Below are 248,518 nucleotides of genomic sequence, written 5' to 3'. Positions count from 1 at the left end.
GCCAAGCACTGGGGACACAGCCTCTGGCCTCATCCATCCGACATTCTCACTGGGAAGCAGTCAGGTATGCATATGATGGAATCCTAGGTAGAATAGACTCACTGAAGATAAATAGGCAGGGTACGGAGGGGAGGTAGATGGTATTGATTGAGGATGGCTTCTCGAAGGAGCTGCCCTTTGAGCTGAAATGTAAACGTGGTGGGGACTGAGCATGATGTCTAGGGCAGCGCTTTAGTAACACTGGCTGAATGTTAGCAGTGCCTGGGAAGATTTATTTATTTATTTTTGAAATATTTATTTATTTGGCCGCGTCGGGTCTTAGTTGCGGCAGGCGGGCTCCTCTTTGCGGTGCGCGGGCTTCTCTCTAGTTGTAGCGCACGGGCTTCAGAGCTTGCGGGCTCAGTAGCTGTGGTGTGCGGGCTTAGTTGCCCCGCGGCATGTGGGATCTTAGTTCCTCGACCAGGGATACGAACTCACATCCCCTGCATGGGGAGGTGGATTCTTAACCACTGGACCACCAGGGACGTCCCCACCTGGGCAGATTTAAAACAGCAAAGCAGACACCACCCTCCTTCCCCAAGTAATGACACCTGACTCTCTGAGGTGGGGCTTTGTAAAGCTCCTCAGGTGATTCCTATGGGCAGCCAGAGCTCAGAGCCTCTAACCTGGTTGGAAGAACATTCCAGGTAGAAGGAAAAGCAAATATAAAAGGCTTGAGGTGGGGCTGGCATCTTCCAGGAAGAGGAGGAAGACGAGTGAGGCCGGAATGAGGGATTCAGCGTGGAGGTGGGGCTGATGAGATCAGAGAGGGAAGAGAAGTCGGGGCTTGAATTATGATCCGAAGGAGATGGGAAGCCAGGGTGGTTGTTTTTTTTTTTAACAGCTTTAGAGAGAGAATTCATATACCATAAATCTGTCTATTTAAGGTATATAATTCAATGATTTTTGGTATATTACATTATTAATTTTTATTAAAAATTGTGACAAAATATATAACAAAATTTGCCCTTTTAACCATTTTTCAGTGTACGATTTAAGTGTAGTCAGGGTTCTGTTTCGAACATATAAATGTTTTCTAAACTTCAGCATTCACAGGCCCCCTTCACATCAGGGTACGTTAGGAACACCACCTATATTATTGCTCATTTTCTTTAATCCAGCAAGACAGAGGTCACTCATATTCCTTCCAGCATCACCGGTGTGGGTATGTCCCACATGCTGAGCTGTGTGCTGGGGGATTGCTCTGTGCTGGAATCTTTTGGTCTTCATGATAACTCCAGGAGGCAGGCACTAATCATAGTCCCATTTTCCAGGTGAGGAAATTGACCTGCCCAAGGTCACACAACAGGTCAGTCAGTGCCAGAGCCAGGATTCAAATCAGTCTGCCTGACTTACAACTCAGTGCAGTGGTCCCTCAGAAGACGCTGCCCCAGTGTCTGTGGCACTGTGGTAAGTTTACAAAACGCCTCTCCCTGACTCCACTGCCCATGGGGTGGGTATTGTTTTGCTCTTTGTCTAGGTTGGGAAACTGAGACTTGATGGTTAAGTGAATTTAGATGTGAGTCAGGTTTTTGGTTGCAAACAACAGAGTGCACTCTAGGTAGTTTGAGCAGGAAAGGAATTTATTAAAGGATGTTAAGTGACTTGCACATCTTTGGAAGGGAGGGCTGGAGAGACAGCCATGAACAATATATAAATTACGTTGCAGGACCTTCATGTCACTGTCACTGGGCCCAGACACTGAAACTCTCACTAGTGACACTGGTTATGTTCCTTCTGCCTCCTGCTAGATTGAATTCCATGCATCAGAATCCACTTTCATTGCTTTCACCTGTAGGTGTATCTGAATTGGCTAAGCTTAGGTTTCACGTGGGTGTATCTGATTGAGTCTAAGTACCATCTGGATGTATTTGATTGGTTGAGCCTGGGTACAATTTGGGTGTATCTGATTGGTTGAGCCTAGGTCACATGCTTACAGTCTAACTGCAAGGGAAGCTGGGAAAGTGAGTTTCAGGCTGCTTCTGGTCCAGAGTCTTAAGGTGGGAAATTGTCTAAACAAAAGGCCTTGAGTTGACAAAAGTGTTGACGAGCACCCACTGAGGAACTGTCCGAAGTCTCTTATCAGCTCAGTTTTCGAGAGCAGAATTCAACCAGCTAGTTAAAGCAGAAGGGTTTAGTAAGCCGACTGATCCGTACTCAGCTGTGTCAACTTGGCTAGGCTGGGACTACGTTTCCCAGAATCCCTATCTTTGAAGGGTTCCAAGTTGGAATTGACCGAAAGAGCAACTCGGGTGAGAGTTTGAAGGCGGAAAGGAAGCAACAGCTTCTACTCTTGCAAGGTCGCTGCGGTTTGATGTGGTGACAGATAGCTGCAGGTGTGCCAGCAGGCTTCAGCGTGTCCTTCAGCTGCGTCCAGGTCTTCCTCCTGACTCCTGGGCATCAGCACCTCGCCTGTCCCTGGACATTTGGCTGCAGAGGTAATGGTTCCCCATCGATTTCTCTCTAGTACCCCTCTGCAGCCTCACTTTGGCGGCTAGACAGACCCCGCGGCCTCTCAGATGGCCCAGTTCGTGGCTCCAGAAGTCCCTTTTCAGACCTCACTTCTGTACCTCCTCCCACAGATAACGTGTAAGGTCTTACTCTCGGAATAAACTACCCCAAGGACGTGGGCCAGATCCTGATGGCGTGTGACTGACACGTTATGAGTATTTACAGAATCACAGGGAGGGCTGAAGAAGCCACACTGCAGGACTGGGCTCCACGGGAACCACTGCTGCCCCAGGAACAGGAGGCATCACTGCTGAGTCAGCTTCTGGGGCCAGACCCACGGCCGCTTTGCCTTGGTTTAAACCTGCAGCCTGGCGCCCCATGCCCAGCCCTTTCAACTCTCTTAACGCAGCACAAGTCCAGGTGTATCGTGGACACAGCTGATTGGTAGGCCCTTAAACGCGCAGACCCCTGGCTGCAAGGCAGTCTCGGATATTGAATTTTCAGCTTTCCAGCCTCTTCAGATCAGGAAGGTAAGCAGCGGGAGGAATGGTTGGATGTTGAAAAAGGGAGTTTTCACCCAGAGATGTGCCTGGGGATCAAACCCTTGGCTTTGCCATCTGGCCCAGGGCTTTCCCTACCCAGGGCTCTCTTTTCAGGGCGTGATGTTAATGGGAAACCGTTGCCTCCTTGGCCCAGCAGATAATCCAAGGCCAGGTCACTTGGGTACCAGACAACTTGTTAACACAATCAAGTACTGACCTCGGTTCACCTTGATGAGCTGAAGGAGGAGAAGGAAACTGCATTTATTCAGCATCTTTCACACTCCTGTTCATTTATGTACATGGCACCCTAATAACCTGCATTTTGCAGCTGAGGATATCAGGCCCAGAGAGACTGAGGAAGCTGCCTGAAGTCACACAGCTAGTTAGTGGCAGCAGTGGGACTTGAGCTGTCCGATGACCAAAAAATGCCTGCTCCTAACCATTACCATATATTTGGTTTTTTTGGCTGTGCAGCACAGCATGCAGGAATCTTGGTTCCCTGACCAGGGATCGAACCTGGGCCCCCTGCCGTGGAAGTGCGGAGTCATAATCACTGGGTTGCCAGGGAAGTCCCTGTATATTTCTTAATATTGGAGAAGCTTTTGTATAAAAGCCACTTATTCACTCTTTCATTCGTTCTTAATTAGGCATCTTTTCTTGGCTAAGCAGTGTCAGGTGCTGGGAATACAACTGTGGACCAAACAGACAGAGGTAGATAAAGGGTAGTGGTTAAGATGGGGGTTACAAACTCTGCTTCCCGGACAAGTCAGGGAATAGAAATCAGTGAAACAGGTTGGGAATAAAGTTGACATAGACATGTTTTCTTTGTATTTAAATATGTGAGAAGACATTTGTGTATCTATTTTTTTCCCCTTGAAACATGTTGGTTCCTTGGTTTAGTTTTTGTTTTTCCTTCTTTGATAGAAAAATATTTCTCCACTATGAAAAAAGCAGCTGGCATGTGTGATGATAAATGACAACTGACGCTTGGCCTCGGTGTCAGGGACACAACAGGGCGTGGTGGAGACTGTGGCAGATGGGCGAGCCTGGAGAGTAGCTCAAAGGGGCACCTGCGGGTGAGGCTCTTGCTGATCACGTGTACATGCAGGCCCCATGTTGCCAGATTGCTCTTTTTTTTTTTTTTTGGGGGGACGTTGAAAATTTAGATTTTGAGTTACATCTCCCAAGTTCTATATAGTTTGATCAAATTTTGAGAACATATTTATAATCAAACTTATCTGTGCAGTGGATCTGGCGTGCGAGCCGCCAGTTTGCATCTTGTACTGAAGAGCCTTAATTTAGGAGTCAGAGATCCTGGGTTGGAGTCTGAACTCTGCCAGCCTTCTGGCTGTGAGGTCATAGGCAAGCCACAACACTCTGGGCCTCAGTTTCCCCCTTCTGTAAAATGGGACTTCTGAAAACAACATGGTTTGCCGGGCCTTTTTCTAAACCAGTATTTTCCAAACAGTGGGTCATGGAATCGATTGAGTGGATTGTGACACACATCAATTAAAACAAAAATAGCACAGAATGGAAAATAAGAGGACGTATCATAGTATTATGGGTCAGCGTTGCTTTGTGAAACATTTTAGTGATACACACATAATATACATCCACCTGTATTTATATGCACACATATGTATCTATGTTAGGCTGGGTCTCAATATAATGTGCATTTCTTATTGTGGAGTGGCCAAAAAAGTGGCTTTCAAACAAAAAGTGTTGTTCGTGTCTGAATGCATTCAGTGCTGGCAACCAGTCTGTGAGGTGGGTTCTCTTGTCACCCCCATTTTACAGCTGAGAAAGCTGAGGTTCAGAGAGGTGAAGTCCTACAAACAGTAAAAGGAAGAGCTGGGATTTGACCCCAGGTCCATGTCTTAACCACCTGCTCTCCCTCCTCTCCAGACAGCACCTGGCATGGCTGATGGCTGTAAGGATGAAAGGAGCTAATGTAGGTCAAGGGCTTAGCCCGGTGCCTGGGACACAGTAGGCGTTTAATAAATGTTAGAAGCCGGGCTTGTGTGTGCAGCTCCCCATTCAGCCACACCAGGTGGTCAGTAGGATCCAAGGGCCGAGAGAGGGGAGGGCTGGGCTTCTGCGGTCCTGATGCCGTGGAGTGGGGAGGCGGCAAGAAGGGCCAAGAGACCCCCCCTCCCCTGCAACCAGAGTTCACCAAATACTCATTTTTGGCCAAATACTTACGGTTGAATTTTAAAATTAGTATTTGGCTGGAGCTGGCTTATCTCCCATCCTCGAATGAACTTCTGGATATAAAAAGAAATCCCAACATTTTGTCCAACAATTTAAACTATTATGACAATGGTACTGTGAACCATTAGAGCAGCTGACTTTTAAAGTTGGGCTGAGTGTGGGAAGAAGTGCTTCCTGGCCCTGTGGTTGCTGATGGCTGTTGAGGCCACCATGCTGCTCTCTACTGGGAGCCCCATGGTGGCTGCAGCCGGTCAATTAATCCTTAACTCTTGGGCCTGAACACATCGTCGATGGCGCTGCAATTTCAGAGAAGCAATCCCTGAAGCAAGGGCTCAGTCCGAAGGAGATGCTTCCGGAATCCTTGCAGTGTTGTTTCCAGGCATGACTTCAGGTGGCACCTGCGGGCAGCTTGGGCCAGCGGAGTGGTCGCACTGCCCTCTGGTGGTCATTGGTAAGCATAGCTTCTCGGGCGCTGAGCTGGCATCATCACGGGGGCTGACAGCGCTGGGGGGAGAATGGACGAGCGCTCTCAACTCAAATTGTCCTTTACCCAGAATGAACTATCAATCCAGGCAACATCCTAGAAGCATCTCAAAATCATTGTGAGTGAAGAAACCAGGCTGCATTCTGTATGGGCCCGTTTATAGGAACTTGTAGATCTGGGTGACAGAATTCAGAGTGGTGGAAGGCTGGTAGAGGCTGGGAAGGACCATGGGGGCCCTTTTGGGCACCTGGAGACGTCGTCCATCCTGATCTGGGGGGTGGTTACCCAAGTGTAATCATGTGTAAAAACACATCACGATGCACACTTGAGCTTGGTGCAGTAAAATGTGTGTAGGTTATAAAATGAGAAAATACCTTCAAGTTCACGAGAAACCCCATGACCAGTTTTGTGTTTTTGGCCACACCATGCGTCATGAGGGACCTTAGTTCCCTGACCAGGGATCGAACCTGTGCCCCCTGCAGTGGAAGCACGGACTCGTAACCACTGGTCCTCCAGGGAAGCCCCTGATCGGATATGCCTTGCCTCTATCCTCCCCCCTCTAAATCATTCCCCCACGCAGCAGCCAGGGTGATTTTTAAAAATATAAGCCAGATTATGCCCTCCTCCTGCTTGAAACTCTCTGGTGTCTTCTCACTGGATTTGGAATAAAATCCAAACTCCAATGAAATCAAAAGTCCACAGCCAAAGGGGTCCAACCAGATCTGGCCTGCCATTGACCTGGCCTTTGTCCTCCAGCCACTCCGGCCTTTCTTTCCGCCCAGCTCGGAAGTTTTGCTTGCCTGGAAATTCTCCCTGGAATGCTTTCCCTGGCTTTTCTCATCATCCAGGTCTGAGCTCAGGTGTCCCCTCCTCAGAGGTGACCGGACTGTCCATTGTGCCCCCGTGCTGTTCCGATTGCACCGCAACACCCCAGTGTCTCCTTCTGGACTCAGCCAGTGTCTGGGGAGGAAAGCAGCCCTCACCGTTGACAGAACACTGCCTCGCTGTGTATTGTGAAAGCCAAAATCTCACTCAAGAAGAAGACCCTCTGTGTTTACCCCTGGATGAGCCCAGGGGCCAGTTGTGGACCCTGAATGTTTCACCGGATGGATACTATGATCTCGTTCCAAAGGATGTTCTCAGGATCCCCTTTGAAGTTGGCTGACTTAGGCCTCCAAGGCCCACCTTCCCCTCCCCACTGAGGGTCCCACGGCCCCATCTCTCTCGACCTCTGGGCGGCTCTTGGAAGGGAACTTGGGTTGTGGCTCAGGCAGGAGAGCAAGCCTGTGACCTCGGGTTCATGAGAGTTCGGATGCTTCTGTGTGTTTTCACCTCTGCTTCCAGAAGCCGACAAGAGCGCCTGGTAAGTGGGCTTCATCCGGCAGAGTAGAGGAATGGATGTAGCACAGCTGCCCCGAAACATGATAGAGTCCCTGACTTGGACCACTGAGACCCTGCTTTTGGCAATGGTGGCTCAGTGGGGGTGAGGCTTCCTGGGATGGAGCAAGAACGAGGTTGCCTGATTTCCAGAACAGTCTTCCTCAGCCTTTGCACCAGCACCATGAGGCACAGAGTGAAAGGGTGAGTGTTGTCGTTTGGGGGAAACTGCCTAGAAACAGGCCCCCAAGGGAAATGGGCTATTGACAGAGAAGTCTCCAGAACTGACACCTGACCTTCAAGATGTTCTTACGGTAATCCATTCGCAAAGGTCAATATATGAATAAGGCACTCTCCCACTTGTCATCCATGTGTCTGATCGCCCCCTGAGGGTCACTGTTTTGTTGTCCCATATATCCTTCCAAAGTTTCTAGCAAATATTTCTTATTTTTTCTCCCTTTTTACACAAAAGGTGGCATGCAACACACACGGTTCTACAATTGTCCTTAACTTAGTGATACATTTAGATCTTTCCAACTTGATCCATAGGGACTGGTCTTGTTCTTTTTTATGGCTGCGTAATATTCCATTATGTATATTTCCATTTAATCAGTCCACTACTGATGGATATTTGGGTTGTTCTCATTCTTTGCTGTTAGAAACAGTGTTGTAGAAAATAACTCTGTGCAGAATTTTCATACTTACGTAAATATATCTGTAGATAGATTCTCAGAAGTGGAATTGCTGGGTCAAACTTACAAATTGGATAAACGTTGCCAACTTTCCCTCCTTAGGATTTGTACCACGTTCAGCTTCCACAAGCAATGCATGAAGCCGCACAGCTCCACCAGTACTGTGAGTCATAAAACTTTCAAATTTTTGTCAATCTGATGAAAAAAATGGTATCGATGTATTTGCTTTTCTCTTATTATGAGGAAGGTTGAGCATCTTTTTATAAGTTTAAGAATCAGTTATATTTTGAAAAATATATAAAATGTCTGTTCATGGCCTTTGACAATTTTTTATTTGGTTGTTGGCCTATTTATTTCTAAGAGCTCTTTATATGTTACAGGGATTAACTCTTGCTCTTGTCTGTGATTTGAATTTCAATTTGGCTTTTGTCTCTACTTAGGTTTTTTAATAATGTTTCTTTAAGGTGGTCAAATTTATCAAATTTTTTTTGCAAGGACAATGTCTTATTCAAATTTGTGTCTGTTGTGCCTGGGACACTGCTGGTGCCTTGTAGATGCTCAGTGAATATCTGATGAAAAAATGCCTGGTCTAGTTGGTAACAGGAGTGATTGATTTCCTGAGTAGAAATATGAGCCCATGTGATATAATACTACTACTAACTAATAACATTATTTACTATGTGCTATATAAGTTGAGATGCTTTTGGCTGTAAGTAACTAAGGAGGAACCAACTCAAAATATTTAAACCATAAGGACATTTTAAACTCACATAATAAATTTAACCTATCTTTCCTAAAGTTATCCTTTTAAGAATTAAGCAATACTTTATCAATGGAAATCTTTGTTGAATCATTCCTGCCACAGCTTCTATTCCAAGCATATGGATTATTGCCTACAAATGAAGCCAAATTAGAGGAAACAGAATCCAGGGATAGAGAGAAAGAGACCAAATTAAAAAAAATTTAAAGGCATCTTGAATTCTGCATTTGGGGAGGTGGTGGTGATGGGGTCTGAGATCACACATTCCTGAACCTTTCAGTCAAGTAAGCCAAAGACTTCTGTTTTTTAAGCTCCTTTGATTGTATTTGTGTCCTTTTTTTTTTTTTCATGGTACGCGGGCCTCTCACTGTTGTGGCCTCTCCCGTTGCGGAGCACAGGCTCCGGATGCGCAGGCTCAGCGACCATGGCTCACGGGCCCAGCCGCTCCGCGGCATGTGGGATCCTCCCGGACCGGGGCACAAACCCGTGTCCCCTGCATCGGCAGGCGGACTCTCAACCACTGCGCCACCAGGGAAGCCCTGTATTTGTGTCCTTTGCAATTGGAAAAAATCCCAATGGTAGCTCTCTGACTTCTAAATCCCTTGACAGGCAAATGCCTTCAGCCCCAGAGGTTGACCTGAAGACTTCTTTGGTTCTCTGTCCTTCTGCTGAGCTGGCCAGGAAGTTCTGGAGTCAATGTTCAGACTTCTGGGAGGTCAAGAGTTTTTCTTTGGGAGTGCCGCCATAGTCCAGTTACTCTACTTCTAAGAATGTTCTAGAGAGCTGCAAGATACTGCTGGGGAAACAGTGAAGGAAAGCAGCCTGGGACCACTGAATCTTAGCTATCCATCCATCCATGCATGCATGCATCTATCTTCCATCCATCCATCCATCCATCCATCCATCCATCATCCAACATACATTAATTGCTATCTCTGTTACAGACTGAGAAAGACACTGTCCACGCCCACTGGCAGCTCTGAGTCATCTAGAATTCAGAGTAAAACACTTACCTTGCAGACTGTGGACTGTCAGCACCAGCCTTTGACATTTGGTCATCACAACAGAGAAGTAGTTGACCGTCTAGGCAGTTAATTTCAGGATTAAGGGGCAGGTCTATCTGTTTCACCCCAAGCCTCTTCCTGTGTGGACGGCTGAGAGTCTGCTATTTAGTGCCTCGAATGGAAGCCTATTAAAATAAGATTTCTTTTTTATAGGTAATTTACTCTTTATTAAACTCTAAACAGAATTTTTTTTGAATTTTATTTTTTTATACAGCAGGTTCTTATTAGTTATCGATTTTATACATATTAGTGTATACATGTCAATCCCAATCTCCCAATTCATCCCCCCCCAACCTCCCGTGGCTTTCCCGCCTTGGTGTCCATACATTTGTTCTCTACATCTGTGTCTCAATTTCTGCCCTGCAAACCGGTTCATCTGTACTATTTTTCTAGGTTCCACATATATGCGTTAATATACGACATTTGTTTTTCTCTTTCTGACTTACTTCACTCTGTATGACAGTCTCTAGATCCATCCACGTCTGTACAAATGACTCAATTTGGTTCCTTTTTATGGCTGAGTAATATTCCATTGTATACATGTACCACATCTTCTTTATCCATTCATCTGTCGATGGGCATTTAGGTTGCTTCCATGACCTGGCTATTGTAAGTAGTGCTGCAGTGAACATTGGGGTGCATGTGTCTTTTTGAATTATGGTTTTCTCTGGGTATATGCCCAGTAGTGGGATTGCTGGGTCATATGGTAATTCTATTTTTAGTTTTTTAAGGAACCTCCATACTGTTCTCCATAGTGGCTGTATCAATTTACATTCCCACCAACAGTGCAAGAGGATTCCCTTTTCTCCACACCCTCCCTCTACAGCATTTGTTGTTTGTAGATTTTCTGATGATGCCCTTTCTAACTGGTGTGAGGTGATACCTCATTGAAGTTTTGATTTGCATTTCTCTAATAATTAGTGATGTTGAGCAGCTTTTCATGTGCTTCTTGGCTGTCTATATGTCTTCTTTGGAGAAATGTCTATTTAGGTCTTCTGCCCATTTTTGGATTGTGTTGTTTGTTTTTTTAATATTGAGCTGCATGAGCTGTTTATATATTTTGGAGATTAATCCTTTGTCCATTGATTCGTTTGCAAATATTTTCTCCCATTCTGAGGGTTGTCTTTTCATCTTGTTTGTAGTTTCCTTTGCTGTGCAAAAGCTTTTAAGTTTCATTAGGTCCCATTCCTTTATTTTTGTTTTTATTTCCATTACTCTAGGAGGTGGATCAAAAAAGATCTTGCAGTGATTTATGTCAGAGTGTTCTTCCTATGTTTTCCTCTAAGACTTTTATAGTGTCCGGTCTTACATTTAGGTCTCTAATCCATTTTGAGTTTATTTTTGTGTATGGTGTTAGGGAGTGTTCTAATTTCATTCTTTTACATGTAGCTGTTCAGTTTTCCCAGCACCACTTATTGAAGAGACTGTCTTTTCTCCATTGTATATCCTTGCCTCCTTTGTCATACATTAGTTGACCATAGTTGCGTGGGTTTATCTCTGGGCTTTCTATCCTGTTCCATTGATCTATATCTCTGTTTTTGTGCCAGTACCATATTGTCTTGATTACTGTAGCTTTGTAGTGTAGTCTGAAGTCAGCGAGTCTGATTCCTCCAGCTCCGTGTTTTTCCCTCAAGACTGCTTTGGCTATTCGGGGTCTTTTGTGTCTCCATACAAATTTTAAGATTTTTTGTTCTAGTTCTGTAAAAAATGCCATTGGTAATTTGATAGGGCTTGCATTAAATCTGTAGATTGCTTTGGGTAGTTTAGTCATTTTCACAATATTGATTCTTCCAAGCCAAGAACATGTTATATCTCTCCATCTGTTTGTATCATCTTTAATTTCTTTCATCAGTGTCTTATAGTTTTCTGCATACAGGTCTTTTGTCTCCCTAGGTAGGTTTATTCCTAGGTATTTTATTCTTTTTGTTGCAATGGTAAATGGGAGTGTTTCCTTAATTTCTCTTTCAGATTTTTCATCATTAGTGTATAGGAATGCGAGAAATTTATGTGCATGAATTTTGTATCCTGCAACTTTACCAAATTCATTGATTAGCTCTAGTAGTTTTCTGGTGGCATCTTTAGAATTCTCTATGTGTAGTATCATGTCATCTGCAAACAGTGACAGTTTTACTTCTTCTTTTCCATTTGTATTCCTTTTATTTCTTTTTCTTCTCTGATTGCCGTGGCTAGGACTCCCAAAACTATGTTGAATAATAGTGGTGAGAGTGGACATCCTAGTCTTTTTCCTGATCTTAGAGGAAATGCTTTCAGTTTTTCACCATTGAGAATGATGTTGTCTGTGGGTTTGTTGTATATGGCCTTTATTATTTTGAGGTAGGTTCCCTCTATGCCCACTTTCTGGAGAGTTTTTTATCATAAATGGGTGTTGAATTTTGTCCAAAGCTTTTTCTGCATCTATTAAGATGATCATATGGTATTTATTCTTCAATTTGTTAATATGGTGTATCACATTGATTGATTTGTGTATATTGAAGAATCCTTGCATCCCTGGGTTAAATCCCACTTGATCATGGTGTATGATCCTTTTAATGTGTTGTTGGATTCCGTTTGCTAGTATTTTATTGAGGATTTTTGCATCTATCTTCATCAGTGATATTGGTCTGTAATTTTCTTTTTTGGTAGTATCTTTTTCTGGTTTTGGTATCAGGGTGATGGTGGCCTCATAGAATGAGTTTGGGAGTGTTCCTTCCTCTGCAATATTTTGGAAGAGTTTGAGAAGGATGGGTGTTAGTGCTTCTCTAAATGTTGGATAGAATTCACCTGTGAAGCCATCTGGTCCTGGACTTTTGTTTGTTGGAAGATTTTTAGTCACAGCTTCAATTTCATCACTTGTGATTGGTCTATTCATATTTTCTATTTCTTTTTGGTTCAGTCTTGTAAGGTTACACCTTTGTAAGAATTTGTCCGTTTCTTCCAGGTTGTCCATTTTATTGGCATAGAGTTGCTTGTAGTAGTCTCTTAGGATGCTTTGTATTTCTGTGGTGTCTTTTGCAACTTCTCCTTTTTCATTTCAAATTTTACTGATTTGAGTCCTCTCCCTCTTTTTCTTGATGAGTCTGTCTAATGGTTTATCAATTTTGTTTATCTTCTCAAAGAACCAGCTTTTAGTTTTATTGATCTTTGCTATTGTTTTCTTTGTTTCTATTTCATTTATTTCTGCTCTGCTCTTTATGATTTCTTTCCTTCTTCTAACTTTGGGTTTTGTTTGTTCTTCTTTCTCTAGTTCCTTTAGGTGTAAGGTTAGATTGTTTGTTTGAGATTTTTCTTGTTTCTTGACGTAGGCTTGTATTGCTATAAACTTCCCTCTTAGAACTGCTTTTGCTGCATCCCATAGGTTTTGGATCGTTGTGTTTTCATTATCATTTGTCTCTAAGTATTTTTTGATTTCCTCTTTGATTTCTTCAGTGATCTCTTGGTTATTTAGTAACGTATTGTTTAGCCTTCATGTGTTTGTGCTTCTTATGTTTTTTCCCCTGTAACTGATTTCTAATCTCACAGCGTTGTGGTCAGAAAAGATGCTTGATATGATTTCAATTCTCTAAAATTTACTGAGGCTTGATTTGTGACCCAAGATGTGATCTATCCTGGAGAATTTTCCATGTGCACTTGATAAGAAAGTGTAATCTGCTGTTTTTGAATGGAATGTCCTCTAAATATCAATTAAATCTATCTGGTGTATTATGTCATTTTTTTTTGCGGTACGTGGGCCCCTCACTGTTGTGGCCTCTCCCGTTGCGGAACACAGGCTCCGGATGCGCAGGCTCAGCAGCCATGGCTTCCGGGCCCAGCCGCTCCGTGGCATGTGGGATCTTCCCAGACCGGGGCACGAACCCATGTCCCCTGCATCGGCAGGGAGACTCTCGACCACTGCGCCACCAGGGAAGCCCTATTGTGTCATTTAAAGCTTGTGTTTCCTTAGTAATTTTCTGTCTGGATGATCTGTCCATTGGTGTAAGTGAGGTGTTAAAGTCCCCACTATTATTGTGTTACTGTCAATTTCCTCTTTTGTAGCTGTTAGCAGTTGCCTTATGTATTGAGGTGCTCCTTTGTTGGGAGCATATATATTTATAATTGTTATATCTTCTTCTTGGATGGATCCCATGATCATTATGTAGTGTCCTTCCATTTCTCTTCTAACATTCTTTATTTTAAAATCTATTTTATCTGATATGAGTATTGCTCCTCCAGCTTTCTTTTGATTTCCATTTGCTTGGAATATCTTTTTCCATCCCCTCACTTTCAGTCTGTATGTGTCCCTAGGTCTGAAGTGGGTCTCTTGTAGACAGCATATATATATGGGTCTTGTTTTTGTATCCATTCAGCAAGCCTGTGTCTTTTGGTTGGAGTATTTAATCCATTCATGTTTAAGGTAATTATCGATGTGTATGTTCCTATTACCATTTTCTTAATTGTTTTGGGTATGTTTTTGTAGGTCCTTTTCTTGTGTTTCCCACTTAGAGAAGTTCCTTTAGCATTTGTTGTAGAGCTGGTTTGGTGGTGCTAAATTCTCTTAAGTTTTGCTTGTCTGTAAAGCTTTTGATTTCTGCATCGAATCTGAATGAGATCCTTGCTGGGTAGAGTAATCTTGGTTGTAGGTTCTTCCCTTTCATCGCTTTAAATATGTCATGCCACTCCCTTCTGGCTTGTAGAGTTTCTGCTGAGAAATCAGCTGTTAACCTAATGGGAGCTCCCTTGTATGTTATTTGTCATTTTTCCCTTGCTGCTTTCAGTAATTTTTCTTTGTCTTTAATTTTTGCCCATTTGATTACTATGTGTCTTGGTGTGTTTCTTTGTGTTTATCCTGTATGGGACTCTCTGCGCTTCCTGGACTTGGGTGGCTGTTTCCTTCCCCATGTTTGGGAAGTTTTCGACTATAATCTCTTCAAATATTGTCTCGGGTCCTTTCTCTCTCTCTTCTCCTTCTGGGGCCCCTATGATGCGAATGTTGTTACGTTTAATGTTGTTCCAGAGGTCTCTTAGGCTGTCTTCGTTTCTTTTCATTCTTTTTTCTTTATTCTGTTCCACAGCAGTGAATTCCACCATTCTGTCTTCTGGGTCACTTATCCGTTCTTCTGCCTCAGTTATTCTGCTATTGATTCCTTCTAGTGTATTTTTCATTTCAATTATTGTTCATCTCTGTTTGTTTGTTCTTTAATTCTTCTAGGTCTTGCATCTTCTCAATCTTTCTCAATCTTTGCCTCCATTCTTTTTCCGAGGTCCAGGATCATCTTCACTATCATTCTGAATTCTTTTTCTGGAAGGTTGCCTATTTCCACTTCGTTTGGTGGTTTTTCTGTGGTTTTATCTTGTTCCTTCATCTGGTACATAGCCCTCTGCCTTTTCATCTTGTCTATCTTTCTGTGAATGTGGCTTTTGTTCCACAGGCTGCAGGTTATAGTTCTTCTTGCTTCTGTTGTCTGTCCTCTGGTGGATGAGGCTGTCTAAGAGGCTTGTGCAAGTTTCCTGATGGGAGGGACTGGTGGTGGGTAGAGCTGGCTCTTGCTCTGGTGGGCAGAGCTCAGTAAAACTTTAATCTGCTTGTCTGCAGATGGGTGGGGCTGGGTCCCCTCCCTGTTGGTTGTTTGGCCTGAGGCGACCCAGCACTGGAGCCTACCTGGGCTTTTTGGTGGGGATGGTGGTGGACTCTGGGAGGGCTCATGGCAAGGATTATTACCAGAACTTCTGCTGCTAGTGTCCTTGTCCTCATGGTGAGACACAGCCACCTCCTGCCTGTGCAGGAGACTCTCCAACACTAGCAGGTAGGTCTGGTTCAGTCTCTATGTGGTCACTTCTCCTTCCCCTGGGTCCCGATGCACACATTACTTTGTGTGTGCCCTCCAAGAGTGGAGTCTCTGTTTCCCCCAGTCCTGTCGAACTCCTGCAATCAAATCCTGCTAGCCTTCTAAGTCTTATTCTCTAGGAATTCCTCCTCCTGCTGCCGGACCCCCAAGTTGGGAAGCCTGACATGTGGCTCAGAACCTTCATTCTAGTGGGTGGACTTCTGTGGTATAAGTGTTCTTCAGTTTGTGAGTCACCCCTCCAGCAGTTATGGGATTTGATTTTATTGTGATTGCACCCCTCCTACCATCTCACTGTGGCTTCTCCTTTGTCTTTGGATGTGGGTTATCTTTTTTTGATGAGTTCCAGTGTCTTCCTGTTGATTGTTCAGCAGTTAGTTGTGATTCAGGTGTTCTTGCAAGAGGGCGTGAGAGCACGTCCTTCTACTCTGCCATCTTGAACCAATCTCCCTGAACAGAATTTTTTCTGACAGCAGGTTTTGATGGTGGCAGAAAGGGAGGCCTGGATAGCGCATGATTACAAGTGGGTGCCTGAGTAGCAGGGGTACCAAACAATGGGGAGACAGGGAGGATCCAGGAGCGTTCACATGGCTGACTCCCTGGGAGGTTCTGCTCCAGTCCCTTTCTCTACTCCAGCCAGAAGTCAATTCATCCAGTAAAACTCCTCCACTCATTACAGAAAATCTAAGTAGGCAAGTAATAGTGAGGCTGACCCACATGTTCTAGGCAACTAACGCTAGGGATTCTTTACCTCCATTTAACCATCCATCGATTTAACTGTTGCACCATTCTTGCGCCCACATATCCAGCCATCACAGTATTACTGTCAATCACCCATCAACCATCAGTCGTTCCATCCAACTACTCAAACATCCATCCATTCATTTAGCCACTCGCTCACCCTCTTAACCATCTATACATCTTTCCATAAAGCCATGCAACCATTCACTCATCCATCCACTATCTATCCATTCATCTCACCATACAACCATTCAGTCTTCAATTCAGTCACCCATCCACTCATAATCTATATAGCTATCCGTCTAGTCATCCCCACAATTATCCATCCATTTATCCATCCGTTCTCCAATCACCTTGCTAAACATCCACCTTCAGATCACTCAAGCACCCAGTCACCTAACCGTCCATCCACCCACCCGTTTAGACATCTATTCAGCCATTTTTACAAGTATCCATTCACCCAGTTACCTAACTATTATTCCAATTATACTTTCATCCTTCCTTCCACGTCATCTATAACGGGATTCCAATTTATGTCGGTATCCACTCTGTAGACTGATTCCAAGGATGACACTCGTGCTTGACTTGGGGGAATACACAGATGAAACCAACAGCGCCTGCCCCCAGGGAGCTCAGAGCCTAGCCAGGGAGTCTGTCTCACCCTTGGTGACGACTTTCCATCTATCAGATTCTAGCTCTGAGACTCCAGTCATCTCCCATCTCCACTGACATGGATGCCAGCCAGCTGGTGACCCTGGATTTCACCAACACGAATAGAGGGAGAAGCCTATAGTTAGGCTTAGCATCCAGTCAAATGGATCGAGGCCCTGCTTGGAACTCTGTGGGCAGCGGCAGAGCTGAAGATGTCCTTGGGACTTCTCCAGATGTCCCTCCCTGTTCCCTACACCGGATCCTGGGCTCATCCGCTGGAAAATAAAGTCCTACCCATGGCATGGAAGTCAGTTCTAGTTTCCATGCCAACCCCCATTTTCCCCAGTTCTTTTAGGAGTAGCTCGCTGATTCCTCCTTTGGGGGACAAGCTCTCCCCAGCGTTCTGCTCATGAGAGATTGAACCCTATCCAGCTCCATGGGCAGCTCATGACTCAGGTTTGACACAACCTTGGGGCTTTCGCTAGAGCCCCTGTGCAGAAAGTGCTCTCTTTCTGCTGGTATGGTTTTGCCGAAAGATTCTTGGAGCCGTCTTTGCCACACAGGGAAGAGCCTGCCCGAGAAGTAAAGCCACACAGGAGAAAGTCACTCGATCACCTGGACCCAGCTATGGCTGAAGACAGTTATTACCCAAAGTTCCTGGAGACGATTTTCTTTTTTCTTTGGCTTAAGGCAGTGTGAGTCGGATTTTATACTTCCGTAACTGAAAAGGTTCTGGAAAACACCAACAAATTCAGAAGCCTCAAAAGCAGTAATAAAGTAGTGACACTCTACCCCACTTCAAAATGTAAACGTGGTTTTATTTAATGCCTTTTTCCGTCACAAAGTACTGCCTCCTCCCCAGGGTCCCCTCTTCCTAGAAAACAAGATGGCAGCATAAGGCACGTGCACTGTCCACACGACATCAGGTTACGTCCTTAAAAACAAAAATAAGCAATAGTCTTCCCCACAGCCCCAAATCGCCTCCCTCTGTTCAAAGAATGATTGTCCCCTCAAAGCACAACTCAGAGCAGAGAGGCTTAAATTAGAGCTGTGCACTGCCCCACATGCCAGCTGAGAAAACAAAAACCAACAACACAGGTACAAGAGCATAATACCAGAGTAATGAGATTAGTCCATAAATTAAAGTGGAGAAAAAAAAAGAGCCTGTCCCCTCCGCATCGCCAGCCCTCCCCCAAATCAGGAATTCCTTGCTTGTGAGTCTTGCAGAAAAGTCTGGACTCCGAGCCAGCCCTTTTCCCCAAAGTTAAATATTCCAAAGCCACTGCTGGGTACTTTGTTTCTCTGGACCCGCGTTGGGACTGAAAGGACAGCTTCTGAGATGGTCACCGGACATGTCCTCTTGGCGGGAGGGACCCTGCATCTGGCAGGGGAGGTGGGGAAAACCGAGGGCCTGGGCGGGTGGGCTGCCTCTCTGATGGCAGGTGGCGAGGCTGCGGGTTCTGCTATAAATACTCCAGCTCCAGGGCGTGCCTCAGCGCCTCCAAGTCCGCGTGGCAGGATATCCGCCAGAAAGGCATGTTGTGCTGGAACACAGAACAGCAGCCACACGGTTACGGCTCTGCGCGGTGCTTCCCACAGCCCCCCTGGATCCCACGCCCATGGTTACAACCTTAGGAGAAATCACACTGAGTCACTGTAGCATGTGGGCGTTTTCCAAACCGGGAGCACAGAACATCGTTGGTGGACCCCTGCGTGGTCAGGCATGCTTTCTATTCCTTCTGAGTCTGTTTTTTTTTTTTTTTTTTAAATTATTTACTTATTTTAAATTAATTTTGATTGAGGTATAGTTGCTTTACAATGTGTTAGTTTCTGCTGTACAGCAAAGTGAATCAGCTATACGTATACGTATAACCCCCTTTTTCCTTCCCATGTAGGTCACCACAGAGCACTGAGTAGAGTTCCCTGTGCTGTAAAGTAGGTTCTCATTAGTTATCTATTGATATTTTATACATAGTAGTGTATATATGGCAATCCCAATCTCCCAGTTCCCCCACCCCGCCTGAGCCAATCCTGATTGGCTTATCCTGCACTGTCTGACATGTGGACTGTTTGACCCTCCCTCCTCTGTTGGGACCAGCCTGGTCTTAGGCGGCATGCTGACATGGAATTAAATCACACAGCGAGAAAGCTATTCCGTTTTAAAAACGTGCTCTCAATCCTGCTACTAAAGATAGAAAATCTCGACTAGATGCTACTGTGTCTTCAACCCCTCCCTCTCACTAATCTCCATTTGAACAGATAGGGCTGGTCCCAGAGAGTCTTTTTTATCTTTTCCTTTTCTTTACAGCAGGTGATGCTTGCTCTGTTATTGTCATGCTATCAAGTTTTCAATTTTAAACATAAGTGCATCCATCGAAAGGGAAACATTAAGTAGGTAACCGTGCAGGCAGCATGCAGATACAGCAAAAGTTGTAATTGGTGTAAAAGAACTGTTATGCTGATTATGGAAAGAAATCACTCACGTGGAGACAAAATTTGCAAAATATTGATACTTCCATAGCGTGAGGGTTAAATGTTTCAGTGCCCTTTGCAAAGCTCTGTTCTGCCACCATTAGCTGGGTTATCTTAAATAATTTACTTTGGTGCTTGTCTGTAAAATGGGGATAATACTTCTGTATACTGTGTGTATCTTATATTACAGATGAGGAGACTGAGGCACAGAGAGGTCTGTCTGACTCCAGAGAGAAAACTTGACTGCCTGTTTATCACAGGAAAATGTGACCGTCGACTAAAGTTGTTGCCTGTCCAACAGCCATCCTCCCTTCTTCCTACTTCCAGAACCCTGAATTTGGCAGCGCCGTGCCCGAGAGGTAGGGGATGAGTTGTGATTGTCTAAGCAAGCGATGACAACCCCAGCCTTGTTTACCAGGGGTTTGTCCTGTATCCTTCTGACTTGTGACCCGCTGAAGCCAATGAGGAAGTTGGCTGGGGGCTTCTGGGAAAGGTTTTCCTCCATGATTAGAGAGAGAGGCACCTGAGGAGAACTCCTTCCTCCTTACTTGCCCTTTTTATTTGGATGCTGACATATAAGTATGTGATGTCTGGGGCTGTGGCAGCTGTTTTGGGATCATGAGGCAAAATATCAGAAAAGAAAATGCCGAAGATGGTTAGAAAGGTAGAGCAAAATGATGGAAAGGGATGCTTGGTGAATTTTCAGACCTACGGAAACAACCTAGGATACGCCTACTTGTAATCTTTTGTTTTTAAATTGGAGTATAGTTGTTTTACAATATTGTGTTAGTTCCTACTTCTAATCTTGTTAGGTGAGCAAGTGTTTAAGTCTTCATTACATAGGTTTTCTGCTACCTGCAGCTACAAGACACTGAGCCTCCTCGACAGTCACTGACCTTCAGTTATTTACTGAGTGAACAGAGGGTGCTTGATGAACTTGGCTGCCCCAAGTTCTTGTGGTCGTTCTGCTGCCCCTTGAGGTTCAGTGCCCACAGGGTAGAAACTATACAGGTGTCCTTTTGGTTCCAGGAGCACAACGACCCTTTCCTGCCTCTGGGGGCTCTGCACTTTTGATAGTTGGGTCAGGGAAGGCCTCTCTAGGGGGGTAACATTTAAGCAGGACCCAGAGAACACGAAGGAGGGAGCCATGCAAACGTGTGGGGAGGTAGTTGAGGTAGAAGACAGCAAGTGCAAAGGCCTTGAGGAGGGTTTGAGCTTGAAATGTCATATTCACTGCTGCCTTGCATGGCTCCTGGCACACAGTGGGCGCTTAATAAATATTCGTGGAAGGAATGAAAAGAGGAAGGGAGGGAGGAAAGGCGGGAAGGTGAGTTTCTCAAGCAAAGCCCTCCATGGACACACCTTTTTCTCTTTTGCCCAGAGGAAGCAGAAGACTATCCATCATGGGCAACAGATGCCATCTCTTTAATGCCTTTCAGCTTCCCCACCCTCCCCTCACCCCGGCCAAGCCTTTCATTCTCTGCAAAGATGGATGCTGGCTGCCACCTGGCCAATCCAGTCCCTCTTTAAAGAGTGTAATTCATTTTCTCTGGGAGGAAATGAGCAAAGGGGAAGAGACTATCTCAGCCATCTCCCTCCCAGGCCTGGTGGCTCCAGAGCATGGGTAGATTTATCACTTCTGGAGAGGGGGAGACAAATGACCCACTAAAATGGAGATATGAACAACACCGTCAGCTTAAACAGCTGAAGCCCCTCGTCCTGTCGCCGTATTTCATGCTGCTCAGGTGGCCAGTGGCCTGGGCTAATGAGTGCCATCCCTCAGGCCGGGAGAGCTGCTGGTGCACAGGGTTTCTCACTGACGGGCTGGGGCTGCTGCTTCGGACACTGCGGGGGTTTTTAGGGGAGCTTGGTGCATGGGGCGTGTGTCCCAGTCTTCTTTGGTGGACTCCACTCTCTTCTGACCGGGTCAGGGGTGCAGACTGACAGTGTTTGAAACTCCTGAGTCCACCTCCTTCCTGCCAGGCGTTTGGAGCAAAACACACAGCAGTTTTCATGTACCAGCTGTGTGACCTTAGGTAAATTAATTAACCTGAGTCTCAAACATGTTCCCTATAAAATGAAGTGGAACGGTACCCACTTCCCAGGGGGAGGGGGTTGGAGGATTAAATAAAATGATGTCGGTAATAAAGAGTAGTGATTAAGGCCCGGGGTTAAGTAGGGTGCCAGTTACCGCCCTGCCACATGCCAGCTGGGATGGAGGCTGCCAGGTGGCTCCCAACATCCTTTCTTCCCTTTCTCTCAGAAAACGCTTTTTGTTTTCTTTTGCTAGGAACTTGGTGGCTGAGAATAAGGGGTACATCTCCCAGCTACCTTTGTGGCAAGGTGAGATCATGTGACTCAAATCTGGCCAATGGGGTCTGAGAAGCAGTGATGTTGACCTATATCAGCTGTGCTCTTAAAGGGACGAGGAGTCCTTCCCCTTTTTCTTCCTGGTGGCTGGAGTGCAGACGTGGGCGTGGTGAGGAGTCGTCTTGGACTTTGTGGAAAGAGCAGTACTGGGGCTGGCAGAGCAACAAGACAGAAGGGGCCCGGGTCCCTGGTGCTGTCCCAGCTGTCTGGGCAGCTAATGAGAGACGAAGAAAGCTCTCCACTGTTTAAGCTGCTGTCTGGCATCTGGCAATGCAAACTCCACAGAACCTGGGCAGCCCTGGCCCCGCTGGAGCCCACCCCATCCACATCCTCAGCGGGTCTTAGCAGCGTGCTTCTCCTGTGGACTTTGAGCAAATGAGATTTCGGTGAGTTTTCATGTTATGTGAAAACGGGCATTCTTGTTTTCTTTTTCTGCTGGCTCCCCAGGAGAGAGAACCCCTGAATTTCTGAAGGTGGATTTAGCGTTCTCCCCTCCCCTGGCCCTGGGGAGTAGGAATCACACAGCTTCAGGCTATTGAGGGCTAACTATGCATGGTTTCTCTGCTGGGCCCCGTGCGCCTGTTCTCGGCAAGTGTGACGGATTAAAAAGGCAGCTCAGAGAGCGTTGCCATCTGCTGAAGGCCACACAGCCAACAATGGCAGAACTAGGATTTAGAGCAAAATGCGCTCCCCTGGTCACCTGTTTCTGTGAAAGCAGGGTGGCTGTAGGGTGAGGTGAGGGAGGCGCCTGGGACACGGAACTTAAGGAGGCACGTCCATCAGCGCCCCCTCCTCCTGGCCCCCTAGGCGAGGGCGACCCCAGACCAGCAGGTCTCAAAGGAGAAGCCTGCCCGTTAGGGGGTGACTTGGCAATTTCTAGGGGTGTGATTTTTGACTGTCGTCCTGATTTGGGGGCACTGCAGGTGGGGGCAGGTCTCCTGCCTCATCCCACACACCTTCCACCTGAATGACTTTCAGATGTCCTGCCAGATATTTAAGTAAGCACAAACCCGTTCTTAATAACCTGAGTGTAGACCCTTAACTCCACTTTACTTGTCACATATAAATAGAGCATTTTTTCTCATGCTTTTAATAAAACCTGACTTCCCCAGGGCTGCAATTACCGTGTCAACTGGGGAAGTCTGTTTTATTCAGAACCTTTCCGTGGGTTGCTTCGCAGGCTGGAGCAGTCACGTGACAGCCGCGGCACCTCGCTGGCTTTGTGAATGGCCAAGACCGCACCCTGTGTCCTCCTGTGTGTGTCGGCTCACATCCTCAGTGACGGTACGTTTGGGCGTGAGATCTTGTGCTCAGATGTTCACATACTGAAGCACACGTTACTGTGAGTATAAATGACTTTCCCTTATTTCTCTCTGATGTATCATCAGATGTTGATCTCCTGGACATTACGGTTATAAGGAGGTTTTATTATCCATTAGTATTTCATTTCAGGAGAGTAAACGGTCATTTCAAAACATCTGCTACGCCGCCCTAAGAAACGTCCTTTGGTGAGAAGGTGGGTGAACGGCAGCCACTGCTCCGGATGTCCCTGTCATTCTCCAGGTGAGAACCGGAGGGCATGTGCGGGGGTGCCCGCGGCCATGGGCCTAAGTGGGGTCTCAGCCCAACTTTGATAGAAGCAAAGTTTATTTTGATCGCTGTCACATGCTTAGGGCAGAGGGGTTTTTCTATTAGATCTGAACTTGGAAGAGGGGCTCTAGAATCCCCCTTCCATCCCGGCAGTGGGCTTCAGGTAGTCTCACCAGAGACCACGCTCTTGACCTGGCACATTGGTCCTGGATTCACGTGATGATTCACGCTACTGTTTTGGTCATATCCTGGTGTATCACCCCTATTATTTACTTAATGTTTTGGTCATGTCCTGGTGTATCACCCCTATTATTTACTTAATGTTTTGGTCATATCCTGGTGTATCACCCCTATTATTTAATATTTTTTCCTCTGAATCAGTTCATTTTTAAAGTTTAAGAAATATGCTTTAAGAAGAAGTGCTCAGGGTAAAGGCTGAAGTCCCTCCGAAGGCCCCAGGCACCTTCCCGACTGCACCTCCTGCCCCTCCCCACTCGCCTGGTGCATCGCGCAGCCGGCAGCCATGCCAGCTCCCTGCAGGGCGCTCCAGCCTTCCGACCTCTCAGCTTCTTGGCTCCTCTCCGCGAACTCCCTCCCTCCGATACTCACTTGGCTCACTCGCTCTCCTCCTCCCGTTTTCGCCAAAGCTCTGGTCATCATCTGACACGCATGTTACACTTAGGGGTCGATTGCTCGTCCCCAGGCTGTGAGCTGAGGGAGGGGTGAGAGCCCTGTGTGTTCTGCTCACTGCAGGACGCCCAGCGCCTGCAACAGTAGCTGGCGCACAGTAGGTGCTCAGCTAATGGAGCTTACACACCCGCTGGAGAGTCGGTGACTACGCCACCAAGCACACAGGTAATTCTGTCATGACAGGAGGGGATAATGCCCTGGAGAAGGACTAGGGACAGCGGGGGGGAGGGAGTCGCAGGCAGGCCTGACTGAGCTGGAGTGGGAGCTGGTGAGAATCCTTCCCTCTGCAAGTGCTGCTGAGGCTGAAAGGACGAGTCCGGGAGAGCTGGGAAAGCAGAGGAGCCTTCCAGGTGGATGGAACAGTAGATGCAAAGCCTTCTAAGCACCCCTCTCTCGGGGCCCTCCGTCTTCTCATGAGTTCCATCCGCTGAGACCCCTAAAGATTTCTGCATTTCTTTTGAATCTGTTTCTGGGGCGGGAAGGGGGAAACCAAGTTACGCTCTGTGACATTAACCATCTGCTTCCCAGGCCTCTCCGGGTGGGGAGTGGCAGGCTCTCCGGGATGCTATTGACAGGTCCAGATCCAGGGCTTTGGAACAGAGCTGTGGCCACCAGAAGCCCCCTGCCCCTCTCCTCCTGGGCCTGAGATCACAAATGCAGGATTTTCTTTTCATTAGCTTAATGCTGTCTTTATTAACTGGGAAGGGTTCCTGGAACATATGATCAGTAAGCATTACATAAAACACACACACAGGCACCAGCCCCCCGGCCAGCCTGCCCTGACAGAGGGTCTCTGGGCTCCCGAGCAGTTGTTCCAGAAACAGTGCAGGGCTACCGGGGTGGCAGCCAAAGGCCCGGAGGGGGATGTGCAGGAAATTACTCAGGATGCTTCTGCGATTTCCAAATGGCAGGGGACGGGCGAGCAAAGAGCCTGGGAAGGAGACAGGCTCAAGAGAGGAGGAAAGAGCAGCCGGAGAGACGGACGGAGAGAATATACCTTTTTCGCCCCCTGCTCCTCTTCCACGCCATCGCCAATCACGATGTAGACGGCTTTTCTGCCGAATCTCTGCATTATCCTCTCAAAGCAGCTCTCCTTCCCTGCACACACGGACGAAGGAAAGACACTCGGTGAGGACCCAGGACTGAGGTGACTAATAACCGCTCATCAAGAGTTCACTTTGTACAGCCTTCTTACAAAGGTCTCCTTAAGGACCAGGTATTAATCATTTCATCCTCAAGCAAACTTCGAGGCGTCACTGTCCCCATCCCCATGTGATGGACGACAGTGCTGAGGCACAGAGAGGTTAAGTGGCTTGTCCACGGTGACACAGCAGGAGAGGCAGGGCAGGGGTCTGAAACAAGCCCTGGCGTCTATGCGGCTGTCCGGTGTAGGAGTGATGGGCCCATTATACAGATTAAGGACACGAGGCTCTGAGAGGTGCCCTGGACATGATCGGCCCAGGATCCCCAGAGGTAGTTTAGGAAGCAGAGGTGCCAGGATTCACGTGTCCGAGGGGGGGCAGCCTGGCGACAGAGCGGCCCTCGTGCGACTCGGCTGTTCGTTGCTTTCTTGCTCCCCGTAGACGACCACCTTTTCGTAGTTTCCTTCTTCCCAGTGGCTGGGCAGCAGCATCAATCCAGGAACACTAAATTCAGGTCTTAGCTCATCCTGTTTCAGCAAGTTTAGTGACCATCATGATAATGAGAAGAGCCCTGAACAGAACAGCTGTCGCTCAGCAGATGCCGGCACAGAGCAGGCTCGGTGCTTCACGGCCCCAGCAGGATTTCTTGGCCTCGTGTTACGGACGTTTTGGGCTGGCTAAACTCTTTGCTGCCCTGAGCACTGAAGGATGTTTGTTTGTTGAGCAGTATCTCTGGTCTAGAACTTCAGTAAAGGCAAAAACTGCTCTAGGAAAATGCTTCCAAAGTACATACATTTGTTCTTGCTCCAGAAAAAAAAACAGGTAAACATTTCTCATTAAAAACAACTAGGCTTTGTATTATTATACATGTTTAGGTGATACAAGAAAAAAAAATTAGCCTCCTCCCCCACAAGAAAAATCAGTATTACTTGCCCTGATGACAAACAATGCTGTTAATTTGTAGTTATTTTGAATTCTCTTATCTGATGAAAGTTCTAAGCCTAAGGCTTGTTTTCTTTGTTAAGAAAGGAGATTAGCAAGTATTCAAGAGGTGTTAAAGCAAGATAACACTAAATTGAGACCATATCTTTGAAAGAGCATTAAAAAAACAATAGTTTTCTCTGTGGTTCAAGGTTAGGTTAGTTAATGGCCATAATTAACTAATTAAAATTAGTTAAATTAAAACCACCTTGTGTACCATCCTGGGGCAGGGGGAACTGTCTTCCTCTGCTTCCTTAGTAATGGACTTTCATGAGTTTTACCTGGGCTCACAGTCACTTAGCTATGGACTACATTTCCCAGCTTCCCTTGCAATTAGTTGTGGCCATGTGACTAAGCTGGGTTGATAGGAAGTGAGTAGAAGTAACATGCACCTCTGAGTCTTGGCTTTACAATAATGGACGCCCATTACTCCTTCCTGTTTTCCCCCTTCTCATAAGCTGGAATGACAATATGGCAGAATCTGATTTGACCATGTACGTGAGGATAAAATTACAGGGGATGGTGGAAAACTAAAACGGGAAGAACATGGCTTCCTGGGTGAGTATGAGGACAGTCACCCCATCAGCCTGGATCACTCACCTCTGGTCTCTTGACATCTGAGGGAGAAGTAAGCTTTGGCCCTGATGTAATTAAGCCCTTGTGTGTGGGGTGTGTGCGCCACAGCAGCTCTGCAGCTGTCCTAACCAATACACACACTTTGGAAAACTGCACTCCTAACCAATTTCTCTAGAAGCAGAGAAATGGGCATTCTTGTTTTCTTTGGGTCTGTGAGGGTTGTTTGGGGGGAGATTTGTTCATGCCCATGGACAAGCTCTTTAACTTCCCTAGTGTCGTTTTCCTTAAACTTTCCAAACCTGGCAGGCAAAGCTGACCTTACCCTCCCTCCCCGTACCCCTCTGAGGTCTGGGCTCCCCTACCTGTCTTGGTTGCGCTGTAGATGTTCTCAATAGGAAACACGGAGCCCAGTCCATACAGCAGGACTTTGGCCAGGGCAGGAATTAGTTGAGTGGTGGTGACCAGCACGTTGACACAATTGGGCCTGAGGGCAAAGGAGATGGTGAGTCAGAACTCCAAGGTACCACAAGGCCAGGCCTCCTACCCCCGCAGCTGAGCCTGGAGTCGGTGGGAATTCTGGTGGGGTTTGGAGGCTCTGGCTAAGTCGTCTTCAGGTGAGGCTAGAGCCCAGGGATCCTCCAGCTATTCCTCTCTCTTAAGCCTGAAGCTGCCGGACACATTGAAATCTAACACAAGTGTAATAGTTTTCCTATTTAAAAAGCAAATGTTAGGGACTTCCCTGGAGGTCCAGTGGTTAAGACTTCGCCTTCCAGTGCAGGGGGTGTGGGATTGATCCCTGGTCAGGGAGGTAAGACCCCACATGCCTCGTGGCCGAAAAACCAAAAAAAAGTAAAACAGAAGCAATATTGTAACAAATTCAATAAAAACTTTAAAAAAAAATGTTGGGCTTCCTTGATGGCTCAGTGGTTAAGAATCCGCCTGCCAATGCAGGGGCCATGGGTTCGAGCCCTGGTCCAGGAGGATCCCACATTGCCACGGAGCAACTAAGCCCATGCACCACAACTACTGAGCCTGTACTCTAGAGCCCGTGAGCCACAACTACTGAAGCCTGCGCTCTGCGACGAGAAGCCACCACAAGAAGCCCGGACACCACATCAAAGAGTAGCCCCCGCTCACCACAATTAGAGAAAGCCCGTGCACAGCAACGAAGACCCAACGCAGCCAAAAATATTTTTTTAAATTTACTGCAAGGGCCACACACTAAAGTAGCTGCAGGGACCTATTGGCAATGTGCATGAGTGACATGGAACACGTGTAGGACAACAGGGAGAGGTGAGGACTGGGGTGAGCTGCAGAGCACATGCCAGTTCTGACGTTTTCCAAGACCCTCGAAACCTGCAGCTATGGATTAACTTTCCCAGTCTTTGGGATAAAGTGTGTCTCAAACAAAACACATCAGCAGGATGGATTCAGCTCATGAGCTGCCATTTTGTGACCATTCATCTGTTGGGTCACAAGAATTCTGATGCTGCAGGGGAGTAATTTGTTCTCTGGCCCAGGTGATCTTATTTAAGAGCAAGAGGCAATTTAGTGGGAGGTCTAGAATGAGACTGGGCCCTCCTGACCTCACTAAGAGCCCGCCAGATGATCTGCGTGATCCTATAAAATGGTTTTCACAGGGTGATGTTGTGGCTGGAGGGTGTTGTGGGCAAGAGCGGTTGGGACAACAGACCTACGTACAAAGGTCTTTCGCTCTGCTGGCCCCCGATCAGTCTCTGCAACTAGCTGCACATCTGAGGGACAAGGTGTCCATGGTGCCTGTACACCCCAGCTTTATCAAGTGTCTGGCAGGTGTGCAGGGGAGAATTTGGGGGTCCAGTTCTCCCAAGTGTGGAAATGGAGGGGCTACCACCCTTGAATGGGAGAAAGTTCAGTGGCGCAAAGGAAAACGGGGGCTCCCACCTACCGAGAATTGATGAGGTTTAGTGCCTTCAGGGAGTGGGTCAGCCAGAGGTCCGTCAGGGCTTCCAGCTCGGCTCTGAGCTGTAGCCATGTCTCTCTTTTGGGAGCTCCTATCAAGCCTATGGACAAAGCAAATAAAAATCATCGTCGCTGTCATTTCAAAGGGCTGGGGGGAGTAGGGTTAGGGAAGGTGGTGAGTCTAGGTTTCAGATCAGATGACACCCAAGGTCAACTTCAATCCAGTGACCTTAATTTTATTTTGAGATTGATTGGATCAGTCAATGGAGTCGAGTAGCTGCCTACTCAGACCTCTTCCCTTGACTGGCCAGGAGCTGGTTAGAGACCTTGTGATAATCAGAAACGTCCCCAGTTGCCTCCTGGGTGGGGAGGAGGCGGCATCGCCTGTTAAGAGCCAGCGGCCTAGAGAATTCCAGAAACAGCGATCCGCGGGCCTGGTCACTACCGAGCCAACCCTGCCTTCAGCCCCTCCAGGCTTCTGTTCAGTGTGGCAGCCAGTGCTCTCCTGCCACTGAAGCTGGTGGCTTTCACCTTGCCTACACAGTAGAGTCACCAGGGAGCTCTGTGGGTCCTGATGCCAGGCAGCGGCCAGGCCAGGAACTGGAAACTCCTCAAGGGGTTCCGATATGAGCCAAGTCTGAGAACCGGTGTTTCCACAAACCGCCTGGGGATCTTGTTAAAAACGCAGGTCTGGCTCAGTCACCTGGGGAGGGGCCTGGGCGTCTACACTTCTAACAAGCTCCCAGGTGATGCTCATGTGAGTAGTGAGGGCTGAAGCCCGTGGCCCTCGAATTCCGCTGAGCATCAGAATCACCTGGAGGGCAGGTTAAGCCACAGAGCGCCGGGCCCACCTCAGAGCTTCAGGTGCGACAGGTCTGAGGTGGGGCCAGAGAATCTGCATTTCCAGCAAGTCCCCAGGTGATGCTGCTGGTCCAAGGACCACACGTGGAGAACCACAGCGGGGGTGGGGGGTGTAATCATGGGTAAGATGCCCCATCCCGTCCTCAGCTTCCCAGCCCCGCCCTGCCCCGCCCCCTAAAGCGAGGATAAGGAAATCTTAGTGCCCTCTTCCAGAGGGCGTCACAAGGGTGACGCTGGGTGAGCCAGGACTTACAAGCCTCTCAGAGCAGAACCTGGCACAGGGCAGGTGGGATGCGAGTGACAGCATCCATCCTTGATGAATTTCCCTTGGTCCAGGGGTTGCGCCCGGAGCACAGGCAGACCCTCTGACCGCTGTGGACGACCCTCTCCCCGACCCACTCACCGCCGACGTTGTTCTTGTAGGTGTTGTACATCTCCTTCACTCGCCGGTAGCGGAAGGCCAGCTTCCTCATCCAGTCCACGCCGCCGTGCACACCAGAGCCCAGGCACAAGCTGGCCCCCGGGGCCGAACTGTGGAAGCCATCAGCGGAGAAGTTGTAGGTGCTGGGGAGACGGGAGAGGGCAGGGCGTGGGAGAAGAGACAGTGTTAATGTCGGGGAGGTGGGAGCTCTTCACCAGGAGACCCACGGGGTGGGGTTTGGGGCACCCACGATGTCCCTGAATGTTCGAGGGTGCAGTGGGTATGTGCGTTCTGGGGGAAGCAGGATCATAGTTTTTATTAACTTCCCAAACAATGGTGGCATCCTTTGCTCTTGCCTAGTCAGCATCCATTCTCCTTTCTTTAGGTATCAAAGAGCATCTATATTTTGGGGGGGCAGCCATTCTGTCCCCTGCATGCAGTGGCCAAGCTGGGGAAAGCCTCCCTCTCTCCCCCTTCAGAGTCTGAAGCTGGAAGGCAACTCCAAAAAATGGTTGGCCTTGGTTCATCCTGAGAGAAAGTTCCAGAAGAATATGCCAGTTAGTTTCTGCCGCTCTGATCCCCAAACCTGCTCTGCTTCACATGCCCCCTAAGCCCTGACTGCTGACCTTTTTCTCCTATTCTGTGAGCATCTCTGTATCTTTCTACAGACATTCCCTATGTTGGGGACTTCCCTGGCGGTCCAGTGGTTAAGACTCTACGCTCCCAATGCAGCGGGCATGGGTTCAATCCCCTGGTCCGAGAAGTAAGATCCTGCATGCCGCAGGGCGTGGCCAGCAAAAAAAAAAAAAAAAAAAAAAAAGAAATTCCCTATGGTAATTTTTTTATCTGTTAAATTAAGCAGAGTAGATTGCTGGTGCTTTGCAGACATAACCCTCCATCAGCATGAAGCGTGGTCTGGGGACGAGTCAGAGTGTCATGTGAGGTTAATGACAGAAGCGGCAGCTGGGAACCAGAAGGGGAAAGCGTGGGCGATTGACCACCTACAGCAGCTAGAGCGTGAGAACGAAAGCCCTAGCTCTCCACGGAACACCATTTTCTTTCCCTCCACTGGAAGCTTGGTACAGGTTTGCAAAACCACAGGCCGTTGCAAGGCAAAGCCAGAGCGTGACAAGGGATGTGTGGACCAAAAACTTCAAAAGTGAAAGTCTCTTCGAACAGAAAAAGCCTGGGGGGAGCAGGTCAGCGTGGTATACCACAGCCTCTTGGGGGGTGGGTTCAGCTGACTTTTTTTTCTCTTTGCATTATTTTATTGTTTCTGGATTTTCTGCGATGAGTTTAAGGGTGGAGAAAGATATTGTATTTTTTAAAAAGATGTGATGCACTAGGGATGAAACAACACTAGGAGATTGTATCTTGGGTATCCCCGGTTTAACGCCACTGCTGCAGCAGATAAAAGGGAATTTGAGAAGTGTGAAGCGCTGGGTCGTTCTCCCTGTGGGCCACGTGATGTCCCGATGCCCATGTGCCGTCCCGCACCGTTCTGTGCCTGGGGCTCAGCCTGAATATCGAACTGGTGACAACGAAACCCCTGCAGGATCCGCAGAAACGCCTGGAGTGATGCCTCAAACTCAACAGCAGATTGTTCACCACGTGGGCTCCACAGGGGCAGGTGGGCCAGGAGGGCACTGACCCAGGTGACTTAATCCCAAAGGCCTCAAACGTAGACTCTGGCATTCCCTCCAGAGCAGGCTGGGTAGACAGTCACAGAGAGATACCAACAGGCTGACAGAAGTTCTTTAGCTGTCTTCAAATTTTTGCCCATATGTCCATAAACACACACACACATCCACCTGGGTCATTTTTCACAGACATTTGTGTGAGTGTGCGTGTATATAAAATTGGAAGCAAGTAACTCATAATGTCAGAAAGTGGTGAGTTGGAGATGGTGGGAACAGGGATGATCGTAGTTTCTTCTCTGCTCTTTACTGAATTACTCAAGTTTAAAAGTTGGGGACTTCCCTGGCGGTCCAGTGGTTAGGACTCTGCGCTTTCACTGCCGAGGGCAAGGGTTCGATCCCCGGTTGGCGAACTAAGATCCCGCGTGCCTCGTGGTGTGGCCAAAAAAAAAAAATACAATACAATAAAACAAAAATATAGGTTGTGTGTAATCAACTTGTTTGGCCACTAGCTTGACATCGTGGTATTGGACACCATACCTTCTGAGATCTTGAGAAGGTTATTAAAAAAAAAATTAAAAAGATACATGGAGAGTAAGATATGACTGTTCTAATAACTTGTTTGCAATGATAACCTCCTCTTTCCCACGAAAGATGCCAGTGGTTTATTACACAGACATGTTGCTGCTGCCTTCTTCTCAGTCCCTCCCTTGGGTGGCGGTGATCAGGGGCTAAAGAGGAAGAAAATATCCCCAACTCGTAAAAGGGAGCAGACGACATCTAATCGTAGGGGCAGAGAGCCATTCAGCAAGGACTGCTCACTGTGCTGGGCACTTTTCTAGCACATTCTTATCCTGACGAGAAAGGGGCTATGTGACTTTATCCCATCACGGCCCCTCATTTCCAGAAGCCACACTTTAAATTGACACGTGCTCCTTCCTCTGTACTGTCAAGGTTCCCATCTTGCCAGAGAATGTCTTCTGCTTTTTCTTTTTTAAAGAAATTTTATTTTCCATCAACCTCATTTCCATTTTCTGTTTAAGAGTCTTTGGAAGAACAGCTTCGGACCACTCAGTGGTTGTGCCTCCCCAACCAGTGGCCTGAACTCCGCAGTCTTCAGTAGGGAGCCACCGGGCAGGCACAGAGGGCATCTGGGAGCCTTCAGACTGGTCTGCGACCTCGGGGTGAGTGGCAGTGAACTTGGGAGCTGGAGCATCCGTTCACCCCGACGTTGCTCCAGGGTTACAGCCTTTTCAGCAGCGGCCTGCTCTTCCTTTTCAGCCTCTTCTGGATCCCTGTAGAAGCAGAGACCAGGCATGACCTCCCCAGGTGCTCACGGGAGATGGTACCACTCATGCGCAGGACATCCCAGGCCAGCATCCACCGTGTCAGACCCGCTGGGGAAGCTCCCTTGTCGTTGTAGGGACGGCACAGAGGAGAATCTGCTACACACAGCAACGGCAGGCAGGTTAACACAAGAGCCTCTGGGAGAGGCTGGTGGTCAGCGCTGGAATCAGTAACCACCAGAAGTCGTGGCGCCTGGAAGGCGGCCTGGATCTGGTAAGTGAAGTTTCCAGGAGTGAAACAGCCAGAAATAGAAGTAGGTCCGGCGGCAGCGACAAACTTGAGCACAGCTCGCCGGTCAGTCTTCTGGAGGACGTGACACTGACATCGACTGGGTTTTCAGTGGCAACCATGGCACAAGCTGCCGGCAGAAGCTTCTCCCCTGTTCTCTTCAGACTTATGATGCAGATCCTGTCACTTTTCCTCCTGCGGATGGACCGATCCATTTGGAAGTCAAGGTTGGTGCCTCCTAACTGGGTTCCTGCTGCAAAGAATTTGAGGACACCCTCCTTTTTCACTTGCAGGACATCAAGGACTCCGGCCATTGTGGAAATTTCCCTTTAAGTAATGATGGGAATCTAGAACAATGCCTTATGGACCCCTCCCTGAGTAGTGCAGAAAGGCTAGAGAATTTATTCTTGAAAAAGAACACTGACTCTGTAAACTCAGGATACCTGGGGAGATGCCTGGATGTTCTGCTAAGAGGTGGAGGGCAGGGAAGGGTGTCCGTGAATCCTGCCTCACCCATTTACCAGCTGTGTGAGGTTGGGCAGGTTACTGAACCTCTCTGTGCCTCCCATTCCCCAAGTGTAAAACAATGATGATGATAAGAGCAACTATTTCCTAGGGTAACTGTGAAGATGCAGTGAGTTAAGTCACATAGAGCAACTGGAACAGGGCATGGTGCAAAGTAAGGGCGTTACCACTGTTGGTTTTTACTGTTAACTGAAAACAAAACAAAACAAAACAAGGGGCATTTGATAGTTGCTGCCTAGCACACAGTAGGTGCTTAATAGATATTTCTTGAATGAACAAATGGGGAATTTGGCTTCTAGTGGGAAAAAAACACCCTTGGATTGTGGATTCTTGAAATGAGGTACCAAACAATCAGCATGAATCAGGGTTCAGAGGGCCATTGCTCTAAATTCCAAGCCAGCCAACTACAGGGGAAACGATAAAAACAGAACACTGGTTACTCACTGCCTTGAAAGGGAGAGTGGTTCCCTGGGATGACTTCATGAAAAGGACACAATTAGCCTTGACCTGGGGTTTATTTACTCCACAAATTAAGCAGTCCTGGCTGGCAGTGGAGCCGTGCTCCTTGCCAGGCCTGACTGCAGAAGGGATTTTCTGAATGGCTAATTAAAATGAAGCAGGCGATGCCCAGCTATCACTTCTAATTGTGCTGGGCTTTGAAAAGACTTGCAGGGCTCAGGAACAGAAACTTTGATTGCTTTTTTTTTTTTGAGTAAGTTGGAAGACACACCTAGGCAGCAAACATTAAGTTACCACGAATGGCTCACAGGCAAAACGTTATTTGGTCTCATAATATTTTTGATGGGCCTAGAAGCGTTGAATAGTGATAATTTTGATAAGCACAGCTTAATAACTAGGGTTCTGTTTTTATAATGGGCAGGCTTGGAACATTCCAGCCACATTCTTCTGAAAGCTGTCTCACTTTGAGCAGCTGGGTACCTTATTTCTGGAATTCATGTCCTAGGAGTGTTTTCCCCTAGAAATCAGACATACCACTTACTCACTCAAGAAATATTTTTTTGAGTGTCGACTATATCAGTTCTACATTAAATAACGTATGTACGTTAGTGAGTGCAGTCAAACCTTGGAAATAGGTTTACCGGACTCTTCATGGTGGTGATCCTGGGAGACGAGATCAGAGGTGGCGTGTGATACTTTTCACAATGTGCGTGCATTACTTTAGTAAAGCAGGGAAAAACCCCCAGAGAGAGAAACGTAAGCAGAGTCACAGAGGATCTGCAGGAAGCTCGGCCTCAGGGATTCGGGACGATGCAGAGCAGGCTGCAGGGTGGGGGGCAGGGTTGTGATTTTTTTTTTTTTTTTTTTGCGGTACGCGGGCCTCTCACTGCTGTGGCCTCTCCCCTTGTGGAGCACAGGCTCCGGATGCGCAGGCTCAGCGGCCATGGCTCACGTGCCCAGCCGCTCCGCGGCACACGGGATCCCCCCGGACCGGGGCATGAACCCACGTCCCCTGCATCGGCAGGCGGACTCTCAACCACTGCGCCACCAGGGAAGCCCAGGGTTGTGATTTTGGAGTTCAGAGAAACACCGGTCCCAGCTTGGGCTGAGGGCAGGCCACCTTGCCCTGATAACTAGCCCGTCCCTCCTCTCTGCTTCCTAGTGAAAGGCAAGCTTGATAACCAATCAGAAGGGGCATTTTTGATTGACTCCCCAAATTCCTACCTTAAATCTTGCCCATTGTCATCGGATGAGACATCGTCCACGTGGATCTGGTCACAGTCCTGTAGAGAATTTGGCAAGAAGAGAAAAAGGGAGAAATGTGACTGGTGAAGCTGATGCAGCCTTTAAGAGTTGGTTTCATAAGCTGAGGGGTGAAGGAGCACTGAACTGGGAGTCAGAGTCCTGCATTCTAGTCCACACTTTGCCACTGAAGGTCAGGTGACCTTGGGCTAAGTCTCATCCTCTTTTGCCTTTGGCTATAAGGGGTGGTGGTGACCGTATAACTTATCATGCAAACCCAGATAATTCTGCAATGTAAAGGGGGCTGCTGTCAACGTTACATTAGGAGGACAGGCACAAAGTAGGACCTATCTCCCTCTGCCCCCAGGTACACTAGGACCTATGGTTACCATGGCCATACGGTGGAAGCCTTTCACTATTCAAAGTGTTTCGTCTGCTTGGAATGCTCTTCTGCTTTCATCTCCTTAGTGAACCTTGGATTCTTCAAGCATTAGCTTCAGGAGGTACGCCCTGCCCAAGTCCCCCTCTGTGTCCCACGATCTGTGACCATCATTTATCAAGCATTACTACGTGCCAGGCACCATTCCAAGGGTTCACCATTCAATGGACTCCAATAACATGCTGCTTTCCACCACCCATACATCTCTCAGTTCTCTTTGGAGAAATACCGTAACACATGGGAGTTAAGACAGAGGGGAAGGGATGATGTAGGTGGGCACATGACCCAGGCTCAACCAATCAGAGAGACCCAGGACAGGGTCCCTCTAGCCACAGTGATGACTTCAGAGATGAGTGTGTGGCCTCAGCTGGACCAATGAGAACCAGCCCTGGGACTTTTGGGAAAGAGGAGCTCTCCTTTCCCTAAAGCTGCTGGATGGTGAGATGAAGCCTGGGGCTGTTAGAGGAAAGTAGGTCTGGGAGTTGGAGAGAGGGAGGAGGCCCTGATCAGATCACATTGTTTGCTCCTCTGGATCCAGCCACAACTGAGACAAGGCCACCCTGACTACCACGGCAGGCTGAATGATAGCCCCGCAAAACAGCCCTGTCCTAATCTCAGGAAACGTATACAGAAAAAGGAACTTTGCAGATGTGATTAAGTTAAAGATCTTGAGATGGGGAGATTATCCTGGATTTTCCCGGTGGACCCCAAATGTAATTACAAGGGTCCTTGTAAATAAGAGGCAGAGGGGTATTTGACGACAGAGAGGAGAAGGGAACTGGAGTGAGGTGCTTTGAAAATGAAGGCGGAGGCCGCAAGCCAAGAAATACAGGCGGCCACCAGAAGCCGAGAATGGCGAAGAAACATATTCTCCCTTCAAAGCCTCCAGAAGAAACCAGCTCTGCCAACATCTTCAGCCCAGCGAAATTGATTTTGGACATTGATCTCCAGAACTGTGTTGTTTTAAGCCACTAAGTGTGTGGTAATTTGGTACAGCAGCCGGAGGAGACGAATACACAGACTTTTCCATTTAAGTGAGTGGAGATGGATTTCTCTCATTTTGCAACCAAGAGGCAAGTGATGCAACAGCTCCCAAGGAAGCCTGTGAACTCTGCCTCCATCAGAAGGTCCATTCAGGTGATCGGTCCATAAGGCAAAAATCGTGAGCACGCTGTGCCTGCCCCCCGACGGTACCGGTTAGAGCTCAGGCTCTGGAATCGGATCACCCGGGCTTGGATCCCGGACCCAACCACTTGAGCAAGTGACTTAACCACCCCAAATCTCAGAGATCAGTTTGGCAAATGGAGATAATAACAGAACCTGCTTCACAAGGTTGACGAGAGGAGAAGGGTCTGGCTACATAAATGTTAGTTTTGATTATTGTGTTAAGATTTGTAAACATCCAGGTTTTGGTTTGCAAGACAATTTCAGGGGGCAGATATCTCCTCGCAAAGACTGCTAGAGAGAGGAAGATGCGCGTGGAACTTTGAGCTTGGCCTCTGAGAGAAAAACTGGTTGTAACATCTCTGGGCCCTTGATGGGAGGAGGAAAGCTGGGGAAAAAAATGGTGTTGTCAACATTTTGAGCAGATCTCTTTTTACACAAGGAAGAGGCTTGAGTTTATCTCTGAGAACAAGAGTTTTGCTGGGGGATGATGGGACCACCTTCCCTCCATCACTTTTTAAAGATATACAGAGATAACTTAGTTGTTATGGAGATGCGGGGGTAGAGCAGGTGGGGACAGTGGCATTTGGGGCAGCCTGGGCTGCTCTGTGGGGATCAAGGTTGGAACCTGGAAGAAGGGGTGGTGCGGCCGCTGATCCCTCTCTGGCCCCCCTGAATGAGCTCTGGACTGGAAGGCGGTTTGCTGGCTCCTCTGGATTGGAAAGAGGTTTGTTTCCAGAGTCCCTGGCACACTTTGCCCACAGCTCTGTGGCAGTGACAAAGTAGGACTCAGGGTCCTGCTACACGGCACCTCACGTGTCTGTGGGCCTGGCACAGCGCCCAGGCGTGGGCAACGGTGTGCTTTGACAGGTCTGACAGCAGGGAGGTCTACCCAGAGGCTTCCTAGGGGTCAGCCATGGGCAAATGGTAGCCAGAGCAGAGGGCAAAGAACATGGCAGATGCTCAGTGGTGACCCCACCTGAGAAACTCTTTGGATAGTACTGGAAAAAAACTACGTGGGGGGCACTGAGTGACCATCCTTGAGTGAGCGGACATCTGGTTTACACCTAAAGCTTTTCTGCTGTAGTCCGTATTTCCTTTCTTTCCATGCACCCAGGATTCTGATGTCTTGGTGGTATAATTGATCCCCCTCCCTGAGAGGGTGTGTCCTTTCCTAAATAGTTGAGCACGATGGGACGCCCCAACTGGAAGAGCCGATAGTCACATTATCTAATACAGCAGAGGTTAGCCGCGGGTGGTTCTTTATAGTTAGATTCAATTAAAATTAAACAGAAGAGAAAATTCCGTTCCTTAGGCCTATTTCAAGTGCTCGATAGCCAAATGGAGCCAGTGGCTACCATACTGGATGGTGCACGTTTTCCATCATTGTAGAACATTCTATCGGACAGTGCAGCTCTGGAGGGATAAAGAAACGAGGTTGACAATTTCTCTGCTGTGTTGATAGGTTCAATTAAGGAAGCGCTTGCAAGCTGGCCTGGAGACATATCTCATTTAGCCCAAAACGTGCTTAAAACATTAAAACATTTTTTGGAACAAGAGCCGTCTCTCTCTCTCCCCCTTTCCTCCGTCCCTTCTCGCTCTTCTTGTTCTCCCGCTCTCTCTGTCTCTAGATTTTCAGCTACTTTGAGAATTTACACGCTCTGGCAACGCAGGGCTTGCATTCGTCTATCCTGAGAATCCTTAGCCTTGACGCTCCTCTGCAGCCTCTACTGGGTTTTCCTCACTTTACCTTACCTGCTTACTTGGCCCCTGTGGGCATCCTAGTTTGAAACCTCTGATCCAGAGCAATCTCATATACCTGGAAGGATCCCAGGGCCAGCAATCCTAACAGGTTAATGAAAACTGTATTTAAAAGCCAGCGCTGACTTTGGAGACCCAGGCACCGAGGAAAAATTAATAGCAGATTTCCCCCCAGTCCATTGCTTTGCCTGAAATTGGAAAAACACCTCCCCGTGGCCCCCAGGCCTCCCCTCAAGCTTGAAAGCTGCTCTGGGGGGTCACCAGGGCTCAGGCCTCTGGGCAGGGTTCCCTGTGCTTTCCCTGATATCAGGGGAAAGGTATGTGGGGAGGCTCTGTTTTTCTCATTTGCGAGGGGATTGTCGGGGGTGCTAAAGTGTGACAACAGTAGCGATCACATTTCGGGCTTAATAAAATACCATGACGCTCAGCTAGACACTACCTCATACTCCACCAGCTGACCTGGATTGAGTTACCCGCTGGGCCAGCACCGAGGGGAGTGGGACAAAGCGGAGGACACGAAGATGGGGCTGGGCCCTGGGGGAAGAGGATCATATGCCCCTCAACTGTGCTGCACGGGGGGCAGGCCTCTCAAAGGATGCCAGCCTCTCACGGCCCAGGGTGCTTCTGGCCTCTCTGGGGTCAGAGTGTGACTACCATGGGGGGCGTGTGTCTGAGCGGGACTACCCGCCCAAGACAGAGGATGGGTTCCTGTGGTCTTGGCATTGGTGAGGCGCAGTGGGGCTGAGGAATTGACACTTTCTGACCCAGAGAAACAACTGCAAAGAGTCTCGTGCAAGGATGTCCAGCATCCCAGTGAGAAACTGGAAACCCCTGCAGTTCCCTCGATTGGATCATGGTGGAATGAACTGTGGTATATCCATTCAGGGGAATCCTACCCAGCAGCTCAGAAGAAAGAGGGAGATAGTTATGTTAGCACATGGAAATGTTTCCAAGACATCCTACAGTGCAAAAAGCAGCAGATTGGAGAATGAGACATCCAGTATCACACATGTCGATATTTATAAAAACCAATTAAAAACAAGGTGATATATATAAATGTATCCATATACATAAATGGAAATAGAAAGATCTGGATGCTCACACGTCCGACTGGGAACAGTAATTCCATCTGGGAAGGCACTGGCGTTGGGTTAGTGGTCAAAGGAGGCTTTAACCTTACTGAAATGCTTTCTTTCCTTTCCTTCCTTTCTCCCTCCCTCCCTCCCTGTTTCCTTCCTTCCCTCCTTCCTTCCTTTACAAGGAGAATATGGACATATATCGCTTTTGAAAAATAAAGTATCTCCCTGGGGAGGAGAGAACACAGGATCTAACACTGGAGGACAGAGGCCAGCGATATATAGCCTCTGACTGGCTCCCAACATGCCGGGGTCTGTGCTGAGCACTTCACATAGGTTAACGGGGATACTACTGTCATTCATCTTACACAGGAGAAAATGAGGTGAGAGAAGTACAGGAACAGGTCTGTTATGAGCTGAATTGTGTCCCCTCAAAAGATGTTGCAGTCCTAACCCCAGTACCTGGGAATGTGACCTTATTTGGAAAGAGGGTCTTCACTGATGATCAAGTGAAGATGGGGTCGTGAGGGTGGGTCCTAATCCAGTATGACTGATGTCCTGATACAAAAGGGAAATCTGGACACAGAGACAGATATGCACACAGGGAGAACATCATGTGACTGTGAGGGCAGAGGTGGGGTGATAGGTCTACAAGCCAAGGAATGTCTCGGAGAAGGTAGGAGAGAGGGGCAAGGAGCAGATTCTCCCTCAGAGCCTTCAGAAGGAGCCAACCCTGCCGACATCTTGATCTTGAACTTCTGGTCTCAAGACCTGCAGGACGGGAAGTTTCTGTTGTTTAAGTCACCCAGTCTGGGTACTTGGTTACCCCAGAAAACTTCCGAGGCCATAAAATGAAGGCGAGGAGGAGCCCAGGAGGCTGTGTGCCTCCAGAGCCTGTTCTGGCAAAGATCCATCCATCCTAAGACTAACTTATAAAAATGCCTCCCGTGGGCCCGGAACAGCATCAGGGGATGCTTGGGTCAAGAGAGGGGAGGTTTCGGGACTAACCTGACTCTTGTCCTCAAGGTACTTCTTGTGTCCCCGGAAAAGAGAGGCTCCTCTGCTGCTCCCACCATGGTCCAAGCCATCATTACCTGCCACCTACACAGGAGGGTGGCAAACTATGACCTGGGGGCTAAATCTGGCCTGCCCGCTGTTTGTGTAAATAAAGTTTTATTGGAACACAGCCATGCTCATTCATTTACATACTGTCTAGGGCTGATTTTGTCCTACAACAGGAGAACTGAGTAGTTGAGACAGAGACAGCCTGCGCCGCAGAGCTTAAAATATGTACTCTCTGGCTCCTTACAGAAAAAGTTAACTGAGCCCTGACTCAGACTATTACAGTCACCTCCTCACTCTGCCTGCTGCTACCCTGTCCACCCCCCATCTTGCCAGCCTAGTCTCCATCCAGCAGCCAGAGGGATCCTGCTAAACCTTAAGTCACATCCTGTCCCTCCCCTGCCCAAAACCCCATAATGGCTCCCATTTTGAATTTTTCTGTATGGGAGATTTGTCTGTTCTCCCGCACTTATTTATTCAATCATTTATCTGTGTCAGTATGGACTCATGGGTACTTATTTTATATTTTGGGTTGAATACTATGTTATTTGTTTTAGTACTCAAAGTGTTCCAGCTCTGGCCACTGGGAACCCTTCCAGTCAGCACTTGTGTCCCTTTGACATACTCCAACATCATGGGTTTTTTGAGCTCTTCTTTAGTTTTTGGTACTATAAGATGCTCCTTGTTTATCATGTAACTTCTCTGTCCCAGCCCTAGAACCAGTCACTTCTCCAAGGAGCCCTGGTTCCTTTCACTGGAAAATGGTGTTTTGAAGCCAAGATCTGGATGCTGGATGTGCTAGTTGCTGCAGGAGTGTCATTGCTTCTGGGCCCTCTTGGGCAACAGACCAAGGTCTCCAAGATTTTTAAAAAATATTTATTTATTTATTTGGTTGTGCCGGGTCTTAGTTGCAGCAGGCAGACTCCTTAGTTGTGGTAGGCTCCTTAGCTGTGGCTCGCAGGCTCCTTAGTTGTGGCCTGCCGGCTCCTTAGTTGCAGCATGCATGTGGGATCTAGTTCCCTGGCCAGGGATCGAACCCAGGCCCCCTGCATTGGGAGCGCGGAGTCTTAACCACCGTGCCACCAGGGAAGTCCTGGATTTTTAAAAAATTATGAAATATGGGTAATGCATCCGCTTGCAGGTGTGTAATGAGGCACGTGGCTGGCCTAATAAATGATACCGATTATAGTCCCGACCACTCCCCTTTCACCAGTGTGGAAACTGAAGCTCGGACAGGGCCAAGTGGAACTTACATAAAGGGTCACAGGGCCTGGGTGAAGGTATCTGTGGGATTGCAGGAGCGTCCCATCTTTCATCAGCGATGACAGTGATTTATCCTTTTGTCATGTGCTCGAAGTCTAGATTTAGTTTCAGGGTCACATTAGTCTCCTGAAATGCATGAGACAGCATCCCACCTTTCCTTTGCTCTGCAGAGTGTGCAGGATTGGATTTATTTATCCTTTCCTTGAATGTTTGGTGGAACTCTTGTCTAAAACGAGCTGGACCTGGTGCCTTTGTTAGAGCTGTACACCTTTAACTACGATTTCAATTTCCCACGGTCACTGGTTTATTTATTTAAAACATCCCCCTTGGGTTAATTTTGATAATTTACATCTTTCTGAAAAGGGTCAACTTCATCCAGGTTTTCAAGTTCATTGGAACAATACTGCTCATGGTATTCTCATAACTAAATAGGTCCCCTGAACCTATGATGATGTCCACGCTTTCATTCGGGATGTTGGTTACTGATCTCTTCTTCTCCCTCTTTTTTTTCTTGTTCATGCTTGCCAAAGGCTTTCTACCTTAATGATCTTTTCAATGACCAGTTCTTATTAATTTTCCTGGTTTTCTAATAAATGTAATTTAAGGCTGTCTGGATCAGCCTTTGCCTGCACCCCATAGTTTTTTTTTTTTTTTGTGGTACATGGGCCTCTCACTGTTGTGGCCTCTCCCGTTGCGGAGCACAGGCTCCGGACGCGCAGGCTCTGCGGCTATGGCTCACAGGTCCAGCCGCTCCGCAGCATGTGGGATCTTCCCAGACCGGGGCACGAACCCGTGTCCCCTGCATCGGCAGGCGGACTCTCAACCACTGCGCCACCAGGGAAGCCCTAAGCACCCCATAGGTTTTGATCCTTAGTATTCTCATCCTTGCTTGTTTCTGAACAGTAAGCCTGTGACAAATACCCATCAAAATCCGTTCTGATTTATGCTGGTGACAGCCGGGGTTTTCCCAACCTGCTCTGCTGTGGTCTGATCCCATTACTTTTTGTCCTTGGCTGCCTGGAGACACGAATGCAGAAAGGAAATTGTTGACAAATTTGCTTTAGAAAAATGACTCTCATCCAAGCCCAGATGGACTCCCTGCCCACTCCTCCTTCAAGGCAGGTATATTTTAAAAGTGAGAGTGCTTAATGCTGCCTCTAGACTAGCCAGAGAGGGGCCTGCTCCCTGGGAGGGAAACCTGGGCTGTCTTTCTCGTGTTGTTTAAATGTTTAACTTATCTGAAGAGCACTAAACAGGCTGTGGCCTGTGTTGCATTAATGGTCAGTTGGGCAGGACGTCTTGGAGAGCAGCTCAGCGCTGACACGGTGAAATATTATTCTCCCTGACAGCTCCTGCAGAACCGTAAATCAGACGTTGAGCAATCAGGCCCAGGTGTCAGGCAGGCAGCCACGGCCTGCCCAGATTCCAGCCACTTCTGAGTCCCTCCAGCATGATCCTTCCCAAAGCTCTGGCAGCATCTTGAAACGCTTCCCCTCTAGCCCACCCTCCAGCCTGGCCACGCCTGATTCGGGCCAGGGATACCTTCTGTCAAAACCTTTAGGTTGATCTTGTTTCTTATGAAGGCCTCTTTTCTTCCATCCACTCTGTGGACCCGTATTCCTTCTCCAATTCACTGTTCATCTCAAAACTGTATCTTTGGGACTTCCCTGGTGGCACAGCGGTTAAGAATCCACCTGCCAATGCAGGGGACACGGGTTCCATCCCTGGTCCGGGAAGATCCCACATGCCGCAGAGCAACTAAGCCTGTGCGCCACAACTACTGAGCCTGCGCTCTAGGGCCCGCAAGCCACAACTACTGCACCTGTGCGCTTAGAGCCCGTGCGCCACAACAAGAGAAGCCACCGCAATGAGAAGCCCGCACACTGCAACGAAGAGTAGCCCCCGCTTGGGGCAACTAGAGAAAGCCCGCGCACAGCAACTAAGACCCAACGCAGCGAAAAATAAATAAATAAATAAATAAATAATTGTATCTTCCGTGAAAGATAAACGTCCCAGCCTAGAAGTCAGCTTGGCCTGGGATCAGATCTCCATTCTACTCTTACTAGCTCTGTGACCCTTGAAAAATGACCTCCCTGGGCTTCATTCTTCATATGTAAAATAGAGATTTAAAAAAATCATCTCCCTTTCCATGGTACTTGTGAGATTTCAGTGAGAAAATGCACGTGTGATGCTTGGCACAGGGTAAGAGCTCAATACGTGTCAGCCCTGGGCAGGTTAACCTCTCCGTGCCTCAGTTTTCCCATCTCTGAAATGGGGATACGTAACAGCATCTACCTCCTGTGACTGTTGGAAAGGTTAAATGAAGGCATGCAGGTGAGCCCTTCGGGCACTGCCTGGCACACAGTGAGCTCTCAGGACATGTCAGCTGTTGCTGTGATTGGGTTTATCATTCTCACCTGTGCTCCCCACTTGGCTCCAACCTCAGTCCACATCCTTCTTTCTAGAAATGCATTCAGATCCTTTGTTTATTGCTTTGTTCCCCTTGCAGGGGGGAAGAGAAGGTGCCGTAGTTGTTTAGGCTGCTGTTATTTGTGTGACTTTTGTTTTGCATATACGATGTGAAGATGACATGATTCACGGAGGAGTTTTTCATCTTTGTCTTCTTCGTTTACACTGGGAATTTCTCCTCCTCTTGCTGTCAGACCTTGCTCATCTTCCTCCAGGCTTCCTAGCTGCACCAATCCTCCCTGCTCTCCTTTTCCCTTTGAACCCACTGTCTACAGCACTGTAGAGTCTAGATTTCCTGTTGGGAATCTTCTTTCTCAGCCAGATGGCAATCGTTCTCCTGGGGGAGGCAGCACAGCACGGTGGATAAGTGCAAGGGCCCTGGAGCCAGGCTGCCTGGGTCTGAATACTGCCACTGCCAACTGTGTGACTTTGGGCTGTTCGCTTAACCTCTCTGTGCCTCAGTTTCTTCATTTGTAAAATGGGTGTTATGGACTGAGTGTTTGTGTCTTCCCCAAATTCATATGTGGAAGCACAAACACTCAGGTGGCTGTATTTGGAGAGGGGGCCGCTAAGAAAGTAATTAAGGTTATGTGAGGTCATAAAGGTGGTGCCCTGATCTGACAGGATTAGTGTCCCAATAAAAAGAGACAGCAGAGGTGGCTAGCACATGCTTCTTCTCTCCCTTTCTCTCTCCCTCTCCTTGTACACACACTGAGGAAAGGCCATGTGGAGACACAGTGAGAAGGTGGTCTCTACAAGCCAGGAAGAGAGCTGTCACCAGAAACCACATTTGCCAGCCCCTTAATCTGGGACTTCTAGCCTCTAGAATGGTAAGAAAATTAATTTCTGTTGTGTTAAGCCATACAGTCTGTGATATTTTGTTATGGGAGCCTGAGCAGACTGAGATAATAGGGATAACAATAGAGAAGATTAAACAAGTTAATACATGTAAACCGCACAAAACAGTGCCTGGTACCTAGTAAGTACTCAGTAAATGTCAGCTGTGATTACTGTTACTATTCTTCTTCTTCTTTTTTTTTTTGTGGTATGTGGGCCTCTCACTGTTGTGGCCTCTCCCGTTGCGGAGCACACGCTCTGGACGCGCAGGCTCAGCGGCCATGACTCACGGGCCCAGCCGCTCCGCGGCATGTGGGATCTTCCCGGACCGGGGCACGAACCCGTGTCCCCTGCATCGGCAGGCGGACTCTCAACCTCTGAGCCAACCAGGGAAGTCCTACTATTATTATTATTATTATTATCATCACCATCTTAACTGAAAATGTAGGTCATGTCTTACAAATTTAGGGTTCCAGAGCTTCACTGTCTCATGGAACTTTCTACAATGTGTACAATGAAGTAAAGGTTCTGTCCAATATGATAGCCACCAGCCACATGTGGCTAATTACATTAAAATTATTTAAAATTAAATACAATTGAAAATTCAATGCCTCGGTCACACGAGCCATATTTCAAGTGCTCAATAACCACATGTGGCCAGTGGTTACTGTATTGGACGGTGCAGAATAGAACACAGACATCCCTAGGGCTCTAGAGCATTGGCTTTCAAGTGGTTTTGACTGTGACCTTCCGTAAGAGACACATTTTCTATCACACAGAGATTTAAATTACTGAAACATAATTGATAACACTGAGACAATTTCTCAAACAATATTCACCACTACTATTTGTGATGCACCCTATCATGCCCCTTTCAATCAACTTTCCTTTTTAAACATTTAAAACCATACCTTCTAATTATTAGGGAAACATAAACTACAATGAGGGATCACCTCACACTGGTCAGAGTGGCCATCATTAAAGAGTCTACAAAAAACAAATGCTGGAGAGGGTGTGGAGAAAAGGGAACCTTCCTACGCTGTTGGTGGGGATGTAAATTGGTGCAGCCACGATGGAGAACAGTATGGAGGTTCCTTAAAAAACTAAAAATTGAGTTGCCATATGACCCAGCAATCCCACTCCTGAGGATGTATCGGAGAAAACTCTTAATTTGAAAAGACACATGCACCCCAGTGTTCACTGCAGCACTATCTACAACAGCCAAGACATGGAAGCAACCTAAGTGTCCATCAACAGATGAATGGATAAAGAAGATGTGGCACATAGATACAATGGAATACTACTCAGCCATCAAAAAGAAGGAAATGATGACATGGTGCAGCAACACGGGTGGACCTAGAGATGATCACACTAAGTGAAGTAAGTCAGACACAGAAAGACAAATACCATATGACGTCACTTATACGTGGAATCCAAAGTATGACACAAATGAACTTATTGACAAAAGAGAAACAGACTCACAGACATACTGACAGAAAACAAACATGTAGTCACCAAAGGGAAACGGGGGGATAAATTAGGAGTTTGGGATTAACAGATACACACCACTATATATAAATGAAACAACAAGGATTTATGTGTAGCACAGGGAACTATATTCAATATCCTGTAATAAACCATAATGGAAAAGAATATGCAAAAATATATATGTATAACTGAATCACTTTGCTGTACACCAGAAACTAACACAACATTGTGAATCAACTATACTTCAATAAAACAAACAAAAAATAAAACCTTAGTTTCATCCTAAGCAATATCATCTATGAAATCACTGGCATAATGTGCTAGTCATTTCCCCCCTAAAACACTAATAAGAGAAAAACTGTAAGTTTAACAACAAAAAAATTTTTTTTCAAGTAAAAGCAAGTTACATGAAGCCTGCATCGTGCTGTACGCTAGGTGATCCGTAAATACGGTGCAGCTGACTACTCTCAAGGGCTTGGTGCAGCGTTTCTCAACGGGGTGCCCCTGGCATTTTGCGGGGAATGATTCCTCGTTGTACAGGCTGTACAAAGTACTGGGTTACGTGGCACCCCTGGCCCCGACTGCTAGGAGCCGACAGTTCTTCCCCTTCGTGTGATAACCCACACTTCCCTCCCATTTCCAAACTCACCCTTCCCCACTTGACGATAATAAGGTTGCAGACATCGAGAGCCTGCGCTCTGAGAACGAGGGAAGACGGGAAAGCGAGGACGGGGCTGTCCCTCGCCTGAGTCTGCCCTGCTTTCCGCCACTCACCTCTTTACGCAGGGGCCACGAGGATGGATGGTATCGCCTCCCCCGCTGCACACTGAGCCCCGAAATCAAACCCAAGAGGACTGTGCTCCCGGGCACCTCCACTCAGCCGGGTCCGGCCTGGCTTTGGCAGTGGCACATGCGCGGTTCAGTGAGCCCGAGGATGCTTTTATGAGCTCCCAAGCGGCAGGTGTGTGAATTTCAATCAAACCTCCCCCCCTTGCTCCACAACCCAGCTGACATTTCAGATGAGGATCCTCTGCCCTGGATTTTACTGCAAAAGAAGTAGCCCTCGCACAAAGGCAAGTTGGCCGGGTAATTGTCAATATTTATGCCCAAACTCCAGCAACTTGCTGTCATTTAGGGCCAGGTTGCTCACCACTGTCATAATCTTTGCCCTATCTCTGCATTACATCTATTGTTACTGAATTATGGTAAAATCGGGGATTGGGCAACCTAGTTACCTTTTCTAGCTCATCATACGATAAACATATAATGATTTAAATTAAACAATTTGCCCCTGTACCATGTAAACCCCCCTTGCACAGTCCCAGTGGCACATGCAGCCCTCTGGTGGGGAGGCCCATCTCTTGGGCATGTACCGTGTGCCAGGCTCTCTGCTGACTGCTTCCGTGTATCTCCCATCATCCTGACGACCCTGGAAATTAGGGGCTTTTCTTCTACCCATTTAACAGATGAGGAAACTGAGGTTCAAAGGAGGTGGAGTGACTTGCACAGGTCACACAGCCAGGAGATGGTGGAGCCGGGACTCAAAGGCAGACTGAACTGATTAGCAGACACTTGCCGTAAACTCTGGACACGCATCCCTACAGTCCTGAGATACAGCTGAACTTGGCACCTACTGTGTCTCTGACCAGTCCTCCTCATGGAATCCCTGCCCCATGAGCACTTTCACCTTTCATTCCGGGAACGATCTAATGCAAACACCTGCTTCCACCATTGCCCCCTTTGGTCTGTTCTCCACCCGGCAGCCAGAGGGAGCCTCTGAGCAGTGAGTCAGGTCATGTTGCTCCCCTGCTCTAAATCCTCCAATAGCTTCTGGTCACTGTTAGAATGTTACCCAGAGCCTTATGATGGCCCAGAGGCCCCACGTGATCTGTCTCCCCTCCCCCAAAATGCCCTCCACAGTCCTTCCTGCTCTTTTGCTCTAGCTGCACTGGGCTCTCCTTCCTGTTCCTGGAACTTGCCAACTCTGACCATGCCCCAGGGCCTCTGCACTGCTGTTCTCTCTGTCTGGTACACTTTCTGCCTAGATGCCCACGTGGTCCTCTCCCTTACCTCCTTCAGGTCTCTGCTCCAGTGTCACAGAAGCCTTACCTGGTTTTACTAAGGAAAACAGTCCCTGTGACCATCTCCTCCGGCTCTGCTGGCCTCTCTTTGGAGCACTTTATCTGACATTTTATATTCAATTGTTTATGGTCTGCTTCCCCAACTGGAAGGTCAGTGCCTCCAGGGTGGGAGAATCTTGCTGTGTTTTATTTTCGTTTTTTTGGCCACTGAATCCACAGCGCTTAGAGCAGGGCCTGGTGAATGATAAACTCTCCATAAACTGCTGTTGCTTGTGGGAGCTGATCTCCTTATTTAGAGATGGCACTGCAGGCTCAGAGCAGAAGGGGATCTGACTTCGTTCCCTAAACGCCATCATCTGACCATCCATGCCGGAGCCTGGCTCCAGCCCCGAAGGACCTCCCTGGGGAGCTCCACCGGGCTGCCCTTCAGATTTTGACGGGGGCTCCCTGCACCAGCAAGCAATATGTGTTCACTTGTGTCTTAACTTCTGCATCGTATAACATGGTTTCAATTCTGCTGAGGTGCCCTCGGGGCTTCTGGCACTGGGGACATTTTGGAAAAAAAATGTAGAGAATAAAAACAAACTGGCTTCCCTGAGTAGCTCCAGCTGGTAATTAAGATCCTTTTCCAAGAGGTGCGACTTTGACTTTGCGGTCAGCGCAGAACAGCAGAGGGGGCAAGGTTCTGAAGACATGGGCTTGAACACACACCAGTCCAAAAAATACCTGGCTCTGAGCCTCAGGTTCAACAAGACGGACAAAGTGCTTACTAAGTGTCTACCAGTGTCACTGCCTGAGAGCTTCAAACTCGCGTATCTGTCTGTCGATTTGGTATTTCACTGGGGTGTCCCAGACACCTCCGACCTCATGTGCCCACAACAGAAGGATGGATTCTCCCGTCTTCCCTGTGTTGCCCACCACAGAGAACAGCACCATCACCCAGGTCAGGCCAAGCCCAGGAGCCCCTCTGGGCTCCTCTCTCCTCTCATCCCCCACATCCAACCCATCAGCAAGGCCTCTCAGCTTTCCTGCCATTCTCCCGGAGCCCACGTCTTCTTCCCATCTTGATCCAACCCGTTTTTCATCTTTTGCTTGGAAGTATCTCTTTGCTGGTCCCCCTGTCTCTACCTTTCCCGTCCTACTGCCTAATCTCCATGCAGCAACCAGAGTGGTCATTTTAAAACATTAATCAGGTCACGTGGCTCTTCCCATTTCATGCTCCCTCGCCCCATGGTTGTCCAACTCTGATGTCTATGGCTCGTGTCTGGCTCATGCCTCCCTCTCCAGACTCATCCCTCCCAGCCGCCCCCTTGCTTTCACTCACTCACGGCACTCACCTGTCCTTCTTGCCGATCCTTGATGATGTCACACTAGTTCTCACCTCAGGGCCTTTGCACCTGCTGATCCCACCTCCCTTGGTCTCCACCTGGCTGGTTCCTGTCATCATTCAGGCCTTGGCTCAAGTGCCATGTCCTGGAGATGCCTTCCCTGACCCCCTCGAGAATGCTGTTCCCTTACCCTACTCCCTCACCCCCAACACTCACTAGCACATCTGATTGTTTTATTTTCTCCACGTCCTTTTCACTACCACAAGCATGCTTGTTTATGGATTTGTTTGGTTGTTTACTGCCTGGTCCCTGGGGATTTAGGGTGAATCAGACAGACGTCCCTCCTCGCACAAAAGTGACATTCTAAGCAGGAGACAGGGAAAAACTACGTCTACCCTGGACTTTTCAGATACACGGGCCAATTATTTCCATTTTTTGCTAAAGCAGGTTGGGTTTTACTACGTGCAATCAGCTGAGTCTTTACTATATTAGGCTCCATAATACTTGCTGAATTCAATTGCCATGTTTTTTTTTTTAATTTAAAAATTTAACTTTAAGTTCTCTCTTTTTTCTCCCCAAGACATAAGAGGACTTTGTAAAGGGAGCTTGCACATTGCTTTTGGCTAAAGAGATAGTTTTGGGCCTTGATGCTACAGGCATTCTCCACTGCTCCAAAGCTTTCTTTCTCAGCAAGTTTTTTTTTTCGTTAATATTTAGTTATTTATTTAGGCTGTGCTGGGCCTTAGTTGCAGCATGCATGCAGGATCTAGTTCCCTGACTAGGGATTGAAGCCTGGCCCCCTGCCTTGGGAGCATGGAGTCTTACCCACTGGACCACCAAGGAAGTCCCCTTCCTCAGCAAGTTTCTATCTCAATCCTCTCTTTGAAAAAGATGTTGGGCAGAGAGCAGCAATATCATTTCATAGATGGGAGGACTGAGGCCCAAACGGCTTGCTGAGACTGGACGGAACACAAGATCGATCATTTCAGCAAGGATTTTCCTTTCTGGAACTCTAGGACTGCAGACTGGGAAGGAAACTCTGTATCCTTTCCTGACGATACATGAGTAATGCTCTCAGTTGGCCAGGACAGATTTGCAATTTATAGCCTTCATATTACTACTTCACAGTTGAGTACCCAGGGATTTTTCCAGATTCTAAGAAAAAAATATTCCTACTAGGATAAATAGAATTGTTCTTTTACATGCAGTTTTATTTTAGGTTGCCTTTATTTTTCAATCTGTTAAACCAATAACGAGAATATAATTTACAAAGCTAGAAGATTCCCACATTAATCCTCTTATCAACCAAAAAAACTTTCCTCACCTTGGAGAAAGCTGCTTGCTCTTTCATTAGGGGTAAGTAGTGCACTGCATTTCCCTCCTTGCTTTGTCTACCAGGAAGCTCAGAGAGGCTCAACTTAACTGCTGTAGTTAGCCTGAGCCAGACTTTCTGGTACAATGCCTCACCCTTATTCATTACATGGCTTTCAATTCCTTTGCTTTTGCTTTAGTAGCTCTATTTTAAATATGTTTTCCATTTGAAATTCTTCCCCACTCTTTCTGACACAGGCTGGGTATAAACAAACAAATTAAATTTATTTCTGAAGCTGCTCTCCCCCTTTTTCCTATCTCCCTTGCTACTTGCTTAGGGGCGCAGGAGCAGATACGTTAAATCCACGCGGCCCCACCGCTCACTCTCTCTTTTTGTAAAACATGTTTTCAGGAGAATGTAAATTGTTTTTAGAAGCTTCCATCCCAGCCCACTGCTAATTATTCCTGACCCAGGAGGATCTGTACTAATTTGTCTTAATAAACTTTATTAAATAGCAAATTTCAGGAGGAAGAAACTACGCAGCCTTGATTGGATTAGTAAAACTGCCAGTGGACATCACCACTAGAGCAGAGAGAAAAGCCCATTAACCATACAGAGGGAAGGTGGGGAGAGAATCCGGTCAAGTGTGTTTCCAATAAGCCATGGCTGGCCACAGTTTTGTGCCTTCTTCGGGGTTGTGAGCAAAAGTTTCTAGCCTCCAAACGAAAAAGGAAAAAAAAAGGAAAAAGAAAAGGCAGTGTCTCTGCCCCCAAACGAGATGCAGGTGATTAAATACAGCAACTATGGAATGAAATGAGCAATTAAGCAATTCCAAACCTCCAGGTCATTGAAGAACAGATGTGTATCTGCGAGGTTGAAGATCATTTCTTCCATCATGAGGCCGATGCGCACGGACGCCGTGGTGTCCTGTTAGGAAGAACCAGAGAAAAGCGCAAGTAAGTGGAGTCATTGTCGTCTCAGCCTCCTCTCCTCCCGGCCCACCCCTGAATGGCAGATCCGGTCTGTCCTCATCTGCGCGGCTAGCACACGGCCTAAGATGTGTCTCCGGGTGGGGTCAGGGTGATAATGTTGCACAGCTTCTGAGATTTCACTTCTACTTTTTCATCATTTCTATCTACCCTCGTCAGTGTTTAAACCTCCCCCCACAAATATGCCCCTGGAATGGCAACTGTGTTCAGTGTTGCAAGAACCAGAAATGGCTGCAGGAAAGGAGAGCCTCTTGGAGAATGTGTGTTTCCAGGGAGGCCTGAGTGATTTCAGGGAAAGCAGTATAAACTATGTATAGACTACTGGGAGAGCTGGGATGTTGGTTCTCTCCTTACAACGATCACTCTATGGCTATAGCCCTCCTCCTCCGGCTATTTAAAAAAACACTTTTATCTAACAAGAGAGGATTAACTACGAAAACAAGCATATAAACAAAACCCACTGTAGGGGACTTCCCTGGTGGTGCAGTGGTTGAGAATCCGCCTGCCAATGCAGGGGACCCAGGTTCGATCCCTGGTCCAGGAAGATTCCACATGTCGCAGAGCAACCAAGCCCGTGTGCCACAACTACTGAGCCCATGCACCGCAACTACTGAAGCCCACGTGCCTAGAGCCCGGGCTCCGCAACAAGAGAAGCCACCGTAATGAGAAGCCCACACACTGCATCGAAGAGTAGCCCCCGCTCTCTGCAACTAGAGAAAGCCCACGTGCAGCAATGAAGACCCAATGCAGCCAAACCGAACCAAAGAAACCCACTGTAGTAATCCATACCCGGGAAAACGAGGCAGCCATTAAAAAAATGGAGTCATGCTAGAACTCCTGACATAAAAGAAGCATCCAGAAAAATAGTATTAAGGATCAAAGGCAAGCTGTATCACAGTATAGTGTGTAAAACACAGTGTACAATGAAAGGGTCCACTCTCTCTCCCTCTGTCTCTGTCTCCTTCTCTTTTCTAGACACAGAGCATGTAGACTGCATTGCTCTTTACCCATATTTGGGGTCCCATCCTGAAAAGCTTCTCCCTGTAGGAAGATGATATACACCAGGGGCTGGCAAACTACGGCCTGAGGGCCAGATCTGGCCTGCTGCCTGTTTTTGAATGGCTCACGAGCTAAGAGCGATTTTTACATTTTTGAACAGTGTATTATCTACGGTTGCTTTTGTGCTTTGCAGGCAGAGGTAAGTAGTTGTGACAGATCCTTACAGATCCTAAAATACTATCTGGCCCCCTGCAGAAGAAGGCTGCTGGCCCCTTATAGATGCTCCCTGTTGAGATGTGACCATATGACTTGCTTTGGCCAATGAAACGTGAGCAGAAGTTATGTTTTGCTTCTGCTTGGAAGCTCTAAGAGCTAGTGCATGGTTCACCATGCTCTCTTCCCACTTCACAAGGCTAAATGTTCCAGATAAAAGCTACTCGGTTACCTTGGGTTCCAGAGTAAAGAGGATGAGAGTCAGAGCTGCAACAGACCACAATGGACACATACAAGAAATAAGAAGTAGATGAGATTGTAAAGCAATTGTACTCCAGTTAAAAAAGAAAGAAGTAGATGAGATTTGGGGGCTGTTTTTTACTGCAGCGTAACCTCACCTATTCCAACTGATACACGTGGAAAATATGGAGCACAGGGCACACAAGGGTTCTCAACCCGGGCTACACACTGTGATGATCTGAGGAGCATTTAAAAATCCTGATGCTCAGGTCATACCCCTGATCAATAAAATCAGAATGGCTAAGGGTGGGATCCAGGCACCAGAAAACTTTACAGCTTCCCACTTGATTTCAATGTGCAGTCAAGGTTAAGAACCACTGGTCTCGGAAAATAGCTAGCTAGTGGGAAGCAGCCGCATAGCACAGGGAGATCAGCTCGGTGCTTTGTGACCACCTAGAGGGGTGGGATAGGGAGGGTGGGAGGGAGGGAGACACAAGAGGGAGGAGATATGGGAACATATGTATATGTATAACTGATTCACTTTGTTATACAGCAGAAACTAACACACCATTGTAAAGCAATTATACTCCAATAAAGATGTTTAAAAAAAAAAAGAACCACTGGTCTAAAAGGAGAGACAACACTTAGTAATATTCCTGGTTGATACCTATTAAGTGATTTCTCTGTGCCACTCTCTAAGTATTAACTCATTTAATCCCCACAACACTCTCTCAGGTGAGCACTAGTACTTTCCTATTTCATAGATGAGAGCACAGAGGCTCACCGAGTAACCTGCTCAAGGCCACACAGCTAGCAAGTGCTGGGATCTGAAGCCAGGTCATCTGCTTCCAGAGCAGCACTGCTTCAGAGGAGGCGCTGGAGGGGCCAAGATTGGGAGAGGAGTAAAGGGGGCCTTGACCTGTCACTCCATACACTTCTTTTCCCCACTGAATTTTTTTACTGGGAGGCTGCATTACTTCTATTATAAAAATAAATAATGAATGACATAAACACTTCTTGACCCTTAAAAAAAAAAAAAAAGGAAAAAACCCGTAGCTGGTGATCTCAGCTTCACACACACAACTGTGAAGAATCAAGCCCAGGAACGCAGCCATTAGGTGAAACATCTCATTAGGGCCCCAACAGCCAAAGCTTAGCACTCCAGATCCTGGCTGGAAGTCGCAGGGTAGAGCGCTCCATGAATAACGAAGAGAAAAAGGGGAAAACAAACTTTTCAGGGCCAAGCAGGGAATCGTTGTGTGACCTGGCAAAGGGGTTTGGGGGTGTTTCCACACATTACTCATACCCAAACCATTTCACCTCTGCAGGATTGCACATTCCTTCTTGGCGAGGCTGTTTCTATACCTAACCACCTGTGCCCAGCCCTCCATGTACTAGACAGGAAGCAAGAAGAAGGGGCCAGGGCTTCCCTGGTGGCGCAGTGGTTGGGAGTCCGCCTGCCGACGCGGGGGACGCGGGTTTGTGCCCCAGTCCGGGAGGATCCCACGTGCCGCGGAGCGGCTGGGCCCGTGAGCCATGGCCGCTGAGCCTGCGCGTCCGGAGCCTGTGTTCCGCAACGGGAGAGGCCGCAACAGTGAGAGGCCCGCGTACCGCAAAAAAAAAAAAAAAAAAAAAAAAAAAAAAAAGAAGGGGCCATCCAGACTTATCCTCTGAAAGGATTTATTCAGAAAATGTCAGGTCCCATGCCAGCACACAACAGGAAAAGTAATTATTGTAGACAAAATGGCTTACCTATGACAAGTATTTTCATAGTTAGAAGAAGCCAAATCCTCTCTATCGATAAAGCTGAAATTATGACTTACTGATATTGGGAGGATGTGAAGAGAAAGTGTGCATGTCTGTGATAAAGGCAAGGGTGAGAAAAGAGAGCTAAAGTCTTATCTTCCAGTTTGGGAAGCCAGAGACCATGCCTAAAACAGAAAAACAAAAAAATCAAGATGTGGTCACAGAAGCAGGTTACTTAGAAATTTGGAGGTGACCCAAAGAATCAGCAAGAGTTGAAAGTTGTTGCCTCTGTGCAGAAAGAGGGGGTGGGGGTGGGTGGAAAGTCGCTGGGGCCTGCTGTTTTTCGTAATACTTTTCTTTGGAGAACTCTATGGATTTTAAACTCTATGCATAGATTTCTTGGATTAAAAGAAAACTAAATTAAAAATAAAAGGAAACATACTCAAGTAATATTACCCTACAGTAAATATTAAACTGGAAAAAGACCCATACATGTGAACAAGGGACATGTAAAAAGATGTTCATTACAGAACTGTCTGTAAATAGCAAAAGTTCGGAAACAATTTAGCTGTCCGGCCAAAGGAAATTAGAGAAATAAAATGTAGAATATTCATACAATGGAAAACTAAACTCAGTGGAAAGAAATGAACCAGACCTCCATGTATTACCAAGGATGCCTCAAAAAAAAAAAAAAAAATTGAGTGAAAGCAAGTTTTCTGGAAGTTATATACTGCATGTTATTACCATTTATTAGAAACATATACAATGTTACTACATATTTTCCATGGGCACTTATATATTTGTAAATATCTGCAAGGATATACCCAGAGTCAGAACAGCAATTACTTGCGGAAAGCAGAGAGGAGGAGACAGAGGAATTCGAGGTGATGATCAAAGTGAACTTTAGTATTATGCAGTATATTCTAAACGTTTTTTAAAGAGAAGGGATTCAAACATTTCTTGTATAATTAAAAATTGAAACAAAAACTTAAAGACACCCAGAAGTTTCTGAGGAGAACCTTGAGAATACCCAACTATTCCCTAAGCATTCTCTTATTTCAGCTTTTCCCAAAATCTGCTTGCACGCTGCCTATTAGATTGTTTTGAACTATGTAGGGGGGACCTCTTTTCAAGACACTTGATAAAAACTAGTTGTGCTGGGGTGGAAAAGTCTGGAATAGCCCATGAAAAGCACAACTGTCCCAGGGGTTAAGTAACACAAAGTGTTACTCTGGGCCAGACCACTCTATCCAAGGAGAAAATGTTTTTTTCAGGGTTGTAAAGACTGAGAAATGAAGAAAAAAAAAAATAGTGGAGGCTCAGCATTAATTAATGTGAAAGACAGCTGGAGTGAGGACAGGATGACAGACATGGGTTTCATCTCATGCTGCCCGCTGAACGCGCCCCTAATATGCTCTATAAACACACCACCCTGGTCTGTTGGCTTAAGTTACCCTGTGCAGCTTGGAGCGGGAGGACGCCCTATCTGACCCAGCACATCTCCCAGTCAAAGAAAGCCTAAAATATGGGAGCCTTCATGCCGTGTTCTTCAGCTAATAAAAGGCTACAGGCTAACACTGCAGGGAGGACTAAATGAGGTAGCACACGTGTAACCCCCTAACCCAGGGCCCAGTATGCAGCAGGCACTCCCCAAGAGTTGGTTATTATCAAAATCCCCCAGTCCACTTCCTCACCCCCTTAAACAAAGAACCTGCTTCTGTAAACCCAGCAGGAACACCCCAAATCAGATGGTACTTTATTAAAGATGTACTTTATGAAAGTACCATCTCACATGAAAACCATTTTCTTAATCATTACATACTCTTTGGATTAAAAAAAAAAATCAGTGGTTAATTTCCTAAACAAGCAACAGCAGAAACAGATTGTGCTTAAAAAAACAATCCATTTAAACCAGAATGGAGAACTGAGAAAAGGGGAGTTTTTCCAAAACAGGCTTCAATTTGTAACTTGTCTGTTGAAAGGACTGTGCTGGGAGCTGGTGGGGTTCGGGTGGATGGAATGTCATCTTTGTCTGACTCAAGAGTTTGTGGGTGGCTCTCTCCCCGTGAAGGTACAAATCAGAATAAGGCGCTGCAGATTTTTTCAATGTGCTCTAATGGTCTACAGATTTGTCAGGGTTCAGTTTTGATGATGGCGAGGTGGGCTGTGCACGCATGCATTTAGGAGGCTGATGAGGATGCTCTGAGCGTTGGAACCCGCCCCCCCCCCGCCCCCACCCGCCCAAGACAGATGCTGTAGACCTGGATGCAGCTCTGTAACCTAATTATCACGCATTCTTGGTGAGGTTCTCTTAATTAGAGGAGGATGGTGAGGACATTCACCATATGGGCCGCTCTGAGATCTGTCTTGTAGATCAATAAGTTATTTTGTGACGTATGGCTGTATTTCCTGGATGGAGGGGAGAGGGCAAGTCTTTCCTAAAACGAAATTAACCTGATGTCCAACAAACCTGAATGAAGAAAACGGGATGTGGATTCCTGGAGGTTTCAAATCTGAATCAACGTTTGCATTAATTTAGATGATGGCAACTGTTTTCTGTCAAGTGTCTCCATCACCCCCCAACGCACAAGCTCTCCAGTTTAAGCCGTATTCTTAAGAGGGCTACTTCCCAATCCCTGTGGATTAGGAAGTAATAACCATTTTCATTTCAAAAGGAGTCCACGTTTTTTTTTTTTTTTTGCGGTACGCAGACCTCTCACTGTTTTGGCTTCTACCGTTCTGGAGCACAGGCTCCGGACGCGTAGGATCAGCGGCCATGGCTCACGGGCCCAGCCGCCCCGCGGCATGTGGGATCCTCCCGGACCGGGGCACGAACCCGCGTCCCCTGCATCGGCAGGCGGACCCCCAACCACTGCACCACCAGGGAAGCCCGGAGTTCACGTTTTTAACCGAAAAGTTGTTTTTAATGAATCGCAACTCTATTTGTCCAATAAAGAATTTCCTTTGCTGAATTTTCCAAGTTTTCTATTTTAAGCACATAACGCTTTTGTAGCAGATGGTTTAATTCGTCATTTAATTCTACCATGTTTAGTTCAGAGGTGAGATCCACACACTATTCATTCAGCATCACAACCCTTTGAACAGAAGAAAGGCTCACCCCAAATTCATCTTGAAATCAACTTATATGACTGTGGTCTTTTGTTTTTTTTCACAGCTGGTTGGATAATAATAACAGCCGATCTTTATTGAGTGCTTTGCAGTAGGTTAACAGTGTGGGCTCTGAGCCAGACTGCTTATGTTCAAGTCCAATTCCACCTCTTACCAACTAGATGACCTTGTACAAGTTACTTAATGTCCATGTGCCCCAGTTTCTCATCTGTAAAATGGGGTTACTTAACTCATAGGGTTGTTACAAAGATTAAATGAGCTTTTCAAAGTCTAGGTTATAAACCTGTTAGTGAACATTTACTTTAAATGTCCAGCATTAAAAAAGAAAAAAAGGATAGAAAAAAATACAAGAGAATCCAGGGGTCAGTAAACTGCCTGTTTTTGTAAATAAAGTTTTATTGGAACACAGCCATGCCTGTTTGTTCACTTAATGTTTATGGCTGCTTTTGTGCTACAATGGCAGAGTTGATAGCTGCTACAGAGCCTAGCCTAAAGCCTAAAATATTTATTATACTTTCACAGAAGAAGTTTGCCAATCTCTAGAATAGATGACAAAATATCAGAGTACATCATATGCGTAATGATGAACTTCTATTTTTGTTGGAGTGTGTGTGTGTGTGTGTGTGTAAGGGTGGGGGGATGCTGGAATTCAGTTATGATCTGATTCCAGACTCCATTATCCTCTGGTTATGCCATGATGCTTTTTTTTTTTTTTTTTTTGCGGTACGCGGGCCTCTCACTTTTGTGGCCTCTCCCATTGCGGAGCACAGGCTCCGGACGCGCAGGCTCAGCGGCCATGGCTCACGGGCCCAGCCGCTCCGGGGCATGTGGGATCTTCCCGGACCGGGGCACGAACCCATGTCCCCTGCATGGGCAGGCAGACTCTCAACCACTGCGCCACCAGGGAAGCCCCATGATGCTTCTTTGCTCTGAGGAAGTGCCTGACTTCGTGGCTCAGCCACGTGACTGGAAAGAAGAGGTGCGTTGCCCCCTGGCATATCTAGATGCAGTAGCTTCTATAGTACCTGGTGGTCCCCACTTGAGCTGGTTTCCTCTGGGGATCCCTGCTGTGAAGATCTGGAGGCTGTCTGTGCAGGAGAGGGTTAACTCAGCAGGCCTGGGTTGCTCAAACTCTGCATATTCCTAAGAAAGGTCTGACTTCAAGACTGGTCCTTGGCTGGCTCCTGGTGGATGAGCTCTGAGCCCTTGGGTCAAGCAGTACCAGTTGATCAGATAGTTTATGCTAACAATGTGATTTATGGTGACTGCCTGCTTTTGTTTGAGGGGCTGGAGTCTGCCATGCAGATGCTGCATGCCTGTATCACTGACCCAATAAGACCCTGGAAACCAAGGCTCAGGTGAGCTTCCCTGGTTGGCAACACTTGGCACGAACTATCACACCTCAGTGCTGGGAGAATTAACTGGACTGTCTGTGCTCCATTGGGAGAGGACACCTGGAAGGTTGGACCAGGTTTTTCCTGGACTTCATTCCATGTGCCTTTACCTTCGCTGATTTTAATCTGTATCCTTTTACTGTAAAAAACTGTAACCATGAGTATAATAGCTCTTCTGAGTCCTGTGAGTCTTTCTAGCAACTCATCAAGCCTGACGGTGGTTTGGGGGGCCCCCAACACAGTGTCTTTATTAGACACTCTGAAAAAACACCAACTGGTTAACAAAAGAGGCAGCATGCTACTGTGGAGACACCTAATCTCTCTGGGAATGAACCTTCATATCTGTAAATTAGCAGTTCATAAGTTTTAGTAAAAGTAATACCCAGGGCTTCCCTGGTGGCGCAGTGGTTGAGAGTCCGCCTGCCGATGCAGGGGACGCGGGTTCGTGCCCCGGTCCGGGAGGATCCCACGTGCCGCGGAGCGGCTGGGCCCGTGAGCCATGGCCGCTGAGCCTGCGCGTCCGGAGCCTGTGCTCCGCAGTGGGAGAGGCCACAAGAGTGAGAGGCCCATTATAAATAAATACCCATTATTGGCCTTCCAGGGTGATCTCATAACCTAGGTCTGGTCAGAATCATAGTGACTGGTTCAGGGATGGTCATGTGGCCAATGGGAGCCAAGTAGAGTTGGCCCTAGGATGTCAGCTATAACTACTGGGAAACAGGCACCTTCTTACCCTGAGGTGGCTGAGCTGGGAGAACCTAAACTTGAGGATGCTGGCAGCCATCTCTGTCACCAAACTGGCAGAGCCTTACTGACAACACACACAGATTCATATGAAATTATTGGGGGATCAGATCCCGCTGTTCCCAAAGTCTACTTCTAGATATTTTGGTTCTACATTTTCCTTTTTGGCTTAAACTAATGTACATTGAGTTTCTGTTGCTTATAATCAAAAGATTCTCGACTCTGCTCACAACTTTCCGGTGTCTGTACAAAAACAGGTACTTCCAACTGGCAACGGCCATGGGCAAGTTCAAGTGCTTCTACAAATCTTAGCAATGATTGAGCCTTGCCAGGGAGCACTTCGGAAGACTGTCTTCTGTTTTTTTTTTTTTTTTTTTTTTTTTTTTGTGGTACGCGGGCCTCTCACTGTTGTGGCCTCTCCCGTTGTGGAGCACAGGCTCCGGACACGCAGGCTCAGCGGCCATGGCTCACGGGCCCAGCCGCTCCGCGGCATGTGGGATCTTCCCAGGCCGGGGCATTAACCCGTGTCCCCTGCATTGGCAGGCGGACCCTCAACCGCTGCGCCACCAAGGAAGCCTGACTGTCTTCTCTTTTGATGGCTCCTCTTACTCTCCGAACCCCAAGGTGATGTTAAGTCAAGTGCAGGGAAGGGTCCCACTTATTATCTGGTCTTAGAGCCACAGTCTCTCCTTTACACAAGCGTCATCCTAATGGAGCAAATGGTTTCCCCCTAACGACCACCACAGATTGCCCCCACCATTCACCAGGTGTGCATGGAAGTGGCCACAGGCAAGAAGCTCCATGAAGCAAAGTGGTTGAGAACATCAACTGTGGAGTCAGCCGGACCTGGGTTCAAATCCTGGGACTGTCATTCCCCAGGGACATGACCTTGGTTGAGATGTTCGCCCTCCCTGGCCCTGAGTTTTCTCACCTGAATACAGGCAGCGAGTCCTTTCTAGGGCTGCTGCAGGATAATGCATGTGCTGTGACTTGCTCCTGGTGCTTAGGTATCATTAGCAAAAAGCAGCAGAGTCCAGAATCTTCCATCAGAAAATTTTCCCCACTTAGAAATTCCCAAGCAATAGCTTAACCTGGTATTTTCTAAACCATGGCTATTCTTGTAACGCCTTTGCAAGTTTCCCATGCCCGAGAGCAGCTGTGTTATGTTAACTTAGTATTTTCCTTTAATTCAGCTACCCCTCCCCCAACTTAAAAAAAAAAAACGTAAATGCGTGCAGTTTAGAAAGAAACTTGTCATCATGACCGTAGATGGCAAACCTGTTGCACTCGCCATCACTGGACGTTAACCATGAAGATAAGCATGTATATTAGTTTCTCATGGCTGCTGTAACAAATTACCACAAACTTAGTGGCGTGAAACAACACCAATTTATTCTCTTACAGTTCTAGAGATCACAAGTCTAAAATCAAGGTGTTCCTTTGGGAGGTTCAAGCAGAATCAGTTTCCTTGTCTTTTTCAGCTTCTAGAGGCCACTGTGTGTTCCCTGGCTTTGGTCTCTCCACTACAGCCACTTACTGCTGACCTCGTATCTCCTCCTATCCACTCTCATCTCCTGCCTCCCTCTTAAGAGGACCCTGTGATTACATTAATCACACCTGCTAAGTCTCTTTTGCCATACAAGGTAACATTCACAGGTTCTGGAGACTAGGACCTGGACGTCTTTTGGGGGCCATTTGTCTACCTACCACGGCACGCAACCAAAAAAAAATCACAGAATGCTGCTCTTTTGGGTACATGACCTCATATACCATGTTTTAAAGCAGTGGCTCTCAGCAAAGGTGGCACTTCCTTCTAGAGAGTAGTTTGGAAGTTTGGGGGACATTTTTGCTTGTCATCATAATTGGGGGGAGGTGGTATTTGGGATGGTTTGATATTGTGATTTATAATAAGAAAATATGTATTTGGTTTTTGTCCCTGTTTCTGGTACAGAACTACTAAAGCCTCAGAATTTCTAACAGCCAAGATATGGCAGCAGGCTAAGTGCCCATCGGCAGTTGAATGGATAAAGATGTGTTGAATGGATACACACACACACACACACACACACACACACACACACACACACACACACAGGACTATTACTCAGCCATAAAAAATTTGAAATCTTGCCACTTTCAACAATATGAATGGACCTGGAGGATATTTTGCTTAGTGAAATAAGCTAGACTGAGAAAGACAAATACTGTATGTTTTTACTTATATGTGGAATCAAAATGATAAAACAAATGAACAAACATAACAACACAGAAACAGACTCATAGATGCAGAGAACAAACCAGTGGTAGCCAGAAGGGTGGTGGGGCGGGGCATGGGTGAAACAGGTGAAGGGGATCCAGAGGTACAAGCTGCCAGTTATAAAAGAAGTCACAAGCATGTAGTGGACACAGCACAGGGGATACAGTCAATAGTAGGATAATAACTTTGGCTGTAATCTACAAAAATATTGAATCACTGGGCTTCCCTGGTGGCGCAGTGGTTGAGAGTCCGCCTGCCGATGCAGGGGACAGGGGTTCGTGCCCCGGTCCGGGAGGATCCTACATGCCGCAGAACGGCTGGGCCCGTGAGCCATGGCCGCTGAGCCTGCGCGTCCGGAGCCTGTGCTCCGCAACGGGAGAGGCCACAGCGGTGAGAGGCCCGCGTACTGCAAAAAAAAAAAAAAAAGAAAAAAGAAAAAAAAAAATATAGAATCACTATGTTGTACACCTGAAACTAATAAAACATTGTAACTCAACCATACTTCGACTTAAAAAAAAGAGTGATAGGGGCTTCCCTGGTGGCGCAGTGGTTGAGAGTCCCCCTGCCGATGCAGGGGACGCGGGTTCGGGCCCCGGTCCGAGAAGATCCCACATGCCGCGGAGCGGCTGGGCCCGTGAGCCATGGCCGCTGAGCCTGCGCGTCCGGAGCCTGTGCTCCGCAACGGGAGAGGCCACAACAGTGAGAGGCCCGCGTACTACAAAAAAACAAAACAAAAACAAAAACAAAACAAAACAAACAAAAAAAAGAGTGATAAAACTAAAATAAGTGTCTTTTGTTATTCATAACAAGCCCCTTTCAACATCAGAGTTTATGTTAATACGGTGACTTTTAAAAAGTGCTAAGTACCGGACTGGTTGCCAGGGAAACCAACCATGTGATTAGACGGTTGGCACTTTCAGCCCCGCCCCCTGGTCTTCCTCTAGGGAGGTGAAAGAGGCTGGAGATTGAGTTCAGTCACCAATGGCTAATGATTTCATCAATCATGCTTATGTAATGAAGTTCTCCATAAACTCCCAAAAGATGGATTCGGAGAGCTTCCGGGGTCGCGAATGTATCCACATGCTGGGGGGGTGGCACACCGCAGTTTCATGTGGGTGCTCCTGTGCTGGGGACCCTTCTGGGACCCTGCCTTATGTATTTCTTTGTCTGGCTGTTCTTCTGTATCCTTCATAATATCCTTTGTAATAAACTAGTCAGTCCGTGTAAGTAAATGTTTCTCTGAGTTCTGTGAGCTCTAGCAAATGAACCTAAGGAGGGGGTCATGAGAACCTCCAATTTATAGCCAGTTGGTCAGAGGCACAGGTGACAATCTGGACTTGCAATTGGCATCTGAAGTGGGGGCTGTCTTGCGGGACTGAGCCCTTAACTAGGGGGATTAACCTGTGCTGCTGTCTTCAGGAAGATAGAGTCAGAATTGAGTTAACTGCTTGGTGGTGTTGGAAAACACACACTAGAGGGTGCCAGGGAGGTAGGACAGTCATTAAAAATGAAAAATTGTCCCGCATCCCATGTAACTTTCATATCTCTTGCTGGACACTTGTTGTAAAAAACCCGTTTCTAATTATCTGAGCCTAGACTGTAAGTCATGTCTTTACTTTATTCCCAAGGGGCCTTTAGATCATCACTGAGGATGGAAACAAGCACATCTGTGTGCTGGGCTACATACGAAAACAGCCAGCTTCCCTTCACCTCCAAAGCTGTTGTCTACATGGCAGCCAGATTGCTCCTTTTTGGCCACAAAAATCAGAGCTGTCCCTCCTCATTTAAAACCCACTAGCATCCCCAGGCCCTCTGAATAAAGGCAATATCCTTCACTTTTCCACTCCAACGCACATGTCTGCTCCTTGAGCTTGCCAAACTTGATACTGCCTCAGGGCCTTTGCACTTGCTGTACCCGCTGCCTGGAATTCCCTTTCCCCAGACGCTTTCATGGCTGGCTCCTTTGAAACATTCAGTTCCCACTTTCAATACTAGAAAGACCTTCTCTGACCATTCCACCTCACGTAACCTGGATGCTGACCCTCTACTCAAGCTATATCTCATTACACTGTTACAGTTTTTGATAGCATTTATCATTATCTGTAATAATCTTATGATTTTTGGTGCTTCTCTCTCAATCAGAAGGGAAGCTCTATGAGAGCTATTGCTATGTCCCTTGGACATGGAACACAGCCCAGTACTTAGCAGATGCTCAGTTAAGCATTTAAAAAAATGAATATATAAGCATGTGTAAGCTTTATGTATAATACCGCACCTCCTCCTCAAAATATCTTTTCCCTCTTTTACAGATTCAGCAAGATTCAAAGCAATGAGGTGACTTGTCCAGGGTCACACTGCTAATAAGTGACAGAGCTGGGATTTATCCCAGGGCTACCTAAGAAACCAAAATCTTATCCATTTACTCATGAAGTACGACTTTGCAGGAACTAATGACATAAAGTACTTTATTAGGGAAAAGAAGCTTAAGGCAGATTACCACCAGAATTTTTTTTTTTTGGTAAATGCCTGATTTAAAACTGTTGGGGGGACTTCCCTGGTGGCGCAGTGGTTAAGAATCCGCCTGCCAATGCAGGGGACGTGGGTTCCATCCCTGGTCCGGGAAGATCCTACATGCCTCGGAGCAACTAAGCCCGTGCACCACAACTACTGAGCCTGTGCTCTAGAGCCTGTGAGCCACAACTACTGAGCCTGTGAGCCACAACTATTGACCCTGCGTGCCATAACTACTGAAGCCCGTGCGCCTAGAGCCCGTGCTCTGCAACAAAAGAAGCCACTGCAGTGAGAAGCCTGCTCACCGCAATGAAGAGTAGCTCGCACTCTCCGCAACTAGAGAAAGCCCACGCGCAGCGACGAAGACCCAAGGCAGCCAAAAATAAATAAATAAAATAAATAAATTTAAAAAAAGCAAACCAAAAAACTTGTTGAGGTCTACTTTTAATGAAATGAAGGATCCATTTAATTAAATTACACTTCCAAAGTTGAGAGAAATGGCAGGCAGCTGCCATGCAAAACTCAGCCCTGATTCTTTTCTCAGGTCTCAGGCTGGCTTCCCTTTCTAATAACTGCTGGGCTTCTGAGTGGATAAAAGGAGAGGCCACGGGCTTGGGAAGGATCTCCCCTTATTGCCTCTGAGCATTTGTGCCTCTCATTTCCTGGCCTTGATATGGAAAAGCAAAGTTACCCAGTAAACTCCTCACTTCTCAGCTGCCCCCTCCCTGCCCCCCAAGCCAGGAATGGTTCTTTGGGAACTAGACGCTTTGGCTGAAATTGGAAATCAGCTCACTTCAGCCAGCCTCGAAGGGCTCTGAACCCTTCCTTGGTTCCCCAGCCTTGCCCCCACCACCCTACTCCCGACCTATAGTAACCCATAACTTTTTAGGATGTCCCCGTATGTGTTAAAAAGGGGTGAGTTGTGGGAAGACCCATCCTGGTAACCAACTTCAGGGCCTCTCTAGATCCATTAATGTTATCAAATGCAATGCTTGCAAAAGTAATTTTCAGAAAAAGCAAACAAACAACGAAAACCACAACTCTATTTGAATACTATCTTGTTCTCACAGGGATCAAAGGTCGGCTGCTTCCAGGGGTAGTCTCTTTCACCCTGTTCAGGGGGGTCTCAGGGGGAATGCCACGGTAGGTCTTTCAAGATGAGAAGGGGGCAGACCACAGACTCTGCTCTGAGATGCCTGTATTCTGACATCCTATGCGTTAAACCCACTTCTAGTCTCTAAGTGTATCCAGCCCCAGGTGTAAGCCCTCCCGGGCTGCTTGCTTATCTTTCCTGCTCCAAAGGCATCTCTGAGTGCTCCCAGGGGGAGGCAAGTCTTGGTGCCTCCAAAGAAGCATCCGGAGATTTCCAAACACTTCTCTCAGCTCAAAGCTTCTTGGATGATGAAATAGTTGACACCACTTTGTGCTCCTCATAAGGCATTTTCTTAAGGAAATGTATATAACGAGCAGAGGTAGATGTCTGGGAATTTGGGATGTGGCCTTCAAATATTTATACCCTCGCAAGTTCATCCATGGCTAATAGTCGGGTGAGAACTCAGCTCCTTAGATGTGTTTCTGAAAAACTGGTGGCATGGTTAATAGTCAAATTCACTAACAGAATAACTTAATGAATTACTTTCTTTTTCTTTTTTTTTTTGGCCGAGCTGCATGGCTTGTGGGATCTCAGTTCCCTGACCAGGGATTGAACCCAGGCCACAGCAGTGAAAGCGCCAAGTCCTAACCACTCGGCCACCAGGGAACTCTTAATCACTTTAAAAGAAAAAGCTTGGCCTGGTTCTTTAGGAGTCTGATAGGTGGGTGCATGAACATCGCTCTTGTGTGTTTACAGAATGTCTCTAGAATGAAAAACTGGAGCTTTCTATAAATCAGGCTGGGTCAGCCTCGGCACTGTTGACATTTTGAGCCACATCGCTCTTTGTTGGGGCTGTACTGTCCACTGTAGGGTATTAAGCGACATCCCTGGCCTCTACTCATTAGATGCCAGCAGCACCCCTCACCCGGCTGTGACAACGAAAAATGTCTCCAGACAAGCGCCCGGGAGGCCAAAGTAGCCCCAAGTAGAGACCCGTTGCTCTAAATCCTTTAAAAATAATGAAAGGCTTGGTTCTCAGTGTTAGTCAATCAACTTCGTAATTCTAGAGCGGGCAACCTCATTAATGAAACTAGCTTTCTAAATCAGTGACGGGCTAAAAAAAAAAAAAAAAAAAAATCAAAATCTCGCAACCCGTTGAGTGGAAGGTGCTGTACTTCTGTCTCAAAGGGCAGTGTGACCCAGTTGTTCAGAACCACCACCGCAGCCAGACACCCGTCTGCAAACTCGGGCTCTGTCCTTCTTACTAGAAGGTGAGTGACTGCTAGAAGTCGCTGTGCCCATTTCCTGGCCTGTACATGTGGGTAACCATAGCATCTACCTCCTAAAGTTATGGGGAGAGTAAGTGAGCTGATGTACGTAAAGCTCTTTAGGTGGATGTCTGGCTGGCAGCAAGCACGCCTGGTGGGTCTGTCATCCTTACTCACAGAATGGCTTCTCTGGGGCCTCACTGGCCACACCCAGCACTTGCACTGGGCTGTCCCTTTCTCAGGTGCCATCTGAAGAGCAGATCAGGGGAGACGCGGAGCAGAAGCTCGGTTTGGCATTTTGTGATCCCGGCCTTTTCCTCCTCATTTCAGCACCCAGACCGCCACAAGCCAGGCTTGTGTCTTGGGGGGACCCTGTCTGGGCTTGCAGACTTCTGCTGCAAAGGGCGGCCTTGCCCGCTTTGGAGACGGTTCACAAATATAGGCAGCTTCCCACCTGCGTTTGCCTGGCTTTTCTCCTGGGTAATTACCCTGATGCCCCCAACTTCGGGACAATGCACGTCTGTACCTACTCTAGAATGGAGACCTCTCCCCCTCTCTTTTAAAGAAAAACAAAAAACAAAAAACACGCAAACACACAAAACCAATCAAAGCCATCACACCATACAAGGCAACTGGGCCTTTAAAAAATCACAGCCAAGTAGCTGTTTACAAGCTGAACAAATAATTACTCTGCCACAAGGAAGAAAAGTATTAATTAAAGCTCTTCATTAAACCAGGCTCACTATTCTGTGGGGTTTATCTCTTGCAAGTGTCAGCCAGAGGTTAGGGAGGGATTAACACACAATGGAGGGCTTTGCCGGTTAAATCTCCTCCTTGTGGTTGACTTTTAATAATAAAGTTGTCATTAAAAGAAAGAATTTAATGGTTTTAATTGGGTTTAATTACTTGGAAACTCCTGGAAAACAGATTAGCTTGTTTGAAAGAGGAAGACAAGAAAATGATGGTGGTAAAGAAAAAATAGGTTGATTCACATGTTTAAACAGTAAAGTTAAAAAAAAAAAAACCTGGCTTCTTTGGCAGTTTCAGAGGAGAACACAGAAAATAGAAAGGATCTTCTAAGCTCAGCAAACGGGTCTATTTGTACTCACAAGCACTTTAGCAAAAAAAACTGTAGGATAAATCCCGTCATCACTGAATTACAAAAGAATCAAACTGACTACAAATGATAAAGTCACAGTCAAATTGAAGAGAATAAACAAAGATGTCTAAACTGGGTCGTCTTTTGAAGTTTTACACAACTACGCAGCCTCCTAGATTTTTTTTTTTATCCTTTGAAAAATGTTCTTTCAGCTGGAGGTGTCTGGCAGCTTTAAAAGCATTTTCCTAGGACGTAAATTTAAAGGCAAAAAAATAAACAGCTAGATAAATGGAGCTGCGAACATGTATTAGGGGGACCAACTGTCCTGATGTGACTGAACTGAGGAGGTTCCTGGGACTTGGCACTTTGAGTGTGAAAACTGGGAAAGTTCCAGACGACCCAGAAGAGATGATCACCCTAACGTGAGCCACCATTCAGGACCAAGGGGCATTTGACAGCATGGGAGACCAGCGCATTTTTGGAAGCTCACAGCAAGTGATTAGAACAGGGCTTGACACCACCCAGCAAAGTGTCTCCTGCTTCTGTCCAGCAACGGACATGTCCTCATCAATGCTGTGAGTCCTCTGCTTACTATTATTATTATTATTGTTATTACTATTTGTAGTGGTAGTGATACTTCACCATACCTTCCAGAGAGAGGACATTCTTACCCAACCAGCAACACGCTTGTAAAGATGCAGTTCTTTAAAACACATTCATTCATTCATTATTATTTATGATTTATTCATTTATTCTATAAAAAACGTTCACTATACAGGAGGCACAGTTCTAAGCACTTCACATATATTAACTCTTTTAATCCTCCCCCAGTGACCCCATGTAGTAAGTATTACTGCTATTGCACCCACACTACAGAAGCAGGGACGGAGGCACAAGGAGGAAAAGTGACTCGCCTGAGGTCACGTGGCTAGGGAGTAGAGCAGGCTTTGAACCTGAGCTGTCTAGCTCCAGAGCCCATGTTCTAGACCAGAGGTGGGCGAACTTTTCTATAAAGGGCCAGATAGTAAATATTTTAGGCTCAGTAGCCCATATGGTCTCTGTCACACCTATTCAACTTTGCTGCTGGAGAGTGAAAGCAGCCATAGACAATATGTAAATGAATGAGCACGCCTGTGTGCCAATAAAACTTTATTTTAAAAAATAGGTGGCGAGCCAGATTTGGCCCATGGTTGGGATGCAGTTTGCTGACTCCTACTCTAGACCACTGTTATAATGTCTCCTACTATGATATGTCTCAGACACTGAAAGTCCCTTGCTACATGGAGCTTACATTCTAGAGGAGGGGGAAGGGCATGAAAAACTAAGAGACATTTCATTTTGAATCGTGACAAGTGTTTTGAAGAAAAGGAAACCTGAAGATGTGCTAGAGGGGGAGAGAGAAACCAAATATGTCTGTGTATATGTGTTTTGGGGAGGGCTGCTAGAGATGGGGTGGTCAGGGAAGGTCTGTCTGAGGAGGCAACATCTGAGCAAAGGTCCAAACGAAACAAAGGAGCCAGCCGTGAGGTGATTTGGTAGAAGGAACAGCCAGCGCAAAGGCCCTGAGGCAGGAACAAGCTTTGCGCGTTTGAGGAGTAGAAAGAAGGCCAGTGTGGAGTGAGCAGAGAAAGTACGTGGGAGAAGGAGGAGAGAGCCAGGCAGGAGAATCAGATAATTTGGGGGATTCTAGGTCACGGGGAGGAGTCTGAACTTTGTTCAAAGCGAGCCTGGAAACCAGGGAACAGTTTCAAGCAAGGACAATGAAGAGACCTGATTTATATCCAAAACGGATCTCTTGGGCTGCCTTCATGGCACTGTGTCATCGTGTCCAACCAAAACCCAGTGAGGCAGGTATTGTTATCGTACCCATTTTACAGATACGTCTGACTCCGCGAATCCCCAATCTATTAAGTAACAGGACTGGGACTTGTCTCCAGGATGGTCTGCTCCAATCTCATCCTTTCCTACCTATGCCACTCAGCCCTCAAGGATGCAACTCTGACTGCCTGGACCATCATCATCTCTCAGTCCATAGGCTTCTTTGTGTTGAGTATCAGGAAAGCAAGGGTGTTTGGCATGAGCCCACACAGGCATGATTTCAGTCTGCAGAAAGGCTAAACAAGTTACAAACACCGACAGTGTATGGTATGATGAACAGCGGTAAGTGTCCTATCACCCCCCTCCTCCAACAGAAAACCTAAGGAATGGGAGGTGGGTAGGAGAGAACAAACAATTCTTTTGAGTAGCAAAATCAATTTCCTCTTAAATGGTGACAGAGCACTCAACGTACTGTCAGCTGGAGGAGCCAAGAAGGACTGGATGGGGCTTCTTTCAGTCCCAAGGGTCATGTTCTCACAGGCATCCATCAGGACACAGGACTCCTCTTCCCTCACTCCCCAACTTAGCTGTCAAGGTGCAGCATGGCTGAGGAGGGCAGAAATTCATCCATCCATCCAACAAATATTTACTGAGTGTCTTCTATGTGCCAGGCACTGTTCCAGGCACTGGGATACAGCAGCAAGCAAAACAGCCATAAACAAATGAATAAGGCAAGATTTGCGGTATGTCTGATGGCAGGGCTGCAGTATGGCCGCACAAGCTGCTGTGTACGGTTGTGCACTGCACAACCCAGGGGCATCATTCACACAGACCGCCATGAAAGTGCCGCTTCCTAGAGTTGAGCAAAGTGCATTCTGCACAGTTGTGCCCTGCCAGGAGGTGATAAAGACTAATGGGAAAAAATATAGCAAAGGATTTGTGTTGTGTGGGCTCTGTGGGAGGTACCGCAGTTCCACAGAATGGTCAGGGAGGTCATTGCTGAGAAGGTGGCATCTTCAGGAGACGAGGGGGGAAGCCATGTGTGAGGAAGAACATTTCAGACAGAGGGAACCAAGTGTTCAAAGGTCCTGAGGTCAGCGTGTGTCTGGCAGGGCTGAGTACCACTGAGGAGGCCAGTGTGGCTGGGGTGGAGGGAGGGAGGGGAGGAGTCCTAGGAGATGAGGGCGTAGAGGCAATGGGCCAGACCCTCTAGAGCCACATCTAAGGGCACGGACCCGGGTAACTGGGCCAGATTTGATGTCAACTTCACGTGTTTACTGAGCACCTACTATGTGCTGGGTAAGACCATGCAGGTTCTTGGCCCTCATATGGCTTAAAACATACACGTGGAGGCGAGTGTCTGCTGTTCTTGTCTGCCCAGCATCCATGCACCTGCTGACAGCAGCATTTCCTGAGTGTTTTAGGTGGAACTGCATCACTCCCTGTCTGTGCAGTTCCGAGGGAGCCGGTCCCACCTACCCCCACCTTTGAGTGACTGGTTCTAGCTAGGCCACGGAGAGCTTCGTCTGGCACTTGGTTGGAACTACTGGGAAAACGTTACTCTGTTTGCGCTGGGGTCACTGAGCTGGCAGGATGTAGGTCTTGTGCTGCTTGGGGGAATTTTTGCCATGACATGTGAAAGGAATGAAGCCAACCCAATGGAAACAGAGCAAAGAGATGCAAAGAGACTGGCTTCTGCTGACACCGTTTGAGCCCCAGGATTCAGCTGCGCCCTGAACTTTTGGTTATAAATGCCAATAAATTCATTTTTCTGCTTAAATCAGCTTGCGTTGGGTTTTAACAGAAAGAGAATTAAGTTGACAACTAATTACGGGGCGCATAGAATGGGCTGTGCTGGGAAGCAGAGAAGTGGAGAGAACTAAGACACAGTCAGTCCCTGCACCTGAGGTGCTGGAGTCGAGTTAGGGAGAGACACAAAAAAGTAGGTGATAAAATAATTAGTGACAAATAGTATAGGGTGCTAAGGCAGCACACAGGAGGGACACCTAGCCCAGTGTAGTCAAGGAGAGCTTCCCGGAGGCAGAGATGTCTAAGATAAGACCTGAATGCTGAGTTAGCATTAGCTGGGCAAATGGTTGGCGAGTGAGGAAAGCACTCCTGGCAGAGGGAACAGCACGGATAAAGGCCTGGATGTGGGGGAGTCTGCTGGTGCAGCCGTAAGGCTGTGTAGCCTGAAATAGAAAGTTGAGAGTCTGAGAGGCGAGGCAGGACAGAATGGAAGGAAGTAGGTCATGAAGGGTCTGGAAGCCAGCCCAGAGAGTTTGGACTTTATTCTGTGGATGAGGCACGAGAGACAACAAGACTTATAGAGACTAAGCAGCTCACTGAACTGAAATGGTGCAAGTGAAACATACACCTTGTTGATCTTTCATTTTCCAAATCTTGGTACAACTCTTCTTACAGAAAGACAATAGTGCAAGTGAGATAGCAAACAACAGCTGACATTTGGCCTTAGTGTTAGGGAGGCAATAGGGAGTGGTGGGGATTGTGGAAAACTGGTGGCCACCGACCCCACTGAAAGGAAGCAGCTGCTATGCAGCTCCAGCCAAGTGGTGACGTTTGGGGTTCTGGGTGCTGCATGGCCAGATCTTCTGATTTTTCAAGAGAACCCAGAAGCCTGTAAAATCTCCCAATTTAAAAAATTTATTTATTCCTTTAAAGTATGGTTGATTTATAATATTATATTAGTTTCAGGTGTACAGCATAGTGATTCAATATTTTTACAGATTATTCTCCATTAAAGATTATTACATGATATTGACTATAATTCTCTGTGCTATACAGTATATCCTTGTGGCTTATCTAAAATCTCCCCATTTGATGGGTCCTGATCAAACTTCCAAGCTTTTGCACAGCAAAGGGAACCATAAACAAAATGAAAAGACAACCTACGAACTGGGAGAAAATATTTGCAAATGATGCAACTGACAAGGGCTTAATTTCCAAAACATACAAACAGCTCATACAACTCAATAACAAAAAGACAAATAACCCAATCAAAAAATGGGCAGAAGGGCTTCCCTGGTGGTGCAGTGGTTGAGAGTCCGCCTGCCGATGCAGGGGACACGGGTTCGTGCCCCAGTCCAGGAAGATCCCACATGCCGCGGAGCGGCTGGGCCCGTGAGCCATGGCCGCTGAGCCTGCGTGTCCGGAGCCTGTGCTCCGCAACGGGAGGGGCCACGGCAGTGAGAGGCCCGCGTACCACAAAAAAAAAAAAAAAAAAAAAAAAGTGGGCAGAAGACCTAAACAGACATTTCTCCAAAGAGGACATACAGGTGGCCAATAGGCACATGAAAAGATGCTCATCATCGTTAACGATTAGAGAAATGCAAATCGAAAGTACAATGAGGTACCACCTCACACCGGTAAGAATGGCCATCATTATAAAGCCTACAAATAACAAATGCTGGAGAGGGTGTGGAGAAAAGGGAACCCTCCTACGCTGTTGGTGGGAATGTAAATGAGTGCAGCCACTATGGAAAACAGTATGGAGGTTTCTCAAAAAGCTAAAAATCCAGCAATCCAATCCTGGGCATATATCTGGAAAAAACTATAATTTGAAAAGATACATGCACCACTGTGTTCATAGCAGCACTATTTACAATAGCCAAGACATGGAAACAACCTAAATGTTCATCGACAGATGAATGGATAAAGAAGATGTGGTACACATATACAAGTGGAATACTACTCAGCCATAAAAAAGAATGAAATAATGCCATTTGCAACAACATGGATGGACCTAGAGATCATCATACTAAGTAAGTCAGACAGAGAAAGACAAATACCACATGATATCACTTACATGTGGAATCTAAAATATGACACAAATGAATTTACCTACAAAACAGAAACAGACTCACAGATATAGAGAACAGACTTGTGGTTGCCAAACGGGGGTGGGGGGGTGGGGGAGGGATGGACTGGGAGTTTGGGGTCGGTAGATGCAAACTATTACATATAGGATGGATAAACAACAAGGTCCTACTGAATAGCACAGGGAACTATATTCACTATCCTGTAATAAATCATAATGGAAAAGAATATGAAAAAAATATATATAAGTGAATCACTTTGCTGTACAGAAGAAATTAACACAACATTGTAGATCAACTATACCTCAATAAAATAAATTAAAAAAAACTAGCCACTTTAAATGCTGGCAGCTAATTTCAAAAATGTAACCAAAAAATATATTTGAGAGTCAGGTGTAGCCTGCAGACCTCCCCTCCTCAACAGGGGGAAATCAAGCATAGGAAGGAACTGGGGTTGGACTGAAGGTTTGAAAGCTACGCATGGAACTTGGGGGCCTTGTGATTGGCTGTGGTCTGCTCGGTGGCAGAGCGGCTTCCAATGCCCTTTGGAGTTTTGGGTCTGATCCGTTTTCTGCCATTAGGTTACTAGGTTGGTAGTCTTGGGCAGGGCCTCCGTGTCCTGGGTACAATGGGGATCACCACATCTACCTTGTAGGTTTGTCTCGAGGACCAAGGAGGTGACTCCTGGAGCAGTGCCATGCACACAGGGAGAGATTGACACTTTTTATCCCTATAATCAAAGCTTCTGGGTATGGGTTATAATACGCTAGAAACTGAAATTCACAGTAAATGTAAAGTACTTATTTTTATTTATTTTTTTTACTCCAGACACCTAAATTCGACAATGAATGAAATGGACAAATTACTCAAAAACTACAAACTACCAAAACTCACTCAGGGTGAAATAGCTGTAACTATTAAAGAAACTGAAATCATAGTTAAAAACCTCCTGAAAAATGAAATCTCCAGGTCTACGTGGTTTCAGTGGAGAATTCTACCAAACATCTCAAGAATAGCACCAATTCACCACAATCTCTTCCAGAAAACAGAAGAGGAGGCAACGCTTCCCATCTCATTTTTTGAGGCCATTATTACCCAGACACCAAAACCGGATAAGAAGAGTATTTAAAAAAACACCCTCATTTTTCAAGTAGAAAATGTTCATCATTTACCAGCTCTAGGCAGTTTGTGTTCCTTACCAGCACCTACAGTGCCCTTAGGGAAACATTATATGATTCCCGGGCTGGTCTTTTGAGGTCAGTGGGGCAGGAACTGTTATTCCAATTTTACAGATGAGCAAACCTCTATTTAGTTCCAAAATATTTCCATCACCCCCAAAAGAAACCCCACACCCACGAAGAAGTTGCTCCCCATTCTCCCTCCCCTCCGGCCCCTGGTAATGACCAATCTGTATCCTGTCTCTCTGTGGAGTTACCTACTCTGGATACTTCATGTAAATGGAATCATACAGTGTACGACCTTTTGTGCCTGGCTTCTTTCCCCTTAGCATAATGTTTTTGGGGACTGTCCACACTGAGCATGTATTAAGTACTCCATTCCTTTTTATGGCTGAAAATATTCCATTGTACGAATATCCTAGGATGTGTTTATCCATTCAAGCACTGATGGACATTTCCAAAGAGATTCTTAAACTGCATATTTCTCTTTGAATTAGGCCCTGTTGGGGAACTTGCATCAGCGCTTTCCCCTCTCTGCCATAGGAAGGGCCCACAAGTTCACTAATTCACAGAGGAATTGTGGGAAGCAGGCACGGTGCGGGGAACCTCTTATTTCCCTGTCAAAGTCAACCCCCCATACAACCGCCTTGATACCTTCCTGCCACTCACCGAGTGACACCCTCATCACCAAAGGCTCACGGGAATTCCAGTGATCTTTGGACAGCTCAGGAGCCCTATTGTTGGGAAGTAAACACCGTAAAAAAGTGCAGGTGGGGCGCTGGGGGAGACGGCTTCTCAACCTGCTAGTTAAGTGTAAAGGAAAATTGTTCCCATTATTTAGGTTCGCAAGGTGCCCGGGATTTTTTTCCCACCACTTATCATTGTGAGCAGCACCCCCTATATTTACAGCGGACAAAAGAGCTTCTCATTCTAACCCAACCGACAATTTGTTGTAGGTTTTGCACAGGAGATTTGAATCCCTCTTATTATTATTATCATCTTTTTTTTTTTTTCAGATGCCCTCCAGCATTCGTTGAAAGGTGGGGCTAGAGAAAAAAAAGTTGGCCAAAGTAATCTGGGGAAGCAGTCGCGTTTCTTAAATTTGGGGGTGGAAAATGAGGAGTACTCAGGAGTCTTAACTAGCTCAGAAACCCTCCACCTAAGTAGAAATGGTCTCTCTCCAAGCAGCCAAGAGCACGGGGCTTCAAAGAAAGTCTCTGCTAATGAGCGCTTTTCTGACAACCCCAAACCATCTCTGAAATATATTTTATGTTGGAAGTAATCCTTTAATGCTCTAAAATACATGAGCAGAGGCACTTGGCATGGAGGCCCAGTGGCTCAGGGAAGAACTATTACAGGGGATTAAATCTACAAAGGGTACCACTCCCCTGCCCACGGCCCCTCCAACTGTCATTCACCTCTAGGACATCTTTGAAAGCATTTCCAATCTCTTCCTCATCCACCCCCGCCAGAATGACAACGGCAGATGTTCGCGTCTTGCCCTTACTGGATGGAATACAGTGACTAGTTAAGTCGCCACCCCTGGTCCTACAAAGAAAATAATCATTGCTTGAGAAGGCCAATCAAAGTCATCATTTCTTTATTAGCCACAAAGACTAAATACCTTTTACTTAACTGAAAAGAGAGCGGTGGGGCGGGGGGGACAGGGGGAGGTGGGGATGGAGATTTAAATACAAGGTTTAACCCCCAGTGGGGGAAAGAAATCTCCGACTTCCTCAGAAAATCCTTTCCAAATTGTATTCATCTTGACTTAATCCACATCTACCGAGTGAATTAGGCAGTATTTATTTTGAAAATCTACTTTATAGAGTTCCAAGGACTCTGTTTTCCTTGGGCAGGGCTGACTCCATTTCAGAGCTGGAGGCCTCTGCGAGGGCCCCGGCCAGGCCTTTAAACGTCCAAGGTGCTGGCCTCACATGGTTAACACAATGTAAATAAACACAGCTGAGCCTGGAGAAATTGGAAGGTTTTCTCATTAAAGAAATAAAATAAACAGATGTCCTTAAGCACTTTGGCTTGTGTTTGTCAAAGGATGGAGAGCTCTAGATGTCTGAAAGGCAGAAATGAATTAGAGTCACATCTCAAGGTAGAAGGGGGAAAAAGAAAGAAAAGGATCTGTGGTCCTCTGAATTAACTAATCGTCCTCCAGGGAGGGCACTTTTGATTTGAACCTTAGCAACTTCTACAAATAGTTTTTAACTGCTGGGTCATAAAACCAGGGATTTTATTTCTTCTCAGTTTGTAAAGCAGTAACGGACAGGCCAAGCCGCGTCTCGCCAACTGGATCTGATTGAATCCTGATGGCACTGTGCTGGGTATTGGATTCCGGAATCTGAGCCGGAATCACGTAATTACACCCGCTGAGGGATGGGGGAGGACTGTGGCTGGTCGGAGAGGGCAGGGGAGCCCCAGGGGGAGATGTGTAGAGCCAAAACCTAGCCAGGCTCTTCTAGATACACAAAGAGGCTGGCAGGATCCACGAGAAGAGTCGTCACCAGGTGAATTCATGGCTTACATCTTGCCTCACAGACTAATGTGTGAAGGTGTTGAGTTTAAATGTCCATTCTGGTTCAGTACATCTGGGCTGGGACCCGAGACCCTGCATTTTTTTTTTCTTTTGTCTGTGTCGGGTCGTTGAGGCATGCAAAGGTCGTTGTGGCGCACGGGCTCCAGGGCACGTGGGCTCTGTAGTTGCGGCACGCGGGCTCTCTCGTTGAGGCACACGAGTTCAGTAGTTGTGGCGTGCAGGCTTAGTTGTCCCGTGGCACGTGGGATCTTAGTTCCCCGACCAGGGATCGAACCTGCGTCCCTTGCATTGAAAGGTGTATTCTTTATCACTGGATCACCAGGGAAGTCCCGACTCTGCATTTCTAACAGCTCCCTGATGATGCCTGTCCCTGAACCACACTTCGAGGGGCCAGGAGGGTTACGTTACCACAGGGATCTGGCGATGAGGAGTTTCAGTTCCCATAAGAACCCATCGTGAAGATGTCTGAACATTCAGGCATCCTTAATGCCTTCGTTTGGGTCTCCCCTGTGATGCAGACCCTGAGCCTGGGATTCAGGTGCAAGCAGTTTATCTGGGAGGTGACCCCAGGAAGCACTGGTGACCGAGTACTGAAGTGAGGGGGGAAGGGAAGGAAATCAACAGGGGCAGGTCAATGAGCAGGCTGCTGCTGAGGGCTCTCTCCCTCTGCGGACACCTGGGAGACTGCACCCCAGACTGTCACAGGTACTTGCAGAGGAAACCATCATGTCCGTGGGAATGGGGAGGGCTGCAGGGATAAAGGTGAGGCATTAACAGCTCCAATGGAAGTTCAGTCCCAGCCATTTAACGATGATAATGATGATGTTATTCTATCATCAAATAATCACATCAGGAAATGAATAATTGCAAGTGTATTATGGCAAGCCCTCCATGAGTCATCGCGATAGGGCGTTTCGATCTAGTTGGAAGGCTGGAGAGACCTTCCTAAGGAAGGGACGCTGGATAATAGTATGGCTTCTCTTTTATTTGTTGGAGGAAGGGAAGTGATAGGATTTAAACCACATTTAGTGAGCAGAATTCCCAGCCTTGATAATGGATCCCCAAGGCAGATGATCTTTAGGAAGTAAGTTAGCCTGTGCTTTGTGGGGAGTATGGTACGGTTTTTGAACCACCTGACAAAGCTTGGAAGCTGGGTGGAGGGAACCAGGGATGCCTGTGTCCCGCAGTCTACGCGGAGGATCCGGAGGGCATGGGGACCGGTAACCTCTGCCCCACATATCCCACCTGCGCTGGGCACAGCCTGGCACTGGCAGGTCACAAATGTAAATGCCACTGGCGGCGGGGGGGGGGCTGCGGCGGTGAAGAAGGCACCACGGATCCATAACCCACAGCCCAGGGAGGATGTGTAACTCCAGGGAGTGAGGGGGGCAGAGGTGAGCCCCAGGGCGCATGTCCTGTCAAAGGGTCTCCACTCTTCGAAAACTCAGGCCTGGTGTTGCCAGATCTTCCTATTTTCCAAGAGAAGTGAGATATCCAGGTATTTAGGTAAAATATCTAGATTTTAAAGTACTGGCAATGAATTCAGAACTTAAGGAAATGCCAGGGGATCAGCCTGTCTTCAAGCCAGATTTGGCATTGCCAGTTTGAAACCTCTTACTCTTTCAGGTTGAGCAGAGCCTGGCCCTTTTAAAGGGGTGACCTGGAGGGAAACTCTGGATTGGCTCCTGCTCGGGTCGGCATCAAGGATCACCGGGCTCCACTGCAGGTCCCCGCCGGCCAAAGGGTCTCTGACTCCAAGCCTGCCTGGAGGAGCTACTCGCTCAACACTCCACAGCCTCTGCTGAGCCCCTGCTGTGGGCCCAGCTCTGGGTTAGGTCAGGCCAGGCTGGCACCCAGCATCTTGGCCCCGGAGAAACGCCGACAGGCCCCTGTCTTGTCATGTGTGTGATTATTTGTTCCCTGCAGGGCAGGCACCTTGGAATCTCATTTCTGCAGTGCTTGCAACCACACAGGCTGAAAACTCCCTACCCACGAGCTATTTATTTATTCAACAAATATTTATCAAGTGGATGTGCCAGGCACTGTCTGGTGCCAGGGGATGAAGCTATGAAGACATTAGATCCAGTCTGTGTGCTCTTGGAGCTCAGTCAAGCAGAAGAGTTCACGCCAATGGCTTTTAATTTGCACCCTGAGGACATTCACGTGGATCACTGGGGATGAAGTTTAGATACGTGGTTAAGAGCAGTGGGCCACCTCCTGGCTTTCATCTCTTTCAAGGTAGGTGACCTTGGCTGAATTATGCTACCTCTCTGAGCCTCAGTTTTCCAGAGATGGGTATAATAGGAGCAGTCGTACCTTACAGGTTTGTGGTGTAAAGCTCAGAGCAGTTCCTAAAGGACGCTCGTCACAGCATTGACTGTGCTGGTGGGGAGCTGGGGGGAGCTTGGGTGTCCTCCCTGGAGGAAGGGGGCATAAGGAAGATGTGGGACCCTGGGATTCAGAGCAGCAGGCGGATATAGGGTTTCTCACCCGCAGCACTATGGACACTTGGAGCTAGATAATTCTCTGTTGTGGGGACTGTCCTGTGCATTACAGGATGTTTAGCGGTATCGCTGGCCTCTATTCACTAGATGCTAGGAGCAAACTCCAAGTCATGACAACCAAAAATGCTTGATGTTGCCAAATGTTGCCTGGGGAGCAAAATCACCTCCAGTTGAGGACCACTGAGTTAGAGCAATGGAGTTGGACATAGGGCAATGTGGAAGGACCTAGGGCCACAGGGCAGAGGGAGAAAAGTGAGAAACAAGGGGTATTTAAATTTCATTTACAGACAGAAGACATAAATGCACACAAGAAGACAATACGTATTTTACAGGAAAGTAAACAAAAAGCTACACAATCAATTATGGGGAGGAGAGGAGGAAGAGTCCAAATGGGTCTACAAAGAAACATACGTTTGTACCCATGTGATATAAGAAAGAGGCCTGCGTGGACAAAGAATGTGAATAACTCAACGTTGGCACTTGAGGTACAACTCAAAAAAGAAAAAAAAAACATTCACAGTGGAGTACTTGGTATATAGTGAATACACCAAAAAAAAAAAAAAAAAAAAAAGGGGGAGAATTTTTTCAAGAGGAATTTGTTAGTTGGCAATAGAGGGAGAAGAGATCAGGTCCCTTCGGAGGGAGACCATGGACAGAAATTAAGTAAGACATCTCTGGAGCCCAGGGAGCGAGAATAAGGAATCACTTTTCATTCTTTATCTGCGGTTGGTTCTGCCTTCAAAATATATCCAGGCTGCTGCACTTCTCATCTTCCTCATCTCATCCCCCCTGGTGCAAAAAACCATTATAGGACTGGACTGTTGCAGTAGCCCCCTCACAGGTCTCCCTGCTTCCAGCCTTGCCACCCAATAGCTTCCTTTCCCGGGGAGCAGCAAGAGGGATTCTTCAGAAATATAAGCAACAAACCTCATGGCTCCCACTTCAGAGTAAAAGCTAGTTGAGTTCTACTTGACTTGTTGTGCTCCAACCATGCTAGCATCTTTGTTGTCCCTCAAATCCATCAAACTTCTGCCTCAGGGCCTTTCCACTTGCTGTTCCCTCTTGCTCTTCTACTAGATATCGGTTCCTCCACTTCCTTTTTTTTTAAAAACTAGTTATGACTCACTGTTTCAATAACAGTTTATAGTTTTCTACTGTATGTGCTTCTATAATTGTTATGAACAATTCCCCTTTATGTTAAATGCTAAGTTGTTTTAATTTTTTGCCATTATTTTTTTATTTTTATTTTTTTTAGTACGCGGGCTTCTCACTGTTGTGGCCTCTCCCGTTGCGGAGCTCAGGCTCTGGACGCACAGGCTCAGCGGCCATGGCTCACGGGCCTAGCCGCTCCGCGGCATGTGGGATCTTCCCAGACTGGGGCACGAACCTGTGTCCCCTGCATCAGCAGGCGGACTCTCAACCACTGCGCCACCAGGGAAGCCCCCTCCACTTCCTTTTAAGTCTTTATTCAAAATTCAGCTTCCCCATGAGGGCTCCTTCCCTGGCCACCTTTTAAAAAATTTCATTTCAACCCCTTTCACCCTGCAATACTTCATATACTTCAAAGGACATCATCAATAAGGGGAAAAGACCACTCCCAGAATGGGAGAAAATATTTGCAAATCACATATCCGATAATGGACTGTTACCCAGAATATATAAAGAACTCTTACAACTCAAAAATAAAAGACAAATAAACCAATTAAAAACAGGCAAAGGGTCCATCGACAGGTGAAAAGATAAAGAAGATATATATATGTGTATACACACACACACACACGCGCACACACACACACAACGGAATACTACTCAGCCATAAAAAAGAACGAAATAATGTCATTTGCAGCAACATGGATGGACTTAGAAATTATCATACTAAGTGAAGTAAGGCAGACAGAGAAAAGACAAATATCATATGATATCACTTATATGTGGAATCTAAAATATGATACAAATGAACTTATTTACAAAACAGGAACAGACTCTCAGACATAGAAAACAAACTTATGATTACCAAAGGGGAAAGGTGGGATTAGCACCTTTTCCCTTTGGGATAAATTAGGAGTTTGGGATTAGCAGATACAAACTACTATATACAAAATAGATAAACAACAAGGTCCTACTATATAGCACAGGGAACTGTATTCAATATCTTTTAATAAACTAATGGAAAAAAATGAAAAATTATATATATGTATATATACATATATATATATATAACTGAATCACTTTGCTGTACACCAGAAAATAACACAATATTGTACATCAACTATACTTCTATTAAAAAAACCAATAAACGATTTAATAGGTATTTCTCTAAAGAAGATACTACAAATGGCCAGTAAGTACGTGGAAATATCATTAGTCGTTTGTCAACATAATTAGTCAGAGGAATGTAAACCAAAACCACAAGACATCGCTTCACATCCACCAAGAGGACTATAACCAAAAAGACAGATGATAACAAGTGTTGGTGAGGATGTGGAGAAACTGGAACGCTTATCCTTTGCTTATGGGAATGCAAAATGGTGCAACTACTCTGGAAAAGAGTCCGGCAATTTCTCAAAAGGTGAAACACAGAGTTGCCATGTAACCCAGCGATTCCAATCCTAGGTATATACCCTAGTGAACTGAAAACATACGTCTATGCAAAAACTTGTACATGAGTGTTCACAGCAGCTTTATTCATAAAAGCTGAAAACCCAACTGTCCATCAACTGATGAATGGATAGACCAAATGCAGCATATTCACACACTGTAAAATTATGCAACAATAAAAATGAAGTATTGGTATATGCTACAACATAGATGAATTTCAAAAACATTATACTAAGTGAAAGAAGCCAGTCACAAAAGACCACATATTGTGTGACTCCATTTATAAGAAATGTCCAGAAGAGGCAAATCTATAGAGACAGGAAGTAGATTAGTGGTTGCCAGGGGCTGGGGTGGGCGGTGCTGGAGGAAATGGGGAATGATTACTAATGGGTATGGGGTTTCTTTCTGGGGTGATGAAAATGTTCTAAAATTAGATGCTGGTGATGGCTGCACAACTCTGAATATACGAAAAACTAATGAATTGTACACAGTGAAATGGTAGATTTATGGTATGTGGGTTATTTCTCAATAAAGCCGTTATTAAAGCATACACACACACATACACACACAACCGGGCCTTGAGTTGAGCTTCCAATTGGTACTGAGCTGCCTGGAAGGCAGGGCACTAAAGGAGGAGTCAGGGCTGACCCACTGTGAACCCAGGAAGACTGCTGATCAGTTCCCCTTATGAGCCCTTCCTGGCCATAGGCAAAGGCTTCTGACCACCAGGAGCCTTTTGTCTAATCCCAGCTGGAAAAAACAGAGTTCAGGGACTGCAGGGAGGCGGGGTGGGAGGAGAGGTTAGGAAAGAGGCGGCCGGCAATCACTGGCGTCTCTGGCTCTCCAGGGAACCTCTAATGGATCCACAAGATGTGGGGAGGTACAGCTACCAAAGGGATGCTCTGGTTTTGAGCACTGGGTAGGAAGAGATGGAAAGGAAGTGGAGAGATGACAGCCTTGAGCAGCACATGCCCTGATTGGGAACAGGAAAAGGGCCCAGTTTCTGTTTTAAAAGTCAAACAGTCTGTTTTTGAATCATTTCTTAATCATTTTAGCTCTGTTGGTCTTATTTCCCTAAGTAAACAGTGAGTCGCTCCTTCGGCTGGGACCACAACTGATACGATTTCTGCTTCCTGTACAGTGCTTAACACAATGGCCATGAGCAAAGAGTCCTTGGTGTAGATGTACAGAGGGTCATGACCTTCAGAGCCCACTTTGGACACACTCCTCACTCCAGGATCCTCACCATCTTCTGGAAAGAGCACTTCAGTTTTCTCTGGGGTACCATCCCTCCCCAGCTCCATCCATTTGGTTGGGATGGAGCTGACCTGCTCCTCTACTCCCTCCATGCCAGGCTCTTGATCTAGGCTGGCTACACAGAGCCACAGAGTCTGATGTATGGATGGGCATTTGACCCAGTTTGAGCCAATGAGATTCAAGCCTGGGAGCTGTGCTGGAATTTGGGAAGTAGGCCTTCTTTTTCAGTTGGGATTTCTGAGAAGGAGTTGCCAGAGAAGGAGTTGCCACATGGAAAAAGTCAGCTGAGGGATGAAGAAAGACCAAAAGCCCTAAGAACACTGCTTGAGCTTCTGGATCCGGCCCAGGCTGAATCCCATTACCTCTGGGTTTTTCCAATTACTGTCATCTAATAAATTCCCTTTGTAGCTTAAACACTCTGTGCTTCAAGCTGAGAGTCCCACTTGATACCAGCTATTAATAATGGGTTCCATGTGGCTGCAGCTATTGGAAGAGCACAAAGAGAAAGCGATGTGGGCCAAAAGTCAAGGCCATGAATTTAAGTTCCATTATGAACCTGACTACATAACCTCCCTGTGTCTCAGTTATTCTGTCTGTAGAATGGGGCTCACACTCCTCTACGTCCTCTCCTCTCCTCTGTCTTCCAAGTTTATAGCTGTAGCCCAGACCTCTCTTTGGAGCTTCAGACCCACAAATACAGTTGTCCTCTAGGTGTCTTGAACAGAACAAAGTTTATTTTTCCTCAACAATTTTCTCTTTCATTGTTCTTCCTCTTACTAATGGTACTTTGTGCTAGAAAATGCTAGCTGTCCTCTAATATCCCTTCTTCCTTTCTCCCTCTCAGAATAATAGAATCCCTGAATTTTAATAGAGCACATGACTAGACTACATTTCCCAGACTCCTTTGCAGCTGAAGGTAGCCATGTGATCACATTCCAGCCAATGGCATGTGAGCAGAAACGATCTGTGCAACTTCTGGATCTGGCCCTCCAAAGAGAGGGAAAAAAATAAAAATGAAAAAGAGAGTGGTGGACTCCCCTTTTCCTGCTTCCCCTTCTTACTGGCTGGAATGCAGACATGGGGGTGAGCTACGTTTCATCTTACCAATGAGGGCAATGCTCTAGGAATGGTAAAGAACAAGATGGAAGGGGGTCTCCATCCCTGGTACTGGGTAGCAGCCTTACCAGCCTGAACTGCTTATGCCTGGACTACAAGGTGAGAAGAATAAACTTCTATCTTGGTTAAGCCATGGTTAGTTTGGGTCTCTCTTAGGGTGGCTCGATTTAGGAAAACCAACCAACCAACCAACCAACCTCATTCCTCACTTAACAGAGCTGGAGGAGTAGAACATTCTAGAAGAGGAATAATGATGGCGCTGGAGACCTGGGGGCTCCAAGAGCATCTCACCTTAGTTTTCCCTGGACATCCTGGGAACACCCAGAGAGGCAAGTGCACCTGAGGTCTACCTCTCGTTATCTCCTGGATGACCTCACTCTCTCTGGGCCTCAGTTTCTCCTACTGTACCATGGAGACTAATTGATGTGATGGTCTCCCAGGTCCTTCCAGCTCTGACCTTCAGTGGTTCTGTAATTCTAGGATGGATGTTGAAACTCAGATGCCAATGGGGTCAGGAGGGTCCCCTGAACAGGCCAGGTGGGGCTGTGGATGGGCTGGAGACTGTACACCCCTGCCAACTGGGCAGCTGCTACTCAGCCCCTGCTGATTGCTGCCACGTGGGAATGCAGGATTGCTAGGTTTTCTAATTTTTCAAGAAGACTTGGAAATTGCGATTGTTTTGGTCTGTGCAATCTCCTGATTTTTTAAATGTTGGCGACAAATTCACATTTTTTCGAACACTCTAGGGGCCAAACACAAATGTCTGCAGGCAGAATTTGGCAGGTGGCCCCTAGTTAGGAATTTTTTGTTTTGATACTATTTTCTATCCTACCTACCTTCATCACCAAATATTTATTCAATGCCTACTAGGTGGGGGGCACTGTTCTATGCTCTGGGGACAAAGCAATGAACAAAACAGAAAAAAAAGGTGCCTGTCATCATGTTGCTTTCATTCTAGAGGGTCATCCTGATTCATTTTCCCAACAAATATGTATTGAGCAATCTGGTCCATGCACTGTGCTTAGCTGGGTTGATAAAAAATGTTCATGGTCTCTGTCCTCAGGGCACATATAGCTTAGAAGGAGATAGAAAATAAGTGCATAATTATAATATAAATGAAAAATAGAGTTATGGGGAGAGATGCAATTTAAATGGGGGTGGGAGTGGTTAGGAAAGTCCTCTTGGAGGAAGCTACCTTGGAAATGGGAACTGAAAGATAAGTATGATTTAACCTAATACCTGAACTTTCTAGAACATTCTAGATTATAGCAGAAGCTTCCAGTGTGCCCCTCTTCTGTGTCCTCTCAACATGCAGAGGCTTCCTCCTGTTAGGACCTGTGATTCCCTGCCCTAGGGTTTTCATGGGACAGGCCAGGACAGGGAAATAACCCCCCCAGAAAAAGCCCTCAACACACGATGGAAGGGAATGTGTAGATAAATATCCCAGCACCCTTGCTCCTTGGGGGAGTCAATTCTGAGGTGTGTTCCAGAGTAGCCCAGAGGTCCCCGGTGGTTCTGAGTCGCAGGTACCTGCAACCATAGCTATCTACGTACCCTGTATTGGCTGCCTTCCCTTCCCTGCCTCACTTCCCCACTCTGTACCTCGTGCTTCCTGGGATCACCGCCCAACTAAACTACCAGCACTCACTCCTGGTCTCAGGCTCTGCTTCTGGGAAAAACTCGGAAGAGATGGGAGAGATGGTGGCAGGTTCCGAGGACAAAAAGCAACTCAGGACAAGCAAGAGAAAACAGGGCTGGAGAGTAGGGCAGGAGCCAGCTCATGAAGGGCCTTGGAGGCTGGGCTTAGGGTTTGTCAATGGGGAAGCCATTGACGATTTTTCAGTAGAAGAGAGACCAGGCTTGTATTTTAGGATGACCCCTCTGTAGGGGGCTGGCAAGGGCAAGAGTGGAGACCAGACAGCTGGAGGGGAAGGTGGCTGGGATTAGGTGATGGGATTGGAGAGAGCTGGCTGGTGATAAGTGACATGGACCAGGTGCCATGGGGCCCAGAACAGAGCTCTGGGCTTTGTCCCTGTCTTGAACGAGCCTGTAACTTGGTTTAAAGAGTGGTAGTGAGACACAGACACAAAAATCTTAGCCTAGATTACAAAGCCCTACGCAATCCATGGGAACTGAATTGTTGCACGAAGCTGTGGAACTTCTCAAAGGGTAAGAAGAGTGAAGGAATGGTTCTTGGGGGGCCGGTGGCTTTATTCGGGTGGTTAAAAACCATAGAACACCCAGCCTGGGTGGGCAACTCACTACTGCAGCCCCTTTGGGAAAGCCCTGCTTTTTTGCCCTAGCTGCCAAGTCTGCTCTGGTGCTTTCAGCAGCTCTGGACTCTGCCATCCTTTACCTAAGCTGTGCACACTCCAAAAACGCATGCCGGATTTCCCGCAGGCACTGCTAGACACATTAACGGCATTCCTCCTCGGCAAGAGATTTCTGCACCACCAACACCATTTTTATATTCTTTACAACATAACGGCAGACGATAAATCTATCTTGCTAATTACACATCCAGCTTGTTATAACCCTCATAAAAAACACGAGCAGCTGGAAAAGCCATGAGGTGATGTCAAATCATATTCCTGGGCTCTAAACAGAAACAGAAATATTTTCCAGGCGCTGGTGTGTCTCATGGTTCCCACTCGTGTGTGGAAGCAGCTGCCAATATGTCGCTTACCTCGGATGAGCCGACGGTGCATCTGTCCCCTAAAGCCACGCCCTGCCACCTCTACCCGTCTCCTCGAAGAGACGGCAGACGTCTGGAGCATCCGCATGTGGTTTGATACAAAGCCCATGGGATCGGCAGGGTTTGGGTTTCAGTGGTTGGGTTCATTTTTGCATTTTTAAGGGCGTTTTGACATTTCTTGCATGGACCACCGGTCAACGGACAGCATCTGCCCGGAACTCTAACTGGATGGTTCCCCGACATAATTTGTCGGTGATACATTTGCAAAGCTGTTGCTAAGATCCATGCTGGAGCTGACAAGATGCCTCCCCCTTGTCTCAGAAAAATGGAAGGAAAATTAAATTCATCTGCCGGAGACACTAAAATAAACAACAGGGAAGAAGAAAAGTACTTTACCTCGTTTTTCAGCTAGGATTACTGGGTTTGGCTGAAGCATCTCCTAGCCCTCTTAGGAGGAGGGAGACAGCCGAAGACTACAAGCTTATATCCTATCAACTGGATGTTGAATGTTTCATGTGTTGGGAGAAAAGGCATGGGAGACAATGGGAGAAGCTAATTAAAATTTCACATGTCAAGGGAAGATTCCATAGGCCTTCCAAAGCCCGGCTGACGCAAAGGGGCAGCTTGTTGGAGACGCCGTCCTATGAACTGCCCTCGCAATTCCCAAGACAAACCAGCTGGACAGACTGTCACGTTGAAAAAAAAAAAAAAAAAAGGAGGCAAAATGGATTCTTACCTTCCCGTATCTGGAGGCAAAAGTCCCCGTGAGTAAGGAGTGAAAAATAATTATTGTCTCATCCAAGTCCCACACGAACACACGCTGTGATGAAAGAGAGGGAGAGAATGGAGACAAATGCACTTGCTTGCATTTGACTTAATGTCTGCAGAAATTAATTCCCTGGGAGGAAAAATATGTCTTGAAAAACATTATCTTTAAGTTATAAAACATGCGACTCACGCATGTATCCTCGAGTCCCCATTCAACCTCAGCTGTGTAAAATATATTCTGATGGCCAAGTTTTTGGGTTCCTATCAACCCATAGATGCCAGAACCAAGACGCCTGTTCTTGCCTTTCACATAAAAGCTCAAAAGAGGAGTTCAGTCCAAAAGCAATAAAAATCGTAGAACTCATTTGACAAAATGAAATACTACCATTTTACGTTCACTGCTCACCGTAAGCCCAGCTACTTCTAAACATTTCTGTTTTTAGCAATTCTGCTGATTACCTTTATAACTCTAAACAACACCTTTACTTATTGATTTGCCAACTTTAAACAATATCTTTTGACTGGGCAATGGGAAAGATGAGGGTTTAGCTCATGGTAAATCTCCCCCATTTCTCCAGAATTTTATATTTTTCACATATGCGAACCCCTCTATTTCCAATTCCCATCAGCACTGGATATTTTCTCTTGGCTAAAACAGCAAACCCAATATGGAAAATATGGACACTGGTGTCCCTACGCGTTCCCACTACCTCCTTGCCTCTTGAAGAGCTGAGCTTTAGCGTCACTTTTGCATTGTCAATGTGGATAAACTGGTTTGTGCATTGGGTGTTATAGTACTTAAGACTTCTGTGCTCTGTCTCTATGTTGATTTAAAAAGTTGGTAACCAGTATAGAGCATTTATGTACATCTTGTGATTACTGTTCACTGCAGAGCAAAGTAATGTGCTAGGATTTCACTTCCTTCTCTATGTATCTAATGTCATAGCTCCAGAGCCACTTTAAGGAGACTGTTCCTACCACCAAGGTCATGTGTATTCTCCTTTCTTATACTCCATCCTGATTAAAATCGTGCCATATCTCAGTTTGTTCATAGGAATCACGCCTGTTTGGAATAACTTTCTGTTTTTGCTGGAGCTTATTAATTGCTTTAATTCTTTTCTTGTTTCCAATAACATGCCTTCAGTAGAATTTCAAATTCAGCCACACCCTCTGTATCAAAGATGGTCTTCCTCTGTGACAGAATGTTCCAATGTGGACTGGATCATCTTCAGGCTTGTTACATAGCTAGCGTCCTGAGACTTCCCTTTACTGCATTTCTGGGTCAGATCCACTGTTTTCTGGATCCCAAGTCTCTTTCTTGGTTTTCTTCCTTGTTTTGCTTGAGTACATCCTTAAGTTACTTCTTCTGAAAGGAGCATGGAAAGTAACCTTCCTGCATTTTTGCTAATCTGATCATGTCTTTATTTTGCTCTAAGGTTCCTCTGGGTGCAGAATTCCAATTGGAAAATAATGCCGTCTAGATCTTTGAAAGAATCTACCTTGTGTCAAGCGTGATTAATGAGAAGTCTGATCTTTCACTGATCCTCAGCTCTTTACAGGTTTTCCTTTTTTTCTCTTTGGATTTTTTAGGCTCTTTTCTTCATACTTGGCATCCTCGAATCCCATGAGGATATATCTAGGTGTTGTCTTTTTTCATTCATACTGTTCAGCACTCAAACATTTCTCAAGCCTATTTCTTTCAATGATGTCCTCCAATCTTTCCCATTGTTGCGTCTTTCTGGAATTCCCAATAGACAAATTAGATCTTTTGGATTGATATTGCTCATCCTTTAAAAACAGTGTTCTGTAATTTGGTCTTTTTGATCCATGTTCTCAGAGATTTCTTTAACTTTCTCTTCCAACCCTTCTATGAAACTTTTTTAAAAAAAAATTATTTATTTATTTATTTGTGGCTGTGTTGGGTCTTCGTTTCTGTGCGTGGGCTCTCTCCAGTTGCGGCGAGTGGGGGCCACTCTTCATCGCGGCGCGCGGGCCTCTCACTGACGCGGCCTCTCTTGTTGTGGAGCACAAGCTCCAGACGCATAGGCTCAGTGGTTGTGGCTCGCGGGCCCAGTTGCTCCGCGGCATGTGGGATCTTCCCAGACCAGGGCTCGAACCCGTGTCCCCTGCACTAGCAGGCAGACTCTCAACCCCTGCGCCATCAGGGAAGCCCACCCTTCTATGAAACTTTTGATTCTCACTATCATTTAAAAATTTACAGTAGCTTTTACTTTGTCTCTGAGTGTTCCTTTCCTGATAGCCTGCACTTCTTTTCTCGTGGATACAAGACCTCCTTGAATCTTTATAAGAAAACCAATCAGAATTTTTCCAAGATCTTTTCTATTTCTTAAATTACCTTTCATAGTTTATCCTATTCATTTATCTTGGCCTCAATTTTTTACATGCTGGTTTTCATAATTTTTTCTGGTGATCATTATTTTTAAAAACAAAAGGCCTGCGTGATGTAGCTGGTGTTGGGGGCAACAAAGGCACCTACTCAGTCTACCATCTTGAATGGGCCACCTTGGAAAACTCTCTGGGGGCCAGTGGTTGTATTTACACATTTGTAATGCCTTTAAAAGTAAAGAGAAAGGTAGTATCTAGAAGGAAAAAGGTCAATTAATACAGGTTTTCAAAACAATTAATAGACGTGAATATTATTTTGTGAATTTCTTTTTTTTTTTTTTTTTTGCCTCATGTGTCCATCTTGGCATCTCCCAATTCACGCCACTGGCCCAACTCCTTGCCAAAGTCCATTTTTACATGGAAATGATTCATTTAAGATAATTAGACAGCCATAAGTTTTTACTTATTCATTCAGAAACAATTTTTAGTGAATATTATTTTGTGAATTGTTTGATCTTTTACATTTATGTGTATGTAAATGCTGGGTCATGATAATAAGTATTGTTCTTATTATGGGTCATGGTAAAAAAAAAAGTTTGAAAACCACTGTTTTTGAAGAGAGCTTCTGGGGTTTAAATATGCTAAGTCCTAATTCATCTGAACTAACTAGGCTAGATCAGTTAAACTTAGAAATTTTGGTAAGAAAATTCTTTAAAAAATCAAGTAATTTCAAATTTAATGCAGACTCCTTAATTTACTGACTATATCCTCTCTGAAGAGGGTCTGTCCCTCTTCCCCACTAGTCCCCCATTCTATCTCTCTGTGTTAGATTCTCAGTGGGTATACTGTTCCTGGTGGACACTCTGCTCGTGACCCTAACTCTTTAGCCCACCAGGGTTTGGGCCAGGGGTGGGCCCCTAACCCCAGCTGGGTCAGAGGCCTTTCCTTGGGAACTCAAAATTGAGACCTGGAAAGAAATTCATTGTCTTTGGGTGGCTGTTGGTAGCAATGTGATCTGAAGGACAGGGAAGACTAGTTTGCAGAGAGAGAGGAACAGAGGGGTGAGAGATGGAAACACGACCCAACACTTTTGCAGGACTTGGTTTTAGTCAGAAGTAGAGTGAGGGGCCTGGAGGAGAGTCATGCCCACTGAAAAGACACTACCGCTTGGGGATTCTAGCACCTACACTGTGGAACATAGGGAGAGAAGGTGTAAATGCGTTTCCTTGCCCCTCCTACCTTCTGGTTCCAATATCTTGCTGACACTTGCTGTACCCTTGGCTCTTGGGTTCTAAGAGAATCCCTGTATCCTTAAAATAAACTCTGCTTTTTCACTTAAGCCAGCTCAAGTTGGTTTCTGGCACCTGCAATTGAGGGATTTTAACTAATACATACTCAGAATTTTCCTCCTTTCCACTTCTCTACCTAATTTCTCTCTCGTGGGCTGCAGCCATCAGCAACGGTGCCAAAGACTTAAGAGGTGTGACCCATGCAAAACCTCTGTGCTGTTATTGAGCACGGCGGTGAAACACAGCTCACACCTTTTCAACTGTTCCTGCCCAGTGGTACTTACTCTGGAATCAAGAAGCAGATGTTTCCAGAATAATATCACCCCATAATCCTTCCACGCCCCCCCACCCCCTTCTCAGCTTAATGGAAAAATGTCTCTCCACCCCCACTGTCCCCTACCAAGAGCAGAAACCACGTCAGGTGATTGAATACATTTTTAAAAAATATTAAAGTACGTGTTGCTCTCCAGGATTTCTATAGCTCTGCAACTTCAAGCTGGTAGAAAATCCTCAGGCATCTGGGAAGGCAGAAAGCAAGCGTGATCAGGAGTGAGTAAATTTTCTTCTAGCCTTGTGCCAAGGCCTAATCCCCCTGAAGGGCTTGTGCCAAGTCTCCTTGGTTTTAGAAGGTGGTGGCTTTAAGAATTAGAGGAAAAGCAAGAACAGAATCCTCTGGACTGAGAAGAGTCCCATAAGCAGTGGGAATACTTGCTCTCTGGCAGGTCCCGAGGGCAGTCGAGCTCACAGAAGAGATGGCTGTGTATACCAAGTGTAGGGGACGAGTGTGATGTTCAAAATATTTAACACTTTCTAGGATGATCGGAACAGACACCAGCCATAAACAACTGCTACTGCTGTCTTAGTGAATACTGGCTGACTAGCACAGCCCTACTAGTGACACTGGTTAGCTAGTACAGCCCTACCAGTGAATACTGGCTAAATATCAAGTGTCTTGGTGTTGGCCATTTGTTGTTGGGGTCCCCAGCATCCAACTCCTTCTTAGAAGGAGCATCTCGATTTTCTTTCCCCTTTGTGTGCTATCTCGGTGAGACTCTCAATCGGGGCATGAGGATCCAGGCCAGGCCAATGGGATGCTGCCTCCTTGGAATCGGACATCAAGTGACATGGCGCTAGAATCTCAAATATCTCGCTCTCCAGAAGGGGTCGGCACCCTGAACGTTCCCCAGATTCCCCAGCGTGGTCTTTGTTACTATTCTTTCTAACCTTGGTTGTATCACTTCCTCTCCATGCTGTTCCCTCCCAGTAGATCCTTCTTCGCTTGAGTGACCAGAATTGGTTTCTGTTGCTTGCAACCGAAGGATCGCAGCTAATACTCCAACGTTCTCACTCTCAACAAGGATTTCTACGCTCAACATATGGCATGGAAACCCCAGAGAACAGCTGGACTTTCGGTGACCACTGCAGGTGCTGACAATGAAAAAGGGAGCGGCCACCAAGCCACAATGGACAAGAGGCTATGATTCTGTTTTCTGAGACCACTTGAACCCTGAGATTCTCATAGAATTCTGGGAGGGGAAAGGCCCCATTAATGAAATGGAATTTCCTACCACCCCAGTGGGTGGGGACTCAGAGTCAAGACGACACAGATTTTAAGGAAATGATGAAAATCGTATTTCTTAGCTAATCTGAGTTTGCCAGCTGAACTTTGTACCTGCTACATAATTTGTACAGGATTATCAACAGGGATGTGATGATGCTGCATTTGGATATCTTGACAGTGACTCAAGCTTTGCCAATGCTACCCATGTACACCCATGGCACACTCAAGCCAGCAACATGACTGCCTTTTGCAAACAAGTACGAACTCGTGCGTGTGCCCATTTTTCTCCCTTGATAGGTAACAGTTGCTTCTGTCTGTTTTGGGGGCATCCATCTTGCCTCTGTCCCTTCTAGTGGTCTTCCCCATCTTTCATGCATGCTGTGCTTTTTTGTTTGTTTGCTTGGGAAAATGTCAGTGCCTGACAGGTAACTCCACACTTGCTTTATTATAATAAAGATGGGCGCATCCCTTAGACCAGTAGCTCTCAGTCTGGGCTGCACTGGAATCACCTAGGGAGCTTAAACATACTGAAACCTGGGTCCCACCCTCAGGGAATCTGATTTAATTCATCTGGGCTTGAGAATGAAGGTTTCTCAAAATTCCCCAGGAGATTCTCACGTGCAGCCCAGATGGAGAACCACCGAGAAACTCAGAATTACAGAAATGATGCAAACTTATTTGAGCCAGCCTCCTGTCTTCAGGTAGATAAATATCTAAGCCATAGTAGAATCACTAGAGGAACTTTCAGAACTCCCTGAAATGTCTAGTTAATTAGTCTGGGATGGGGCCTGGGCATCTGAATTTTAAAAAGCATCCCAGGTGATTCTATCATGTAGCCAAGGTTAAGAATCACTCTAACCCAGTGGGGAAGGTCCACTGTCCAATGTCATCTTTACTGGAGGCTCTCAAAGTGTGGTGCCCAGTGCACATCAGCATCGTCTAGGAATTTGTTGGAAATGTGAATTCTCAGGCCCTGCCCCAGATCTACTGAATTGGAAACTCTGGGGGGTGGCCCCAGCCGTTTGGGTTTTCGCAGGCCCCCAGGTGATGTTGTTGTGGCTCACATTTGAGAATCACCCATCTTTACCATCTCTAGGGTCACTTTTCCTAGCCTGGCCAGTCAACGGTGCTTCCGTGTGGCCAACCGAATTCTTCCCTCCTTTCCACCAAGGGCCCTTTTCTCTGTTCCTGCACTTTGTGAACACACAGGGCCATTCTCCCCCACACAGAACTCTGCCCGACGCCTCCTGTTCCGGCCACGTGCGGAGATGACATTCACCAAGTCAGGCAGAAGCCTCTGAGTTACCTCAATCTCATTGTCGCCTGCTGGGGAGGGGTCACTGCTCCGCTTAGACCGGCCTCGGAGCTTCCCGTCAGAGGCCCGGTGCGGCCTGTCTGCGTCTCCCTCTTTGGCTGGCGTGGAAGGTCCATTGTGCGTGTTATATTCACCTGGCGTAGGAGAGGGAAGGGCAGACATATCAGAGGCCTGGCTGAGTGCGTCCTCCCACGAACTATTACACCAGAACCACCTAACTCCAAAGCGGGAGGTCCCCAAGGCAGCAGCGAAGGCAAAGATCACGTAGAATCAAAATTACTCTTGAAAGTGCCTTAAACGGCCCATTCATAATCATTCATACCCCAGCAAAGATTTACTGAGTAGGTATGGTTCCAGGCACTGGTTCCATAGCACCTAAATTCTAGAGAGAGGAGAGACACATTAGACAGACAAGTAAGTATATAATACGCCAGGTGGGGACATATGTTATAGAGAATTGACAAATCGGCTAAGAGTGCAGGAGTGCTGGGAGGTTACTCATTTTTTTTGTTTGTTTGTTTTACATCTTTATTGGAGTATAACTGCTTTACAATGTTGTGTTAGTTTCTGCTGTACAATAAAGTGAATCAGCTACATGTATGCCTATATCCCCATAGCCCCTCCCTCTTTTGCCTCCCTCCCTATCCCACCCCTCTAGGTGGTCACAAAGCACCGAGCTGATCTCCCTGTGCCATGCATAGGGGAGGCCTCATGGATAAGGGGACAGCCGAGCAGGGATCTGAGAGAAGTGAGGGCAGGGGCAGCTGGGGAGCTACAATTCCAGTGAACGGAGTTTTGTGTTTACAACTGTCTATATATCCTAAAGCCTGAGAATCCCTAGACAAACAGAAGGAAGAAAATAACGTATATATATATACATATGTATGTAGCTGGGCATCAAACTCTTCTACCTTTAAGAGATCCCTCCCTTGGGGTGAATGGGGCGTGTGTGGGGAGAATTCTCTAGGTTCCTATCCCTAGGCGGCTGGCTCCACTTTCTCTACTAAAAGCCAGTCATTTAAGCTTTACTTGTTAAGAAATTTGTCACCTTGAGGTTATACAGGCAAAAGCGTCCAGCACAGGGCTGGCAATTAGGAGACGCCAGTAAATGATTTAACTTGTGTTCTGGCTTGACTACACCTACAGACACATGGGGATCAGTAAGAAGGTGCAGGGCCGAGGGTGGGCACCTGTGGCTTCTCATCGAGGTGGTGTTTCCGGACACAGTGTCCTGAGAGGCTGCCAGGGTCCTGCCCTTGGGCAATTGTCTAATAATCCTGAATGAACAAGTGGGCAGCACTTGTTCCCAGCACTCAGTTCCCAAAGCCAGCATCCAAGTTGTGTTGTTTTCTAAGCACAGAAGTTTTAAATACATCTTATTAGACTTTATCATCTTTATTTAACTAACAAGGGAATTGAGGCTTAGTGAGATGATGTACTCCTGTTGTTACCCTACAAATTAGTGGTAGAGGCAGAAGTAACATTTGGGCCCGCCCTTGTCACTAGAGTGACAGAACTGTAAACCAGCCTGGAACCTTAGAGGACGTTCCATCCCGCTCTCATCTTACAGCTGCTCGTTTTAGCTCCCAAATGTACCCTGCGGACTCCATCTCTCCTTCCATAATTGCCAGTTCTTGGATCATCGGGGGGAAAATGCTTTTGTATAAAAATGCTTGGCAATGGACTAATTTTTTTCCTACCCTGGAAGGAATATTTCCCTCCAAAACCCAAGGTACTGAATTTTTTTTTGTTTAATATTTATAAAACTGCTTAGCCAACTAAGGACATAATAAGAAAAGATGTGATTTTGAGTTGTCAGAACTGTTGGGCTGTCTCCAACTCCCCCCAATTTTTAGGATACAGCCTTAGAGATTCCCAAACATCAAACTAGCAAAGACTTTCTTTTGGAGGGTGAGGAACAGGCACTAAATAAATTCACAGATGCTTAAGAGTCATAAATAAAGTTTATCCTGATTCACTAGGTAGTTCTAAGGCTAGGGAGGCTTAGAAAACACTTGTTGGCCCCATTAAAATCCAGGCAAATATTAAAAAGAGGAGGAAACACCAGCTACCTACAAAATGTCCCAATAAAGTGTTATGTAGAGTCAATTTATTAGGGGTGCCAAAAAAAGCAGCCCTTTCTGACCATATACATTCTTGAGAATGAAGGGTCAAAATTGAAGGCCAAAGTCAGAGGTACACATGTTAGAGCAATTTATAGGAATCTTTCTTGGAGTCATTTCCCTCTTTTTATTTCTCCCTTTTTAATGTTTTTACTTCTTTATTTTAACAACTGTATTGAGGTGTAATTGACATACAATAAACCACACATACTTAGAGCACACAGTTTGGTAAGTTTTGACATATGGTCACACCTATGAAACCATCACCACAATCAAGATAATGAACAAATCCAGCACCCAAGCGTTTCCTTGTAATTCCTTTATAGTCTCTTCCTCCTGCTACCCGCCCAGGCAACCATGGACTTGCTTTCTTTCACTATAAATTAGTTTATAGTTTTTAGAGTTTTAAATAAATGGCATCACTCGGTATGCGTGTACACACACGCGCACACACACACACACACACACGCACACACACACTTGTCTGGCTTCTTTCAGCCAGCATAACTGTTCTGAGATTCAATCCATGTTGTCATGTATATCAATAGTTCATTCCTTTGTGTTGCTGAGTACTATTCTATTGTGTGGATGTATCACCATTTGTTCACCTGTTCACCTGGGGATGGACATTTGGGTTGATTCTAGTTTTGGCTGGACTAAATAAAGCTTTTATGAACAGTCACTCATCAGTCTTTGTATAGACATAAGCTTTCTTCTTATGAGAGAGCATGACTACCAGGATATATGGTAAGTCTACGTTTGACGTTTTTTTAAAAAAAATATTTATTTGGTTGACCAAGTGTATTTTTATATGCTAACAACAAGCAGTAGGAAACAGAATATTTTTAAATGCCATTTACAGTAGCATCGAAAAATATGAAATATTTAGGGATAAATGTGACAAAAGATGTGCAATACTTGTACCCCTAAAACTACAAAACACTACTGGGAGAGGTTAAAGAAGACTTCAGTAAATGAAGAGATGTATCTCACTCACAGGTCAGAAGACTTACTATTGTTAAGATATCAGTTCTCTACAAACTGATCAAACACAGCCTCTGTCAACATCCCAGGCTTTTTTTTTTTTTTGTAGAAACTGCCAAGTTGATCCTGAACTTCATATGGAAGCACAAAGGACCTAGAATAGCCTTAACAACTCTGATATAGAAAAACAAAATTAGAATACTAACACTACCTGACTTTAAGACTTATTACAAAGCTGCAGTCATCAAGACAGTATGGTATTGACATAAAGATAGACTAGACCAGTAGATTAGTAGATCCGTGGACCAGCATAGAGAGTGCAGAAATAAACCACATGTACATGAATGTTTTTGACAAAGATTCAAAAGCAATAAAGGATAGTCTTCTCAACAAAAGATGCTAAAACGACTGGATATCTATATCCAGAAAAAACTGTACTTCAGTACATACCTCACATGACATACAAAAATTAACACAAAATAGAGCATAGACCTAAATATAAAACTTATATAAGAAAAAAGGAGAAAATCTTTGTGCTTTTGGGTTAGGCAAAGGATTCTCATATATAACACTAAAATCATGATCCAAAAGGAAAAAATATTTGATATAAATTGGACTTCATGAAAATTTAAAACTTTTGCTCTTCAAAAGACACTATTAGGAGAATGAAAAGACAAGTCACAGTCCAGAAGAATATAACTGCAAAACATATATATGATAAAGTAAGTTGTATTAGTTAGACGTCTCCAGGGAAATAGAAGCAGTAGGATATAGACGTAGATATAGACAGATAGATATAGATGATATAGATAGAGATTTATTATAAGAATTGACTCATGTGGCTATGGAGGCCAAGAAGTCCCACAATCTGCCTTGCACAAGCTGGAGAACCAGAAAAGCCAATATTATAATTCGGTCTGAGACAGAAGGCCCAAGAACGGGGAGTTCCAATGTCTGAGGGCAGGAGATGAATGTCCCAGCTCAAGAAGAGAGAGAATTTGCCCTTCCTATGCCTTTTTGCTTTATTTGGGCTCTCAATGGATTGGATGATGCCCACCCACATTGGTTAGGGCAGATCTTCTCTACTCAGCCTACTGATTCAAATGCTAATCTCTTCTGGAGATACCCCTCACAGACACACCCAGAAATAATGTTTTACTAGCTATCTGGGCCTCCCTTGGCCCAGTCAAGTTGACATAAAATTAACCATCCAGAATATATTTTTTAAAACTCTCAAAACCAATAATAAGAAAACAAGTAACCCAATAAAGAAACGGGCAAAGTACTTGAACAAACATTTCACCAAAGAAGATATAGGCATGGCAAAAAAAGCACATGATTAAGATGCTGAGTATTAGTCATTAGAGAAATGCAAATTAAATCATCAGTGAGATACTACTACATACCCCCTAGAAAGGCTATAATTATAAAGACTGACCATAGCAAAGGCTGGCAAGGTTGCAGAGCAACTGGAACTCCCTCAACCCTGCTGGTGGGAATGTGAAATGGTACAACCACTTTGGAAAACAATTTAGGAGTTTCTTAAAAAGTCAAACGTAGGGACTTCCCTGGTGCTGCAGTGGATAAGACTCTGTGCTCCCAATGCAGGGGGCCTGGATTTGATCCCGGGTCCGGGAACTAGATCCCACATGCATGCCGCAACTAAGAGTCCGCATGCCACAACTAAGGAGCTGGCGAGCCAAAACTAAGGAACCCACGAGCCACAACTAAGGAGCCCACCTGCCACAACATCCTTGTCTTGTTTCTGGTCCTGGGGGGGTAGCTGTAGGTTTTTTTGTAGCTGTCCTATTTTAGTCAGTTTAGGCTGCTATAAAAAAAAAATACCACAGACTGAGTGGCTTAAACAATAGAGATTTATTTCTCACAGTTCTGGAGGCTGCAAAGTTCAAGATCAAGGCTCTGGCCAGTTTGGTTCCTGGTGAGAGTCCTCTTCTTGTTTTCAGATGGATGTCTTTTTGCTGTCTCCACACATGGTGGGGAGACAGAGAGATATCATCTCTCTTGTACCTCTTCTTATTAGGGCACTAATTCCACTTTGAGGACTCTGCCCTTATGACCTAATTACTTCACAAATACCCCCACCTCCAAATACCATTACACTGGGGATTAGGTCTTCAACACATAAATTGTGGGGGGAGGGATATAAAAATTCAGTCCACTGCATGCCTTTTTCTGATAAAGGAAGTTCCTTTCTACCCCTAATTTGGAATTTTTATCAGAAACAAATGATAGATTTTGTCAAATGTTTTTCTGTGCATATGTTGAGATAATCTCTTTTTTTTCTTTCAAGTTACTTAATATGGTGAATTACATTAATTTTCAAATTTTAAACCAACTTTGCATCATTAAGATAAACCCCACTTAGTCATGATATAGTATCCTTTAATATACAGTTGGGCTAATTTGCTAACATTGTGTCTAGAAATTTTGTATCTACGTCTATGAGAAATATTGGTCTGTTGTTCTCTTTTAATGTCTTTGCCTAGTTTTGGCATCAGGGTAAAGCATTCCTCATAGAATGAGTTTGGAAGTATCCCTTCCTCTTCAATTTTCCTGAAGAATTAATGTAGAACTGATATATCTTACTTAAATGTTGGGTAGAATTAATCAGTGAAGACATTTAGGCCTGGCAATTTCTTTGTGGGAACATTTTTAACAAAAAAAATTTCAGTTTATTTAGTAGATATAGGCCTATTTCTTCTTGAACAAGCTTCAGAAGTTTTTGTCCCACAAGGAATTTCTTCATTTCATCTAAGTTGTTGACTATTGCATTGTTAGCCTTCTAATATCTGTAGGGTCTGTAGGGATGTCACCTCTCATTTTATTGGTAATTTATATCTTTTCTTTTTCCCCCATATCAGCTTGTGTAGAGTATTATCAATTTTATTGGTCTTCTCAAAGAACCAAGTTTTGGTTTCAATGATTTTCTCTACTGTTTTTCTGTTTTCAGATTTTATTGATTTCCATTCTGATCTTTGTTATTTCCTGTCCTCTGCTTACTCTGGGTGTAGTTTGCCTTTCTTTTTCTAGTTTCTTAAGGTGAAAGATAAGGTGCTTGGTTTAAAACCTTTCTTCTTTTCTAATATAGGGATTTAGTGCCACAAATTTCCCTTTAAGTACTGTGTTAGTGACATTCCATAAATTTTGATATGCTGTGTTTTCATTTTTATTAGGTTCAAAATACTTTTAAATTTACCTTTGATTTTTCCTTTGACTTGTGGTGTATTAGCCAGGGTTCTCCAGAGAAACAGAACATATGTGTGTGTGTGTGTGTGTGTGTGTGTATACACACACACACACACACACACACACACACATATGTGTGTGTGTTTATTTATATATATGGAGAGTTATTATAGGAATTGACTCATGCAGTTACAGAGGCCAAAAAGTCCCACAATTTGCCACTTGCAAGCTGGAGAACCAGGAAAACTGGTGGTATAATTTGGTCTGAGTCTAAAGACCTGAGAACAAGGGGAGCCAATGGTGTAACTCCTAGTCTGAGCCTGAAGGCCTGAGATCCAGGGGTGGGGGATAAGAAAGGGACCCACACTGATGTAAGTCTTGGAGTCCAAAGGCTTAGAACTAGAAGCCCCAATGTCTCAGGAAAAGATGAATGTCACAGCTTAATAAAAGAGAGAGAGGGATCACTCTTCCTCTGCCTTTTTGTTCTGTAAAATGAGCCCTCATTGGATTTAAATGATGCCTGCCCTCATTGGTGGGGGCCATCTCCTTTACTCAGTCTACTGATTCAAATACCAGTGTTTTCTGGAGACACTCTCACAGACACACCCAGAAATAATGTTTAACCAGCTGTCTGGGCATCCCATAGCCTGGACAGTTGACACGTAAAATTAACCATCACACATGGGTTATGTAGAAGTGTGCTATTTTTTTTCTGAATATTTGAGAATTTTCCGAAAATCTTCTTGCTATTTATTTCTAACTTAATTCCACTGTTTTCAGAGAACATATTTTGTATGCCTTGAAACCTTTTAAATGTAATGAGACTTCATGATTTATGGCCCAGGATATGTCTATTTTGGTAAATGTTTCATGTGCACGTGAAAAAATGTGAATTTTGCTGTTAAGTGGAGTGGCCTATTGTCTGTTACATCAAGTCTTTTCCCTCTAGTTTCCTCCCTAGAGAAAATGACTGTTAACAGTTTTTTTGCATCCTTCCAGAAATTTCCTATGCAAATATGGGTATTAAACTATACTTATATTGAAAAAAAACTCCAGGATCATGTTATGCACATAGTTCTGCCACTATCATAGTTTTCCACATATCACAATAGCTCAAAGAGAGATCCATATTAGTGAAGATATAACTAGCTTACTTATTCTTTTTAACAGATGTATAGTGTGCCAGTGGTGGATACGCCATCATTTATTTAACCTGACTCCTGTTAATGGATATTTACGTTGTTTTCAGTCTTTTGCTATGGCAATGCTCAAAAAATATTCTTTTAATTTAAGTCTTTGTACCTATGTGGGAATTTATCTTTAGGATAAGTTTCTAGAAGTAGAATAACTGGGTTAAAGAGTACATGCATTTTCAATTTTGTTAGATGTTGCCAAATTGCATGAAAGAACCTTGTAAGTTTCTTCTTGAGAGATTAAAAAAAATTCCTCCTTCTATTGACTGAGGGAGAAGATCTAAGAAATTTAAAATATACTACAACTTCTTTTTAGATAATTTGTAACATACTTAAAAGCTTAAAAAGAAAAAAGTCCTCAAGCAACCACTACTGATTTGTCTTTTCTCTTGAGTAACGTCAGATGTTCAGATTTTGCCCTCTCCATCAGCGAACTGCCCTGCAATCATCTGCAAATTGTTGGGGCTTAATGTAACTGTTAATGCATGTCGATGCAGATGGTGCTGTGGCAGGGCTGGGGGCCAGGGAGGAGAAGAGCATTAGGATACCATATCCGGGCAACGCAAAGAGTGAGCATGATCTGTCGGTAAGATATAAACCTCTTGAGCCTCTGGAATTTGGAACCAACCACTCAAGCAGATCCTGGATAATTTCAAAAGTGGAGTTTTTATGGGAAATTTTAAGAGAGTGCATAAGCGTGTGCCTGTGTGCGTGGGCAAACGAGTATGCTTAAATGCCGTTCCTTTATAACGGACACTGGGGAGAAGAGGCAAGAGACCTCGGTTATAGCTGACAATTATTTATGTCATTAGATTTTATGTGAGCTTGTTAGACACACAGTAAAAACCATCTCAACCACTTATTGTTGAACCTTAGACCAGAGGATAGGTGAAGAACAGGGGGAAACAATAAAGAAAAATTTCAATGACACAATGAGCCTTTATGTTCACTCCTGATGGGGAACAAAAACGACCTTCCCACATAACCCAAATTCTTGGGAAGTAAGTCTTTGGAATCCAGTTCACCATCAAATTATAGATAGATAGTAGCATCTATTGGAAGATTTCCTGCTTATATTTCATTTCTTTTTTTTTTTTTTTTTTTTTTTTTTTTTTTTTTGCGGTATGCGGGCCTCTCACTGTCGTGGCCTCTCCCATTGCGGAGCACAGGCTCCAGACGGGCAGGTTCAGCGGCCACGGCTCACGGGCCTAGCCGCTCCATGGCATATGGGATCTTTCCAGACCGGGGCACGAACCCATGTCCCCTGCATCAGCAGGTGGACTCTCAACCACTGCGCCACCAGGGAAGCCCTATATTTCATTTCTGAAACCAGTGTGGAGAGGCCACATTGTGGAAAGCAGGATGGGCAAAGATAATTCAGGATTATGACAAAGAAAAGTTTGTTACACTTCATACTCTTCCAAGGAAGCAATTTGGAAATTGGAATGTGGGTATTAGGCATTTATTCTATACTCTGGGATGAGGTCACAATGACCAAAATCAATGCTCAAACCCTAAACATCCTTCAGAGTTGACTTAAAAATGCTTGGCCACATTGTCTCCATTTGTCACCAAACCAGTATCATCTAACTCATCCCCAACTGATGGAAAATACAAGGGCTAAAAGCAACAGCTGCACCAAGAACTTCAGGAACAAAGAGGTGAGTCTTCACTATTGTTCTTTCTCTAGCCATCAACCAATAAATATTTATTGAATGAACGTTCACAAACCATCATGCTCGTTCAGCTTCTACAAAGCCCCAGAAACAGGAGGTTTCAGAAAAAAAAGAATAAAATGCAATGATATCTACTCTCACTGGATGTTCTAATTTATGGCTGTCATGTTATTTAGTGGTGATGAGCCTAAATCATCTCATAAAAGAGAAGACACGTGCATAGCAGATTTACGGAACGAATGAATGAATCCGCAGGCTGGCGAGTTAGGCGCACAGTGATGCACATCACCAAGGGGCCTGGATGTGGAGTCGTGTGTACCCTGTCTGAATGGGGCAGACATTACTCAGCTCCAGACAAGCACTGTGACTTAATAATGTGGACCTAGGGTGACCAGATCGTCTTTCAAGAGAAGGCAGACATTAGAATTTTTAGGTAAAAATCTGTAACTTTTAAACATGGGTGCAATTAAATACACACACACACACACACACACACACACACACACACACACACACACACAAAGAAAAGCCAACAAAAGATGAAGTTAGCTCTTGGGTGACTGGTTCTTTACAACTGGGACCTATGTCCAGTACATCCTTCATATAAGAGCTCAGACCACAACCAGGAATGACCACATGACAGTGACTGTACTTACCGCCAAGCGACTCAGAACTCTGGCTGGGGACGTTGTGAGGTTCCTCCTGCAGGACGTAGGTGGACGTGGAGAGGGGAGAGGAGCAGATGCTGCCGGCTGGGACGTAAGGAGGGCTGTAGGACGAGCTGTAATACTGGGAGTACTGGCTCTGTGGGAAGCCGGGGTAGGAAGGATAGTCCTGGAGAGGGAAACCCACGAGGAAGGCTGTCAGGCTGATGTGGGTAAGGGGCCTCCCGGGCTGGGTCTGTTGTGTCTGTCCCTGTCTCCCCACTATTAAAATAAAAGCTCTATGAGGGCTTTTATAAAAATAAAAGCTCTAGGGGCTCTTTATAGAATAAAAGCTCTAGGGGCTTTCCCTAGAAGCAGACCTCCAAGACAAGGATTCAAGTGCAAGTAGCGGATTTGGGGCGTGAAGGAGAGACCAGTTGGGGAGTGGGGAAGCGAGACAGCAAAGGGGAAGAGGGAAGGCAGCCAGCACAGGGGCTTCTCCAGTGGGAACTGGAGCTGAATTCTACCAGGGAGATGCTAGGGTGGTAGAAAACACATCTCAGAAAGATCTCTCCCAAGGGGCAAGGGAGCTGGGGTATTTATATACCAAGTCCAGCCAGTCTTTGCTTGAGAGCTGCTCCCAGGGAACACTTAATTCCCTGGCACTTCCTGCCTGCTGTATACATTGGTTCCAGAAAACACCCTTGGGCCCAGGGGGTGCAGAGCCTGGCAGCTAGAGGTCAACAGGTGCACCCTGAGGGACACGCACATGGCCCTGACAGCATCCGTCTTGGTCACGGCTGTGCTGGGCACATATGGGCACTCAATAAATACTGGAAAAATTAGTGAACAAATGAATGAGTAATAAAGACCACATACACATACCCCGGAGACTAGGTGACATTTTAGGTTCACAGTGGGGGAGGGGGTGTTGTGCAAACACAGTGGCGCCTACACAGCATTAGGGATCCAGACTCTCCTATGAGGGAGTCCTGGAGATGAAAGCGAAGAATGCCGATCTTCTCTATCAAGCTTTGCTTAAACCGACCAGATCGTCCAGCTCCCCGACAACAGTCATTGTTTCAAATGTTCGGCCCCACCACAGAGCAGTGCTTCTCCACCCTGCAAGCAGCTCACGGAAGGTTCTTACAGGAAAGGTGCACCAACAGTGCACAGAGTTCCCGTCCACCTTTAGCGGGTTAATTCTTAATTCACTCTCTACGTGAAACCAAGAGACTCAGACTATTAGCCAGCATCCATCCATCTTCACAGCGCTGACTAAATTCAATCTAACAAGCATTTATAAAGCTCCCACTCTGTGTCGGGCACTCGACACTGGGACGCAGAGGCGAAGAAGATATAATTTCACCCTGGAGAAGCTTGGGGTCTGGTGAAAGACCACAGGTTATTGCATCCATCCATCCCAGATTCAACAGTCAATGGGTGTCTTAGACTCAGATCAAGATGGAACATATGACGCAGCCCATGTCGTCTTGGAAATCTGCCAGCAATTCCAATTTCTCTGCCTCTACACTGTATCTTTCCAACGGCTGTTGGTACAGTCTGGCCCCTGTGTTCTCCAAATCCAGGGAATCAGAGACACGGTTTCTGGTAGGGCTCATAGGTACAAGGGGGTTCTCTGCGTACCTGGATTTAAAGGGACTATTTAAGGGTGGGGAGCTCTGCCTACCTGGTGCACAGTTCCAAAGCCAGCTGCGTTGGTCAGTCCATTTGCTCCTTGATAGATCCCTGCTGTTCCTGCAGGAAGGAGGGACAGATGAGGTTTTTTACAGTCAGAGAGGGACATGGAGGAGAAAGACACAGCAGAAAGGTGGGGTCTTTGAGGTCCTCCGACAGGTTGGGATGGAACCTGTGACTCTGGCAACCTCTCTGAACCTCAGTTCTCTCAACGAATTAATGAACAACGTGAATAATATTTTAATTAATAATAAATTAATAATATTAATGAATAAAATATAAATAACACCTTCAAAGGATTCTGGTGAGAAATAAATGAGAGTGCACCCAACACAGTTTCTGGTACTCGATAATTATGTTTTAAAACTTATTTATTTAAAAAAATTGTAAATGTACACAACATGAAATTTACCCTTTTAACCATTTTTTTAAAAAACTGAAGTATAGTTAATTTACAATGTTGTGTTAGTTTTAGGTGTACAGCAAAATGATTCAGTTATACATATATGTATCTATTCTTTTTCAGATTATTTTCCATTATAGCTTATTACAAGATGTTGAATACAGTTCCCTGTGCTGTACAGTAGGACCTTGCTGTTTGTCTATTTTTTATCATTTTAACCACTTTTAAGTGTATTAAGTAGCATTAAGTACAGGGGCATTAAGTACATTCACAACGTTGTGCAACCGTCACCACCATCCATCTCTAGAACCTTTTTCATCTGGCAAAACTAGAACCATGTGCCCATTAAACAGTAAGTCCCATTTCACCCCCTCCCCTCGGCCCCTAGCAACCACCATTCTACTTTTTGTCTCTATGAATCTGGCTACCCTAGGGAACTCATGTAAGTGGAGTCCTACGGTATTTATCCTTCTGTGACTGGCTTATTTTACTTAGTATAATGTCTTCAAGGTTCATCCATGTTACAGCATGTGTCAGAATTTCCTTCCTTTTTAAGGCTGAATAGTATTTCATAGTGTATATATATATGTCCCATTTTTGTTTATCCATTCATCTGCTGATGGCCACTGGTTTGCTCTTACCTTTTTGCTGTGGTGAATAATGTTGCTATGAACACAAGTATACGAATGTCTCTTTGAGACCCTGCTTTCAATTCTTTGGGGTATATACGCAGAAGCAGAATTGCTGGGTCATTTGGCAATTCTATTTTTAACTTTTTGAGGACCCGCCATACTGTTTTTCCGCAGTGGTTGCATCATTTTACATTCCCACCAACAGTGAGCAGGGGTTCCGACTTCTCCACATCCTTGCCAACACTTTTGTTTTTTTTAAATTGTAGCCCTTCTAAAGAGTGTAAGGTGGTAATAATTATGTTTCGAATTAAATGAATGAGTGTAATGACTTCTCCTCTTTGAGCTTCAGTTGTCCCACCTGTAAAATGGGGATAAAAGTGATTACTACTACTACTATTACTACTACTACTAGGAGATGCTACTTAGTGAATGAATGAGTAAATGAATGAATGAGTGCGGTGCCATTTCAGGTAGGGTGGTCAGGGAAGACCTCTGAGATGACATTTGAGCTGAGCTAGGAGTGATAAGAGGAAGCCAATGATGGAAACATCCTGGGGGAGGAGTTTTCACAGACACTGAGGTCAGACCCTGAGGTAGGGATTAGCTTGACAGGTTAAAGAAAGAGCAAAAGGGTCAATGGAGCAGGAGCCCGGAGGAAGAAGAGGGCGGTGACAGCAATAACAGCAGTGAGCTCGTGTGTCAGGGCTTCTCACGGGGAAAGTGAGAGGAGAAAAAGGTGAAGTAGCGTGCTCAAGGCAACAGCGATAGTGAGTGACAGCCGCTGGGGCTGGAACCTGGGCAGTCTGGCTCAAGTCCGCGTTTCCAACGTGACTCTAGACTGTCGTTGCTGCTTCTTTTTAGAACTGTTTTTTGGGATATAATACTATACCATTATATACTATACCATTTATATACTATACAATTCCTCCATTGTAAAAATGTCACTTTTTAAAGTAAATTTCCTTTTTAAAGTAAATCGCTATAATTGTGCAGCTGTCACCACGATGCAGTTTTAGAACGTTTCCATCACCCCCAAAGTGCCCTCTGCTTGTCTGCAGTCAACCCCCACTCCCATCCCCAGCCTCAGGCAGCAGTTGACCTGTTGCTTATTCTAGAGTTTGCCTTTTCTAGATATTTCTTAGAAACAGGATCATTACAACATATATTTGTGTCTGGCCTCTTTCCCTTAGCATCACGCTTTAGAAGTTCATCCATGTTGTAATATGCATTAGTAATTTATTCCTTTTTATTGCTGCATAGTATTCCATGCTATGGATGGACCACATCCTATTTTTGGCTATTATGGATAATGCTGCTATAACTATTTGCATACAAGTCCCGTGTGGATATATGTTTCCATTTCTCTTGGGAGGATCCCCAGGAGTAAGATTGTGGAGTCATGTGGTAAGAGTATATTTCACTTTTTAAGAAATGGCCAAACTAAAAAAAAAACCCAAAACACAAAAAAACAAAACCCAAGAAAAGCCCAAACAAACAACAAAGGGAATTCCCTGGCAGTCCAGGGGTTAGGACTCTGCACTTTCACTGCTGAGGGCCCAGGTTCAATCCCCAGTCAGGGAAATAAGATCTTACAAGCTGTGTGGCACAGCCAAAAAAAAAATGACCAAACTGTCTTCCAACGTGTCAGTGCCATTCTCCATTCCTACCAGCAATGTGTGTTTTATATTCCCACCAGCAATGGAAGAGAGTTCCAGTTTTCCAGCACTTGGTATGTTCAGTCTTTGTGACTATAGCCATTCTAGTAGGTGTGCAGTGGTATCTCATTTTGGCTTTAAGTAGCGTTTCTCTAATGACTAACCATGTTGGGCATCTTTTCATGTGTTTATCAGTCATGCATCTTCTTTGATGAAGGTCCATTCAAATCTTTTTCCCACTAAAAAAAAAAGTTGGGCTTGTCCTCTTAATACTGAATTGTAAGAGTTCCTTATAGGTTCTGGAAAGAAGTTCTTTATCAGACATATGATTTACAAATATTATCTCCCAGTCTGTAGCTTGTCTTTTCATTTTCTTAATGGTGTCTATTGAAAAGCAAAGCAAAAGTTTTAGTTACCAATTTTTTATCATGAATCTTGCTTTTGCTGCCTAACCCAAGGTCATAAAGATTCTTTCTTCTAGAAATTTTATAGTTTTGGGTCTTACATTTAGGTCTATGATATAATGTAAGTTAATTTTTGTGTACAGTGTGAGGTAAGGGTCTAAATTAATCTTTTTGCATATGGCTATCCAGTTGTTCTAACACAACCGTAAAAATTTATCCTTTCCCTCACTGAATTACTTGAAACCTTTATCAAAAATTAATTGACAATATACAGAATTGATAAACAACAAGGCTCTACTGTATAGCACAGGGAACTATATTCAACATCCTGTGATAAACCATAATGGAAAAGAATATGAAAAAGAATAGGTATATATATAACTGAGTCACTTTGCTGTACAGCAGAAATTAACACAACATTGTAAATCAACTATACTTCAATAAAATTTTAAAAATTAATTGACAATAGATGTGAGAGTTTATTTCTGGACTTTATTCTTTTCCACTGAGATATCTATCCTATACCAATTCCATCCTGTCTTTTTTATCAATTTTTATTTTATATCGGAGCACAGTTGATTAACAATGTTGTGTTACTTTCAGGTGTACAGCAAAGTGATTCAGTTATACATATACACGTATCTATTTTTTTCAAATTCTTTTCCCACTTAAGGGGGAACAGAATAATAACTTAGGTTACTACAGAATATTGAGCAGAGTTCCCTGTGCTATACAGTAGGTCCTTAATCCTGTCTTGATTCCTGTAGCTTTGTAGCAAGTTTTGAAACCAGCTAGTGTAAGTTCTCTAACTTTGTTTTTCTTTTCCAAGATTGCTTTGGCTTCTCAGTATAATCTTGGCATTTACATATTAATTTTTGAATAAGCTTGTCAATTTCTCTTGGCCAGAAGAAAGTGGCACAACATGTTTCAAGCGTATCAACTCAGAATTCTATATCCTTCAGAAATGAAGGGAAATCAATATATTCCAGAATGAAGGAGATCTAAGAGAACTCGTCGCTATAGATCTACCCTGAAATAATGGATACAGGAAGTTCTTGAAAGAGATAGGAAATTTTAAAAATTAAAAAAAAAAAAAGGAATCTTGAAACATCAGGGAGGAAGAAAGAAAAAGAGTAAAAATACTGTATGGGTAAATAGTCTCTTCTCCAAGAGGTTATACCAGTAACTCAATATACTAGGTTCATAACAGTTTGCTATTAAATTTTAGGAATTACTTTTTCCAATGTGTTTTATAATTATATAAAACATTGAAATGGTTCTAAAGTCAAACTGACAAAATAAACTAACCATATCCTTATCCAGAGGTGAGGGGGATTACGTCCTGGGCACTGGGGAGGCAGTGGAGAGGTAAGCTGCCAGTAAGTGCTTTCACTGGGAGCCTGGGGGGCACAGGGAAGGGTTCCGAAATGCCAGCTGGTGAGGGGTGGAGCCAGGGAAGGCTTCCTGGAGGAAATGACGTCTAAACTAATCTCTGGAGGATGAGTAGGAGTGAGCCAGGTGAAGAGAGCAAGAACCAGGAACACCGCCACACCTGGGCAGCCCCTCCTGATCTCCATTACGTGTGTAACAGAGAAGAGCAAAATCTGACTCCATGTTGGATCTGTTTCTTTTACTGTAACCTTTGCTTTTCGTTGCTTTTGTTATTATAATCTGCCTCAGGGAACCCTGCCCCTCTTCCTGAATACTAAACTAAAGGGTCTTTGTTCAGCTCATAGGGAGACAGTCTGACCCTGCCTACCTGTGAATGGCTGCAGAAAAGAAGAAATTAACACATCCCCTCGCCAATACTGGCCAAGCCAGGAGATATTTTGCAAGACTAATGGTCTTTTTACTTTACTTTCTCACCTCCTCCCTGCTCTCTCTGTTCTATGAAAGAAACTGGCATCCAGACCCCAATAAGATGGTTTTTGGGGACACTAGTCTGCCATCTTCTCCGTCTGCCGGCTTTCCGAATAAAGTCGCTATTCCTTGCCTCAACACCTTGTCTCCCGATTTATTGGTCTGTCGTGTGGCAAGCAGAGTGAGCTTGGACTCAGTAACACATGGAGGCCTATCTAAGACATAGAAACCAGAGAATTTGTCCACACTAGTATGGCATGATGTGCTGGAATCCCATTCGTTCCTCAATGGCCTGTCCAGACACCACATCTGGCAGAAAGTCTAGGCCAGCCTATTCCATTCAAGGTCATTTTTGGGGTCCTGGTTACCATGGCAACTCAACCTGCTAAATCATAGGAACATGCCTGCCTTAGGAAGTCACTTCTGGATGCAGTGTTTTCTCTCCTGATTTCTCTTTTCTTTTATGGCAACCTTCTGAATAACGATATAAGGCAGGTTTGGAAACAAACAGGCCACAGTCTTGTCCCTTGGTATTCTTTCTCCAAAATGGCCTCTTTTTTGTTTTCATTTTATGACCCAGGGGCATGAGAAGAATGGACAGCTGGACAAACTGCAGTGTTCTGAGGGCAGCCCCAGAAGCCCTGCAGTGAGAGAGCCCTCCCATGCCAGAAAGGACACTGAGGAAGGGGGCACGTGGTCCCAGAAATCTCGTGCCACGCATGTGGTTTGCAAATGGACCCACCTGGAGCTGCAGTGTTAAATGCTGACCTCTTGCCTCCATCTGGCTGGTGAAAGGCCTGGTGAGGGCTGGGGAAGGCAAGGACGAGATGAGGAAAACATCCTCTCTTAAGGTGATGATGGTGGCAGCTCCTGTTAGGGGCCCCTCCAAAATCCATTCATTCCTTCTCTCTCATATTAATAGAATCTCTGCTTTCAAGCTGCGCACATGGCCAGTTAGAATAAGCACTACATTTCCCAGCTTCCCTTGTGGCTGGTGTGGCTATGTGATGAGTTCTAGAGAAGGGAAGAGGGATAAGTAATGTGTGTGCAACTTCCTGGTTGTGCCCTTAAAGGGCAGAGGCAGGTTCTTCCTTTCCTGGGAATGGCGCTATCTTGGACCACAGAGCTGAGCAACTAGACATAGGAGCTTGGACCCCTGCCACCTTTGCAGACCAGAACCATCACATCAGTTTGGACTTTTAGGTGAGAAAGAAATGCCCTTCTTTCTTATTGAAGACATTGTAATTTTGTGTGTCATATCAGCTTTTTCTTTGGTTGACTGGTTTTCTTGGGTTTTAAGTAAAAATAGACTTTCACTGCCTGGCTCAGTAAAACAATTTTTTTTTAAGAAATATTTGTTTTTTTCATTAAAATATTTATTTATTTATTTGGCTGTGTTGGGTCTTAGTTGTGGCATGCAGGATCTTTGTTGTGGCATGCGGGATCTTTGTTACGGCACACAGTCTTCTCTTTAGTTGTGGTGCAGGGGCTCCAGAGCGTGCGGGCTCAGCAGCTGTGGTGTGTAGGCTCTAGAGCTCATGGGCTTAGTTGCCCCGCAGCAAGCGGGATCTTAGTTCCCCAACCAGGGATAGAACCTGCGTCCCCTGCATTGGAAGGCAGATTCTTAACCACTGGACCACTAGGGAAGTCCCTCAGTAAAACGATTTTTAACTGGATGGTCATTCATTCATTCAACAATCATTTCCAAGTGATGTACCAAATATTACTGTGTCAGGCACTTTTCTAGTACAGTAAGCAAGGGTTGACACGTTCGGAGAGGACAGACAGAACACCGCTGAGTGAAGAGATACACCAGGAGTTGAGATAATTCCAGACAGATCGAAACACAGTGATGCGTGAGCGCAGCCTTACTGAAATGTGGACTGAGGACTGGGGCCTGCCCACAAACTGGTAATTACCAGGTGGTGATGAGATAAATACAAAAATTGAGAGCCAGTGTGTAGAACTGTCTGCTGAATCTGATAATAAAAAATCAGGGCTTATAATTTGCATCTTTAAGTTCTATTGTTTCTCAATCTTTTTTTCATTATTGCCACTCCTCTTCCCCCCACCCTTTTTAGATTCCTCCAATCTCCCCTCCCTCTATAAAACTTTAATATTACAGATATACTACATATCTGTTTATATTTTATACTTACTATGTTTATTTTAATATATATTTAATACTTAATATATATTTATATTTAAATACTTATATATAGGTGTGCTTAACACAAAAAGAGGAAGATGTTTTTGCCGCCCTGAGAACCAATTTTTGTCCCCTTTGGGTCCTACCTTCCCCATCGAGAATGGATGTTCTAGTGATCATTTTTATTGTGTTTTACACTAAATTAAGGAAAAAACCCTGGTCCTTCACCCCAGAGAGTATGTGAAGTACTGGGTGATACAGCACCTGGAGGTGGCCCTCTGTATCAAGTAAAGACATTCCCAGAATTGGATGCTGTTACATATAGTGACCTGTTTAATGCTGCTGTTCACCCTCCACGGTAGAAATTGTTATTCAGTTTACAGAAACTCAGTGTTGGAAGAGTTCCATGGCTTGCCCAACCACATCTGAGCTGAAAACTGCTGCTCCTTCACATATACTAGGTTGACCATAAGAAACCCCCCAAAACACAAAGCAGAAAATAACAAGAGTTGGCGAGGCTGTGAAGAAATCTGAAGCCTCGTACATTATTGGTGGGAATATAAAATGGTGAAGCCACTGTGGAAAAGTCTGAAGATGCCTCACACAGTTAAACATAGAATTACTATATGATCCAGCAATTCCACTCCTGGGTATGTGTCCCAAAGAACTGAAAACAGGTGTTCAAACAAAAACTTGTTCTACTTGTTCTATTCTCCATTGCCAAAAGGTGGAAACAACCCAATGTCCATCAACTGATGAAAGAATAAACAAAATGTGGCGTATCTATTCAATGGAATATTATTCAGCTCTAAGAAGGAATGAAGTACATGCTAAAACATGGATGAATCTCAAAAACATTATGCTAAGTGGAAGAAGCCATACACCAAAGGCCACATATTCTACGATCCGATTTATATGAAATGTCCAGAAGAGGCAAATCCATCGATACAGAAAGTAGATTAGTGGTTGCCAGCGGCTTGTGGGGAAGGGGGAATTGGGATGGAGAGCTTCATGGGTATGGAGTTTCCTTTTGGGGTGAGGAAAATGTCTTGGAATTAGATAGAGGTGGTGGTTGCCCAACATCGTGACTGCACTAAACACCGCTGAACTGTATGCTTTAAAATGGCCAATGGTTGAATTCTAAGTTATGTGAATAGCTCAGTTAAAAAGAAAACAAAACTGCTGCTTCTGCTACCTCCCAATATTGTCTCTACAGCCCATCTCCCAGGCAGCAGTAAAGGAAGGAAGGGTACAGAGGGGCCCAGAAACATGATGACACCCGCCTCGGCCACAGCCCTGGACACTCCCCACCTTGAGCCCTGAGAGAAGAGGTGATATCTGAGTCTCATTCCTTCCACCCACCCCGATTGCAGGGAGAAATTCTTGTCCCTACCCTCCTTGGGACCAACCTCGTGTTCCCTTTTCATGTTTTCTTTCCCTTTGTTGGCAGTATTATGGCTCCATCATAACCAGGCTGCCAAGATTCTCCGCAGAAGGTTCCTCTGAACGAAGGTCAGACAAGCCGGTCCCACCCCCCAGGCAACTCGCACCACGTTCTGAGATCATCAGACAGCTCTCGCACGCGGGGGCCGCTTACAATATGGGTGAGATCTGGGATCTTTCAAATGTTGTCAGTCCAAAAAGATCCGTCCTTCCTGTATTACAGCTGTCAAGAGGAGAACCGGGTTCCCTTAGTTACACTCTGTGTAAACTGGGAAGCGAACATGTTTAGGGTGTGATTCTTACACACGATACTGAGCCTTCTTGCTTGCCCAAATTAACTGCATAAAAGAGCTGGTGCCTGCCTGTGATACGGGAGACCTCCCCGCAAACCTGGCACCAGACGTGCAATCGACAGGGCACTTCGGAGTGGCCTGTGACATTCCAGAGAAGATTCTACACGGTGGATTAGGCAATCAGAAATCATATCTACAGGGATATGTTTAATGGAGAGATACAAAAGAAAATGCGGAGAGGTGTGAACTTCCTGGGTGTTTCTCCTCAACTTTCGCACTGAGAAATCGCTCCTGAGGTGTGTCTGACGTGGATGCTTTAATTCCACTCTTCCTTCCTCCACCGGGTAGCTCTCACCACGCAATCACAAGGGACAGGTGGAAAGCAAATCCGGGTTCAGAGGGGGAAGGCAAGTGTGTCAGGGCCACGCTCTGATACACTTTGGGACTTCTCCTCCCAGATGGTCACGCCAGGGTCACGGACCCTGACACTGGATGCACAGCATGGGCAGAAGAAGAAGAAAGATGTAGCAGAAATGAGTTATCTCGGCTCTTCTGATCCAACGTGTAGGTTCCAGAGTCTGGGAGGATTTGACATGCAGGCTAATGCTTCTTGAACTCTCTGTAAAGGACTGGTTTTTAAAGGCCTAACCTTTTGGGGAAGAAGATGTGACAATTCATGGTGTGATTCGACAGCTCCAAAACTGCTCTACACCCTGTGCTAGGAGACGAGTCTACGATCACGTGCTTGAATGCTGGGGCAATAGCGAATCACTGTGAGTTTCTCACTCCAGTCCCGTATTTATGTTATTACAGGCCAGCAAGTCTGTGGACTGACCCCACTTGGCAGGCCAACTAAGAATGAGGTTGAGGTAGGTAAGAAATAGAAGGAAAGAAGGCTTTTCTCCAGGTGTGGGGCGGAGGGGGGAGGGGGATACAATTCTCCTGGTTAGAGAAACAGGGCAGAGCGAGAGGGGAGGGAAAAGAGTGAGTGGAGCGCGAGAATGAGGATGAGTGGGAGTCGTGGGGCAGAGGGATTCTATTCTCTGCACCCGCCTACAGCTGCCGAGAAAGCAGTGAGACCCCCAAATCAGACGTGGCTGTGTGTGCTGAGTCTAAGGTCGGCAGCACTCAAAACCTTACAGGCCCAGCAGGGGAAGGAGGCCAGAGGAGTTGGTGCAGACACAATGAAAAATGGTGACTGACCTACAGTTTTGGTGTCGGGAACAAGAGGGGGTGGTGTGGACTGTGGCAAACTGGAATATGCACAGTTTCCATCTAAGAGGGTAGCAGTTTGTGACAGACGCCATTTGGTTCCCCAGGAAGCACTCCCAATTCCTTTCTGCCTGGCAGCTTCAGGACGGCCATGAAATCTAGCGCTGGCCAAGGGGGCTTCTGGGAGAGACTTTTCTTTTGTTCCTCTGCTGGATCCTCCCCTGGATTATGTGAGGATGTAATGTCTGGAGTTACAGCAGCCATCTTGGAACAGGAGGTCACAAACATAAAAGCAAAGAGCCCACATGCTAAAACAGAAGGAGTAAAAGGATGAAAAGAACTTGGTCTTTGAAGATAAAATTGAGCTGACAAACAACCTTGGGGGTCTAGACTTGCTAAATACACAGTAAGTACCATTATGGTTTAAGCTGGTGGGAGTTGGGCTTTTTGTTCCTTGCAGCCCAAAGCACTCCTAACTGATACAATACTACTTAGCTCCAGCTGACCCCTGTCACCTAGAAATGTGAGTCGAATGTAGCCAGGGCTTCTTATTTTTCCAAACAAGTCAGAAATCTGGATTTGTATATAAAATGTCCCAAATTTGAAATATAGGCAACAAAGTAGTTGGACAAAACAAAAACAAAACAAAATAAAACAAACAAAAACATGATTGCAGGGTGGGTGAGGCCTATGGGTTTTCAGTTTGTGATCTCTGGTCTAGGAAGACAGAGCAATAAAAGATTCCTGTGCCCACGATGTGGCAAAGACACAGGGATGAAGAGCCCCAGACCCCAAAGGGCCACATGGACCAAGACAGTGGACGACCCAGCAGCAGCCTGGGCCCCAGTGATGGAAGACGGGATGGGACCCTGCTCCCACAACACACTGGCACTAGGTAAGATTCTGGAACCATGGTCAAAATTCTGGAGAGTTTGGGGAAAGCCCTGAAACACTAAGATGAAACGCTCTTACCAGCCCAGGGGAATGGTGGCTCAAAATACAAATCCTGTTGACAGGCTGAAAATAAAGTCAGTTCTATTTTTTAAGCCCCTTAAGCTTGCAGACTGAGATCTATACCTGCTATACAAGGGACCGAGGAATTCTTTATGTCCCTGGAACCATGCCTCCACCAACGTCAGAGAACCTGTGTGGACAGCATCCTCTTTTGCCATCCTGCAAAAGGTCAGGTGCTGATGAGTTCATTCAAATTCATTGCACCTTTTCCTCATGAGTGCACCCAAGATCTCTCTTTTTAAAAATTTGTTTCCGGCCACCCTCTGTCACTCCACAGGTGTGTGTTTGTGCGTATCCTTTTGTTTCTGTGTTCTTGCAAAAAGCGCACTAGTGTTTTGTGGGCAGGTATAATTTCTGTAAATTCTGTGTGCTGCATTTCTCAGCTTTTTTCACCCAGCGTTAGGTTCTGACCTTTGTGACTGTGGGTACTTCTCCCCTGTCGTGCTGGCAGCTGCCCAGCCCTCCCTCGTGCGCTTTCTCCATATCTCTCCTGCTCCCTCCTCCATCCGAGAGAGGACCTGGGATACCTTCATCTCCGCCCACCACAAACAAGGCTGCTGTGAACATCCTTGGACCTCTTCCCTCGTGCCCTGTGTGTGTGTTTACTCGGGATGTATTCCCATGAATGGGACTGCTGGGTTCCAAGGTCGAACAGAACGAGTTTCCCTAAGGGCTGAGTGAGTGCTCTCGGCGCGGCTACCCGGTGCATCTTCCCACCGGCAGTGGCGTCGGGTCCTCTACCCCCGCATCCCCACCAGCACTTGGCATCATTCCACTTGCTAATCTTTGCTGTCCTACTAGGACCAACATGTTATCTCATTTACTGTCTTTAATTCCCATTTCTCTGATTACTGATGACTCCGCACATCCCTTCTTGCGCTTGTTGCCTTCTGGATTTCCTTTTTAAGGAGACGGTGACAGTCACCAATGAAAACCTCTCCTCCCTCTCCTGGGCCAAGCTCAGCTTTAACTTAATCTAAGCCCTTAGAAACTTCAGTTACTGTCGTTAGCAGCTGGACTAATAATAATAATGGCCTCCATTTACTGAGCACTTATGACCTTCCCCAGGGCTGGTCATTTTACAGGCATTATCTTTAAAAATTTCCATCACAACCCTAAGAAGGAGGTCCTATTAGGAAGTGACAGAGCAGGGGTCAAGCCCAGGTCAGCCTGACTCCAAAGCCCAGGCTCCCAGCCTGTGTGCAGCCCAGCCTTCCAAGCAGCTGTGGAAATCGCACAGGTCACTGCCATCCTGATTTCACTGTCACCCATAGGTCTGACATGCCATCCCAAGCAAAGGAAATCTCACGGATAATCCCAATGAACAAGCATCCCCTCATCAACATTACTTGCTTTGGAATCCATCTTACAATTTCTTTCCCTACAACGAAGGGACCTACTCGACTAGGTCCGCAGTGACACTCAAAAACAGGTACCTGTTCAGCAATTAAGTCTGACTGCTGCTACTATTCAAATAAAGTTGAAGAAAACATACCAGGGGGCTTCCCTGGTGGCACAGTGGTTGAGAGTCCGCCTGCCGATGCAGGGGACACTGGTTCGTGCCCTGGTCCGGGAAGATCCCACATGCCGCGGAGCGGCTGGGCCCGTGAGCCATGGCCGCTGAGCCTGCGCGTCTGGAGCCTGTGCTCCGCAACGGGAGAGGCCACAACAGTGAGAGGCCCGCGTACCGCAAAAACAACAACAACAACAACAAAAACCCAAAACAAACAAACAAACAAACAAAAAACATACCAGGACTGCAAGTGAAAAAGGTCTGGATATGCAATTGGGGGAGGGGGGTGATATAAAAAGTCGTCAGCAGATAATGTATAACGGAGAAGAACCACAAGTAGAGAGAGGTGAGCCCGTGGCAAAAACCCACCCGCTCAAGTACCCCAGCCATGGCCCAGGTTCCAAAAAGGGACAAAGCACAGCTCTTCATAGGTCGATTTTCTGCTTCTTTTCTTTACCCAGAATCCAAAGTGGTGAAGGCAAAGACCTGGCAAGCCCTGGCCCCGCCCTTTACCTACTGTGTTCACGCATCCAGGCATTCATTCATTTATTCAATAAATATTTGCTCAGTGCCTCGTATGTGCCAAGATTTCTATCTTGAGAAAGAGCTGGGTCGCGTCTTCTTGGATCTAAGAGCCTGGAAGGGGTGGACGACAACAGCAAATCCATATGTAATTGATTATTTGCCCTGGTGACTATGGAAAAGTGGTTGAAATTTCTAAGCCTCAGTTTCCTCATCTGTAAAACGGAACTGAGCATAGTTTATCTGATTTATTATGAGGATTCTGTGAGATAAGGCTTATGAAAGGCAGAGCCCAGCACGGAGTAAGTGTTCAGTAAATGGTAGCTGGGATTACTACTCTCTGCATGTTCATAATCACCGCCGGAGGTATCAACAATGCTAGTATTTCACTGATCCACCATTTTAAAAATATTCAGGAGAATGAAAACATCCAAGGAAAGTTAAAAAAAAAACAAAAGAATTTGGATAGGGCCGAACAGCAGATCCCAAATGAAAACAAAGGATTTTGGGGGGGGACCCAGATCGAGTTCTCAGCTCTGAGACCCACACTTGATCCATATGCCAGGAAGGGAGGCTCCCATGTCCATCTTGCTGATGCTGAGTCGGCTAGCCCATTCTGCCATCTTAAAAAATCCAAACACGCCCCCAGCGCCTGTCCTCCTGCATCTTTGCTCCACATGGAGTCCAGCCCACATCTGTGTTTAATCAAATCAGTTGCTAAATGTCACAATGGCCTCATTCACAGGTAGCATAAAGCATATTTAACTGGTAATAAAACAATCCACATTCCTGAGAATGCCATTTCAGATAGGCTGCCCTGTCACTGCGTCTCTGCCACACGAGTCAAAATAATGCCGGAGCAGAGATGGGGGAGAAGGGGGCCAAGAAGGGTAATGATGCTATGAGGAGAAAGCGATCCCATGCAGATCCACAGGTGCCGGTGTGGGAAGATGTCCAACAGGCAGTGCTAGGTGACAAATGGCAAAAAGACGCGGAACCGTGAGGCTGTTCTGAGCACACACTAGACAAAAACGTTGATATTTGTTAATTTCAGTTACGTAGAAGACTGACAAAGCTGGAGGGCCTCTTAGAGGAGGTGGCAGTTGAGCAGAAGCTAAATGGATGAGAAAGAGCCAGCCACGTGAAGGGCTGGGGGAAGAGCACTCCGGGGTGGGGGCGACAGCAAAATGTAAAGGCCCTGAGGTGGGAAGAACAAAAAGAAAGCCAGTGTGAGTGAAATGGAGAGGATTGGGGGGCAGTCTGCACGATGAGGTCAGAAAGGGTCTTCAGGGGCTGAACCAGGCTAGGCTTGGCAGGGGGTAGTTACAGCAAGGCACTGGCATTCATTTCTGATTGCAACGGGAAACCCCAGACGGGCTTTCAAGCAGGGGAGTGGCATGATCTGGTACAACACGGGAAAGGACTGACTGTGTGACTTCTACACTCAGTGTTGTGGAAACAGATCAGGGGGTCACAATGGATCCCGAGACCAAACGCATTATTCTTACTGCCAAGTATCTCTGGAGAGATTCTTGAGAATGGTAACCCCATAAAGATCAGATTCTGAAACACGTTATATTGTGGGAGAGAAATGGTCACAGATATCAAGTGCCTAGGGAAGGCACTAAGGTTAGACATGCCTTATATCTGCCCTGGCGGAAATTTGGCAGGAATGGAGTATGTGATCCAGCTTGGACCAATTAGTGCATCACCTTCCCCTGAGCACAATGATTGCTTTAGGGGAGAGCATCTGAACTAAGCAGGTCCAAATGACAAGGCATCTCAAGATGTTGTACAGTAAAAAGGCTGGAGCTGCTGCAGCCACTTGGTCACCATGAGGGCACTTGGCATTTACATGACTGCCCTCCTCCAAAAAGAGATAACATACCCATTCTTCACTGACTAGGTATGTAAAAAATGTCTGTTGAAAGAACAGATGAATGAATCATCATCTCTGATGCTCTCCCCCTCTCATAGATCTAAATACCAACACTGATTTCTGTGAATAGGGCCTCTAGCATACCCTGCAAGGCTATCCATTTTTCTCCATCTTCACCACCACCACCTCCATGCCTCTATCATCTCTTTGCCCAGGGTATGCGTAGTGTCTTCACAGATTTTCCTGCATCCGCCCTGACCCTGGTTCAATTCCTTATCCTCAAAGCTGCTCTTTTCCAGATCAGTACAGCATCCCTGGCTTCCCCTTGTATTTATAACCCTCCACCATGTCCACGGGCCTTCTGTGACCCACCTCTTCTCTGACCGCACTGCGCTCCACCTTTCTGCCCTGTTGTGGGTTGAATTGTGTCCCCCGAAAAGACCGATTCAAGTCCTAGCCCCAGGACCTATGAATGTGACCTTATTTGGAAACAGGGTCTTTGCAAATGTAATCAAGCTAAGATGAGGTCATCCTGGATTAGGGTGGGCCCTGATCCAATGACTGGTGTCCTCATGAGAAGAGAGAAATTTGGACACAGACCTGCAGAGGGAAAAAGGCCCTGTGAAGACAGAGGCAGAGACTGGAGTGATGAGTCTCCAGTAAACCAAGGAAGGCCAAGGACTGCTGGCCACCACCAGAAGCTGAGAGAGGGGCAAGGAACAGATTCTCCCTCAGAGCCTCCAGAAGGAACCAACCCTGCAAACACCTTGATATTGGACTTCTGGCCTCCAGAATCGTGAGGGAATAAATTTCTGTTGTTCTAAACCACCCAGTTTGTGGCACTTTGTACTGCAACCCTAGCAAACCAGGAGAGCCCCGCTTGGCCTCTCTCCAGCCACCTGGCCATCTAGAACATCATCTTAGGATGTCTGCGTTTGCTCCTCCCTCTGCCTGGAATACCTTGTCGTAGCCCAAATGTTACTGTGCACAGGAATCACCTAGAGATCCTGTTAAAAAGTAGATTCAGCAGGTTCTGGGTGAGACCTGAGATTTCTAACTCTCTTCCAGGTGAGGCCGATGTTACCAGACCAGGGACAACAGCTGGAAGCCCTGACCCCTCCCCATGGCTGGCTGCCTCCTCAGTCAGGTGCCAGCTCTGAAATGACATTCCGTGGCCACGCCAGCTAGAGCAGTCCCCACCAACCCACCACTCCAGCCACACCTTACACATCACCCTGGTTTTGATTTTTTTCTTTCAGTAGCACTGACAGCCTCTGAAATCATCTTACGCTTTTAGACACACTTTTATTGTTTATCTCATTCCCACTTGGATGTAAGCTCCCTGAGTGCAGGGACTTTGTCTTTTATTCACTGTATTATGCTCGGTTTCTAGAAGAGTAGGTGGTATATGACGGGCTCTCTGGAAATAATTTTTGAAAAAAAAAAAAGTCTGTTTTGTTTTTGGCACTATTTTTAGCTCCTAGCACCCTACGTGACAATTACAAACATTCAATAGTTATTTACTGAATAAATTTAAAAAGTGAATAAACTGACAACTTTCTGATTACTGAGCATGTACTATGTGCCAGGAACTACGCTAGGTCCCTCACTGTGACTATCCTAGTTTATCCCCCTTCTGACAAGGAGAACAGAACGTAGGCTCTATGTGACCTCTTTTCAATCATTTCACCAATGTTTACTGAGCACCTATTATATGCCAGTCTACCCTAAGCACTAAGGACACAGCAACGGACAAGATGATGGAAACCACTGCCTCCGTGGAGCTGTCCTCCTAGTGAGGAGGGGCTGAAAGTGAATAAGTATGTGAAATAATATGTTAGATGGTGACAGGAGCTAGAGACAGCCAAAGCAAGGACGGGAACTAGGGAACGCTGGGGTACAGGGTAGGTGGTCAGGGAAGGCTCCGCATTTTAGTAAAGACTTGCGGGAGGTGAGAGAGCCAAGCCCAGAGAGGTTGAGCTACTCACAGTTTATAACTCAAGACATTATAAGTGGCACAGCTGGGACTCAAACCAGGACTGTCTGACTCTGGAGCCTGCTGTTCTCCACCTCAACGTTCTCCCACCTCCAACTTGCTGGAATTTCCATCACCCTAGAAGGTTCATTAATAGTTTTAGTGGGTGATTGATTCCACCTAGCTAAAAATTCCTTCCCCCCACTCTTCCTTCCAGTTGTACCTGTTACACAGGGTTCTGATTCCCCGACAGCAGATGGCCGCTGCTGGGCTGTTTTGATCATGTTTTGTGATGCCAGCCGCACGCGCTGTGGCCAGGCTGCCATGGTGAAGGCCCACAGAACGCGTGTTTATAAACCCCTGGCAGCCAGCACTCAGCAAGCAGGGGGAAGTCTGCTGGAGGCCAGGGGCTCGCCCTGGGGCAAACAGAGGCCAACATCTGGTTCGTGACAGGGTGGTCATCCAAAAGCCACAGTACGGCCTCTGGTCTAAAGTTTCCTGGCAGTAAAGACAACCTTCTCCAAATTGATACTTTTTCAAATAGAGAGGTCAAGTGCTCCCCAAAACGACCTCCCACGGCAATCCTCGAACGCCTCATAAGCTCACAAATCCTACATCTGTCCGACTTGACGGGGCAAAGAGCCTCGTAAAACGGTGCATCCTTCTCAGGTACCCTTTACAGAAGTACTGGGCTTGCTTTCTCTGAATGCTCCGCTCCTCTGCTTACAAAGCTGCCTCTCTTAAGTGTTTACCGTTAGGAATAAGGTTCCTTCCGCAGACCTGTAAATTCCAAGTGGGTCCATCTAAGGTACCCCGGGAGGATGTGGGAATACCTTACGCAAAGGCCACAGCTTTCCTTAAGATGTCTCCCACTTTTAGATCAAAGCCAACTCGTCCTGGGTCCTAAGAGCCATAATTCACTCCTTGCCCTAAAACCTCACGTGGCTTTTAAAGATTTGATGGTCCGAGCAGCTGCGGACCTTGGCTTTCATCTCTGCTGGATTTATTTCCCCTTCTCTGGACAGCAATTCCCATCTTTGTAGCTTCAATTATTTCCAAAGTCCCAGAATTCGGGTATCATTCTACCCCACTCCCGCCATCACTGGTGGGTGTTTTTAAGTCTGTCTTAAAACTCAGAGGGGCGTTCACACACACAAACCACACCCTACGTGTTAGGTCAGCCCAAGGGACGGATGAGCCCTGCTGATGAGTCCCGCTGCATATTTTGTGTTTATTTTATATTCTCCCTTCTCTCTACACAAGGAAAGCATTTAAACCAACGGGTTATAGGTCATGGATTCTGCTGATCAAAGTTAACATCATGGGTAATAAGGAAGACTGATATCCTATAGCCCTGATAAGATGCACTAAGGGTACAACGTCACGCGTGTGGTCTCCTTGTCCCAAATGCACAACAGCAATCTAACCTTGAGAAAACATTAGACAAACCCAATTGAGGGACATTTGACAAAAATGCCTGGCGGGTATTCATCACAGTGTCAAGGCCATGAAAGACTGGAGGTCTGTTGAAGATTGGGGACCAGGAGAGACCAAATAACTAAATGCGATGTGGGATCCTGGAACAGAAAACGGCCGTTTGTGGAAAAACTGGTAAATTTCAAATAAGGTCGGTAGTGCACTCAAAAGCACCGTGCCCCTGTTAATTTCCTGGTTTTGATCACTGAACTATGGTTCTGGAAGACTCACATTAGGGGAAGCTGGGTGAAGGGTACAGGGGAACTCTCTGTCCTATTTTTGCAACTTTTCTGTAAGTCTAAAGTCACTTTAAAAGAAAAAGTTAAAAAAAGAAAAAGAACAGATTCTGACAGAGTTTGAATCTGCTACTTGCTGGCTAGGTGACCCTGTGCAAATTAAGTAACTCCTCTGTGCCTCAATTTCTCCATCTGTAAAATGGGTATTGAAGATAACACCCACCTTACAGGGTCATCATGAATATTAAATGAATTAATACATGCACTGTGTTGAGAACTGGATCTGGTACAGAAATGCTGGAACAAATGTCATTCACTGTTAGTATCATTAACCTTATCATTCTCACTTCTGCTATTTCTCTTCTGTTGGGAGAGAATGGGGTGAAACAAGTACAGCAATTCAGTGTCCTCTGTCAGCTTGTCAACCTGGACATTTCATAATATGTGCCAGGCAACTGCTGCATAATATTTTTAAAACTAACACAAGTTAGTAATTTCATATAAAAATCCAGATTTTGCACTTCTGTTTGAGCAAAAAAGTGAGGGAGGCTCTGGAAAAATGGGTCTACTTTCTGCCATGCAGTCTCACACTACAAATGAGTAGTGTCTGCCCCTTTTAGATGGAGCATGTGTTCTCCATGGAACCACACTCCCCTCCCCTCCCTATTGCCTTCCCACCCTAAGGATAAATCCTATCATCCTTGGCTTGATATCTTTCCTACAGTTAAAAAAAAAGTTTCTATGTATCTGTGGATGGTTGAATAATGGCCCCCAAAGATGTCTATGTCCTAAGCCCCAGAACCCGTGAATAAGTTACTTGATGTGGCAAAAGGGACTTTTCCGATGTGATGTAGGATCTTGAGATGCAGAGATGATCCTGGATTAGTCAAGTGAGTCCAATGTAATCACAAGGGTCTTAATGAGAGGCAGGCAGGAAGGTCTGAGGGAGGAGATAAAACAATGGAAGCAGAGGTTGAAGGAATATAATTTGAAGATGGAGTAAGGAGGCACCAGCCAAGGAATGTAAGCAGCCTCTAGAAGCTGGAAAAGGCAACAGAATGTTTTCTCCCCTGGAGCCTCCAGGAGGATTTAAAAATTCTGACCTTCAAGACAAAAAGATAATGAATTTGTGTTGTTCTTTTTTTCTTTTTAAAATTTATTTACTTATTTTTTGGCTGCATTGGGTCTTCGCTGCTGCACGCGGGCTTTCTCTAGTTGCGGAGAGCGGGGGCTACTCTTCGTTGTGGTGCGCGGGCTTCTCATTGCGGTGGCTTCTCTTGTCGTGGAGCGTGGGCTCTAGGCACGCGGGCTTCAGTAGTTGTGGCACGCAGGCTCAGTAGCTGTGGCTCGCGGGCTCTAGAGCACAGGCTTGGTAGTTGTGGCGCATGGGCTTAGCTGCTCTGCGGCATGTGGGATCTTCCCGGACCAGGGATCGAACCCGTGTCCCCTGCATTGGCAGGAGGATTTTTAACCACTGAGCCACCAGGGAAGTCCCTGTGTTGTTTTAAGCCACTAAATTTGTGGTAATTTGTTGTAGCACCAATGGGACACTAACATAGTACTCGTGTCTCTAACAAAAATAAGAGAGAGAAAACTGTAGCAGAAGTCACCCAATTTCTCTTCGGCTCAGTCCACTTTACTCACTTGTGTGACCTGCCCTCTTCCTATGGCCATTTGTGTTTGCTGCCCCTGGACCAGAAGCCTCATATCATTCATTCATCCATGAATGCACACCTTGTAATTACTCACTGAGGATAAAATGAGGAATAAGACACAGCCCCTGCCCTTAAGAAACTTACAGTCTAAGTGGATATTCAAGCAGATTAAATATAACATTTAAGCTTCAAAAACAGAAAAATCATATTCTTTGAGAAATATACAAAAGAGACAAAATTTTAGAGAAATGGACAAGTTACCCCAATGTTATCTAAGTTTTGTTTTCACAATAACCTGGAGGAAGCAGATATCATACCCCACCACGACCATCTCAAAAGTAAGGAAAGTGAAGCTCAGAGAAGTTAACTAACAGATTTAAGGTTGCACAGCTGGTAAGTGGCCGGCTAGCTCCACTAGGAGCCTGTGCTTGTTCCGTATTTCCATGCGGCAGCTCAAATCTGTCGGAGCTTCCTCGAGGAACACACCAAGCTGCTGAACTTTTTTCTTTTTAAATTAAATTTATTTATTTATTTTTGGCAGCGTTGGGTCTTTGTTGTGGTGCGCAGACTTTCTCTAGTTGCAGCAAGCAGAGGCTGCTCTTCGTTGCGGTGCGCAGTCTTCTCATTGCAGTGGAGCACGGGCTCTAGGCACCTAGCCTTCAGTAGTCATGGCATGTGGCTCAGTAGTTGTGGCTTGCGGGCTCTAGAGCGCAGGCTCAGTAGTTGTGGCACACAGGCTGAGTTGCTTCACGGCACGTGGGATCTTCCCAGACCAGGGCTCGAACCTGTGTCCCCTGTATTGGCAGGCAGATTCTTGACCACTGCGCCGCCAGGGAAGCCCGCTGCTGAACTCTTGAACTGAAGCCTTACCAGTCTGCACTTAAGCAGTCGCACATTTATAAACCTGGCCCAAGGCTGGCCCTGGGCTGGGCTGTTTGTGGCTGCAGCCACTCGGTGACACATTCGGAGCAGATGAAATGACTGGTCCAGAAAAAGCAGATCAGCACTAACTCCACACTTGGCTGGGAGGGCTTGGATCCTATCCACCCACAACACCAGCCTTCCATCAAAGCTCACACACTGGACGTTTATACCAAGAGAGGGCTGGGAATTCCAGTGGGCAGCCGTAGACGACTGCTCTGTGCAGAGATGATGACAGACTCAGGTCACTGTCGTCCTTGGGCATATCCACATGCTGGTTCCCTTCATCAGCCCCAGGTGTCAGAGCCTGATGACGGCCCCCAATGTTTATCCCTTCCTTCTCTCTCATAGGGACAAAGCTTGTAAGCTTAAGCGGGGCCCATGGCCGTCCTGACATCTCCCAACTTCCCCTGCAGCTAGGTGTGGCCAAGTGCCTAAGAGCTGGCCAACATCACATGAGTAGATGTGTGATGTGCAACACCTATGTTGTGCTCTTAAAAAGAAGGTGTGGCCCTATTGTTCCACTCGTCCCCCTTCCCTCTGGCTGGGCTAAGCTTGGTGTGAGCCATCCTGGGTCATGTGGAAGAGGGGAGCAACTAGGAACTGAGGAGCAACAAGAGGGAAGGGGTCTGGGTGTCGAACTCTGCAGAGCTGCTTACACTCAGACTGTTATGTAGGAGAGATATAAACTGTTATCCTGTTGAACCATTTTTAATTTTGGTCTTTATTACAGCAGCTGAACATACACCCCAATGCTATTCCCAAACCCTCATACACCACTGATGTCAAACAAAACTCTCAAAGAGAGGGTCCTACCAATTTTCTGATAGAAGTTCTCTTGGTCCGACAATAATTCCATTTCTTATGTAGGTGTTCAGGAAAAGAAGCTGAGGAAAAGGACAGGAGCAGCCCCAGACAGCCCCAATGAGAAATCCATGGGGACACTGCATTCCAGCTACTCTGGAAACTTGTAAGAAGTTTTTAAGACAGAATGTGGTAGGATGCCTTCAAATATGGCTGCTAAGAATTCCTCAGATCTTGTATGTAGATGCTGTTTCTTCTATCTGGTGGTGGGGCCTCTTTCCCTTTCCCTTGAATCTGGACTGGCCTTGTGACTTACTCTGACCAACAATAACATGTGGCAGAGTGATGTTTTGGAACTTCCAAGCTCAGGCCTTAAGAGAACTGACAGTTTCTGTCTTCATTTTCTTGGAACCCAGCCGCCCTGCTGTAAGGAAGCTGACTAGACACCTGGAGGAAGAGAGGCTCATGTGGGGGAGAAGTAAGGTGCCCAGCCTAGAGCAGCACCAACTGCCAGATGAGAGGGTATGGCCCTCTTGGACATGTCAGCTGAACGTGAGAGCATGGTGACCCCAGGCATCACCAGGAGAAGCAAAAAACCAGCCAGCTGAGCCCAATCAACCCAAGAATTGTGAGAAATAACACTGCTGCTGTTTTAAGCCACTGATTTGGGGGGTGGTTTGTTACACAGCAATAGCCAGTCCATACACAGGAACTGTTTTATTTTTCTTTATATTTCCCCAGGTCCAGTGACAGCTCCTCAAAGCCCCTTGTACTCTTCTTTCATAGCAACAGTCACATCACAATCATTTAATTCGTATGATTATTTTTTTAGTATATTTAAGCGGTAGGAAGTGTGCATTTGGGAGGTTCTCAGACCTGGATTCAGAACCAGGTTCTGCCGCTCCCTGGCTGTGTGACCTTGGGTATCTCACTTTGCCTCTCTGGGACTCAATTTGCTCATTTACAAAATGGGAGAAATATTAGTACTTACTTCATGAGATTTTTGTGAGCTTCAATGAAAGAATGTTAGTTAAGCTCCCAGCATGGTGTCTGGTACACAGCATGCCCTCGATTAATATTTATTGAGTGAAGGAATGAAAGGGTTGTCATAACAGTTCTACAAATACGCGTTGGCTGAATGAACCAACTACTCAACGTCACCTTCTTTGTCAGACCTAGCCTGGTGGAAAGGTACAGCCTGTCCTCACCAACACACCCCCGATCCTCCTGCTGTGGACCCGACTCTGTTCTTCATTCATAGTATTTATCACACTACAACAAAATGTACTTATTTGTTCTATTTCCTATGTTGGTTTCTGTCTGCCTTTCCCACCACAAAACCAGATTTTTAGCTATTTTGTTCCCTGAAGCATCGCAAGTGCCTGGAACCATGCCCAGCACATGCAGGTGTCAACGAACATTTGACGAATGAATGAATAAACCTAAGAAGTGCTCATGGGGATCCATGGCTTTTTGGAAGTGTGGACACGAGCATGTGCGAAGCAGCCCCGTTAGAAGGCGGCCCTTCACTTTTTCAAGACACATTAATACCGCATGTTGAAAATGGTCCTGATGACTATGTAAGTCTGTGATGACTTTGATGTGAAGGGTACCATCTGGGGTTGTGTAAAACCAAGAGCAGAGCCCTGATGGGAAGGGAGACGCTGATAAACAGTGCCCAGCTCTGGTCGACATCAACCAAGCCCATGAATACCTTCCCAAAGCCTTCTCTCCAAAACCAGATTTAGGTTTGTGGTTAGAAGGATTTTCTGTCTCTGGACAACTTCATTGGGATCCCAAATCTCATAATGTTGAACTATCCTTCTGGACCATTGCAAAAATGAGATAATTACTCAAAAGCTGCCCAAACTGAGAAGGTGTCAATGTCTGCTGACCCTTTCATGTGGGACAATAATGGTGATGATGATGATGGTACAATAACCTTAATTCAGAGCTTATTCTGTGCCAGGAAAGTCTCTGTGAGGCTTTATATGTATTAATTCATTTAATCCTCATAATAATTCTATGAACTGGGGGTATCATCATAAGCCCATTATACAGATGAGAATACTGTGGAACACAGAGGTTAAGGAACTTGAGCAAGGTCACCTAGCTAGAAAGTGATGGGAAAAATGCTAAGTCGGACCAGGTCATAAATAAACGGAGAAACTGCCTTACGAGTGAAGCATTGTAGGAAGGGTGCTGGCAGGCTACGTGAAAAATGTGGTCTATGCTTGTGACCACGGGCACCTGGGAAGAAGTAAGACTGGCTCCAAGGCCACTTCCTGTCCCCGGCTGTAGCTGGAAGGCACCTGACACATTCTTCCTGAGACATCTACGTGACCTTCCCAGGCTGAACGTTTGCCTCCCCCTTTTAAAACATTCCCTTTCCATGGGTCCCCTGCCTATGCCTCCTGTCGTACTTAAATATACATCTGCACTGTGGTGAACTTTCGTTCCCCTGGAATAAGTTTGCCAGTAAAAACAAAAGTGGCCTCAACATGTAGAAGTTCACAGAGAAGCCCATTTATGGAAAAATAGAGCATTCATTGCTGTTGGGCACTGAACTCCTTAGGAGGGAGAAGGATGAACATTCTTTTATCATAGCTCTGTAGAGCTGGGAGGGGTCTGAGGGATTAATCCTCCCCTTCTTCCTTTCATTTTTGAGCATTTATAGTCACCTAATGGTTGCCTACCCAATATCCATTTCCTCTTCATTCTTGTTAAGAGAAGCCACCTGGAGTAGCAATGCACCCAGGTAAAAATAATTATTTCTCTAGCCTCCCCTGCAGTCAAGGGTGGCCATATGACACAAATCCAGCCAACACAGCAAGACCTGAAAACTTCAGCTTTCCTGATCATGGCTTTGCTCCTTCTTGATTCTTCCTTCTGCATGCCTGGAATGTGGAGGTGAGGGCTGGAGGTGAAGCAGCTATCTGGTGACTATTAGGTGACAAGAATGAGGATGAAAGCTAGAGGTTAAGGACAATAGGGCAGACAGACCGAGGGAAGCTGGGACATTGGGTTTTCTGTGGCTTCTGGCTGAATGAACTCTAACTGAAAATGTGTGCCAGATGCCATGGGTCCTATGAGATTAAGAGATGGTTCTTGCCATCTAGTAGCTCAAAGATAGCCCAACCCTTGTACTTTACAGATAGGAAAATAGAAGATCAGAGACTGAATGACCAGGGTCATATATGAATTAGTAACAGAAATAGGATTGGAACCCAGACTTCTGTCCTAAGTCTAGTTTTGCTTCTTTTACTAGTCCAGAGGTCCCAGAGTGTGACAGAAATCCCTAGTGGGTGTACAAAAGATAATTCTGGATGAATCCCTTTTTAGTTCTCTTTTAATCTATCTCATAGGCAGCCTAGCTCAGAGGTTAAGAGCTTGGACTCTGGAACTAGACTGCTTGGGTGGGTCCAAATCTTGGCTTCACTACTCATTAGCTGAGTGACCTTGAACATGTTATTGGCCCTCTCTGTGCCTCAGTTTCCTCTTCTATAAAACAGACATGATAATTTCTATTTTATACAGTAGTTGTGAACAGTTAATGAGGTAGCACCTGGAACATAGTATTAAATAAATATTAATTATTAATAGGTCAAGGAGAAATCTCTAATACTCACTAATCTCTCTTTTTAGTTAAGAGGTTCAGAGCCTTGGCTAGGATTTAATAATACTGTTTTATTCTCAGTGAACTTATTTTTTACCAGTTCTTTCCATTTATGGCAAACAATACTGGCTTTTCACTTAAGGTAATGCTATAAATTTACCTTTTAGAATGAATTTATTTTAAGCCAAAAGAAGTCTATAAATTAAAAAAACCCAACAAATAACAATACAGGTGACAAAATCATGAATAAGGCATCTAGCGCCTGAAGTTTAGGAAACACTTTCTGGACCAAGGGAGAAAAATCTGCACATCACCCTATAAATCCTCCTTCCACGATCACGGCAGACATCACTAATTGATCCCCACATGCTTTCCCACTGAGGCCAAACAAAGCCTCAGATGTTTGCCAAATGAAATTCACCAATGGCTTCCTTGATTTGTCCAGCTCTCTCTGACAGAATCCAGAACTTGACACTGCAAGCTGACGATGAGAAGAACACACCAGAGTGAGCCGCAGGCAGTAGCTGAAAGGCTCCGAGTCCTGGTTGGTTTAGGGTCGGATTTTCATCATTTGTATAAATATTGTCAAATGTGACATGCACAGACTATCTCTGGAAGGATACCCAAGAACCGGTGACAGGGGTGGCTTCTGGGGAAGAGTCATGGGTGGCAGTGGGACAGGGGTAGGAGGAAGATATAATTGCTACCTCTGTACTATGTGCGTGTATTAACTATTCATAAAATGTAATTAATATATCATGAAAGGAAAGGGCATGGGGGGGGGATTTTCTGGTGGGTCAGAGTTGCCAAAGTTTCTGGATGTCTTGAAGATCAGAAGGTCCTTTAAACACTGGAGAAGCAAAAGCAAGTTTGTTGGCAGAGTTTAACTCCCAGGGGTAGAGGTGACAGCTGAGCTCCTGGTCTGGCTCCAGCAGGCCAGGGGGTGTAATGTGCACCTGCTGGTTATCTAACTTCCTTGCGGGGGGTGGGGGGGTTATGCTTACAGCCAAGCCTAAGCTGCTTACCTGCAGGAGCCCCAGGGGTGCTTCTGGTCCCCCGCAGCTCTGAGCACACAGTTTGGCACGTCAAGGGTTAACCGAACACGTGCTGCTCAGTGATAAGCCTCTGGATCTCCTTTCCCTCTTTCTGCCCCCTCCCCCCACCCCCACTCTCCCATTTCTACTGACAGTTCAACACAGTGGTAACAGCAACGCATCTTGACCAGAAAGGCTGAGTTCAGACCCAAGCCCCACTACTTCCTAGCTGTGTGATTTCAAGGAACTCGCTTAACATCTCTGTGCCTTAGTAACCTTCTCTGTCCTATGAGGCTAGTTTCACCACCTACCTGTTGGTACTGGTGCTGTTAACCCTGTAGTGCACTGAAAACAGTTACTGCTATATGGGGGTGGTTTTTATTGTGCGAAGACAGAGTTTGTAACAGAAACAGGAATGAAAAAAACAGTGGTGGCTGCATGTCCTGAGTGTCTCCAAAGGCCAGGCCAGCTGCTGAGCCCCTGACTCTGTATTTCCCACTAGTTGTCAGGTCAGCTCTACCGGGTAAGATACTATCTCCATTCTACAGAACAGAAAGAAAACAGCCTCAGATTGTGGAAGGAAGCTGCCCAAAATCTCCCTTTCAGGAAGAGGCAGAGAGGAGATGGGTTCTAACCCAAGCATATTATAGCATTCTTCAAAGACCACAATGTTTGCACTACTCTTCTAAAAGGCAAGAACAAATCAGACTCCTTACTGGATCTGTTTCTTTTACTTTAACCTTTGTATTCTATTACTTTTGCTACAAGTTAAGAATGCTGCAGATAGCCTGAAATATACAGGATAGCCCATTCTCAAGGCTCTGACCTTTAAAGGTGTAACACTTTTCCATTCATACAGAGATAAAAAGTTGCAGAACAAAGAATAACATTTGTTTTGTTGGAGGTGTTTTACAGAAACATCATGACCTGACCTACAGGTAGGGCTGCAAGAACAAAGGATTCTGACACCAAGAAGTTTGCAACAACTAGCCACACCCTCTCTCCTTTTAGTATGAAAGAAGCCTGAATTCTAACTCCGGTAAGATGGTTCTTTGGGACACTAGTCCACCATCTTCTCAGTCTGCTGACTTTCCAAATAAAGTCGCTATTCCTTGCCTCAACAACTCTCTCTCGATTTTGTGGCCTGTTGTGCGCGGTGAACAGTACGAGCTTGGACTCGGTAACACTCTGTGGAACAGTATTTACAAATTGGGTAGACCCATTGATGGGCCAGGAGATGAATCTAGAGATGGAGCCACTGCTGCCTCAAGAGAAGAGAAAAGAACTGGAAATGCTGGATCTATCTCAGGTGTGGGAGGCGTGACTTATTTTGCTGATACTTCCTTTCAATTGTGTGTATATCCATGTCACCATGCTTAAGCGTGAGTGCCTGAATAATGTTAAAATATAACACAATATTATATAGTGTTATATTATAGTGTTAAAATATAACACTACATTATAATAGTGTTATAATATAATCTCTCTGTGGGTCTAGATTGGGGGACAGGAAATTTCTTCTGTAAAGGTTAGTAAAGATAGTAAAATGTTTTCTGCTTTGGCTGTATGGTCTCTGTTGCAGCTACTCAACTCTGCCCCTATAGAGTGAAAGCAGCCACAGGCGACACGTGAATGAATAAAAGGGGCGGTGGGCAAATAAAACTTTATCTGTGGACACTGAAATTTGACGTAATATCATTTTCATGTGTCATGAAATATTCTTCTTTCAGTATTTTCCCTCAAACGTCTGAATGTGTAAAAAAAAATCACTCTGAGCTCCTGGGCTATATACAAAGACAGGCAGTGGGAAGGTTTGGGTTGTGAGTCATGGTAAGCCCTCACCTGGTCCAGGGCAAAAATGGTTGGTACTCACTGCTACAGAGCTTTTGTCCACACCTGCCCTGCTATTTCTAGAAGTCTATTTTGTTCTTTAAAAAGGCCTCTCAGGAGACAGATACTGCATGATTTTACTTCTAAGAGGTATCTAAAGTAGTCAGACTCTTAGAAACAGGAAGCAGGATGGTAGCCACCATGGAATGGGAGGAGGGGAAAATGGGGCTTTGTTGTTTGATGGATATACTTTCAGTTTGGTAAGATGAAAAAATTCTGCAGATGCGTTGCACAAAAGTGTGCAGACAGTTAACACTACTATACTGTACACTTAAAAATAATTATGATGGTAAATTTTACGTTATGTGTTTTTTACAATAAATACACACACACACACACACACACACACACACACACACACACACACACACACACACACACACACACCCTCAGGACTTCTTCTGGTCTTAGCAGATTTGTCCCAGGAGCATTCATGTGGGCAGAAGCAATGACCCATCTGTCCCACTGTAAATGTGAGACGCTCTCCTGCATAGCAGGGGATGGAGGAGGCCCTTCCCTGACCTTTGACCCTCCAGCCCAGGGCCACAGGAGCCACGGGTCTCCCAGTCTGGGTCAGGACAGGGCTGCTCTATGGTGGTGATTTTCACCACCTCCTCCCCTTCACTGAGGAGTCATGCCCCTCCTCTCCTGGACTCCCTGCATCCAGCCCTTGTCTGCCTACAGAGTCCTTGTCTGCCTACAGCAGATCCTGCGAGAACCCAGAGTGGGATGAATTGTGTCCCCCGACTGCCCCCAAATTCATGTCCACCCAGAGCCTTAGAATGTGACCTTATTTGGAAATAGGGTCTTTGCAGATGTAGTCCAGGTAAGGACGAGGATGAGATCCTCCTGGATTAGGGTGGGCCCTAAATCCAATGAGAGTGTCCTTAAAAGAGACAGGAAAGAACACAGAGACACAGAGAGAAGATGATAAAGACGAAAGCAGAGATTGGAGGGATGCAACTATCAGCCTAGGAACTCCTGGAGCCCCAAGAAGCTGGAAGAGACAAGAAGGATCCTCCTCTACAAACTTCCGAGGGATCAGGGCCCTGCTGCACCTGGATTTCAGACTTTTGGCCTCCTGAACTGTGAGAGAATACATTTCTGTTGCCTCGCAGTTTGTGGTAATTTGTTACAGCAGCCCTACGAAAGTGATACAGAACCCAAGTCCAAGCCCGTCCCTCCTCCCACCCTTCCCACCTCACTTGAGGCAAAGCCGCAGTCCCCACAGTGGTCCACCCAACCTGGCCCCATCACTAACTCTTGGCCTCACCTCTTCCCTTTCCCCCTCATTACCTCACTCCAGCGCGCTGGTCCCTCAGCTGCCCCTCAGACATGCGGATGCACTGCCCCCTTTGCAGTGCCGTTCCTTCTGCCTGGAATGCCCTTCCCAGACCTCCCTGCGGGGTGCCCTTCCTCTCCTTTGGTCTCTGCTCCAATTCACCTTCTCAGCGAGGCTCTCCCTAACCCCTACCCCTATCTAAAATCGCTTCTGCTCTGTACCAGCTTCCCAATCCCCTCCTCTGCTCTGTTTTTCTGCACAAATCCATCACTCTCTGAAACACTATGAAATTTAATTATAAGAAAAATGAAAAAAGAATCTTACTGATTTTCTATCTCCCTTTGTTAGAATGGAAGCTCTGCAAGGGCAGTGGTTTTTTTGGTTTTTTTTTTAAACTTTCTACATTTATTTATTACGAATCAACACACATTTCCTATTGTGGGCTAAGCCTCACGTTGGATGCTGGGGATACAGAGATAAAGCAGGCCACCCTCAAGGAGGTATTGGTCATGAAGCCACACCTTCATCAAGGTACCCTCATTTTTCCCCGTCTTGGGGGAAAAAGGAATCCTCAGACCACACAGACCAGGAAATTCTCATCTCAGTGAACTGGTAAGAATAATCCTTTTACTGGCCCACACATGATCTCCCACACAGCTCCTGCAGCACTTGAGATGTTCAGGCACTGGCTGTCATTCAGGCAGTCATTTACCAGCGGTCCCCAACCTTTTTGGCACCAGGGACCGGTTTCGTGGAAGACAGTTTTTCCACAGATGGGGGGCGGGAGGGACGGTTCAGGCAGTAATGCCAGCGATGGGGGGGGTTAAGGGGGCAGCAGATGAAGCTTTGCTCGCTCGCCCGCTGCTCACCTCCTGCTGTGCGGCCCGGTCCCTAACAGGGTGGCCCAGGGGTTAGGGACCCTTGGTTTATGGGGTTGGGCCTCTTACACTGGCCAGTGACCGCTGGACACTTCCCAGGATTGACCTTAACCAGCTTCGATGGGTCTACAGGATCTGACGCCACAATAGCCAGGACAGCATTTCTGCTTCTCTGGACACTGCCGGCCACTCCGGCACTGAGGGGCTTCCTGCACACGGCATGTCACGGCGGTCTGAAGGGGCAGGGCTCCCTGTTTAGCTTTTTCCAGAGCCCAGGACGTCGGGATTTCGAGGGCAGGGAGCACCACGAAGGAGATGAAGCTGCTGAGCTTCACAGTGAGGACAGGTGGAGCTGTAACGGAGGAGTTTTTATCTGTTTTGTCACTGCTGTGACCCCAAACCTGACACACAGTGCGTACCATGAATAAATATTTGTTACTGATGAGTGGATGAGTGAGTGAGGTAAACAGAATAATGCCTCGCCCCCACCCCCAAAGACATCCATCCTAATCCCTGGAATCTGTGAATATATTAGGTTACCTGGCAAAAGGGGATTCAAGTTGCAGATGGAATTAAGGTTGCTAATCAGCTGACTTTAAACTGGGGAGAGGATCCTGGATTATCCAGGTGGGTGCCGTGTTATCACAGGGTCCTTAAAAGTGGAAGAGGGGGGCTGCCCTGGTGGCGCAGTGGTTGAGAGTCCTCCTGCCGATGCAGGGGACACAGGTTTGTGCCCCGGTCCGGGAAGATCCCACATGCCGCGGAGCACCTGGGCCCGTGAGCCATGGCCGCTGAGCCTGCGCGTCCGGAGCCTGTGCTCCGCAACGGGAGAGGCCGCAACAGTGAGAGGCCTGCGTACCGCAAAAAAAAAAAAAAAAAAAAAAAAAAAAGTGGAAGAGGGAGGCAGGAGAGAGATGTAACCACAGAAGATCAGAGTGATGCTATGTGAGCAGGACTTGACCCACTGCTTTGGGCTCTGAAGATGGAGGAAGGGGCCATAAGCCAAGGAATGCGGGCAGCCTCTAGAAGATGGAAAAGGCTAGGAAATGGATTCTCCCCTGGTGACTCCAGAAGGAGTGCAGTCCTGCTGACACCTTGATTTTAGCCCAGTGAGACCTTCTGACCTTGGACTTTTGAACTCCAGAACTGTAAGGTAACAAATTTGTGCTGTTTTAAGCCACCAATTTCGTGGTAATTTGTTACAGCAGCAACAGAAAACAAATACAGTAATACTCATAATAATGATAATACTCATGAACATGTGGTGCTTCCTCTGTGCCATGCTCCATTCTCAGGGTTTTACACTGACTCATTTAATCCTTACAACAATCTTACAGCAACACAGCTGACAAGGTGGAGACGCCTGTGATCTGAATCTTACAAATGTGGAAACTGAGGCCTAGAAAAGTGAAGCTGCTTGCCTGTCGTGCAGCTATTAGACGGTAGAGCTGGAATAGGAACTCAGAGTCCAGGTGCAGAGGCCACTGCCTGCACCCCCATCCTTGGTTATGAGGATTACGTGAGGTCGTGTGTGTGACATCGTAGGACCTACCAGAAGGGAATCATGAAAGACAAGGACTTCTTATCCAGGCTGCCTGGAGGAGCGTCCTGGTCGGTGCCAGACCTGTGGCAAAGGAAAAACGCCCGCTCCTAGGTGCCTTTACCAAAATATCCTCTCGTATTTTGAACCAAGTGGAAAAAAGTTATTAAACACTCCAAATTCAAAAAAGCATGACTATATATAAAACCCCAAATAGACAAAGCTGCCCAAGCTGTTTGCACACCCTCACAGACCCACCTGGCAGGACCCCATGACCGTGTGCGCCCTAATCACGGGACGACTGGAAACAACTGTTCCCTGTGCACAGTAATGTGAAGCTTTAGAACAAACAAACGTCCACAGTCTGTCTTCCTTTAAAAATTCGACACTTTCTTCACTGGGGTTTTTGGGCACTGACCTTGACTCTTCTAAATATTGTATGAAAATACTGATCATGATTACGGAGTTGGGGGCAGCCCCTTCAATTCTGCACCTGGGAGAATGCCTTGCTTGCTTTACGTCAGTCCCAGCCCTCATCCTGCTATGGCACGTCCCGGCTCTGTGACTTCCTTCCTCAGAGCCTCAGTTATCTCATCTGTCAAGTGGCAACGAACTTGCCGCAAGTGCTCAAGTGAGGACCAAGGGAGTGAATGCAGGCGACGTGCTCGGCCTGGGCCCTGGACCCCGGAAGCCCTCCCCGCATGTTAGCTGTTTTCATGAGGGCTCAGCACCTGTCGCTAAACGGGCCACTGATTCATGGTGGCCATGATGTGGTTGGTGGTCACTAAATATTTGTCAAACAAATGCTGGCTATTAGGACACACCATGAGAGTCACTGCCCCCGGGTTCCGAGAGCCACCAGAGAGCAGAGAACGGAGGCACAGGCTGCAGAAACATCTATTATGAATTTTTTTCCCCTTGGGGAGGCAGTGGCGGGTGGTGGACAGAAGGGGCCAGTTTAAAAATAATAAAGTCAATTTGGTACGGTCTGCTTTGGTATTTTGAGATCTTTGAAAGAGATATTGTGTGGCTGCGGGAGCGGGGTGGCCGGGAAGGGGGTTGTATTTATACTGTAAAGAGGGAGCCCTGACCTTTGCTGGCGGCGGCCGCTCCTTGTCGAACTTGCCGGGGTCTGGACCGCCTTTGCCGCCACAGACTTAGACTGAGACTAATGCAAGCCAGCTGAGCGGCAGGGGCCTTGACCGACCTCTCTCGCTTGGGTGGTTTCAATTTTTTTGCACAGCCCAGACATCTCAGGGACGGAACACAGCACTCAGCCCCAGCCTCTTGCTACTCAGCAGGGGGGACCCCGGGTGGGCGATGCTGTGGGTTGAACGGTGCCCCCGAAAAGATCTATTCAACTCCTAACCCCTGGTCCCTGTGAATGTGACCTTATTTAGAGATAGATGTAATTGAGGTAAGATGAGGTCTTCCTGGATTAGGGTGGCACCTAACCCAATGACCGGCGCCCTTTTAAGCAGAGGGACATTTGGGCACAGACACCCAGGGAGAATATCAGGGGAAGGGCAAGGCGGAGAGTGCATGCCAAGGGTTGCCAGCAGCCACTGGAAGCTAGGACAGAGGTATGGCTCAGATGCTGCCTTGGAGCCTCCAGAAGGAACCAATGACATCTTGGAAATCAAGAATGACATCTTGATTTCAAACGTCTACCTCCAGAGCTGTGACACAATAAATTTTCATTCTTGAAGGCACCTTGTTTGTGGTACCTTGTTACGGCGGCCTTAGGAAACGAATCCAGGTGATCTTGTTGACTTGCTGGCATTCACCACTTTTTGTTGCACCTCTGGCAGGGACAGGGTCATGGGCACAAGGACAGCCTGGCCTCTGAACTGCAGAATTCAGGGATGCCTCCTGGCCCTGTCACTGGGAAGCTGGGTCACCCCAGGCAGAGCATGTCCCCAATTGGAGCCTCCTCCACCTCCATGTCTGTGCAACGAAGATATCAAACTAGATCCGTGTATCCAGACTTTAGCTCCCACCTCTTTGTGATTTTCACCACATCTCCAAACCACCTGTACTTATTTTACTTAATTCCCCGTAAATCAACTTTAGATTGACTCATGTTTAGAAAACTTAGCTTTGTCCTAAGTCATAGTATCTACAAAATCACTGTTTATCTTAAAAAAATTTGTCTGAGGAAAAGACTTTATATCACTACCGTAAAGAGAAAATCAATACCACTTGCCATCAGTTATGAAAATGTAAAAATAGAAAATACATAGAAAACAAATGCTTTCAGTTCTAGCTAAATACTGTTGCTGCCAAAAGGCCTTCAAACCTGGGCTTGCCTCTACTCCTGTGTCCTTGAGTGCCCAGAAATACCGCATGGACTTGAGTCCTCAACTAACATTATAGATAAAGCCTCGCACAATAGCTTATGTTTATCAAGCACATACTGTGTTCCAGGCGCTGTTCTGTGTAGTTCATAAATACTCCTTTCATCTTTACAACAATCCTATAAGTAGGGACTATTATTGTCTTTCCGGCTGAAGAAGGTGAGGCACAGAAAGGTTAAGTAACTGGACTAAGGTCACACATCCTCTAAGGTGGCAGAGCTGGAATCCAGACCTTGGCAGCTGGGCGCCAGAGGCCACACGCTCATGTGAACACTGCTTGGCTACGCTTCTTGAGACTAAATTTAGTAGAACTCCAAGTTAAAAGTGAATAAAGCACTCGCCATGCCTACTAAACTTTTGGAACCTGTATAAATGATGAGAAATTTTACCCAGAGAAAGTTCTGGTGTGAATCCCATGTCTCTGTTCAATTTCTCTACAGCGACTCTATATATTGAGAGAGTTTTATAGAGATTCAATTAACACGACTTAAAAATGAATGGCTCTTCTTATCTTGAAAAGCCATCCCCACTGCTCACTGGCAGACAGAAGGGACTAAATATTGGCCATCTACTGTTTTGGTCTGCCTACCCGTTGCCCTTCCCCACCCTTTGCCGCAGGATGGGCATGTGACCCAGGCTGAGCCAATCACAATCTCCGACCACAGGGACTGGTTTAAGAACCACTTAGAGATCTTCTCTGCAATTTTTGAAACTGGAGCTGGGAGATAGAAGCCTCTTTTCCTGTCTCATGATGAAACTGAGAAGCTTTAAGCCCCAAGGTACAGGAGGCAGTGTGCAGCACCGTGGAACCATTTGATAGAAGGACACAGACGAAGAGTGAGAACCAGATGCCAGAGATTTGCATCTCTGGTTCCAGGTCCCTGAGGCCAGCTGCACTTGCCCTGCTTCTATGAACCAACACATGCCTTTTGAAATCCTAAACTGCCTTGAATTGGATTTTGATAACCAGCAGAAGGGCCTTGGGTTGGCTGGCATGACTATGGAGAACACGAAGGACCAGAGAGGCACACTAATCTGTCCATAGTCACACAGCAGTTAGTGGAAGACCAGAACCAACAACCTCTCCAGAAACATAATTTAAAACATGGCTAGGGTGTGTCCTGTGGACCCACGGCCACGCTGGATTATGCTGTTCTCCTGGCATAATTATTAATGGTGTTCTTTTTCATACTAAAAAAAGGTCCAGGTTCAGGCAATAAATTAGATGGTCACTCCAAGTGTAGCACTATTAAATAAGAAGAAGTGTCTTTTTTTTTCTTCATTTTAACCTAGTCATTTACATTTCATTCTGGAAACCAAAGCAAGCCAAGAACTTCAGGGTTTTATCAAATTACATTTTTAATACTTTTTTTTTTTTTTTTTTGGCTGTGCTGTGCAGCATGTGGGATCTTCGTTCCCTGACCAGGGATTGAACCCATACCCCCTGCAGTGGAAGCACAGTGTCTTAACCACTGGACTGCCAGGGAAGTCCCCTATTTTAATGCATTTAATAGATGTCCTTAAGAAGGACCAGATAGCCAAACATGGCACAATGATGTGAACACAAATATATTCTCTGTGGCATCATCTATTAACCCAGGGGCAGCGAACATTTCCTGTGAAGGGCCAGAAGGTAGCTATTTTAGGCTTTTCAGGCCACGAGGTCTCTGTTGCAACTACTCAGCTCTGCCATTACAATTAGAAAGCAGCTCTGGCAATACAAACATTAGAAAGCAGCTCTGGCAATACAAACATGAGTGGGTGTGGGGGTATTCCAATAAAACTTTATTCATAAATACAGCTGCTTGGCTGTTCAGCTGTAATTTGCTGCCCCCTGTATGAGATGGAAAAAGCTGGTAACTCCTTAAATGCCCATCATTATGTGACTCATTAAATAAATTATGGTACACTGATTCAGTGGGTACCACAAGGTCCTTCAAAAGCGTGTTTGCAAAGAAAATTCAATAAGATGAAAACTGCACACCATATTAAAAAACCCCACAAAACCTAAATCTATTCATTCAACACAATCTTAATTTGTTCAAGACTATACATATGCTAAGTTTAAAAACTTAAATCTAGGAACTGGTGGAACCAAAGATAAAACAAAGAAGCTTAATCAAATGGAGGGTATATAGATTATTAATACTAATTTCTTCATTGCGCTTTTATGGTATTTTTCAACGATTCCAATGAACATAGGATACTTTTTTTTTTTTTTTGCGGTACACGGGCCTCTCACTGTCGTGGCCTCTCCCGTTGCGGAGCACAGGCTCCGGACGCGCAGGCTCAGCGGCCATGGCTCACGGGCCCAGCCGCTCCGCGGCATGTGGGATCTTCCCGGACCGGGGCACGAACCCGTGTCCCCTGCATCGGCAGGTGGACTCTCAACCACTGCGCCACCAGGGAAGCCCTGAACATATAATACTTTTAAAGTCAAGCAAAAATAAATGACTATTTAAAGAAGAATTCAGCCATCTCATCGCCAAGCTATCAGCAGAAAGGACCTTGGAAATGAACTTGTCCAGAGTCCCAAACTGTGGCCCACGACCCATCAGTGGGAGGCAAAATCAATCTCTGTGTCCTGACCAGCAAGGTTTTAAATAAAATAGAAGAGGACTGTGTTTTGTTTCTATTCGTTTTTCTTCAGTGAAACAGAAACTATCGGAGGGCAAAACACATAGTAAGAGTGAGTGGTTGCTTTTTGTTCTTGCACAAACTTTGTCATGCACGCAAGTATCTGTACATTGTGTGTCCTGGGCTGTGATGAAGAATGTCTTTTTTAGTGTTGACTATGATCACAGAAGGTTGAAAGCCACTGATTCCTAGTCCAACTCTCTCATTTTACAGGTGGGAAAGGTGAGTCCCAGAGAGAAGGGTATGTTATCCCTGACATTGTCCCACGCTGGGCCAACACCGGAAGATGACTCCACCTATCCCTTTTATTTTATTTTTTAAATTTTTATTTATTTATGTATTTGGTTGCACCAGGTCTTAGTTGAGGCAAGTGGGCTCCTTAGTTGCGGCTCACCGGCTCCTTAGCTGTGGCAATGCGAACTCTTAGTCACAGCACGCATGTGGGATCTAGTTCCCTGACCAGGGATTGAACCCCGGGCTGCCTGCATTGGGAGCTCGGAGTCTTAACCACTGCGCCACCAGGGAAGTCCCCACCTGTCCCTTTTAATAACCTGCCCCAACTTTCCTGGCCAGGGCAACTGGCCAGCCATTCCAATGTGCAATTTCAGATGTCCACATGGTGAATGACCCCGTGGCAGGTCACTTGCCATGAGAGAGATTAAAGCCTCAGCAACAACAAACCCTAAGAATCTGGGCCTCCGAGGTCACAAGTCCCACTCCCTCCCCCAAGGTGGAGTCCTCCTGGGCATCCTTTTAGCCACATCCTTATTTTGGCCCCAGGGGTCTATAATGAGATCATTCAGAGAAGCCTGGAGAATTTAAAGGTCAGGCAGCTGACTGGGGCCCAAATGCAGCAGCAGCTGGGATGGCCCTGGGCTATGGTTTGGGGGTCGCACAATCATTTGAGTAGCCACTTCTTGGAGACCACAATTTAGGGCTGGAGTGGCGGAGATGCAAGGTTTGGTGAGACCTGCAGAGGTTTGCTGAAGAGGTTGGAAGGGGGCCCTGGCTGACCCAAAGGGAGACAAAGACACGCACAGAGATGGGGATCACCGGTACAAAGTAGCAGGGGCAGCAGATATGCCCAACCACCGAGGTTCCAGCCTGGCCACTAATACTCCAGGGGAACAACCCATACTCTGGGGCAGAAAAGGTACAGAGACTACGAGCTTCCGAGGAGGTAAAAACAGTGAGATGTTGGGAACCATCTAATTGCCTGTCCAAAGAGCAATGGCTAAATACCATGATTTGTCCATACGAATAATAATAGCCGACACTAATGAAGTGCCCTGACTCTTCCAGGCGCTGTCCTAAGCCCCATGCACGACGACCTGGCCTCCAGATCCACAACAGATCAGCTACTCCTAGACCCCATTTCACAGATGGGAAAACCAAGTCTCAGAGACGTCATTTGCCTGCAGTCACACAGCCAGTAAGCGGTGATGCTGGGATTCAAACCCAGGTGCTTGGTTTTCCTCATGGAGCAGTTGGGAGGCCAGAAAATAGAATAATCTGGGTATATTTGAACTGACTTTGAAAGACCTTCAAAACATGTTATTTAGTGAAAAATATAAAAGGCAGTTTATAAAACAAGACGAACAGCAAGGTATGTTTTTTAAAAAAGGAATTTTCCAGTTGTGGGAGGAGAAATATGCACACACACGCTTGCACGCGCACACATACACACACACACGCAAGCACAGAGAAGTTCCAGAATATACAACACTAGTGTTATTATGCGATTTAAAATAAATACATGAAAAATTACAAAGCAGTATAAAAAGGCAGGTGGATTAGGGTCTGCAGGACGATGCTGCCTGCCTGGGGCACGTGGAAACTACTGACTAGGAAATGATGCTGAAAGAGAGAAACTTACGCTGAGAGAATCAGAGAAATTCTCTGCAAGCTTCCTCAGATCAGGGCGAGAGGCACAGGTATCCAGGGTGGGATATGGGCTCTGGTCCCCCTTTACTAACTGAACTTTTAGGAGCAGAAAGGATCTGATTTGCTCTAAGGGTACAAATTATGTATCCATAGCCTGGCTCCGTCCTGCCTTCGGCTTCCGAGTGAAGATGGATTTGCAGTATCTGTCTGTGTCTCTCCCCTAATCAATGGCTCCCTGCCTAAGGCTGTGTCCTCCCTTCCTTGCTGCCCACCCCTTAACTATCCATTTCAATCCCCAGCAGAAGGCCCACTGCCCCGGGCTGGGAGCAGACTGCTCCCTTCTTTTATCTCTGAGGAGTTGCCATGGCAGGGACTTGTACCTTGAATAACTCTCCATTTTGTGTGTCTGTAGTTTTTTGTTTTTTGGTTCGTTTTTGTTTTCCTTTTCTTACTCCCCTCACCTCCTACCCCTTGACCACAATTATCAGAGAGATTTATTCTGCCACATTTTCAACAGATTTTGCAGACACCGACCTTGGTATGGGCTCAATTCCAGTTTCACTGACATATCAGAACTAAAAATGAAAACAAATGACACCAGACGGACATGTCAAAGCCCTTCTCTGGGTCTCTGTTCCTTCAGGAGTGAAAGGATAAGTTGGGATGATGCTGAAACCATGCGATTGGGACTTGAACCCATGGTCTTTTAAAATTTTTTTCTTTGAATTTATTTTTGGCTGCGTTGGGTCTTCGTTGCTGCGCACGGGCTTTCTCTAGTTGTGGCGAGCGGGGCTGCTCTTCACTGCGGTGCATGGGCTTCTCACTGCGGTGGCTTGTTGCTTCTCTTCTCTAGGCATGCGGGCTTCAGTAGTTGTGGTGCATGGGCTTAGCTGCTCCGCGGCATGAGGGATCTTCCCGGGCCAGGGCTCGAACCCGTGTCTCCTGCACTGGCAGGCGGATTCTTAACCACTGAGCCACCGGGGAAGCCCCCCATGATCTTTTTAAATTGAGATCACACATCTGGTCTCAGGACTTAATGAATCTCAGGTTCTTTTTTTTTTTTTTTTTAAAGAAGATGTCGGGGGTAGGAGTTTATTAATTAATTAATTAATTTTTGCTGTGTTGGGTCTTCGTTTCTGTGCGAGGGCTTTCTATAGTTGTGGCAAGCGGGGGCCACTCTTCATCGCGGTGCGCGGGCCTCTCACTATTGCGGCCTCTCCTGTTGCAGAGAACAGGCTCCAGATGCGCAGGCTCAGTAGTTGTGGCGCACGGGCCTAGTTGCTCCGTGGCATGTGGGATCCTCCCGGACTGGGCTCGAACCCGTGTCCCCTGCATTAGCAGGCAGATTCTCAACCACTGCGCCACCAGGGAAGCCCGAATCTCAGGTTCTTGATGTCTCATCGCAGAAAGAATTCAGTGAGAGACAAAGTGATAGGTAAGAAGTGGATTTATTTAGAGAGAGACACACTCCACAGAGTGTGGGCCACCTCCGAAGGTGAAAGGCCCTGAAATATGGGGTGATTAGTTTTTATGGGCTGGGTAATTTCATAGGCTAATGAGTGGAAGGATTATTCCAACTATTTTGGGGAAGGGGTGCGGATTTCCAGGAATTGGGCCACCGCCCACTTTTTGGCCTTTTATGGTTAGCCTCGGAACTGTCATGGCACTGGTGGGTATGTCATTTAGCATGCTAATATATTACAATGAGTGTATAATAAGGCTCAAGGTCTACTGGAAGTCAAATCTTCCACCATCTTGGACCTAGTTGGTTCTAACCAGTTTTCGTCATGTCCTATGGCTATGTCATTCTTCTAAAGGTTATGCCCTGCCCCCTTCCCTCTTGTTTCAATTCTAGAATGTTCTGAACAGAGTCTCTGGGACCTGGTAGGTCTTGTTACAGGCAAGTTCTGTGAATATGGGCTCCAACGTGCCTGCCCTAAAGACCTTGAGGGAGGGGAGAACCTGGGGTGGGGTGGTGGCCGGAGAGACCTTCCTCCTGGTCTCCATGCATCTTTCATGAGCCCCCTATAGTCCACTCACCCCACAGTAGCCGACTGGTCTTTCTAAGATGCAAACCAGATCCCCCTCCCTGTTTAAAAACCCCTGATGGCTGCCTGGTCCTCTCAAGATGAAACCCAGACACCTCCATGTGGCCACAAGGCTCTGCAAGATCTGGCCTCACCCACTTCCGACCTTATCCTCTACCCTCCTGCACTCCAGCCACTGGGCCTCCTGTCTGTCTGGAACACTCATGACCCATGAACACCTTTCTTAATTTCCAGGTACCAGCTCTACTGTCACCTCCTCAGAGACCCGCTGTGCCCACCCCCCAAATTAGACCCTTCTTCCCCAATTTCTCTCCGATAAATCTTCCTGTTTATTTCCTCCAGAGCACTCATCACTGGCGACATGATCTTGTCATTTGAACATTACCTCGCTCACTGTCTCTCACGGACTGAATTGTGACACCCCTCACCCCTACCCTCATTCGTATGTTGAAGTCCCAAACACAATGTTGGGAGATGGGACCTTTCGGGAGGTAGTTAAGGTTAAATGAGGACATAAGGGTGGGGCTCTAATCCAATGGAACTTGTCCTTAAAAGAACAGAGACACCAGAGATCTCTCCTCTCAGGCACGCGAGGAAAGGTCACGTGAGGACACAGCGAGAAGGTCGCCATCTTCAAGCCAGGAAGAGACCTCTCGCCAGAAACAATCTATCAGCGCCTCAGTCTGGGACTCCCCACTCTTCTAGAACTGTGAGCAAATACATTTCTGTTGTTTAAGCCACCCAGTCCATGATATTTTGTTAAGGCAGCTAGAGCAGACTAATACAGTGTATCCTCTCCTTGGGATAAAACTTCCATAAAGGCAGGACTCGACTGTTAGCTCAGGGCTGTACACTGGCCGGCACCTAGCACGCTGCCTGAAGCAGGGCTGGTGCTCATGAATGTTTGTTGAGTGAATGACAGATGGTCTTTCCTGCACATATAGCCACCTCTCCCCACTGCCTGTACTTGCCATTGTGTAAACCAGTGGTTGTCAAGGGCACTGTGGTACCAGTAGGGGTGCTTGGAAATTGCGGGGACACAGTAGCATTTAGTAGGTAGGAGACAGGAGTGCTAGATATTCTGAAATTCATGGACTAGTCCAGGAAAATGAAGGATTTTCCAGGTCCTGCCTGACTTTTGAATATCTGACCAGACAGTCACATAGATGAAGACCTGGCTTTAATGATCTGATCCTACAACACAGGGGTTGGCTAACTACAGTCCCAGGGCCAAATCCAGCTCACCACCTGTTTTTAAATGTAAGATTTTATTGGAAAACAGGCTTGCCCACTTATTTACATATCATGTATGGCTGCTTTCAAGCTATAATGGCAGAGTTACAAGTAATTGGGAGAGAGATCTATGGCCTGAAAAGTCTAAAATAGGTACTACCTGGCCCTTTAACTAAAAAAGTTTGCTAACCCCTGTCTTAGCACATCAGTTCATTTTACCCGTAAATACAAAGGACTTTTTTCCCCTGCGTTTGAACATTCACTAAACTTTGCAGTAATGCTACTATAATGTGTTCAATTGCAACTGTACTGCACTATAATGTGTTCGATTATTCTTAATCAACTATTTGACAATATTCAATTATGCTATGTAGAAAACAAGAAAAAGATATGGGATGCAATTGGAAAATGGGCAGAAGACCTAAATAGACATTTCTCCAAAGAAGACATACAGATGGCCAATAGGCACATGAAAAGATGCTCCACATCACTAATTTTTAGAGAATGCAAATCAAAACTACAATGAGGTATCACCTCACACTGGTCAGAATGGTCATCAATAAAAAGTCTACAAATAACAAATACTGCAGAGGGTGTGGAGAAAAGGGAGCCCTCCTACACTGTTGGCAGGAATGTAAGTTGGTGCAGCCACTATGGAAAATAGTATGGAGCTTCCTCAGAAAACTAAAAATAGAATTACCACGTGATCCAGCAATCCCACTCCTGGGCATATACCCAGACAAAACTATAATTCAAAAAGATACACGCAAAAAAAAAAAAAAAAAAAAGATACACGCACCCTTACGTTCACAGCAGTACTAGTCACAATAGCCAAGACATGGAAACAACCTAAGTGTCCATTAACAGATGAATGGATAAAGAAGATGTGGTACATTTATTCGATGGAATACTACTCAGCCATAAAAAAGAACGAAATAATACCATTTGCAGCAACATGGATGCTGCTAGAGATTACTATCATATTAAGTGAAGTAAGTCAGAAAGAGAAAGACAAATACCATATGATATCACTTATATGTGAAATCTAAAATATGGTACAAATGAACCTATCTACAAAACAGAAACAGACTCACAGACATAGAGAACAGACTTTTGGTTGCCAAGGGGGAGCGGGGAAGGGAGAGGGATGGACTGGGAGTTTGGGGTTGGTAGATGCAAACTATTACATTTAGAATGGATAAACAACAAGGTCCTACTGTATAGCACAGGGAACTATATCCAATCTCCTGGGATAAACCAGAATGGAAGAGAATATAAAAAAGAATGTAGGCGCATAGCACAGGGAGATCAGCTCGGTGCTTTGTGACCGCCTGGAGGGGTGGGATAGGGAGGGTGGGAGGGAGGGAGACGCAAGAGGGAAGAGATATGGGAACATATGTATATGTATAACTGATTCACTTTGTTATAAAGCAGAAACTAACACACCACTGTAAAGCAATTATACTCCAATAAAGATAAAAAAAACAAAAAAAGAATGTAGGGAATTCCCTGGCAACCCAGTGGTTAGGACTCAGAGCATCCACTGTGGGGGGTCACGGGTTTGATCCCTGGCTGGGGAACTATGATCCCGTTTGCCTCATGGCACGCACCACCCCACCAAAAAAAACCAAAAACCACTACCAAAGATAAAATTATAACTGAGTCACTTTGCTGTACAGCAGAAACTAGCACAACACTGTAAATCAACTATACTTCAATAAAGAAAAAAAAATCATTTCCCCCCTCCCAAGAAAAAAGAGATAGGATGGATGAAACATAAGAAGCATTATATAAACTTAGGCAAGTAGCTTGTGAGATACAGGCAAAATTCTAAAGATGTGTTAAGAACAGAGAATAAGAAAGTTAGTAACCTTGTATGACGCATTAAAAATAGAATGAACGGAACATGTGATAAAAAGGATGGAAGAGACATAAGTGTTACTTATATAGAAAGGAGTGAAAGGAGGAGGTCAACCTTAAACAGTAAGAGGAACCTGTTTCTGCCATCTCTACGCCGACAGTTATGTCAACCCCAAATTGGCCACCCGCTGATGACAACCAGTCTGTGCCACTCTGGCCCCAAGCACCCTCCGCCCTAGAGATATAGCTGAAAGTCACGGCTGCCCATCAGGGTACCCAGAGAGCTCCAGTGGAACCAGGCAGATTGCCCGTCTCCCATAGAGCAGGGTGGGCTGACTCTCCAGGTAACCTTCACCTGATGAGCCCCTCGTTCAGCTTGAATTCCAGTCCCACTGACCACACACACCATCATCAGGAAGGCTGATGGGGCTGAGAGAGACAGACAGGACGTACACAGAACCCAGGACCCAGGCCGTGTGGCCCTTCCACCTCCATGTACCCTGTCCTAAATGGGTCAACTCCATCTCTCTCCCCTTGTTTTTCAGTTTAAGTCGATTTAATAAACCATGTTATCTGAGCATCTTAATTTGTTCTATGAGCCTATCCCTATGACCTCTGGGGGAACATGTCCCTGAAGGCTGTCAGTGCTTCAGGGCCATTTCCCAAGGATGCCATCACTGTCAGTAGAAGGATCGCTGTCCTTTGGTTTGGATTTTTCCAAGCCTTGTCTACTGTTCTGGAACTTCACGCTGCCGACGGCCACACTGCTGGTGATGTCTGGGCTGGCCGTGTAGCCCAGCTTGTCAGCCATGGTCTTCTGAGTCTTCACATGGGTCTGTCTGACTATTTCATTATGTCCTCTAGTGGGGTCATGCCTGGGCAATTACATGTTCAAAAATACAGCTTACAAATTACTTTCTTTATTTTACAGTAAGGGCATTCTGCTTGACTTAAAAAGATACATGTAAGTAGGTTAAATTATGTACAAATTAAATTTCAAGAGAGTGAAGGGGCCTTCTAGGACATTTGTTATAAAAAGGGGGCACTGGGTCTGATGGGGTTAGAAACCTGGATGTAAACAGCCCTGGTGTCCAGGCTGCTCTCCACTCAAAGACCTCAACTACCTTCCGAGGGAAACTGGGCTTGAAAATGAAGCTCCTTCCCTGGGCTCCAGAGAGAGACAGACCAGGAGCTTCCTCTCCCTAACGGTCCAGATACCTCCCGTCCACACCCCACAATCAATCCATCGGCAATTCCACACTCAAAATATACCCAGAATCTGACCACTTCTCCCCACCTCCACCTCGACCTGCAAGTCAAGCCTCCATCATCTCTCACCTGAACTACTGCAGTCACTTCCACACTGGTCTCCTGCTTCATTCTTGCCCTTGCAGTCTATTCTCTACGTGGTGGCCTGAGAGAGCTTGTTAAAACTAAGATGTATCTTGTCACTCTCCTGCTCAAAACCCTCCACTGCTCCCCATGTCTGATAGTGAAACTGAGCAGGACCCCGTGGGGCTCCTGGGCACAAAAGCCTTTCTGTGTCCCCCATTCCTTGTTTGTAGGGGACAGACTCCAGCCTCTGTAACCTTTCCTGAGTCCCAAAGGGCAGATTCAAACAGTTGCTAATCAGGGAAGGGAGGGGATGCAGAGACAAGGGAGGAACAACCCAGAAACAGTAGTGCAGCCTCAGGGCAGGTTCCTGGTCCCACCTCAAGGGACACACATAACCATATCTTTTGAGCTCTTTATAGAACTAAAACCCCAATAAATGGAAGAAGTCAGTGCTCTTCATTCCAGAGAAGACCACCCGAGGCCAGATTAAAAGGAACCAGAGAAACTCATGAGACCAGATTAAAGGAGTGCAGGCCCTGCACACACCCTAATCTTATCAGCAACCCCACCCTTAAATCATTGCTATAAAACTCCTCACCAAATCCTCCCAGGTTGGGACACACAGTTCCTGAGGGCAGGAGCCCGCTGTGTTCCCCTTTGCCTGGCAAAACAAAAAAGCTATTCTTTTCTACAGAGATTCCATTCGGTGCCGGTGCACAGAGACTGAGTTTTCAGCATCGGTACTCAGAGCAGAAGCCAAAGTTCTCTCAGTGGTCCCACAGGGCCTTCCTGAGCAGCCCTCCCGTCCCCTCCCCTCCCCTCCCCCCTACTAGTTACCCTCACCCAACTCCAGCAGTAACCAGGTTACGAGTTAGTTTTTAATCACCCCTTAGAATCGCACTGCCCAATATGGCAGCCACCAGCCACATTTATGTTTACATTACAATTAATTAAAAATCAAACAAAACGGAAACTTCAGCTCCTCAGTTGCATCAGCCACATTTCAATGCTCAACAGCCACATGTGGCTGACAGCTACCACATTGGACAACACAGATAAGAACGTTTCCATCATCACAGAAAGGTCTGTAGGCCAGCGCTGCCTTAGTGCACTGTTGTTTATAAAAAGCCTTCCTGATCCCCAAACTAACTCTCAATCTCTCCAGCTGTTTTCATCGGTCCCCTCCAGCGGTTTTTGGAGATGTGGGTGACCAAATCAAACTTGTTCTATGACCAGAGGAAAAGACCATCCATTTAACCTCGATATGTCCTAAATCCAGCAGACTTCAGCTCAAGTGGGAGGCAGCAAACCCACCAACACACGTGAAGGTGGCGAGAAGGTAACCAGCAGGGCGGAGGCACTGCGTGGCACAGGAGCGCTAACAGGTATCAGAAAACCTCACCCACGTCATCGTGCGCAGAAGAGTTGCTGATTCACACCAGGAAACCTGACCTCAGTCCAGGAACCCGAGGGATGCCAAGCCTGGCTCCTGTCTTGACCAACACAGTGAGACCAGGCAGACTGAGCCTGCTCAAAACTAGCTGAGCCAGGACAGCCTGAAGGTCGCTGCTGCCCAGAAGAAACAGGGAAATACCTGACTTCACAGGAGGCCACTGGGTTCCAACTCAGCTATAACCACACCCACCATTCAAATCTTCTGGGGCGTGCCTCACTGGTGAAATAAATCAGAGGTGGGGACCAAAAATAGTGATCTTTCCAGCTCCCCAAGTCATCACTTGGCTTGGAATTTTCTCCTTCCATTCCTGGTCTCACAATCTGTGGTTCAACTAAGAAAATATGGAACCAGATTACAAGATAGAGGCATAAAGGGCAGCCTGATACATGTCTGTCTGCTTCATAAGGTATTTTAAAGAGAGTGTTTCAATCCATTGTCAATATTGAAAAAGAATGAGATTTTTACTTAAAATATAGTTTTGAGGATTATCTTGAAAAATGGAAAGATCTGGCCTCTCTGGGGTCCCATTCTAGTGTAGTAGCAATGAGCTAAAGCTGAAATAACACCCCCCCCCCCAACCCCCCACCAAGTCTGATGGGTGTGTACCCTCCAACTGCCACAGCCCTTACCACTCCCTGTAACAGTACGCCTAGCTCACTTCGCTTTTATTTACAAGAATCACATCGGGGAGGAGTTTAATTCACAGAACTGTAGAATCGCTTGAAAAAGAGTAACAATTTGTTTCTGATTTGAGACAGTAGACATTTCATTCCAGGCTGCCATTTGGTTTGTTTTGTTTGTGTGTTTTTGTTGCTCTGACGTTTCTTCTGGTGTTCCCTGCCACACCAAAACAAAGACAAAAACAAAACAAACACCCACAGTCCAACCTGTCAGTCTTTTCATTGATGACGTCTGGATTTCTGAGTCATGGTTACAAAAGCCTTTTCCACTTCAAGGTTATAAAAATTTTGTTCATTCTTGTTCTAGTACTTTTATAGTTTTACTTTTGATGTTTAAACTGTTGATCCATTTGGACTTTTTTCTGGTATATAGTAATAGGAATGGATCTTTTTTCCCCCCTGATGGCTAGCCAGTTGTTCCAGTACCATTCACTGAATACTCTGTCTTTTACCACTGACTTAAGGTGCCATCTGCCCCATGTGCTGAACTTGCTGACATGTTTTGCCTCATTCTGGACTGTACGTTCTCCTCTACTAGTCAATCAGTCTATTCAAATACCTGAACCACACTATTTTGATTATTGAAGCTCTATGTTTCAATACAGGTATGCTTAGTACCTTACCACTCTTCTTTGGTACAGTTTTTCAAGCCTAATCTCCTAGTTCACAGAAAAGGAAACACAAAGTGGTCAAAGATCTGAAAAGATGCTCAACCCTGTACGACACACCTAGAAATTAGTAGCACGCTGAGATACTGTTTTTCTTGTGTATCAGACTGGCAAAAACTCCAATGTTAGATTACACTGGGTTGGCAAAACATGTACTCTCAGACACTGCTGGTAGGAGTTTAAATTGCTAGGATACCTATGGAGGGTAACTTGGAGATATCTACCAAATTTAAATAGGGACTTTCTCCTTGACCCTGAATTCCACTTTTGGGAACTTGCCCATCAGATATACTTGCAGAAAACCAAAATGATATACATATACGGATATTCATAGCCATATTGGTGGTAATTGCAAAAGACTGGAAACACCCAATAAGGAACTCGTTAAATCATTTACAGCACATCATTCAACGGAATAATAGGCATCTGTGGAAAGAATGAGGAATCACTTTCTATAGACTGACTTAGAAACTTCCCCAAGGTATATAGCTAACTGAAGAAAGCAAAGTGCAGACAGTGTGTATAGTATGTTACCTATGAAAACAAAAATATATACAAGTGTTTTTGCTATAATCTGAGAGGCCATACATTGTACAAAATTGTGCACTAAAATAGTGGGGCCTATGGGAAAAAACAGGGTTGAGGCAGATTGCTCAAAAGCAATACAACTTAGTAACCACAGCATTAACAAAAGCAATAATAATCCCAATAAAAATAATAGCACAGTGAAAAAATAAATAAGTACTATACAGAGAAGTGTCACATTAAATACAGCACTTCCCCTTAAAAAGGAGGTGAACGTATCTTGATGGAAGGGGGTGTACAGATGACAGAGGTGTTGAACTATGGAAACAAGGGCAAAATGCACAAAGATTGGGGGAAGCTGCGACATAAGTTCTTCAAAAACAGAGCACATGGCCAAATTGAGGTCAGAGGAAAAATATGGGTCACCAGAGACTGAACTGTATTCCTACAAGGCTTGTTGCCTTTACCTGTGCTATGTATTTTGTATTCAGCTGCTGTTACCCTATGTGCTGGGAAAAAATGCCAACGAATCAATGCAGCAGTACCTCCAGTTCTGGCCAAGACTGAGTCCCAGGGACTGGATTTACCCTCCAACAGGAAATAGTTTAAATACTAGATTGCCAAGACATTGGGCATCAGATGTGAAAGACAATGATCCTTGAGAGAGAGGAAACAAGTGGTGACTGTAAGACCATCCCAGTGTGGAGAGCTTCCAAGGAGGAGGACCCAGGTGGTACCCACTGATCTCTCTGAATTGAGGAGATGGAGCTGCAAGTCCAGAGAGGCCAAGGTGGTCAGAATTCGCAGAGCAGGGTACCAGAAAAGAGAGGGCTGCACAGAGAGAGTGCGCTGAAGATTTGCAGAGAGTTCCCTGTGACAGTTCACTTGAGAACTGACTAGCACATGCCTGTGAAATCAGTCAAGGTCAGGAGAGAACCACTTGATAAGATTAGAAGGAACAATCCTCAGAGCTCATAACAGAATTGGGAATAGTTCCTGTTCCCACCAGCCCGACTGGAGAGCCTCATAATTCATGGGGCATTGGGAGGAATACTCAGAAAGGTGTGCCTCAGTGCTGGGAAAATCTGCTAGGCAGAGACAGCTCTAGACCAGATGCTGCTCTGCTTCCCCTGAAATAAGCTTAAAGCAAGACTTGAAAGACCCAATCTACTTCTATGTAACAACTGCATCTCGGAGCAAAGCTTAAGAATATTCACAGGAATACAAAGCTATCCAGCACCCAGCAAGGCAAAATTCACAGGTCTGACATCCAATCAAAACTTATCAAACATGCAAAGAAGCAGGAAAATATAACTTATAATGAGGAGAAAAATCAATGGAAACCTCAAAATGACACAGATGACAAAATTAGTACACAAGCACATTAAAACAGTACTGTATTCTGTCTGTTCAAGGAGCCAGAGGAGACATTGGACATGTTAAGTAGAGACATGGAAGGTAAAAAAAAAAAAAAAAAAAAAAAAAAAAGACCCAAATCAAACTTCTAGAGATGAAAACTATGTACAAGATGAAAAAAGAAATGACTGGAGAGTAATTAACAAGCAGATCAGATACTGCAGAAGAAAAGATTAGTGAACTTGAAGACATGGGTGGGGGGGAAATATTTGAATAATGGCCCAAAATTTTCTAAATTTGATAAAAACTATAAACTCACAGATCTAAGAAGCTCAATGAACACAAAGCACTAGAAGCACGAAGACTCTACACCAAGACCCACGAAAATTAAATTGCTTAAAACCAGTGATAAGGAGAAAATCTTAAAACAAATGAACCAAGATACCTTTGGAGTCATACTGACATCATTTCCTTGTTTATGAATCACATATGAGTTAGTTCTTGTCACAGAACAATGAAATATAATAGACGGTGTTCATGACTGCTTATATTTGCAGAAGGAAATTCTGGATGGGTTCGAGAGAACCTAGTACAGTGGGTTAAGTATTGGGGATTTAGAAGCTGAATGGCTGTTGGATGAGGGTGGCATAGAGATTTCTGTAGATGTTTAAAGTAGATAAATGCATAACCTGCTCAAAAATTAATATAAAGCAGTAATTTTAAGTGTATGTTTTTTTTCTTATTACAAAAGGAAATACATTGGCAGGAAGGGAATTAGGGAATGATGGCTAATGGGCATGGAGTTGCTTTTGGGGGTGATGAAAATGTTGTGGGATTAAGATAGTGGTGATGGTTGCACAACTTTGTGAATACAGTGAAATCATTGAATTTTACACTTTAAAAGGATGAATTTTATGGTATGTGAATTAATCTCATCAAAAAATAAATTAACTAAAATACAGGAAAAAAAAGGAATACATGCATGTTCATCATTAAAAAAATTACAGAATCAAAGAATTTTAACACAGGAACGGGCCTAATGGTCATTACATCCAGGGCTTCCCAGTGAGCAGAGAACATTAGTGTGGGCAGAGGGTCCCTGTTCAAGTCTACCTGGGAAAACTGACTACTGAATTCTCTTGGAGAGTCACAAGGTACATCAGTCTGCAAAGGCTCTGAAAAGTCCTGGAGCAAAGACATCTAACTTCATGCTACACACTGTTTACCAAATGTGTTTGATGTATTTGACAATGACCTTCCCCAACCTCTTTATGTTTCAGTGAGTATTTGTGAGCGCTAGAGCTGTGAAACACAGATCGTGGAAGTTCAGTGACTTGTCCAAAGTCGCACAGCTTGCTGGTACCAGAAACGGGGCTCGATTTCACAAGTCCAGCACAAACTGACCTCAGAGGTCTTGGGCTGAGACCATTAGCTTAGACCCTTCCACTGGACTTTTGGTTTTCCTACGCATCCTCGAATCACACGTTTCCATGTTGCTCCTGAATGGCTCACGTTGGGTTCCGAGGTCAGTATTAACAACCCCTGCCTTTGGTAAATACAAAAGTAACTTCCATAGAAAAAGGCGCTTCCACTGTTTTTAAGGCCCCCCTTTAATGCAGATTTCACCAGAAGGGGAGTTGATGCTGACGTGGGTGGCTCAACAGCCTCAAATTGGTATTCCTCTTTTCTCTTACCAAAATTATTTCCTGAAACTAAGAGTTCAGGAAAGAGAAGTGAAGTTGGGAAAAACATAAGACCCTCAGATCTGAAACTAGGATAAAAATAATATTTTACATTTGTAGAGCACTTAGTTTGTGCCAGTGCTGTTCGAAATATTTCACACACATTAACTCATTTAATTATCACGGCACCCCACGCATAGGTACTACTCGTATTCCCATTTTACAGGGGAAGAGACCGAGGTACTAGGAGGTAACTCAGCTCAAAGTCACAAGCTGGTACATGGATTGCACAACTGGGAAGTGAACTCAGCCTGACTTCAGAGTTACTGCTTTTAACTCTCGTGTTACAGAAGCAATGCAAGACATAATAAAAAGTACACCCAGCCTTGATGGACTTCATCGGATGTGCCCATGGCCGTTCCATCTAGTCCTCCAACAGCCCCATGGGGTCATCTCTCTTGCTATGAAGCTAGTTCCACAGGTGAGGAGAGTGAGGCCTGGAGAAGCCAAGCGCCTCACCCAGGTCATGCCTTGGAACACAGCCTAACTGCAACCGGGTCCAGGGCTCTTAACCCCTCTGGGGCACCAGCAAGTTCTTACACCACACTTTCAAGATGTTTTCTTCTCTTTTTAATCTTTGTAGTCACTTCCGTGAACAGCAGTGTTTTAGCAGGAGAAGCCAAAGGAAAAACAACAAAAATCAAACCCATAAGAAATACATTTCAGCTACAAAAACTCCGGGTGAACTTAAAAAAAGAAAATAAACAACCATGAAAAAGCTAAAGGAGCGCCATGGATTTCTCTCTCCTACGTTTCCTGCACATTAGGTGGGGGGCAATGCTATCTAAGCAGATACAGATCTCCAACCAGGGCCTTGTGGCAGGGGTAGAGGGCAAGATGGCTCTGCTGAGATGTTTGGAAGTTTCTGAGATCAGGTAGAGGACCTAGGGAGAGGTATCCCAGCTTACTTAATGCTTGATCTGGGACCTTACACAAGCCACTCTGCTGCGGTGCCTCAGTTTACACATCTGTAAACGATGGAGTGGTCTCTCTCTACTCAGGTTCTTTTTGCTTCTATAAAATGATGATTTTAATTCTTAGAAAGGAAAAGGACTCAGCTCGGCTTCTGAACATGGACCAGTTTTACGCCAAGTCGATACTTTCAGGCCTAAAATTCAGTCTCAATCTCCTTCTTCATTCCCTTCTTTGTCCAAAAAACTAAGCTCAACCAATGTCTTCCATTCTGAAATGCACAGAGAGTAGTTGGAGAGTTTATTTCTCCTCTGGAACAACTTGAAAAAAGAAGTTAATAGGAAGCACATGGGCATGGTGTGTGAGCCTTCTATATGTTTGTGTTTGAAAAAAAAATACTTAAGGAGGAATATGTCAGGCTTGCAAAACGCCTGGGCTGTCTCAAGAGCAGTTTATGGCCATTAGCATTAGACTGAAGGCAGTTAATTGGGACAAAGTCCAGCTGGCATTTGGGCCATGAAGACGATAAGAAAATAACCTGGACTATTCCCGTGGTAGGGTGGGAACAGAGCAGCAGATGTTTTTCCATTTGTGAGGGGCTGATGGGGATGGAGGCGGGTCGTGGGGTCTAGGCCAGGGCTCATCCACGGAGGATCATCTTCTAGATGGATCTGTGAGAGTGTGGAGGGCAGGGTGGTGTTGGGGTTACGTGCCTGGGCTCTGGAGTGGAACCACCTGGCTTCAAATCCCATTGCCACAGCCATGTGACCTTGGGCAAGCTACTTTACCACGTTGTGCCTCAGTTTTTCCACCTGTAAGATGGGGATAATTACAGAACCTATGTCACAGGGCTACTGGGAAGATCAAGGGGAATGGTGTATATGCAGAGCTAGGGCGGTATCTGGAGTCCTGAAGGAGTATGGGAAATAGCGCTTGGAGGAAACAGCATAGCCTCTGGAATTCTACTCTGAATCCCAACTCTCAACACTTATTGGCCCTGGGATCCTTGGGTAAGTCACTTCCCCTCTCTGAGCCTCACGTTCATCATGTGTAAAGCAGAGCTGATGCGGCCCACCTCCTATGGCTGCTGTAAGGACCAGAGGAGAAATAACAAATTCTCTATGACCCAGTCCAGGGAGGTCTCCTGCTTCACTTTCCAGTCTCATCTCCCCTACTCTCTACACCCAGATTCATGAGACTCCTTTGGACTCTTTCAACACTGCGAGCCTTTTCCTGCCTCCAGGCATCTGCCCTTGCTGGGCCCTCTGCCTGGGCTGTCCAGTCTCCAGCTACTCACAGGCTGGCTTCTTTCCCTCACTCAGGTCTCCCTAACCACCCGGGTAGCGTCCATCACCACTCCTTTCATCATGGCCCATCACACCACCCTGTTTTGGTCCTTCACGCGATTTAGCACAATCTGTAAGGATCGATTTACTTAATTGATCATTGTCTGTCTCCTTAGAAGCCCTGAGGCAGTCAGTTCCATTTCTATAAAAAGAGCTGAAAAAAATTGGTTGAGACTGACCCAAATGCAAGTTCAAGTTCACTGTCTTCACAAGCCTTTATGATCAGGATTGTGTCATAATTCACTCTCCATTTGAAGAGGGGTCACAGCAGCTTATTCCCTTCAGTGGGACTCAGAAAGACCGCCCGGGGAGACAGAGATGACAGCCGAAGCAGAGGAGGCAGGAGGTACCATGGCGAAGAGCAGGCTTTGAGCGAGGATTGGCTTTGGGAATTCACCAGACCCCCAAGAGACTTGATGCAACCTGTTTCCCACTGCACTTGCAATAAAATCTAAGCTCCTTGCCCTGACGCTGGGCAGGTCAGGCATTCCCTCCCTCTATGACGTTTCTCCTCCTATAAAATGGGAATTATGCCAGAACCAACACTTTGGAGTGTCATGAAGGTTGTATGAGATGATTAGCCACCTCTTGTGGCACGTGGTGAGTGCTTGGTCAATGTTAGCTGATGGTGTCATCAACAAACTCCGTTGCAGATCTTTACATGGAAACTATTCCAAGGTCTGGGCGTTAATGCTCATCACCCCCTTTCTTTTACGTACCCCTAAGATCACTTGCTGTCTCTTCACAATGCTTTTCCTGAAAGGCTGCCCTTGACATCCATTTAAATTGTTTCCTTAATTAAAAAGACGAAGCCGCAATACCTGCAATTTGTTTTTTTTAAAGAAAAGTAGCATCATGTATTAGCCCACCTCCTTGTCATTGCTCTTTCGGTTTTGCATTTTGCATATTACTTTTTAGACTGTTGGTGGTCATTTTTACCAGCTTTCATGAAGAAAAAAAATACCAGGGTGAGGATCCCACAAATTACTGCCACCAGCCCTCTGCTCCATGCATCAGCTCCAACATGCTCCCCATGGGGCACCAGAGAAGAGAAGGGGCCTTTGGATGGTAACAGAGTGCAGGTGGGCACAGGAGAACCCAGCAGGCCGGTTTCTTAGGGTATGCGGGGTGGGAGTCACACACTGGAGCTTCTTCCCTTTCTAAGGCTACCCAGTGGGGATGCAGAGCCCAGAACTTCCTGCCTGGAATAATAGCTCCTTTACCTACTGTCCAGTATTCCCAACACCAGGCATTTCTCTGAGCCTACAATGGACTTGCCTGTCCCATCACAGTTAAAATCAAAGCCAACACCTTCCCTCAGTCCTCAAGGCCCTGCATGATTCGGTCCTGCTCTCTCCCCAAGGCTCTCTCCTCTCACATGCCCCTGACCCTGCTTCCGCCCCACTGGCTCCTATTCTGTGCCTCGAACACATTAAGACACTTCCTTCCATACAGCTTTTGCAAGGGCTGTTCCCTCTGCCTGGAATGCTCTTCCCATAGGTCTGCACATGGCTGGTTCTGCCTCATACTTTGGGTCTCTGTCCAATGTCACGTCTTCAAAGAGCCTTCCCCGATGACTCTATCTAAAGTTACCTCTCCCACCTCTCCTGACCCCTCAACTATTCGTCACTCTCTATCCGAACACCACTTTTATTTGCTTCATCGCGTTCAACACCTCTTATTTGCTGCCCTGTTGATTGTCAGTCTCTCCCTCCAGCCCTGTAATTGCCATGAGGGCAGAAGTCGTATCTCCTCTGTCCACCACTGCAACTCTAGTACTTGAGATAGATCCTGGCACACAGTAGGTTCTCAGTAAAACTGCTAAATGAACGAATGAACGACTGGACACCCAGCTCAGGCAGCGCCTTAGAGACGGCAGGGAGGGGCCGCAGCGCCACACTCACCGTGCATCTGGTAGGTGTACGGGCTCTGTCCAGTGGGGGCGGTGCTGAAGCTGGAGCCATAGCCGAGGAATCCACTCTGGCCAGGGGAATGGTTCAAGCTGTCTTCTGTCTTGATGCCTTGGAAGGAGGAGAGAGAATCACCAGGCACACATAATTAGGATGCTTCCTTGTCACCCGCAGAAGAGCTACTGCGTCAAGACAGCACGTGGTTTTATCAGCTTCCAGACTGGTTGCAAACTGGTGGTTTGTGAGCTGAACTTAGCCTACACACGTGTCTTGCTTGGCCTGCGTATTTTAAAGGAAAATCTGAAATTGGTTGTTTTTGTTTAAAAATCAGGAGATTTCTCCAAAAAATCTAGACTTATGGCTTCTCTTGAGCAACAGGATGACCTAGAAACCTCATCCCTGTGTTTCCGTGTGATGACAGGCTGCCCCCGTAGCTCCCGATTTGTGTGTTTCCCAGGTCACCATGGAGCCCATATTGTCTCTGAGACATGGAGGCTAGTTTTAAGGTACTATTTTTTCATTGCAGTTTTTTTGGTGTTTTTTCGTCCTAGGACATGTGCAAAAGTGCGAAAGGGAAAGGCAGGCTAAGAGAGTCTCATGTTTTGCACACGCAGTCAGCTTCAGGCTTCCTGCCTGGCCCTGAGGGTAGTGAGTTTACAACCCCTTACTCCAAGGACTAGCTCCATGTATGGCTTAAAAGTACATCAGGATTTGGGGTGAAGGTATTACATGAACCACCTCTCCTCTGTAAAGATGATGCCCCTTCACCCTAAGACACACTCCCCACTCTTCTCATGGGTGGACCTGCTTATCCAAAGGCCACACTTACAAATCTGCCTTCTGTTTCAGCCAAACTCTGACATGCTTCCCCAAGGCACAGGCACCAATTCCATGAGCCACTGGCTGGAGAAGGAATTGTATTGAGGGAGGAGGCTGACCCGCCAGTAGCCCATACATTGTATTTTTATTGAAAATATAATCAACTTTGCTTACCTTTGTCTTATGGGTGTACGATAGTATTTCAATACTATTTAAATTTGAAATTTTTAAAAAGAACTCTGCTAGTTCTGGGGATGGTTTTGTAGCTATGGTTTCCCTCCTTCTCACCCATTCACCCCCATAAATAAAGAGAATGCTTAGCGAGGTAAAAATGACGGATTTTGAGTCAAGTGGTCTGTGCTGGCGTCCGGGATGGTTTGCTTCATTACTTGGTGACCTGGACAGTTTCTCCTTCAACCCCAGCCTGGAAGTCCCCTCCCTTATGAAATAAGATGCTGACCCCCACCGGCAGGATTGTTGGGAGATGAAAAGAAGGGGAAAGAATGAACATATAAAGCTGTGGGTGAGGTACTTAGAAACACACACCTCTTTCATCTTCACAACAATCCCATGAAATAGGCGATATTACTTTCCCTATTTTAAAGATGTGGAGACTGAGGTTCAGAAAGCCAGGTCACTCGATCAGCATCTTGTAATCAGCAGGTAACTCTGAAGTCTAGGTTTTCTTTTCCTTCTCTTGATACCTCTCAATAATGGGTGTGAAAGGATTTTCTGCACTAGACGGTGCTCAATTTCAGTGATGACAGTGACGACAGCAACAAGCTATATTTATACGGCACCTTCTTTTGCTTCATCTGCCAGGGATGGTTAACGGTGTATTCAGTACAGTCTGTCTCCTGGTGCAACTAGAGTCAAATCTAAACTCCTTGGGTGACGTGTTCCTACGTGGGCTCTGCTCACCCCTCTGACCTCTGCCTTCTCCAGGCTCCCTCCTCCCTCTGCTCAAGCCGTGTTCTCAGTCACTTCACTCATTTTAGTGTCTGAACGGAAATTCAAAGTAAGGAATATCACTGCTCATTCAGCCAGTCTCCTGATGATGGATTCTAGGTCGATTCCAATTTTTTTTTTTTCTATCACAATCCAAGATAGAATGGACAACATTAGAATGTTTGTCTAGGATGGATACAAGAAGAGGAATTGCTAAGTCAGAGGGTACATACATTTTTCATTTTTAACTAGACAGACACAGACAAAACTGCAAGAATATGTCTTTAGACTCAGGGCCTTTGCACATGCTCTTCTCTCTGCCCTGGAATGCACTTCCCTCCACCCCCTTCTTTATCGGGCTAATGCCTTCTCATCCTTGATTTCTCAGCTTAAATGGTGCTCCCCCAGAAAGGCCTTCCATGACCTGAGTCAGCCCCCTGATTACTCCCTCCAGAGCACCCATTTTTTCTATGGCTCTCATCACAGTTCATGGGCTTAACATCTGTTCTTTCCTTAGGCTGAGAGCTCCAGGAGGGTGGGGGCTGGGCTGGGCTTGTCCACTGTGGCGTCCCCACACCTGGCTCAGTGCCAGGCGCACAGCAGGTGCTCAATAAATATCTGTCGAATGAATGAATATGGAAGAAAACAAATGAAAAAATTTCACCTCTCCTTCTGTTTGCTGAAGTGGATGGATCATAAAATTCTAACCCATGAGAAAGGGGGAGAGAATATGGTGGAGGCACACAAAAGGCTTAGTTCTGTAAATCAGGGTTGCCCATATTTGGTCCATGAACCAGTCACCAGCTCATGATGAGAAAGCACAGAAACTGAGAAGTAAGTATTTAGAAACTTTCATAGCAACTTGAACTTGCTATGGCATCTAAGGTCATATCCCTAGGCTTCTATTTTGTATGAGTTTTTTAAAATTTTCATTTTTCTATTCATTATTTTTCTCGCATTTTACCAAAGAGTCAGTCCATGATGAATTAGAAATTAAAAAGCAAAAAGCCCGGGCTTCCCTGGTGGCGCAGTGGTTGAGAGTCCGCCTGCCGATGCAGGGGACACGGGTTCGTGCCCCGGTCTGGGAAGATCCCACGTGCCGCGGAGCGGCTGGGCCCGTGAGCTGCGGCCGCTGAGCCTGCGCATCCGGAGCCTGTGCTCCGCAACGGGAGAGGCCACAACAGTGAGAGGCCCGCATACCGCAAAAAAAAAAAAAAAAAAAAAAAAAAAAAAAAAAAAAAGCAAAAAGCCCAAAACTGGTCTTTTACCTCCAGGTGAGAAGCACTGCTCTAAGAGATTCAGTTCAAAGGAAATCTGGTGACGGTCTGGTCTGAGGACAGGCTGGTGGCATCAGCTCTCCTGCCCTCTAAGCATTTCTCATGAATATCTTTACAGCAAAGAGAACAAGGCCTCCAACGATGCTTAAGAACTACCTACAGGTTCCACTGTCTTCAGCTCATGGGAGTACAGAAGGGAGCATGTGCATTTCAAAGAGGTTGTCAGCCACAGAGATGCACTGGGCATTCATCCATTCATTTCACAAACATGCAAAATAATACTCTACACCTGGGGTCAGCTAACTCTGGCCCATGGGCCGAAGGTGATCTGCTACCTGTTTTTGTAGATAAAGTTTTATTGAAACACAGATACAGGCATGCCTCAGAGATATTATGGGTTCAGTTCCAGACCACCACTATAAATCAAATATTGCAATGAAGCAAGTCACAAGGATTTTCTGGTTTCCTAGTGCATGTAACAATTATGTTTACACTATACTGTAAATTAGCAACTGAATTTGTGTAATATTCTAAATCCTTTGTTGTCATTTCTATAGTCTTCACAGCATCTTCACCAGGAATAGATTCCATCTCAAGAAACCACTTTATTTGCTCATCCATAAGAAGCAACTCCTCATCCAGTTTTATCATGAGTTTGCAGAAATTTAGTCCCGTCTTCAAAGACTCCACTTCGAATTCTGGTTCTCTTGCTATTTCTGCCACATCTGCAGTTACTTCATTTCCTTCACGGAAGTCTTGAACTTCTCAAAGTCATCCATTAGTGTTGGAATCAACTTCTTCCAAACTGCTATTAATGTTGACATTTTGACCTCTTCCCATGAATCACCATCTAGACTGGTGAATGCTTTCCTGAAGGTTTTCAATTCACTTTGCCCAGATCCATCAGAGGAATCACTATCTAAACCAACAACAGCCTTACAAAATGTGTTCCTGAATAATAAGATTTGAGAGTTGAAATTACGCCTGATCCATGGGCTGCAGAGTGGACGCTGTGTTAGCAGGCATAAAAACAACATTCGTCTCATTGTACATCTCCATCTTAGCTCTGGGGTGACCAGGTGCATGACCAATGAGCAGTAATATCTTGAAAGGGATCTTTTTTTCTGAGAGCTAGGTCTCAACAGTGGGCTTAAAATATTCAGTAAACCATGCTGTAAATGGATGTATTCTCATTCAGGCTTTGTTGTTCCATTTATAGAGCACAGGCAGAGTAGATTTAGCATAATTCTTAAGGGCCCTAGGCTTTTCAGGATAGTAAATGAACACTGGCTTCAACTTAAAGTCATCAGCTGCATTAGCCCCTAACAAGAGAGTCAGACTGTCCTTTGAAGCTTTAAAGCCAGGCATTGACTTCTCCTCTCTAGCTATGAAAGTTCTAAATGGCATTTTTTTTTTCCAGGTATGTGGTAAATTAGTGTTTCCTTTGTTTTAATTACAATTTCTTTCCTACTCAGAAACATTTTCAAAGTATGATATCTGCGTCAATTAAAAAAAACAATGGAAATAAATAGCACAGACATAAAGAATGATAAGGATGTGTGTTTCACGGAGCATCCTAAATACCTATTTGAAAATTCTGAAGCATTTGGAATATTTTCTTATTGAATATCTTAACTGTACATATCTATCACTGAGACATTTAACTGTACATATCTATCACTGAGACATTTATTTTAAACTAAAAAGTTCTTCCTTGTTTGTAAAAGTAGTACATACCAGCCTTCATTGCACTTTTCTTTAAACATCCACAGTTGTTTTGTATATACTGTCAGCGTACAAGATTAATTATTTCTAAAGGGAATGAAACTTACGGAAAAGGATCAAAATTAACTTAGCATTCCCTTTTATTCAACAGAGCTATGGCACAGAAAAAAACAAAACAAAACAGAAAAATAAACAAGCGAGACAGATGGATGGGTAGGGTCAAAAAAGGGAGGAGAAAGGATAGGACCAGATCCTAGTGAGCTATAAATCTCACCAGAGGGTTGACGGAGATTGAGATTGGTGGATCAGGCCAGGAGACAGAGCTAAGTAGGAGAGGAGTTCTTAATAGAATCAAAAAGAGGGTTGGAAGTTAGGAAAGAGTAGTAGTAAATGTGATCATATGGAAAAGGGAATGAGTTCTTAAACCTGATACAGAGCATCTTGTGAACATTAAAATATCTCTACAAGGATAGGTGTGTGCCTTCCACATTTCCCTCCAGGCTGTTTTGAATGTGCCTTGAATTCATATTCCACAGTTGCAGAACGAACTGCCACAAACGTAGTGGCTGAAAACAAAACTCATTTTTTCACTCACAATCCTGTAGGTCAGAAGTCTGGGTGGGCTCAACTGGGTTCCATGCTTAGAGTCTCACGAGGCAGAAATCAAGGTTTTGGGCAAACTGGGCTCTTATGTGGGAGCTCTGGGGAAGCATCCATTTCCAGGCTCATTCAGATTCTTGGAAAAATCCAGTTCCTGTATCTGCAGATTTGAAATCCCTTCATCCTTGCTGGCTGTCAGCTGGGGACCATTTTTGGCTCCTGGATTCCACCTCATTCCTTCTCACTCCCTCCATCTTCCAATCAGTAACGTTCCATCAAGTCCTTTCCATGACTTGCATCTCTCTGACTTCCTCTTCTGTCGCCAGCCACGAAAAACTTTCTGCTAAATGGCATTTTCGAATCAAAGGCTCCATCTACATTGATAATCTGTCGTCTAGTGTAGACGCCTTTATGACTTATCTTAGCTGGATCTTCTGGGTAACTTGCTGCAGCTTCTCCATCAGCACTTGCTGCTTCGCCTTGCACGTTTACGTCATGAAGCTGGCTTCTTTCCTTAAACCTCATGAACCCACCTCTGCTAGCTTTAAACTTTTCTTCTACAGCTTCCTCACCTCTCTCAGCCTTCAGAGAATTGACGAGAGTTAGGGCCTTGTGCTGGATTTGTCTTTGGCTTAAGGGAATGTTGTGGCTGCTTTGATCTTCTAGTCAGACCACTAAACCTTTCTCCTTATCAGCAATAAGGCTGTTTCACTTTCTTACCATTCCTGCGTTCACTGCAGTAGCACTTTTTAATGTCCTTCAAAACTTTTTCCTTTGTATTCACAACCTGGCTAACTGTTTGGCACCAGAGGCCCAGCTTTCAGCCTGTCTTGGATTTTGACATGCCTTCCTCACTAAGCTTAACCATTTTTCGTTTCTTCTTCATTTTAAAGTGAGATATGCACGACTCTTTTTTTTTCACTTGAATACTGTGAGGCCATTGTAGGGTTATTAATTGGCCTAATTTCATATTGTTGTGTGTCAGGGAATAGGGAGGCCCGAGGAGAGGGAGAGAGATGGGGGAAACGGCTGGTTGGTGGGGCAGTCAGTACACAACATTTATTGACTAAATTCGCCATCTTACGTGGGCACATTTCATGGAGCCCCCAAACAATCACAATAGTAACACCAAAGACCACTGATCACAGACCACCATAACAAATATAGTAATAATGCAAAAGTTCAAAATATTGCCAAATTGCCAAAATGTGACACAGAGACACGAAGTGAGCAAATGCTGTCGTAGCAGGGTTGCCACAAACCTTCAATTTGTAAAAAACGCAGTATCTGTGAAGTGTAATAACGCGAAGTGCAATAAAACAAGGTATGTCTGTACACCCATTTGTTTATGTATTATCTGTGGCTGCTTTCAAGATACAGGGCAGACCTGAATCTTTCTGACAGACACTGTATGGCCTGCAAAGCAAAAAATATTTATTATCAGGCTCTTTACAGAAAAAGACTGCCGACCTCTATTCTTCGTAAAGTAATGCAGAGCAATGATAAACAGCAAATCCAGGGGCGAAAGGGAGGTAACCTCCCTTTATTTTTCATGTTGGATGGTCAGCTCATGGGTATTTGTAGTGCTACTCTTTACACTTTTACATATGTCTTAAATGTTGCATAATAAATTGAGAAAAAAATACTCCACACTCCTGACCTCCTTGCCTCTAGTTTGCTCAACTGTGTTATTATTTCCCTGCAGCTATTTAAACAAAGGTAATAATGCTATTTGCCAAGGAGAAAAGTTTCCCAACAAGATTCAGCAAGGTTTGTCCAGACAGTGAGCAAACACTGCTTGCTCAGGCACAGGCGTATGTGAAGGGAAAGGGTTTTTTATCCCAGCTGTCGTTACTTAGTGATGTGGACATTCCAGGTGTGTGTGTGTAGCAGCCTGGCTTCAGCTGTACTGACTGAACATTTCCCTTGGGCCAGGCCCTGTGAGTTAAACCCTTTATAGAGATCAGGAGTTGACACATGATGGCCCACTGCCTGTTTATGTAAAATAAAGTTTTATTAGAACACAGACACACCCATTAGTTTACATATTGTTTGGCTGCTTTCATGCTTCAATGGCAGTGTTGAGTGGCCCAGAAAGCTGAAAATATTTATGATCTGGCCCTTTACAGAGAAAAGGTAGCTGATCCCCAATGTAGATGATCTCATTTAATGCAACAACATTTGTTAGGAAGCCAGACTTAGGAGGAAAACTGCCCAGAGTCTGAGGACCAGCAAGGGGCAGAGGTGAGGTGTGAACCCAGAACGTGTGATCTTACCACTTGCGCTGTATCGTTAGGGCACAGAGCCTTTGAAAGTAACTGGGACTTTGAACCAAATTAATTTCCACCGGATGCCATGTTTTGTCTGGGAACAGGGTTAGTTTTCTCTTTCACGCTGAAAAATAATCCAGCTTCATGTTTCTTGGCTGTCAGCCAGGCAGGGTAACTTACGTGTGATTTTATCACAAGTCTTCTGGCACAAGAGGGACAGAAGTTAGAAGAGATGCCCACACCAGTTGGCCAAGGTCTGTCATAGGTAATCCCCCAGGATTTCTGGAATGTGTGCTCAGGCAGTGGAGCTCAGCAGTGAAGGGCTTAGACTCCAGATCCAGGCTGCCTGGGTATAATTCCACCTCTGCCGCCGACCAACTGGGGGACCTTGGGCGAGTTATTTATCCTCTCTGAGCCTCCATTTATTTATACCTTGAAAGAGGATAACGATGGAACTTTCCTTGGAGGGTTGAGTGGGGGTTTAAAAGGACAAGTAGACACAGAGCCCTGAGAACTGTGGGTGGCAGCATCCCAGTGATGCAGCATCTCAAAGATGCAGTATCTCAGGGAATACCCCGGGGGTCCAGTGGTTAGGACTTCATGCTTTCACTGCTGAGGGTCTGGTTTCAGGGAACTAAGATCTCACAAGCTGTGTGGCGCAGCCAAAAAAAAAAAGGGTTTTTTTTTTTTTGAAGATGCAGCATCTCAGTGGTGCAGAAACTCAATGATGCACATCTCAGAGATGAAGCATCTCAGTGACACAGCATCTCAGTGATGGTGTCCATGACCAACGCCTGACCAGGTGCTCTGTGACCTGTCACTCCTGACTCCACAACTGCTCTTGAGTATGTCTACTTCTGTCTGTTCACTGCCCCCCCCAGGTCTCCACCATTGCTCTACTCCAGACTTTATCAGTCTCCCAACCTACCTTCCTTTTTCTCCTCTTGCTTCCCTCCAATCCAACCTCCCCACAGCAGCCAAAGTGATCTTTAAAAAACCCAGATTGTATCAGATAGCCCTGTGTTTATAAATCTGCCAATGAGCTCCTGCTTCACTTGGAATAAAATCCTTCCCAGGCGCTAAGGCTCTGCCCACCTCGCCTACCTCATCTGTGTACTGTGTTCCAGCCACTGGGCTTCCTGGATTTGCCAAGTCCATCTTCCCAGGGGTGGTCACCTCGGCCTGGACACCCTCCCTCCTGTGCTTACGAATGGTCACCTCTCAGTTCTCAGCTGAATCAGCTCCTCATGTAAAAGGCCTTCCCTGGCGCTAGAACCTATATTAAATCTTGCTTGTTCTTTACCCTGTCACAGCCTTCTTGTCTTCCTTTATATCACGCATCATAATTTGAAATAACACCTACAATTTTTAAAAGTTCATGTAATTTCTTTCTTCCTCTAGGCTAGGGGTTGCAAACTTAAATGTCTTCAGGGGACAGGCAGCTAACTCAAGTGAGTAATGAGGGTGGGGGAGGACTGTGGTGAACACAGGCTAATAGGGTCAGCCCTACTCAGAGACACCTACTCCTGACACAAAAAATGTGGGCCCAATGCTCCCCGATCATCTGTCGTTTTTTTAAAAGACATTAGGAATATAAACTTCTATGTAAACATTTCCCATTTAAAAATTGGCAATTAATTTTTTAAATGTCAAGTATATTTTATAGGTTAAAAAGAATATCCAAGGGCCACATTATCTGTTGGCCTTCACTTTCCAGCCTCTGTTCTAGACTGTAAGCTGCACAAACACAGGGCCCATTCCGCTTGTTGACCACTGTATACTCAGCACACGACCCAATGCTGAATGAATGAATGAATGAACAAAAGAACAGGGCAGAGGAAGGGAGGGAGAAGAGGGAGGAAAAAAATTCAAGATTCAGTCTCTGCACTGAAGCCACACCATCTAGTTGGCAAGACAAGATGATCTGATTAATTTAACCGTTGAAGAAGCTGAGGCGTGGAGAAGCCAGGGGCAGTTGAGTCTGGAAGGAAGGCCTCCTGCCTGCAATCCTGTTCTTTCCACCGGATACCATGGATTTGGGTGGATCGGAAAGCCATCTGTATGGATGTCTGTGCTTTCTGCCTGCCCCCTCCTCCTCTGGGGACCACCCCTTCCTCACACTCAGATCAGTTCTCTGGGGTGAGCCTGACCTGATCATTGGTGCCACTGGTGGACATGGGGCCATCCAGAGCATTCCATCTTTCGGCCCCAGGGTCTGACCACGGGAGTCCAGGTAGAGAGATCTCTGGGACAATGTGGCAAGTCCTGGACAGTGGAGGCTCTCTTTTTGGGGAGTTCCAGCCTGGAACTGCTAGGGCTGCCTTTGGCACCACAGTGGAGAGCCTGCCTGAGACGGAAGCCCACACAAAGGGAAGCAGAGAGACTAATTCCTCCTATTATCATACCTGGATCCAGCCCTGCCTGAAGCTAAAGCCTTAAGATTTTTCTGCTCTGTTTGCAATAAACATCCTTATTTTCTTAAGTTAATTAGCATTGGATTTTTGTTGTTTGCTACCAAAAGGGCTTTGGTTGATACATCAATTAAGATGGGAAGAAATCACATGAATAAAAGCCACAGGGGCTTCCCTGGTGGCGCAGTGGTTGGGGGTCCGCCTGCCGATGCAGGGGACATGGGCTCGTGCCCCGGTCCGGGAGGATCCCACATGCCGCGGAGCGGCTGGGCCCGTGAGCCATGGCCGCTGAGCCTGCGCGTCCGGAGCCTGTGCTCCGCAACGGGAGAGGCCACAACAGTGAGAGGCCCACATACCGCAAAAAAAACCAAAAAACAAAAAACCAGTGTGATGGTTAATCTTATGTGTCAACTTGGACCACGGGGTGTCTAGACATTTGGTCACACATTATACTGTGTCCGTGAGGGTGTTTCTGGATGAGATTAATTTGAATCAGTGGACTGAGTAAAGCAGATTGCCCTCCCTGATGTTGGTGGGCCCCATCCAATCAACTGGAAACCTGAATAGAACAACAGACTAAGTAAGAGGGAACTCCTTCTGTCTGAGTGCTGAGCTGGGACACTGGTCTTTTCCTGTCTTCAGACTCCAACTGAAAAATGAGCTCTTCCTGGGCTTGGGCCTGCCAGCTTTCGGACTAGAACTTACAACATCAGCCCTCCTGTTTCTCAGGCCTTCAGACTCAGGCTGGAATGACATCCTCTTCCATCTCCTGGGTCTTTAGCTGGCCAACTGCAGATCTAGGGACTTCTCAGCCTCCATTACCGGGTGAGCCAATTCCTATGATAAATGTATCTCTCTGTCTCAGCTCCATCCCATTGGTTCTGTCTCTCTGGAGAACCCTGACGAATGCTCACAGGGACAGGTGAGCAGTGGATGGTGAGCCTAGTTCACTGAGCCTCCAGTTCTTGGCAATAGTGTTCTGACTGTCAAGGTTGCATGTCTCTTGTTTTTGCCTTCCCAGCATCCATTTTTCCTTCTTCTGACACCACCACGGGGTTTTCCTTTAAGAGAACCATCCCTTCCTCATATACAATCCATATGCTTCACCCTCCAATTACCTCCCTCACCTCTACCTCCTTGCTTGTGCTAAGGGTCAACATTGGATTCTGGTGGAACTACTGGGAAAGATGAGATGTCCTTCTGCTGAGAGTGCTGAGCTGAAAGTAGGCAAACCTGGAGTTGACAGGTACAGTCTCTGCTGTCACATGGGAAGAACCCATGTGGAGGTAAAGACAACTCAGAGGAAAACATCTGAAGATGGAGTGAGACATCTTCCTCGTGATATCATTCAAGCACCTGGATCCAGCCATACCTGCTATCAGTCGTATCCCCAAATTTACCAGTATGTAAATCATTAAATTTCCATTTTCCCTAAGCCAGCTTGGGTTGTGTCTTACTCTTGCAGTCAAAAGAGGTCTTGATATAGTCTCTAGATCTTGAACCGTTTTTTTTTTTTTTTCTTTTCGGTATGTGGGCCTCTCACTGTTGTGGCCTCTCCCGTTGCGTAGCACAGGCTCTGGACGCGCAGGCTCAGCGGCCATGGCTCATGGGTCCAGCCGCTCCATGGCATGTGGGATCCTCCCGGACCGGGGCAGAACCCGTGTCCCCTGCATCGGCAGGTGGACTCTCAACCAGTGCACCACCAGGGAAGCCCTAGATCTTGAGCCATATTTAAAGTGTCTGTCCTTCCCCTCTATCTCCAATCCAAAATTAGGCTGGCTGCATTTATCATTCTGCATTTCACTGAAGCAACAGGGCAAAATAAAGACCATGATGGTGGGGATCCCAGGGGGAAAGCAAGAGCTTGGTCAGGTACTCACTGTAAGAAGGGATTCCATAGGCTTGTGCTGGAGGTGGGTAAGCTGTGTAGGGGGTGGCCTGCTGGATCCCCGCACTGTACTGAGTCTGGCCGTAGGCTGCCATGGCAGTGGGATGCTGGCTGTGCAGGACACGTGGGCAAGGTCTGCATGGAAGGAGAGAAGATGAAATCTCCAAGCCCAAGCCCAACCCAGCATCCCTCCCCCCTTATTCTGGTATCACCACCATCACTATTTTCCTTTGGGGGTATTCTTTTCTTTTCTTCTTCTTCTTTTTTTTTTTTTGGCCACTTGGCTTGCAGGATCTTAGTTCCCTGACCAGGGATTGAACCCGGGCCCCAGCAGTGAAAGCACTGAGTCCTAATCACTGGACCGCCAGGGAATTCCCTGGGTATTCACTCTTTCCAGGGGAGAGACAGCTTACATGTTCATCAAATCCTATTTCATTTTCCTTTCCTGGGCACCAGGAAGATTACATTTCCTGTCTCCCTTGCAGTCAGATTCAACCACATGACTGGGTTCTGCCTGACAGAATGCATAAACCACTCACAGGTCTGGCCAATAACACCATCCCCTCTCCTCTTTCGGCAGCAACTGTGGAGGGTACCAGTTGAGAGGGCGGAGCCAACACAGTTACATCCTGGATCCCTGAGTCAGCTTGTGGAGGAGAGGTGCGCTGGAGAGTTTCATGGACTTTATATAAGAAACAAACCTTTGTTGTGCTAAGCCACTGAGACCAAGGTTTATTGATTACTGAGTACAGCCTATTCCACCGTGACTATCTACCCTAATTTAGACACCTTCCCAATTGACTGTAGCTTTGACAGCATTGTCATTCAAGATGTCCTGCTCTTGGCCATGGGGTGGGCACATGGTGCAAGATCATCCAATCAGACTCTGTTCTGGGAATTTAAATCTTGGGCTGAATAATTCATTCCAACAACCACATTCTGAAGAGACTGTTTTTTAGTTCCTTCCCATTGCCTGGATCCTAGAAGCTGTCCTACTCTTGGTCTTTCTCAAGGCCTGATTATTCCACTTTTGCTTCCATTGTGAGCTACTCCAGATCTTCCAAAAAAAGTCCTTTTGTGTTTACATCAGCTGGGGTCTATTTCTGCTACTTGCAACCAAAGAAAAAAAATGGATTCCTTCCTCCAAGATGAATAATGGGTTCCATGAAGGGCTAGGATTTAACGGGCCACTGACCTAAGACATCTGGAATATAATGACTGCTAGTGATCACTGCACTCTGACCACGGGCTACGAACTGTGTCACATGGGCCTAATATGTGCACTGAATCGCATCGGATACTGATACCAACTCTCTGGGGTGGAGGCTCTTCTAACTCCCATTTTAGAGAAGAGAAAACTGAAGTTCAGAAACCGCAAGTCACAGTTAGAAAGTGGGAAATCTGGAACTTAAACTCGTAAGTCTGACTCCAGAGCCCACACTTGTAATCACGAAGCTTTGCTGCTTCTCAGTGACGGGCCTGGGCTTGACCCAGCCCTGTATTTATTGCTCCTGTAGGGAGCAGTAAAGTCAAGGTAGGTTGTTATAACAGGAAGGGGACAAGATGCTGAATCTACGGATATAATTTCTTTGGCCAGTGCGATTTTTTCTTAATTTGAAGTTGCCAATATTTTAAAACCAGAAGATTCACACACACACACACACACACACACACTCTCTCTCTCTCTCTCTCTCTCTCTCTCCTTATTTCCCCCTTCTCTTGTAAAGCAGATGCTTTGGAAAGCCTGGGTCTGCTCTGTGTGCTGCCATCAATTCTTGGGCCTACGATACGCCAGGCCCTGTCCCAATTATTGTATGTAGACTGGCTCATTTAAACCTGATAGCAACTGTGACAGCTCTTGGAGGCAGTTACTACTCCCATCCCCATTTTACAGATAAGAAAACTGAGGCAGAGAGATGAAAGAACCAAAAGCACACAGCTGATACACAATTTGAACCCTGGCTCCAGAGGCCACGCCCTTAACCACTCCACCTCTGTGCAACTTGACAAACTGTAGCTAACTATCCTGGCCAGGAGTTTATCGGTAGATGGTAACGAGATTCCCAAACCTGTATCTGATTCCATTTTGATTACATCACCTTAGTAAAAACCTGTTGGTTTCCAGAGCTCCTCCTACATACGAAGCCTGATGGCAGGCGTGAGACAGATGCAAAAGTTTGCGGAATTATAAAAAGATGTTCTCAGGCCCTCTTTCTTTCTTTTTTTTTTTTTTTCCTCTTTCTTTTTGACAACCACTGTGCCGAAGGGTTGGGGAACTTGTTCCAAGATGCATAAGAAACTTGTTTGCGCTGGAGACGCCAGAATCAGTACAGGAAGGCGTTTCAGCAGTCAAGATTCTTACCCTGTGAGGTGCTTGGAAACGCATCTGGAGCACTGGGACTTAGTGCTGAGCAGAGAACCTTATTTGAAAATGTTCCCAACTTATACCTGTCTTTGCAAGTAGAAGGTGGAAATCGGAGATGATCAGCTCCTGCTTCCCATCAAAACCGATGTGAAATTCTCGGATTAAACTGGGGCTCAAGTGAAAAGCCAGAGAGAGGACAGTGGAGCTCTCTAACCCCAAGGCCATAAAACAAGTTAGGTAGATTTAACAGACCTCAGTTGCTACCGACAACCCCCAAAACATCTTCTGGAGGGAAAGGAAGGCTGAGAAAGTGTGTTCCTTATAAACAGCTTCTACGGACTCATCCAGGGAGGAGCATGTCCAGCTATGGAGGAGCTGAGTATCCAGACTGAGGGCCATGCTGACTGTCCTGCCAAACCCGGGGCTTCTCACACTAGGGGGTGCGGATGGGCAGCCCCTGAGGACCCTGGGTAAGCCCTGTCCATCACTGGGCTCCCACTAACCCCTGCGCACGGCTCTGGTGGAGCGTTTGTACCGTCCGCTCTATTGAGATCTCTGATCTACTGGTCTCTGTCCCCACTAGACTGGAAGCTCTCCGAGGGTAGGGACTGTGTCTCACTGATCTCGCGAGTCTCCAGTGCTCCTATGAGATTTGGTACCGAGGAGTGTTGGGTGAATGTTGGAGCAGGAAGAGGGAGGAAGGAGGGGGGAGGAGGGGGGGAGAAGGATAGAGAGGGCAGGGAGAGAAAGATGGGGCAGGAGGAAGGAAGAGGAGGGAGAGCACAAGAGAGAGAGAGAGGGCAAAGAGAGAGGGAGGGAGACAGAAAAGGAGAGAGAGGGAAGGAGGGAGAAAAGACAAGAGAGGGAGAGACAGAGAAGCAGGAAGGGAGAGAGGAATTGAGAAAGTCTGTGATAGGAAAGGACAGGAAGGAAAGGAGGAAAAGACTGAAAAAAAGAAGAAAGAAGAAAACAACAGCCAACACTCTCAGAAAAGTCTGTTCCAGACCCCGTTTTAAGCGCCCTTTACGTGGGGCAGGCATCATGATCGCCCCCCTTTTCCAGATGGCGAGACTGAGGCCTGGGGAGGTGGGGTCGTTTGCTCAAGGTCACTCAGCCAGTAAGAGTAGTGCTGGGATTCTTTTCTAGGGAGTCTGCTTCCAGAGCCTCTGCCCTCCAAGAAAGAGAGAGGAGAGAGCGTGAGAGGGAGATAAAGCAAGGGTACTCACCTTGCAAAGAGCTGGGACACACTCAGAGCCGATGTAGTGATGCCTGGAGGGGAAAAAGAAAAACATTTGAGGGGCTTGAGCTGTCAGAGCGATGTTCCCCAGAAGCTATGACTTCAGACGCCAGGTTGAGGGGGAAGAAACTCAGAGAGTTGCTGCCAGGGACTTTCTCAACCACACAAGCTTATCTGAGGCACACCATTGTAGCACTCTCCTTCTTGAAAACCTTTTCTGGGTGTGCTTTGTCTCCAGATACTAACTGAAGGACTACGTATAAAGAACCTGGAGCATCTTGAAACATCAGAGTAGAATCCATCCCCCCACCCATTGTACAGATGGAGAAAGGAGGGCAAAGAGACAGAAAGAACGTGCTGGAGCCAGGTAACATGACCAGTTGTCAGCGGGCGCCATTTCTACTCCTGGATGAAGACCCACTCCCTTCCTTGCCTTAAAGGCAACCCCAGAAACCTAGAAAGGCACACACTGGTTGGCTCTGATTATCCAACACCTATTTTCCTTCTTCTTCTGATGTCACCTTGATATTCCTCCTCTCCTGCCCCAGTTTCAGTTCATTGGGTTCAGGTGGGGCTGGCCCCAGCACTTACGGGAGGCACACCTTGGATTATCTCCCAGGCTCCAGCTAGAGTGTGGGGCAGGGAGATGGAAGGGGCCTGAGGTCCTGATACAAGTGCTCTACACTGTATCTCTGGGCACTCAGCCTCCAACCATGGTTGGGAAGCAATAATCAGGAGATGATGAAAACGTGATAGAATTTGGCTGGGAGAGACATTTCCAAGAGGATAATTTTACAAACGAACAGTTCACTGGGGAGGATTCTGTGCTGTGTCATTTTAAATAATGCAGTGCAATGCCCTCAGTGTGGAGCCCTGGCAGGTTCTAGATGATGTGTCTACTGATGGCACCCATCTGCCGACTCACACTCTCTGGTTTGTAGGGCAGTGGCTGAGGTGTCCCTGTGCCTCCTGAGAAAGGCCCCAAGCCCTCCAGAGCTCTGAGCCTCTCTGTAAACCAACCTGCAACTCCAACTCTAGCACTCAGTAAGCAATGAGACTTCGGGCAGACTGCCTATAGTCTCTGGGCCTCAGGGTACCCTCCTGCGAAATGGGGAAAAAACATTTATCTCACAAGGATGCGTGAGGATGAAATGAGATGATGATGATGACTGTATCCATCATTTACCCAGTGCTTGTTACATGCCAAGCCGCCTTCTAAATCCATTACCTGGATTATTCTAATCCTCATAACCACCCCTTGAGGAGGGTTCTCTTCACGTCCCCATGTTACAGATGAAGAGCAGGAGGTGCAGAGTTTACATAACTCACTCAAGGCCACACAGGTCCTAAAGGGTGGAGCTGTGATCTGAACTCAGGTGTTGGCTCCCGACTCCGGCTTCCCAACCAGGACACAGCAGCCCACAATGACAATCACCATCATAACAGCAACCAGCACCCGCTTAGATGTTCACCACGTGCCAGGCCCGTGTTAACTGCCTACACGCGTGAACTCATTTAATCCTCGTGGCAATGCTACAAGGCCGACAGTGTCATTATCTCCATTGCACTGACGAGGAAGCTGAGGGTCCAAAGGCTAAGTGCCTTGCTCAAGCCACACAGCCTGTGGACATGGGAACTGGGACTTGAACCCAAGGGCTGTCTGAGTTCCAAGTCCATCTCCTTAATCACCTCCCTGGCAGAGTCACATTCTGTTCGAGTCCCAAGCCACCGGGGTGAGAGGGCGAGTCCTGAAGTCCAGCTGGTCCAGTGGGAAAGAATCTGCCTTACAATGCAGGGGACTTGGGTTCAATCCCTGGCCAGGGAACTAAGATCTCACATGCCACGGGGCAGCTAATCCCGTGCCACAACTACTGAGCTCGTGTGCCGCAACTAGGGAGCCCGCGTGTTGCAAACTATAGAGCCCATGTGCCCTGGAGCCTGCGCGCCACAACTAGGGAAGAGAAAACCTGCACGCCACAATTAGAGAGAAGCCCGCGCGCTGCAATGAAGAGCCCGCGCGCTTCAACGAAAGATCCCCCGTGCTGCAACGAAAGATCCCACGTGCTGAAACGAAAGATCCCACGTGCTGCAACGAAAAATCCCGCATGCTGCAACAAAAGATCCTGCGTACCGCAACTAAGACCTGACACAAACATAAATAAAATACAAAGATAAATAATATATAAACCTTAAAAAAAAAAAAGGCTGGACAGCATTAGCGTATATTGCTCATAGTAAGGAGGAGCTGTGGGATACTTTTGTTCCAGTTGTAGACGTGAGAATGTGTTGTGTGTGTGCTGAATGCCTGTGTAAAAATATGTTGCTTACTATGTGTCATATTTTTAAGAAGTCGGGACAGCAGGGATCTAACTCCAAGGAAAGGTGCCGGTGCACAGCAGGTGCTCACTCGCTGCTCATTTCCCTGCTCCGGGTTTCCTGCCCCAGGCAGAGCCTCCCACATCCCCTTCCTCCTCCTCCCACAGGATGGTCTCATTCTGAAAGAGCCCCAGTCTCATTACTGGTAAAAGCCCATGATTTGAGTTATGTTTAGTAATATATAAGTTACTGAATTAAACATTTTGAATATGTTTTCTTTAATAAATATGTAAATATTCATAAAAATCGAAATCTATGGAAACAGTCCTGGGGCTTAGATTAACTCGGCGTTCTAGAAATCTGAAGCAAGCACCTCCCCGAGCCCCCAACCTCTGCACCCTGATTTGCATGTTCACCTCGCTCCCCCTCCTCTGTTCCTCTGAACTGTTATGCAATCAGCCTTCCCTACCAGGGCAGTTCTCCCTCTCCTGCTGTGCAAACCTATGGTCCTCTTCCACCCCAGCAACCCCCAGGAAGACTGTGCAAGGAAGAAACAGGCATTGAGTCAGTGCTGAGAGATTTTCCTTCTGCAGACCGTGTGATTTTTGAAAAGCACAGGCTCTTTTTTTTTTTTTTTAAACTGGTATCACATTTAACTTTTTTATCCTGGGACACCTGGGAGAATTGAGAACCTGGAAAATGAATGCATTATATATAGAATAATCTCCTTCCCTTTCGTTCCCTCCCTTTCTTCTTCCTTTTTTCGCTGGCAAGGATGGCACAGACCTCATGGAGACTCCTGACAGTCCGTGCCAATGTAGGGCCCCCAAGCTCCTTCCCTTCCTCAGGGACCTGGGGTGGGACTGTGTAAAGGACAACCATGCTCAGTGCTTTGCGTGCAAAGGTGGAGCAGGGACTCCCCAAGAGCAGAGAGCCTCTCTCTTCCTCTGAAGCTCTTGCTGTGGTTCAGGGCCGTTAGTCCGCAGAGGTCCTGTGGACCAGGAGGCCCAGATGCAGCTGGAGCCATCCGTCATCTGCGTACTAGGCAATGGGCCTGACAGTGATTGTGTGGGCAACGCACGCTCCAGCGTGAAAGGTGGAGGAGTGGGCATCATTGTTTAAGTCGCAGGAACAACCTCGTCCTCAACGTAGCCCAGGACGTCTTTCGGTGATCCCCTAGATGCCCTCATCACCACTTTCTGGATGCTGTTGTGTTTGACAGCTTCCTCGAAATGGTAAGTCAGAGCCAGACAGACACACTGGAGACATGGGAGGCCATGCCACAGAGCGTCCCATGCAGCTCAGGAATGATCTGGCTCATAGACACGGCAATGCCATTGGATGCGGGCACGATGCTCTGGACAGCAGCACAGTCATAGTACCTCAGCTTGCCAGAGGGGCAGAGAGGGCGTGGACTGTGGTCAAGAGTCCCTCCATGATGCCAGTGTCACAGACCCAGAGGGCATGCTGGCAATCTAGGGGGAGTGGTCATACTTCTCCTGGTCACTCCATCACAAACATGGAACCCTCAGCATAAGGGCAGATGACGCTTTGACTTCAGTCCTCAAGTGAGCCCCAAGCATATTCAGGGTGGTGAAGACACCATATGCAGTAGAAGCAGCAGCCCTTTGATACTGGTAAGATCTGGTGCCTGGTAGATGGAGATGCCCTTCCCACTGACCACAGGCTCCTGTTCTCAAACTTGGCAGTGCCATTGAACTTGCTTGATCAACAAGATTGGGGTCAGTGGCGGAATCACTGATGGCAACTTGTATCCATGTTGCCAGTGGTGAAAGCAGCCCTGGTGACCTGACTCAATGTAGTCAAATCTATTTATTTCAAGCTTCACCATGTGTCTCTGAGGGATGTGGCTAGCACATAAAATGGGGCAGCCGGGAGGGGCAGAGAGCCTCCTCCATTTACTTGTGAATTTAAAACTCTAAGCCCCTCCTCCTGCCCAGGTTCCAATGGGCGAAGGGAGAAGGATTAGCTAAACAGATGGCCAGAGCCTCAGGATGCGCTCGTTCATTCGTTCGTTCGTTCATTCATTCATTCACCGCCTGCCATGTGCCAGCAAAAGCAGTCAGAGTTCCTGCCCTCATGGACCCTCCAGTTCTGTGGGGGAGACAGGTGGTAAACAAATACTTAACTAGATAAGGCAAGTACTTAATTACAGTGATAACAGGGTGCAAAGGAAGGAAGTGGATGATACAGAGCAGAGCACCTGGAACATTCATATGCACAGGATTCGCCTGGGGATCTTATGAAAATGCAGACTCCAGTCTTTAGGTCAAGGAAGCTCCCAGGTGATGCTGACATGGCAGGCCCGGAAACCAGACTTTGAGTAGCGAGGGTTTAGACCACAGGCTAATGAAGAACTGCAGATTACGAAAAAGTCCCAATTCTGGGTTCATAAAAATAAATCTCCATTCCAGAAGTCACAAACTCAAACGCCTACTGGGGCCAAGAAGGGAATAGAAATGATCTGCTGTAATATGAGGAAACCGGAGCTGGGGTCTGTGTGCGTGAGTGCACGCGTATTGTGTGATTGTGTGTGTGCGTGACTGTGTGATGTGACTTACCCAAAGACACACACAGCTGGTTCATTCATTCATGCATTCAACAAATGCTCACCATGCACCTACTGTGGACCAGATCTACAATCCAAATCTCATAATTTGTTATCTTAATGTTGCTTCCAAAAAGAAAAGCACGTGGGCTGAAGGGGTCAGACCCAAATTCAAATCCTGACTCTGCTGCACTATAACTGTGTGGCTCTGAGCCCATCACTTCCTTTCTCTAAACCTCAGTTTCCACATCCACAAAATGGGGTACTATCTCATCCCTGCAGGGCTGTCGCAACGATCACAGGAGGCAGGTACCTGCCAAATGGTAACTGCTCAACACACAGGAGCTATTATTAGTCTTCTATTCTCCTGGGGCCCTTGCTTCAGCCACTTCAATTGTGAGCCCAATTTGAACGCTCACACTGTTTTTTTTTTTAACCTCTCACTGGGAAGATTAAGAAGCTAATGATTCTAAAAGCAGCAACCACTATTATATTGCCTAATTGGATCCCAGGGGCCACTTCTAACTGATCCCCCACGAGATGAGACAATTTCTAATGCAAGATGTCTTGAGGAAGGTCTTGGCTACAAAAGCTGCGTGTCTGTAAATTTCATCAGCTCATCTCCTTAGTGTGGGTGCTTTAAACAGCGCTCAGACCAGCGTCAGCGACAGCAGGAGGGAGCACTGTATTAGGAGTTCAGCATGTGCGCCCCACAGGTAGAGGTCGTCCTGGGTGCTGAGGCCCCCAGGAAGCAGGCTGAGAAAGGCTTAAAAGTGGGAAAGGTGAAACTGACCTGTGGCTCCCCAGGCCAGACCTGGGCAAAGCTCTGGGCAAAGCTCTGGGCAGGTCAACCTGGCTTGGGTGAAATGAAAGAAAATCTGCCAGCCCCTGGCTAGAACCGGTGAGACTGAAACTGGAAATTACACCATATCATGCCCAGGGCAGAGGAGGGGCAGGCAGTCTGAGTGAGGATGACAGCCCAGCTTGTTCTGCCGGGAGGAAACACTTAATGAGATTACAGCCTCAGCTTTTGCAAAATATGTCTGCATTTCAAACGAAAATAATTTTTTCTCGATTCAGCTGTGCTTTCTTAGTTCCATAACTTTTTCCCTCCTCCTTCCAGAAGATGGGATACAATTCAAATCCAAATTTCCCTTAAATAGTAATGAATGATAGCTTATATTTCTCAAGTGGTTCCTACAAGCCAGGCACTCTGCTAAGGACTACTTGGGCCTTAGCTCTTCTATTCCCCATAACAACTCAACGAGGAAGTTGTTCTCTCTACTTTATAGATATGGAAAATGAGGCAAGGGGAAGTTAAAGAAACTTTACTAAGGATTCAAAGGCAATATCAATCTGAAGTTATCTGTGGTTCCTAAAGGTTACTCTTTTCATCCACCACCCACCCATCACCCATCCATCTACCTACCCAACCATCCATCCACTCACCCACCCACCCACTCACCCACCTACCCACCCATAAATAATTTTTAAGGACCTACCATGAGCCAGACACTGAGCTGTCTGCTAATTAAGAACAGAAGTTTAAATACATATGTAGGAATAAAAAATTGTCTTTGTCCTGGAGGAATTCACCATCTAGAGCAATGGTTCTCAACCTTGGGTGCACAGTCCTGGGTGCCTTTGGAGAGCTTTAAAAAAATTTCATTGCCTGGGTCACACTTTGGACCAATTAAATCAGACTCTTTGGGGGTAAGATCTGGACATGAGCATTGAATTTTTTAAAAAACTTCCCAGGAGAGTCCAATGTGCAGACAGGTTTAAAACCAGCCCTGGAGGCTGGTTCTCAAAGTCTGGTCCCTGGACTGGCAACATCAGCGCTGTCTGGGAATTGTTAGAAATGCAAATTCTTGGGCCCCACCACAAACCATTACAGAATCAGAAATGCTGGGGATGGGGCCCTGCAAGCGGTGTGCCAAAAGAACTTCCAAGGTGGTTTTGATGCACAAGAGAATTTGAGACATAAATATACATACTTAAATTATAGAAGTATACGTTTACACATATGTAATGCATAGAGAAAGTCTTCCATAACAGGAACACAAAACAGTGGTTACTGCTGGGGAGGGGAGGTGACGACTAAGATTGGGTGGATGTGGCAAAGGGGGATTTAGCCTAAGGTTCAAGTTTTTGTAAGGATCGTGTATTTATGTATTACCTGGTGACCAGAAATTGGATTGTCTTAAAAAAAAAAAAAAAAGAGGAAAGGGAGGGTGCTGCAGGTGTGCAGGGACACAGCATGTATTAAGGCTGTGAGATGTCATACCACAGGGGGCTCACAGCGGGTAGCACTCATTCCATCACCCTGTCCTATGGTCCTGCAGAGTGCTCTGTCTTCTGTCTTCATTCCTTCCACAAGTATTTCTTTTTTTTTTTTAATATGGCAAGTATCATTTTTAAAAATTGAAGTATAGTTGATTTACAGTGTTTCAGGTGTACAGCAAAGTGATTCATATATATATATTCCTTCTCAGACTCTTTTCCATTATAGGTTGTTATAAGATATTGAGTATAGTTCTCTGTGCTATACAGTAGGTCCTTGTTATTTATGTATTTTATATACAGTAGTGTGTATCAGTTAATTCCAAGCTCCTAATTTATCCCCACACCCTCCCCCTTTGGTAACCATAATTTTGTTTTCTATCGACAACTATTTCTTAAGTACCTACTATGCGCCATGCCTTGTTCTCAGTGGTCAAGATACGTAGGCATAAAGTGGGCAAGATCTGCCTTCAGAGAACTTACATTCTGGTGGGGAGGCAGACAAACAGCAAGTGAATAAACACATAACTTCCGGCAGAGAGTGGGAATATGAAGAAAATATTAAACAAACCAAATACTGTGGCTGAATGTTCTGTTGGCTCTCCTCTCAAACCTGATCCAGAATCTGGCCTGTTCTCACCACTCCATCACTACCACCCCATCTAAGCCACCTTGGCCTCTCACTTGGGTTATTGTAACGCCTTTGTTGCTACCCGGGCTCCCATTCTGTCCCCACCCGCAGTCCGTTCTCATGTGCAGCCTGAGGGAGCCTGTCAATCTGTAGATCAAATTGTCCCTCATCTGGTCCCAACCACACCCCTCCACCACGGCTCCCATCTCACTCAGGGTAGAAGCCAAGTCCCTCCAATGGCTCACAAAGTCCAGCATGGTCTGACCCTGGGTATCTCTCTGACCTCAGCTCCCCGTCACCGGCCCCTTGCTCACTGGGCTCCAGCCACATCAGCCTTCCTATTGCTTCTCAGTGCTCTGGAACCGCTGCTGCCTCAGGACCTTTGCATTTGCTATCTTCTCTGCTCCTAAGGCACGTCTTCCCTGTGACCAAGAAGTGCCCGCTCACACCTCCTTCAGGTCTTTATTCAAGTGTTACCTTCCCAGTGACATCATTTCTAGCCACCCTAACAAAAACTGCAACCCCATATCACTGCATTTCGCATCCCACCCTGCTTTCCCCCCTTAGTACATATCACCATCCAGCATGCTATATATTTTGATATATATATATTTTATGTGTGTGTATGTGTGTGTGTGTGTGTATAAAACATGCTATATATCTATTGTTGTCATCAGACTCTTGCCCTGCCAGCACCCTAGGCAGGGCTCCAAGAGGCAGGGGTTTTGTGTTGTCTTCCTAGTACTTAAAACAATGACGGGCACGTGTTTGAGTGAACATTTGTTGAATGAATGAATGAATGAATGAAAAAATGATTACTTTTGATAGGAAAGACCTCTCTGATGAGAACTGAAGGATGAGGGGATGGTCCTGCAGAGATGGGGGGAAGCCTGGTCCAGGCAGAGGAACAGCAAGTGCAAAGGCCCTGATGGCAGAATCACGCTTATGAGTTAGAGCAAAAGAAATAAGGCCAGGGGCTGGGTCCAGTGAGCAGAGGTGATGGGGTAGAGATGAGTCTGAGAGGCTGGCGGGGACAGGCAAGTAGAGCCCACTTGGGGACTTCCCTGGTGGCGCAGTGGTTAAGAATCCGCCTGCCAATGCAGGGGACATGGGTTCGAGCCCTGGTCCGGGAAGATCCCACATGCTGCGGAGCAACTAAGCCCGTGCGCCGCAACTACTGAGCCTGTGCTCTACTGAGCCCACATGCCACAACTACTGAAGCCCGTGCGCCTAGAGCCCGTGCTCTGCAACAAGAGAAGTCACTGCAATGAGAAGCCCGTGCACCGCAATGAAGCGTAGCCCCTGCTCACCACAACTAGAGAAAGCCCGCGTGCAGCAACGAAGACCCAGGGCAGCCAAAAATAAATTAAAAAAAAAAAAAGTAGAGGCTACTTGGCCAAAGGGAAGGAATTTAGATCTTACTCTATACTTTTTTAAAACACCAAGTCCTCTCCATATTTTAATTCATTTTATCCTCCCATCAACTCTATGAGGTTGGTGGCATAATTATTCCATTTAACAGAAGAGGCAAATGAGCCCCCAAGAGGTTAGGTCCCTAAACCAGAGACTTACAACTGGTAGGAGGCAGAGCCAGAAATGCAATGGGAGCCACCGGGGGGCTTTTGGGGTCCACGATCCCCCCACCCCAGAACCCCCCAGAGTGTAGGCCTCATGGCTCATGGCTACTGGGGTTCTCCTTGGACCTGGACCCTTGTAGTCACTCAGTAACATTCACTCTGTAACAGAAGGAAGGGCCCAGGAGGAGGGAGACCAGAGGCCAGGCAGGAAGGGCAGCTGAGTCTGGCACTCGAGGCCACAACTAGGGTGGAATGTCTCCTGCAGAGTCCTGGAGCTCACCGCCCATGTCAACAATAAAGAGAAAGAAACGTGTGTGTGGGGGGGGGGGGAGGGGGAGGGAGGGAGGGAAAGAGAGAGAGAGAGGGAGAGAGAGAGAGAGAGAGAGAGAGAGAGAGAGAGAGAGAGAGAGAGAGAGAGAGAGACCTGACCCTGCCAGCCCCCTGCCTGCTCTGAATTTGGAAGCAACCTCTTTCTGCCCCATTGCTCACCCCCAAAGGCTTAGCCTTGGCCTCAGATTGCCCCAGGGCAGTAAAGGGTACAGACAGCTCCAAGTCACAAAAAGGAGACAGACAATGTGTTTGTGGGTGCCACCACTGTGCGGGATGGACATCTGGGGTCTGCAAACTAAGATCTTTGCAGAAAATGATTATTGACTTTAGACGTGAGGACTCTGGAGCCAGAGTGCCTGGGTCTGATTCCTGGCCCTGCCACAAGTTGTATGACTTTAAGCTGGTTACTCAACTCCCCAAGCCTCAACTTCCACATCCGTGAAATGGGCTCGTAGCCTAATAGGGGTGTAATAATTACATGAGAAACAGTACAGTGTACTGATTAGGAAAACAGACTTTGGAGTCAGACTACTTAGGTTCAAATTCTGGCTGTCGCTTAACTGTCATCTCAGACAAGTTACTTAGCCTCTCTGTGCCTCAGTTTCCTCATCTGTAAAACGAGTGTCCACTTCTTAGAGTTGCAGACACTAAAGAGTTAATACATTTTAATGCCTGACACATAGCAGGTGCCGAGAGTTCGCTTTGATAGTGATGGAGGAGGAGGAGAATTAATTTCAATTTCTATTGCTCTGAATAGTGCCTGGGACAAAGTAGTTGCTCACAAAAAACGAACGACAAGAGGAAGTGACAGACACTCATCTTCTTGACAGCTGCCCCTCAGCTCCTACTAGTGGAAGCCAGGTGGGAACACGGGCCCAGCACTTCTAAAGAATTTGGCATCTCAAGAGAAACTAGAAATCCAGATATTTATGTGAGCTCTCCCAATTTTCACAAGTTCACTTTTATTTAAAGCACAGTATAAACCAAACAAAGACATACCTGAGGGCCAGGCATGGCAGCCAGTTTGCAATCATGGTTTTGAGTTCCCTGTGGCTATCTGATTCAATGGGATAATACGTTTATTTACAATGCCCCCAAGGTGTGCCAGGCGCTTTACATAACATCACCCCATTTGATCCTTGCAGTAAGCATCCTATGAAGTGTCATGATTCTGCCCCTATTTGGCAGGTGAGAAAGTTGAGGCTCAGGAAGGTTAAACAATCTGCCCAAGATCATTTGGCTGGGAAGCAGTGGGGCTGGGAGTCAGCCTGGGATCTTCCTCCCTCGGCAGTCTATGCCTTTTCCTGTCTCTACTGGCTCTGAAATGAAGAGTCTGTAGTTGACTGGTGCCTTCACTCAGAAGGAAAAGGATGACTGTCTTTGAATAGGGCTCAATAAATTATCTCAAACTCTCAAAGAACCCAGGGTGGCTTACACAGACGCTCCAAAGGACCAGTAGGAACGAGGGTGTTCTGGTCACGGGAGCCCAGACCCTCTTGATGGTATTTTTAGCAGGGCTGTTCCAGCTTCATGACCAGCACACAAGACATTATTACTGCTATCTTGGTGACGGCAGTAATTATTCCCAAGAGCCTGGAGTTGCTTAAAAGCAAACTCCTTCTGATGTTATATTCAACTAGACTCACGTCTCTTTGGTTTTCCATGACAATTACATAGCACTGTGCCCCCATAAGCTCGCATCAAACACAGACAGTGAAGGAGAGACAGCTGGGAGTTTCGGAACACCAACAGCAAATCCCAAAGCTGCTCAAACAAAGGGTTAAGCCCAATGGTTAAACATAATAGCTTAATGCCTTTTGCTAAGTAACTCTGTGCTCTACCAGGAAGGCTGACAGATCACAAACAGTGCAAACAATAGCTGGAATTGTCTAGTGAAAACTAGTCTGACTGCATCATTTGCCAACAGCTTTTTAAACAGCTTAACTCTCCTCTGCTTCCTTGACTGCAACCCAACCTGAAAGCAAAAGGCAGATGAGTTCTTGTCCCAACGTCAAACCCCCATAAACAAGACGCCTGCTTGGATGTGGCGATGGCAGGAGAGAACTCAGAGGTCCAGCCCCAGAGCCTGCAGGGCATGCCTGGGGCCTGGGCCTGGAATACACCCAAAACTGACTAGCGTCTATGGAGGTGTCAGCATTTCTTGGAACTGGAGACCGAGACGGGACGTTCAGAACAGGAACGAGCACACTTTTACCTCTAATGACAAAATTGTTAGCAACGCACGCGAAAGTTTTGGTCCAGAGTCAACAATCTAATTGGGTGGGAGGAGAAATTGTCATAACGACAGTACTTGTGAGAGGATGTGTGCCAAAGGCTATCCGTCCCTTACCATATTCCGTGGGGCGAGCGGGGATCACCACAGGGCCCACCAAAACGCACAGCAGGAGGCCTACCTTCTATGTCACTCAGAGTCCAGACATCAGCGTCGGCACAGTTAACCTTCAGTTTACCCGGACGATCGCTGTTTACAGTAAGGCTGGGAGAGATCACTAGTTCTAGCATTTCCTTGTACCTGAAAGAAAACAAAGGGAAATATAATTTATTCATTAATTATGCATGCTTGCTAATGATTCCTATTGCTTTCCCTAGGAGTATAAATATTAAAGCTGATTACCTAAACCCAGCCATCTTATAAATTCCACATCATAAAAATTCACTAAACTTTCCATCAAAGGGAAATGAGGAATTGAAATGAAGTGCTTGCTCCCCTCTGGAGAATACACCCACTTGATTAAAACTTTCCCCTCCTTCCCACTGTATTTTGTCATTAGAAAAATTTTATTTGGGTCTCTTTTAAATGTCATCTGAACGAGCTGGAGCGAGCCAGGGAGACTTTCTAGTAGAGGAAGGGAGAAACAGGCAGAGAGGGAGAGGATTGGGTTCCTAGAAGCCAGAGGCATGAAGAGAAGGTGGAGTTGACTGTAATTAAGAGAGAATGGACATGGTGTTACACGGTGTCACTTGTACAGATGGACAAGGGTTCAAAGGTGTCATCGATACTTAAAAAGTCCCTCTAGGCAGCAGAGTCCCACAGCCCAGCACTGCGGTCCCTACCAAGAAAGAACACACTAGCTCCTGAAGTACCCATGACCTTGATAAATGCTATTGTGGGCAGGAGCAGGAAAGAAGAGGGACAAATCTCCTGGGTCATTCGCTTTTTTCATTGAAAACTTTTCCAACTCTTGTGCTATGTCAGTACTTATTCCTCCTAAATTCCTACCCACTGTGGTCAGGGAATGAGGTTTCTTTTTTTTTTTTAAATTTATTTTATTGAAATATAGTTGATTTACAATGTTGTGTCAATTTCTGCTGCACAGCAAAGTGATTCAGTTATACATATATATATATATATATATACACACACACACACACATTCTTTTTCATATTCTTTTCCATTATGGTTTATCACAGGATATTAAATATGCTTTAATATTAATATAATTTAATATTTAATAGGCAGTGCTATACAATAGAACCTTGTTGTTTATCCATTCTACGTACAGTACTTTGCATCTGCGAATCCCAAACTCCCAATCCCTCCCTCCCCCATGGCAACCACAAGTCTGTTTTCTATGTCTGTGAGTCTGTTTCTAAAAGATACATGCACCCCAACATTCACTGCAGCACTGTTTACAGTAGCCAAGCCATAGAAACAACCTAAATGTTCATCAACAGACGAATGGATAAAGAAGATGTGGTACATATACACAATGGAATACTACTCAGCCATAAAAAAAGAATGAAATAGCGCCATTTGCAGCAACATGGATGGACCTAGAGACTATCATTCTAAGTGAAGTAAGTCAGAAAGAGAAAGACAAATACCATATGTCACACACAAGGAGTGAGGTTTCTGGTTAACACGCACAACATCGGACATGGTGATTTTCAAAGGACTAAACTACAACCAATAACATGTGCCACTGATTCAAGTTGTCCTCAGCAAAAGGTTAAGTCTAATCACTGCAAATCAGTATCTAAGGTCATCCTTGGCAGGATATGTTTATCACCATGCTAACAGAACACAGTGTACCGATTGATGGTGACATGGTTATAAACTCAGATTCCACTGTAAAACGGTTGTGGATTCAAATTCCATTTCAGTACTCAGTACCTTGACCAAGTTACCAAACTGCTCTAAGTCAAAAGTTTTCTCATTCGGATGGTGGGGATTATCAGTATCTCCCTAACAAGGTCATGGTGAAGGTGACAAGAGATGAGATCCGTAAGGAAAGGACTTAGCAGGCAGCAACCTAAATGTCCACTCACTACCATAGGAATGAAGAATACAGGCAGAATGGTCACACAATGGAATACAACACAACAGTGAAAAAGACTGCTCTGGAGCTCCACTCAGCACCATGGACAGACTGCCAAACAAAGTACCAGGCAATGAGACAGAAGGGTACCCAAGGTATGATACCATTTCTGTGAAATTCAAAATATACAAATCAATATTATACACTCTTTAGGGATACAGACATAAGCAATAAAAAGATAACAGTATGTATAAGAATGATAGACACCCATTTCAAGAGAATGGTTAGCTAGGGATCACTGGGGGATGCAATATGGGGAGAGGTACCCTGGGGCTTCAGCTGTGCAACAGTGTCGTTCAGAGGTTGACACAAACTGGCCCATCTAAATCCAGCTTAGCATCTGTTTTTGTGTGACCCATGAACCAAGAACGGCTTTCACATTTTTAAATGGTTGAACAAAATCCTAAGAAGGATAACATTTCACGGCCTGCGAAAATTATGTGGAATTCAAATTTCAGTGTCCATTAGTCAAGTTTTCTCGGAACACAGCCCTGCTTGGTGGTTTACTGTATCATTCGTGGCTACTTTCACGCTGCAACTTCTGAGTAAAGTAGTTGCCATGGAGACCTGCAAAGCTGAAAATATTTCATATCTGGCAGAAAAAGTTTGCTATCCCCTGTTTTTTAGTCTATAAGCAAGGTGGTGGGCGTACTGCGGTCAGAGGGTTACTCTTCATCTCTGTGTGTCTGAAACACTTAATTTTTAACAAAGAAAGAAATCACTTATCCCAGGACTTGCATATAGGAAGTACTTTATATATAGCTTTTAATCAGATGAGAAAATTCCACACAAATCAGCTTCCAGTGTTGAAGTCTTTATGTAAGCTGATGAACATTTGGGTCCTAAGTGTTCCCATGTATACATGGGTTTTCTCTTTCCCCAAATGCCACAAGGCACTCCAGAAAGAGGCCTTGGTATCTCTTTACTTTAATATGTCAAAACATATTGTATGGAGCTTGCCAAACAGCAGACGTTGAACCTATTCTCTGACTATAGCTGCCAGAAATTTGCATTTTATCCAAACTCACTCCCTTCATCCTTTTGGGTATATGCAAATAACTGAAGGTTCAAAAATAAACAACGTTGTAAAAGATTACATTGGTCTCTAAACATCCAGACACTATGAGTACGGGTATTAAAGGCAGCGAATTGTTAGCTAAATGACCAAATCCGGTTAAAAATAAAATGAATTGTTTTTCCTCCTCCTCAGGGTTTAAAAATATTTGAAGTATTTGCCAATATTTAAAAACAAGGTGATTTCACATAAAAATCTAGAGTTCCAGCTTCTCTTGAAGAATGGAAGCATATTGACAGGTTCCTGCATGGCAACTATCAGCTGGCTGCCCAGTCTGGTCAAGGCATATGAGCTCCAGTTCACCACAGTCCCCACCACTCCCTAGTGTCTTACATTTGACCCTCTTTTTCCATTTCCTTGTATTTCCTCCTGGTCTCTACAGGCCTTTGCATTTGAGCCCCATGGATTATGTGTCATCAGACAAGCCTGATGAGGAAATAAACAGCAATGTGACACTTCTGGCCTTAGTCACATAGCTTATGATTTTACTGAGTACTGTTGTCATCCTCAAGAGCAATTAGCACATCGAAATAGCATGTGTTGATGTTATAGCAGAACAAGAAGGTGTCTGTGAGTTTTAACTCTAGGATTGAGTATTGCTATTAAAGCTTTGGTGTCCTGACCTTGCCTAAGGTCCTTGAGGGCCAGGCCAACGTGGAAATCATCCTTATTTCCCCCACGACACCTGATACAGAATCTTGTTCATTCTGTCATCCGATAACATCTGTCGGAGGATGACAGGAAGGAAGGGATGGAGGAAGACAGGAACTTGGAAGGAGTGAGGGAGAGACGAAATCTATAACTGAGCAATTAGCTTCTTTAAAATTTTTTTGAATTCCTATTTATTTTAATTTTACACTCTGCCCTACACAATGCCTCTAATGTATTAAATATGTAAATATGTCCCCTTGTAAATGATGCTATACTGTTTATGTGACGTGTGTGTGTGTGTGTGTGTGTGTGTGTGTGTGTGTGTCTGTGTGTTTGGCAGTGCCGTGAGGCATGTGGGATCTTAGTTCCCTGACCAGGGATCAAACCTGTGCCCCCTGTATTGGAAGTGCAGAGTCTTAACCACTGGACAGCCAGGGAAGTCCTGTGACATGTGTTTTAATTTACATGAATAGTGTTATGCATGAGACCTCATTCTGTTCATGGGGATTTTTTCCCCCAGTCTGCACCATGATTTTATAATGTGTATAGATTGCCAGATGGTTGTTCAGCTTGTAGCTAGAATTCCATACTGCATACCCACTCGGTTGTGTTTATGCATTGCCCTAGTGATGAACATCTAGGATGCCTTCATCTCTCAGCTACCATAAACAATGCTGCAATGAATATTTTCATTAAAAAAATACACATATATATGTAATGTGTACCTATATATGTGTGCCTACACACACACATACACATTCTTAAAACGTATAAATATTTGAGGAGGATTTCTGTGTCATTGGGTATATGTGAACTGAACTTGACCAAGTACTAGCAGACTGTTCTTTACAATTCCTGTGCTAACCCAGATTCCCACCAGAAGTGCATAAGCGTTCTAATTTCATAAATTCGTGCTAACACTTGGCATTGTCCAGCTTTCTAATTTTTGCCAAACTGTTGGATGGAAAGCAATTATCTCATAGTTGTTTTAATTTTCCTTTCTATGATTACTAGAGAGTTTGAGCATATATTCACATAATTGTGGGCCACAAGAGTTTCTAGGAACTGTCTATTCATATCTTTTATCCTTGCCCATTTTTCTACTGTTTTTTCTTTTCCCCCTTTTTTGTTGATTTGCTCTATAGACTGCCTTGTAGAGTCTAGGTATTAGTCCATTGTTGGTTTTATTTATTTATTTTTTTCTTTTTGCTGACAAAGCAAAAGACTTTATTGGAAATGGGCGCCTGGTCAGGGAGCAGAGGGGTAAGGGAACGCAGGAGAACTGCTCTCCATTGTTGGTTTTAGATGTTGTAAATTTCTTTTCTTAACCTTTCATCTGTCTGTTTTTTTTAAATATATAGTGTCTTGTAGAACAACAACAAAAAAATCTTATATCTTTACCCAATAATGAATGTTTTCCCTAGGCGTAGAAATGATTTCCCTAACCCCTGGATATTAAAATTTGTCTACGTTTAAAACTATTGACTTGGGATTTTACCTTTTATAGTTAAACCTTTAATTAATCTGGAGTTTTCCTTTTAACATGGATTAAATTTGCATTTTCTTCCAATACTGGAGAAAATGAAAATAAGCCAGTTTTCCTAATTTGTATTAAACTCTCCAGTCGAATTCACCTCCCAGTTATGATGGAACTGTTTCTATTTTGGGTTCAATCTCACTATCACAATAAAAAATAAAATCTACAAAACATTGTTTTAAGGCCTTGCAGGGCAACCAAGGTAGGACTTGAGGGCCCAGGATCCCAGAGAGATGTGAGACACGTACTGAATTAAGTCTGACCTCTACTACTTTTCACCTCAAGACATTTGCCGATTTATAAGCACAGAAGAAAAAAGAAGGAGCTTTGAGTTTTCCAGTCTCATTGAGTTGGGGAGACAAAAATTGGACTTCAGGATACTAAGGCAGCTAGGACCCAAGGAGCTAAGATTCTAGAGATGTGAGAACCACAGGGAAGTTAGCCTGACATTGTTGACAGTCATTACCCTTGAGGCGTTTGCTGAAACCTAAGCTGGGTGGGGTAAGAGTCAAAGAAGTCAAGCAGAAAGGGGTGGCTAAGAAGGCAAGAGACGAAGCAGAGCTTTTGGCAATCTCCCAGTACTAGGGAGACAAAATTGGAGTTCATGGCCCATCAAGGATAAGAATCCTTGGGACGACCCTGGTGGCGCAGCGGTTAGGGCTCCATGCTCCCAATGCAGGGGGCCCGGGTTTGATCCCTGGTCAGGAAACTAGATACCACATGCATGCCGCAACTAAGAGTTTGCATGCCACAACTAAGGGGCCGGCTAGCCACAACTAAGGAGTCTGCCTGCCGCAACTAAGACCCGGCACAACCAAATAAATAAGTGAAACATTTTCCCAGCAATCAATGAAAGAAATGTTAAAAATTTATTAAAAAAAAAAAGATGAGAATCCTTGGTAAACACACCAGGCTTTTAATGAGACCCCTGAAAGGTCATTCCCTTGGAGTAAAGACCAACCAAATAGATCCTGTCTTGAATCATTTTAATCCCTTATTGGATCAAAGCGATTTGCCTCTACTATCACCACCTGCCAGAAGAGCAACTTTTCTTCTGGGGAAGATGTCATCTTCCAGAGTTTCCACAATTTTTCATACACAATGTTTAGCATGTAATAAAAAATTACCAGGCACGCAAGGAGACAAAGCCAAACAATCAAAAACCAAGACAAAAAAACCTAATTCATATATAAGATTCAGATATTAGTGTGACTAAACACGGACTTCCCAGCAACCTTGATAATAAGATCAAGAAAAGAGACTTACAATGGACAATGCTACTAGAATCCTTAAGAAAAATCAAATGGAAATTCTAAGCCTGAAAAATACAATAATTGAAATTCAGAACTCAATAGAGCAGTTGAACCACAGACTGGATATAGCAGAAGAAAAGAATGAACTTGAAGATAAGTCAGTAGACACATCTCAGAAAGAAGTTTGGAAAACAGGTTTTATAAAAAGCATAAAGGAAACATGGGACACGGAGAAAAGTTCTAACATACATGTAATAGGGGCCACAGAGGAGAGGAGAGAGATAACAACTTAGAAACAATATTTAATGAAAAACTGACAGAAAACCTTCCAAGACTGATGAAAGACATCAAGTCAAAGGAATCAAGAAGCTCTGTGAATCAGAAGCAGGATAAGTACAGAGAAAAATACTCCTGGGCATACCATAGTCAAACTATACATATGTGAGAATATATTAATATATTCAGCCAGAGGGTAAATAAGACAAATCTCTAAAGAAGGACTAATGAGACTTCTCAACAGAAATGATGGAAACTAGAAAACAATGTAATTTCACCTGCCAAGGTAGAATCCTATGTCAGCAAAAAAATCCTTCAAAAATGAAGACAAAACTGAAATAAACTAAAATTAAGATTATTTGCCACTTTGTAGCAAATAGACTTGCACTACAAAAGAATACTCTGGAAGCATGAAAATTCAGCAAGGGATGGAGAGTAACATAAAAGGGTAAATTCAAGAGTAGGAGAGGACTAAATGAACTTAACATGTTCTACGGACCTTGCATTTTCCTTGAGGTGGCTACCAGTACTAATTTATAGTAAACTTTTTAAGATTTATCAAGGACGCAGTCTATAATCTTTAGGGTAACTGCTTAGAGAATAAAAATAATAAATGCATGCCAACAAGCTAATGGAGAAGAAAATGGAATAATAAAAATACTGGATTAATCCAAAGAAGGCAAGAAAGTAGAGAAAAAGAAACAAGGAAGAGATGGAACAGATAGAAAAAAATGATAGATTTAAACTTAAATTTATCAATAATTACATTTAATGCACTAGGGTCTTTGTTAGGTAACGTAAGATCTAAAATTCAAACATACCTAGAGCAGTTCAAAGGCACCATCCTTTGGAGGCAAATAAATAAGTATCAACAAAGCCAAAACAATAGAAATGTTAGTCCTCGGAATTCCCTGGAGGTCCAGTGGTTAGGCCTCCGTATTCTCACTGCTGAGGGCCCAGGTTCGATCCCTGGTTGGGGAACTAAGATCCCACAAGCTGCGCGGTGCGGCAACAAACAAACCCCAAAAAAGTAGTCCTTAAAATAAATACAATATATTAAAAAAAAAAGTTAGTCCTCACACAGTAAACAGGACCATGAGTTAAGAACCTGACCATCGTTTTTCCTGCTGCCAGCTATAGCTTATGGGTACTGCTATCCTGTAGAAGCAAACCATTAACAACGACGTATAGCAACATGAATAGTTCAAGACAACTCAGGGAGAAAAATCCTTCCAAGAATTCTAACCATAGCTCCCATTTCCCAAGCACCTATTACGTGCCAGGCAATTTCCCTAATTACTTCTACATTATCTCCTTTAATTCTCTCAACCACCCAGGGAGATATAATTATCAACTTCTATTTCCCAACAGGCCAACTAAACACAGATTTAGGTCTGAGCAAAGCATAGGCATGAAGGAAATGTGGATCATTCCTGTTTGGTGAACTTCTCCTGTTCTGCCTTGAGGATCTAAAAAAAAAAGCTTTGTGGACTTTCCTGGTGGCGCAGTGGTTAAGAATCCGCCTGCCAATGCAGGCAACACGGCCCTGGTATGGGAAGATCCCACATGCCGCGGAGCAACTAAGCCCATGAGCCACAACTACTGAGACTGTGCTCTAGAGCCCACGAGCCACAACTACTGAGCCCGCGTGCTGCAACTACTGAAGTCTGCATGCCTGGAGCCCGTGCTCTACAAGAGAGGCCACCACAATGAGAAGCCCACACACCATAACGAAGAGTGGCCCCCACTCACCACAACTAGAGAGAGCCCGCGCGCAGCAACGAAGACCCAACGCGACTAAAAATAAATGAATAAATAAATAAATAAAAAGCTTGGTAAATTTCAGCACAGGGCGAATTCTGTGTTCTTATTTCATGGGTCCTACTGTTTTATTATTGAACCACCTGGGGCAGAAGAGGAGGGGGCGCTGATCTCTTTGGTGTTTTGAGGGCTCTGAAGGTCCTAACCTGGCCCCAATTATAGTGCTCATCGTACAGATGACAGAAATAAAAATAGCTAACACTTCAAGAGCATTTACTCTGGAGCCAGGAGCTCCTTCCATGTATTGGCTCATCTTAATCCTGTGAAGTGGGTAGAGATGAGGAGACTGAGGTTCAGAAAGTGAACTGCTAGTTAGTGGTGGAGCCAGGATTCACAACCAGGTGGTCTGCCTCCAGGGTCTGTGCTCTTAACCACAGCTTGCGAGTAAAATTGGGTCAGAACTTGAACCCAGGATCCATCCAGCTCCAACACCCACTAAGCAACCTGGTGGGAGTACCAGCTCTCTCATCTGCTACATGGGTTCAAATCCTAGCTTTGTGTCTTATGAGCTTTGTGACCTTGGGCAAGTTGTTTAACTTCTCTGAGCCTCATCCAAAAAAATGGAGAAAATAATAGGACCCTCCCAGGCAGGTTATCCTGCAGATTAAGTCAGAAAAGGCATGAGTGAGCGGGTGTTCAATAAAGGGTAATTACTGACATTATTTGCATTCACACAGACAAAAGTTTGAAACACACAGTTCGTTTTATGTCAGGTCGACACTGGGAAGTGCCGTGAGGACCATCTGGAAACCACTGGTTCCGACTGTGGTCTGATGGGCAGAGTTCAGTTCTCTTGCAGTTTGGGGGGAGACGTCCTTTGCTTTCTCCCCCTCCTCCCCTCCTTACAATTATCTGAAATAGGAGACCAGCTTATTCTCTTTGCAGGGGAAGTTAGAGAGAAATCAGACAGTCTTAACAGAGTCTGAGGGGAGGAGAAAGACTCAGCTTCCCTTTCATGAAGGCAGGGAAAGGAAGCAAAGGCGTGGGATTCATTTACAAAAAAATTTTTTTTCCTGTGTTGCACTGTTGCAAAACCCTGATACCCCTGCTGCTTCAGATCCGGGCTAGGAGGAGCGAGAAGAAAGAGGCATCCGAAAGCCCCTACCTTCTGCCTTCTCCTCAGCCTGCTGCTGCCAGCGGCTTGCCATCATTTGTTACCCTTGTCACCACCCCTGTCCCCGGGGATGGAGAAGCTCTGGGGGAGCGTGGGGCTGCTGGGGGAGCCCAAGAGATGACAGCTGGAGGGTGGGGGCTGGGGGCAACTTCAAAGGCTGGGAAGGATCAAAAGCAGATGGAGGGTCCCAGGCGGGTGGGCGGCTCACCTTTCCACACCCGCCCCTGCCGAGTGCACTGCTACCTTGGCTGGGAACAGTGGCCCTGCCTGCTGGATGGAGAGGACAGATGGCCAGTCGACCAAGGGGCCCTTAGAGAGGGCCAACTCCCAGCATCTTTCAAGGACTTAGAAATCCAAACCTGCCGACAGCAATCACAGGCTTCTGGACAGACAACAGCTGTGGCCCAAACCTGGACGTTTCTGGCCGCCTACACCCCATTTGAGTTCATTCAAAATACATCTGCTAATCGTGAACTGGCTCTAGCCCCCGTCTCCCCTATCGCGGGTGCGGGGTGGAGGGCCCCACTGCTCGCACCAAAAGCCCAGGATCATCCTCCCTCCTCCCTCTCCTTCAGCTCTCACATCCAATCCATCACTGGGTGTTGTCAAGTTCATCTCCTAAACATCCACGGAACCCGTGAACCCTCCACCCCACGGCCATTGCCCAGGGCCAAGCCGCCACGCTCTCTGCCCTGGACAACTACCACGGCCGCTGTACCTGTCTCCCTGGGGCCATTCTGGCCTCCCTCCAGCTTGTTCTTTGTATACCAGCCAGAGGGACTTCTGACAACATAAATCTGAACATGTCCCTGCCCCCTTCACCTCATCCTTGCTTATAACCTCTGATTGTTCTAAGAACAAAGCGAAGACTTCTGAACACAGCTTTGATCCGGCTTCCCTTCACTCGCTGTCTCGTTCCAGGGCGCTGGCCTTCCTCTCACTCCACACTCCCTGTCACGAGGCCTTTGCACATGCTGTTCTCTCTGCCTGGAATACCATTCCCTCCTGCTCGCCCTTCAGAGGTCTCAGCTCTAGCATGACTTCCCCAGGCCCTTCCTGAATGGGGCCCCTTCTCCCACGGCACCTTCCTTAAACCCATGCCCCTCTCTTTCCCACGCCAGTCACTATAACAGTTTTTAGACATGTTTATACATTATTTGATGTCCATCTGTCTTCCCAACCAGACTATAACCTCCCTGATGGCAGGGATTTTATTTTGCCCACCACTACATTCCCAAAATCTCCTGCAGCGCCTGGTTCTTGAGAACTATTTAGTAAATATTTGTTGTATGGTGGATGAATGTGCTGTATGAATAAATGTACTTATTCAACCAATATTTACTGACAGCCTGTTATATGTTCCAAACACTGTGCCGGTCACTGCCATTGTCACCACCCTGGATGGGACACTTATTTATAGTACATGCCTGGCCCCTCCAGGAAAGGAGTTTGAGAACCCTCGTTCACTCTTCCTTCCAGCATTAGCACTGTATGTAGGACATGATCAGAAGTACATGGATGTTGGATGCTACTGTCCCCTAGGCCATCCCAGAAGGGAGAAGTGGTCCAAGAGCTCCTGGCCACATGATACAGGTGTTTGTTAATTATGGTTATTATACTATTAAGTTCTGCCTGGCTATCATGCCCTTGGTTTTCCTGCTCCCCCGCCCCCCTAGTTTTATTTTTTCCCCCAGCTTTATTGAGATATAACTGACATATTTTGCAAGTTTAAGGCACACAATGAGATGATTTGATACATGTATACATTGCAAAGGGATTCTGGTAGCCCTGCTTTGAGCTCAGAAAGCAGGAAGAGAAAGCAGAAATGTCCAGAGTCGCAGCATGGTGGAGAAAGTCATCGCTTAAGGAAGAGCATGGCGGGAGCAGCGGGTTCCTGGCATTTTGGCCTGGTGGGTCTCACGGCAATAGCATCTTTTCTTTCTTTGGGGTAACTGCCTCTCCCCCACTCTCTGTCCACGTGGCTTGGGTGGGGCTGACCGACCAACAGGCCCCATCCCTCTGTCTAGTGACTGGCTCACGGGTGGTGGTCACATGATTCAATGGAGCCCAATGAGAGGCCTGGGATTAACTGCTGGAGAAGAGACGCTCTTTCCCACGGGACATGAACCTTGCAAGGTGTCTATTCTACTGACAGTGCAAGTCCACAGACCACCTTTGAGTAGCCAGTCTTAGAAGACTGTGATCCCCATTCTGATACTTGTACAGCGCATCTTTGGTGTTCAGTGTGAAACTTAGAGTACGAATAAACTGCAGACACAGTGAAATTCAGGGGCTGCTGTCACCATGGACGACTTCAGCATCTAGGGGGAAGGATGCCACACGCTGACTGGTACAGTCACAAGCCCCTCCTCCTGTCCACATCTCCATCCTCCACCCTGTCCCCTTACGGTGGGGAAGATGTTACTTAATCGAAGTTGTGGGGTTAGGCTGGGATACATAGGGAACCATCTCCCCAGATGAATGAGGTACTTTCAGTCTCCTCTCCAAAGGCTATGAAGAAGGCAGATAAATAAAGTAGGGACACAGTTGACGCTAAATTCATTCACGGATTCGTTCATTGAGTCAGGCTGCCAATCATTTAGAATCACTGACTCTATTCATACGACATACCAAAAAAGCGAAGCTGTTACTCATTCACTAATTTATTTCACTTTTTGTTTGAAGACCAGGGACTGTTCCAGGCACTGAGGATACAGTGTCGAATCAGCCACACAAGTTCCCTGCTCTCATGAAGTTGACACTCTAGACTGGGATTTGCTCTCCAGTCTTAGGTGGCATTCATCAATGGGTGACCCCAGATGGCTGGGTTAGATCTCCCAGTCACAGAGATGTATCTCCTCCTGCTGAGAAAATAGCTCTATTACCTGTATTGCACTTTCTTATGATACAATTTGAATGACCCAGGTAATGTCTCAAAATGTGTCAATAAATTTTAGAATTTTAGATAAAATTATAGTCACCTTTGGTCACTATCTCCTATCAGCTGTATCCACAATTACTAACACAATGAATAGCTTTGCAGACCTTCTTCTAGTCATAAACACACAAAACACCCACATATATCCTTAAAGTACACAATATATTGTTTTAGAAATGTATTTTATGAATATGTTTTTATCAATGTCATTGACCTGAACATCCTGTTCTAGGACATTTTTTGCTCTAATAAGAAAATGTCTCGTTCATCCATTTCATGACACGGAGATCTAGCTTATTCTTTTTAGCTGCTGCATAGGATTCCCAGGGCTCTGGGCCAGTCTTCAGTTCTCCCAAGTTTGGTTATAACTAATGCCACACTGCCTGGGATGGGTCTTCTCGGGTGCACATGCATGTAGTTCTCTAGGGGTGACACCCAAAGTCAAACTGCTGGGTCTGCCTTTAAAATTGTAAGGGACATTGGCAAATTGCCTCGGAGTGTCTGATCTAATTTATATTCCCGATGGCCATGCCCAGTCCTCACACCTTGTACTGTTTCTGTTCCCTTATCTGAAAGCCTTTATCCAAAACTCTCTTAGGAAGACAGAGCAGTGTTTTGAATACAGGTGTGGCCCGCACAGCAGCCCACTGCTCAGCACCGGCTTTCAGCCAAGCAGATGAAGTTCTTATGTCAGAAAGAAAGGAAAACCAGCCTGGGTCTTGAATCTTAGCCCCAGGCTAAGCTCTCTCTTTCGGGTCTGATAAATTCTCTTGCAGGTGAACTTGGTGCAGAATAAAAACCATCAATGGGAGAGCTTTACTACGCTTCCCTCAGCCCTGATCGCATGTAAGACAAGGGCCCATTGTTTTGAAGAATCCAGTTTTGCTTTTTATTTTGAGATCATTGCAGAGTCATAAGAAGTTGTAAAAAATATACAGAGAGATCCTGGATACCCTTCATTCAAATCCCTCCCCCCGGCCCCACGATTATATCTTCCGTAACCACAGTACAGTATCAAAACCAGGATATTGACATTGGTGCAGTGTGTCTGTATCTCTGTGTCATCTTACCTCATCTGCAGATTCATGTAACCACCACTGCAATCAGGAGAGAACTATTCCATCACCACAAAGGTCTCCCTTGTGCTACCCCTTCAGAAGCACCTCCACCCCAATCCCTCCAGCACCCCTAACCCCTGGCAATCACTAAGCCTTTCTCCATCTCGATAATGTCGCTTTAAGTATATTATATAAATGGAACCTACAGTATATGACCTCCTGAGATCGGCTGAAGTTCACATGACTCAAGTTCAGATGCTTGCGTTTTCCAATATTCACTAGACCCACAAGAGGCAACCTTCAAAAAAGCACCCAATGTGTGCGGTGACAACCGAGATGGGACCACACACATTCCGCTGATTTCAGGTTGGGTTCAGCACAGCCCTGGAGCAAAACGCAGAACTTTATAGAGTATTTCTCATGCAGAGCCAGAAAAAAAAAACCCAACCAACAAAACAAGGCACAAAGCAGAACACCAGGGGACTCTTACTGTAAGGGAAGGCCTGCCCTTGCCAGGGATGGCTGGAGAACATCAAGTGCTCGGAGGCCACGGGGAGCCGCAGGACCTCCCCAACAGGCAAGCAAGCAGCGGCCGGCAGAAGGCAGCGTTTCTCGAATCGCGAAGGCATTTTGCCCTGAGTCCAGTCCCAGCCCTCAGCAGACACGACACCGACACTGCTGCCCATCGCTGTTCTCTCCTAACTCACCCAACCACAGTCCACCGCAAGGGCCGGATCCATTTGAAGCCATGGAGAAACTGGTTCTGAGGCTACAGAGCAAGGACATTTCAATGCGAATGCAGGGGTATGGTTTGCAGAAAGATACTGGAAAAACGGGAAAAGAAACAATACTAAAAACGAAATATTAGAATACTTTCATCCTACCCAAATCCTTAGTTGTGCCCCTATGGAGCACTGACCATTACAAAACTGAAAAACACTAATTCTCATGCAGTGAATGCTGTCTAGGAACCAGGCACTGTTGCTGTTGTGGTTTTTTTGGCTCCACCACACAGCATGCAGGATCAGACCCCCGACCGGGGATCGAACCCACGCTCCCTGCAGTGGAAGCATGGAGTCTTAACCACTGGACCACCAGGGAAGTCCCACCAGGCACTGTTTTGGTTTTTTAAATTAATTAATTAATTAATTTTGGGGGGGCTGCGTTGGGTTTTCATTGCTGTGCGCGGGCTTCTCTTCTTGTGGTGCACGGGCTCTAGGTGCGCGGGCTCAGTAGTTGTGGCTTGCGGGGCTCTGGAGTGCAGGCTCAGTAGTTGTGGCGCATGGGCTTAGTTGCTCCGCAGCACGTGGGATCTTCTTGGACCAGGGCTCGAACCCATGTCCCCTGCATTGGCAGGCGGCTTCTTAACCACTGCGCCACCAGGGAAACCCCCAGGCACTGTTTTAAGTGCTTTGGTTTGAGTTTTAAGTGTTTGGTTTGTGTTTTAAGTGCTTAAGGTTTGAGCTCATGTTATCTTCCCAATAGCCCCTATGAGACTGGCTGAACTTAGACGCCATCTTACAGATAAGGAAAGCAAGGACAAGAAGTTTAAGTCACTTGTCTAGAATCAACTACAAGTAGCAGAGGTGGATTTAAAGCCAGGATGTCTGATTCTGAATGTTGTACTCTCTCGCCATCTGCCACATCGGCAGCAGATGTCTTAAAATTAATCTTCCCTAATGACGGATCTCCTCTCATTACATCATTACCCCGAAACTGAATGGGCCATGCAGTGACTCATGAGTTCTCTAATGGTTTTCTTCTTGTTTTGAGGTGAGTTCAATTTTATGCAATTTCATATAGTTAGGGGGTTTTTTTCCCCTCCTGTTTTGGTAAGATGGTTTCATGGTAAGGGCTAGAACTTATTTTAATGAAAAATCTGAATCACACGCCAAAGCAGCCAGGATGGTAAAATGAATCACTGAGCGCCACGCAGGTCCAACCGTTTTCAAGATTTTGCCATACGTGTCTCTTCAAAGCTGTTTGGTTTTGTCTTGTTTTGCTTTTTGGTGAAATCTTTAAATGAATTCTTGAAGTCTTCTCTCTCCACCGTACTTCATTTAAAAATACGGACACTTTCTATTATCACACCTAACGAAAGTCACAATGCTTCCTGGTGCCGTCTTGAACATAGTTCACCTTCAACCTCCCCAGTTGTCTCCACGTGCCCTTAGTTGGTTTATAAAATTCGGGATCTAAACAAAGGCCACACATCACATTTGTTTATTGTGTCTCTCCCCCCACCTTTTTTTTTTAACAGACTATTGACATGTTGGAGAAGTAGGTTAGTTGTCTTGTAGACTATCTCATGTTCTGGATTTTTCCATTTGCTTCCTCATGGTGTTGTTAACTTATTTCTCTTTCTACCACATTTCCCATGATTTTGCTTTAAAATGAGATTAGGTTTGGATTAATTGGGTGGGGGAACAATGCTTCAGAGTGGTGCTGAGTTCTCCCCATCGCATCACATCAGAGGGGGCACGATGTCCAGGTGTCCCCCTTCTGGTGATGCTAGTAAGGGTCAGCTGGCCTGGCTGGCAACACCCTGCCTCCTCCATCACCAAGTTCCCCACAAACCTTTCCTCTAATGTTTCATCCACTGGTGCTCATGGCCTGAATCAATTATTTCATTAGGGGTTTGGAAATTTTCTTTAAACTTTTAATTTTATATTGGAGTATAGCCGATTAACAATGTTGTGATAGTTTCAGGTGCACAGCAAAGGGACTCAGCCATACATATACATGTATCTATCCATCCTCCCCCAAACTCCCCTCCCATCTAGGCTGCCACATAACATTAAGCAGAGTTCCCTGTGCGATACAGTAGGTCGATATCATATGGTATTTCTCTTTCTCTGTTTGACTTACTTCACTCAGTATGACAATCTCTAGGTCCATCCATGTTGCTGCAAATGGCATTATTTCACTCTTTTTAATGGCTGAGTAATATTCCATTGTATATATTGGAAATTTAAAAAATTGTATTTTGAATGAAGAGAATGACCCGAGAGTATTACAATCATATGAATACACTTGTGTAGTGTCTACATTCTTGCAAATCTCTGCCACAAACCTTTCTTCACTGCCCTGTCCCATCCAGCCTGTGAGCTGGGCAGAGCCAGCAGGAACCCAGAACAGTGGGGTGACTAAGCAGACCCCCTTGGGTGCCCAGGTTCAAATCCCAGCTCTGCCACTTACCAGTGGTATGGGATCTTGCTTGACTTCTCTGCCTCAATTTTCTCACCTGTCAAATGGGGATAAATGGTACCACCTGGGTCTACTGTGAGGCTGACTTACTGCTTGTACAGTTCGTAGAACAGAATAGGATACAGAGTAAACTCTTTTCTCTACCCTTCCAAGTAAAGAAACTGAGGCCAACAAGCTAAATAAATGTCCTCAGGTCCCAGAGCTAATGACAGGGAGCTGAAGAGGACACAAATCTCGGTCCATTGCATTCCATTGTGTCAATGGAATGTTCTTCCACATTTTGAAAATAATTGCAAATAATTAGGAAAAACACCTTTTGGGCATAATCAGAGTAATACCTAAATGGCTTAATATAACACCAGATCGACGGCGCCACACCATGTGGGCCCTGAGCACCCCTCCAATTTTAGCTCCTGGAAGTGAGACAGGCTGGAACCTGGACCCTTTGCTGCAGTGCTTGCACCTGGACAAACATCTCCTCCAGCGACAGAGTACAAAGAAACCATAAGGGACTAAAAATAACTGCTCAAATAACTGCACGCATGTGTAGTTGGGGCAAATTATGAAAAACAAGATACAAAAAGACCAAAAACCCAACTGCCACTTCTTAGGTGCCAGGAACAAAAGCAGGGTACTTGCACATGCACCCTGCACACAGCACCACCAAGGGGGTGGGCAGACCACCCAAGCCACGCCTCCACCTCGGCCCCTCGACCCACCCCTACCCTCATCCCATTTAAGGGACCAGCTCGTCCCCTCTCAGGGAGCCAGCAACGGAACCTATTACTAGTTTTTGCTCCCTTGTGCTGCAGCACGAGTCCCAGTAAAGCCTTGCCTGAATTTCTCCTCTGGCCTCTTATCAATTCCTATCGATTAAAGAGTCCAAGAACCGGGCTAGGTAACAGAAGGTCTGCCCTTCCTCCCTCTCCTGCAGGGACACTGCGCGTTTTGCTTTACTCAAGCCATCCCATGGCCTTGCACTAGTTCCTTCCGCCACACATCCTCTTCCCCAGAGCTTTCCCAGAGACTTCCTTCAGGTGTTTTCTCAAATGTCACCTCCTCAGAGATGCCTTCCCTGATCATAGTAGCAAACCCATTTCCCCATCTCTCTAACCACTCCCCACACTGTATCCCCTGACCCTGCTGTGTTCGTCTTTACAGTCTGATTATGTCTGATTATGATCTTAACACGTGCTGCCTATTCACTGGTTCACTTTCTGAGGGACTCTGTCTTGCTCACTGCTGAATCCTTACCATCTAGTATCGTCACCGTACTTGGCACTAAATGGTCAGCAGATAAGTAGTGAATATTAAATGAAGACCCTAGAGCCTCACAGCGTTATACACAATCATGCATGCGCCATTTATCGATAGCTTTTTTATATTTAATTCTTTTCTACAAAAGAAAAATTGCTCATGATAAAAGAGGTGATCAGAGCAACGTATGACAGAAAAAGGTAAAGTCCTCCATAGCTCCCCTGGTCTGTACTAACCATCCTTCACAGTTTGAGCTATGCCATGGTAGAGTTTGTTAGGTGATCCCCAGAATTCTTCTCTTCTCCCCTTCTTTTACAATCAAGGAATCTGTGACTCTAGGCACGGCATGCAGCCACCCAGAATGAATATCCCAGCTTTCCCTGCGGTTAGGCTGTGGTCATGTGACTAAATTATGGTCAGGATGCAGTCAAAAGTGATGCATCCCACACACAGGTAATGTCCTTAAAAAAGCGGCGTGCACTTTCCCTTTTCTCCCATTCTTACTTGCTAGATTGCAATGTGATAGTCATCTTTGATCATGAGGAAAAGAGCAGCACTTTACGGATGACGTAGCAAGATGGAAGGAGTCTGGGCTGCTGCTGACCTCACAGAGCAGAGCTGCTTTGTCAGTTCAGGCTTTTTTTTGGGGGGGGGTTCTCATTAGTTATCCATTTTACACAGAGTAGTGTATATATGTCAATCCCAACCTCCCAATTCATCCCATGCCCACCCTTCCCCCTTGGTATCCATACGTTTGTTCTCTACATCTGTATGTCAGCTCAGACTTTTATATAAAAGAAAGATAAATTTCTAGACTGTTTATGCCACTATGATTTCAATTCTCTGTTACAGAGCCAAATCTGTGTCTGTCTGTCTACATCTATTTATCATCTATCCCCTATTTTCTTCAATGCATTTGTGTGTGTGTGTGTGTGTGTGTGTGTAGCAACTTTATAGTATGTGGAATCCCAAACATATACAAAAATACCCAAACTCATCTAATGAATCTCTCTCTGCCCATCACCCAGCCCCCAAAACTAACTCATGGCCAATCCTGTTCTGTTTCCATCCCATCTCCTTCCCCTTTCATAGTATTTGGAAGCAAATCCCAGACAAAATATACTTTCATCTGTAAATATTATCTGTAAATGAATTTCTAAAAAAACCCCAAAACTTTTTTTGAAAACAGCCATAATACTATTATCATGCCTAGAAAAAGTCCTTAATATTACTAAAACAGATATTAATTTACTTTAACAAAAAAACTATGTAAAAAACATACTGTGGGCAATTTTCAACATCATACCCATAGAGCCACCTAATTCTTTTTAATAGCTGCACGGTATTCCAAGGAAATGCTATACCAAAGTTTATTTCGTCATTCCCTAATTTATAGACGTTCATGTTATTTTCGGGGTTTTTGGCCAATGATGCAATGGACCTCTATCTATCCCAGGATTTCTCAGCTTTGGCTCTCTTAAGATTTGGGGCTGGATGACTCTTTGCTGTGTGGAGCTGGTCTGTGGATTGCAGGCTATTTTGCAGCATCCTTGGCCCTTGTCCTCACCAGATAACAGTGGCACATCCCTCCCCCAATTGTAACAACCAAAAATATCTCTAGGCATTGCCAAATGTCCCCTGGGGTCAGAATCTCCCTGGTCAAGAACCACACCTCTAAATATTTATATACACACTTAAGCAAGTAGAAAGCCCTCATTGCTACAGTGGAGACCAGCAGAGAAATGGAAACAGAGAGGTTCACAAAATGGTGGCCACTTGAGAAAGAGAGCGGTTCACACCCATGCTGGATTGTAGTAACTACTTTCACGGTGCTTTCATCATGCTTACTGTGGAAACCTGGGAATTGATTTTTCACAAAAAACTGCAGTTAGTGTCTGCAAATTTATCATGTCAGCCAAAGACCCCTTGAGTTGATCCGCTTTGTTTGTCTGTTTGTGGCTACACCACACGGCTTGTGGGATCTTAGTTCCCCGACCAGGGACTGAACCTGGGCCCTGGCAGTGAAAGCGCCGCGTCCTAACCACTGGACCACCAGGGAATTCCCTGAGTTGATCTGTTTTTGAACATTGTGCTCCAGATCAGGATCCAATGGAAGAACACGAGGTACCTTTTATGAAACTGGCTTAGGGATGGGAATGCCATCCTGACTTATGGTCTGGTTTTCTTTCAGTGGTAGGGTTAGGTTTCAGGGATATGTGTGACCCTTCGTATCCCCTTTTCCCCTACATGTACTAAGAAGCTGTATTACCATGCTGTTTGTACACAAAAGGGGAAAGGACTTCCAAATTCTACACGCCGCCAAAACCCAAAAGCACACCCCCACTGCCGAGATCTGCCCCTGGCAAGGTTTAATATTCATCCAGAACCTGCTGGGGAAAATCAAACAAACCCCCAAACGGTGCCTCGCGGGGTTGAAACAGGCTAAGGGGATGACTACTGAGTTAGGGTGGCCCAGCTGATGATGCTTTAGCTGATAGCAGCACCAAAGAATCCTCGGGATCTATAATTCCCAGGGTGGTAAAAACACAGCTATAGCAAAAAACAAAGTAAAAACTTTTTTAAAGTAAAAAAAAAAACAAAAAACAGTAAAACAAATACAAAGGAAGACAAGGAAGAACAGGAGAAACCTTAAGGGGGAACCTAAAAAAATAGTTTTATAGATATTCACAAGGGTTTAAGTCACTTATTCATTCAAGAAATGCTGCGAGCACCTACTATGTGCCAGGTACTGATCTAACTTCCGGGCATCCACTGGCGGGCAAGGCAGATGGCACCCCTGACTCCCAGAATCAACATCCTGGTAGATTTCACTGCAGACCATGGAATTCACTCTTGCTGGTAAAATCCAGCTAGCAGTTCCTGTTAGCTGAAGACAGACAGGACAGAGGGGCATCTGAGCCAAACCTTCACACTGAGAAAGAGCTCATTGTACACCACACACTATGTTAGTTGCTTTCCATATATTGGCTCATTTAATCCTCAAAATAAATGAGGTCAATAATATTGTCCCGGGCTTCCCTGGTGGCGCAGTGGTTGAGAGTCCGCCTGCCGATGCAGGGGACACGGGTTCGTGCCCTGGTCCGGGAGGATCCCACATGCCGCGGAACGGCTGGGCCCGTGAGCCGGGGCCGCTGAGCCTGCGCATCCGGAGCCTGTGCTCCGCAACGGGAGAGGCCACAACAGTGGGAGGCCCGCGGACCGCAAAAAACAAAACAAACAAAACAAATAATATTGTCCCTCCTACCCTTTCACAGAAGAGGAAACTGAGGACCAGAAAGATTAAATAGCCTGTACAAAGTTACAGAGCTACCCAGGCGGCCGGCAGTAAAACACCTTTTAGAGCAGAGGTTCTTATTGGGGGGTGGGGGGGATATTGATTTTGTCCTGCAGGGGCCACTTGGCAACATCTGGACACATTTTTGGTTGTCACAACTGCGGAGGGTACTACTGGGCTCTAGTGGGTAGAGGTCAGGGATGCTGTTAAACATCCTACAAGGTACAGGATGCCCCCACAGTAAAGAAGCAAATGTCCAAATATCCGAAGTGCCAAAGAGAAACCCTGTTTTAGAAGAATGCTGTTCCGGGGGGAAACTAAACTTTCCAAACGAACACATTAAAAAAACGGAGATGCAGTAGAGAATGGTGGTTAAAAACAGCCGAAACACCTGGGTGTGAATTCTGGCTTACCTGTACAACCGGGCTAAGACAGACACTGAGAGGATGAAGTGAGATAAAGTGCTTTGAAGAAGGCCTGGCAAGTAGTAAGTGGTAAGTAAATGTTTTCTCACTCCACACAGAGCACCTCACCGTAAACTATACGGACGTGCTTAACGGCAATTTACGAGACGTCTGGCAACGGTGGCCCAGGAGGGTCAAGAAAGTCAAGGGCCCAGGTGAGCATTAGGTCTGCGCATCTCTTGGCCTCTCCTACAGGCAGAAGATGTCACAAGCCACAGGTCCAAGCAACACAACTTACTATGACCCTATCCAGAGCAGGAAGGAAGGAAGTGTAAAAGGGGACTCCCCGCCACCCCCAAGCCCCTTTCATGTTATCAGAATCTCAGAGGACTATATCAGCATCCTCCAGCGCACACTGACTTACGTCTCATCCGTGAGAACTGGATCACGGTAAAGGGGCTTAGTCTAATCATCCTTCATCCCTCTGGCCCGAGCACATGGCCAACCAAATAAGACTGGGGGGTCTGTTGGTCCGGAAGAGCAGCAACGGCTGCTGGCTGAGCCATCATCACGGGCTGTCCTGGAGGAATCCAATACACCGGCCAAGCCAACTTCTAGATGTGTGATTTGCTTGTGTTTCTGGCTGTGCCATGCGGCATGTGGGATCTTAGTTCCCTGACCAGGGATCAAATCCGCACCCCCTGCATTGGAAGTGCGGAATTTTAACCACTGGACCGCCAGGGAAGTCCCTGGACGTGTGAAATAACTAAAAGATGTAGCTGCCCCTGCAAATGCCAGTTGTCATTTATCAGTGAAGCCACATTCTGCACCAGACCCATGCTGGCCACTTCAGGTGACCCTGCCACTCTCTCCCATCACGTCGCTCACGACTCTACCCTCTACTGACACTGGCATTCCACCCTTTGTCCCTCAAAACAAGCAAGCTCCTCGCCACCTTGGCGTCTATGCACAGCTGTTACCTCTGCCCTGGATGCTCACCCCCACCACCCCCACCTTTAGGTTTTTGCATAAATGTCGCTGCCACCAGGAAGCCTTCCCTGACCACCCCCCACCCCCTTAGTGCAGTTTTCACTGTACCCTGCACTTTTCAATCATGGCATTTATTACCATTGCAATGAATAATTAACTGAGTATTTAGTTATATGATGCTTACCTTTCCTGCTACGTCCTATATAGCAGCCATGAGCCATGTGTGGTTCTCGAGCACTTGAAATGTGTCTAGTCCAAACATACCCTGGAACTCTAAGACTCAGTACTAAGAAAGTGTAAAATAATGCATTAGTAATGGCAAAAATATTGATTATATATTAAAATGATACTAGTTTTTGATGTATTAGGTAGAATTTCACTACTAGGAAATTTCAAATTACACTTGAGGCTCATGTTTCTAACTCGCATTACATTTCTATTTGGACGATGCTGCTTGAGACCCAACATGTTCCATGAGAATAGAGACCGTAACTAGATTGTCCCTGATCTATCCCAAGTGCTTAGGACAGTGCCTGGCACAGGATGGAGTGAATGAACGAATGAACAAAACTTAAGAGACCTTAAGAGGGTGCCTAGCTCATATCCTGGTTGTCAAGAACAGTTTGTTTGTATACTGCATTTTAAAGTTCTCCAAACATGCACCAGGTGCTATATTCATGGAATTACAATTCTTTCACTTGCCTAGTCTTGGCCAACATGGGTACCAGCTTTTGGCTCGTTACCCTGCTTCCTTAGCTGATTCTACACCCCAAGAAAAGACGAGACTTGAGAGAAACGTCCGCAGCAACCCAGCAGCCAGAGTCTCCAAAAAAAGCCAACAGACGGTGGCTCGGGGAGTCTGTCAACCTTGACAGGACACAGTATAGAAAGGGCCGCTCGTACTTGCAGGGGACGGCATGGCGGACGGGAGCCAAGGCAGGCAAGGCTGTGCCAACTTGGGGAAGTCAAGAGGCCACGACCAACTGTCTGGGAGGCTGAACGAGCCTGGGCCTGAACCAGCCAGGTGGGGTCACCTATCTCCGTCCTACGCCAAGGAAAACAGCTCTCCGAGACGAGACAGGAAGGAGGCAGACCAGGTCGGACTCAAGAGCTGCCCAGGCCATGTGGCCCCTGGGGGCTGTGAGTCTGTAGCACTCTCTGAGGCTGCCCCCTCCCGTGGCCTTCATGGGCCTGGGTGCAGGGGCCCAACTGAGCCTGAGGCTCTAATCTGGGTCCACTGTTGGGTAGAGAGAAGAGATTAAGGATTTGAGGGAGCAGAAGAGAAATAAACCTCGGTGTCTTGGCCTCTTTTAAACTGGGCTCTAGGGCCTTCCCTGGTGGTCCAGTGGGTAAGACTCCGTGCTCCCAATGCAGGGGGCCCGGGTTCGATTCCTGGTCAGGGAACTAGATCCCGCATGCATGCTGCAACTAAGAAGCCCGCATGCCACAACTAAGAAGCCCGCATGCCACAACTAAGACTCGGCGCAGCCTAAATAAATAAATAAATATTAATAAATAAACAAACTGTGCTTTAGGTACTTGGGAGTGAACTGGCTACACGCTTGAACCCCGACCCTGGCCTTGGCACTTGTATTCCTGTTTGACCTTCAATAGTAGGGACTGACAGCTCATACTTGGAAAGGGGTCACCACTGCAGGCCAGAATTGGTTCGAAGTCCTTGACAATGAGTGCCTAATAACAAGAGCTAACACTGGTCTGGCACGTCAGCAACCCAGAGGGCCAGGGGCAGAGGTGGGATCCAAACCCTGGTAGTTGGAGCTGCCGTTCTGTTTGCTAGTTATGTGGGTTTGAACCCCAGCTTTACTACTGACTTGCTGTATCACTTTGGGGGACTGTAATAGCACCAGTAACTATTTAGCTAGCATTCACTAGGCTCTAGCTAGTCACTGCTCTATGTGTATCACTCACTGAATGTATTGCTCATTAAATCCTCATGACAACCCTCAGCTATTATTCAAACTCAGGCACTTTGGCTCCCGTGGACCCTCTACTGATGCTAGAGAACACAGACTCTGGAGCTGCACTGCCTGGCTGGAGTCCCAGCTGTGCAACTTGATCGTACCTGTGACCTTATCCTCTCTGGGCCTCAGTTTCTTCATCTGTAAAATAGGAATAAGAATAGCACCTACCAATGGAGTTGTTGTGAGGGTATTAAATGAGCTAATACTTGAAAGCATTTAGCAGAGCGTCTAGCAAAGAGGAACTGTTCAAAGGAGAGCCCAAGGTCCGTCATGCACACAATACCTGCGCCACAGGAAAGGTGACAAGTCAGGGTCAGGGCTCCCCAGGGAAGGCTGGGAGGCAGAACCTGAAATTCAACCTTCCAACCCTCCGGCCCTCCACTCCCCCGGCACTTCCTGTGGGTACATGCATCCTCTTGGAAGCTACCTGCAGGCCCTCCGTGCCCGGGACACCATTCAGGTCTCATCCTCGCTTCCCGATGACCCAGCCCAGCAGCCCCCAGGGGTGCCTCCCAGCCTCCACGGCCCACCTCCCCTGAAACCGTTCTCCATGCTCCTCGTATAAGATTTTTAAACATAAATCTGACCTTGTCACGCCCCCACTAAAACCTCTTTAATGGCTCCCCATCGCCCTTGGGCTCAATTCCAAACTTTCACGGGGGCTAAAAACAGTGGCTTTCAAAATCTTTGAGACGCACAGTAAGAAACACATTTTACAATGCTGTGTAGTGTACACCTTTATAAAACTTGAAGTAAAAGTTTAAAGAAACCACACTGACCTCATGTGCAACACACATGAATATTTTCTATTCTTTTTTTTACCCCCCAGTGCCAGCTGTGGCCCACTAAACTGATTTCATGACCCACTGAGGCATTCAGACCTGCAGTCTGAACAACACTGGTTTCAGAACTCTCAGACCCAGGCCCTGGCAGCCCTTCAGACTCATCTCTCCCCACCCCCTCCTGGCAGCCCCAGCTCTGGTCATGCTGAACCCCCTGCATCATATTCCCTCTTGCCACTGGGCCTTTGCACATGCCGTTCCCGCTTCCTGATTGTTCATCTGGCTTAGCCAAAGGCCACCTCCTTAGGGAAGTTGCCTGCCCATCCATTGAATGTTGTCTCACTGTCACCTGTGACTCACCTTCAGACCGTCCTGAACCTTATAACCACCTTGGGTGTTTTTTTTTTTTTTTAAACCAATGCCTAGACCCGACTTCAAATTAATTGAATCAGGCATTTCTGGGGGTGAAGCCTGAACATCAGCCTTTTAAAAAATTCCCCAGTGACTATGGAGAACCCCTAGGTCTAGCAAGCCACCCTGTTTTATTTCTTCCAGAACACTTAAGACGATCTGAACTAGTAGTTTATGTATTTGCTTATTTGTTTGCATGTTTGGGATTAAATGAACCGAGTGGAAAGAGTCTTAGGTTTCCTTCCCTTCCCCGGGGGCTGAGGACGGTGCCTGCACACATGTTGCTGACCCAGTCTTAAACCAAGAAACATGATGGAGATGAGAAGTCAGCCTTCTGAGGGTACCTCCACAGCACCTCCTAGGATATGGGCTTTCTTTCCAGTCGCTGCCAAAATGCTCCCTTGTTTAAACCCACAAAATACACCCCAAATCCAGCAGGCTGTGGAGGTCCCATGGCTCAGGTGGTAGGATGGTGATCAGAGAAGGTCCCAGAACAGAGTCCGCAAAGGTTTTCTATCAAGGGCCAGAGAGTAAATCTTCCAGGCTGTGTGGGTCACACCATCTCTGCTGCAACTGGTCAACTCTGCCATTGTAGTTCGAAAGCGGCTCCATGTCAATGAATGGGCATGGCTGTGTCTCAATAAAACTTTATTTACAAAAACAGGCAGTGGGTTGGATGTGGTCCTCGAGACATAGTTTGCCCATCTCTGCACTAGATATGGCTTAAGAGCTGGACCACTGGAGCCCACCCATGGGACCTTGGGCAAGTCACTTAACCTCTCTGTGCCTCAGTTCTCTCATCCGTCAATGGGAATCATAAAGGGATCTAGTTCATAGAGTGGTTGAGGATTAAATAAATTAATGGGCATAAAGTGCTCCAGACAGTACCTGGCACTCAGTAAACACATCAGTAAATCTTAGCTACTCTTATTATTACTATCTAGAAGCAGAAACAGCCCTGAGATCAAATCCCAGCTACTCCTCTTACTAGGTGTGTCCCTTGGGCAAAGAGGTCTCTCTCAGCCTCCATTTCCTCAGCTGTAAAATGGGATAATAATAGTGTCCCCCTCCAGGGCTGTTGTGGGATGAAATGAGCATATATATGCCAAGTACTTTGCCAAGTGCATAGTAAAGTGCTCAACAGACAAAGTCGATAGTAGTACTTCCCAGAAGGATACCAAGAGAAACGCTAAACGAATCAGAGCAAAACCTGGGCACATTATGGCCCTGGCTGTAACCTCAGGCTGCTGACCTGGCCTGAATCTGGTATGTGTGGTCTGAGGGGCCCTTTTTAAAGTTGTCTTCTTGCAACCCTTTCCACACAACCCCTCCTTGAGAGTTCAAAGGCAAAGAAAAACACAGGGCAGGCAGTTTCCACATTCTCCCGCCCTATCCCTCTGCATCTGTAGCTCCTGCTGACTTCAGTGGGACAGGATGCTTGGAGACTTTCAGAGCGGAGACACCCTCAACAGCGACCGGGTTCCGGGTTCAGTAAGTGGACAGTGGGGAAGGGAGGGAATAAGAGAGAACCTTCATTCTCTGACACGTTTATATACCAAAGTGGGGGCAGCTGAAGTTGAAGTCCGTGTGTGTGCGTGTGTGTGTGTGTTGGGGGTACAAGCAGCAGAGTGATGGAGGAGGAGGGAGAGGACACTGTCAGGGGGATGCAGTGAAGTTCTGCAGAGGGACGGCGCCTCCCTAGGATCAGCTAAAGCAGTGACGGGGGCGATTTTGCCTCCAGGGGACCCTGGGCAATGTCTGGACATTTTGGGCCATCAGAATTGGGGAAAGAGTGCTACTGGCATTTAGTGGGTAGTGGCCTGGGATGCTGCTAGACACCCTACAGTACACAGGACAGTTCCCCACAGCAAAGAATTATCCAGGTCAAAATCTTGATAATGCCAAGGCTGAGAAACTCTGAGCTAAGGGGAAGGATTTTACTGTACACAGTGATGGATACAAATGCAATTAGATCTTTGGAATCTAAAATATGGCACAAATGAACCTACCTACAAAACAGAAACAGACGCACAGACATAGAGAACAGATCTGTGGTTGCCAAGGGGTAGAGGAGGGATGGACTGGGAGTCTGGGGTCAGTAGATGCAAACTATTACATTTAGAATGGATACACAACAAGGTCCTACTGTATAGCCCAGGGAACAATGTTCAACATCCTGGGATAAACTATAATGGAAAGACTATAAAAAGAATGTGTGTGTTGTGTGTGTGTGTGTGTGTGTGTGTATATATATATATATATATATATATACACACACACACACATATAACTGAGTCACTTTGCTATACAGCAGAAATTAACACAACTGTAAATCAACTATTCAATAAACAAGAAAGGTCTTTGTGACTCAGTCAGATCCATTTTTCACATATTTATTCATTCAACACTTATTTCCTGAGCATCTACTATGTTTCAGGTGTTGAGGAATAAATGGGGTCCCTTATGGGAATGTTATTTTATTTTATTTTTTTGCGGTACGCAGGCCTCTCACCGCTGCGGCCTCTCCCGTTGCGGAGCACAGGCTCCGGACGCGCAGGCTCAGCGGCCATGGCTCACGGGCCCAGCCGCTCCGCGGCACGTGGGATCCTCCCGGACCAGGGCACGAACCCGCGTCCCCCGCATCGGCAGGCAGACTCTCAACCACTGTGCCACCAGGGAAGCCCGGGAATGTTATTTTTTATTCCTATAATACTACTACCTTCACATCATCCGTCAGTGGAAACCTTTATGTTCATGGTTTTCTCATAATTATAGAAAACGTGGGCTCAGATTCATCAAATATCATGAAGTTTTATTGCAACCAGGCATGTTTTATCTCCCTGCCGAACTCATCTCCCAAGTCATGACTGGAAGTTGGCTAGAAACGAAGTTGGCTTGGCTGGGCACTTGGCTTTTTCTCTTCTGGGAGCAGGAGAGCCCATGGGAATGCTGGGCAGAGGAGTAATTTTGGAAAACCCTACCCAGGCAGCACCGTGGCAGGTGGCATGGAGGGAGGTGTAGGGACAGGCAGGAGGATCCGTTTTGTAGATGAAAGTTCCAGATTGGGCAAAAAACATCAACGCTACAAACTAAGGGCGTGATGGTGAGAATGAAGTGTTGGGGTGGATCTAGAGCAATTTCTGAGCTATTTTGACAAACCCTTCGTGATGGATGCAACGGGGTACAAGGGGGGGAACTGGAAGGAGGCCAGCGAGAATTCGGGGCTTCTAGCTTGAGTCATGAGTGGATGGTAGAGTTCACAGCCAACAGGAAAAACCTGGTAGGAGGGAGCAGGGAATTTGGTTTGGGACGTGCTGCAAGTTATAGTGCTTATGTATTTTATCCCTAAGAGATCCTCAGAAAACTTCTTGGTGTATTAGTTTCCTGCATTAGGTCTTAAGAGCATTACAGTATCGAACAGCAAACCACATGTTTACAATCACCAAGGTAGCATCTGTTGAGTGCTTCCTCCGTACCGTAATTGCTTTACCTTAATTAAGTCATTTAATTCTTAAGGCAGAAATGCTTATGTGGGCACCGCAGTCCAGCTTTTCTTCCTTCTCAGTACAGATCTAGATTATTTCCCAGCCTCCCATGCAGTTAGATGCAGCCAATGACTGAGTTCTGGCCAATGAACTATGAGCAGAAATGTTGTGTGCAATGTATAGGTTTGGCTGGTAAAGAGTTTTCCACTTGATCATTCCCTCTCTTTCTTTATCCACCTGCTGACTGGACTAGCCTCTGAGGCACTAAAGGAGGCAGAGCTAAAGGGAGCCCAGGTCCCTGGTGGACCACATGCAGAACACCGGTCTACCAGGAACACTGTAGTGAGTGAGAAATCAGCTGTGATTGTGTTAAGCCCACAGACTATAAGACTTATTTGTTACAGCAGCTAGCATTACCTATACCAATACAGATCATCTACCTACACAGTGGAATTTTATACAGCCACTGAGAATAATAAGCAAGAGTGATACCAATTGTCTCGGAGGCAATTCCATGAATAACACTGAGAAAAAAAATATGATGCTAAACATGTGTAATATATTATTTTAAAAAAAACATCAGTGATTCCTTCTGCCTCTTCTCAACCCTCAAAAAAAAAAAAAAAAATCCAAAAACCAAGTAAACCCAAACTTAGATTCATGTGTTTAGGAACACAGGAGTATACAGAAAAATGTGGAAGACTACAAGGTCAGGGATTGGCAAACTATGGTCTGAAGGCCAAATGTGGTCTACTACCTGATGTGTAGATAAAGTTTCACTGAAACACCACCATGCCCCTTGGTTTACACATGTCTATGGCTGTTTTCGTGCTATGATGATGACAGGGTTGAGTAGTTGCAATGGAGACTGTTGAGTAGTTGCGATATTTACTATCTGGCCCTTTACAGAAACAGTTTGCTGATCCTTGTACCAGGTGGCCAACATAGGAAAAATAAAGATTATGCTATATCTGCCAATGAACCTACTGACAGTGTCTGATATGGAAAAATGTCCACCATATGAAAGTGGAACGTAGGAAGCTGCAAAGCTGATCCCATTTTTATAAAAAGAAAACTATATGACTTTGTACGATGGTTTGCGTATATATTAAGACACATCTGCAAACGTACACACCTGACAATTACCAGCGGTCCCATCGAAGAGGAAACATGGAGACTTCCTACCTTTTACTTTATATATTTCAGCGTCATCTCAACATTTTACGATGAGCCTGTTACTTTTGTAATTAAAAATAAAACCAATACAGGCAAAAAAAAGTCACAAGAAACTTGAACCCCAAAGAGTGTGAAGCAGAAATTGTGGAGAGCAGTCCTTATACCTCCTCAGACTTCCTAAATGCCGGGCTGGGGCCCGGCTGGCACACAGTACGTGCTCATTAAATGTATGCTGACTGCATGAGCAGATGTTGGAGAAAATCATCAACACAGCAAAAGAATGAAAAGAAGAGAAAGAAAAGAAATCCCTACCTCCTTCTGCTCACCCAGCAGTGCCTGGAAATCAACCCAGCCCCAGGACAGGCTGGCGTTCCATTCTGACCTTTAGAATAGCCAGAGGTGTGGCACTGTTTCTTCCCTACCCCCAAATCAAGGCAAACAAACAAACAAACAAACAAAAAACCTAGAATAAGTCCTCTGTCAAAAATGTTCGGCTGGCAGACCGCAACAGCCAGCCTTCCCTGGGCATCACACATGCCTCACTGTAAGAAGTCTGCATCATCAGAGCTCATTTCCCTTTGGATCCAGTTCAAGGGTGACATGAACTCACAGCTCTGCTCAAGGCTGAGCAGGAGACGCTGAGGAGGACGAGGTGACTCTGGGTGCTTCCTGGTGTTTGAGGGACAACACGTAAGAGCCCTTCAGTCACTCACCAGCTCGAGGAAGGAGCATCTATCTGCTTATGTTATTGCTGTTTTAACATGGGTCACTCATCAGCATGGTATTTCTGGAAAGAGGCAGCATAAAAATCACATTAATGTGTTCCCTCAGAGGGAGCTAGCTGCCTGGAGCCTGTTTGCTACACAAATCTTTTGTCCGTAAACCACAAATTCAAAATGAGCTGGAATTCAGAGAGAAACACAGCTGCGTGGGTTGTGAGGCCGCGCCTTTACCGTAAGCTCCTAAGGTCACTGATTTTATTTTTCTGAATTGTTCTCCTTCCTCCCTCCCTCCCTCTCTCTCTCTCTCCTTCCCTCTTTCCACAAATATATATTGAACTTTGACTATGTGCCAAGCACTGTTCTAGGGTTGGGAGATGGAACAGTAAACAAAACAAAGTCCCAGCCCTCCAGAAGTTGACATTCTAGTGGGGGAGACAGTGAACGGGGGACACATAACTATTCTAGGCGGGGTGACCAGGAAAGGTCTCTTGGAGGAGGTGACATCTGAACAGATACCTGATGTAGATAACAAGTGATGTGAAGAGGAGGCAGGGATGAGTGACCAGGCAGAGCAGCATATGCAAAGGCCCTGAGGTGGAAATGAGCCAGGTGTGTCTGAAAAACAGAAAGTGTAACAGAGCAGTGGGGATGTGGTGAGTAAGAGTAAAAGGGATAGGAGAACACATCCAAGAAGTAGCCAGGGGCCACATCATGCAGGGCCTTGTAGGCCTTGGTAAGGCTGAGTATACTGGGAATTCGCTATAAAGTTTTGAACAAGAGTGGCATGATTCAATTTGTTATAAAGCAGAAACTAACACACCAATGTAAAGCAATTATACTCCAACAAAGATGTTAAAAAAAAAAAAAGAGTGGCATGATCATTTCTAATGGGAGCTTCTTTGTTCCAACTTACTTACAAAATCCAAGCTTTTCTATTCAAGGAACTTTGAAGCCATAGAAAAGAGAAAGAAAGGAAAAGTTCTACCTGTGATCTTAGCATCTCTATCCATATAGTTCTCAACCAGGATGATTTCACCCACCATGGGAGACTTGGCAATGACTGGAGAAGGTTTTGGTTGTTACACCGGGAGGTGGTGGCGGCGGCTGCTACTAGCACCTAGTGGACAGAGGCTAGGGATACTGCTAAACATCCTACGATGCACGGGGCAGCCCCCACCAGAAAGGATCACATGTCAATATTGCCAAGGTTGAAAACACCTGTTCCAGGCCAATGTTTTGGGACATCTCCCCTGCCCCCAACTCTTCTAGTTCTTATATTCATTTATTTTTTAATATAGTTGAGCTCCTATGGGATATTCTGCATTGATGCTGCTCCTTCCACCAAACACGAAAGCGCGATCCACCGTTCCCCAAGATTTTTTACAAACACTATGATGGTACCATATTCCTTAGGGTTGGGTGTCATAACTGGCTTAACGTAGTGTGGAGGTTATGGACACAGCTTCTGGGCCCCTCCTACCAGCTGGGTTAACTTGGGGAGTGACTGAGACTTGTGACCTCAGTTTCCCCATCTGTAACATGGGCTTAACGTTTAACTTGCCCCAGAGGATCATCATGAAGATTAGAAGAATTAGTATATGTAAAGCGTCAACCAGGGGCACATTACTAAGTAGCAGAGAAACATTGAGCTATGACGATTACTCGACTATCTCTCTTTTGCTTCTTCTTCCAAGTTTTAATATGAGAAATAATGTCAAAACTTTATTTCACGTTAAAATATTTCAAAAAAAATAGAGTTCTGGGACTTCAAACATCAGGTCCCTTACAGTAGGATGATATTTGAAAATTGAATTACATGACTTGTGCAAAACTGAAATAGAACGAAATGGAAATATGGATGAACTCCCATTTTCTGCGCATGTAGATATAGCATGACTCCTTGTTGACCCTCATTACTCTGGGGAAATGCCTTGAGTTTTGCATCTTAAACTCACTGGGCATGTAACCTCTTCTGTAAATGTCTTAGGATGTCCTGCTTCTATGCCAGCAGGGCTGACCTGGAGTGAGGATCTTGTAGAGTGAGTATGGGCACCGCTGGCCCCAGGGGATCAGTGGGGCTGGACTGGCAGGACTCAGCCCCACACTCTGCGGAAGAAGAGCTCCAGTGGTGGCTCGGGGTAGGGGGCAGCCTATGGCGGAGGCTGGGCTTCACTTTTTCTTGGTGCGCAGCCTCGCCGTGACCCACCACCACCTTTAACAAGCGTGCACTGAGAACTCTCTCAGTTACTGAGTGCTTGCTCTGTGCCAGGCACTTTGCACTCACAGTGGATAAAAACATGGGCCCTGGGACCAGACTGCTGCGTGTGCACCTGATCCAGCACTCACTAAGCCCAAGCCACTCAGCTTCTCTGTGTCATACTTTCCTCCTGTGTCATATACATGTTACGATAGTACCTACTTCATAGGGAGGTTGTGAAGATTCCATAATACATGGAAATCCCCGAGGACAGCACTTGACTCTTTGTGAGCTGTCACGAGGCGGTAAATATTACTACGACCTCCTTTGAACTTCCTAGCAACTCTATGAGGTCGGAGCTCTTCTTAGCTTCCACTGTGCAGAAGCAGAACTGAGGGAAACAGAGGTTGAGACCCTCGCCCAAAGCCACACGGTAAGCGGTACAGCCAAGGCTGCAGTCAAAGCAATCTGCTTCACCCTTAACCTCTGGGCCAGACACAGACAAATGCACGCAAGTCTTCAAACGAGTATCAACACTTAAGCAAAAGTATCCACCGTTTGAGCCAATCTTGAGCAGTCTGTTCATTCAATAAGTATTTACTGAGCACCTACTATGTGCCTGAGAGGATGTGGGGATGGAGCTACCCCTACCATCGAGCTCTACATACAGTCTGAAGTTTAAGTCGCAAAGATGGAGGCGAATAAAATCAAGAGGCAGAAAGCACCTGGAATCCTGACTGCCTCACCGGAGCCCTGAACCAGCTATACCTGAATGCAGAACCAGCTATACCTGGACTCTCAGTTCCTTGAACCTATAAATTCCCTTTACTCACTAAGCCAGTCTGAATTGGGTTTTCTGTCACTTGTAACTATACGTCTTGACTAGGAGAGTTAGGTTGGGTCCGACTTATTCTCATACTTGGAACAGTTTCTAAAGCGTTATGCCCCAATTTCACTCCTAATTTCAGTTTTTTCCATAAAAGAAACTGGGTCATCTATGTTTCTGGTATTACCTGATGGAGTACATTACAGTATATTTCCAAGTTAAACCCTTAACCCCTTAAAAACCCCTCAAATGCCAACCACAATTTAAAACCTTGTCTTTGAGATAACTAATCTGGTAGTTACGGATGTTGTTCATCAAATATTCCAGGCTTGTCTGTTGGGTAGGACTATACCTCTTCATCCTATTTTAAAGTTATGGTCATGTGAGTTACTTTGGCCAAAGAAGTGTTAAAGGAAATGACAAGCAACCTTTCTGGGCAGAGGCTTGGAGAACTAGTGTGTGATGTTCTGTAGCTTCAGAGTCCCCAGAAGACCCAGGAGGGACACGGAGCAGGAGCAATAAATAAATATCTGTTGATTTAAAGTCACTCAGATTTGGGGCTATTTGTTACTACAGCAGAGTCAAGCCTATCCTGACTGATATTAATAGAAAATATGAGCGCGTACTGCATGTAGTAAGAGTCAGTATTGTTTCTTGAAACTTTTATTTATATATATATTTTGTGTGGTGGTGGTGCTGGTGGGGGGTATGTCTTCTATGTGCACATGTGGTTTTTCTTTTTTATGTCATTACAAGATTGCAATAAATATGTTTCTTACTGAGAATCATCGTCAAAAGTCTTTAAAAACAGTAGTCTGGAACTTTGGAAAAAACTTAGGGTCCAGAAAAGAACATCTAAAATATTTGGAGGGGGAATTCCCTGGTGGTCCAATGGTTAGGGCTCCAACACTCCCACTGCAGGGGGCACAGGTTGTATCCCTGGTCAGGGAACTAAGATCCCATAAGCCGTGAGGTGTGACCAAAAATAAATAAATACATACATACATACAAACATCTGGAGGACTAGACAGGAGAACTCTGGATAAAAGGTCTAAGATGCTAAGTTTGGAGGAGTTGATTTCAATGCTCTTCATGTACATGAAAAGAAAGGGTGTTTTCCAAGCCCTTTTCCAACGCTCTAGGGCGAGGGTCAGCAAACGTTTTCTGTGAAGGGCTAGACATTAAATATTTTAGGCTTTGGAGGCCCAGAGGTCTCTGTCACAACTACTCTGACTCTGCCGATGTAGGGAGAAGGCAGGCACAGACCATACAGAAGTGAGCGGGCATGGCTGTGTTCCAATAAAACTTTAATGACAAAATAGGCATCTGGCCAGATTGACCTGTAGGCTGCAGTTTGCTGGCCCCTGCTCCAGAGGATCAAACAACGAGGTTGAAACGTAAGGACTTACATTTGAGATCCACAGAAGAGCTAAAGAGGAGTTCCTAGTAGAAGAACAAGGGCCCCATCATCTACATTAGGGGTCAGGAAACTACCAGCCCTGGGCCAAATTCTAGCTGCCTTCTGTTTTTATAAATAAAGTTTTGTTAGTTTAGGTGCTGTCTATGGTTGCTCTCATGCCATGGCAGTAAAGTTGAGTAGTTGCAAAACAGACCATTGGACCCAAAAAGCCTAAAATATTTATTGTCTGGCTCTTTACAGAAAATGTTTGCTGATTCCTGGCCTACACGGCCTCAAGTATGCCCAGGCTCATGTTCAAACAATGGTGTTTGGGGGCTTAGGGTGGGTCCAGAGCCACACCCAGAAAAGGACTTAGAACAAAGGCAGCCCCGAGCAGAACAATATTTTTAATAAGGTAAATAGGGCAAAAGCCAAAATGAATCAAAATAACCTCTGGCCCTGCACCCTGGAGCGATTCTGACCACAGTGATGTGCAAGAAATGAGTTCACAGCTAAGACGTGCTCCATAAATGTTAAAATAACAAGAACGATACACAGTAATAAAACACAAAGCCCCGCACCCTGTCTCCAAAGGCAAGACCTCCCAGGGTTTTGCGCTTAGAAGTAAGGAGGGAGCAGCCCTCACCACCAATGGCCCATCTTGGCAGAGGGTTTGATGGCCCTACAGGGACCCAACGGGCGAGGTCCAGAGGAGGAAGAAGTTCAAACACAAGCAGGCACTGGAGAAAAGCCAATCTCGACCACGAGACTCTAAGTTCCACTGGGAAATGGTACCCAGATCCCAAGGTCAACACTTATTCTTGAGGCCCTCAGCGCTCAGGGTCTTCTGTGCCAGGACCACCTGGGTTCCAAGTCAGCCCTCATCCCAGGCACACAAGATCTCAAGTGCTGGACCTTAAGCCAGAGTAGGACAGCTCAGTGTCTTTCACGCTGTGAGACTCGCCAGCTGGTGGACTGATCTGATCGTTCCAGCACCTCCACCCTCTGCCGTGGAGCCTGCTAGAGGTCTGAAAAGCTAAAGCAAAACACCCAATCGTCACATCAAGAGCTTGCTACAAAAGCTGACGAAGCAGAGAGGAGCAATGATGCATCCCTTCCTGCAACACGCCCAGCAGGGCCCAGCAGGCCACAGAGGTGAAAGGCAGATCCCGTCCAAAATCATCACATGCCGAGGCGTAAGAGAGGTTGAACTCTCTGAAATGGCTTGAAGTTGGTTAAAAATAGGGAGCTTGAGCTTTCTAAAAATTCAACGGATTGGCACTCAGAGTCCAGCTGCCCAGGCTCACTCCGGCCAGTTCTTACACAGCACTTAGGAAATGGCAGGCATTGTTGTAGGCACTTTACACAGAAGATCTCATTCAATCCACAATGTGATGCAGATGCTATAATTAGCCCCATTTTACTGAGGGAAATGAGGAAACTGAGGCCCAGGGAGACTAAGGCTACCCAGATAAGGGAGGAACCTTCCCACTGCTATACCAGGGGCATATTTTTTCAAAGAACCATATTTTTTTCAAATAAATTGCCAAGAAATAGTAAATGCAGCATTATTACCTTTTATGCTCCTCTCCTTTCCTACCTGATACCTCTTCTTAGTACACAGTTGGCATCAATTAGGGAAGATCTGACACATGCTATGGTCTGAATGTTTCTGTCTCCCACAGAATCCATATGTTGAAATGTAACCCCCTGTGTGGTGTAATCTGGAGGTGGCGCCTTTGGGAGGTGATTAGGTCACGAGGGTGGAGCCCTCATGAATGGGATTAGCACCCCTTTAAAAAAAATCCCACAGAGTTCCCCAGCCCCTTCCAACAGGACACAATGATAAGATTGCCGTGTATGAACCAGGAGGTGAGCTCTTACCAGACACTAGATCTGCCTTGATCCTGGAATTCCAGCCCCCAGAACTGTGAGAAGTAAACATTTGTTGTTTAAGCCACCCAGCCTATGGTAACGTGTTATAGCAGCCCAAACTGACTAAGACAAGACATAAACATAACAAACTCTTCTGAACACTAATTATGTGACAGGTCCTACTGGGAGCTTGACAGCAAACAGCTGGTTGGATCATCCCAACAATGCCGTAGAGTGGATGCTATGTCCGCCCCCCGCCCCCACCTCAGAGACGAAGCTGCAAGGTTCAAAAAATGCCCTTGAGATGCAGTGACACCAGTGGCTGGCAGCCCTGAGTCCTCACCAAGCACTGCCAGATGTCTGACACACACTCTGCGTTCTTCTCCTCACAGGCCCCTTACCCCAGCACTCTGAACAGCCCCTTACTCTCCCATTGCCCACATGAGGAGACTGAGGCTGCAGCTGGCCCAAAGCTATGCAGCCCTTACTAACCCCTCACAGAATCAGAGATGTCCACCACTGGAAAGGGCCTTTGGGCATCTTGTCCCCAGCCCCAACCCCGGTCCTCAGGGCTGGAGTGAGAATCTCCCATCACACACACTCACCTCCCTGTTTCAGCTGTTTCTGAGGCTCCCCGGGGCCAGCCAGAGAAGACAGAACAGGGAGGAGGCTTCTGCTTGGAAACCTGCTCAGAGAGCGTTTGGAAGCTCCAAGGTAACTCCAGGAGCTTTCAGCATCCACCCTGTTTGTTTTTGGCCCAAGCCAACTTCCTGTTCTTGAGAGAAAAGGCATCTTTTATTCTTTTTCTTTCCTTTTAAAAAAAAATATTTTTCGACATCTTTATTGGGAGTATAATTGCTTTACAATGGTGTGATGGCATCTTTTTAAAGAGAAAGAAAAGAGGAGAGAGGGAGAGAGAGAAAAGCAAAAGATAAAAATAATGGGCTTCAAGCCACGGAGAGGTTCTATTAACAGAAAGGCGTCTTGAGGAATTACAAGGAATTACAAACGGGCAACAACACGTGGATTAAGTTTCCCTTAAAATTCTTACGGCTTTGGAAATTAGCGAGGAGGGGGAACACCGGGGGTCAAATGGATTCTAGCTTCCTTCTGCATACTCTGCTGTCATCCTTTTTTGTTTAGGTATATGTCACCCTTGAAGTCCTTCGGGGATAAAAGTTTGAACTGGAAGAAATTCACGCTGAGCACAGGCAAGCTGGCCTCCAGGGTGAGCCTTCCTGCCCAAATGCTGGATCTGGGACTCTGTGCCCCTTGGTTACAACATTCATTCAACAGCTGACAACAGTTACTAGGCCCAGAGGGGGCCATGCCTCGGGCCGGGCACTTCAGTGGATTTTTCTCCTTAAATCTCATGACAAATCTGTGAGGTAAATATATATATTCTCTCCATGCTAGGAGAAAGCTGAGACTTGGAGACAGCAAGATTTTTTTAGTCATTCAACAAACACGAGCACTTACTGTTTACTGGCACTGTGCTAAGGCCCATACACTCGGTCAGGATTTCTGTTGACCCTGCTGACATTTGGGGCTGGATAATTCTCTGTTGGGGGGCTGTCCTGGGCACTGTTTAGCAGCATCCCTGGCCTTTACGCACTAGATGCTTGTAGCATCCTCTCCCCAGTTGTGACAAAGATGTCTGCAGACACTATTAAATGTCCCTTGTGGGGGAGGGGCAAACGTCGCCCCTGGTTGGGAACCGCTGCCCTACGAGGATTCACTCACAGAATCCTCCCTGTGAGGCAGGTCTGTTGGGGTCCTCATTTCACAGATGAGAGAACCTGGCTTGGGGAGGTTAAGTCACCTGCTCTTGCCCAAAGTCACACAGCTAGTGTCAGAGAGGGGACCTGAGCCCAGCGGAGAGCCCTGCTCACACTTAATTCGGCGGTAAGTACATATTCAAGGCTGCGCAGCTGGTTGTTGGAAGCCTTCAAGAGGTTGCATTTTGGAACTGTATGAACTCAACTGTTAGGTTCTCTCAACTACACGAAAAATGTCCCTAGGTCGGTGGCCCCTTTGCCCCGCTCTCATCTTTTCTCTAAGAAGGTCCTTCTCTTACAAAATGGTGCCTTTCCTCGGCTTGTCCACTGTACCCTCCTTGGTGAGGAATGTTCTAGAAACAATGCCAATAATAAGAAGTCTAGTAACAATGACTTCACAATTGATAAGCACTTTCATAATATGAAGAGCCAGCGTCTATTGTGTACTCACCACTGTGCTCTGAGGGGCTTTTAAAATATCTCCTCTAACCGTTATGACAAGCCTTTGACACAAGCCTTTGAGGATCTCCATGTTACAAATGAGGAAACCGAGGCACAGAGAGGGGAAGTAACTTGCTCCAGGTCAGACAGCTGGTAGGTGGGCACTGTTACCTACCAGGATAAACTGACTCTCCCAATAGTGCTGACTAAAGTTCTACGCACAGTGCAATTATTTTCTCACCCTAGCCCTGGAAGATAGATAAGACGGATATCGTCACCCTATTTTAGGAATTTTAGAAGCTGAGCCCCAGAAAGATTGAAGAGCCTGCTGAGGCCACAGCTAAGGATGTGAACCCAGGAGTTTGGTCCTAGAGATTGTGTCTAATTTCCATCATCTCACTCAATCCTTCCACTGCCACATTACAGAAGACATACGTGATACTGTGCTCCAGTGCGGGGACTTGCCCAGAGCCAGGATTTGAACCTGGGCCTGTGTGATTCCAAGGCACAGGCCTTCCCACTGCACCATCCGGCACGTGGTCTCCTTGCTGACGCCCCTGACCAGCTTTCTCCACCAAATACACCTTGGCAGCCATCAGGCCTGGGGCTTTCGAAAGGTGGCGCATCTTACACAGCTCCCACTGTTTATTTCGTAGCTGTTTCCCCGTTTACACCAAAGGGAACCATCAGAAGTGGCCCTTCCAGGTGGTGAGACAGATGGTGGGTCAGGAGGCTGGGGAGCCGGCAGGCAAATCTTTCACCTTGGGGTCACTGGCTCGCTCTGCAGGTCCCCTGAGGCGGCAGGCGCCACTCCCCTCCCACAGCTGTTGGGCCTTGCCTGTGAGAGGCCTGGGGGTGCCCAGCCTGGTCTGTGGGAGACAGCTGGCCACAGCCCCCAATGCTACCAGCTGCCTGGAGCTGTCCACCCCTCCCTCAGATGGCCTGTCGCCTTCCTCTCCCAGAGTCCTTTGCCTTGGCCTGGCCACCATCGCAGATCAAAGTGTTTAACCCCTCGAGGGCCAAAGGCCCACAGAGATGGGCCCAAGCCCTGGCTAGATGGGTGATCTTTTGTGCCTTTTCTTTTATATCCTTATCATCATTTGAGTTTTGTACTGGTGCCTATAAGCTATGTGACCTCAATAATTGCTATTGTTATTTTCATTTATTTTTAAAATTAGTAATAGCAGTATTTGCAGAGTGATTAAGAATGTGGGCTCTGGATCCAGACACACCAATCCTGGGTCCCCACTCAGGACCAAAGTGATCTTGGGCCAATGATTTAACCTCTCGGTGCTTTGTGTCCTTATCTGTGAAACAGTTCATTGATTTATGTTTCTGCCCACTCTGTCTAGGAAGCCATCTATCTATTTATTTATGTTTTTAAATTTGGGTGAATCCTTGAAAGGCCAGATCAAGCCTTTTCTCCTCCATGAAGATTCCTGAGATATCAGGCAGGCATATCATACTTCTTGTATATCTTTTCACAGATCTCTGAACAATATTGGGCACACAGAAGATCTTTCATCTAATAACAACTATGAATGGCTACGTTTTATTGGGCACTTACTATATGCCCAGCACTGTCCTAATGCTTAACATATATTTTTTTTTTTTTTTTTTGCACTATGCGGACCTCTCACTGTTGTGGCCTCTCCCGTTGCGGAGCACAGGCTCCGGACGCGCAGGCCCAGCGGCCATGGCTCACGGGCCCAGCTGCTCCGCGGCATGTGGGATCTTCCCGGATCTGGGCACGAACCCGTATCCCCTGCATCGGCAGGCAGACTCTCAACCACTGTGCCACCAGGGAAGCCCGCTTAACATATATTACTTTACTCTTCCCTCAAACTTTATGTCTTGTTAATATATCCATTTTACAGATAAGGAAACTGAGGCTTACAGAGGGTAAGTGACTTACCCAAGATCCCAGCAGTAATAAGTGGAACAACTAGGCCTTGATGGATTTCCTGGGGATGGGCAGGCCCATTATGCAAGGCAGGAAGTCTAGAGTTTTCGCTGCACCATCTCTTACAAATAGAGGGCAGGAAGCGACGAGCTCTGATTTCTAAGAATATCAGTCCTGCTTTCTTATAGCGAAGTTCTGCTGCGAACGACTTAGTTTCTGTGCTAAGGATTTACAGTAAATCATTCTCTTTCCCTGGAAGATGTGTATATTAGGGCCATTTTTGGTGCAAATGACAGGAAGTTTAGCTAGTTGAAGTAAAAAAGAGAATTTATTGGCTCACATAACTGGAAACCTGAGGAGTAGCTAGCTTCAGATATAGCTTGATCAAGGGATTTAAAAACTAGTAAGGTCATTACTTCTCTCCCTGTCTTTCTCTCTCTCTCTGTTTTGCTTTCCTCCATGTTGGCTTCATTCTCAGGCATTCTCTCCCCCAAGTTGTTGGCAAAGATAAGTTCTTGGTGTGTCCAGCCTGACCCCCTGCCAGCTCTTCAATCCCAGTACATAGTAAGAGCATACTTTTTTTCCCTAATAGTACCAGCTAAGATCCAGGAATTATTCTGATTGGCTAAGCTTGGATCATGTGACCATCTCTGAACCAATCACCATCACCAGGGTGATGCTATGCACTCATTGGTCAGATCTGTGTCTTATGCTCACCGTATGGGAAGGGGAGTGAGACCCTCCTGAACTGGGAGTGGGGAAGGAGTGTTTCCCAAAAGGACAATCAAAGTGATTTTATGTCAAGAAGGTGGAATGGTTCTGGACTGGCAACTCACAGTCCAGTGGTTGAGAGAGAGAGAGAGAGAGGTGTAAGCTCCTCACGAAACTTTGGAGTAAAGATAACATAATGAAACAACACACCACAGAACTAGAACAGAGGCAAAAGCCTGCAGCCTGAGAGTGGGTAGGGGCTCTTCAAGGGAAATCAAGGCAAGTTACCAAAAGAAGAGGAAGCTAGCCCCAAACCTAGTCTCTCCGGGTCTGGAATGGCAGGTCTGGAAGAGACCAATTAACTGGTTTCTCTTCACAACAACCCCAAGATGTAGGTATTGGTAGTATGTCCATCATACAGATGGGGAAATAGAGCATTTAAACAACTTGCCCAGCTGAGTAGCACTGGAACTTCAACCCAGGCAGTGGGCTGAGTCTTACCCACTATGCTGACTGTCCCTCCTAAGAGAGGCAGAATCTGAACCATGTGATTTAAGTTGTCCAGGAAAGAGCACTTACCCATCTTCAGGTTGCCTTAAGCATCACAAGCTGATGCACTGAATTCCAGACAACCCCCACTTCTTAAAGACATTGACTTCCCAACGCTCGTTCATCCCTAACTCTGACCATTTCCCTTTCCCTAACTCCCTCTCACCTCTACAATCTAAGGCAGACTCCATCTTTGAGATTTCTCTTCCAACCATCCCCTCCTCTCCATCCCAAGACCGATACACAGTTCAGGATACACCCTCATGTCTTTCTGGGATGACCCACAGGTTCTGACTGCCCTCTCCTCTGTCCCCTCCAAAAGTCTGACCGCTGCACTGTTTCAGACCCTTCAGAGGTGCCGTGGGGCTCACAGATGATGTTCAAACTCTCCACTATGCAAAGTGATCAGTTATCTCCCTTGTTGGCTGGCACTGCCTTTGAACACTTCTCCCATTTGGGGGAATTCCCACATCATGGGCCCCAGATCCCCATAGAAGATGCCAGAAATTTGCTTTCTCAGCCTCCTGTGCAACTAGAATGCAGACATGGGACCTGTGCTCCACCGATCAGACTCACCCTCCTGAAACTTAGATTAGGAGCCGACGGCTCAAAGGAGAAGATGTGCTATACAGAAGCCATCTGGTGCTGGCAAAGACAATGGCTTCCAGAAGCAGCCAGAGCAGATGTTCCAGCAGCCGCAACCTTGCCAGGGCCTGGGAAGGATTTTCAGGGTCCGGGGCCTGGCTGTGGCAGTCACCATCCACTGCAGCAGGCCCCAGGTCTGGGCCGGGCACTGTGTGACCACCATGCCTTTTCTTGGCCCTTCCCTCACTTGTGCTTAAACTAGCAGAAATGGATTCTATTATCTGCAACTAAGATCATGACTGATCCACACGATTTAGCCAGCCCTACCTGAGCTGGCTGCTGCCTCTTCCTGACTCCCAATAACACCCTTCGCCTCTCTGCCCCTTGCACTCTCTGATTCAACTACCCCAAACCTCCTTCAGTTCTGCCAGCTGGCTGGGCTTCTTCATCTCTGGGCTGTCGAACATGCTGTTCTCGCTCCCTGGAACACTTCTCGCCATTTTTTGCTGGGTCACACCTACTCATCCCTCGAGTCTCATCGTTGCTGTTACCTTCCCTTGGAAGTCTTCCCTGAGCCTTGCCCCCAACCAAACTTGGTTAGATGCCCTGTGGTCTATATGGTCTACATGGTAGGATGTCCTGGGGGACCCCCGGGGTATCCTGTACGTCCTCTAGCTATGAGCAACACTTATCACACTGAACAGTTATTCCCCATATGACTGTTTGTTTCTTTTCCCCGGAGGGTGGTACTGGGCAGACTCTACAATGTCACCTATGCAGTATTCCTGACAAAACTGTTTAACCTGAATAACCACAAGGAAACATCAAATAAATCCAAATTGAGAAAATTCGACAAAATAAATGGCCTGGATTCTTCAAGAAATGCCCATGTTTTGAACGACAAAACAAAAACACACAAATAAACAAAAAATAACTGAAGAATTGCCCCAGATTAAAAGAGACCAAAGAAAAACAACTAGTAAGTAAAATGCAGGATCCTAGACTGGACCCTAGACTAAATTTAAAAATCTGATCTCAAAGACATTATGAAGAACTTTGAATAGGGAAAGAATATTAGATGGCAGTACAGTGTTAATAATAAATACCCTGAGTATGACAATAGTACTGGAGTCGTGTAGAATCTCCTTGTAACCAGTAGCCAAGATGCCCCAGTGACCTCTACTTCCTGGTTTTCATACTCCTGTGAAGTCCCCTCCCACATGGTGCCAGGGCTGCTCTGTGTAACCAGTAGCAAACGGCACAAGCGATGATGTATCGCTTACGGGATTGGGTTATAAGAGACTGTGGCTTTCATCCGGGCTTCTTGGCAGCTCACCCGCCTCTTTCTCTCTCTCTCTCCTTCTCTCCATCTCTCTCCATCTCTCTCTGTCACGCTCTCTCTCATTGCACACTTTGTGGGAAGCCAGCTGACATGTCATGAGCAGCCCTGCAAAGAGGCCCATGTGGAGAGGGGCTGAGGCCTCCCGACAACAGCCATGTGAGTGAGCGTAGGGATGCCTCACACGAATGCAGCCCCAGCTGAGGCCTTGATTCCAGACTAGCGACGGACCCTGAAGCAGAGGACCTAGATAAGCTGCATCCAGATTCCTGCCCCACAACACTATGATATAATAAATACTTATGTTATCAAGCCATTACATTCGGGGGGTAATTTGTTACACAGCAATAGATAACTACTACATACACTAAAATATTTAAGGATGAAGAATTCAAGTAACTCCCAAATGGTCGAGCAAAAATTTAGAGAGAAAGAGAGTAATGAAGCAAATGTGGCAAACTTTTAACAATTGGTGACATGTGACAGGTATCTGATGTTCACTGTACCAAACTGGTAAATTTTGTCGGTTTGATATTTTCCAAATTAAAAAACTGGGGAGAAAAAGAGAAGAGTATAGACTTTGGAGGCAGGCTGCTTGGGCTTGAATCTGGACTCTATTTAAGGAGCCCTTTGGGTTACTTAACCTCTCCGTGCCTCAGTTTTCTCATCTGTATAGTGGGAATGCAAACAGCATCTATCATAGGATTGTGGTGATGATTAAGTGGATTGATGCAGGTACAGCTCTGGTGCAAATCAGGGTCTGGTTCCCCAAAGAGTCAGCTGTACTACGTCATGCTTGCTTTGTACCCCGAGCCTGGCACAGAGACCTGGCAAATCGTAAGCCCACAAGAAATATTTGTAGAATGAATGAATGAGTCAATTTTCTAACCAGTGGGTTGCAGGCTTCTCTTGGTTTTGAAGAGTTCCTCTGTTAGCTGATGTGGCCAGAAAAAATCTCTCTGGAATTCAAGAATTCTAAAATGCTTTGCTGGAAGCATGTCCTGAAAGGTTGGATTAAAAAAGAAAAAAAAAAAAAAAAAATCAAGGCACGATGAAATGCATGCATTGGACTCCCAAGCTAGAAAACCAAGGAGAAACAGACAATTATAGGTTTCTCTTGCAAACAACAAGGCCATTCTCTAGACTGGCTTTCCTGTGCGCCAGGCAGAAAATTACCACCAACCCCCAAACAAAAGTCTGTATAAGGTAATAGTAACCAACCCTTACCAAATGTGTTTACTGTCCCAGGCACTGTTCTTCCTTATGCCTAATAATTCCCTTAATCCTTACAACAACACTCAAAACTAGTACTATTATTCTTCCATTGTACAGATGAGGCACAGAGAAGTGAAGTAACTTGCTTAAGGTCACACAGCTTTGGAAGTTGTAATCTCAGGCAGTCTCAGATCAAATCCATATAAATAAAAAATGTACGATGATTATAAACTCCTTATTCTCCATGAAGTTCCTCCTGTAGGTTCTGGTACATGAGTTCAACCCCAATGCCCCAACCAGCAGAGATTTTTTTCCTTCTGAAACATGAGCTAGATTTGTCTTTACTTTTAACGTACACAAAGGAATTTATTACTTTGCAGTCAAACTGCTCCAGAGCAGTGTTGTCTTTTTTCTTCACAGGGCAAGACTGTCATAAATTAAAAGGGCTCCCCATTCTGCCTGGCACTTAGCTGGGCCACTTAAAATCACTTTGGACTCTGCCCTCAACTGACCTCTCCAAACCACTTTCCAGGCATTACTCCTTCCGGGACCTGAGTGGGGTTGATCATAAGAACTTGACTCTTGTAAATGGAGCCACAAATTATTCCAGGCATGAGGGGAAAAAAAAAAAAATCCCCAAGTCACAACACCAAAACGCCAGTTTTAGTCGAATCCTGGCAACACCAGGATTGTCAGGAGGAGTGGAGGACATCCCTCTAATTATCCTGGGAGAAGTGAGTCAGGGAGAGGAACCAGCCTCATTTTCCTGTCCTGACTGAAGAGGGCTGGGGGCAAGTGTTCCTCAATTGATGTCTTTTCACCCCACCCAAGGAGCAATATTTAATACCTATGTGATCTGGGAGAAAGGCATCTGCCTTTGTGGGAGGAAATGGTGTCCCTTTTGTCCGCAAAACCAAATGCTGTCATCTCCCCTCAAAGTATTTGATGGGAAGATGATGATACTGATAATAGCCGCTATTTAATAAGCCCTCATTATGTCATAACCTCACTTAATTATCACAATTACTCCTACTCATTAAAAACATACTACTACTACTGATATTTATTTATTTGCTGTATGTTGAGAGCATATTACGTGCCAGGAACTTTTCTAAGCACTTAACATGATTTATTTAATTCCTACAGCAGCCCTGCAAGCAGGTACTAAGATTAGCCCTGTTTTTATTTTTTTTCAGATGAGGAATCTGAGGCACAGAGAGGTGACGTCATTTGCCCAAGGTCACAGAGCTGCTAAGTGGTTTACCTCTCCACTAAGGTACATGATATCAAGGTCCCCATTTTCCAAGAGAGTCAGATGGGTATCGGGAGGTGACATGCCTTGAAGACAGTCATGGTAATAATAGTAATTACTAATGTCACCATTTATTGAGCATTTCTTATGTGCCAAACACTTGGCCAGCATGGTCCCATTTAATCCTCATGACAACCCCACGAGGCAGGTACTATCACTAAGCCATTTAGTGGAGGAGACTGAGGCCCGGAGATGTGAGGCAGGTCACACAGACGGTAGTGCCTGCAGCAGCAAAGAATCAAATCTAGCCTAAGTAATTCAGTTGGTGGCAGCCTATGCAAGCAGATGCTACACAACTGTTCCCAGCAGGCTGCCCTGAAGGGGCAGCACACGAGAGCCTAGAAATCGGCCTCAAGCACTCCCTCTATATAGTCCAGGTTTGCCTTTGATTACAGCTGTGATTCTGGGGAAAAGTGCTCCACACCCCAGTGAAGTCTTACCCTCTCCTGCCTGCACTGGTGCACCAGTGTCCCCCCTGGCCTCCCTGCCTTGAGACTCAGCGTCTCCAGTCTGGTTTCCTATCACTGCCCTTGGGTATCATGAAAACGTAACCAAGGAGTTTGTTTATTCACATAGTAGGTGCTCAGCAAATTTGTGTTGGATGAATGAGTAAATTCTAAAACACAAATTGGACCATAGCCCTTTCCTCTTTGAGTCACCTGACATTCAAGACCTCTGGTCACCTAGCCCCTGCTCAATTCTCCAACCTTGCCCACCTACCCATCTCCCGGTCCATTTATTGAGCACATAAGAAATGCTCAATAAATGGTGACGTTAGTAATTACTATTATTACCATGACTGTCTTCAAGGCACGTCACCTCCCGATACCCATCTGACTCTCTTGGAAAATGGGGACCTTGATATCATGTACCTTAGTGGAGAGGTAAACCACTTAGCAGCTCTGTGACCTTGGGCAAATGATGTCACCTCTCCGTGCCTCAGATTCCTCATCTGAAATAAAAAACAAGGCTAATCTTAGTACCTGCTTACAGGGCTGCTGTAGGAATTAAATACATCATGTTAAGCACACTCCCTGTGCTCCAAGCAGGTGAGCTCCTTTTGGTTTCCTAAACATGTCACTTCACACCTTTGGGCCTTTGCTCATGCTGTTCCTTCCTCCTGAGATTCCCTTACCCTCACTCCAGGCCCCCCATCTCACCTTTTGAACTCTCATTCAGTCCATGCAATCAGGCTGAAATAAACTGTCTTCTTCAAGAGTCTAGTTGACACCTGTTGTTAGTACCTGCCCAGCATTCGTCTCGTCTTCTCTAACAGCATCCTGACTTTCCTCTAGAGAACTCCGCCTCCATTCTCCATCCACATAGTTTGGATGAAGCTGAGAGTCCCACAGTGCCGTTTAAAGGGATGGGCACAGGTCCCAAGCCTAGACAATCAGAGCCTTACCCCGGCCCTGACCAATGTGATTGATGGCCACATGCTCCAAGCCTGGTCAATCAGAGCCTCGACCCATCCCTGGCCAACCGTGATTGGTTCAGGGATGGGCACATGACCCAATTTGGACCAGTGAGAGCCAATCCTGTGACTCTGGAGGAGCTTTTGGAAACGAGCAGCCCTGTGGGACTAAGGGGATGCAGGAGCTGACACCAAGCTCTTCTTATCCATGTTGCTGCCTAAATCCATGGGGGCGGGTTGTCTCCTTATTGGCCACATTCATGGAGGTGTGGCCAGCCAACCAGCAGCCGCCAGCCTGTCTCACGTCTTCCGATGTCCCCCCACCCCCATCTAAAGGGGTCTGCTTATGCCTCACCTGCCCTGAGCTAACATTTATTGAGTCCTTACCACATGCTCAGTGGTGCCAAGCACCTACCTAACACACTTCTCTCCTTCAAAGGATCAGCCTTCCCATCCTACAGGGCCAGAAACTGAGGTTCACAGAGAATAAGCCCCTTACCTATCCTTAAGCAGAGCTGCGGTTTAAAACCCATTCCAGGGACTTCCCTGGCGGTCCAGTGGTTAAGACTTCGCCTTCCAATGCAGGGGGTGCAGGTTTGATCCCTGGTCGGGGGGCTAAGATCCCACACGACTCCAGGCCAAAAAACCAAGACATAAAACAGAAGCAACACTGTAACAAATTCAATGAAGACTTTAAAAATGGTCCACATCAAAAAAATCTTTAAAAAAATATAAAAAATAAAACCCATTCCAGGTCCCACACCCTGTAAAAACATCTATGATCTGCCAGCGGGAGGCGGAGGTGGTGGTACCAGGCTTGAAGGATGTTGGTATTTAGCCATGTGGAGACAAGAAAGGTGACCATGGGAATAAAAAGAGGGTATTCTAGGTGGGGGAACTAGGCAGACAAAGGTCTGGAGGTGGGAACGCAGGGGGCCATGCGACAAATCCATGTGGCTGATGTGTGGGAGGGCAGAAGTAGGTTATGGTGGGGGTAGTAGTGGGGAGGGTGAAATTAAAAACAATCAAACTACTTAATCTCATCCTGCCCCCTGCAATTCCTGAGAAGTCCCCCAGCTAAACAGGCTGAGTAGCTAAGGCAGCCCTGTGGCTTTTCTGGCTGCCGAGCTGGCACCCTGAGTAAATTTCAGGGGATAGGAGATTACAGCGCTGAGGACACAGTGTTCGAGCTATTTGTGGCCACATGAATTAATCTCTTCCATGTGCAAAGATATTTCCATAATTCTCCTGAGATTCCTATTGGTGGGGAAGGCGAGTGCTTGATTGGCTTGGATGGCTTCTTCTTGGGACACTCAAGGCCCATCTGGCTACTCCTGCAGCCCGGAGATGACTGCTCAGTGGTCAGTGAAAAATCGACCCAATTGCAACCCCAGGGCTCGACTGCAGAGAAGCGGAGTCGGCCACTTAGGCGATTGTGCCCTGACGTACATCACTGGGGTCTGAGTTCCAGGTCTGAGTACGTGAAATGGATTTAAAAGCTTGCAAATAAGAATAACAGCACATATTCATCGATGCTGAATATCGATCTGCCAGGCACTGTTTTACTGTGTCATTTAATCCTCAGAACAACTCTATGAAGAGGTATTGTCGTTAACCCCATTTTACAGAGAAGAAAACTGAGGCCCAGAGTTGTTAAGTAACATGCCAGGGTTTCCACGCTGGCAAGTGGATTGAATAAAGGCTTTTGGCTCCAGAGCCCGCACTCTTGGCCACCATGCTATCAGCCGATCTGTTTTTTTTTAAGACTTTTTTTTTTAGAGCACTTTTAGGTTCACAGCAAAATTGAGCAGAAGGTGCAGGGATTTCCTAAACATACTCTGCCCCTACGCATGCACAGTTGCTTCTACCATCGACACTCCCCTACCAGAGTGGTACATTTTTACAATCAAAGAACACGTATTGACACATCATTATCACCTGAAGTCCATACTTTGCATCAGGGTTCACTCTTGGTGGTGTACATTCTATGGGTTTGGACAAATGTATAATGACATGGAGGAGTTCACGGCCCTAAAGATCCCTGTGCTCTACCTATTTATCCTTCCTTCCTCTCAACCCCTGGCAACCATGATCTTTTAACTGTCTCCTAAATTTTGCCTTTTACACAATGTTGGAATCACAGAGCATATAATTGGCTTCTTTCACTTAGTAATATGCATCTAAGGTAACTCCATATCTCTTCATGGCTTAATAGGTCATTTCTTTTTAGTGCTAAATCATTTTCCACAGTCTATTTATTCATTCACCGACTCAAGGACATCTTGGGTGCTTCCCAGTTTGGGCAGTTGTGAATAAAGCTGCTATACACATCCACGTGCACGTTTTTGTGTGGACATAAGTTTTCAACTCCTTTGGGTAAATACCAAGGAGCATGATTTCTGGATCACAGTAAGAGTATGTTTAGTTTCATAAGAAACCACCAAACGCTCTTCCAAGTGGCTGCACCATTTTGCATTCGCACCAGCAATGAATGAGAGTTCCTGTTGCTCTCATCCGTGCCAGCATTTGCTGCTGTCCAGCCTACTTTTAAGATGTTAACGAAATACCTGTACCTCCTCTAAGACATCCACTGCCATTAAAAAGAAAAGATTCAATCTGCATTTTAGTGCCAGCCTGGGGTAAACCTGGGGTCAAGTCTGGGCCCAGGTCTTCATCAGCTGGTTTTCTAAGTTCCCTACTGAAATACTTCGATTCTCAGCTCTACTACTAATAACTACATGTCCCCAGGCGAATCCCTCCCCTTCTCTCAGCCTCGGTGTTCTCATCTGTAGGGTAGACATCAAGCCCACTAGCTGGAGAGGTGATTGGAGACAATATGTATGACACGCCCAGTCACAGGAGGCCAGTGGTTCTCAACTAGGGGTGGTCTCGCCTCCCAGGAGGCATTTGGCAATGTCTGGAAACATCTTTGATTGTCACAGCTTGAGAGGGTGGGGGATGCTCCTGGCATCCAGTGGATAGAGGCCAGGGGTGCTGTTAAGTATCCTACAGCGCCCAGTGCCCGCACGTCAGAATTATCCAGCCCCAGACTGTAAGCTGAGAAACCCTGCGGTAGGCACTCCAAAGTGACCTCGATAGTGAATGTGACTACTTCTCAGGGTCATTGTGAGGACTAGATGGGTTGATATCTACCCAAGGTTCCTGGCACAGTGCCTGGCACAGGGCAGACTCTTCCAAAACAGCTTGCTTTCTCCCTCTCTGCCTCCCTCCCATCAAGGCCAAAAGGAAAAGAGAAACTGTTTATTAGTTTCTCTTTTAACGCGCATCTGTGCCTTCTCTGCAGAATTTCTCAAAATGCGCAATCTAGAAAGCAAACCACAACTTCCTGTTTTGTCCTCATCTCTCTTCCAGTTATCTTCTGGTCCTTTCTGCAGCATCCCCCACCTCCCCATCCTCTCCCGTTTCTCAAACTTCCCAGAAGTCTCACCCTGGGCAGAGGACAACAGAGAATTCTGTCTAGGAGTCTGACTTGGGTTCTCAAGTCAAAAACAAAAAACCTGGCAGTCACCCTCTTTGTAGAGCAAAGCAAGTTACTTCACCTCTCTGAGCCCATCTCCTCATCTCTAAGATGGGGTTAATTAAATACAACAATATATGAAAAGCTCTTAGCAGAGGATCCAGAAAATAGCAGCTATTATTGCCTTTATTTTTAAGTTCTAAAAATTTTTAATGAAACATCATATAATTACATACATGTAACTTACAAATTTACATAGTAACACAGAATGGATACTTAAGAGAAAACTCACCTCCAGCCCAGTTCTCAAGGGACAACCACTGTCAACTTTTTTAGCTGTTCCTTCTGGTAATTAACTCCACATTTCTAAATAATATGCTGACACGGCCATTTCTCAATGTGTCAGTTTTAGGCTTGATTTTACATGCATTCCCCCTATCCTGTTTCATCCAAATCAGAAGCATATTTTCCTTGAATCACAGAGTCTTAGCAATGGAACAGACTTGGACATTATCTAATCCTGATATTTCCTGACTTTTGCATTCCACAAACTGGTAATTTTATAAAGGACACTGAAACACCCAAATATAGGAAGGGCATAGTCTCAAAGGACGACCTTGTAAATAGACATCAACTTCACCTTTTGGATTAAAACCTCACTACTCAATCCTCTTAGCCCTGACACACAGACCAGTCAGTGTTCGTGAACCTTTGCTCAAGTCCTGCATCCTAACTCAAAGCTGAAATCCCTGTATCATCATGCAGGCTCTGCTTAAATGCTTCTGGGGACGGTCCACTCACTACTGCATGAGACAGCCTACTGGCAGCATCAGAAGGTCTAACTAGTGTGGAGCTGGAAATGCCCTTATAATAATCTTCTATCCCATGATTCTTGTTTGTCCCGGGAACTCTAATTTCCTCAAAAAAAGGGCCTTTTCTCTGTCACCCTCTCGACCCACAAGCTTACCCTCCTGCCCCACGTCCTGCACTAACGATCCCTCCATCAATCTCACTCTGTTCCTTCCAGCCTCTAGATACGATTTTCCTCCTCCAAACGTTCCCCAGCTCCTTTAGCTGAGGTTCCATAGGACCACAGGATCATGACCCTGCAAGAGCTCGTTTCTCCGGCCCTCTCTTGCTTTCAGCTTGAAGAAAAAGCTTTCTGACTTTACTATTATTATTATTATTGTACAACTTATTTGTGATGGCAAAGCACGTCTCCAGGCCTCTCCCACCCCACCGTTCCCTGAGCCTGCTCCAAACCCTCAGGAACAATGCTTCCATTTTGCTATTTTCTCACAAGTTTCTCTCCTTATGATAGTCTGCCTTCGCTAAAAGTAGCTGTTGGCAGCAGGATCTGCATTTAAAGTAGCCTGGGTGGGAGAGCAGGGCCAGAACACAATGTGCTCTTGTTGGAGGGAAGAATTTGCTTGTAGTTCCGAGGTAGAGGCCCCCGACATCAGCGCAGTGCTGCTTCCGGGCCACACAACCTTCTAGAACCCTTTCCATAAAGCAGTCCCTGAAAGCTGCCCCCCCGCCCCTACTCCCCGCACCGCCATCCGCATCCTGACCCAGCAGAGGAGGAAATGGAGACCCCAACGAGTCTCCATTTTGGAGACCCCAAAATTGAGATCAGTTTTCCACGAGCAGATGTAACATCACCACCCCAAGCATTAGTGATTTTTCATGCCCAGTGCCGTGTCCCAGCCACCACAGAAAATAGCTCTCATCCTCAAGACAGCTCCCCGAGGGCACAGGCCAGGGGACGGTGACGGATCCAGGTTCTGCAATCAGAGAAACGTGGCTTCAGACTCCATCTCTGCCACTTACGGGCTGCCAAAGATTGTGAACCACTCTGAACCTCAGTCTTCTCATCTATAAAATGGGAACAACGGTACTTACCACATAGGGTTCAAGTTCAAGACTAAAAGGAGACATGTAAGGTACTTGTCACAGCACCTGGCATCTAGCAGGTGCTCAATAAATAGCAGATGTTACTACTATTCTCATCCCCATTTACGTATGACAAAAATGAAATTCACGAAACTAAGAGTGGCCCAGGCAGCACTTGAAAGATCAGAGACTCAGGCCCAGAGCAGACGTTGGCTGAGGGTTTTGGAGTTTGCATTTTCCCATTCATTCAGATTCACACCCCTGAACTCACTGAAGAGAACGGTGAAGCCAAGCAAGGGCAGTCTCTGAGCTAGACTGCCTGGGTTCAAATCCCACCTCCTCCCCTAGCCAGAGCTATGCAAGCTCCGGCAAGATATTTAACCTCTATACCTCAGTTTTCTTATCTGTAAAGTAAGAATAATTAAACTATCTACTTCATAGAGTTGCAGGGGAGAGTAAATACATGCGGAGGGCCTAGAAGGGTCACCTACCTGGTGACTCTCTCTTATTCAATGAGAATCAGCACCAACTTGAGATTTTCTTCTGAATTTAAAAGAATTGAAAAGTGAATGGAAATGAGATTTAAAAAAAAATCACTAAGTGATTTAATGTTATCCAAGGCTCCACTGGCATAACGCTGAAAAACCTCCACTGGAAGAGGTGTCCCGTGCTTTAGGTCAGTACTGGTTGAATAGCTAAGAGTGTGGGTTCTGGACAGAGAAGTGAGAATACTGCTCTGGCGCTGACTCGCTCTGGGTCTTGAGGCAACTTCACCTCCATGACCTTCAGCTTTTTCATCTGTGAAAATGAGCATGTTAATCGTGCCTGATGTCAGGGGTCTCTGAGGAGTAAAGGACATAACTGGCCTGAGTCCTGCAATCCAATAAGTGCTACCATGATGATATATTTTTGTTGAGAGCAACTTTTTAAAGTTTTTCTTTGGAAATAATTTCAGACTTACTAGTGCAAAGAACACACGTGTATCTTTTATCCAGATGCACCTGCTGTAAGCATCTTATCCCATTTATCAATTGCTTTTGTTCTCCATACACGTGTGCACGCGTGCACACACACACACACACACACATCTAATTTTTATTCTGAACCATTTAAGAGTAAGTTACAGACACACGGCCCTCTGCTCCTAAATACTTCATTCATTTGGGGTGTATTTCCTAAGAATAAGGACTTTCTCTTACCTAGTCACAGGACAATTACCATCAGTACACTGAACGCCAATATATACAGTATTTTACCTAATCCACTCTCCGCACTACAGTTTGTCAACTAACGATGTCCCTCATAGCATTTCCCCTCCTGTGTAGGATCCAGTCTAGAATTAGTCTCTGCAGTTAGTTGTCTTATCTCTTTAGGCTCCTTTAATCTGGCCTTCCTCTGCCTTTCACAACACTGGCATTTTAAAAGAAGAAGGTGGGTTTTTTTGGAAATAGAATGTTCCACCTTCTGGGCTTCTCTGCCGTTTCCTCATGATTAGATTCAGGTTCTGCATCCTCGGCCAGACCACTACCTGGGGTGACGGTGTGTCCTTCTAAGGGCACTCATCCTCCTCTACTCATCCTCCCCTCCCTGACGACATTAGTACCGATCACCCAGACGACGTGTTTTCTGATTTCTCCAGTGTACAGGGACTATTTCTCCCCTTGAAATTAATGAGCCGTTGACGGGGAGACCCTTTAAGCGCGTGCGAATCTCCTGGTCCTCATCCACATCCCTACCCCAGCTTCAATACCCATGGATGATTCCTGACTGAACCAATCTTTTACCATAATGGTTACAACATGGCGTGTTTCTAGTCCAGCCCTCTCTCCACATCTCCCGCTGGTCCTTGTCATTCTCCTGTAAACAAGAAACCTCCCTCTCCCCTGTTTATTTACTTATCTATTTATTATTGGCATAGACTCGTGGATTCATAGTTTTTCAATGGTTTGTAATTCACTGTGTGATACTCTAAGTGTCCCAGCTGAAAGCCAGCTACTGTTACATTACAAAATTCACTGTTTATTTGAATATAAAACAATCCATGCCCCTAGCAAACGTTTTCAGAATGTACACAGAGTATATACAGTGAAAAACAAAAGTCTCCTCTCTCCCCATTCCATGTTGCATAGGTAACTGCAGTTAACTACTTCCTCTCCCATCTTCCAGAAGTTTTCTAGACATCTAAAATTACTATTAGTACCACACTTCCTATGATTCTGTGATGCAGTTAGGGTCTTCCCTGACCTTGCTGCGGCTGCCCATCAAATCACTTTACGTTCTCCCCCACTGAGGTGGAGGTGCCCTGGGTATTGAAAACTGCTTTTCTTCCCCAGACTGAAAGCTGGTGAGGATGATCCAAGGGGGGAAAAAAGTTAACTTGCTTCCCCTCCCCTTCTGTGCCTCAGATCCCTCATCAACAAAAATAGGCCAATGATGTCTTGTAGAAGTGAGTTCAATTGCTATGAAAAGGCTTTCAAGAGGGCTTTATAAATGAAAGGGAGTGTTACTATGATTAGAGGAAGCAGGGCAACTCGGCAGATGGAACCAACTGTGTTAGTCCTAGCAAGTGGAAGAAAAGTTGTTCAAGTGTTTTTAAGTAAATGAAAAATAATTGAATAGAGCATGGTGTCTAGCTTCAGGAATGGCTGGATCCAGGTGCTCCCATGATGTCGTCAGGAATCTTTGGCCTCCATATCTTGTCTCTATTTTCCTCTGGGTT

At 45.9% G+C, this 248,518-nt stretch overlaps 1 protein-coding gene and 1 long non-coding RNA gene across 5 annotated transcripts; one reads left to right on the top strand and one right to left on the bottom strand.

The window, feature by feature from the left end:
* Nucleotides 1-18,294: 18,294 nt before the first annotated feature.
* EYA2 (EYA transcriptional coactivator and phosphatase 2) lies at nucleotides 18,295-191,636 on the bottom strand (the record flags this gene model as incomplete). 4 transcript variants are annotated; one of them, XM_082856787.1, is made up of 15 exons in its annotated part: nucleotides 18,295-18,375; nucleotides 24,951-25,051; nucleotides 27,015-27,136; nucleotides 28,580-28,694; nucleotides 29,858-30,018; nucleotides 35,296-35,354; nucleotides 52,431-52,520; nucleotides 89,562-89,645; nucleotides 96,096-96,238; nucleotides 105,944-106,121; nucleotides 107,622-107,689; nucleotides 163,859-163,975; nucleotides 175,795-175,937; nucleotides 179,394-179,436; nucleotides 191,525-191,636. In XM_082856787.1, 15 exons carry the CDS (start codon nucleotides 191,631-191,633, stop codon nucleotides 18,295-18,297), a joined length of 1,614 nt encoding a protein of 537 aa, XP_082712913.1. The 4 variants fall into 4 exon arrangements, with proteins under 4 accessions (XP_082712913.1, XP_082712912.1, XP_082712910.1 ...); XM_082856786.1 differs by lacking the exon at nucleotides 179,394-179,436 and having other exon boundaries at nucleotides 175,795-175,963; nucleotides 191,523-191,636; XM_082856784.1 differs by lacking the exon at nucleotides 179,394-179,436 and having other exon boundaries at nucleotides 175,795-175,963; nucleotides 191,511-191,633.
* LOC309972874 lies at nucleotides 24,946-32,163 on the top strand. The gene is made up of 4 exons (XR_014326807.1): nucleotides 24,946-25,081; nucleotides 26,535-26,634; nucleotides 29,878-30,011; nucleotides 30,544-32,163. It is a non-coding gene; the product is annotated as an uncharacterized lncRNA (long non-coding RNA).
* Nucleotides 191,637-248,518: the final 56,882 nt, after the last annotated feature.

This window comes from Leucopleurus acutus, assembly GCF_964270905.1.
Source record: "Leucopleurus acutus genome assembly, chromosome: 16".
NCBI lineage: Eukaryota > Metazoa > Chordata > Mammalia > Artiodactyla > Delphinidae > Leucopleurus > Leucopleurus acutus.
The sequence above is the reverse complement of the archived record's forward strand: the minus strand, read 5'-3'. Positions and strand labels throughout refer to the sequence as shown.